Here is a 266421-nt window from a genome sequence, read left to right as displayed (position 1 = left end):
TTATTAGATTGAATTGAACCTGGTCCATCTGTAACACATTTTTATTGGATTGGGTTGGATTAAGCCAATATCCAGTCCATTAATATAAGATAAGAACATATGTGTCAATGGACCAGATTTGGGTTGAAACCAATCTAAATCAAAATGAATTTGAACAAATTGGACTGGTCCAAATTGGTCCAAAACATTCATTGGATTGGATTGGACCTGTTCCATTTATAATGGACTCACATTGGACTGGATCAAATTGGACCAAATCCAGTCCAATTGGCACCCCTAGTTGGCACATATATTCTTATCCTATATCAATGGACCAGATATTATTGGTTTAATCTAACCCAATCCAATATAAATTTGTTATGGATGAACCAGGTCTAATCCAATATAAATTTTTGACGATCACCCCTAGACCCAGCACTCTTAATGGTCTAGCTATGATATAAAAAAGATATGGTATGAAAAGAGTTTTGACCACACCAAGCAAATAAATAGCTGATATAGCAATTGTTTAACAGTAAATAAGCACAAGATGGGAGACAAAACAAAGGCATTGGTGTAAATTATGGCATCCTCCATAAGATTTATCAATACACTAAGGTCATTAAATAAGGGTATCTGGCCACTGAGATCACAGACAGACAATATAACTCATTTCGATACATGAGTGATGCAATACGGTTTAATTAATTGTGAGCCATTCAAACACAATAATTGCTCTTCTTGACCCAATTTGATACCTCTCATTAATAGGCCATATATAGCCTAGAGCTTGTTGCATCAGGGGAACCATGCATGCAGGAAGAACCATACACCTGATCACCTTCTGAAATCGATCCAATGGTGCAAATTAGGGTTTACAGATCATCCATGCATAGGGTCTAGCAGCTATTTATCATAGAAATCATATTGTCTGTGAGAGTACAAGTATTAGTGCATTTACCTGAGCATAGGGGTGTTTGCATTAAATGTCAAATCGACTAAACCGATCAAATCAGTCCTACTCAATTCGAATTGGTTGGTTTTTTTAAGTCATTGGTCGGTTTTGGTTTGTATGAAAAAAATAAACCGATAGTTTGGTTTGGTTTCAATTTTCATGTATGAAAATCGAAGCTAAACCAAATCGAATTGATCCTATATTTTTAAGTAATTAGCCCCTATATGTTAAATGTTGATACACTTTATTTGTGTTTTGTTTGAACTTTAGGATAAAAATTGGTTATTTATGATAAAAACTAAAAATATAAAACCAATACAAATATAATACAATGGTACAATATTTAATTCAGTTTTGTATAAATTTAAATATATATTGACAAAAAAATCAGTTTCGTATAAAAAATTAATCAATTTAAATATATATATTTTGGTTTTGCATAAAAATTGAAAAGAAATAAACTTAAATATATATAGATATTTAGATATAGATATTTTAGTTTAATATATATACTGAATAAATCGATAAACCGACCCTTCATGTTTGAGTCAGTTTTGCTTCAAGCTCAATCGGTTTCGATTTAATCAATAAATAAACCGATTAGGTCAATTCGATTGAAAAAAATGATTCAAAACCCGTCGACACTCCTACGTGAACCCATATATATATATATATATATATAGTTGCGTCACTCCAAGTTCAACCATATATGTGCAATTGTGCATTGAGTCTTGTCTTCCAACTCTATATAAAGAGACATAGAGGCATCTCTTTAATTAGCCCAAGCTACCAACATACCCAAGTTAGAATATCAGCACGCTTTAAAGCTCCAATATCCAACTTCGTCCATGGCTCCTGTACTCATTCCTCCCATCAAGATCGGCCACATAGATGATGTTCAAGAGCTGACAAAGGTTAGACCAACAACGGTCCCAGAGAGGTATGTCCGAAACATGGCTGAGCGGCCAACGGTACCCACCTTCTCATCCCCATCTCCATCCCTGGACATTCCAGTTATCGATCTTTCTAAGCTTGTTCAAGGTGGTGATGATGAAGCAGCTCGGAGAGAACTAATGAAGCTCGCTGCCTCCTGTGAGGAGTGGGGCTTTTTTCAGGTAAAATTCATGCAATAAACTTCTCTTCATTGGTTACGTTCGTTAATCGTTATATATGTTTAATTTCTTCCATCTAATATATAATTTAACTGCTGAATTACAAACTCTGAATTTCTCCTCTTACTTAACTAAACACGTTATTAACATATATATAGGTTATAAACCACGGGATTGACAAGGATCTGTTGGAGCGTATAGAAAAGGTGGCAACGGATTTCTTCATGTTACCACTGGAGGAGAAACAGAAATATCCAATGGCACCAGGGACCATCCAGGGCTATGGCCATGCCTTTGTGTTCTCGGAGGATCAGAAGCTGGACTGGTGCAACATGTTGGCTCTTGGGGTTGAGCCCCACTACATTAGAAACCCAAAACTTTGGCCGACAAACCCAGCTAAATTCAGGTATGTATATATACGTAACAATTCTGGTTGGCATCATTAATTAATACAAATTTCGTGGGGTTTAACTGTAACACTACTTCTGCATTGATTAACGCTTCTAGCTGTAATACATTTATATCTGGGGCTTTAATTAATTAATTTGGATATATATATGCAGTGAGACTCTTGAGATGTACTCAACAAAAGTAAGGAAGCTATGCCAGACTCTACTGAGATTCATAGCCATGACCCTGGGCTTGAACCAGGATACGTTCAATAATATGTTCGGGGTGTCTGTGCAAGCAGTGAGAATGAACTACTACCCACCATGCTCGAAGCCTGATCTCGTGTTGGGTCTGAGTCCACACTCGGATGGAAGCGCCCTAACTGTGTTGCAGCAAGGCGCAGGTAGCTCAGTTGGCCTTCAAATCCTCAAGGACAACACCTGGGTGCCTGTTCAACCCGTGACAAATGCTCTTGTCATCAACATAGGGGACACCATGGAAGTAAGCATATATATTGTCCTTAATTAATTAGGGTATCTAGTCAACTAGCTAACTTGTTACAACATCATCAATTTCATCAAAGACGACCCATTTCTAATTCTAAGTTCTGATGATCATATGTATATATAGGTTCTCACAAATGGGAAGTACAAGAGTGTTGAACACAGAGCAGTGACACACAAGGAGAAGGACCGACTGTCAATTGTCACTTTCTACGCTCCAAGCTATGAGATCGAGCTCGGCCCCCTGCCCGAGTTGGTGGACGACAACCATCCTTGCTTGTATAGAACATACTACCATGGAGAATACAATCGCCACTACGTCACCAACAAACTGCAAGGGAAGAAAACTCTGGAATTCGCCAAGATTCAGACGACCAAGATCTCAACTTAAGACCCCACTCCTCGGTCCTCACCACGCCACCTATTAGATTTGTATGTGAAAATATGACATACTGGTAGTAGTGTTGGTAGTTTGATTTCAACTCTTGTGAATAGGGTAGAGCCGAAAAAAAAAAGCATAGGTTCTGTACTTCAAATCAATCTACATCTTTCATGGGTATTACTGTTTATATGCAACTTTTCCTTTGTACATTTCATGACTATTAATGGACGACTGTGGAGCCGCTTGCCTATATAAAACTTTCTCCTGTAGTGTTCTTGTCTTTGAAGATTCTTCTCTGGAGGAACTAATAACTAAAATAAAATAATGGAGAAGTAAGAAGAATCAATGAACATAAGCAATCACTTTTACTGTTTAATTTGTCATTTAGATTCCTGGAAAGGAAAGAGACCTGCAATTGATGGGAGTAGCCAATTAAGCATCTGTCCACCATAAAATCTCTCCCTTAATCAAATTATGATGGTGCTCCCTTGTTTATGGAGAAAGAACTTTCTCAACAGATTATGCATGTATGTTTTCTACAGAAGAACTAGCAAAGCAAAATTGAGTTTGGGTCCTTGATGGTAGGGGTGTCAATTGACCGGTTTTAGTTTGAATCCAATCCAAAACAAAATTATTAAATTGGATTTGGATGGTCCATTATAATTATTGGGTTGGGTCCATCCAAAATAAATTGGTCTATATTCTTATTGGTCTGAATTAAACCTAAACCAAATTTCCAATAATCCGATCCTGAAATCCAATCCAATCCATTTACATTTTAATGGATTGGACTGGATTTGGCTTATATTAGATTTGGACTGAATTGGGTCCAATCCATTGATAAGTGGACTCACATTAGACTAGATCCGATTGGACCAAATCCGTCCATTTGACACCTCTACTGATTGATGGTGCTAGCTGAGATGTCAGTATGTCACCAAGTGATTACAGTAGGGGAACAGAATCAAATTCAAACCTCCATGACGTCTGATATGAAATTAATATGCTTTCTAGAAGCAAAAAGTTGTCAAAGGCCCACCACAAGTTTCATTTATGACTTAAGTAATTATTAATGGCAGGTGCTTTTTCCTCAGTTCGAATGGATACCTTCCAATGAGCCCCTCACCCACCCCCACCCCTCTCTTGTGCTCTCCTGTCTCTCCAACCAGTATTGGAATGGATGCTTGAAGAACCACCAGATTCTGAACAGAGAAAAGTGGTATATGTATACCCATCAGAGACTACCAACCAAGAGCCCCACCAGTGGGGAAAGCACTCATTATTGAGGGCACCGCGGTACTATCAAAAACAGCCAACAAATTCCACTTTTGACTTCTCCAATCCAGTCTCACTAACTCAGGGGAGGCGATAGAGAGACAAAGTTTTACTTCTACTACAATAAATAAGGCAATAGAGACAAAAATAAAATGTGACCTAGCTAGAGACTAGATTGATCTCATTATATATATAAAGAAAAAACTAGAACTGGAGTGTAGTGAAAAATGAAATATTTTATTGGGTTACCATTGATTGATCTAATTATCCTTTCATTTATAGGTTCTGTAAACCCAAGTCAATCAGGCGAAAGCACTTAAAATAACCAGCTGACGGAAGACAAAACAAAAGGAACAACACTTTGCTGCTCTATTGACTTTGACAGTCCACTAAAAATAACCTAACATTTATTTCAAGTGCATGTGCTATTTCTAACTTCTTATTATGCTTCCAGGTTGCAGGCTTTGTTTTTTAGGGGGAGGTGACTGATGAGGATACCAAGTGGGTCCCAAGAGGCCAAGACAAAGCATGAAATGCAAATGCCAAAAACGATTAAAATAAGAGGGAAGTGAACGGCCATATTCAGAAGGTGGAGACCTAATTAGTTATTTAGAGAAGAAACGATATCGAGTCTTTTTGAGTTGTGAGGAGAGCCGTTGTATTTGCTTCACCATCATTCACAGCTTTGCAAGTTGCTTACTTTTGCTTCTCTGGATTCATTAAGAGATCCTCCTATTGAGCAGATCATATGATCAATCCCATCAGAGTAACAGTTAAGTCAATCCCAGGATTTGGATTTGAAATACTACCAAGATACTCATCAAAGTGGCTTGATTTTCCTTGGCCAATGTTAAATATGCGACCTGGAAGATTAAAAATACCATCTCAATTAGTGATATCTGAATTATGTGTGCAGAAAAAAAAAATTACTAATTTAAAGTGGAAATGATCTTCAACTACTGACCATCCCTTCCATCTTTGATGTGAACTGTCCACCACACTGCTGCTTAAACTTTGTCAAAATACTTCTCTCATGGTCATCATTAGCACTCTTGTCAAAGAGAAGTCGACATGCAAGCTTTTTCCTGTTAATAACAATTAATAATGGAGTGCAAATACCGAGAAATTAAATATTAAAATATAAATGGACATTACCAGATGCTGACTGAAAGCAGATCAAAGAGACTACAGTCCTTACCTATAGAACTCAGCAAAGAGGTCTTTGTCACTGACATAAGCAAGCAACTGTACAACCTGCAGATTATATTCATGGGAGAGGAAAAGGAAAAGGAAAAAAATTCATGATAGAAGTTAATGTCCAGGCAAAGAGTGGGTAAAGGGAAGTTGGCAGTAGTTCTGCACTAGAACTACCCTTCTCACTTCTATCCTTCTTGAGGATGTTATTGCAGAAAGTAGCCAGTAGTTCTGCACTAGAACTTCCAGCAACACCCTTGGTGCAGAGGACTTCAAATGTCTCTTTGAGTGCCTAGAAGAGAGAAAACTTTCAGTGCAGAAATAAATAGGTAACCAAAACTGAACAATGAACATACTAGGCCCACTGTGTCGTGTGCAGTATTGCATCATTGCATTTTTTTTTCTTTATTTCTGTTTCGAATGCAGCTACAGTAACCCAAACCAGGAGAGAAGGAAGAAGAAGATGAAGAAAAGAGAAAAAGAGAACAGGAGGGTTTAGTCGAAACTCATTCATTCACTATTCATTCGACCCCCTAATGTTTATTAGGTTCTAATAACATTTACAAAGACTAAACTGCCCTTACCTAAGTGCGGGGCAGAGTATCTCTAATAAAACTGCCACATAAGCAAGGTACTAAACATGAGATGACTAAACTACCCCTATTCGGCTCACTTTAACACTCCTCAAGCTGGAGAATATATGTCATATAATCCCAACTTGTTACATAGATAGTTCACTTTCCCTGAGCTTAGAGCTTTTGTAAACAAATCTGCCCATTGATCATTCGAGCCCACATGTTCTGTGTTTATCTCTCCAGCAAGGACCTTCTCCCTCACAAAGTGGCAATCAACCTCTATATGCTTTTTTCTCTCATGAAATACAGATTGGATGAGATATGGAGTGCTGCTTGGTTGTCACAATACAGTTTCATAGGTTTATCCATGTGAAACCCAATTTCTTGTAGAAGATTCCTCAACCACACTAACTCACAGGTAGTATGTGCCATGGCCCTATACTCAGCTTCAGCACTACTTCTGGCCACAACTGTCTACTTTTTACTCTTCCACGTCACAAGATTTCCTCCAAGGAATGTGCAATAGCCTGTAGTAGATCTTCTATCATTCACTGAGCCTGCCCAGTCTGCATCTGTATACCCCACTACTTCAAGTTTTCCTCCTGGATTATACAATAGTCCATGGCCTGGAGCTCATTTCAAATACCTTAAAATTCTAAGAACTGCATCCCAGTGAGGTATACGAGGGTTCTGCATGAATTGGCTCACCACACTGACTGCAAAGGATATGTCAGGTCTCGTGATAGTCAGATAGTTCAACTTCCCCACTAGTCGTCTATACCTCCCAGGATCTTCAAATACTTCTCCTGTATCACTGCTCAACTTAACATTTGGTTCCATAGGGGTCTCAACCTGTTTTGCACCTAACAGTCTTGTTTCTTCCAATAGATCAAGAACATATTTTCTATGGCACAAATTTACACCTTGTTTTGACTTGGTAACTTCTATTCCCAAGAAATACTTTAATGTTCCAAGATCTTTTGTTTGGAAATGATTTTGCAGAAATACCTTTAGTTTGCCAATCCCCAATTTATCACTGCCAGTAATGACAATATCATCCACATAGACCACTAATAGGATATTCCCAGCTTCTGAGTCATAGCTGAACACCGAGTGATCAACCTGGCATTGTTTCATTCCAAAACTCTTCACCACTTCACTGAACTTCCCGAACCAAGCACGCGGCGATTGTTTCAACCCATAAATTGCCTTCTTCAATCTGCATACCTTACCATCCTCCCCCTGAGCAACAAACCCAGGTGGTTGCTCCATATATACCTCCTCCACAAGATCACCATGGGGGAAGGCATTCTTTATATCAAGCTGAAACAGAGGCCAATCATACATAACTGCTAGGGAAATTACACGAATAGAACAAATTTTAGCCACCAGAGAAAATGCGTCCATGTAGTCCACTCCATACAACTATGAGTAACCTTTAGCAACAAGTCTGGCCTTCAGACGCTCTACACTACCATCTAGCAAGTATTTCACAATATACACCAATTTACAGCCCACAACATGCTTACCAGGTGGGAGAGTAGTAAGTTCCCACGTTTGAGTATGTTGAAGAGCATAACGTTCCTCCTCTATTGCCCGCCACCACCCAGGTGAACTAAGAGCTTCTTGAACATTGTTAGGTATGAAAATAGAGGACAAAAGTGAAACAAACTGGCGATGTGAGGTAGAAAGACAAGATAATGAAACAAAATTGGAAATGGGATGGAGGGTAGAACTGCGTTTACCTTTCTGTAAGGCAATGGGTAGGTCAAGGTTTGAAGGTTCAACAATAGGAGCCATGAGAGGATTCACAGATGAGGTAGAAGCTGGAGGAGGGGCCGGTGTTGTTCGACGTGTATACACTTGCCGGATTAGTGGCCGTTCGGTGGTGATCTGCACTGGATGAGGTGATGAGTCTACTCCAACAACAGCATCTGGAACGGGATCATTGACAGGAAGAGGAAGAGGAAGAACGGGTGGAGACGAAGGTGCTTCAAGACTTGAGAAGAAGGGGACAGACTCAAAAAAGGTGACATCAGGGCAGACACAACACTTTCGGGTAATGGGATTATGACACTTGTACCCTTCTTGAGTCCGTGAGTAGCCAAGGAAGACACATTTAATTGAGCGTGCATCTAGCTTGTCTATTCTAGGACTCAGATTGTGGACAAAGCACACACAACCAAAGACACGAGGAGTTAATGGGAATGGAGATAAAGTGGGAAACAAGATAGGGAAGGGGGACCGACCATGAAGGATGAAAGAGGGCATCCGATTAATGAGAAAACATGCAGTGAGTATAGCATCACTCCAAAACCGTTTAGGAACATTCATGTGATGAAGAATAGACCGAGCAGTTTCAAGAAGCTGACGGTTCTTCTGTTCAGCTACCCCATTTTGTTGAGGGGTGAAAGCACACGAGGTCTGATGAATAATGCCATGCTGTTCTAAATACTGTTGAAATGCAGTAAGAAAGTATTCACGACCATTATCTGAACGGAGAACTTTGATTGGAACACCAAATTGTGTGCGTATTTTAGCATGGAATTTTTGAAAAATGGAAAACAATTCACTTCTTTCTTTCATTAAGTAAATCCATGTCATTCTTGAACAATCATCAATAAAGGAGACAAAATACTTGTACCCATTATAAGACTATTTTGATTGGACCCCAAACATCTGAATGAACCAAAGAAAAAGGACTCAACATACGACTCTCAACTCTTGGACTGAAGGACACACGACGATGTTTCCCAAAGAAAAATGACTCAATGACGGAACCAAAATCTTGAGAGCCTTGAGAGATGGATGTCCCAGTCGGCAATGCCATTGTAGAGGAGTAATTGAAGTCTGAAGAGCAATTGAAGATCTACCACCGTCAAGATAATACAATCCACCAGCTTCATGCCCCCCACCAATCTTCTTCCCCATCTTGAGATCCTGAAACATACAAGTGGAAGGAAAGAAGGTAACAGAACAGTTAAGAGCTTTGGTTATTTTACTAACAGACATAAGATTGAATGGAAACTTAGGTACATATAAAACAGATGATAAGGGCACAGAAGCCATGTCAACATTACCAACACCACAGATGGGAGATGAGGACCCATTGGCAAGTGTAACAGTATGTGATGTGGATGTTTCAGAAAGAGAAGAGAACACACCTGGAGTTCCGGTCATATGATCTGAGGCTCCAGAGTCAATAATCCAGCGAGGGGTTTTAGATGACATGCACGCAATACCTGATTGGGCAAGTGTGGCAGTGGTATGCTGTGAAGTAGTTTGAAGGAACCGTTCATACTCATCACACGGTACACTCACCATCTCCCTCCCAGAAGTAGATGTAGATGCGGGAGGAGTCCGGTCTGCCTATTTACTATCATTGATCTCAACCTCACCTTCTACAGCATGATTATCCCATTTAGAGGGAGGGCCATGTAGGTCATAACAGAAATTCATTGTGTGTCCTTCCCTACCACAATGAGTACACTTCCTTGTAGAGTTATTCTTCCCTCTGCCACGGCCTCCCCCTGAGTCACGACCACCCCAACCAATCATGGAACTACCACGGCCTCCTCGGGGAGTGTTAACAGGTGTATTATATGTATTGTACACAGGCTTAGTACCCGTAGGGGTATTTTCGTAATTCTGTATACATTTTGTTATGTACGGCCAGAATAGTATAAATAGATAGCTTCACTCGACTGAAGCTAAGTTTGGTTGAGGCCTTAACTCAGTTGCCTCTTATTCTTCTTCCTCTTCTCCTTCTTTCTTCTTTTCTCCTTCTTTTCTTCTTCTTCTTGGTCTCTTGCTCAACATGGTATCAGAGCAACTTGTCATATGATCGGAGAACCCTGAATCTATGATCCAAGGGCCGGATTTTCCTAGAATTGAGAATGCCAAAGAATTGCTACCTGTTTGTGCCATAGACCCGACAGGAGTATTAGGTGACGAATAAGATTTTAGAAGTTTAAGTAGATGATCTATTTGCTCTTTGTTGAATGGGGATGATTCAGCCTCGTTTGCTGTAGGTATATTCTGTCCACCAGGTTTGTTCACCCTCCAATTGGGTGGTCTCCCGTGCAGTTTGTAGCAATTCTCTCGGGTATGGCGAGGTTTCCCACAGTAGTCACAGCGTAGGTTATTCTTGTCTCCAACCCGCTGATTTTGGGCTGACTTTCGACTGACTTGGGCCTCGAAAATAATCAGGGCTGACTCTTCCACAGGTCCGGTTGTACTTACAGCCTTCTTTCCAAGCATCACTTGTCTCCGGCTTTCTTCTCTACGTACTTCTGCAAATACTTCACCAATTGGGGGCAGAGGGTTTCTTCCAATAATTCGGCCACGAACCTCATCGAATTCAACGTTTAAACCTGCAAGAAACTTGAAGACTCGGCCAACATTCACCATCTTCTCGTGATAATTGCAGTCATCGGGTGACTTCCACTCGTAATCGTTGAATAAGTCCAGGTCCTACCAAATTCTCTTAAGAGAATTAAAATACTTAGTCACAGAGTTCTCACCTTGGCGAATATCTCCGAGTTGTAGAGATAATTCGTACACTTGGGATTGATTCTCCAAATCAGAGTACATCTGTGAGACATTGTCCCATAATTCCTTGACTGTAGAATAGCAGAGATAATTTGCACCTATCTCTTCAATCATGGAGTTAACCAACCAAGTCATCACCATGGAATTTTCAGCATCCCAAACAGCATAGGCTGGATCCTTCACATCAGGCTTCTTCGTGTCTCCTGTGATATAGCCAATTTTCCCTCTCCCTCTGAGATACATGCGAACAGATTGTGACCACCGGAGAAAGTTGTCACCATTTAGTCGGATTGTAGTGATCTGAATAGAGTGATTTTCAGGCAGATTCTGGACAATCTGGGGCTCAGGCTGAGAAGGCTGAGAACTGGACGTGACTTCAGACATTTTTAGGGACAGAAATGCAGAAACAAACCCTAGGTCTTTTATGCTCTGATACCATAAAGAAGAGACAGAAAGATATGAAGAATGGGATATCTCATTATGCTTCTGTACATCGAAATTTATAGCTCTCTCTAGGTAATAAATCTCCCTAATTAAAGGATACAAACTAGGTAACAAATCTCCCTAATTAAAGGATACAAACAAGGTAACAAATCTCCCTAATTAAAGGGAAGATAAAGTTGATTCCTAAAAAAATTTGTACAGCTCACAAATCTCTCAACTACTTAAAATAGCACAAAATCAAATATAATACATAATTACAGAAATCTCCCAACAACCAGACATAGCTCAGGCGGTGAGTGTGGTAAGCAGATTCCAGGCCAACCCAGTCCAGGAGCATTGAACTGCTGTGAAGAACATACTTAAATACCTTTGAAGGACAAAAGAGTTTTGTCTGGTACTCGACGGTGGTTCACTACAAGTTCTAGGGTATACCGATGCCGATTTCCAGTCGGATCTAGATGATAGAAAGTCTACATCTGGGTATGTTTTCACGATAGGATCGTGTGCTGTTTGCTGGAAAAGCAGCAAACAGGGGTCCACTGCAGACTCCACAACTGAGGTCGAGTACATTGTCGCAAGTGAAGCTGCCAAGGAAGCCGTGTGGATGAAGAAATTCATACACAAATTGGGAGTGATTCCGTCCAACACATCACCCATCCCGTTGTTGAGTGACAACAATGGAGCGATCGCCCAGGCTAAAGAGCCTCGGGCTCACTTGAAGTCAAAGCACATCGAGAGGAAGTACCATGTACTGCAGGAGATCGTTGGTAGAGGGGACGTCCTAATTCAGAAGGTAGCATCAGCTGACAATGTGGTTGACCCATTGACTAAGCCACTGACACAGAAGGTGATTGAGAAACACGTGGAAAGCATGGGACTCCAGCTTGTACCGGATTGGACCTAAGTGCAAGTGGGAGCTGTTAGACAGTTTTGTATGCCCTTAGCTTCAATCCATTTTGATGTACTTTTGACATTTAGTGTAAATAAATAAAGTACATGTTTGATTCATGTTGTTTGGTATAATTCTGTGTAAGACCCTAAAACTAGACACTTATAGAAACTTGTGTTAGTTTTAAATGTTCACAGCCATTGGATAAGTCTGGGGAGATTTATCCTGCCAAGGCTGATCCAAGTGTTGGGATGGCTTGTTTCGGCCATCAGGGTAAGACCCAAGGCACATGCAGTATGGGATTGCTTGAACCCTTGAACCGGACCAGATTTCCAGTATTGCCCTAGACCTTGGAGACAGATGGGCAAAACTGGAAAGTTACACCTGACCCCTGGACTCGATTATGACACATCACTAGGTATCGCATCGGGCTGTCTTTGATGTGTCAATCAGTGAGATCCTTAGTGGGGTCAAAACCTGGACATGTTGGGGCAGTCTGAGAATTCATCTGAGTGAGTGATCATAGTGACAAGATCAGCCCCTTTGTCGGACAATGGTAATGATCGAGAATGCACTCTCTCTGATGTTAACCAAACTGCCGGCAGTTGATTTCAATCGTTGGAATTTTGTTTTGCAAAATTAATATATATATATATATATATATGTACAGTTTCAAAAGATAAAGGTTTTAATTCCCGGGATCCATGTGAGTAGAGAGTGCAGCACTGTTCCTTACAACCGAGGGAGAGGTCTTCTCTTGTCGGGCAGTGCTTAATCATTAAGGGATGAGAGGTTAAGTGTAAGACCATTTAGGATAATACCTGATGGGCTAATCTTGCACCTGCCCACAGTCCCTGGGTTTTTATAAGATGGTTTGGCCTAGGGTCCACTTAATGTAAGTGTTGGGTCCATAGGGTCCATGTGATGGGCTCAAAGGGGTCACTGAGTTTTTCAGTGAATTCGGCTAGGCCTTGTAATAAAGGCTGGGCCGAACCCATGTGGCTGGTGTGTAGATCAATGCTTGGGTCCCACGCCATACAAAGAAGCCCAACTGGGCAACAGATTGGAAACTAGTTAAACACTGAACACTTAATGGGCCAAAAGCCCATTTTGAACTGGGCTGATATGATCACCTATTCATGGGGCGAATCTGAGATTAATGTTAGTAAAAGGATTGTGTCTTTAACCATATCCTCTAGGAGACCAAATTCAAATTAGATTTGAATCTGGTAACCTCCTGATAAGATCAGGAGTCAACAAACTTAATCTGCAGATAGGATTAAGATTATCCCCTATCCAAATACTGATTTGGATTGAGATAACTCCCAAATTAGGAGGTTTCTTAATCAAGAAGAAAGAGGAGAAACCCTAACAGAAATATCAGATTTTGAACTAGGGTTGATATGCAAGAGATACCTCCTGCGAATTGAGATTTGATCTCACACAGACTCCAGAGAGAAGAGACACAGTTCAGCCCTCTCCGTCCCTAGATTTCTCCTCCAGCAGCCGCCATTCCCTGTTGCAAGATTGGATCTTTGCAGCAATAGGAAGTCAAGAAATCAGTTCTTGACAACAGTCTTGCAAGAAAGACCAAAAAGATTCCGTGTTCAAAGTCTCCAGAGGATTCATGCGAAGGATCCAGTGTGTAGGACGCACCTTGCTGGTTCCGTTCCATCCACAGCTGTGTCATCTTCAACAGGAGTGGATCTTGGTTTCTTCTTTGGGCGTGAACACCAACTTTGGGAGATATTGTTTCTCCGGATCAGGTATAATCTTCCTGTTTCCTTTTGGTTCAAATCTGGTTTGATTATGGTTCAAGTAGAATCCTTGAACATTGTATTCTAAATTTAGGGAATATGATTCCCAATTGGAAGAATGTAGGAAATTTTTTGAAATTCGCCCACCCATTCCGCACCCTTCATAGCGTCCATGAGATGGATCCTACCATTCTTTCATCTTCTTCTTCTTCTTCTTCTTTCTTTTCTCCTTTTCTACTTTAACCTAGAATCGAATAGGGTTTTCTTACAATCCCAAACATGACAATAAAAGACCACTAAAAAATCCATACCTATATATCCAATAAAAGAAACAAAACGCCATCCAGTCCTTCCAAATGTTAAATGTATCTGCACCTTGACCACTTATTGAATCATTGCAAAAGATGAAACACTTCACCTAAGCCTCCTATGTATCAGCGACATTGCAACATTCTCACCACTACCATCATTTGAAACTTAGCAAGAATCAGCAGTATTCCCACTTATATTTCAATTCCATCTTCTAGTTCCATAAAGGCTTTTCTAGAAAATTCCTCTCCACCCAAAAAGACAGGCTTTGTTTACTTGTACTTCCTTCTCTATCCCCTACTTAAATACACTTTGTAGTTAAATTCTACCATGACAAGGCAACAGTAGTTTGCTACCAATGTGAACTGTTGTACAGAACTTCCAGTTATTTCACAAACAAGAGAAGTCATCAAGCAGCAATAATATGATTTTGAATGTTAATATCAACTCTTACAGGTAGAACAAATTACTAAAAGAGGTCAAACTCCACGAATGCATGCAGACCCATCAGTGTTATCAAAGTGTCAGTGTCAACTAGTAATCAACTAGTCAACCAACTAGACAGTTGAGGGCCAGATTGACTGCATGACTGGTCGTCAATACTCATGATGTAATCGTCTGGGATGACTAAGCATCACCTAGATTGCTTAGTTGATTAACAAGTAACAACTAGAGAATATAGTCAGGGTAATCGCTGACTGGATTCCTCCTCCTGAAGGATGTGTAAAGATGAATTTTGATGGAAGTAGTCAGGGTAACCCAGGACCTTCTGGAATAGGAGGGGTCTTGAGAAATAAGGACAGTAACATCTTAGTCTTATTTTCTGGCCCAGTGGATTTGGGAGACTCTAGTAGGGCTGAACTGTTAGCAGCCTTACAAGTATTCAAACTGCACATCAACTTGGGGTGGAGAACCTAATACTTGAAGGAGATTCTAAAGTTGTTGTGGGGTGGCTGACACTGGGTGGGAAGCTCGGCTAATGCGTTAGCTGATTGTCTTGCCAAACAAGGGGTCAATAGGGAAAGTTTGTACTGGGATGCTTTGTAATTTTTCACTACTGTTGTCTCTGTAATTTTCTTGTATATTTCTTTTAAGGAGAGACTGCACCTTGTGCCTCTCCTTGGGATGCCTGTACTATCTATCATTTGATTAATAAAAACACAATTCAATTATCAAAAAAAAAAAAAAAAACTAGACAATATAGTCAACCATAAAATCATTTCCAATCTTTATTTGTTTGTTTGTATTTCTAATTATTTGAAATAATATAGAATATGTCTGCATTTTCCTATACTCAAGCTGTTGCTCTAAATATTAGTGACGGAACATGGCCATAACCCAAACATTGGTCCCAGCTATCTGGGTCTTGGGAGGGGTAGACTGGATATGGTCCTAATCTATGGCATGTTTTACACAAAGTGGACACTCTCAGGCTCGAACCCACATTCTCACGCTTGCCAGCTCAAGATTTTAGAATTAAACCAAGTAATGCCCCCTTGGAATATGATTAGATGATGGTATGTAAAATAGAAAAATGCATAAAATAAAATATGGCAGTGGAGTTCCTTAAGTTTTTTTCCAATCAGTGGTTTTGATACAAATTTACCACAAACAAATGGCACATCAAACTGTCCAAGTTAACTCTTTCTTTGGAAAACAAAGGTTGTGGCTCCTAATCCTAGCCTACCCAACCAAACTTTTCGTTGTTGCAAAACATAGACTAAACTATGTGTAGTTAACGTTCTCTTCTTGCATAACTCTAGTTTATACCCATCTATTTATGAGATTGCATAAATATCTCAAATTTAGAACATATCTTCTTTTTTATCGACTAGTCAGTGTTTAAGTACTGACTGGTCATTGCATTGACTAGAGAAGCTAAAATGACTAGTAATCACTTCATCACATTGATAATACAGACCAATAAAGATACTAGAAAGAAAAACTCAGCATCAATGGATGATTAAAAAATTTGAACCTCCAATATTCTAAAGTTTAATTACGAAAGATCATCTAATCAACATGCCAAAATCAATATCCAATTACCCTGACAACCTTTCCAACTAAGATTTCCATCCTTAAGTGGATTGCGAATTTCCACTAACGATCAACTGCATCTTGGTGAAAGGTTTTAAGCAGTATGGAAAATACTGGAAAATATGCTTCCACCTCCGGTGCATATTCCACTAATAAACAACTGCATCTTGTTGAAACCTTTTAGGCAGCATGGATAATACTGAAAATATGTTGGAAAATGGGAAGGGAAGGAACAGCGGAATTTTGATTGCAAGAGCCACCCAGAGTATAACAGCAAAATAGAGCATGTGGTCATTCATTGGCATTGAGGAACTTTTTCCTATGATTTGAATAGGAATATCTTAAGCCATATTCACTTGAAAGAAAAAAAATGTAACTATGCAGGGTAATGTTAGCTTTTCTTAGAACTCTACAGGGAAGAAATAACCTTTGAATAGGAACATCTTATGTATATGATAAATGTAAAATGTAAGAAACACTACAGAAGAAGCCCTGAATACCTTTTTGTTACTTGCTGCATCTTCTGCATGTTTCACGAAGGCTCTACCTTCAGCAGTAACATGCTGCAGCGCAGGAGAGTAAGAAATCAAAGAAACAGAAACTGATATGATACACTCAATAAACCTAAGCAATGAATTATTTGGTTAACACAATAAACCTAACAAGAACCTTATCATCACTAAGAAAGGCATGATATCCAGAATATCCCTTCTCAAGAAACTGAGTTGCACATTACAAATAACAACTCATGCTGCATTTTCTACAGAAAGAACAAGTAACAAATAAATCTCATAGGAGTTCAAATTCCCTCCTGAAAGATGAATTTTCAACATATACCCCAGAGATATTTATAGCTGATAAAACCCCCAACTAGTCCATCTTTAAGCCTCAAAGAAAAAACTCAGGAATAGGCCTCCAATAACTTCTGCTCACTGCTAGAATGTAGGTAATGAGAAACCCAATCCTTCTCCCATTTTAAGCACTCAGTTGTAAATCACACCTGCAATAATCTGAATTAAAAGAAAAGAAATAGGAGAAAAGAAGGAATTGAAGAGAGAGAAGTGATGGACGAAGAAGATTGAAGGAAAGGAAGAAGAAGAGAGAGCTGTTCTCGAACCTCTCATCAGCCCCCAATGATCTCTTTTTGTTGGAAGATTTCGGTAATTATGTATGTGCTATTTCAGGTAGTTGAGAGATTTGTGAGCTGTACAAATATTTTTAGAAATCATTTTATTTTTTTCCTTTATTTAGGGAGATTCGTTACCTAGTTTGTATCCTAGAGAGAGCTATAAATTTTGATGTACAGAAGCATAAAAAATCATCCCATTCTTATTATCTTTATGTCTCTTCTTTATGGTATCAGAACAGAAAAGACCTAGGGTTTGTTTCTGTGTTTTTGTCCCTAAAAAATGTCCAAAGTCACGTCCAGTTCTCAGCCTCCTCAGCCTTCTCAGCCTGAGCCCCAGATTGTCCGGAATCTGCCTGAAAATCACTCTATTCAGATCACTACAATCCGACTAAATGGTGACAACTTTCTCCGGTGGTCACAATCTGTTCGCGTGTATCTCAGAGGGAGAGGGAAAATTGGCTATATCATAGGAGACACGAAGAAGCCTGATGTGAAGGATCCAGCCTATGCTGTTTGGGATGCTGAAAATTCCATGGTGATGACGTGGTTGGTTAACTCCATGACTGAAGAGATAGGGGCAAATTATCTCTGCTATTCTACAGCCAAGGAATTATTGGACAATGTCTCACAAATGTACTCTGATTTAGGGAATCAATCCCAAGTGTACGAGTCAACTCTACAACTCGGAGATATTCGCCAAGGTGAGAACTCTGTGACTAAGTGTTTTAATTCTCTTAAGAGAATTTGGCAGGACCTGGAATTATTCAACGATTACGAGTGGAAGTCACCCGATGACTGCAATTATTACAAGAAGATGGTGAATGTTGGCCGAGTCTTCAAGTTTCTTGCAGATTTAAATGTTGAATTCGATGAGGTTCATGGCCGAATTATTGGAAGAAACCCTCTGCCCCCAATCGGTGAGGTATTTGCAGAAGTACGTAGAGAAGAAAGCCGGAGACAAGTGATGCTTGCAAAGAAGGCTGCAGGTACAACCGAACCTGTGGAAGGGTCAGCCCTGATTATTTCCGAGGCCCAAGTCAGTCGAAGGTCATCCCAAAATCAGTGGGTTGGAGACAAGAATAACCTGCGCTGTGATTACTGTGGGAAACCTCGCCATACCCGAGAGAATTGGTACAAACTGCACGGGAGACCATCCAATGGCAGGGCAAACAAACCTAGTGAACAGAATATACCTACAACAAACGAGGCTGAATCATCTTCGTTCAGTAAAGAGCAAATAGATCACCTTCTTAAACTACTAAAATCCTATTCGTCACCTAATACTCTTGTCAGGTCTATGGCACAAACAGGTAGCAATTCTTTGGCACTCTCAATTCTAGGAAAATCCGGTCCTTAGATCATAGATTCAGGGGCCTCCGATCATATGACAAGCTGCTATAATTTATTTAGTTCCTATTATCCTTGTTCTGGTATTGAAAAAGTGAGAATAGCTGATGGTAGTCTTTCATCTATTGCAGGCAAAGGAAACATTAAAATTTCAGAAAAAAATACTCTGAAATGTGTTTTACATGTTCCAAAACTTGCCTGCAATCTTCTTTCTGTTAGCAGATTGTCTAAAGATACTAACTACTCCATTCTTTTTCTTCCTTCCACTTGTGTTTTTCAAGACCAGAACTCGGGGAAGATGATTGGAACTGCTAGAGAGATAAATGGACTCTACTACTTTGATGAAACCGCTATTGGTAATAAAAAAGTTCATGGTTTAAGTAGTACGAGTTCAATCTCTGTTTGTGATCAAGTTATATTATGGCATAGAAGATTAGGGCATCCTAGTTTTCCATATCTCAAACATTTGTTTCCTATATTGCTTAAAGGAATTGATTGGTCAAAACTTCATTGTGAGGCTTGTTATTTGGCTAAAGATCATCGTGTTTTATTTCCAATAAAACCTTATTTTGCTTCAAAACCATTTTATTTGTTACATAGTGATGTTTGGGGCCCATCTAAGGTTAAAACACTTTCTGGAAAAAAATGGTTTGTGACTTTTATTAATGACCATACAAGGGTATGTTGGGTTTACTTGTTGGAAAGAAAATCAAAGGTTGAACAAAGATTTAAAGAATTTTTCCTAATGATTGAAAATCAATTTCAAACCAAAATTGGTATTCTAAGACCAGATAATGGGACTGAATACTTTAACAAATACTTAGGAGCACTTATGACCGAAAAAGGTATCGTGACACACCACAACAGAATGGGATTGCTGAAAGAAAAAATAGGCACCTTCTTGAGGTAGCTAGAGCCATCATGTTTTCTATGAATGTACCTAAATATCTCTGGGGAAATGCTCTCCTAATTGCAGGTTACCTAATAAATAGAATGCCATCTCGAGTTTTAAAATATGAAACTCCTTTACAGAATCTGAAAAATTGTTTTCCCACATCTCGAATAACCATGGATCTTCCTCTAAAAGTGTTTGGTTGTGTCTGTTATGTGTATATACCAAATGTTTTTCAATCAAAACTGGATCCAAAAGCTGAAAAATGTGTGTTGCTTGGTTATGCATCTAATAAAAAAGGGTACAAAGTCAAGCTGGTTTGAACGATTTGGGAATGCAATAAGGTGGCACGGCTTCTCACAAAGTCAAGCTGATCATACTTTATTTTTCAAGCACTCCACCAAAGGTAAAATAGCTATTTTGATAGTGTATGTAGACGATATTATCATGACTGGAGATGACTTATTTGAAATCAACAAGTTGAAGAATAAGCTTGAGGCTGAATTTGAAATTAAAGACCTAGGAAAACTTAAATATTTTCTCGGAATGGAGTTTACAAGGTCCAAGGAGGGAATCTTTATCAACCAACGCAAATACATTCTTGATTTGCTCAAGGAGACAGGGATGACAGGTTGTAAAGCCGCAGAAACTCCAATGGACCCAAATATGAAGTTAAAAGCAGCAACAGCAAATGAGGTGGTTGATCGAGAACATTATCAAAGATTAGTTGGAAGACTAATCTATTTGTCGCACACAAGACCTGACATAGCCTTTGCAGTAAGTGTAGTAAGTCAGTTTATGCATTCACCTGGACCTACTCACTTTGAAGTTGTGTTCAGGATTTGAGATACCTGAAAAGAACTCCAGGGAAAGGACTCTTGTTCAAAAATAGGGGTCATCTCCAAGTCGAAGCCTACAGATGCAGATTGGGTAGGTAATATAAATGATAGAAGATCAACTTCAGGTTACTGCACTTTGGTAGGAGGGAATTTGGTCACCTGGAGGAGCAAAAAATAGAGTGTTGTAGCAAGGAGTAGTGTAGAGGCAGAATTCCGCTCTGTTGCACATGGCTTTTGTGAAGTGTTATGGATCAAAAGGCTCCTAGAAGAGTTGAAGGTTCCTACACCAACACCTATTAAAGTCTATTTTGATAACAAGGCAGCTATTTCCATAGCTCATAATCCAGTTCTACATGACAAAACAAAGCATGTAGAACTGGATAAACATTTCATCAAGGAGAAGATAGATAGTGGTGTGATATGCATGTCCTACATACCCACCACGAGCCAAGTAGCAAACATTCTCACCAAAGGGCTTCCTAGGGCGCAGTATGAGAACTTAGTTAGCAAGCTTGCCATGAGTGATATATTCATGCTAGCTTGAGGGAGTGTTGGAAGATTTCGGTAATTATGTATTAAATTATGTGCTATTTTAGGTAGTTGAGAGATTTGTGAGCTGTACAAATATTTTTAGAAATCAGTTTTATTTTTTTCCTTTATTTAGGGAGATTTGTTACCTAGTTTGTATCCTAGAGAGAGCTATAAATTTTGATGTACAAAAGCATAAAAAATCATCCCATTCTTATTATCTTTCTGTCTCTTCATTATTTTTATTATTTTGTTGTAAAAAATAAGGACAATTACATGAGTGCCCTTAGTGGGGCGTCCATCACTAAAGACAACAATAAAAAACAAGAAAACAGGCCCATAACTAAGGCCCACTACCTACTAACACAAGTCATAAATATAACTTAAAGAAAAATAAAGAAAGTAAGGCCCATTTGACCCATTATCTCTACACTCCCTCAAGCTGAGCATAGATATTAGTCATGCCCATCTTGCTTACACAACGTTGTAACTTTGCCTTGGGGACACCCTTAGTCATAACATATGCTAACTATTGCTCTAAGGCAATAAAAGGAAGGCAAACTTCTCCTGAAGCAACCCTTTCTCTTATAAAATGCCGATCAACTTCAATATCTTTTGTCCTATCATGCTGAACTAGCTTGTAAGCTATGCTGATCGCAACCTGATTATCATAGTAAGGCATTAAGGGCTTATCATGTGTAATACCCATCTCCTCTAGAAGTGACCTGAGCCATAACAACTCTGAAACTCCATGTGCCATTGCCCTGTACTCCGCCTCAGCCAAAGACCTGGCTACTATTGACTATTTCTTACTCCTCCAGGAGACAATGTTCCTTGCAACCAATGCACAGTAATTCAATGTAGATCTCCTATCATCAATACTACCAGCCCAATCGGCATCTGTGTAAGCCTCTAGCTTCATGTGTGTCTCTAGGGGCATGCATAAACTGACTAATCACACTAACAACATATGAGATAGCTGGTTGTGTCATGTAAAGGTAATAGCAACTTCCCCAAAAGTCTCTAGAACACTCCCCTATCTACCAAAAGCTCACCATCATCAATTGAGAGTTTATGGTTAGCATCAATAGGTGTAGAAACAGATTTGGCACCAAGTTTCCCAGTCTCCGTGAGAAGATTGTAGAGAAGATGGGCCGAATGGCCCATAGGCTGTTACTGTATGTTATCTCTATGTTCTTCTCTGTAATGGGCTTTATTCTGGGCCCATACTCTTTTATGTTCCTTTTTTGTAATTTCTTGTCCAACTAAGGACCTCTCTTGTAATTACTAAAAGATTAACTTAATAAAAGTGTATAAGAGAGTTAGAGGGAGGTTATGTTCGAAACTCTCATCCTCTAACTCTCCTTGCTGCAGCTCTCTCTTCTTCTCTAATCTTCTCTTGCTAGTTTCCTTTGTTTCAAACACAGTCCCTACTTCTAGGACTGTTTTTCAACTTGGTATCAGAGTAGGCCACTGCTTGGCGTGTCCCTTATGTGGTTCTAGTCCAGCCAACTACATGAGGAGGTTCTAGGGCTGAGAGTTTACAGTCATCCGCCTGATTCTTGGAGGTCATTGGAGGGTTCCCAAGCTTCTACACACTTGGGGAAGGGTTCGGTGGCCAGGAAGAATCAGAGAACAAGTTGCTTTGCCTGATTTAAAATCAGAGAAAAGGGTTTTTCGAAGTCATCCTAGAGGACAAGTGTTCGGCCTGGTTTATTGTACAAACCAGAGACTCTCTTACTGTAAGTCTTTGCTTAGTTGTTTCTGGGTTAATTTTTCACTGTTCCGGACTGTTAAAAGGGTCGAAGTTTCCTTGAAAACAGTGCTACTATTCGGCTATCCTCTGGTCTGACTTAATCCAGAGATTTCTGGGTTGTTTTTTATCTCTTTTCTAGACTGTCAAGTAGCCGAAATACCCCTGGAATCACTGCTACTGAGATTGCATCATTCGGCCACTGTTGCTGGACTACTCCTACCCAGAAATTTCTGGGTTGTTTTTGGAGGTCCTATTCGGCTGATTATTGGGTTGGGAAGTTCCTGAGACTGTTAAAATTAAGAGGTACTAGTCTCATCTTCATTCCAGCCCCTTCTTGAAGGATGAAACAATAAACAGTGGGCTGTTAAGTATTGCACACTGAGTGTTCGACATAAGGTCTCTCAAGGACTGTATTTCTTTTGCCTTCCTCTTGAGACACCGGCTGTTAGAATCAGAAATATCTCGTGTTTGGAGGTTGCTGGGTGTCTTTTGGAGGCTGAAACAGAAAAGAAAAGAATTATCACTGAACTTTGCATGATGGATTTCTCAAACTTTGAAAACAAGAATACTGCTGAATATGGGCAGATGTTGGGAACCCCAACCGACTCTATGCTAGCTGTAACTACAGTCAAGCTTGATGGGACCAATTACTTAGCTTGGTCACAATCAGTGAAAATCCATATTTGTAGCAAAGGAAAATGGGGTTTTATTTCTGGGAGCAAGAAAGCTCCTCCAGAGGATGATCCATCTTATGAGAGATGGTACAAGAAAACTACACTGTGATTGGGTGGGGTGTGAACTCAATGCAGCCACAGATCAGTCAACATTACCTATGGATGAATTCGGCTAAAGAGATCTGGGATAGTGTTGTAGAGACTTATTCCCAGAAGTTGAATGTTGCTAGAGCTTACAAACTGAGAAGTGATGTGAAAAATCTAAGACAGGGGGAGAAGTCACTTGCAGCATACTTCTCAATCTTAAAATCTATATGGCAAGAGATTGATTTGATAGAGGCCGTGACTTGGGATACCCCTAAGGATGCTGAAACATACAGGAAATTGGTTGAACGGAATAGGGTGTTTGAGTTCTTGACAGGGCTGAATTCTGAATATGATATTACAAAGCAAAACATCTTGTCCAGGGAAGATGTTTCATTGTCACAAGCATATACTCTGGTCAGCAGTGAAGAAAGTAGAAGGCAAGTGCAGGTTCAAGGAGTTGGTATTAATGATCATTTTGCAAATATGGGAATTAAACCCAAAGGGGTTACGAAGCTCACAGTGGCTCAGGAATGAAAGAAGTGGTGTGTGAATATTGTAAGAAACCGAAACATTCAAAGGACAAGTGCTGGAAGTTGCATCCCAATCTTGTACCTATCAAATTCCAGAAGAAGAATGATAGTAGAAAGACAGGAAGTGCACATTGCAGCCATAGGCACAGATACAGAGGTTGAATCTACCAGTGCACAGTTGGCAACCATGAAAGCTGAATATGAGAAGTTTGGAAAGATGATCAGTTAACTTGAAGGTGCATCTTCATCATCCATTCCTTCTGGAAGTTCAGCCACCATTGCCTTTGCTCACTCAGGTATAAGGGCTTCCGCTAACCATGCATCCACCTCAGGTAAACACAAAACCCCTTGGATCATAGACTCAGGTGCTTCTGATCACATGACCAACATTTCCACTTTATTTGTTTCATATGACTTACTTCCTGGCCGTGACAAAATCACCTTAGCTGATGGTTCTCTTGCCCCTATTTCCGGCAAGGGAACTGTCAAGGCTACAGACTCCTTACTCTTACCTTCCACTCATCATGTGCCTAAATTAGATACCAATTTGTTATCTGTAAGTAGCCTGACAAAATCATTGAATTGTTGTGTAACATTTTCCCTTCTCACTGTGTGTTTCAGGACCTGAAGTCTCAGAAGGTGATTGGGAGTGGCCACGAAGCGAATGGAATATACTTGCTCGACACCCCTGGCCAATGTTGTGATCATCCCAAGAATGTTGCTTTTGGTTCTACTTTTTCAGAGTCTGTTAGTCAAATTATGTCGAGTCATTGTCGGTTGGGTCATTTACCTTTTTCTGCTTTAAGCCATTTGTTTCCAAAACCGTTTAAGGAAGTCAGTGTGTCCAGTCTCAATTGTGAGTCCTGTCAGTTGTCAAAGCATTGTACAAAAAATTACCCTGTGAGCAATAAAAGATCATCTTTTCTTTTTCATATTGTGCATTCTGATGTGTGGGGGCCATACCATTTATCCTCTATGGGGGGTTACAGATATTTTATCTTGTTCATTGATGACTTCTCTAGATTCACTTGAATATACTTAATGAAATCCCGGGATGAAGTCTCAAGACTTGTGAAGCAATTTCATGAGCTTGTTCTAACTCAATTTGGTACCAGAATTAAGGTTTTCAGATCTGACAATGCAAAAGAGTACTTTGAGAAGAGTTTATCCTTGTATCTTTCAGACATGGGGGTTATTCATCAAAGCTCCTGTGTTAGAACCCTTGAACAAAATGGAGTTGCTGAGAGGAAAAATAGACATATTGTTGAAGTTGCAAGGAGCCTTTTGTTTGCCTCACATGTTCCCACAAGATTTTGGGGTGATGTTGTACTTACTGCTACCTATCTCATAAACCGTATGCCTTCCAGGGTTCTAGGTTTTAAATCCCCCTTCAGTCTTCTTCATCCAGACAAGGATCTCTTCCCAATTCCTCTTCGTGTGTTTGGCTGTACCTGCTATGTTCATATTCCAAGTGTGCAAAGACACAAGTTTGAACCGAAAGCCCACAAATGTATCTTCCTTGGTTACTCCCCCACACAAAAGGGTTATTGTTGTTTTGATCCAAAGACTGGCACCCGACATGTCTCTATGGATGTTACCTTTAATGAACTTTCTCCTTTTTATAGTTCCTCTCAGGATGGACTTTGTCCACAGGGGGAGAGTCTGTCACAAGTTTTTGCTCTTCCTCTTCCTGTCCCAGTTGAGTCTCTTGACAAACCTGTATCCTCACCAAATGAGTCAAAAGAGGATTAATCACTTCATACCTCTTGTCCAGGGGACCCTATTTCTTTACCCCCTCACCCTATCCATAATCCCAAAGTGTATCCAAGGCAGAGATCCAGGAATGAGCAAGTGGTTTCCCTTACAACAGATGAACCTCATACATTCCCAATCACAAATGAGATAACAGGTACTACTTTAACTCCTTTAGAATCATCTTTTCCAGACCTTGATGTCCCCATTGCTGTTAGGAAAGGGAAGCGGAAATGTACTGCACACTGCATTTCCAAACACCTTTCTTATGACCTGCTTTCTCCTTCATACTTTGCCTATCTCTCTTCTATAGCTTCTAACCCCATTCCTAGGTCTGTCTCAAAAGCTCTTGGGATTCCAAAATGGAGAGATGCCATGGAAACCGAAATGGATGCTCTACATGCAAATGGTACTTGGGAGGTGGTGGATTTGCCTGAAGGGAAGGATCCGGTTGGGTGCAAGTGGGTTTTCACCATTAAATACAGGGCTGATGGAACTATTGAGAGGTACAAGGCTAGGCTTGTTGCAAAAGGGTATACACAAACATATGGGATTGACTACCTAGAGACTTTTGCCCCTGTTGCCAAGATGACATCTGTGAGGGTTCTTTTATCTCTGGCAGCTCACTTTGATTGGCCTCTCTATCAGTTGGATGTAAAGAATGCATTCCTGAATGGTGACTTACATGAGGAAGTCTACATGTGCCTTCCCCCAGGGATGTATGGGAAAGATATGCAAGGAAAGGTATGCAAATTGAAGAAATCTCTTTATGGTCTCAAACAATCTCCTAGAGCCTTGTTTGAGAGATTTAGAGCTGCACTTGTTAAATTCAGCTATGTTCAGACACAGTCGGATCATACTCTGTTTGTGAAGAGAAGTAGATCTTTGGCAATGTATCTCATTGTGTATGTTGATGACATTATAGTGATGCCTCAGGCATTCTGGCTCTTAAGTCTTTCCTCCGTACAGAATTTGAGATTAAGGATTTGGGGGAGTTGAGATACTTCCTTGGCATAAAAGTTGCCAGATCCAAGGATGGGATCCTTATTTCCCAAAGGAAATATGTTCTTGATTTATTGTCTGAAACTGGAAAACTAGGTGCAAGACCAGCTGCAACTCCCATTGATATGAGTCACAAACTTTCAGATACAGATGGAACTCTGTTGGAAGACAAAGGGGTTTTTCAGAGACTTCTTGGTAAGCTCCTGTACCTGTGTATGACTAGACCAGATATTGCGTATGCTGTCAGTTGCATTAGCCAATTCATGCATGCTCCTAGAGATACTCATATGGTAGCAGCAGAACGGATTTTGTGCTATCTGAAAGGCTCTCCAGGGAAAGGAATCCTATTTACCAAGCATGACCACTTGAAACTTGAAGCCTATACTGATATTGATTGGGCTGGAAATATGGATGACAGAAGATCTACTTCAGGATATTGCAGTCTGGTGGCTGGTAATGTTGTCTCTTGGAGGAGTAAGAAACAATCTGTTGTGGCCAGATCTTCTGCAGAAGCAGAGTATAGGGCCATGGCACATGGGGTCTCGGAATTGTTGTGGCTAAGGTCCTTAATGAAAGAACTTGGGATTGATCATGACAGACCCATGATGTTGTACTGTGATAATCAGGCTGCCATCAACATTGCTCATAACCCGGTACAACATGATCGAACCAAACATATTGAAGTTGATAAACATTTTATCCGAGAAAGAGTCTCATCCGGAGAAGTATGCCTTCCATTCGTTACCTCTGAAGGCCAATTGGCAGACTTTCTCACCAAAGGCATCTCCAAGGCAAGACTTCATCATGACACTGGCTAGCTGGGCATGATTGACATCTATGCTCAGCTTGAGGGGGAGTGTAGAGAAGATGGGCCGAATGGCCCATAGGCTGTTACTGTATGTTATCTCTATGTTCTTCTCTGTAATGGGCTTTATTCTGGGCCCATACTCTTTTATGTTCCTTTTTTGTAATTTCTTGTCCAACTAAGGACCTCTCTTGTAATTACTAAAAGATTAACTTAATAAAAGTGTATTAGAGAGTTAGAGGGAGGTTATGTTCGAAACCCTCATCCTCTAACTCTCCTTGCCGCAGCTCTCTCTTCTTCTCTAATCTTCTCTTGCTAGTTTCCTTTGTTTCAAACACAGTCCCTACTTCTAGGGCTGTTTTTCAACTAAGATCTAACACATACCTCTGTTGGGAGATGAAGATGCCATCTTTAGACCTAGCAATTTCGATTCCTAGGAAATATCTCAATTCCCCTAAATCCTTAATTTCAAATTCTGAGTTAAGGAATGTCTTGAGTGCCTGAACTTCCTCTGTATCACTCCCTATAACAACAATATCATCAACATAAACAATGAGGAAGGTAACCTGAGTGCCTTTCCTCTTCACAAATTCAACAAGTGCAGCTCTGAATCTATCAAACCAAGCTCGTGGGGATTGCTTGAGGCCATAAAGAGATTTCTTCAACTTGCGTACCTTGCCCTCCATTTCCTTACCATACATACCCAATGGAAGTGACATATAAACCTCTTCAATCAAGTCTCCATTAAGAAAGCATTCCTTACATCAAATTGATATAAGGGCTAGTCATAACTCACTGCCAAGGATAACAGAACTCCCACTGTGGTCATTTTTGCAACTAGTGAGAAAGTCTCCATATAATCAACTCCATATACCTAAGTATAACCCTTGGCTAATAGTCGAGCCTTATACCTCTTAATGGTGCCATCAACATGATACTTGATAGTGAACACCCACTTACATCCCACAATTTCCTTCCCATGAAGCAAATCCACAATATCCCATGTATAATTTTTACGAAGTGCTTCTATTTCAGTTCTCATAGCCTCCATCCATTCTGGCTTAGACAAGGCCTCTGCAACTGACTTGGGTATAGGCTGAGAATAAATGGAAGCTAAGAAAAAATAATAAGATGGGGATGGCAAGCTGTAAGATAGGTGTTTGGAAATACAATGTGTTGTACATTTCCTCTTACCTTTTCTCATAGAAATAGGTAGGTTCAAGTTTGGGGAGGGAGGTTCTGGAGCAGGCGGTGAAGCACTTGTCCTCTCTTCAGGGGTTAAGAGTGTCTGAGGCTCAACTGTAGATGAGGGAACAACCTAATCATGTCATAGCCTTGTCTTTGCTACCACCTTTGAACAATAGGATGGTAGAACTGGGAGACGAAGGCTCTACCACTGGAACAAAAGGAACCATAGGAGACTCAACCTCAGGATCAACAAGAGAAGGCAAAGAAAGTGGTGAAGAAAGCAATTCAACGGAATGCTCCCCCTCAGAAAAATGGCCATAAAATGGAAGTGACTCTGCAAAGGTAACATCCATGGAGACAAAGCGAGTTCCACTAGTGGGATAAAAACAACAATAGCCCTTTTGTGTGGAGGCATACCCTAAGAAAATGCACTTCCAGGCCTTGGCTTCAAACTTATGTCTTTGAGTGCTAGGGACATGAACATAACACATGCACTCAAAGACAAACAAGGGAATAGGAAACAAGTCATTCTCAGCAAATAGGACATCTTGGCAATAAATCCAATTGAAATATGAGGAAGTAGAGAAGAGAAGGGAAGAAGAGAAGAAAAGAAGAAAGAAAGGAAGAAGAAAAGGTTTGGAGCAATGGAACAGTACTGGCGGCGCCAGATTCTATTATATTATATAGGGCGGCAGAAATAAGAAGGGAAAAGACTCTTGTGCCCCTGTTGTAAGTGAGTACAATAACAGAAAATAAATAAAAAATAAAAAAAACTTTAACTAGCCAAACAGACCCTAACACAAATAACTAAATTATTTCAGCAGGACAGCAAAGGGAGATTTGAACCCCAAGACTCGAAAAGGCATGCGGTTAATAAGAAAGGTAGTTGTCATCACTGCACCACCCCAAAATCTCTTAGAACATCGAAGGAAAAAAGGATGCTCCTAGCTACTTCAACAACATGTCGATTCTTTCATCCTGCTACCCTATTCTGTTATGGAGTACAAGGAAAAGTATTTTGATGTATAACCCCAACTTCTCAAAGTATGAAACAAGATCCTCCTCAAAATATTCCTTAGCATTATCTGAAAGGAATATCTTGATGCAGGTATCAAATTGGGTAAGCACAAATTCATGAAACTGTTTTACAAGTTTGGGTACTTCAGCACGGGAACGCATAAGATAAAGCCAAGTGTAATGAGAAAATTCATCAATAAATAGATTAAAATAGTTATAACCACCCATGCAAGGTAAATAGTATGGTCCCTACACGTTAGAGTGAACAATATGAAAATGAACTGTAGATCTTTTATTACTTTCAGAATAAGAGTTTCTACAATGCTTTGACAACTCGCATGACTCACAATGTAGACTTGACAGCTTAGTTTCTTTAAATAAAGCTGGAAACAAAAGACTCAAGGAACAAAAAGAAATATGACCCAAACAATAATGACATAACATAATACGACTAACTGACTCTGACACATTTGAACCAAAAGCTGCTCTCATAGGTAATACTTGACTTTGTCCGAACATGTCCAGCAAGTATATCCCATTCACCTCATGGCCACTCCAAATCACCATCGAATCCTAAAAAACACGGTAAGAAGGGGAAAAGGTCACACTATAATTCAAAGATTTTGTCAAATTACTAACTCAAAGCATGAGTGTATAATTTAGGAACATGAAGAATTGAGGATAAGGTAAGGGTGTCTGAAGCTCTAATGTTTTCCTTGCCAAAGATAGGAACAAGAGAGCCATCAACAAGGGTGATCTTATCTTGGCCAAACAAAGCTAGTAAGTAGAAAATAAATGGGATACACTAGTCAAGTGGTCAGAGGCACCAAAATCAATTATCCAAGGGATCCCACGACTACTTGAGATAGAAGCATGATCCGCAATAGCATAAATACTTGAATGGGCATATGCGGATGAAGAGGGAACTATCTCTGATGAAGTAGGTGTTATAGCAGTAGATTTTAGGTGACTAATTATTTGGTCATACTTCTAATACTCAGCCCTGACGGCTACTAGTTGCTCTCCCACTGACTTCTCACCACTATGCTCCTATTCACTCTATGAGGAGGTGGCTACATTTGCATTTCCACCTTTCACATTCTCATTCATTTTTCCATTGTTTGCATTCTTGAGTCTGGCAGGTATAAGCTCTAGATGTCTTTAGTATGTTTAGGCTTCTTATAGTATTCACAAACAACATCGTTCTTCCTAGTGCTAACCTTTGGCTTCATCTCGGCATTAGCATAGTGATCCATCTATGGCTCTACAAACTGAACTTGTCTCCTAATCTCATCACTACTTACCATAGCATAAGCCTGAGATAAAGTCACCTCATCCTTCGCCAAAAGATTCTATCACACAATATCATATTCTAGGTTGAGTCCGGTAAAAAACTCAAAAACCTGATTTCTTTCCACCAGCTTCCTATGTGTTTCAGCATCCTTTGTACACCCCCAAACCACAGTCTCCATCAAATCAATCTCTTGCCAAAGAGATTTTAGCATGGAGAAGTGAACAACTAAGGGCTTCTCCCCTTGTCTTAGATTATTTACATCATTCTTTAATTTGTAAGCCCGAGCAACATTTGATTTTTGGAAATAAGTCTCCATGACATTATTTCACACCTCCTCTGAAATTTCCACCCACAAGTAGTATAGGCTAATACCTGACTGCATAAAATTCACTGACCAACCCACTACTATGTAATTCTCCTGCATCCACCTCTCATAGGCAGGGTCATCCTCCCCTAGTTTCTTCTTGCTCCCGGTGATATAACCACATTTCCCTTTACTACACACATGTATCTTAATAGACTGAGACCAGGCTAAACAATCGGTCCCATTCAGCTTCATAATGGTCACTGCCCCAAAAAGATTCTCCATTAAGCCCCATGTTCAAACCCAGAATCTGTGGGATATTTGGTTTCTCCTCCAATTTGCTCCATTGATTAAAACGGAGATCAAAACAAGTCTAAACTAAGCTAGAATTTCTATCCCAAGCAAAAAAACTACTCTTCAAACAGCTAAATCTAGAGTTTCACAGAACCCACCTGAAGGGGAAAAGAGGAGAAAGTTCAACAGATCTTACTAGAGGTTCCAGAACCCTATCCAACTCAAATCGCTCTTAATGAAAATCAAAAGGCTACCCTTTGATCTCCAAGAGCCAGCTTCAAAGTGTCTCTAGGACTTGAAACTAGTTTTCTCCAGTTATCTAGGGTTTCGGGAAAAAACACTCCAAGAACCCGCCTTGGGCTTCAATTGGGGATGAAAAACTTCACAAAAACCCTCCCAACTGGACTACATAAGCTGCTCTCTAATCAACTAAGAGAGAAGTAATGGAGGAAGAAGATGGAAGAAAAGGAAGAAGAAGAGAGAGTTGTTCTCAAACCTCTCTTCAGCCCCAGTGACTTTTATTCTTTTGTTGTAAGAAATAAGGACAATTACATGAGTGCCCTTAGTAAGGTATCCATCACTAAAGACAGCAATAAAAAACAATAAAAATAAGAAAACAGGCCCATAACTAAGGCCCACTACCTACTAACACAAGTCATAAACATAATTTAAAGAAAAACAAAGAAACTAAGGCCCATTCGGCCCATTATCTCTACACACTCCTCAGCCTGAAATTATAACATAACCTCTTAAGCAACATAAGAATAAGCAACAAAAATAAATTTACATCCAATGACAAAAGGAAGACAGAAAGGATTACCTTTAGCATGTAATCTCGACAAGAATCCTCTAGAATCCAATTTGAAGCCATACGAGAATAATAAACAGCAGTGTCTTTAGGCATTGCTGCCTCAATCATTTTCATAACAACCCATTGCCCCATTCCAATTTCAACAAAAATATCTATAATACTTCAACAAAGCTCAGTTAATTTTCTCTCCCTCTTGCCCTTGGTCAATCTGGTGCAGAAAATAATTAGTAAATGATCATATAAAATAAGAGAAAAATATTCTGGAAAGTACACAACAATAGAAAATACATACCAGAGAGATTACAGAATCCCTCACTTCAATATTTATCTCCCAATACACCTAAAACAGAGATAAATGTGTATCTAAAACATTCAATATAGTATACCTTTAACTGAGGAAAGAATAAAAAACTAGCACAAAAGCTAATTGTACAATTTTTAACTCGTACGGAAAACAATGTTCAAAAGAAATTAAAATTAAAGCAAATTGTGTAAACAGAAGGATATCAAGATGATGTGACAGTATGAATTTGTTGCATACCAAATCAAGAAAGCAAGTTTTGTACCCCCGCCCCAAAAAAAATGAAAGCAAGTTAACCCAACTCCATTGAGTGGAAGAAATGGGAAAGCCAACTCACCATAACTTCATAATTGGCCCATCTTTTCACAATCTCTCTTCATCATGCTTCTATCTCAAATATGGTGGTACCCAAGTAGGTAAAAGTGTACAAAAAGCTCATAAGAATACAGATGTTGATAACACAGGTAATTCCCTCTAAACTCTTAATGCTTTCATTAATGAAACTAGAATAACAAATATAGATTTGAGGCAATAAAAACAATTCATGTTACAGAGCAAGAATAAGAGAAAATAATGGTACCTGCAGTAGATTAACAACACAGCCTTGCAAGAGAAAGACTAAGAAAAAAAATGAATATGTGTATATAGCTCCAAGCAAAGTTAAATGCACCTACCCTTTGGCATAATATAAGTTTAGGTTTTCACAGCAGAACATCCTTTTTTTGGAAGAAGGGAAAGGTTTGTGTTATACTGCAAACTACTGATCAAAAAACTGTTGATTCAGCTACTTAGCAATGGAAGCAATTCTGGGTGGTGGAAAAAGGAGAACCATTGGTTCATATGTTTCCAAAAGTTAAAAAAAAAAAAACACTTAAAGATGCTCAACTCATAGTTTCATAACCACTAATCAACCAAGTTCCATGGCTTTTCTCAACTCAATCATTGATTTTCTAACTAGAAATTCCATCCATATCAACAGCTCCTTCGCTCATTTTCTAAGCAATCAATGTTCTATTCAATTTGAATAGGATATAATTGATTTCTCTTTTCCATATTTTCCACATTAGAAATCATCATCATCTAAGCATAAACCCAACTATATGGGTCAGATACATGAATCCTGGTTTTCCATTCCTTTCTGTTTACTGCCTTATCCATTGTTAATTATGAGCACTTAAATCATTTCTTACTACTTCGACCCATGTCCTTTTTAGTCTGACCCAAGTCCTTCTAGCCCCTCTAACTTGTAACTGATCACTTTTTCCACATTATAAATACCATTTCTTAAAAAAAGTTAAAAAATAAAAACTCCTTCTATTCTTTTTCTAATAACTAGACCATTTATTCTGAGCTTTGGTTGAGAATACTAAAAACCTGTATTTATGGCTGTAAACAATATCCATTTGCCTGAACTCAAATCCAACATGAACACAGCAATCTGAATTTGATCCATTTATAACTAATCAGATAGGGAATATGCATCTATTAATTCACTCAGTTTGAAAGCTGTAGATTTATTAAAGAATTGTAGGTTGAAGTCTTATTGAAGTTATTTAAGTCATAGGGCCATTACCCAGTGTTGGTTGAGGTTATCCAGGATCTTGGGAGGGGTTGACAATATACAAACAAGCAATTTTTGTACAAATGGCCACACTCAGACTTGAGCCGGTGTTTCATGCATTGAAAATAAACCAGCAATAAATCTGAGTTTAAATTAAGAGAAGAGAAAAAGGGAAGAAGAAAGAGGAAGTTCAGAAAGAACAAAAAGAAAGTGGAAAGAAGAGGGTGAAAGAAGAGAGCTAATTTATCCGCTTTTCAGTCCCCTAAACACTTTTATTAAATATGATTGTAATTAAGGTACAATTACAAGGATGCCCTCAGTGGAGTGGCTAACTCAATAAAGATAATAAAAAGGAGCAAAACAGGCCCATAACTAAGGCCCACTAAATTAAAGTAACACACTATTAGCAGCACAAATAAAATAAAAAAGACTAAGGCCCATTTAGCCCAGCATCTCTACATTCCCAGGTTGCTTGTATAGTGTTGTAACTTTTCCTTAGGGAGACTCTTGGTCAGAACATCTACTAACCGTTCTTCTAAGGCAATAAAAAGAATGCAAATTTCTCCTAATGCCACACTTTCTGTTATGAAAAGTCTATCTACTTCAATGTGCTTTATTCTATCACGTTAAATTGGGTTGTGAGCAATGTTAATGGCTGCTTGATTATCATCACAATACAACATCAGGAGTTATCATAGGCGAAGCCCATCTCTTCTAGAAGAGACCTAAGCCACAAAAACTCTAAAACCCCATGGGCCATGGCCCTATATTCTGCCTCAACTAAAAATCTGGCTACCACAGACTACTTTTTACTTCTCCACAAGAGAACATTTCCTGCTACCATAGCATAGTAACCAGACGTGGATCTCTTATTATCTATACTGTCACACAATCAGTATCTGTATAAACCTCCAACTTCATAAGTCCATGCTTAGAAAAGAGAATGCCCTTTCCCGGGGTCCCCCTTTAAGTAGCACGAAACACTCTCTGCAGCTGCCATGTGTGTGTCTCTGGGGCACGCGTAAATTGACTAATTGCACTCACTGCATAGGAAATATCTAGCCGAGCCATACAAAGATATAGCAACTTCCCTAAAAGTCTCTAAAACACCCCTATCGGCCAAGGGCTCACCATCGTTAGCTAAGAGCTTATGATTTGCATCAGTACAAGTAGAACCAGGCTTGACACCAAGTTTCCCAGTCAAAGTGAGAAGATCCATTACATACTTTCTCTGGGAGATGAAAATGCCCTCTTTGGACCTAGCAACTTCAATCCCCGAGAAATATATCAATTCCCCTAGATCCTTAATTTGAAACTATAAGTTAAGGAACCTCTTGAGAGCCTAAACTTCTTGTGTGTCACTATCAATCACAACAATATCATCTACATACACAATAAGGTGACTCCTAGACTCTCTCCTCTTAACAAAGAGGGTATGATCCGATTGTGTTCAAGTATAACCAAACTGTGCAAGGGCAACTCGGAATCTATCAAACTATACTCGTAGAGACTATTTGAGGCCATAAAGTGATTTCTTTTCAATTTACACACGTTGCCTTACATTTCTTCACCATACATGCCTAGAGTAGACCTATTCATGGGTCGGGCTTTCACTTTGCATTAACAGATTTTTTTAAGGCCCGAGCCCAGCCCGACCATCGGGCCTACAACTTGGGCCCGAGCCTGGCCCTAATAAAAAGCTTGAAGCCCAAGCCTGGGCCCGAGCCCGAAGTATATAGCTCATACCATTGTTGAAGCAACTGAATAGAGAGAGATTATAAAGAAAAAAATAAAAAAAAGTATATATTAAATTATTAATATATATTATAATAAATATTATATATTTTATATTATATAAATGAGTCGAGTTGGGTCGGGCTCGAGCCAGGCTTTTCTGACAAATCCCAAGCCCGGCCCGACACACAATTGGGCTTGGTGTTTTGGGCCCGAGGTCAGAACCGCAGGCCTAATTACATGTCCAAGCCCGACTGGGGTGCGGGCCAAGCCGAGCCGGGCCATCGGGCTACCCGGCCCATGAACAAGTCTAGCCTAGAAGAAGTGACATATATGCTTCTTCAGTCAAATTACCGTTCAAGAAAGCAATCTTGACATCAAAGTGACATATTCACTACCAAAGATAAGAGAACCTACACAGAAGTCATCTTTTCCACCAATGAAAAATTCCCCTTATAATCCATTCCATAAACCTATGTATAGCCCTTGGAAACCAGGTGAGTTTTATACCTTTCAATTGTCTCATTGGAATGATACTTAATAGTATACACCCACTTACACCCCACAAGCTCCTTCCCGATAGGTAAGTCTACAATATCCTAGGTATTGTTCTTATGAAGTACCTCTATCTTAGTCTTTATAGCATCCCTCTATTATAGTATAGACAAGACTTTTGTTACAAAATTAGGAATGGGTTGAGATGAAATAGAGGTTAAGAAGGAATAGTAAGAAGGGGATAGCAAGTTGTAGGAAAGGTGTTTAAAAATGCAGTGAGTTGTACATTTCCTCTTACCCTTTATCACAATAATAGGTAGATCAAGGTCTAGGAAGGGAGGTATTGGAGCAGGTTGTGGAGGACATGTCCTCTCTTCAAGAGTTGGAAGTGCTTATGACTCAACTAAGGAACAGCCTATTCATGCCTTAGCCTTTGCCTTTGGTACCACATCTAGTCAATAGGATGAGTAGTGAAAACTAGGGGATGAATAAGTGGAGGGGGAGTAGGAATATTCGAGCTAGAGGACAAGTTTCCTCAAGTTTATCAGGGGATTAAGGGATGGTGAGTTGACTTGTGTCACTGAGCAGCTTCATTTACTTGAGTCAGTTTGTTTGGACCCCACATCTTCTTATCAAAGAGTTTGGACTCCTCTTCCAAAAGGTACATTTACTTGTGCTTCTTTTCTTAAATCCCTCAGCTCCAACCCCAGTTCCCAGTGTTCCCTATTAAAGAAGTTTGGGTGCGAACTGTTCCTCCAAAAATTGATGTATTATGCTGGGAAGTTTACTACAGGGAAATCAATACTTTGGAAAACTTGCAGAAAAAGAGACCTTTTCTTTGCCTTTCCCCGAACTGATGTTCCTTGTGTAAGGCCCGGAATGAGGACAGTTTCCATTTGCTGATCTCCTGCTCCTTTGCTACAGCCTTATGGAGTTGGAATCTTAGTTTATTTGGAGGTAGTTGGTCTCCGCAATCTTATGCGAGTTTGTTATTTAACCCATCTATCGTTGTATGGCACACAAGAAGATGCAACTTCATGTGGAAATGTATCCGAGACAGCCACCTTATGGACTCTCTGGGAGGAAAGGAACGCAAGAGTCTTCTTAGAGAATGAAAGAAGCTTGGATGAAGTGAAGAACTGTATCCTAACAAGAGCAATACATTGTCTGAAAACCTTGGATATATTTGTTGATTTCTCTTTTGATAACCTATGGAGGAATTGGTCAGTAATAGCTGATACTTCTACCAAGAAGAATAGAAGTTTGTTAGAACGGAATCCACCTCCGAAAGGTGTCATCAAGTTAAATTTTGATGGGAACAGCCAAGGTAAACCTGGGCCTTCAGGTATAAGGGGTGTTTTGAGGAATAAGGATAGAAACATCATCTCCTTATTCTCAGGACCGGTGGAGTGGGGGACTCTACAAGTGCAGAAATATTAGCTGTCATACAAGGGATCTAGATTGCCAACCAACTTGGGGTGGAACATCTCCTAGTTGAAGGGACTCTCAGGTGGTAACAGGGTGGCTTCTAAACCCGAATGCTACCACTTGAGGCTACAAAGACCTCATCAAAAAAGTAAAGTGGTTAACCACTAATATGAGAGTTGAGGTTAAATAGGTAAAGCATGTCGGCTAATACTATAGCTGATTCTTTGGCCAAACAGGAGGTTTCCAAGGAAGGTCTTTTTTGTGCTACATTGTAACTTGTTCTAGTATATTGGAAAGTTGTACTTACCTTGGAGAGGTTGCATCGCATGCCTCTCCTTGGGGACCTTGTACTATTTATCATTGCAAATTAATAAATTTCATTCAATTATCAAAAAAAAAAGTTCAACAGGAATAGAAGAAACTACAAAGGGCTTAGCACAAGATTCAATAAGAACTGACAAAGGAAGTGGAGAAGAAAACAACACAATAAAACGCTCCCCCTTAGAAGAATGACCATAAAAGGAAACTAATTTAACAAAATTGACATCCAAAGAAACAAGCCGAATGCCACTAATGGGATCGAAGCAACAGTACACTTCCGAGCCTTGGGGTCAAATTTATGTCTTTGAGAACTCGAAATGTGAACACAATAAGTACAACTAGAGACACAATAGAACAGAAAAGATATCAACATCCGGGAAGAGAACACCAAAGAGAGATTTGAACCCCAAAACCTGGGAAGGCATGTGGTTAATGAGACAGGAAGTTGTCATAACAACATCACCTCAAAATTTTATAGGGGCATGGGAGGCAAAAAAGATACTCCTATCTACTTCTACAACATATCGATTCCTCCTCTCTGTTATTCCATTTTTTTCTGGAGTACGAGCACAAAACTCTAGTACTTCAACATTGTCTAAGAGGAATATTTTTAAAGCGGATGTCAAATTGTGCGAGTACAAGTTCATGGAAACGCTTTACAAGTTCTAGTACTTCAACACGAGAATGGATAGACAAAGTCAAGTATAGCGTGAGAAATCATTGATAAACAAATAAGTATTTATAGCCACCCATGTAAGGTCAATTGGTAAGGCCCCTACACATCAGAGTGAATAATATGAAAAGGAGAAGTAGATCTCTTATTGCTTGTTAGATAAGAGTTTCTACAATGGTTTGACAATTCACAAGACTCACACAATGTAAACTGGAAAAATTTATTCCTTTAAATAATGTTGGAAACAAGAGACTCAATGAATGAAGGGAAAGATAGCCCAAATGACAATGACACACCATGATTCAACTAACTTTGAAACATGCGACCCAAAGGCAGCTTTCTAAGGTGGTACGTGACTTTTGCTTGAGTATGTCCAACAGGTATATCTCATTTGCCTCATGGCAACTCCCAATCACCATCTAGGATTTCATGTCCTAAAAAACATATTATGAAGGGAAAAAGGTTACACTACAATTCAAAGGTTTTGTCAATTTACTAACTGAGAGAAGGATAGTATTAAGCTTAGGTACATGAAGAACTGAAGACAAGGTAAGGGAGGATGAGGTCTTAGTGTTCCCCTTGCTTGAGAAAAGAGCAAAGAGAGGCATCAACAAGGGAAATTTTGCTTCAACCTTGTAGAGAAACTGATATGGGCCACTCTATCCGTAGGGTAGAATGTACCTAGTCTATTTGTAATATTTTTCTGTTATTCTGGTTCTGTTATTCGAGTTGTTATTTACTTTTCAGTTTTATATTGTTGTGTTATTATGTAAACACCAAGGGCAGATGTGTCCTTTCCTGTAACTAGCATAACATATAAATATTAAGTTGAAGTGGCGGCGGCAGATTATTGAGAATCTGTCCTTCCTTTCAAACCTGTGTTCTACTGCTCTCTCACTAATCTTTCTCCTCTTTCTTCTTCACTTTCTCTTCTGTTCGAACCTGAAATTCCAAGACTGATAGCAGTCTTGATCATCTTCATGGTATCAGAGCCAAGTTAGGGTTTCTTATGTGAGTCTAATACCAGCCGACCACATGAGAATCTCCTAGGACTAGAAGCTGAAAAGGTGGAGTTCGCAGACTGATTCTTGGAGATCGCCAGAAGTGCTAGCAGCTGTTGGAAGTTTTGTTATGGTTGCAGAGTATTGGTGGTCAAGAAGGATCAGAGAAGACTAGGGTTCGGGTAACCCTAGAAGGCAGCGAACAATTCTCTTCTTGTAAGTCATTTATTTTTCTAAGAATTCTCTTTGATTCACTAGGGTTTTACAGCAAACCCTATTGTTCTGCTGTAATTAAAACCCTACTGTTTTACACTTCGATTCACTAGGGTTTTACAGCAAACCCTACTGTTCTGCTGTGATTAAAACCCTACTGGTTTACACCGAACTGTCTCAGCCTTGTTTCTTTCTGCACTAGAGTTTGAAAGTGATCTTGCGGCAAGCCCTAGTGCTGGACTGAACCTTGTGATCTACCTAGAGCTGTCCTCAAGTTAATTGTTGGCATTGATCAGATTCTAGGGTTTCATATTAACCCTACTGCAAGTCTATCTATACAGTACTGATTAGATTGTGCAACTGAATTGATCACTTTAAGGACTGATTAAAACCCTAATTCTGCAAAGGCAAATCAGACCTTCTTCTAAGTTGTTTTTCAGAGTATTTTGGGATTTTCAAACTCTCTTAAAGGGGTTAGAGCTCTACGGACAGCCACTGTTGTGTTTGTTAGTTGATTTCAGATCAGAGTTATCTCAGTTGTGCACATACACTGTGAATATAGATCAGGCCTATACTGTTTTTGGTTGTGATTGGTAGTCCAAGTGCTGTTTTAAGACTTGACCGAGATGGAGTTTAAAAATCAGGCAGAAGGCAGCTTTGGGAGCATCAGTTATGGTAGTGTTTCTGAGATGGGTGGTCAGATTACAACCGTAAATTCAGGTACTCTAGCTTCAGCCTACCATGCCTCAGCTCCAAGTACTACTGAACATTGTTGGGTAATAGAGTCAGGTGCATCCAACCACATGACTAGCTTGCCTTCACTGTTTACCTCTTACCATTTGTCATCTGGTAGGGATAGAGTATCTATTGATGATGGCTCCCTGGTTCCTATTTTTGGGAAGGGGGACATTAAGTTATCAGATACAATCTCCTTGTCTTCTGTCTTACATGTTCCTAAGCTTGATACTAACCTCCTTTCAGTCAGTAGTATTACCAAACACATGAACTGCTCAGTAATTTCTTCCCTGACCGGTGTGTTTTTCAGGACCTAGAGACGAAGAAAGTGATTGGGACTGGCCGTGAGACGAATGGGATCTATCTACTCGGGGAGAGTTCTCGCCGGGAAGAGTCAGTGGGTAAGAGGTCACTTGTTTCCCAGAGTGTGAGTTCGGTTATGCTTTGGCATAACCGATTGGGTCATTTGTCTTTTCGGTCCTTAAAGAGTCTGTTTCCTACTTTGTTTGAGTCTGTTGAGTTGTCCCAGTTGCAATGTGAAAGCTGTGAGTTTGTTAAACATTGTAGAAACTCTTATTCATTGAGTAATAAAAGGAGTAATCGTCCTTTTGATCTTGTGCATACGGATGTTTGGGGGCCATATCACATTCCTTCTATGGGTGGGTACAGATATTTTTTGTTATTTGTTGATGACCATACCCGGTTTTCTTGGGTTTATCTTATGCATTCACGAGATGAGTTCCCGCCCTGACCCAAAACTTTCACCAAATGATCATAACCCAGTTTGATGCCAAGATTAAAGTTCTTAGATCTGATAATGCAAAGGAGTACTTTGCTAAGTCATTGGCATCTTACCTTCTTACTCATGGGGTTATCCATCAGAGCTCTTGCCCTCATACACCTCAGTAGAATGGGGTTGCAGAAAGGAAGAATAGGCACATCTTGGAGGTGGCTAAAAGTCTTATGTTTACCTCCAATGTCCCTACTCGATTCCGGGGTGATGCTATCCTCACTGCGGTATATCTTATTAATCAGATTCCTTCTTGGGTTCTTGATTTGCGATCTCCTTTTTCCCTTCTATACCCACATGAGGAGTTGTTTTCTATTCCCCTTAAGACATTCAGTTGTACCTGCTTTGTTCAGCTTCTCGGACCCCATCACTCCAAGTTTGAACCCAAGGACTCCAAATGCACTTTCCTTGGTTATGCACGAACTCAAAAGGGGTATTGCTGCTATGATCCTGTCTCAGGGAGGAAGTTCGTCTCCATGGATGTCACTTTCTTTGAGGAGACACCCTATTATCCCCGGGTTTCTCCTCAGGGGGAGAGTAGTGAGAGTAGGGGTTTAAGTCCTTGTCTTCAGGGGGAGAGCAGTGAGAGAAGGGGTTTAGGTCCATGTCTTCAGGGGGAGAGCAGTGAGAGTGGGGTAGTTCCTTTACCTATTCCATTGGGTGATGGGAGCTGCAATGGTGAGGGTGGCCAGAGGGATCAGGAGTTGAGGGGGAGCTGCAATGGTGAGGGTGGCCAGAGGGATCAAGAGTTGAGGGTCTATCACAGGCGGTGCAAGCAGGTTGATCCCGACCATCAGCAGTCCAGGCCAGCTCCAATCTCATATGCGGCTCCAGGTCCAGGCATTACAGTCCCAAGACCCACAGAGACTTCTTCTATTGTTGCCATTTCACCTCCTATAGATGACCTTGATCTTCCGATTGCAGTCCGTAAAGGGAAACGACATTGTACCACATCCACAGCCCACTGTATTTCCCATTTTTTATCCTATGATCGCCTATCTCCTACCTACAGGTCCTACCTTAATTCCATTTCCAATGTCCCTATTCCAAGAACAGTGCAAGAGGCCCTATCAGTCCCGGAGTGGAGAGGTGCAATGCAAGTTGAAATGGATGCCCTGTTGAAAAATAATACCTGGGAGCTAGTTGACTTGCCCAAAGGAAAGAAACCAGTTGGATGCAGATGGGTATTTACTGTAAAGCACAATGCAGATGGTTCCATTGAGAGGTACAAAGCTCAGCTAGTTGCAAAAGGGTTCACTCAGACTTATGGCATAGATTACTTGGAGACGTTTGCCCCGGTAGCCAAGATGACCACCATTCGGATTCTATTATCTCTTGCAACAAGCCACACTTGGCCTTTGTACCAAATGGATGTTAAAAATGCCTTCCTGAATGGGGACTTGCAGGAAGAGGTTTACATGCAGTTGCCTCCTGGATACTATGATACAGAGACAGGTAAGAAGGTCTGTTGGCTCAATAAGGCATTGTATGGTTTGAAGCAGTCACCTAGAGCTTGGTTCGACAGATTCATACTAGCTCTTGGGAAGTTTGGTTATGTACAGGCTCAGTCAGATCATACACTGTTTATCAAGAGGGTGGAGTCTTCACTGACACTACTTACAGTATATGTTGATGATATTGTGGTAACAAGAAATGATAGCCATGAGATTGAGTCACTCAAACAGCTCCTTCATCAAGAGTTTGAGGTGAAAGATCTAGGCCCACTACGGTATTTTTTGGGTATTGAGGTTGCTAGATCTAAACAGGGGATCTTTGTCTCACAGAGGAAATATGTTTTAAATCTGTTGGTTGAAACTAGAAAGCTGGGTGTCAAACCTGTAGATACACCCATTGAACAGAACCACAGGATTAGTGCAGAGAGTGGAGAGCTGCTTGAAGACAAAGTTATATTCTAGCGGTTAGTGGGAAAGCTCCTATATTTGTGCCTCACTCGGCCAGATATCAGCTATGCAGTTAGTGTTGTCAGTCAGTACATGCATTCTCCTAGAACCACGCACCTTCTAGTAGCAGAAAGAATACTAGCATACTTGAAAAGATGCCCGGGTAGAGGTATACTGTTCAAGAACAATAACCACATGAAGGTGGAGGTCTATACGGATGCCGATTGGGCTGGGAGTGTTGATGACAGACGGTCTACCTCAGGATATTGTGCCCTTGTGGGAGGAAACTTTGTCTCCTGGAAAAGTAAGAAACAGAGTGTTGTCTCCCGGTCTAGTGCTGAAGCAGAATACAGGTCCATGGCCAACGGAGTGGCTGAAATCCTATGGCTAAGATCTCTACTTGAGGAGTTGGGTATTGAGTATGAGAAGCCTCTAATGTTGTATTGTGATAATCAAGCAGCCATTAATATAGCACATAATCCAGTGCAGTATGACAGAACTAAACACATTGAAGTTGACCGGCATTTTGTACGAGAAAGGGTCTCATCTCAAGAAGTATGCCTCCCTTACATCACTTCCAGTATGCAACTAGCAGATATCCTCACTAAAGCCATATCAAGAAAGAAGCTAGAAGCGGATCTATCCAAGTTGGGAATGATAAACATTTACTCCCAACTTGAGGGGGAGTGTAGAGAAACTGATGTGGGCCCCACAGCTGTGGGCCACTCTATCCGTAGGGTAGAATGTACCTAGTCTATTTGTTATGTTTTTCTGTTATTCTAGTTTTGTTATTCGAGTTGTTATTTACTTTTCAGTTTTATATTGTTAAGTATTATGATGTAAACACCAAGGGCAGATGTGTCCTTTCCTGTAACTAGCATAACATATAAATATTAAGTTGAAGTGGCGGCGGCAGATTATTGAGAATCTGTCCTTCCTTTCAAACCTGTGTTCTACTGTTCTCTCACTAATCTTTCTCCTCTTTCTTCTTCACTTTCTCTTCTGTTTGAACCTGAAATTCCAAGACTGTTAGCAGTCTTGATCATCTTCAAACCTGATAAAAGCTGATAGGTAGTGAATAAATGGGGCATACTAGTCATATACAGAAGCACTAGAATCTATTATCCAAGGGATCCTATAACTACTTAAGATAGAAGCATGATTCGTGGTGGCACAAATACCTAAATGGGCATATGCTAAAGAGGAGTTGTTTCCTAAAGAAGTAGGAGTTGTGATAGTAGACTCTTAGTGGTTGATGATTCGGTCATACCTCTCATACTCTGCTCTAGTAGTTGCAAGCTAATCCCCTATAGACTTCTCATCACCAGACCCTTTTTCATTCTCAGAGGAGGTGGCTACATTAGAAAAGCCACCTCTCACACTTCCATTCTTCTTATCATTATTACTCTTCTTGAATCTAGCAGGTAATAGCTATGGATGCAACTTCCAGCAAGTGTCCTTTGTGTGTTTTGGTTTCTTACAATATTCACACACCACATCCTTCTTTTCAGTAGTAGCCTTTGGTTTCATCCCAACATTGGCAAAGTGATCAACTAGAGCTTCCACAATCTGAACATGTCTCCTACTCTCCTCACTACTAACCAAGGCATAAGATTGAGATAGGGTCACCTCATCTTTTGCTAGGATATTCTACCTCACAATATCATATGTGAGATTGAGCCCAGTGAGGAACTCAAATACCCCATTCCGCTCTACCAACTTACTGTGAGTCTCACCATCTTTAGTGAATTGCCATACAACAGTTTCCATCAACTTAATCCCATGTCTCAGATTATTCACCTCACTCTTGAGTTTATAAGCTCTAGTTACATTCAATTTCTGAGAATATGTTTTTGTAACACCGTCTCATATCTCCTTTGCAATACCCATCCACAAATAGTGCTGATTAACATGAACCTACAACTATGTAGTTTCCTACATCCACTTCTCATAAGTAGGGTCTTCCTCCTTAGGTTGCTTCTTACTCCTAGTAATATAACCCCATTTTCCTCTACTACAAACATATATTTTTATTCATTGAGATTTGAGACCAAGCTAGATCATTAATTCCAGAAAGTTTCACAATGGTTACCACACCCAACTGTGTCTCTATAGACCCTACCCTAACCAAACTCAGAGTTCATAGGCTGCTTTGTCGCACCCCCAGAATGTTTCATTGGCTAAACTGAAACAAACGAAAATCAATACGTAGTGCTACTAGGCAAGAAACACTAACCTAGAGTCAAAAAGCCTTCTCTATGACCTTAATCTAGGATTTCATACAACCCTGCAACTTTGGGAAAAAGTGAGAAAAAGTGCTCCAATTCAGTATTTCACAAACACCCACACTCATACTTGGGTGTAGCCTAAATGGTTGAGACAAACCACTCCTCGTAAGGCAGTACAGCTGTGTCAACATTGTCAGAATAAATTTCCCAAGTTTATTCACTAAGAACATTTAGTTTGCATACCAATTATGAGTGTCTCAAAGCAAGTTAACTACTATCATAATTCTATAATACAGTTCAAGGGATAATTCACGGAAGCATAGTCAACAACACATGTAATTAAGAAATAAACTTTTATTCAAAATAAAATCAATGTACAATATCCATTGGATCTTAAGGGCATATATTGTCTAACAGCCTGCTCTTCCTGAGAATTATAAGCATAAAGGACCTTGAAGGCTGGAGTTTGGGTTGGACCATAGCTTTACCCAAGTCATTGTCAAAAAAAGTCAATACACTATTCAAGGAAGATGCTCTTCCTTCCCCATGACATATTCCAATTATAGATATCTGAGCTAAAAATTTCTATTAATCATTTTTCATTTGAACCCTGATGCTGCAATGCAGTGATCCACAATCTAGCATTGAAGTAGCTCTAATCAATACCGGTTGCAACTCTTGGCATTCCTTTACACCATAGTGCATCATTCAGGCAGTGGAGGAAGATGCTTTACACTGATTGATAACTTTGCATCATTTTTGCACTTGTGGTATGGTGGGGTTTATGAGGGAACCATACTTTTTTTCCTATAAGCATAATAATTGTAAAGAAGAAACGCAAACACATAAAACTAATCTCAGAAGTCATGACAAGTCCACCCTCCCAAGACCACAGATAGCTGGGTACCTAGGAGGTAATGGGGCCTTTTAGTTCCACACTTTGGTTGTTTAACTTATCCATTTATTTTTTATTCTCTTTTTGTCGAATGAAAATATATAAGTTATTGCATGATATATCACCAAAAATCCCTGCAATTGCAAGAGCCATCTTTGAAATGATGAAATCTATTTATGTCCCTGACGACGAAATCTCTCCCCACAATCTCGCTTATGAGTTTGAAGGCCTCATGACAGTCCCAACACATTCTCAAGTTCTTCATCACTCTAATAGTCATCCTTTTAGGAATGCTTAACAATCCAAAACCCAAAGCCAGCCTCTCACTATGGAGACCAACTATTGCCTCCTTGCCTTCCTCCTCCACATCAACAAACACCAATCCATTGCTACCCCCAACATAGCCTCTCTCCTTCATTCTCACCTCCAATTCACTCAACAACTTCACCACCTCACTCCCGCGAACGCATGATTGCATGTCTCCAGCATAGAAGACATATAATGCATTCTTTATCTCGACCCAACTACACCCTGGTTCTTTGTGGATTCCTCGTTGTTTCATTTCAGAACGGAGTCTATGAGCAGTATCCCATTTCCCAACTGATGCATATGTGTTCGACATAGTGACATAAGCAGCCGCTACTTGTTGGTTTGATTCAACTAACCTCTGACCTGCCTCGATAGCAAAATCCAACCTTCCATGATTCCTACTAGCCGACAGCAGTGTGCCCCACAATAGTGCTCTGTCATCAGGTTCTACTTGGATAGCCATTGCCAACTGGTAAGCCTCATCCAGACGGCCAGCGCGACCAAGCATATCAACAGTGCAGGTGTAATGTTTCGCTTCTGGTGTTATCCCATGCCTGGTGTACATGGAATTCAAGTATTCAAGTCCTACATCAACGAGACCTGAATGGCTGCAAGCATGTAATACCCCAATAAAGGTGACATCGTTAGGTCTTATTCCTCTCTCGAGCATCTCTTTGAAGAGTTCAATGGAAAATGTCCCAAGCCCATGTTTTGCAGCTCCTGCTATCATTGACGTATATGGTATCACACCAGGGTTCTGGATCAGTCGGAAGACCTTGGTGGAATAATTTAAGGACCCGCATTTTGCATACATGTCAACAAGTGCAGTGGCAACAATATCATTTGAATTGTGGCCACCGCGAATTATAGCCGCATGGGTTACTTTCCCTGTGACTAATCTACCCAAGCTTGCACAAGCACTAACAACACTCGCCAACATGAAATGGTTCGGCGGGTCTGAATTTAATCGAACGAATTCCCTAAACAGCTCCAGTGCATCATGGCCTCGTGCATTCTGGGCATATGCCGCCATCATTGAAGTCCAAGAAACAATGTTGTGGTACACCATTGTATCAAACACCTGACGAGCTTCATCGACTTGGTTGGTTTTCCCATACATATCGATGAGGGATGCGCAAACAACAAGGTTTGATTGAAACCCAAGCATCTGGATGCGGGAATGGAGTTTCCTGCCTGTTTTAAGGTCAGCAAGGATGGAGCAAGCATTAACCGCAGTAGAAAAGGTGAAAGCATTGGGCCATGTAGAAGTTTCCCGCATTCTTTCGAAGAGCCAAAGAGCGACTTCGGGTTGGTTAGCGTCGATGTAACCAGCCATAAGAGAAGTCCAAGAGACAACGTTTGGTTCGGGCATTTCGCCGAAGAGTCGATGGGCATCGCCAGTTCTCTGAAATCGTACGTAAGCATTTATCAGATGATTGGTGGTGAAGGTATCGTTCGAAAATCCGGATTTCAAAACGTTTGAGTGGATGGAGATTACAGAAACGAAATTGGTGGAATTTTGGAGTTGCTGCACTAACTGGGTTTGGGAATGGAAACCCGACCATTGGTTCTGGAGGCAAAGATATGGACAGCCGACAAGGAGAAGACTTTGTCTCAGCAACATGGCATAGCTTTGCCGCATTTGCTAGCCCATTAGCCACACCGCATTACATGCTGCAACCAATATTGGGCGCAAGAAGATAACAGATACGGAAAATCGGCTCAGATATGCGAAAGAAAAGGGAGTCCTCGGTGAATGATCTGCCATCCATACTGGCCTGAATCTGATAGAGAGAATCAGCTACTAAATTTCCTCATTCAACCATGCTTCCAAAGGATTACTCGGATGACAAGCCACAAACCTTGAATCGTGAATGTCAAACCGATTGAAATGGTGAATAGAATTAGGTCTTCTTCCTTAAGACAACGAACAGAGTTGGGTGTTTTGTTAGAGGAAGAGAAGATGGGGTTAAAGAGAAGAGTCAACAGACCTCGATTGATTTGGAGTCTGAACTTTCAAGTGCTGACATTTTAATTCCGACCTGGAGAAAAATGAACTTTTACTTCAAAACTGAATTTTAAAAATTCATGGGTTGTCGCAAGGTAGCATCCGAACTTCAGAAGTCAAAACATGTCTAGTCCAAAATCGTTAATATAGGTTAAGTGATATATGAAATGACACAAATATCCTTCGAATATCATCTAATTTTCTTTTAATTAGCCTGTTCTTTGTGTTCAACACCATAATCTCAGAGCTGGATTCCTGTTTAAAAAAAGTAAACCTGCTTTGCCCACGCTTCGTATTGTCCCGCCGGCGATCGTCGACAGAATTCCCCTGTTCCAAGAACATGAAGCCCGTCGCTCTTTCTCTTCGCCAGCCTTCAATTTCTAATGGGTTTTCCAATATCGATTAAGAGTCATGATTCTGCTGCTTCTTCTTTTCAGAATTTAGAGATGAAACCTTGTTTTAACCGTTGCCAGACTGCATTCAGAGAGCCTCGTCTGCTCATCGTGGAAGAAATCTTGTTTTAACCGTTGTTTTCCTTTATCTTTAAGATTTCGTAATTTTCAGAGCATTTGAGACTCTTCATCGTTGATCTGGTTGACAATTAACTGTCTTTTTAAAAGGATAATTTTGGAATTTTGAAATAATAACTGACGGACTGCCAACAGCTAGTATTAAATTGATAGTTTTCGAAAGTTTAAATACTTGAAATCATGAAATCCCCCTATGTTGAGATTTCTCCTATTTTTATTATTCAATTTTTTGAATTCTCTAAACTCTAATAAAGTCTCCAAATGATAAGGATGGATTAACATTGAGCAATGCTTACATGTTGGTTATATATATAAAACGATTGGGATGGTCTCTCCGTGCAGTAAAAAATGCCTTCACTTTTTCTCTCTTCTATCTTTCTCTGCCCCATCTTTCTTTGTTCTGGTGTTCAAGCTTGCCAAGCAAGCCATCTCCGCTCTCTGGTTCCTACTTTCAACTTCCCCATGAATCCCCCTCTCTTTCTCTCTCTTAGTCATGTCCTCCCTCCGACTCCCCCTCTCCTATCTCTTCTCCATGACTACTACAGGCGGACTAGCACTGGCGTCTTGATGTTTGACAGCCAATGGCCCCTTGCATGCTCCCAACCATTCCGCACCCTCAGAGGTTACTGCCCGGTAACCTTCACCTTCACCAGCCCCTCCCATCCTTTTTCGTTCACCTCTTCCGAGGAGAAGCTTGCCGAGAAAGCCATCATCTTACGCTCTCAATTTCTCTCCACTTCTCTGGTCCCTCTCTCAACTCCCTTTGTATTTCTTCCTTCTCTAATGCATTCTCTCTCTTTCTATGGTGGTTTTGGGGAAAGAAAGTGTCGGTACTTCATATAAAGCGGTTCTAGAGGAAGGGACGAAGAGACTCGAGGATGCAGTGGTTCAAAAGAATGAATTCGAGATGCAGATGGAGTTGTGGTTCCTCTAAGAGCATTTTACTAAACAAAGGACGAGAAGCTACTTGTCTATGATAACATGCCGCCGGAAGTTTATTTGCTCTTCTGCATGGTACGATTTTTTTCTTTTTTTTTAAGCCGATTTCCTTCTCTTTCTCTCGCTTATCCCTGGCTCGAGCTGTTACAGCAAGGGAAATTCCTCTTTTCATTTTTAATTTGTATTAAAATGAAAAAAAAAAAAAAAGTGGCATTTCGAACATGTTTTGATGTATAACTTCGGTGTATTGTTACTAGAGGCCTGATTTTTAGGTAGTAGTGTGGATGATAGAGGATATTAATGGGACGGAGATGGATGATGGTTTACGTCAGTCGTCTGATGACCATCAAAGACTCGACGGCCAGACTCCTCCAGCTGTTGCCTCACACCTTAGTGGATGATTGCTCTTATTGTTCAGTGGTTGTTACTCACAACACGTAATTCAGGAGTGGGGGGGAGGTGTGAGGGTTGAAGAAGAACAGAGGAACTGGGGAAATAGCCAACTGTAAGTTGAACGGCCCAACATGATTTCTCTCTTTCTTTTTCGTTTGTTTAATTAATTGTTTTGTGATTTTCATAGAATTGGAATGAATTATATTCATGGTTGAAAGTCGACCAATTTGACGGATAAAAATTTTTTTTTCTTCATTCTTCATGGAATGAGGATTTAAAATATTGTTAGATGTGTAGAATTTAATCCAAATTTAAAATTAATATGACAGGTGTTAGTGATTGGTGGGTAGACCTGTTCATGGGCCGGGTGGCCTAATGGGCTGGCCCGGCCTCCGGATGGGCTTGAACATGCAAATGAACCTGTGGGTTTAACCTCGGGTCAAAAAGCTTGACCCACAATAAATTCGAGCCAGGCTCGAGATTTGCCAAAATAGCCTGGCCCGGCCCGACTTATAATTGAAGTTAAAAACCCTAATCGAATTACCTCTCTTTGGCTCTTTCACCTCTTTTTCCAGCCGAACCTCTCTTCTCCACATCCTCCACAGTTTTCAATCCTTAGTCCTCACACTCTCAGGCAACCACACAATTGGTGAAGCGACGAACATTCACTGGCGCAACAACTCCGGCGGTGAGTCCTCGAGGCGGCGAATATAGGCATCGGCGACGACGAACTGATCACTGCTAAAATCGCAAGTCACAGCTCACAATCACCATGAATTCAGCTCCAGCGAACACAATCACCAGCAACAAACTCAGCTCGGGCTCGGGCTCGGGCCCAAATTATAAGCCCGTTGGTCAGACCGAACTCAGGCTCGGGCCTAACAAATTTCCATTATTGAAAAATAAAAACCCGGTCCAAACCCGACTCGGCCCGGCCCATAAACAGGTCTATTGGTGGGAACTACAGATGAAAAATATTTCATTTAGCAAATATCAGCTCGAGGCTCGAGACGCCAAACAAGTGATGGTGTCCTTCCAATGAGCCTCCATTACTTTTTTTTTTCCACTGTCATTTTGACTCATTTCAATGAGCCTCCATTTCTTTTTAATTGATTGCATGTGTAAACAATGAAATGTTTTGTATTTGTATATTTGTTATAAGTACTTAGACAATAAATGTTGATGTCTTTATATTTGATGGCATGTATAATGAGCCTCCGCTTTTTCTAGACATTGAAATTTTCGTATTGGCTGATTGTTAGTCTGTTTTTTAAATGAAGTTTTTTTTTTTTTTCATAAAACCGACTTGGAGATGAACTACTTTTGTCTCCGGGTTACGTTTCACCAGTTTTATCATCTGATGTGAATGATGTGTTTTTATGGATTTTAACATAAAACACATCTGATTCAATTAAAATCTTAATGTAATTATATATATTATAGTATTTATAGATTTTAACATATAAAATATCTATAATTATATTTAAAATAATAAACAAATATTTTTTTATATTATATACTAAAATATATACAAAATAAATTTTAATATATTATATTTATATTAATTTATTATAATAAATATTTCATATTTGATGTTTATCTCTTTAAATTCTCATGCGCATTTCTTATTACACCCCTTTCAAATATTTAATTAATTTATTTCAAAAACATATTCCTGAAACTATGTCAAAACTGTCAAAACACCCCTTGTGTTATTTACATATTGCTAAGAGACCCTTGCCATTGTCATTATTCGCAGCCCCTCCAAACAGAAAATCTCATACATTTTTAAGAATTGTTTTTCTACACTCATTTTACCCCGCTAGTTTTATATTTATCTTACTTCATGTAATTGGACTTAAATGTATATGTAAAAAGTTTTGGGCACTAAACTAAATTATGGTAATTAAAAAGTTCAGGCCTTAAGTGTCACTACCTTCAAAGTATAGAAATAGGATTAGCCGAACGCTTTAAGTCTTAAAATACATAGGCCCACAATCATTCAATTTCTCCGTGTGGATCTCATGTATTTTATCACTGATGTGGTGTCTTATCTCTAATGCCTAGACTTGGCAATTGGGTTGGGTGGGTCAAGGTAATTCGGGTTGATTTCGGGTTGGGTTGTCAAATGCTAGGCCCTAACCCTAAATGTTTGGGTTAGGGTTGACCCATGGGTTAATTCGGATCATTCCCAAAAATAACTGAAATTTATAAAAATAAAAAAAAATTATATGAAAATGTCAAAATTAAAAGAATTAACCTTAAAATTCTAAATATAAAATAAAAAATTTGAACATTTAACAATTTAAATAGTAAACAATAAAAAGTAAAGACTAAATAGAAAAAAATTAAAGAGTGGAAACTTCTAATAATGCATAAATAATCGGGTCAGCGGATTGATCCATGACCCAACCCAATCCAACCTAGTTTTTTTTTGGATTGAGTCGAGTCGGATCATTTTTACATTCAAGTAGCTAAATATGAGACCCTAACCCTATCTTTTTTGGGTTGAATTGGGTCGGATTCACAGATTGGGTCAACTTTTTGCCGGTTCTACATGCCACACCCGGCTGAACACCTAAAACTTTCAACTAATCCCAACTACAAAGTATAGGTATCATTCTCTAATTTATCCTAAACTCTATCAAGGATTTTGAAACATTTCCAATAAATGATCAATTGACATAAAGTATTGATGCATGAAAACAAAAACATAGAGAGAAAGAGAGAGATTGGCCAACCCGTTTGACCCTAAAGATTGAACCATCAAACCGGGCATCACTTCATTTATAATGGAACCCATAGGAAGCCACGTATGACATTATGCCATTATCATATGAAAAAAAAAAAATCAGCTTCTTACTTGAAGCCTACTAGGATCTTAACCTTTGGCTTGTTTTTTCAAAGGTTTTTAAAATCGAACCGAACAATGAACAGTTTAGCGGTCCGATTCCTGGGTCAAATGGTCCGACCATTTGAATAGAATGGACGACCCATTCTAACAACAGATCGACGGTTCAATCACCCGGGTCAATGGTTTGCTGACCAAATCAATAGTTTTTTGCCAAAAGAAGGTTCTGGAGTGAAACGAAACCGATCAAATGACCGATTCCCAATTTCTCTAGTTTGACCATTTGATCTGGTCCTAATGAGGGGCATTTTGGTCAACCCATGTAACTGCAAACACGTGGGCCCTGTCAGCAACACAGCGTCCAACTCAGCAAGGCAGCTCGCCAGTTCGGCACGTGGCAGTCTACGACAGAAACATGGCTGAGCTGAGGCAAGCTCAGCCCACCGACAACGACAACTCGCCCTGAAACCGTCCCGTGCACCGCACCCGCTCTAACACCGTTACCGCTATTATAGGAACAGCTCGCCGAACCATGCGCCACAAGACCCATGGGCGACCTATAACCATCGTACAAATCTAGGAACTAACAGTTTAATGATTTGGTATGATGCGTCAACAACATGACCGAAAAAATGCGGTCGTGGGAAAATAGATTCGTATTCGTTATTGGACAATAGCAGCAACAATCCAGTAGCAACAGCAACCACAAGTTCAACAACAATAGCTTCAGTAGCAGCAACAATAGTGTCAGCAACAGCAGTATCGAAAACCATGCCCCGTGACACCAGATCAGCCGATCCAGTGGGATGATCAACAAACATCGTGAGGTAGTCAGCCTCATAATAACTAGCAGTGACCACCTAACAGCCAACAACTACCTTTTAACAACTTGAATCGTGAAGACCCACCTCCCTAGCGAATGCAAAGTCAAATTCAGGTCCCAGACAAAGAAGACGCGGCAGTCCGAAATGAGCAGGTAAAGAGTCAAGCAGATGCACCAGCTGAGTCCAATGTAGCTAGCTCCACCGAGTACACTAAAAGGAAGAAGTGGACACACCACGCAGGAAAGAAAATACAGCTTGCCCAGGCAAACAATATGGTACAACCTAGAGAATGCAGCGTGGCAACTGGTAAGATGGTCTCACTCTCAGAGCAGCCTGGCTTGACCTGCGAGACTCCACTAACACCCGAGCGAATAGCTTCCAAGCCCTTATGCTCCTCCAAGGAGAAAACGACACCAGTATGTGCATTGCATTCCCCACCACTTTGAAGGAAGAAGTGTGGCTCAGGTACTTAGGATTGGCCCCGGGTTCTATCAAGAACTAGGACGACTTCGCTAGACTTTTTATCAACTAGTTCGTCACTAGCAAGCGACATTCAAAATCAGCCACGTGTTTATTCAACATCATCCAGAGGCCCAATGAGACACTCAGGGGCTACATTCGACAATTCAACATGGAATGACTACAAATACCATATCTAGATCCCTCCGTGTAACTCAGAACGACCAAGAAAGGAGTTAAACACCACAAATTGAAGTGGGAAGTCAAATTGCATCCCCCAGCTACCATGGAAAAATTCCTTGAAGTAGCCAATGATTTCATCAGAGCAAAGGAAGCAGTAGGCACAAAATCTGAGACAACAAAAAAGAAATGAGCGGACGAAGAAGTAAGCACAAGCAGAACCAGGCGGAGAAGCATGTCGCCCAGAAAGAGCAAATCCCCAAGAAGAAGGCGTAGCAGCTCGCCACACCAGAAAAGCAGGTCGCCAGCTAGAATGACAGGTCAGCGATCAACAACGCCACTAGCATACACCAGGGTATTTACCTCATTAAATACTAGGAGGAAGGAGATCCTAATGCAGATTCAGTCCAATGATTACGTGAAGTGGCCTCCCAAGATGAGGGGAGAGACCCCAGCACCCGGACTCCAAATAAGTATTGCCATTTTCACAAGGATTTTGGACATGACATCGAAAATTGTTGCAATTTAAAGAACAAAATCGAAGACCTCATCAAATGAGGTTACCTGAGATGCTTCATCAAGGATGAATGGTAGCCTGAAGCGGGAACAAACAAGAAGGCACCTCAGAATAACAAGCAACAGGAACAGACTACCCAGAATCAACAAACACAAGAAAGGCAGGTCTGAGGGACCATAAACGTAATCACTGAAGGTTCGATAATAGTAGGTTGCACCGCATCAGGTAGCAAGAACGCAGTGCAAGAATAGAAGCCAGAGGACAGCCATCCATGCAAGCGTCCCCAAAAGGAGGAAGTTATTTATTTTACAGAAGTGATATGCGCGGGGTTCAGTACCCCCATGATGACGCCCTACTAGTAAAGTTACTCATCAACGATTTCAAGGTAAAGAGGATCCTAGTAGATTCGGGCAGCTTAGCAAAACATTCTGTTCGCAGAAGCATTTAACAGGATGGAACTCAATAAAGGCAACCTACAGTCCGCCGACATACCTTTAGTGGGATTTACCAACAAGGTAGTTTGCCCGAATGGCAAGGTCAGATTTCCAGTTTAGGCGGGCTCGCCACCCTAGAGCGTTCCAAGCATGATTCCCTAGTAGTGGCCACATATTCACCTTACAACACAATTTTTAAGGCGACCAATTCTACATGCACTACGGGTTGTGGTTTCAACCTATCACTTGGCACTAAAATTCCTGACAGACATAGGGGAAGGAATGTTACAAGGCGACCAACTGGAGTCTCGAAAATGTTATGTGGCTTCGTTGAAGGCCAAAGGTAAGATGACAGTCAACATAGACTTAGAGCCACCACCAGAAAATGTAGAGGAAAGAGCTCGCCCAATCGAGGAAACGGTTGCGGAACAAGTCTCCGAAGTTGAGACTAAGAAAGCACTTCAAATAGGAGCCCACCTGAAGGAACATTTGTGATCTGAACTACTAAGCTTTTTATTAAATAATTTAGATGTTTTTTCTTGGTCAACTGCTAAAACTCTTGGTATAGACCCTAGTTTGTTAACTCATTAACTTAATGTGGACCCTACAGTTAGACCAATCTGGCAGAGGAAGAGAAACCTTGCCCCGGAAAGGTGGAGCATAGTGAATGACGAGGTGGGGAAGCTATTAGTAGCGGACTTCATAGAGGAAGTCCAATACTCAAGTTGGGTGGCAAACCCAATCCTCGTAAAGAAAGCAAACAATAAATGGCGGATGTGCACAGATTTTACAAACCTGAACTGAGCCTTCCCAAAAGACAACTTCCCCTTACCCAGTATAGATCACCTGATGGATGCGACCTCAGGATTTGAATTGCTCAATTTTAGGCATGTCTGTTCAGGCTACAATCAAATTCTAATGGACCCAGGAGATCGTGAGAAGACCACTTTCACCACCAAGACAGGCATGTATTGCTACAAGGTCATGCTGTTCGGTTTCAAAAATGCCAGGGCGACTTATCAACGCTTAGTAAACTTTGTTTTTTTTTTTTAGTTGATTGGCAATAAAGTTGAATGATATGTCAATGACATGGTTGTAAAAATGCTTTTTTTAAAAGATCTACTTTCTGATTTAAATCTTGTGTTTGATGTTCTGCGAAAACGTAACTTAAACTTATACCCGAACAAGTCCACTTTCGATGTAACCTCTAGCAAGTTCCTCGTTAAATTATCAGCCAATGCGGTATAGAGGCCAACCCCAAGAAGATCCAATATATCATACACATGAGACCACCTAGGTTGGTTAAGGAAACCTAGTGACTAATAGGACGAATAGCAGCCTTGAACCGGTTTATGTCCAAATCAACTGGGAAGTACCTTCCCTTTTTCAAGGCCATAAAAAAGAACTAGGCCTTTGAGTGAACTGAAGAATTCCAACTCGCCTTTAACAAACTAAAGAAATACCTCAGCTCATCACCGATACTGACCAGGCCAGAGTTAGGCAACAAGCTCAAACTCTACCTCTCTGCAAACGATGAAGTGGTAAGTTCAGTCCTTGTGAGGGAGGTAGACTAAGTACAACGACCTGTGTATTATGCTAGCAAGATCCTCCATGCTGTTGAGACAAGATACCCCAACATAGAGAAACTCGCCCTTGCAATAGTGATAGCCACCAGAAAACTACGGCCATATTTCCAAGCCCACACCATCGTGGTACTAACTGATGGACCTCTAAAACAAGTTCTTCAAAAGCCTGAAATCTCGGGAAGACTTACCAAATGGGTCATCGAGCTCAGTGAATATGATATCCAGTTCAAATCACGTGCATCGATAAAAGTGCAAGTCTTGGCAGATTTCATTGCCGAGTGTACCTTCAATTCGCCCTCGCCTGGACAGATGGAACTGGTAACAAAAGATTTATCCACTGTGGCACCTCCACCTCGCGAGATAGCAAGCTGGGATGAGGAGCCATGGATACTTCACGTAGATGGCTCATCCCACCAGGGAAAAAACGGAGCTGGTTTAATGCTATATGAGCCTTCTGAGACAAAGCTGGAATATGCGCTCCGGTTTCAATTTTGAAGATCGAATAACGAGGCTGAACATGAGGCCTTACTAGTAGGCATAGCACTAGCAAAGGAAGTGGGAACCAGACACATAGTTATATGCAGTGATTCACAGCTTGTCATGAATTAATTAAATGTAGATTACAAGACTTGGGAGCCCTCCATGGCAGCATATCTCGCCAAAGTTAAAAAGTTTCGCCCAAGTTTCAACTCATGGTACCTCCAACAAATTTTGAGATCGGAAAACACTGAGGCTGATGCACTTTCTATACTTGCGAGCATGATTGACTCGACAAAACGGATTGTTTACATAGAAGAATTACCTTGTCCCTCGGTAGAAAAGGCAAGAGAACAAGGCGCCAACATCATTGACGCCGAACCGAGCTGGATCGTCCCAATCTACAACTACTTGAAACATAATACACTATCGACAGAAAGGAATGCAACTCAATGCATAGAATGACAAGTAGCACACTACGTGATAGTAGGTGAGCTTCTCTATAGGAGGTCCTTCACATTACCTTACCTACGATGCCTAAGGCGACCTGAAGGGAACTAGGTTCTACATGAGATCCACGAAGGCCTCTACGGGGAACACCTTGGGCATAGGGTCCTCGCCAAGAAAGCCTTGCGACAAGGCCAACATGAAAGCTAATGCAGTCGAATTGTCCAACGATGCGTCAAATGTCAATGACACGCAAACATCCTACATCGACCCACTGTCGACCTAAGGTATTTGACCAGTCTGTGGCCATTTGCATAGGGAGGCATAGATTTACTGGGCCCTTTCCCACCAGTTAAAGAACAAAAGAAGTTTTTCGTACTAGTCGTGGATTACTTCACCAAGTGGGTGGAATTTGAACCTTTAGTAACAATAATAGCTCGCAACGTCCAAAACTTCTTTTGGCGAAGCATAGTATGCAGATTTGGCCTACCAAGAGTACAATCTCAAACAATGGAAAGTTGTTCGAAGACATTAAATTTCAGGATTGGTGCGGCCAAATGGGAATAAGACAGAATTCCACCTCGGTACTACAACGCTAAAGTTAGAAAACGTAACTTCAGAGTTGGCGACCTAGTACTCAGGAAAATCATGATGCCTAAGCCCAGAGTAGGGAAGCTCAATCTGAACTAGGAAGGTCCCCATAGAGTCTTTAAGATTTTTGGTGGGAATGCATACGAACTTGAGACACTTGAAGGCAAAATGGCCCCCTAGGCAAGAAACGTAGACAACCTACGCTGAGTTAGTAGCTCGCCCAGCAGTAAGCGTAAGGTAATAGATAAACCCAAAGCCACACAACGCAGCTAAGTCACGTGGAACAGACAAGCATAGAACATTGAAGGAAACAAACTTTTTATTGTTAAAAAAGGAAAAAGGGAACCAGATCTCCCCTACAAGAGGCCGGCCAAGTGTCCACCTTAAAAAAAAATGGTTTGACAAGTTTAGACAAAAGGGGGCACGCAGGCCCCAAGATCTTACAGGAGCATAAATCCCCCGAACAATAGAGAGAATCACCAACAAACCACAAATTCCTCGGTCGAGCTGAGAAGTAGGCTATTTGTCACTGTTAGCAACATCCAACGCCTCTTTGCCATCTTCTTTTTCAAACCCCTCTTCGTCGTCTTCCTCCTCCTCTTCCGGGTTCAGTGGCTCCTTGTCCACCTGTGTGACGAGCTTGGGTGGGACCTTTCATCAAGTAACGGAGCTGACATCGAGGTTGGGAAACAGAGACTTGAGGTAGCAACGACACAGCTTGAAACCCCTCTTCATCGAAGGGATACCATCCAATGCCCGCTGCTTCTCATACGTGGGAGAATTCAAGTAAGAGGCAACCGCCTCGTCCCTAGCTTGCTCAGCCCTTGAGCACTCCTTCTAGGAACACTTTGACCTTGCCTCGATCAGCTCGCGTAGCAAGAGTTGACGCTCCACAAGCTCCCCCACCAAGTCTAGCCTAAGATTCTGCACTTCGGCATTAAGCAAACCATTGTTGGTCTGCAAACTAGCTCGCTCCTTCTGACTGGAGTAAGCATGATCTAGTAAGGCATGGCCATAAGAGTTTGCCTACAAAAAGAAAAGTAGGAGTAAGACACCTTGAAGAGAGAAAAGCAAAAAATGCCATAAAGAAAAAGCAATAAACTTATACGATGCACTAGGTCATCTGAGCCCCAGCTTCCGCAAGATCCATCTTGCTGATCCGCTACATATCCACTGGAAGAAGAATTCCCGTAAAATTTGAAGTGCCACCCAGGTGTCACTCGACCGATCAATTACTTTCACATAAGGAATACAAGGGCTAAAAGGGGGACATCGAAGAGATAAGGGCCCACCTCCTGTGCGGGCTGGGGACCAAAAGAGTCCTACTCTGTAAGCATCGGGTCCCCCTCCCCCTTCAAGTCGACAATAAGAGGAGTCCCGGAAGGAGAGGCTTCACCCCTCGACAGCCTGCATTCAACTCGGTGCTTCTTGTGGGAGGACCTCTGCATATGCAAACATCATGGAAGTAAAACTCGCCATACCAGTAGGAAACATATAATATCAGTTACCGAGCTAATTAAAGGGAGAAATAAATAGACAAGCAACCTGAGCTGAATGTGCAATAAGTGAACAAACATTCAACCCACCTATCCAGATCAGAGTTGCCCGCACAAGCATCGGATCGGCCAAAAAATCCTCAATCCTAACATGTTCTCAGATGAGCCGCTGAACAACGTCCCGCAGCTTGTCATCCTTGCACTCAGCAACCTTTTGAGGATTGTTGTACCAGGCAGTATCACAATGCAAGCCACTTGCCTTCTCTAGGAAGAAGAATTGCTGGCTCCAATTCATAACCTTGTTCAAGAAGTTAAAAATTTTTCTCATGCGGCAAAAGGGAAGATAGAAATAAAAGGGACCCGAAACCCGCTTCATTTACACCAAAGTCGAGAAGGCCACAATGCTCAAACAAAAGCCGCGGAGATGGAACAAGTTGATCAACCCAATCAGTGTCCTAACCCCATTAGGGGCAAGCTGGCCCAAAGACACCCGATAACACCTCAAGACTGCAACAATGAAAGGATGAAGGGGAAAGTAGAGACCAGCTGCCAAGGACTCCTTGCAGACACATAGCCCCTCGTGGCCATGCTCCCAAGGATAGTTACCAGGACCAGGCGTGATCAACTGGTACACATTTGGGACCTCATACCTATGACACAACTCTACTATTTCTTCCCCTAAAAACTGGGTCCCCCTAAACGAACCCGTTGCGGCCTCAACTTCTTCCTACTTGCCTACTAAAGCCCCATCGAAAAAGTTCTCAAAACACTCCTCGCCAGAGGAGCTAGACTCCTCCTCTGACCCACTACAATGAACTCTATTTTTGGCAGAACTTTGAGACATGTTGAGAGAATGGAGAAAGTACCCACCAGAAAATGCTAAGAGGGACTCAAAATGAAAGCCGCCGAGCTCAGTAAAGGAAGAAAATGCATATCACCTCATCAATTCAGTGACAAATCCCCAAAACTGCCACGCACCATTCTCCAAAAAAGTCCAAAGAGTAGTAACAAAGTGGGGACCTCGAGAGCCCCATATTTAAAGCTTGCAAAGAGAAAAATCAACGGCTTGGATTTGAAACCAATTTGATAAGAGCACGCCTCCTATGATGAAGCAGCGCTTGCGCCTGACAAGCTATTGGCAGTTAAAGACTTGCACGCACATCGAACCTGACTGGCATGCCAACCACGAAAGTTCAAAAAAAATGGGACACGTGATTCTGAATTTTGAAAATCTCGCCGCCTCACGCCAATAGACTACACCAACCACACCGAAACATTCTAAAAGAGAGAGAGAGAGAGAGAGAAGAAAAAACAAGGCTTAACTGGATAAGCTGAACCGATAATGATAGCAAACCAAGCCAGCCAAAAGCGCAGACTAAACCTGTGATCAAAAGGAGTCAACCCAAAATGCCCCGAAAACTTCAACTCTCTTCGCCTCTAGGTAGTAGCTCGAGAGTGAGGGGCATTTTGGTTAACCCACGTAATTGCAGACATGTGGACGTTGTCAGCAACACAGTGTCTAACTAAGCAAGGCAGCTTGTCAGTTTTGCATATGGCAATCTATGATAGGAACACGGCCAAGCTGAGGCGAGCTCGGCCCACCAACAACGACAGTTCACCCCAAAACCATCCCGCGCACCGCAACTGCTCTAACACCGTTACCACAACTACAGGAACAGCTTGCCAAACCATGAGACACAAGACCCATGGGCGACCTGTAGCCGTCGCGCAAATTTAGCAACTAACAGTCCAGCACCCCCAAACTGCAAAAATAGCTCCGCAAAAGACTATGAGGCATTGCCAAATGGCATTAAACATCAAATAGCTACAAAAAGAACTAGGATCACTCTAAAAGGTATGCACACAGAAGCTCTTGAACCCTCTCAAAGATTCTCACTAAATTTCCTTTCTGTCTTCTTGGGCAAAACATACCTAGGTACTCTAACCTGTCTTTCTTTATAGCATCTCTCAACTTAGCATCACAGCTCGGCAATGTCAAGACTGAACTCAGTTTGAGCCACCTCATCAAATGCGAGGTAGTGAGCAAATCGTGCATCATCAGGTCCAATTTTTTGAAAACATTGATTTTTTCACAAAATATCCACTCTCAATGTAAAAAGTCCCAAAGCATTATTATTCATGGTGTAAATGGATGGTTGTTGTTCGGGTTATGGTTGAGTTGGCTCCGGATGCCATGTGGCCGCCTCATCTCCTCGGCCACGTCAGCACTATGCCACATCAGCAACTCACCTCATCTCCTCGGCCACATTAGCAGCGCCGCATCTCCGCATCCCCGCTCTATCATTCCAGCCACGAAGACTCCATGTCAGGTGCATAAGCACGACCAAGACAGGAAAGCAGATGGGGATAACTCCGTTGGGGATTAGGCCTTATCCTGAAGACCTATGTGGTTAACTTCATCCTGACAACCACGAAAGCCCCATCCGACCAGGACATGGATATTCGGCTAAAAAAAGTTGCCTCCCACTCAAGGTAAAGGATCCAACTTTTGACTCCCATATTGTTACTCTACTCAGACCAGCACTATGCTCTAACTACTCGACCTGATTGCCCACTACATTCTACTGACTTGAGCGTTAGAGTACCTACCTAGGGATAATTCCTTGGGCCTCTAACTTGTTTCTTGCTCGCAGATCTTGGTTTGTGGCTTCATCCTTCCACCTCGGCTCCACCCAGTTGGCAAGGATTATGTGACTATGACCTCGGTTCTTGCACTACCTAGGATTGAACAACATCATATTGGTGCCATATGTGGGAATCGCATAAAAAGCTTTCACTAAATCACTCTCAGTGCGCAATCAAGAATCGATCAAGATGCCAAGAAACCACTCTGAGCGCTCAATTGGCCGATCCCCATCTTGGGAATCCCGTTGTCGCAGCTCTCTGTGCTAGGAAACCCAACAACCACAACCAGTCATGGTCGACCCCATCAAATTCCAAGCAATGCAAGAAAAGGTCAACCAAATCTTGGCAATGATGTAGTCGCTGGGGTCTGCAGCGCCACCCACTCAGACCGTTCCCCCTCTTGCCCCAACGTGTACGAAGGCCGATCCCCATCCCAAGGACCCCAAAATGTGCCAATCGGACAAAAATGGAGCACGATCTAACCAAGAAAAGCAAGATACTGCAAGAAGATCGGTTTCCTCTGCTCGATCTCGCGAACCTGACAACCATAGTAGGACTCACCAGACTACATGGATACCAGCCATGCAAAGGCTCAAAAAACGGACGCCACCCTAGGTGGTCTTTGTTTGCGAGTCCAGTTCTATCAAGGACCACCCAACACGATCGAAAAAGGAAAGAGCCACCCGCGCCGCAGCTCCAAATGACAAAGATGCAAAGATCCGAGAGCTCCAACAACGCCTGACCGAGTTGGAGCACAACCAAGCCCAAACGCTGCCCTAGGTGGTCTTTGTTTGCGAGTCCAGTTCTACCAAGGACCACCCAACACGATCGAAAAAGGAAAGAGCCACCCGCGCCGCAGCTCCAAATGACAAAGATGCAAAGATCCGAGAGCTCCAACAACGCCTGACCGAGTTGGAGCACAACCAAGCCCAAAAGAGCGTGGTGCCAACCATAGTCCATCCAGTGCAACAAAACAATCAGCCTGTCAAGGAGCCTTCCTTTATCCTAGAAATCGGGGATGAGCTCCCCCAACAGGGTGGTAGGCACCGAAATTCGATAAGCATGACGGTAATACCAACCCCAGTGACCACATCGAAGCATTTAAAGCCCACATGATGCTACATGAGTCGTCCGAAGGCCTGATGTGCAAGGCTCTCATAGATACCCTCAAAGGCCCAGCCCTGATGTGGTACTCGTCTCTTCTCCCATGATCTATAGCGTCATGGGAGCAGCTGGAGAGCCTGTTTCTAGCACAATTCACAGCAATCTAGAAGCACTGGAAAACTTCGGCCAGCCTCATGCAGGTGCGGTAGAGGAAGGGACAATCCCTCAAAGATTATCTAGCCAGGTTCAACATCGAGGCGCTACTGGTCTGGAATATAAATCAGTCAGTAGCCATCAGCGCCATTCAACACAGTCTATGACCCTTCCCGTTCAACTTCAGCATCTCCAAGAACCCTCCTCAGGCCAACATTGCGCAAATGAGCCATGCCCAAAGTATATCAATGCAGAAGAATCGTAGGCATAGCTAAGGGACGAGGAAGAAAGGTCCGACAAGAAGAGAAGATATATCAAAGATCGTAGGACAGAGAGGGTGGACAGGGATGACAAGAGGCAGGATCGCCATTCCGACCATAGACCGAGGCCCCCCACCGACCAACTGGAACTCCACGCGGCTGAGCACAACGCGATCTAAAGTTATGATGCAGATCTACAATCATAACTATGTTTGGTGGCTTGAGAAGATGAAAACCCAAGGCAATATTGCAAATTCCACAGAGACCACATACATGACACAGAAAACAGCTACAACTTGCACAATCACATCGAGGACCTGACCAGGCACAAGTACCTCGGTGGATTCATCGACAACAACAAGAAGCCAGCATAGGAGGAACCATGCCCACCAACTCAGCTACCACCTTGGGCTCCCCCAGCCGGTGTCATTGCCATAATATCTAGAGGGATCGCTGTCGGAGGAGAAAGCAGCTCGGGCGACAAAAAATATGCATGGCTACTCGAGATCAATGATAGAGGTCTAAAGAGAAGACGCGAAGACATGATCACCTTCACAGAAGATGACCTTCGAGGGATCCAAACCCCCATGACGATGCCCTAGTGATCACTACCGAGGTGAACAACTTTGAAGTGCAATGCATCCTAGTCGACACAGGTAGCTCTGCAAATGTACTCTTCGAAAACACATTCAACAAGCTCAGCATCAATAAAACCACCTCACCCCTTATGGGCTTCCCCAGGGAATCAGTCATGCCAACCGAGAGGATCACCCTCCCCCTTCTAATCAAAGACGGGGGCATCACCGCAACAGCCATGGTCGATTTCATCATCATCCGTTGCCCATCATCGTACAACGCTATCCTCGGTCAGCCAACCTTGAATGCTTTATAGGCCTCAATCTCCATGATCCACCTCGCAATGAAATTCCCAACCTAGTACGGCATGGCAGTAGTACGTGGAGACCAAAGGACTGCAAGCAGTACTACTTGACCTCCTGCTGAGGACCGCGCCCTATCGCAAAGTTGTTGATGGCCAAGAGCATAGATCTTTGAGACGACATGAAGACGCAGCACGACCAAACTATCGAAGACCTCATCCAGGTTCCGCTCTCTGAGGAAGACCCCGATAAGACGATCCAGGTCGGATCTCTCCTAAGAGATCATCTTCATTTAGAGACCACGCCGACATGTTCGCTTGGTTGGCGGGGGATATGCTGGGGATTGACCCCAAGGTCATCACCCACCGTCTAAATGTCGACCCACGCTACCGACCCATCAGGCAAAAGAAGAGAAGCTTCACCACGATGCGATGACAGGTGATCGCGAATGAAGTCTAGAAGTTATTCGACGCCAACTTCATAGGGAGGTAAAGTACCTGGACTGGCTGGCCAATGTGGTAATGATGAAAAAGGCCAACGAGAAGTGGAGAATCTGCTTCGACTTCACTAACCTAAATAAAGTCTGTCCAAAAGACAGCTTCCCCTGTCGATGATCGACCAACTCGTCAACACAACAGCAAGGCATGAACTCCTACGCTTCAAGGATGCATTCTCGAGCTATAATCAAATCTAGATGCACCCAGATGACCAGGAGAAAACTGCTTTCATCACCCATTACAGATTTTACTGCTACAAGGTGAAGCCCTTCAGCCTCAAGAACGCCAGCACCACTTATCAACAGCTAGTGAACGAGGTCTTCAAGGATCAACTTGGTCAAAATGTTGAAACAAACGTGGATGACAAGCTTGTAAAAAGCAAGAAAGCTGAGCATCACCTAGAAACCTTAAGGAAGTCTTCGACGCCCTTAAGAATTACAGAATGAAGTTGAACCCGACCAAGTGCGCCTTTGGGTTCAGCTCTGGCAAGTTCCTAGGGATTTTGGTGATGCAGAGAGGAATTGAGGCCAACCTAAAGAAAATGCAGGCCATCCTCAACATGCAATCACCCCGGACCCACAAAGAAATGCAACGCCTTACCAGACGAATAGCTGCCTCAACAAATTCATGTCCAAATCAGCAGACCAATGTCTGCCCTTCTTCAAGGCCCTCAAACGCATGAAGGACTTCCAATATACCGAGGAATGTGAACAGTCCATTCAAGATCAAAAAAGGTACTTGAGCTCGCTGCCACTACTCACAAAACCGAGCCCAAGAGATGAGCTCTTGCTCTACTTCTCGGCCGGGGATGAGGTCGTCAGCTCGGTACTGGTCAAGGAGGAAGACCGGGTATAGAGAGCGAACTACTACACCAGCAAGGTTTCAGCGATGCAAAAACCCAGTACTCCAACTTGGAAAAGGTGGCCTTGGCACTACTCACCTCAGCAAGGAAGCTCAAACCATACTTCCAAGCCCATAGCGTCCGGGTGCACACCGACCAACCCCTCAAACAAATGCTCCAGAAGCTAGAGACCTATGGTCGCCTAGTCAAGTGGAGCGTGGAGCTGAGTGAATTTGACATCAACAATGCTCTTCGGCCTGCCATCAAAACCCAGCCCTTGGCCGACTTCCTCGCAGAGTGTACTTTCACCACACAAGACCCAGCCCTGGCACCGCAAATATGGACTCTCCATGTGGACGGTTCATCCAACAGACAAGGTAGTGGGGCTGGCCTCTTCCTTCTCGGACTTGACAACACAGTATTAGAGCACGCCCTCAAGTTTGAGTTGAAATCCCCCAACAACGAAGCTAAGTATGAACCCTTAATCGTTGGACTTCGGCTCGGCCTAGACCTTGGAGCCCTGCAAGTCGAAGCCTTTAGTGACTCCCAGATGGTGGTCAACTAAATCCATGACCAGTTCAAGACGCGGACCCCCACCATGACAAGCAACTTACAAAAGGTGCAAGATCTCATCCAGCAGCACGAGAAGTTCAACATTCAACAATTCCCTTGATCTGAAAACATTCGAGCTGACACACTATCAAAGTTAGCCAGTTCACCAAAGACTGACCTCGAATCGACAGTGCGGATGGACACCTTGGCCCAGTCGAGTCTCGCGTTGACAGCCCTCCTCATCCTTCTTGTTCAGCAAGGCCCATCCTGGATGGACCTCATCATACAGTACCTCCGGGATGGCACGCTTCCAAAAGACTAAACAGAAGCTAAGAGGATCTAGCATAGATCAGCCCGGTATTGTCTCATCTAGGGACAACTCTATCGCTGCTTCCATACTCTCCCCTACCTAAATTGTTTTCCCCCCTCCGAGGCCGACTATGACCTCAGGGAAATACACAAGGTATTTGCAGAGATCATCCCGACGCTCGAACCCTAGCTCACAAGGCACTCCAGCAAGGATACTTTTGGTCGACCATGAAGCAAGATGCAACCCAACTAGTCAGAAACTGTGGCAGTTGTCAGCAGCATTCCAAACTCCATCATCAGCCAGCAGTCCCCTTGAAACCGATCACTAGCCCGTGGCCCTTCGTGCAGTGGGGCATGGATATCCTCGGCCCTTTCCCCACCACGGTCACGTAGAAAAAGTTCCTCCTTGTGGTAATAGACTACTTTACTAAATGGGTAGAAGCCAAAGTCCTATCACACATTATCACACATAATGCCCGAAATTTCTTCTAGCAAGGTATTGTTTGCCGATTTCGTATTCCACGGGTCTTCATTACGGATAATGGAACACAGTTCATTGACTAAAAGTTTGAAGCCCTCTGCACTGACCTAAAGATCGACCACCAAACTACCATCATGCATCGACCTCAAAGCAATGGGCAGACCAAAGTGACCAATCAAACCCTATTATGCGGCCTGAAGACATACTTGATCCGGCCAAGGGAAGGTGGGTCGAGGAGTTGACAAGCATTCTCTAGGCATATAGGACTACTCCGCGGATAGCGATCGGAGAAACGCCATTCAGCTTAACCTAAGGGGCTGAGACCATGATACCCGTGGAGATAGGCTCCCCGACCCTTTGAACTGAGTTCTACAATGAGGAGCAGGACGACGAAGACCTACACACAGAGTTATATCTAGTGGAGGAAGCACAGGACCGAGCACACGTCAGGATGGCAGCACAACAGCAGAGGATGGCCAAATACTACGACTCCAAAGTCCGAAGAAGGGAATTCAAAACTGGCGATCTCATCCTCTGCAAAGTTGTAGTGCCAGCCCCAAGAGAAGGCAAGCGCGGACCCAACTAGGAAGGACCATATAGAGTCACCGGAGTCCTCGAACCGGGTACCTACATGCTAGAAGACCTCGACGGCAGGCAGGGGAACCTTCGAGTGTACTACCAGTGATTCAATATCAATAAAGAAAATTTTTGTTCTACCAGATGGTTGCTTGACACACCGCGCACCTCGCACACCACACGGCGAACACCGCATACACAGAGTACACTTCATAGTACACGTTCCGCAGTGCACACCGACTCAACTAACCACTGAACGGCAAGAACCCACGATGCGTAGTTTGGCAGCACATAGTCGACCAAGCAAACTAACTCGGTTGTCAGCGGCTAGAGCCTAATGACGAGAAGAACGCTCCCACCTCCAAAGGCCAGAGAACGGTCGATGAACTCCACACACCTTGTTGACGAATAGTTAGACCAGAGCTAGCGAAGGAAAGACCATCCCCTAAAGAGCCGAAAAGCTCCCAAGACTGGTAATTGAGCATCCCTAAGAGAGAGCTCAGAACACACCGGCTATGGAAGCCGAAGACCAAAGATTTCGACCATGGTAAGACCGAGGCTCGCAACTTAACAAAAAGGAAAAAGGGTGGTACACAAGCTCGGAACAAGAAAGCATATTTCCATTAATCAGATTAAGTTTGTACATAATTTAAGGCTCGGCCTATCGAGTCATTTACAAAAAAAAATATGTAATAAAAAAAGGAAAGGTCAACATGCCAACATCTCAATGGCAACAGTAGAATGAAACAAGATAGAAGCTCAGACAAACAGCAATAGTAGCAGCAGGAGAGCATTTCAATCCTCGGTGGGGTGGTCCGTGACTGCCTCGTTCTCCTCAGCCCCTACATCCTCCTCGGGCATGTCCATGGCGGAATCATCCTCGGCAGGTGGAGTGGCAACGACATAAGGGCCCTAGGTCTATGCGACCTCAGCAATGTCGGGGTAAGGGTGGAACACCCTCCTCTCGAAAAGGTTGAACCATATCTCAAAGGAGCTCGTAGCAAAGTTGTCTACCTCGTGTTGGTACTCCTCCGAGCTCCTAAACCGAGCAACTGCCTGAGCCTTCCTTTCAGCAGCCTCCTTCTTCAATTGTTGTCGCTTGGCCTTCAACTCGGTGATACGCCTCTTTAGATTGCGGTTGGCATCTACTCACTCCTCAATATCACGCTTCATCTTGGCCACCTCGGCCTCCAGCATGGCTATCCACTCACTTTCTGCCTCCAGCTCAACTAGCCGAGCCCTCAGCTACAAGATCTCGGCATGACTCGCCTCATAAGCACACCGAAGCGACCGAAGATGGTCAACCACCGCAATCGTTGAACAAACACTCTACAAAAAAAGGGGGAAGTTCTCAACACAACCAACTTGAATTGAACAAGGAGACCAGGGGCAAACACAAACATACTAATGCAACCTGACGAATAAGCGAGCTCTCCAGGGCACCACTTCCAAACTCTGTGGCCTCCCACTTCGTGGCCTGAGTGAAAATACCATGGAGGAGTTGCCCGAGCATGCCCTCCGTCTCAAGCTGGTCTTTAGCACGAATAGTCCACTATGGCATGCGGAGACGAGGAATGTTGCTATCTGGCACGCTCACCCAGGGGGAAGGGGGAATAGACCGGGTGCCCTCTTCCGGGTTAACCCCCACAACATCATCGTTACACCGCTACCTAACTTTGCGGTTCTGCCAGGGAGGCCTCTCGGCAGACCTCAGTGACACCACCTCAGATTGGGGCTACGCCCTTTGAGCACCTCATCCACGTCTCTCATGACCAGACCTCATCCTGCGAAGGACCTCCTCCCCGTTCTCCATCTCGACACCTGCACCAAAAGCGAGAACTCAGTCAAGACAAGTTGCAAGCTCAGAGAAGAGAAAATCAACAAGTGAATTGAAGTGTCAAAATAGAATGACCTCCTCGTTCATTATCTCGACATGGATCAACATCAAGAAGGACATACAGAGCATTACGTTGATCTCTTCAATCACGTTTATGGTAACACTCTCCTCCCCGGTAAGTCAGGACCACTTGGGTTGTGGCACCTTAGTTCTCGACTCCTAGAGCGCAGCCGAAAAGGGCGAACCCCCGGGGCAGCACACAAAGACGAACCCCTCCTTCCAGTGTTTCACTGGGGATGGGGCCCCGACCAGTACCTTGATGCACTGCCTGGCCGAGAAATAGTAGTAGCACTGCTGGTGATGCTTTGGTTAGAGGAAATAGCTCACCATCCCCAGGGTAAGCTCGACATCATGGACAAAGCAGTACGACATAAGGCCGATCAAAAATTTAAAAGAGTTCGGCATCAACTGCATTGGCAGTACCCGATTCCATTGGAACACCTCGACAACTCCCTCATGCACAGGGAACCTCAACCTGGCCTCCAGACTCTTCTCATACACACAAAGCACGTCTAGCTAAGCATCTATGGGCTGCTCACCAGCCCGTGGACACCTTAGCTCGCACCCGTCAGGAATGCAGTACAAGGCTCGGATCCAAACCATCTCCCCGGGATTAAAACAACAAGGCATGGTCCCAAATCAGTGGCTAACCCGCATAGGAAGCTCTACCTCCACGCTCGATGGCCCAGCCTCAGCCTCCTCGGCCTTGGTGACTCTCCTAGAATCTACCCCCTCAAAGACTTCAGCCACAGTCCCCTAATCCCCGACTATGCCACGGTCCCCTTTGAAATCATGTGTGATACCTCCGATTATGCCATCGGAGCTGTTTTGGGACAAAGGGTGAATAAACATCCTGTAGTAATCTATTATGCAAGTCATACCCTCTCGAAAGCCCAATTGAATTATAACACCACAGAGAAAGAACTATTAGCTATTGTATTTGCTCTAGAAAAATTCCTCCCATGCCTATTAGGCACTAAGGGTGAATAAACATCCTGTAGTAATCTATTATGCAAGTCATACCCTCTCGAAAGCCCAATTGAATTATAACACCACAGAGAAAGAACTATTAGCTATTGTATTTGCTCTAGAAAAATTCCTCCCATGCCTATTAGGCACTAAGGTTGTTGTATACTTTGATCACTCGGCCCTAAGACATTTGTTGTCAAAAAAAGAAGCGAAACCCAGGCTCATCAGATGGATCCTTCTATTGTAAGAATTTGACCTTGAGAATCGGCACAAAAAAGGGTCCAAAAATGTGGTAGCTGACCATCTGTCTGAAATTCAAATTGAAAAAAGCAAGCCCGTCCATGACTATTCCTTCCCAGATGAGCACCTCTTAGCTGTCTCTCATAATGCTCCCTCGTGGTATGCTCATATTGTCAATTACTTAGCAGTAGGTAAAATTCTTGAGGGGTGGTCTAAGAATGAGAAAGACAGATTCTTTTCTCAACTCAAAAACTACCTCTGGGAAGATATCGAGCTATTTCGTATCTGTTCGTATCAAGTAATCCGGCGTTGTGTCCCCAAGTTTGAACACCAAAGCATCCTCAACTTTAATCACACTCTCGCTTGTAGGGGGCACTTTTCGGGAAAGAGAACTGTGGCCAAGGTTCTATAGAGTGGTTTTTACTAGCCAAGTTTATTTAAAGATGACCATGTCTTTATCCAAAATTGCCTAAGATGCCAATATGTCGGGAATATTTCCCGTAGAGACATGATGGCACGTAACTCTTTTCTAGATGTAGAAATCTTTGATGTTTGGGGTATTGATTTCATGGGACCATTCCTGAAATCATCTGGTCACGAATACATCTTGGTGGCCACTGTTTATGTATCAAAATGGATTGAGACGATGGAAAGTCAAACCAATGATCACAAAGTCGTCATGAAATTTGTTCAAAAGAATATTTTCTCTAGATTTGGGTGTTCGCACGCAATCATCAGTGATGGGGGCAATTCCATGCTTTGCTCTGCAAATACAGAATCACCCATAAGATAGCAACCCCCTACCATCCCCAAACAAATGGTCAAGTAGAAGTGTCAAATAGAGAAATTAAAAGTATTCTGCAAAAGTTCATTAGGCCCGACTAAAAAGATTGCTCCGATAGACTGGATGACGCACTTTGGACTTATGGGGCTGCCTACATAACTCCCATTGGAATGTCTCCTTATAGGCTAGTTTTTGGTAAAGCATGTCACCTTCCCGCTGAATTTGAACATAGGCTTATTAGGCCATCAGAAAATTCAATCTAGATTTAGGCCAAGATGGATCCCACCGATCCCTACAATTAAGTGAACTAGAGGAATTGCATAATGAGGCCCACAAAAGCCCATGCATTTATAAAGCCAAAACAAAAGCTTTCCATGAAAACATTTCAATAAAAACTTTTGAACCAAATCAAAAGGTCTAGCTTTTTAATTCTAGGTTGCGTTTGTTCCCTGGTAAATTAAGGTCTAGGTGGTGTTAGACAGTGTATGCCCTTAGCTCCAATCAGATTGATGTACATTATGACATTTATTGTAAATTAATAAAGTACATATTTGATTCATGTTATAGTGGTGTGTTTCTGTGTAATACCCTTAAACTGGACACATAATGAGACTTGTGTTAGTTTAGAATGTTCACAGCCAATGGGTCGATCTAGAGAGATCTATCCTAATAAAACTGACACTAATGTGCCACCAAGTTGGTTGGGGTGGCTTGTCTCAGTCGCCAGGGTGACACCCGAGGTACATGTAGTGTAGGTTTAACTTGAAACCTTGAATCGGACCAGAATTCTAGTGTTGCCCTGGACCTTGGTGATTAGTGGGCAAAACTATAAAGTTACACTTGACCCCTAGACTCGATTATGATACTGCACTAGGCCTCGGATTGGGTTGTCTTTGATATGCCAATCAAGGAGATCCTTAGCGGGGGTCAAAACCTGGTATGTTGGGACAGTCCGAGAATTCATTCGAGTGGGTGATCACAGTGACAGGATCAGCCCCTTTGTCGGACAAAGGTAATGATCGGGGATGCACTCTCTCTAATGGAAACCAAGATTGTCGGCAGCCGATTTCAATCGTTGAAATTTGTTTTGCAAAATACATTGTATATACGGATATAAATAAATATATTATGGTTTCAAAATGTTTGCAAAAGGTTTTAATTCCCGGGATCCATGTGAGTAGAGAGTGCAACACTGTTCCTTGCAGCCGAGTGAGAGGTCCTCTCTTGTCGGACAGTATTTGATCATTATGGGCTGAGAGGTTAAGTGTAAGACCATTGAGGGTAATACCGGATGGGCTAATCTTGCATTTGCCCACACCCCTTAGGATTTTATAAGGTGGCTTGGCCTAGAGACCACTTAGTGTAAGTGTTAGGACCATTAGGAGTCCATGTGATGGGCTTCAAGGGGTTCACTGTCTTTTCAATGAATTCAGGCAGGCCTTGTAACAAAAGTTGGGCTGAACCCATATGGCTGATGTGTAGATCAATGTTTGGGTCCCAAGCCATATAAAGAAGCCCAACTGGGTAGCAGGTTTGAAGCAATTTGAGCACTTAGACTTACTGGGCCTAATGCCCATTTCGAACTGGCCTAGTTTGACTAATTAAATAAGGGGGCGGATCTAGGATTAAATCAACAGATAGGATAGGCACTTATCCTATCCACTCAAAGAGTCTAGATTTGAATTCAGATGGAAACCTCCTAATGAGATTAGGAGAGAGCTGATCTAATCTGCAGATAAGATAAGGGCTTATCTTTATCTCTTAAAGAGAACTCCTTATCCAAATACAGATTTGGATTAGGAAACTCCTAATGAGATTAGGAGCTCTCTTTAAGGCTATAAAAGGAGGAGGGGGTGAACCATTCAGATCATCCTCAACATCCCAAGCTTCTAGAGATCAGATCTCTAGAACACCTAGAGAGAAGACAACAACAGTGTGACTGCGCCATCTTCTCCCTGCGTTTCCTCCAATTGCCGCCATACTGTCAGTTCGATCTCCTTCGTTTGTAGGAGCGATCAAGAGGTGTCTTGATATCAGGCTTTGGAGAAAGGTTGATCAGAAGTCATGCTCACTGCCTCCATCAAATTCTTGCTGAAGAATTCGGTTCGTTGGATGGACCCTGCTGATTTTGATCCACCATACGTTGTGTCATCTTCAGTGGGAGCAGTCTTTGGAGTCTTTCTTTGGGTGTGAACACCTTCTTTGGGAGATATTGCATCTTCGTATCAGGTATATCCCACTCCTACTATTTTGGTTCAGATCTAGTTTGGTTCTTGGTTCAAGATTGATCCTTGAAAAATGCAATTTTTCTAAAACAGGGAATGTGATTCCCAGATGGGAGAGAGGAAATTTTTGAAAATTCACCCTACCTTCCTGCAGAGTTTGGCCATCCATATGATGGACCTCTCATCCCTTCAGGTGGGATGGGCCGTTTATTATAGAAAAAGTGTTTCCGTATGGTGCAGTTAAAATTATTGATCCAAAGAATGGAAGCACATTCAAAGTCAATGGTCAAAGACTTAAACCAAATGTGGAAGGAGTCTCTAAGAGTGGAAAGGTTGAGAACTTTAGTCAAAGTGATCCAATTGCGTCTAGCTGAAGACGTTAAACTTAGCGCTGGTTGGGAGGCAACCCAATGAATTTTTATTTTAGTTGTCTTGTTAGAGTTTTGTCTTTTCTTTTGAATAAGTTTTAGAATTCAGTTGGCAAATCCTGAACCCCTGTTGAATTCTAACCTCTTGATTGTTTCCTTTGGCCCAAGTCCCTTTGCAGTCATGCTACTAGGGACAATGGCACTTAAGTTGGGGTGAGGAAAGAGGGAGAAAAAAATAATAATAATAAGAGATAAGCCTTTAGAAATGCTGAACTAAAAATTTTACTGAGAAATTTTTAAGTTTTTTCATTAAAAGAGATTCCCAAACCGAAAAAGTTGAGAAAACTGATAGAAGAATATTGAATTTTGTAAAAATTGGTACCAAGTTATAGGAGTCAAAATTGGTTTTATTTGAATATTGTCAAAACCGTTTAGAAATTGGAAAATGCTCTCAAGTTTGCCTCTGGCATGATAAAAAGAGAAAGATTGATAAATTAGACAAAAATTCTTCAAGTCATTAGAGACAGTGGACTACCCTGAATAGTGTTTCCAAAAAAAAATTAAAAATAAAAGGTCAATGGACACCCTAAACTTAGTAACCATGTTTCTTAACCTAAGTCAAGTGCTGAGATTCGTGTCAAACAGAAAAGGGAATGCCAAAGATATTCATTTAACACTTAGTAATCGGGTCTCTTCACCTAAGGCAAGTGTCGACACTCGCGTCAAACGATAGAAGGTACCAATAAAAATAAGTGTGTCTCAAAGTTCAAGGGTAGAAATCCATTGTCAGAAATGATAAGAAGAATACATGTCCAATTTTGAAATCAATCTCAAATTCTCTTGACAAACTACAAATGGAAGAGTATACAAGATTTTTAAGCCAACTTTCTGAAATATTCAAAGCAAGATAGTTTTACCCCTTAAGCCCAATATTGATTTATACAAAGTTTGAGAATGACTTCTTGCTTTGGGAATGACTTTTTTTTATACTCAATAGGATTTTAAGGCTGCATTGCTAAGGGACTAGCAATGATCAAGTTGGGGGTGTGATAACTCTATATTTTGATGCCTTAAGGGCATCATTTCAGAGATATTTTTGGCCTTAGAATAGTCAAAATGTGTCTTTTTCCCAATTAAATTCAATATTGTGACCTCTGAGAGTCCCTGTACAAATCCTAGGGAAAACTAGGAAAGTTTTAGGGCAGAAATGCAATTTTTGGGAAGTAGGTGTGAATTCCAGCTGAGAGATATTTGCCAAACCCAGATAGGTGCCTCTCTTACTGTATTAACATACTCCCCTCTCCTTAACAAACCCTAGGGCGCTTCCCCACTCATTCTTTTCACCTCTAACAAACCCTATCCTCCCTAGTGTCACGGGGGTAGTTCTACAGCAGAAGAAACTCGTGCGGCGTCCAGGCCAAGGCAGGCCAGGACAAGCCTTAAGTGTGCTTGGAGGCTAGGAGTTGCCCGATGAGATGGCTCCACCAAGGTCAGTAGCATTAGATCATGACCTCAAGTCGCATGGCCGGGGCACTCTGCTAGCTCTGTCCGGTCCACGGGAGGCGCCACTTACGTACTAAAGGGGGATGGCCATCATGTGAGGCGACTGTGTGCCGAAGAGGTGACTGGGCACCGTTGTGATGGGTTTCCTGTACATCGATAATGTAGGCACCTGTGTGTCGTGATGATAGGCAACGCTGGGCTGCAATACACTCGTGCGCTAGGGGCAACAGAATAGCTCATTCAGCTTGGGCAAGGGGCTGGCATGGTGAAGGGTCATGATTGAGCCAGGCACGCATGCCAAGCCTCCCTTGAGTGTCGGTAGCGCAGTGCCGGTCCATGCACTGTCCCCATGAGCATGTGTGCGCCCATGAGGAACCCTGGTACCCATGCTAGCCATTAACCAGGGCCGCCCCGCAAGGGAAGTTGGTCTAGGAGTGCCAAGGTTAGGCACCCAAGGAGTTCGACCACCCCTCCTCAAAGAGTACGTTAAGCTTTTGGTGGTCTGCCTGAAGATAACATCAATTCTCCCAAAATTCTTATAGGTGAAAATGATGGTGATGTCCCTTAACGTAAGCCTGCCAAGTGTAGGCAAGACTAAACCTGTGTCAGACCGTAATAGGCTCCCCCACTCAATCCAACCCGGGTCTCGCCTATATTGGTGTCCATTTATGGGGACGGAACCATTTCACCATGCCGGCCTACCTGGACTTCACCCCCTGTGTTGAGGTTACTCAAACCACACAATGGCTATGCCGTTGAACTGTGTGAAAGAAGGGCCCTCAAAGAAATTGGATGTGTGTGCTTCGCGGAGGTCTGCCCAATGTATCATCTTTACCTCAAGGCTCGACCGTCTTCTTGGTAGCTTTTCAATGGTGCGACCGAACACGCTGATAAGTCTACTCCTGCTATTGGCGATGTGTCCTGGGTACCCTTTAACCATGCTGGCCTACAGACTTCACCTCGCCATGTGCGGGTTACTCAAACCTAGTCCATGGCTTATGCTCTCTTGGCCCTCGAAAGTACACTTCACCTCGCCGGTTCGGGCTACATCTTCGCTCCAAGGAGGCCCCAATGTGTTGCAGCCTCAAGGAGATCTGACCGCTTTGTGTGCGTGTGAGGCAACTTTTACCCATGATGTTGTCGAACATGCACTCGCCTTGTGATGTGCGTTGTTGCTGCGAATGTTCCACCTGTTGATGAACTGAGCATGTCCTCTGATGCATTGCCGATGTAGAGCCACCATGCTCCAACGGCTAGTGTACCCACATTCCTATCATTCCAATATTGTGGCTTCAACTAATGACCCATTCTGTGCAAAACTGCCACTTCAATGATATTCCTTGGCCAACCATCGACACCAACCAATTTTGGACTGTTGTCCCCGCCTTAGTAGTGCCTCAGACAAAGTTGTGGAACAATGGCTCATCTGTCATGAAACCAAGATGTAGGTGCACCACCCACAACTCACTAAAATGAATAGCAACTGATGTCCATGAGGAAGCATGGCACTCCCCTACTCAAACCACCACAATATGCCTTCCACGAAAAAGCTCACGCGTCTGCCCCCGGATGAGCACAGCAACCAATGCGTCTGCCCCCACAAGGGTGTTGTTTTGGGGTCATTGGAATGGGGACACGATGAATGGCCTCTTACCAGGCCTAATGTGCATTGCTTGCTTGAACCCGAGTGGAAGTGCCTAGGGAACGTACCCCATGATGTGCTGCTTGTCGAGATGACCGCTTCAACTGGCTCTGGGCTAATCTGCTCTGATACCAACAATGGCAGCAATTGGCTAACTTGCTCTGATACCAACTATCACGGGGGTAGTTCTACAGCGGAAGAAACCCGTGTGGCATCCAGGACAAGCCTTAAGTGTGCTTGGAGGCTAGGAGTTGCCCGATGAGATGGCTTCACCAAGGTCAGTAACACTGGATCATGACCTCAAGTCACATGGCCGGGGCACTCGGCTAGCTCTAGTCGGTCCATGGGAGGCGCCACTTACATGCTAAAGGGGGACGGCCATGATGTGAGGCGACTGTGTGCCAAAGAGGTGATTGGGCATCGTTGTGATGGGTCACCTGTATGCCGATGATGTAGGCACCTATGTGCCATGATGATAGGCAACCACTGGGCCAGAACACACCCGTGTGCTAGGGTCAACGGGATAGCTCATTCGACTTGGACAAGGGGTTGGCGTGGTGAAGGGTCATGGTTGAGACAGGCCTGCATGCCAAGCCTCCCTTGAGTGTCGGTAGTGCAGTGCCGGTCCATGCACTGCCCCCATGAGCATGTATGCCCATGAAAAACCCTGGTAGTCATGCTAGCCATTAACCAGGGCCGCCTCATAAGGGAAGTTGGTCTTGGAGTGTCAAGGTTAGGCACCCAAGGAGGTCGACCATCCCTCCTCAAAGAGTACGTTAAGCTTTTGGTTGTCTACTTGAAGATAACATGAATTCTCCCAAAAATCTTACAAGCAAAAATGACGACGATGTCCCTTAAGGTAAGCCTGCCAAGCGTAGGCAAGGCTAAGCCTATGTCAGACCGTAACACTAAGCTATCAAATCTCCATCCTCCACTCTCTCCTAATCTCTATTCTCAACCATCCAAGCCTTAGCAGCCCCTCATAGCCTTAGATCTCTCCCTATACAGCATCCTAACCTTACACATCACTCCTTAAACACCAACCAATCACATTTCTCTATCTCTAGGCGCCCAAATCTCAACCCTACATAATATTGGGCACCATCTCCTTCTCTTCTCAGCCTTAGGATCACCTTAAAGCAATCTTAACCCTCCATTCTCAACCCTAGGGCATCGATACCTCTGCAAAAATCCAACTGCCGCCCCTCTTTCTCTCTAATCCCAGCTTTGTCCACCCCTCTCTATAAAAAGGACCACAGGGGCCCTGGATAAGGGGTTGGTCAATTCACCCAGTTCACAAGGTTAAGGTTTCTTGAGGAGTTGAAGGGTTGTAGATGGGAAGGACACCCAGACCTTGTCAGGAAGGGTTGCAGGCAATCCAGCCAATCTGCAACTACAGCCACTGGATTTGATCAACCATCCCTTTCGTTTTGTTTATTTTCTTTTATGTTATTTTGGTTGGATTCTGCCCCCAAGTAAGACGAAAGGTTGTTCTTGAGAAATTCAAGGGTAGAGGAAGAGGAGAACGCCCAGGCAAGAGGAGGGGTTCCTGCTTGCAGTTCGCCTAGCCACTACTACCACCTCTGGATCCAGATCCCAACCAGTTTCCCATAGTTTTAGATTTACTTTTTACGCGTGTTTTTATTTTTCGTTCTTTAATTTCTAGTTTTTATTTTATTTCTGCAATTTTTTTTTATCAAATTTAATTTTTGTCTTTCTTTCTGCAGATTTGAAATTCGGTCAAGTAAGACAGAAGGCCCAGCTTGAGGAGTTTGATGGTCAAAGGATAGATCCGGAGACTACTATCTCTGACCAAGTTGCAATTTTTTTATTTAGTTCTTTTATTTTTGTTACTTATTCATTTTTCTACAATTTTTATTTTCAGCATTGTTAGAATTTTATTTTAATGGATTCCAGTTCAGTTAATTAAATTTTGTGTTTCTACAATCTCAAATCTTGTTATTTTGTCCAAATTGAAGTACGTAACAATTTTTCCCTGCTTCCCTGTGGATACAACCCATTTATCACCACCAACTGCGTTTTGTAATTATTTTGAGAATTGGAAAATTTATAAATATTGAAACTGATGTTCTGAAGTGGTTAACGACATGCTTTCGGACACACCAAGCACTCTAAGTGATTTCTCTTACAAATGACAAAGGAGAAATGCTCTTCTCCCCATATTTATAGGACCCCCAATGGTCTGGATCGAAGAAAGATCGATGGCGGAGATCAAACGCCGCTCTGACAAGCCTGGGAAGACCAATTGACATCTCTGCCCTTCGCACGCGCATAACCTTGGGAAGCAAAGAGACACTTTTGACAACCCGTTTCAGAGGTAATGCGACCATCAACCCAGTCGGATCATCCTAGAAGAATCGGTCCAACCTTGGGCCACACGAACTAGACCAGAAGCTCAACCAGGCTTCAACTTTGAGTTCCTCAGCCAAGGACTAAAGCTCTCTTCCGTGCTACACCCTGGTTGAGCACTTTACTCCTCGACTTCGGAACTGGGGGAGTGGCGTTTGGGTTATGGTTGAGATGGCTTCGGATGCCACATGGCACCTACGTGATCGCCTCATCTCCCCGGCCATGTCAGCACCACATGGCATCCGTGACCCACATTATCTCCTTGGCCACGTCAGTATCATGTCATCTCCGCGGCCCCACTCTACCTTTCCAGCCATGACAACTCCATGTCAAGTGGATAAGCACGACCAAGACAGAAGAGCAGATGAGGACAACTCTACTGGAGATTAGGCCTTATCCCGAAGACCCCAACGGTTAACCCCATCCCAACAAGGTAAAGGATTTTCGACTATAAAAAGGTACCTCCCACTCAAGGTAAAGGATCCGACTTCTAACTCCCATACTATTACTCTGCTCAGACTAGCATTGTTCTATAACTGCTCAGCCCAACTGCCCACTTCGTCTACTGACTTGAGCGTCGGAGCACCTACCCGGGGATAAGTCCTTGGGCCTCTGACTTATTTCTTACTTGTAGATTTTGATACACAACTTCATCCTTTTACCTCGGCTCTGCCCAGTTGGCAAAGATTATCTGACTATGACCTCAGTTCTTGCAATAGCTAGGATCGAACAGCATCAGTTAGCTAATTTCAGTAACTCCAAAAGACATAATTCCAATCCATAAGAGAAGGTAACAGCCCCTACATAAGATATCACAGGATTGCAAGTGAACAGTTGACAACAACCAATTTTCCTAGTAGGTAAGTTCTTGCACAAGTTGAGCAAAAAATGAATTAAGCATCCTACAAAAAAATAAAAAAAAAAAAGTATGCTAAATGTGATTTCACAAAACAGGCGTGGCGAATTGTGAGTGGCTTTCAATTCCACCGGATAATGGTTCTTTTAACCAATGAGGGTTAAGCTTTGACAATGTGCACCACTCTAATTTTAATAGTGAGGGCAGAGAAAAGATTGCTTGTTTACTTTTGCTCATCTGGAAAAACAGGAATGAAAAGTGCTTTAATGATAAAACAACTAATCCCCAATTATAAGTAGATAGAGCTGTGAATTATTGGCATGAGTCGACGAGTAATGCTTTAAGTGAGAACAATGCCAATAGTAAGAAATGTCTTTGTATTGGCTGGTCCAGTCCAAATCAAACGGAGTCTTGTCTAATGGTAATTTTAGTGGTCTTGATCTCATTTGTCTAGCTGATTTGTGGGGAAGAGTTACCCCCCCCCCCCAGTCTTTGTGTAGCTACTCTGATTTCCCATTAAAAATAAATAAATACGTAAGCTAAACCTCAGGTTCACATCCTTCAATAAACATGGTGTATGAAACAACCAAGCTACAGAATGTATCTTACAGAAATGGTGGCACAATTGCAAACATCTTCACAAAAGTAGATCCAGATTTTCTTTTCTTGTTATATAAAAATAAATGAAAAATAAAAAATCAATATTGTTGGCTTCTTGCTATGATACATAGGCAGAGGAGAGCGATCAAAATCATAGTAGTGCTTTCTCGTACACAAATCATACAAAGGAAACACTTTATGGAGGTCCACCAAGGTAACAATCGCACCTTGCTACTGCTTACTGCCACCATCGTCACTGCAATCCATTTTCCTTCCTGAAACAAAAACTTAGATATGTCAGTAATATCTTTGCTCACTTCAGAGAAGCATTATATAAGGAGTTAATATTTGTAGAAGACGAATACTAAGCTTAACAAGATTCAGCAGTCACATATCCAAATTCAGCAATCACGTGTTCAACTTGTAGATGCTTAATAGACGTCAGATTGGAATTATCTAGTATATTTGGTTCCAGTTGTTTTGATTAGGGAGGAGAAAGAGTATCTAACTTTCCACCAGCTTCTTTCCAAACAATAGCCCATGAACATGTTACAAAGAGGATTGAACATATTGAACATGTTGAAGGTTCATTTTTCCAGTCAATGGGATGATGACCAAATCAAACAGTTTTTAAGGACCTGATGGACTGGAGTTGAACCAGCCTGGCTATTCTTCCAAGTTACGTATTGAAAAGTCCGACCTTCCAGGACAAAGACATTCTGAAAACTATGTATGGTAGACAGGATTTACATCAACTTTCCAAGTCTCTTCACACAATTACAATTATGGGTGGTAGCAATAGTTTCTAACTTTCTATTGCAGCTGCTATCTAAAGGAATGGCAATAGAGCACATTAATCCAGTATATTGTTCATATATAGTGTTTCTAGTATTTAAGGGGTAAACAACCGCTATCCGCCCCTGAAGGCCTTCACTTTGCCTCCTCTCCGACAAAAAAGGACCCCCTGATTGCACACTTCCCAATACCATCCACTAACAGCCGGACCAATAGTTGGTCCCGCTGCACAAGTCCTCATGCTTGTAGGACAAAACAACAAAGTGCACTACATAAATAAACCGACTTTACATACTCGCACATTTTCATTGTCAGGTTATCCCTACAAAAGGTCACCTATGGGAAAAACTTTGGCTGTTTGTAAAAAAAACAGCATGGGCTGTTTTAGGAGCCTGATGTGAATAACATCTCATAATGAGTGTGGGTAAAATAGTACTTACACCCAATACTTTTTTGGTTGAAAAGACAAATGAGGACCTGAATTAGCTAAGGTGTCATGCGTAGAGGCTTCCAAAACAGCCCGGGCAGTTTTTTTCCAAAGAGCCAAAGTGATCTAGGTACTACAGAATTTCAGCAAGTTCGGAATAATGTCAATAGGAAGTGCAGGTTTTACCTCTTTTATCATCACAACCAATCATTGTCAGGTTATCCACACCAATGGAACAGTATTGTGGCATCAGCATGTCTCGAATAGAGCATAATGATATACAAGTAGAGAGACATTACCCTGAAAAACACAAAATAATTAAAAGTTAGCACATGAATTATGCTGGTGGAGAGAAAACAATAGCTTAAGACGCCACCAATTGCACAGTTGTTAGAGTTTTGCTAAACCTCTAGTTGAAGAGCAAGACTCGAGTGCTACAAGGGAGTTCTCCTATAACCTAAACATCATACTCGTACCCACAAAGCCCTCCCTCTCTCTCTAATACGAATGTATATTTACAATCCTACTCTCTTTTATCATCAGAACCAATCATTTGGATTGCAACAACAGATGGTCATAAGGCAACCTACAGACAAATAAAAAAACAGTTAATAGTAAATAAAACGGGCAGATAAAAAGATAGAAAGCACCAGCATAGAGAATTACATGTTAAAGCAACATACTCAAGGTCGCCTCTTCTATTGCATTTGGGCATGCAAGATATGGTACAACAAAAATTCAAAAGCAAGAATTTATACATCTAAGCTTGGAAATTCTTAGCATGTAGGCAACCTCTACTGAATCATTCATTTTTTCATTCTCAAATAAATTCAAAAATACAAAAAAAGGGACAAAATTTGACGCCCTTCACGGATGGTGAGAAAAATGGCAAAAATCAGAACTAGCTAAATCATGTTCAGGCCACCTTTAGCTGATTTCCTAAATCCTAATGGGTTTAGAATCTGTCAATCATCTACAGCTATGACCCAGATGGAGCCAAAAAACATCATTTCTGCATCTCCTCCAACCCTTGTGGCAGAAGCTTTGACATATAAACAGAGAAATTTTCCCTCCCAATCTTCAAAACTTATTGGTTGACATCCTTACCCTTGTGAAAACCAGCCAAAGGCTCACAAAGAATATGAAAACTGCAAATCAAAGTCATTTTGTACACATTGTACAGAGAAGCTCAGTCAGAAGAACCCTTTCCTCCACAAAGAATTGCTTTATATGGCCAGGGGGTCCAGCTCCGCTTCTTTTCTTTTCCTCAAGGCTTATGGAGGAAACAGATCAAAGAAGATCAATATATTCACAGAGATGAAATAATCTCTACCACCACTAACACATCAATGGTTAATAGCCTCCATGGAAACCCGTACAAGACGTAGAAAACCATCCACATCATGAAAGCTGAAATCAAGGACTCGCTTAACAGAGGAAATAGCTTCCACATATTGTCCCTCTTCCCCGTGTACACTAGCAGCTGCAAAAGCATTCTGTGCCTTCCTTGATGCTTCCATTGCTGATGCTGCTTCTTTAGCCTACAATTGAATTTTAAGGCAATTAAACACTTCACAAACATAAAGAGCAGAGTTTATATATATAAAGCAATCTTCTTTTTTGGATCAGTATATCAATGAAGCAATCAAAATTAACCATAAGAGTCAAAAACCTTACCAACAAGACGAGTGGATTTTGTGAAAGTGCATGGGGATGGGATCCAATATTTAGTGATTCCACCTAAGTTTAATAATATAGTGCAAATACTATGGTTTCAGCAGAAAACATTTCGCTGCCCAGACTGCAGAGAATGATACTGTTAACATACAGCCAAAATAAACATGGAATGTTTTTTTATTTTTTGATTAAAAAATTACAAAACCTTTGGACGAAAACGAAAAGACATCTGTCATGACATCATGTTGTGCACTCTGAGTGGGCAACGAAGTTTATCCCTGACATAAGTTATTACATCCAATTAGATAGTCCAGAAAATACTATGAATCTTGTAACACATCTTGGCATGACAACAGGTGCCAGAATGGAAAGTAAAGAAAGGAGGTTTAAGAACCCTTCAGAAATGCCCAATGCTCGCAGAGATTAAAGGATAGAAACCTTAAGGTGCCCAAATTTGTACTCCATTTTGCAACTTTACTTAAATTTTAGTATGAGGTGCAAGTTAATACTCGTTTATTCAACATTGTTCCACTCATTTGTACAAGTTACGCATGTCAAATGTTCTCCAATCAGTAAAGCTACACATATATACAAGCAAAAAGGGTTAGTCTTAGGCCTTGGTCTTGTGCAAGCAGGGGGTAAGGTGCTTTCTCAACTCCCCCCCCCCCCAGTAGTTTTCACCCTTCCACTTGGTAGAAGAAGGCAAACAAAAGTTGCCCTTGTTTTCTTCACCTATTTTAGTATCAGAGTTTCTCTTCACTATGGTCAAATTATTCAAGTCACTTCACATCAATTACTAGACAAATTGTTCCCCTCCCAAACCCACTTAAAAACATTTATTCCACCATCAAGGTAAAATGCAACAATACATAAGAACATCAAACACAAAGATTCAACCCACCAACCAACCTACTAAGCAGAAATTTTTCCCCTTTTTGCTATACCAAAGGCATAACTTTTTTTTATAGTTACCTTAAATTTTTTTCCTTGGATAAGAAGGGATTAGTGATAAAAAGATTTTAATTAAGTATATACAGCCCCCTACACCCTACACTTGTGCTCCCCTAGACAGAAAATCTCTGAGCCTCAGCCCACTAAACCCCTTAAACACAAGAAAGTCCAAACCATCAAAAAACTACCAACAGCCACAAACATGTAATACAGGCCATTACTCTCAAAACTTCTCCTGTAGTTTTTGAAATCTAAAATTTCCCAGTTATGTTCCTTCTATGAGGCCCAACAAATAGGTAATAAGGCCATACAAACCATAAGATGGCATCCTTACTGCAAAAGGGTGGTAGGACATGAAAAAGAAAATAATCTTAAAAGGAAGAAAGCGGCTGTACAGGAAATAAATAAATAATTCACTAATTACACGGATGCTTGCCAGATTAACAACAATCATGGAGTTGCACCGACTACCCCTATGGTTTAGATGATCTAAGAAGAACCCCTATTTAACAAGACTAACCACATAAATCTTCAACCTGAGGAATCTCTCACCCAAATAGACCTAGAATACCCCCCCTTTTCTCTATTGATAATGACTCTTTTAGCCCAATGCATTTAGTGTTCAAGATATCCATGTGAACTGGCAGAAAGGGACTGGATTCACATATTTCTATCAAATCTCCTCTTCTTCCATGAAGTTCTACATATGTAGACTGTAGAGATGAAGTAAAGACCATAGAACATAAATGGGAATGAGTATACTTACAAAGTTGAGAAGCCCCTCAAATCTTGGACGGTTGCGTGCAACAATCACATGGTTTCCACCAAAATGAGGTGAATTAGTACTCTTGGTTGAAGCAATTTTATCCTGCACCCCTTGGTGGGTTAAATTATCAACATCTGAAGCAGATGATGAGGGAGATTCTCCTGAAGAATAAACAAAAGTGTTATATAGGTGGCAATAATACCAATAAAATCCTTAAACTTATTGCATAAAAGAAAAAGAGAATGGCACATATTACAGATGAATAGACGTGAATATTGAAGAAATATAGAATCTCTTCTATAGATTTTTTTGTTCTAACAACCCTTAAACTTCGCAGAAAAAACACTTTGGACCCTAAACAATTAGAAGGGCCATTTTTTAAGAGAAGATCAAGTATAAATGTATTAATATGAACAAAATACAGCAAGATGGTACACTCAGGGACCCTCAAAACATGTCCCCTCTGACCTTGACCCCCCCATCCGGCTCTACAAAAAGATTGTCATTTACAAAAAAGGAATCAAAACCCACACCCTTAAACAACCTATGATCAGCCAACCATGAATACATCTTTCCCAAATTATTCTGAGAATAGCATCAGCAGAACTAGACTTGTTTTTGAAGACCCTTGCATTCCTCTCTTGCCAAAGACACCAAAATACCACTGCTGGGGTATCATCTTTCCTCTTTGGTGCAGATCTTCCACTCTCCAGCCTCTTACAAACTCCTCAATTGATCCTGGACAACAATTTTGTTCTTCAAATAAACATGAAATTCTGCTCCAAATCCCAGAGAAACTACGATGCAGCAAAAGAAGATCTATGGTTTCCTGCTGTCCTTCACACATTACACACCCGTCTGAATCCAACACAAAGACTTTCTTATCAGCAACACAGAATGGATTCATTAATTAAAAAATCAAGTACAACAAGAAGTAGTGGGCGGACAAGCAGTCCAAATTGTCCCACTAAATACATCGCAGACACAAGCAAACCCAAAAGATAATCTCATTAATTAAAACACAGTCCAAAGGGTAACCCAACAGAACCATCTCTGATCCCTTGTTTGTTTTCTGAAAACAGGAGTTGGCTCAGGATTGCCCATTTTTACTTCCAGGGTTTCTCTGCCTACTAAATAGAACATAGCCCAAAACATAGATTGTCTTTGAACTCCTTGCTTAGCTAGTCCATCAGCCATGCTGTTAGCTGATCTTCTAATCCATCTTATTTGAATCACCATGTCTTTTTAGGCCTTTTTGAAGAGCCTGAACTCATTCCTTAAATACCAAATTATTCCTTCCCCTTTCTTCAGCCAGTTCACCACAGTTTTTGAATCCCCTTCAACAATCAACCTATCAGTGCCTTATCAGTGCCCATTTCTTTGGCTTTTTCAACACCAAACACAGCTGCCTTCATTTCTGAGCTCACCACATAACCATGCAGAAAAGGACCTGAGAACATGGCTAGCATATTTCCATTCTCTTACCTTATTATCCCACCAATTCCCAATGGCCCCAGATTTCCCAAACAGCTGCCATCAAAATTTAGTTTCTTCCACCCAACATCCGGAGGGGAACAGGATTCATTCACAATGGGTTTCCTAGGTGCAGTGTTTGCAATTGTTCCCCATAACCTGAAAAAGTTTTATGTCTTAAAATCAGCAAAAAAAATTAGTGTTTTCACCCAATGCACCACCCTTGGAGTTATCACTTCAATCACAGTTTCTTTGCTTCTTTCTTTGTCATCAAAGATGCTCATAGTTCTTTCTTCCCAAATTGTCCAAGCAACTGCTGCTCTAGTGCATCATCCCATAATTCTGCCCCTCCTTTTAGAACACCTGAATAAGTGACAGCTAAAGAAGCTTTCCAGATTAGTAGGAGACCAGCTGCATCCAAACAGAGAGGACAACCACTCCCAAGTGAGATTAGCAGCAGGACAAGATATTAAAAGATGAAAGGCAGTCTCACCATGCACCTTACATAAGGAGCACCAATTTGGTCTTTTCTCTGAAGCAATTCACAGGTATTGATGGAGCCAAGGAACACTTCCCAATAAAAAGCACTGACTTTAGGAGGAATGGGTTGAAGCCAAATCTCCTTGATAGGGAAAGAATGAGATGAGAATGTGGCAACAAGAGAGTTCAAGAAAGATTGGCAAGAGAAGGACCAGGACTGATTGAGTGCCCAAACTCTAGAAATTGAGCCACTGTCCCCCAAAACCACTGAGTTCAGCAAATTAACCAAAGCAGAGACACTAGACAATTCAGCCTCTCTCAGATTTCTAACAACATCCAGATTCCAATTCAAGTTTGAAGGTGAAGAGGAAGAGCTAGTAAAATCACTAATGGTTTTTCCTTCAAGACTGGAAAGAGCAAAAAGGGAGGGGAACACCTCAGACAGGGGGGAATCCCCAACACAAAGCCTTTCCGTGCCGGGTTGTCCCGTGTGAGTAATCTGTTAAGGTAGGCGGACCATACAAAAAAGGAAATCTTTGAACGCAGATTTTTACTCCAAATGATGTGAGCTGGGACTGGTTGTCCTTCTGCATTATCCATTGCCTTATAAAAGAACTTAAAAAGTGAAAACTCCAAACTTCTCACATTTCCAAATTCTTCTGTCAGACCTGTCAGCCTCCACCTGTGTATCATACTGCTGTAGTAACTATGGCTGAGCATTAATCAGTTAAAACCAAACCCAAAATTTTGGTTTCAGTTTTCAGGTTTAGAAATTCGGTTAACCAAAAAAACCGAACTTTATTATCTATAATATATATTAACATATAATACATATATAATATGTATAAAATATATTATATTGTACTATATTATGTATTAAAATATATCATTTATTATATACATTATATAATATATATTTTTTAATATATAATATATCATATATTAAAATATACACTATAATATATATTAAAATATATAGTGTTGAACTTCAGTTTAACCAAAATAACTGAAAACCGAAAAAAATCGGTTTCAGTTATTTTGTTTTTCTATTTCGGTTTTGGTTTGGTTTTTCATTAAATTTTTGATTTATTCGGTTCGGTTTTCAACCAAATAAACCGCTTGCTCACCACTAGTAGTAACCCCATCCACACATCCACTTCCCAATCATTTAAATTCCTCCTGAATTGTGGAGCCTAAACTATGTTACCTTCTTGAATCTGCAAGCAATCAGAAATTTTGACTTCTCTGTTCATTGTAATTTCAAACAGAGCTGGGAAACTCTCAGGGCCTGTGTGTTTGCTCTGAAATCTAACATCTGAAAGTGCAATAATTAAATTAAGAGGTATATTGGTATTGGTGAACTTTTCTTTCCTCTGAACTCTGAATGCAGAGAATGTTGTTCTGAATTCTGAATTCTAAAAATTATCAAATATCCATTTTGACCCTATATTGGTATTGGTGAATTATTGTTTCTCTTTTTTGGGGTATCACTGGAAAACAAAAAGTTGTATGATTGCACTTTAAGAGATAAGAGATAAGAGGAAACGAAAAACCATTTTTCTCTTAAAGTTAAAAGAATCCTTTTAAGAAATGAGAGTTAAGAGGAAACGAACAGGCCCTCAGCCAAGGACCTCTCTCCATACCATACATCCTTGCAAATTTTGACATGTTCCACATTTCCTATTTTGAATTTCACTCCATTTACAAACAAGTTATATGCCTTTTCATTCCTTCCAAGCTGAGCACCCATAGGATTGGTTTGAACCGGCTCCCACCCCAAATCCTTTCACCATATTTGGCCTGCACCACTTCTTTCCACAGCCCTCCTTCCCCAAATCTCCAAAACCACTTCCCTAGCAGAGCAGCATTAACATTCTTCACCCTTTTAACACCCAGCCCCCCTTGGGATTTGGGCCTGCAGAATTCACCAAGTGGTATTTCTTTCCCCCTTTCCAACCTCTCCAAAGAAAATCCCTCATTTTCTTTTCAAATGCATGCCGTTTCTTCCAGGATTGGATATAAAGATATAAGATATAAAGGGATTTAAGATAACAAACTTTTTGCCAAGGTAATTTTGTCTTCGTAGGGCAGGTACTTGGCTTTCCAGGAGGCCAATCTTTGTTCATGTCTTTTCACAATTGGCTACCAAATTGTTTTAGAGTTGCATCTTGCTCCCAGAGAAATTCCCAAGAATTCTAAGGGCAACTTCCCCACTATGCAACCCCAGATCTCTGCCCAACTAGTCACCCCATGCACCTCTCCCACAGCTACTAGCTCACTTCTGCGCTAGTTTACTTGCAGCCCCAAGACTACTTCAAAACATTTCAACATAAGCATTACAAATTGCAACTATTCTTTGAGATGCATCACAAAAAATGAGTGGGTCATCAGCATATCTATACTATTATTAAAAGTACGAATGAGGGTATGGAACTTGTCATGAATAAAATGCCCATATTTATGTATTTAGTCCATCTCTAATTATAAGGGTTGAAAATGTAATTTCGATTAATGCTTTTCTCCTCATTTAATCCCCTCTCAATAAGTCTTATATTTAAGTTAGTAACTCCCATTCTCTCTTATTAAATCCTATATTTAAGTTATTTTTCACTAACAAATGCTACAAATTAAATCTATGTCCAATACTTTTAACAATATAAACCCATAGATTTTAAAACTTACTCAAAAAAAAATCATTCTTTATCGAAATGATGACTAAGCAATTCAACCATCCGAATCAAAATGGTCAACCCATGAAGTCATAGCTAGATAAAAAAAATTGTAAATAGGAATAGATATAGAAAATGTCAAAAATCTAAAAAAAAATTAGACACATTTATGATATTTTTATTAATCAAATTAAAAAAAAAGTGTAATAAACAAGTATTATTTTTACTAACGATAAAAATGAAAAAAATAATCTAAAATTATAATGAAATTATTTTCCTTATTGACGGAAATCAATAGTTCAACTTTTGGGTCAAATATGTCAACGTATAATGTCATAATCAATTAATAAAAACTAATAAAATATAAAGCCCAAAAATGAAAAAAATACATAAACTTCACAAAAAAAAGTTTTGGGCATATTTATAATATCATATATTTATCACATTAAACAAAATATAGGTGTACATAACAGAATTCTTTTTACAAACATAGAAATAAACTAATTATAGAAAAATTGAATACATTTAAAATTCTATATTTACATTACTATTAATCCCCATATAATTGTGAGGTTTAAAATGTAATTTGAACTACTTTTCACCTCATTCGATTCCCTCTCTTTAAGTCGTACACTTTTTTATCAATCAAAAAAAAATCTTACCCTTTTTTTTTAAATGAACAGAAAAAAGATACACTAGGAAGATAAAACATTACAAAAAGAAGAGTCCAACCAACCTAGTAGACTCAGTGTTTTAAAAGCACAAGGTGCAAAAAAGGCGCAAGGTGCAAGGCGAGGCGTGCACCTTTTTGAAGCAAGGTGCACAATTTAAAAAAAAATCATAAAATCATAAAACATAATATTAATAAAAATATTAACTTAAGTTTTAAAATAAATGTTTTAAAAAACCTATTATCTAAAATTAAAATACATAAATATAATATGTAAAGCATATTCAAATGAGAATTTAAAAATGAAATCAAACATATAAAACATTTTCAAGCATATAAAACCCACAATCTCTTTTTCTTCTCAATTGCATCAAGTAGCCAATGTGATATATTACATTCCTAATTCCACGCCCAACGGCCAAACTCAAAAAAAAGGGAAAAAGAGGCAAATTTTCAAAAGGTGCACGCCTGGGCTAAGGCGCAAGGCGCACCAAGCATGCGCCTTTTGAATGGGCTGCGCCTAGGACCTGGGCGAGGTGCCTACCCTAAAATGCGCTTCACCTAAGCACCTAGGCGCGCCTTTTAAATCACTGAGTAGACTTCTCAATAATACCCAAACCTGTGCACCCCAATATGAGGTGTTTACATAATTGGATTCAGATTTTAGAAACTGCATCCGATTAATAATGAAACACAAAAAATAAAAAATTACATGAATTTGATAGAAAAATTTGGATACATTATTACTATCGTTATCATCATCCAGAATTGTCACGTGCACACTTACTAGTTAAAGTAAATTCACCTCAACCCTCTCATTGCCTACTAAAAGTCATTCTATGAATCCACCAACACCACCCATTTCCACCAATTTGCAGAGACCTTCCATGACACAAAGAAAAAGGAAAGGGGGTAGTGGATCCCCTTGCCCAATTCCCCTCAAGCTTCTAAAATACCCATGGCGTCTTCCATTCACCTAAACTAAGAAGGAAGGAGTGTTAATACATACCTTCATCCAGTTTTTCCATTTGAAGCCAAAATTCATCCTCCTAAGTACGTAGTTCAAGAAGCTCCAATTCACATGATAGTACGCTTTCTCTAAATCCATCTTACAAAGCAGGCCACCCCTCCCACTTCTTAGCCTTGAATCGATTAATTCATTTGCTATTAAAACCCCATCAACCATCAATCTATTTTCCACAAACGTCCCTTGGCATTCTGAAATTATCGGTGTTTTAAAAGCACAAGGCGCAAAAAAGGCATAGGGATCAATTTGGGCCCGAGGTGCAAGGCACAAAAGTTTAAAAAAAATGCCAATTTTTTAAATATGCCAAAAAATCAAAAAAAATGCAAAAGAAATTAAACATAGTATTAGTAAGGAATATAAACTAAAATTTTAATATAAATGTTTTAAAAAAGTTAAAAAAAACAATTGTCTAAAATTAAAATACAAAATACATAAACGAAACATGTAAAGCATATCCAAATGAGAATTTAAAAATAAAATCAAACATATAAAACACTTTCAAGCATGTAAAACCCACAATCTCTTTTATACCTCAATTGCATTACTTCAAATAGCTAATGTGATGTAAAACATATTACATTCCTGATGCTACAAGCCACCTAGGTCCTATGGAAAAGGTCATTGAGTAACCGAAAACGTGTACTCAAACCCATGGATTCAGCAACATTAGAATCACATTTAGCCAAAACCTAGTTCTTAATTCGTGAAATCATTAAAGAAGAAGAAGCCACAAAAACCAAGAGCATTGAAGAACAAAATTTAAAAACCTTTACGACAGTGGTTTTCTATTCACTTACAGACACCACGTGAACAAATCAGTGGTTTTCAATTAGAAGAATAATTTCCTAAAGCAATTGCAGCTAATTATGATTTTCGGATCGTAAAGAGTATGAAACCCAAGTTCAATGTGAACATAATCCTCTACACTCTAAAAGTCACTACCTTCACATGAGAGATAACTTGGGTTGTTCAAGCTTTTGATAGATTTGTTATTGCTTAGAACACGCTGGGTAATGCGGATAGGTGTTTTACCAAAGAGAAGCTTTTATTCTTCATCAAGTATGAACATATGAGAATTTCAAGTGGGACCAACCTATAATTTCCCAGATTTTTTACTTAAGCAATGCCACATAACCAGACCTTATTATTTTAATATTTGTCTAAATAGCCGTCAACAATGTCTCTAACATCATATGTTTTTTACTTGACATGGCCTTCCATCATAGTTTGAGGGCAAAATGGCCCTTTTAATTCTTAAGGGTTTAAAGTGGTGTTTTGGGGCAAAATTCAAGGGTTGTCAGAGGAAAAATCCGAAAAGAAAATAAGTAAAAAACCATCACCGGCAATCACAACAAGGCAATGACTGTTTGAACTTACACTTTTTACCAGTAACTGGTGAATTTCATTAAAGCAATCAGTGTATAGATTATAGAATATAAAACATATTATATATTTCTAAGATTTGAACCTTGGTCACCTTGGTCACCTAGGTCACCTAGGTCACTAATGGAGCAACCCAACCGTTGCACCAAGGCCCAGCCTCGTACTAAGAGGGAAACAATCTCAGAATTTTTAAACCATTGCCAACTTCTAACTATATAATCAATATCTGATATTCTTCTTTTGTATCAGCCAATTATATGAGCAGTGACATGTTTGAAAAGAAAAAAGATCTTTTATGAGCTGTGTATCATCACACTTTTTATTTTCTAGACATTTCCTCTTTTTGGCACCCCAATTTTTAGGTGAGAGGACTATATGGTATGCCTTTTACTCCTTAAAATAATAAAAAGGCCAAAAAAGACATGGTATATTGTAAGTTCCAAATCATGGGAGTAGTTTAAATACCAGGAGGAACCATTTGCAGAGCACCATGCAACTCAGTTTGGTCTTTACTTGCAGTAGAGTGTTTGAAATAAATGACCTTCATGTATGCCACCTCCATACACTTGTAAGCCAGAGAGGCAGCAGCCATGTCTTTGTATTTTTCATATTCACGAGCACAAAATCTAGAATTTATAAACATAGATTGCCAGTGAGGAGACAAGTACTGATATGTAATGATGCAGAAATATAAACTTCTGATTACAATAAATTGACTTCTTTATCTGAATTTGACCAATTGCAAAGCATAGAATTATCTCTTTATACTATATAGCCTTAATAATTGGAACTAAAACTGAGTCAAGGATGTCAGCTTATCTAGTTCCATTCTTTCGATACATACTATACTCAAAATTCACATGATCTAACCAACTAGCTACACATATAAGAACTTCTAAATCACTAACTAAGAATTTATCCTCATTTCAAATCTGGTGAAATCAATATCTAAGAATTTTTTAAACCATTGTAACTTCTAAATATATAATACAAGGTAAATGAAGAGAAGTTCCACTGGTTGTCCCACAAAAACTGACAAGAGGATGAAAATGAGCTTAAATGGAGCTTACAAGTTTGGGCTGGTAAGAATGGTTTTTTGACTACTTGGAGAAGAATGAAGAAATTAAGTAATGAAAAAAAAATCCCTAGGGAAATCAAGGAAAACATCAAAAAAGGAAGATGAGGAAAGAAGTTTAGAATATAATATACAAAAAACACAAATACAAGAAGAAAACAAACCAGAATTATAAGGCAATTAGAAAGAATTTTGACCTTAGGAGCACCCTGAATTCTTGGCCAGAACCCAAAAATTTCAGCTGAATCTGATGCTGACCACATGTTCACCTTAAACAGCTTGAAGAAATAGGAACAAATTGGATTTATAAAGCTGCATTGGAACAAAAGGTGACTAATATTTTCTTCTCCAGCCCAGTGTTTTAAAAGCGCAAGGCGCAAGGCGCAAAATTATAAAAAAAATGCTAAAAAATCAAAAAAAATTCAAAAAAATACTAAACATAATATTAATAAAAAATGTATAAACTTAAATTCTATAATTAATGTTTTAAAAAACCTATTATCTAAAATTAAAGTACATAAACATAAGATGTAATTATGCAAAGCATATTCAAATGAGAATTTAAAAATAAAATCAAACATATAAAACATTTTCAAGCATTTAAAACCTCTAATCTCTTTTTTCACTCAATTGCATTACTTCACGTAGCTAATGTAATGTAAAACATATAGTATTCCTGATTCTACAGGCCGCCTTTGTGCCACGCCCCTCGAGGCCAGCCAATACAAGTCCACATTAGCTCTTAAATCCTTAGTTTTCACACAAAAAACAATGATTTTATAGTTTTACTTGTTTTTTAAGAAGACATTTTATTAGGATGAATGAATGAACAACATTACCAATGAGGCGGAAGGCGCATCAGGTGCACGCCTAGGCACACCAGGCGGGCACCTTTTGAAAGAACTGTGCCTAGGACCTAGGCGAGCCGCATACCCTGAAATGCGCCTCGCCTATGCGCCTAGGCACGCCTGAGCCACACCTTTTAAATCACTGCTCCAGCCAAACACAGCACATCTGCTTGAAAACTGAAATCATTGTTTTCAAAACCGGACTGGACCGAACGGTCAAACCGGAAAAACCGGGAACCGGTCAGGTGACTGGTTCCATTTTCCTCCAAAACCGCTTTTTCCCCCAAAACCGTTGATTTTGGTCAGCAAACCGCTGAACCGGCTGGTTAACTGATTGATCCATTCGAACGGTTTTGACCGCTTTCCAATTTTTTAATTTTTATTTTTCTGTCAGAACAGCCAGCCATTCAAATCGAACGGTCGGACCGTTCGAACCAGTAATCGGACCCCTGACCAGTTCGTTTTTAAAACCATGACTGAAATCCTCTATTTTTTAGAATGTCTTGTGTTAAGACACAACCTCGGGTGCCAGGCAAAGGCTTCCACTCTTGGGGGCACTGGTTTCCCCCACACTCCCCGAATTGAATCAACTTTCACCGGATTTCTGATCAATATAGAGTACATCAACTTGACTGTAAACTTCCCATCCTTGCACTCTTTCCACCACCTGATGTCTGCAGCTGAGGGATTAATTTCCATTCACTGCAATTTTGACAGTAGTTACAAACACTCCTCTGGCTACATCTCCCAGTTGAATAGAGGCCTTCTAAAATTTGAAGTCCAAACCACTGATCCATTAATTGTTTCGTAACAATCAGAAATAGGCACTCCCTTCTGACCCAAATTGTATAGTCTTGGGCATATCCCACCAAAATTCCCAATTCCTGACCAATCAACCTCCCAAAACTTTGTGCTAGACCCACTCCCCACCTTCCGAGAATAAAAAAGAGCCATCAAAGAGTTGAAACTCATTCTCTCTTTCCATACACTAACTCCATAAGATTGTCTCACTTCCTTTGAATCCCACCAAAAATTCACCACCCAATACTTACAAGGAACCACTCTCCTCCAAAGTGCCCCTCTCTCCCTCCCAAACCTCACACCCACTTCCCCAACAAAGCTTTGATGAAAACTCCCACCCTCCTCACCCCAAGACCCCCCTCTGTTTTAGGTTTACACACCACCTCCCATTTGACCAAAAGAAGTTTCTATTTTTCAGTCCTAACACTCCATAGAAACTCGCTCTGTGGAGTATTTAGAGATTGTGAAAAAATGATGTTAGCCTTAATCTAGATCTGTTGAAAGTAACGGCAGTTGTACATGGATTGAAACTGGCCAAATCTCTAGGTATAGAAATCTAATGGTGAAAGGGGACGGTCAATTGTCATGGGCTGGCTAAACAAGAGGAGGATGGGCTCATGGAAAGACTAATACATAAGAAACAGGTTGAATAGCTATGGAGATGAATATAAGCCACACATTGGTTACAAAATCTGCTAATAGATTAGCTGATAGGTTAGCAAGACAAGGGAATAATAGAAATCAGTTGTACTAGCGATTGATCTACCAGGAAGGGTTGGAATAAAAGGAAACAAGTTCATGGTTAGTGCGGGCTGGGCACATTTATGGATGCTATATTCTTTCTTTCATATTAATAAAATTTTAACACTTACTGGAGAAAACAATGCTAAGCACACTTACATTTTTTCATTAAGCAAAACTAAAGTAGAAGATGTGGAAAACCGGCAAAAGAAGGAATTCAAGGGTGTTAAACCATGCCTATTATCCTACCACAGTACCACAACAGAAGAAAATTAGTGAACACAGGCGAGCAGCACATGAACCACACCACTGAAGCAAATGTACAAGAGGAAACGTAATTGTCTTTTTTACTGCAAATCAATGTCCCATGGAGGGGACAACTAAATAGCATACAACTCTATACCATGATTCAAAAGAAATTACAAAATTTAAGTCAGATATCAGACAAATAGTTTCAGATTTTTGCCAAGATATGCTCAATTTCAATGAATTTATTATGGCAGGAAACTAAAAATACAGATACAGCCTACGAGTACAACGAAAATGCAAATTTCTAGCCTAGGAAGCAAATTACAATAATTTCAGGAAGGATGATTTGCAAAGATTTTTTTCAAGTAGGTAAGGTATTGTCTATAAATTTAGAGAACAACAATCAACCTTACAGGCCAGTGCAAAGGGTTTAGTTGCAAAGATGCAAGGCAAACCAAACGAAAACAGAAGTTGTCAATAACATTGACTATGAACCCTATTCATTTTTTCAGAAGCAAAATGTTAAAAAACACACACAAGAAGCAAACAATTTCCTGCAGTATTGACAATTAAACTTACTCGCACAGTGCAGCAGTAGAACTATAAATATGCATGGACTGATTCTGCTCCCCATATCTTATATTCTCAATGCTACACTCTAAAAGGGAGGCCCCATGGAGAAACTTCAGAGCTGCCTGGAAGTATAACCCAGTAGCTTCAACGTATGATGCAGAGTTCTACAGAAGATAGTTTAATCAGAAGTCAGAACAAAAAAAACGGACATAAAATAATGAAGCTTGCAGCAAAGAAAAATGACACAGGATTTAGTGTAAAACACCTTAAGCCTATCAGCAGTGTGTTTAAGATTCTTGGCTTCTTTCAAGGCATTAATAGCAGCAGCCTGACTGGAAGAATCCTTTCGAAGCGGACTTGGAGCATCAAGATCCCTGACTCCAATTCCATTAGGTGTGGCATACCTCACATTATTAGAATGAGATCCATTCTGGTTATCAGGTTTCCTAGGGTGTTTTGGAGCTTTCAATGCCTCGCCACCACCAGAGGCATCAACTGGAAACACCACTGATCCACTTCCTGTCTGGGAACCAGGTGCAATTCGACCACACAGAAACTGTGGTTCTTGTTTATCTCCAGTATGTGTTAACAAGTGTGACTTCCCTCTCCCTGACGGAATTTCCATTCGGTCAGTTCTATCTGAGGAAATACAGTTTGAAGATCGTTCGCCCTCACGCTCCTGCAGCATGTTCTGCTGGATGATTGGTTTCCCATCCTTGCTGCCATTAGGATCCAATTTTGCATCTGAACCTTCATGGACACCATGTTTTGACTGGTTCTCTCTTCTACTACTTTCACTAAACCATTTTCCTACATGATCATGCTTACCTGAGTGACCTTTCTCATCCTTGTCAGGTTTCATGCCACACTTCTCCATAAAGTTGTATTTCCCATCCCTCATTTCTTCGTGGGAAGGTGAACAATCAAGAGATTCAGGCTCTCCCACATATCTAGAGCTCTTCATTGAATATAATTCTTCCTGCTCACTGAAAAAATCAGGGACCCTGACCTTTCCTTTTTCGAAATCAGATTTTGAATTTCTATGCTTGTCTTTAGACCGAGAAGAACCTTTACCAGATTTCCGTGGGACCAAACCATTTGAATGGTAGTGACTATTATTAGCTCTCTCCTCATGGCAATGGTTATCCTGGTCTAGGTTATCAGGGTCGCCATTGACCAAATGGGTGCTTCCAAATTTGGAAGAAGGTTCAGCCTGGTTTTTTATTTTGCCACTCAAAGCATCCCTATCCTGCTGAACAGAAGATTCCAATGATCTATGATGAGTGCCAGAGGAAGTTTTCTCCTTCTTTACTATTCCAGATCGATGACTCCCACCATCACCACCCTCACCATCAGAGCATCTTCTCGGGCTACCCATGCCAGAAACCCCAAAATTAGATGTTTCATCTTTTACTGAAACATTTCTTTTTACTGGCATAAGTTTGTCAGAATTAAAAATCCTCAAAGGGGATGAAGAAACAGACTCCACAGGAGAGCCTTTAACTTCTTGGAAGTTGCTTTTAGTTTTACGGGAGCCTGAGACCTTTGATGAGCTAGAAGTGGCAGCAACAGAAGGTTGTCCAAACCCTGAATCCCTTTTCAATGAATCTTGTTGACCCTGTAGTGGTTCCTTTTCAATACAACTTATGCCTTCCTCTTCCATTCCATCAACTGGTTGATCTCGACTTCCAGACAAGATTATCCGGGTCACCTTTCCTTTTTTATCTTTTCTGCCTTCGCTCTTACTTGTACTGGATTCCCTTCCATCAGATTTGGACAACCTAATTTTCTTGTCCTTTCTCAGTTCACTCTCACTAGTTTCCACCTTCATAGAAACCCCACTGTCTTGTGGATGATGTGCACTAGTTGGCAGTGCCTCTGAGTAGGTCTGACTCCCTTGCCACTCTTTCCCTTTCCTCTTCTTTGCAGCCATATCCATTTTATTGTTTTTGCCCATATCCAAAGATCCTCCATCCAAAGAAACCTGAAAATGGTCATTTGGTTTCTTTACAGAAGCTAGTGAACCATCTTTTGCATTACACTTTGAGTCCTTAGAAGATGAAAATTTGTTGTATTTCTGTAGATCCTTTCCAAGCACCTTTGTTGGTAAACTACCACTTGAGCATGGGAGCACTCTCCCCATGGCACCACCATGGTCAGAATTTCTATCTTCATCAGCATAATATGCACCTTCTTTCTTGGTTTTTTTAGAAGCTCTAAGGCCCTCTTGATCAGACTCCCTCTTATTTTTCATGTACTTGCCATCACCTGCCGTAATATATAATATCAAAAAATAATTATACAACTGCAAAGTAAGGGGGATTAAATTTAAGTGTGTCAAAGAAATGCAAGCTTCTAGGGCATACCTCCATCTGAATAGTGTTCCGGTAGTTTGTACTTCTCTTTCTGTTTATGCATATGCTTTTCTCCAGCAAAATCACCTGACTTATTTGATTGCTGAAATCCAGGCCTGTTTGCTAGACTGGGTTCCAAAGGAGAATTGGTCACATCATTTAAGCTTCTGCTTTTCACAGAGGACTGCTGATTCTTCTTTGATGAATTTGAAATGTTTATGACACTTGTACTGTTAGCTATACTAGCTTCTTTTAGCCCATGTTTCTTCTTACCCCCAGCAGATAAACCAACCAAACTAGAATCCTGATTGTTTTGACCAAGATTCTGCACATCAACCAAGTTTACACCTGTTGCCACTATATTGGGCTGAGCTTGCAAATTGTTTTGGTTTCCAAGGAGAGCAAAGGGGGCTTGGTATGCTTGCACAGCTTTTGTTGTCTCTTCTTCACTGATGTTACATCGGTTCATTCCAGGCCTAGAAACCAAGTTTAATAGTGTAATAGTTAGTCCAAATTGGCAAAGGAACAGGGGGGGGGAGGCAGTCCAATAAACGAATTTATCACTAGGGAAAATAAACTAACTGCTGCACATGAATGATTTCTTAGACCTTTTAACCATAAAATAGGATTCAAGATTCTCTGATGGAACATCTCTACAATATATGGCATTAGAAAAATAACAATCAAACTGGGTATGGACCATCTCTAGAATATATGGCATTAGCAAAATAACAATCAAACTGGGTACTCCCTACCATCCAACCAAATGGCAAAAAAAAAAAAAAATCATTAACAGTTGAAATTTTATTAATATGGATACTTCCTCACCACATGAACAATTTTGGCAATACAAAATGCCAATATTGTTGCTTGGTGAGGACCACAGCACCACTACTGAGGTAGCCAGACCTTAATTGTTCCCCTGCTCTTGAAGAACTAACTTTAGGTCTAACTGCTGATCAGTATTTTTAAAACACCTAGTAAGCCTTGGCACTAGTGCAGTCAAAACGCAAACCAAGAAGCTAAGCAGTAAGCACCAAGCAATATCCAATGACTTGAACAAATAGAACAAAATATATTATAGTTATGTAAGATATATACTGAACTAAAACAAGTGCACATACATAACAAAAGTAAATAGGTATATGTTTATGCATGTTTAACAGTTAAATCATAAATATTACAGTGTGAAGAGCCCCTAGGGAACAAATTGAGAGCAACACACTGAAGGCCATTTCAGTGTTCAATTTGAGGACAAGGAAAATATAAGTCCTGAACTTCGAAGTGAAATTTTATATAAACTAACTTAAAATGTTTTTATTTGATATTTCCATCATATTACTCAGTTCCAGACTAACCCTTAAATTTATTAATCCGGGCATGCAGGTTACAATATAATAATGGAGCCTAGAACACTATTAGAAAGGGACTTACAGCCAGGTAAGCATGCTACACTTCCACTTCTTGGGAAGGTGTTCAGGCTCAATACCATATGGCAAGAGTCGCCACTTCTGGCATTTATCACAACAAACCCAGTTATCTTGTATAAGCACAGCAGCTACAGTTGCAGAAGCCCCATCAGAAATGGGTCCATTTTCTACCAAAGCAGGAGCAGTCATTGGAGCTGCCTTCTGATGTTCAACATGGGTCAATGAGCTATCAGGTTTTTTACAAATTGATCGCTCTTTTGTTTTGTCAGCAGATGTTTGGAATTCCTTATCAAAAGCCTCGGGTTTTTTATTCTTCTGCCTATCTTTAAAAGGCATTTCTACTGAGTCCAATCTGCACTCTGATTGTTCCACTTTTACATCACCAAGTATATCTCTATAACCATCTCTTATCTTTCCTTTTTCCTTGTGCAATTTTGTACCATCTATTTTACTTTTAGATGAGTAATCACCAGTGGAAGTATTCTTCCTTTTCTCTTTTACTACAGAACCAGAATCAACCCTTAATCTTTCTTTATGGAGATCTGCAGGTGGGATGCCATTACTTTGGCTTCCCTTTGATTTCCTTTTGCCCCCAGAGGATGATTGCTCCTTCCATTGAGGTATATTAGCCCCATCCTGCTCCTGGGATGTAGATTTCAGACCAACTTTTTGTTTTGGAGGATTTACAGGTCCACCATTTAGATCTTTCCCTCCCTTCAATGCATCAGATTCAACTTTAGATGTGCCACATACACTCTCATCTTTGCTCCTATCCTTCTTACGGTCAAATGAAGCATCCTTGTAAAAGCTGTCTTTTTTATCTTCGCAAACTTTGTCTGTTGAAGACATTTTTAAACTGCGCTTCTCAACCCTGTTTAGATCCTGACTGGAAGCCAATTCCAATCCTTCCTCCTTCGCAAAATCAGGTGAGAAGTACTTGTCCTTTACCACATCCTTATTGGCTTCTCTGGAAATATCAGATGCCTTAAAAACACCTTTTGCTGTTTCTCCAATAGGGCATTTCAAATTGGATATAATTGAAATCTTCAAGGCATTAGAAACAAGCTCCCTTCCTGCAGGGGTCTCTATATCTATTTCTTTCTTCAAGAGAGCACTAATATCATTGCTAGAATCCTTAGCGTTCTCATTTTTCACTTCTACAGATCTCCCATTTTTCTCCACTGGCTTCATTTTCTTATCACCCAATAATTTCCCATCCCGCCTCATGGAAGAAGGGTCATCTGCTTCCATCAAAGAATTATCTCTGCTACCCTTCCGGGCAGGCCCAACTCTACCATCTCCAAGAAGCTTTTCCTTTTCCATCAGGTGGTGCAGACTATCAGGAAGAGGTGACAACAATTGGCCACCAGGGACTGAAAAAGATGTCATGATCTGCTTGCAAAATCAATAAGGCCAAGAAAAGAGAAACTTCCCAATCACTTGAATGCCACCCACAAACCTGTATAATAAAGACAAGAAAATGCAAGAACATTTACCTGAAGTATTCTCATGGGAGATTTGTCGAGAGAGTCGTGAGACTCTGGAGATATACCTCCACTTTCAGCAGGACTGTCCTCAAATGATGAAGATGGAGAAATATCAAGGCCAAGGCCACTGTAGATTTCAGCATTTTTTCGAGCAGCCAAGTTATCGGGGCCCACTTTAATGCGAACCTTTAATGTTTTCTGGTCACTTGAATTAATCGGAACCGACCTATGCGGAGGTTCTTGGTTTGGAGTATGTTCCCCTGCATCCCTTGTAGAATATGAGCATGGATCTCTTTTGACTGAATTATCAACAGATGAAGCCCTTGAAATGGATGGTGGTACAGTGCTCAAGGAAGCACGTTCAGGCCTCGCCTGGGAGGATGCACTTGATGGGACTGTGGAGTTTTGACAGCCAACCTGTATGGTAGCATGACATGCAATGCTCCAATAAAATTGAAATTGCTCATCCAGCAAAGGTACCAATCTCATATATCTCATTCCTATAGAATGAAAAAAAATAAATGGAAGAAATTTCATTGCAATTTTAAAAACTTATACCTCCGACAGGAAGTTGTTTGGTGACCTTGGAGCACTATAATTCTGAACTTTCTCTGGACTCCTTGGATGAGACAAGATAGAAGGAGAGCGCTGATATGTAGGTAAGAATGAACCATAACCACCAAATTTTGCCCCTGTCAAAATGAATAAAAATCATAAATTCCAAACCATCATCAAGAAGTATGAAGAAAATAACTATGCTAGTATTTGGGTTCTGTACAATCTATACTTCAGTCATCGGTGACTTACCCAAATTCTCTGCAGAAACTCCACCTTCAAAATCTTTTTGAAAATGTCCCAAAACATCTTGAAGTTTCTCATCCTTCATATTATACATCCAAAAAAACAAATTCTTAATGTTGCCAGTGAAAAATGCAAATGAATAGTGACCAAAAAAAACCATATTCAGAAATAGATAAATGCCAATCAGACGTCCAGAAGACCATGTATATTAAAAAACTGAAATTGCATTCATTAAAACTTCAATCCTGACAGAAGTAAACTAGTCAAGCTCACTGCTTCACGAATACCACCATGCACATGGAATACGAAATGGCACACCAGTAGGCCTATAAAGAAGCAATACATATTTGATGTGCCTCTTAAGTAGAAAGGAAAAATAAATAAATAAATGACAAAGCATTTAAAAATCTGGCACAGAGAACCATAAAAGTCTCCATAGTTCTAGAAGAAAAGCGCATAATTCATTTTGGGTGTCAGATAGAGGGCGCTACACGTTATGGTTTGATTTTGTAAACATCAGCTCTAATGATGCTTAAACCAAATAAAATTGTTTCCCCAACTTCAACACTGATTGAAGAGAGGACATTTCCGAAATTGTTTTCTCTGACTCCATAACTAGGCAAAGAAAGAACTTGTTCTGATGATTCTCGATAAAACCACAGAGAGGAGCATTTGCGGAACTTAACGAGAAAAGCAAAGTAAGAGCTCGCATGTTCCATGTCCAGGACATTATCGTTTTAAATAACTCTAATGCCTAAACTTCAAAAAAATAAAACAAACAAAATGAATTATTTCAATACATTAGGAAAGAAAAAAAAAAACTCTAAACTTGTAAAAAAAGAAAGCAGACCTTGTATAACCAGAAAACGTTAATCAAAATATCAAACAATGGGTCAAAAGTTTGAAAACGTGAGAAAACATAATCCAAGACGATATGAAGAATTCAATGGTTTACGAGATCAATCCAGAGCATTAAAAAAGGGGAAGCAAAAACAAGTTCTTAGCAAAACAGAGATATTCAATCGTGGACTTCCCGTAAAAAATAAAAATAAAAAAAATAATCAAACTATCTTCGAAGTAAAGACATGAATAATCTTCTTACGATGTAAGAGAGAGCCACATCAGGGTCGATGCTTGTGTCGCCTCCCTGATAATAGCAAGCCTCGCCTTCTTCAAGCTCAGTCTCTTCCATCTCCCCTCCAACACCAAAACCCAAACCTAACCCCTTCCTCCCATCCCTACTCCCCACGGAGAGCATCAAAAATCCGCTCCGTAAACCCTCAATTTCCCTCAAAAGTAACCCCCTTCCCTAAAATCCGACATCACTCAAATGTGTAAAATATCTCGAACCTACCACAGAAAACCAAAACCCATAAAAACCCATCAAAGAAATCTTCCAAATCCTGCATGATCGGAAAGAATCGTAATCCCTCGTCGGAACCACCAAACCCTCCGGCAGATACCAAAAAACAAACTCCCTCAAAACAACCGAGATCACGATCACTGTCAACACCCGATTAGTTCCAAATCCCCTCCTCGCCAAAGATTGCCCCAAACGGTCTCGCGAGCTCTAATCGGTTCGCGTAATACTCTGGTTGAGTTTTGACGTCCAACAAAGGAACAGCCGAAGAGCCGTCTTTTCTTTTTGTTTATTTCCTTTTTCTCTTCTTTTCCGCTCCGAGGAAATTAACCCCGCAGAGGGCAACAGACCGATCTAACCAGGAAACAAAAGGGGAAAATAGGGTTTTCACCAGTTTTTTTTATTTTTCCTCTATTTCCTTAATCCCTAATTTTATTTCCCATCGACTTTGCCTCTTTTTTTCTTTATTTATTTATTATTTATTTTATATTCTTCCCGTTTCCATTGAACCGTGATCTTTGACGGAGATGTCTGAGACACTCGCTAACTCAAATTGACGAAAACACCCTCGCAATTATGCGATTCTATGTGGAACAGCCGCCTTTGACAAAAAAGAGGACAATAGTGTCATCATGTAATCAAAGCGGTTTGTGGTTTTTTATCGTAATAATCGAAAGATTTATGGGCGAATTTGTTCCGTCACCCTCCTAACTCCTAAGTCCTGACTTGTGGAACACTTTAGTTGTACACGTGCATGCCTAAAATACTATAGTCTGATCCGCGTGGGCTGGACTCTATATCAGACTCATCTGGTCAACGGGTCAACCCCTGGAAATAAATCTTTATCAATTAGTTTATCTGATTGATCACATGTTATTGCAAGTTCCAGTGAAATCCAAATGAAATGTCATATAATATATATATATATATATATACACGAATATTTTAATGGGTATTGGCAAGTTTTTCTAAAAAGATATATACATCAAAAGAAAATGTTTGAGCTTTTAGGAGATTGTTTTTTGATATTATTGGAACCATCCAAATCAAAATCAATTTGAATGGGCCAACAAGAGATATTGAATTGGACCAATTCAGACTTAGTAGTCCAAAGTATTGGGTTGGATTGGACCTAGTTCATTTGTAATGAATTTATAGTAGATTGGGTTGGATTGAGCCAATACGTGGTTCATTGATAGAAGATAAGAATATAAGAATCAACAGACTAGGTTTGGGTTAAAACTTGGAATTAATCTAAATTAAAACAAAATTGAATAGATAGAACAGTCCAAATATTTAATTGGACCAGTCCAAAATGATTCATAATATTTATTGGATTGGATTGGTCCTAATTCATTTGTAATAGATTCAGATTGGACTGAATCGGATTGGACCAAATACATTCCAATTGACACCCCTAGCACGTACAATTAAATGGCAAGGATATAAATCAATATTGCATATCAACTTTAACTTTGGTGGATGTAAAATTTAAAGAATAAATGCTAGTCCTATATCATACACACATATATGAATTGAGCCACAGTAACATGTGTGGACCAATCATTAAGGTAAAGCATTTAAATAGGTAAAAACATCTTTTTAAACTTGAATGTCTCTTCTCATATAAATATCATGTGCCATTGTATTGATGAAGTTAATGGCAACTAATCCATCAAATGATGATGATAAGAAATATGCATCATTTGCATGGAATGTAAGAGGACGATAAGGTGGTGGGGTTTGGAAGTATTGGTGAGAATGATGGCTATTCTGGCTATTCCACTAATTGGTATGGTTTGTTTGGCTTGTCCTTTTCATTGGCCTGTTTATAACTAATTTTGCTTTAATTATTAATTTGTCCATTCACCATTTGTCATTTGTTAGATGTTTACAAAAGTTTTATTTACTTTTTGTTACCTCTTCCAAGACTTTTAATAAAATCTCTTACATACATATTTAAATTGAAAATATGAACTGTGATGGTTACCATACCGTGTTAACGTGTTAATGTAATAAAGCCAGGGATTAAACTATTCAACTATTTTACCCAACTAAGAGATCACAGTGGATTTCAAATTTCCATAGGACACCTAAGTATTTGCTATGAAATACAATGCAATGTAGCAAAATAAAAAGGTTCAGTTACATTAGAATATTTTTTCTTGTGACCATTTTTGTATGCACCTCACCTTCTAAAATTTAAAGAAAAAAAAAATGATACAAGTAGTTTGAATGCATATATATTTGCAAAATCCATAAGATGTATCTAAAACTCTTATTTATGCCTCTACAATCCCACTATAAGAGCTTTTACCATTTTGGTTTGGATAAGAAGAAAATGATAGATGATTAAACAATCAAGCATACATATAATTATTGTGACTATGTGGTATGATAAATTTCAAAATAAATCATATAAATTGCTTGATTTAAATAGTAAGTGTATATTTGAACCATGATTTGTCATTGTATTTAAAATTTATATGCTTTAAGTTTTGTCTTAAATATTCATCGTGTTTATCCCAACCCAAGCCCGAGCCCAACCCGATGATGTTTTATATAATAAAAATATATATTACATATTTTTCTTTATTCCTCTTATCTTTCTTCAAGCCATAGTGATATTCTTTTTGTATTTTGTTGGGTTTTGAGGGCACTTAATGTAAATAATTTAGTTTTATTGTTGAGTAAAAAAAACGTCTTCTTTAGGCTGATCAAGATATAGGTCCAACTCGTGAGCATGTTTAATTGTTAACCAATAAAATAAAAATTATTGACATATAATAGGTGTTTTGTTAAATTGATTCATTAAGTTTCAGTATCTTAATTCAATTGGCGTACAAGATTGCAATTATACATGTATAATCCTACCTAACAAGGCATCTCCTAATGCTTTCAATCAGTAATTGACATAACTAGCCAAATTAATGGTTTTATGATCATGCCATAAGTTTAATTAAAGTTCACATTCAACTCACTAGATTACCTAAAAAATAGACTATTGTCTTGGTCAATGGCATATCATCTCTAAACAACTGAATTAATGACTCATTTAACTTTCTCAATGAGTCATAGAGTTTCATTTCTATGTAACTAAGTAATGTTTATTAAAATGGATCTCTCAAACCCTAAGAGTCCATGTATATTGTATTTATATAAAAATGATTTACACGTGGGGACTATAAAATTTGAATTTGAATTTGAACATCTATAATATATGACAAAGGTTAAGCCTATCTATATGAAGATGGTTGAGCCAAACTAGTGGTTTTATGATAATGCCATAATTTTGATTAAAGTTCACATCAAACTCGCTAAATTACCTAAAAAAGAGACTATGGTTTGGGTCAATGGCATGCCATCTCTAAACAATTGAACTAATGACCCATTTGACTTTTCTCAATAAGTTGTAGAGTTTCATGTCTATGTAATAGGGTAATGTTTATTGAAATAGATCTCTCAAACCTCGAGAATCCATGTATATTGTATTTATATAAAAATGATTTACATGCGGGGACTATACAATTTGAATTCAAAGTTGAACATATATAATATATGACAATGAGATAAGGTTAAGCCTATCTATGTGAAGATGGTTGAATTGGTGTAAGAGTCCCATAGAAATTGGTGACTTCATTGTGATCCCTAACACTCCAACTGAAACTAGGTTGGGCTAATCATAAATGTAGACTAAAGGAAATCAAATAGAGAACCATTGGGCAATTTAATGAAAACTTCAACAATTTAAGCTTAAATGTGTGAATTTTGGACCTAAATAGAAACAAATGCAACATGCTCTAAAACAAAATGGTTATCTAGCTCAGTGTTTTTAATGTGAGTGTGAACTACTAGTTGGCAGAGAGGAATATGGCACCCAAATTGTCACAACAAACTCGAAGAGCATAAAAAAGTGGAAAACCAATCCCTTTGAGCAACATTTCAATCCAAAGAAAATCAATATGCATTAACTATACTTTGATACTTTGACTCAATATTGGAGCAACTGGTGTTGTTTTGTTTTATTGAATTTCATGCAATTATATTATGTCCTAGGTAGATGCAATGGCCTCTATGAGAATGCCTATTATCTAAACAGACATTATAATTAATACTCAACAAGGCACGAATAATGAAAGAGGAACATCGGACTAGGTATGGGCATGAAGTAACAAAAAACATGTTTAATTGTAGTCCAATGTTCATATAAACCCTCGTTAATTGGCACGTTTTATTTAGAAAGAAGTGTAAACTTAAGTATGTAATGAGTAGTAAGCTTAGTAATGGCCATTATGGAAGAAGAACAAAGTTTTGCTTCATGCGTGTTAATGCAATCAAGTAGGTCATTTGAATATTTGTGTTGAAATAAATGTAGCTCTTCATAGGAATGGTGAGATTTGATTCCAAGAAATAAAAAGACATGTCTACATTATGGAAAAAAGGCTAAGATAAATTATAAAATAATAGAAGCAACAACAATATAAAAAGAGGAAAATCTCATGTTGATATCATCATCAACATAGACTAATAATAAAACAGAGGAAAATTGTAAAAAAAGTATTGTTTCTATCAATTCTAAAATTATAGAAGCAGCAACAATAAAAAAAAAAAAAAAGAAAAATCTCGTTATGATATTATCATCAACATGGAGCTATAATAAAACAAAGTTAATGGATGTGTGCTCGTAAAAGATTACTACTTTAGCCCTTGAACCAAGAAATCTTGTCGAGCTTATAAACATGGTGTGAGAAGTGAGGGTTGATAAAACCAATTAATTGCTCCATATAAGCATTCTTCTCTAGCATGCCATGAAGTCTATTCATAATTAACTTTGTCTTATTCAGTAAATCCCTTTTTCACCAAATATGCCTTGAAGCGCTCAACATCGCCATTGCATTTTCGTTTAATGCATAACCCTTTTTATCAAATGATATTGAGTTTGGAATGAAAAGGCACCAAACTCCACATGCGATTACTTATAATAACTTTATATTCTTCAAGCATGAAAAGTTTCCATCAAATGTTACATTGTGTCTAGGTATAAGAGGAGACTTAAGCTTCTAAGAGATGGATAACAATCATGACATAACCATGAATTTGGTTTAATAACACATAAACCGGGCTAGAGTAACCATGGGGTGATTAACTATGGAAAGTAGTTATTGGTTTGATGGGAGGAGCCATGGACAAGGGAGGACTCAATGCAACAAATCTAGCTAATAGTGGAATGGATAGGCTAAGGTATAATGTGAGTGACTGGTGGTGGGACTAATGAAGTGAAAGGGCAATGAGAATGTTCAATTGTGTTGTTGAATGGAAAACCAACTTCATTGAATGTGACATTGTGAAAAATGTAAACCCTACTAAATGGTAGATAGAGAAACTCGTAACATGTATTTAAAGGATAACAACTAAAAAATACACAATGTAAACACCTGAAAACTAACTTGTTTGAGATGTAAGTGTACATGTATATGTAGCAAGTACACCCAAATACAAGAAGCAATGAGCAATGTGTTCATTGTGAAATAAGGGCCCATTTGGTTCACAAGAGTTAAGGTATAGAATCATAATCAAAATGGCTCATTCCAATTCCAATTGTTTGGTTGGGCAAAATTGGAATACCATTCCCATTCCTAATGGAAGGGCATTCCCCCAGTTGATGGAATGGCCATTCCCTTCCCCTCCCTTGGGAATGAATTACCTTTTTAGTTGATACCAATTATCATTCTGATTCCTGTATGAACCAAACGGGTTATGGGAATAAACAATTCCAATTTCAAGACTGTTAGGCTTTGATTCCAACTTTGATTCTAATGGATTTCAATTTTGACTATGAACTAAACAAATCCATGCCCATAATAGGGATAAGAAGCCAAATGATAAGGTAAATAATAGTAAAGAAAGCAACAACCTCATAAAAAAGGTGGCACATGACCATTGGCCAGTAAACTCAACCCAATTTCAATGGTACCATGGTGCATACATTTAAAACAACACCATTCTACTCACGCATATGGAGACATAAAAGATGATTTGAAATACCAATATTGGATAATAAAAAAGCAAAGCGGTTTACATTTGGTACCACTATTAGTTTGTATGCATTTGATATTGCAACCAAACATGTAATACATCTAATAGATATTTCATACTCCATTATAACCACCATAAGAATGCAATTTGTTGAGACTAGAGGTTATATAATGAGTTAATCTAGAGTCTAGTTACCAATTTGGGGTCATGTGCATTGTTAATGCAGTTATTTAAAGCCATTAATACAAGCCTGTGAATATTAGCACAATGATTTTTTTTTTGTGAAAGTTGGAAACCAACCATTTATTTCATGGCTGAGCAATAAAATATTTAGAATTAATAGTAATTTTACACAATCCATCTAAGACAAGGCCAATCTAAGTAAGTTAAGAGAGAAAGAGATGTAATGGATTAGCCACCCCTCTCTCAAGTCATTGTCAATGCCAATTTCCCTTCCTACATTTTCAACAATTAAAATTTAGGGATTAGATTGAGAACTTGCATTCTTTTCTTTGGCGACATGAATATGCAAGGTCACTATAAAATCCTCCCTTTCCTCTTCTAGGCCAGGCCCCTTTTAGATGTAAGGGCATGAACAAAAGGGTGACAAAGTACATCCTCATCCATTTTCTACCGGGACTCCCACATTTGGATTCGACTGTCTAACTATAGCGATTGAGAGAGTAAAGGTGTCACCTTCGTCAAATAGATGAGAATGTAGATACTCCCAAACTTAAAGGAATGAAGCAAAAAGTGAGCAGAACACCAAATACGAAATGGAAAAATTATAATTTGAAATAAAAAACTATGTACTGGAGAGCATTAAAGCTATCAATTGGAAGTGACATGGTGAAGTAATAATAGGCATTCCTTTAACTTTAGAACGAGGGAATAATAGAATGCCAAAACAGTGAAACTAGCAAAGTGGTCATATTAAAGATATAAAGAAATGAAAATAATTAATTAGCGAAACTAAGAACTTATTCTAAATGTGAATTAAAAATAAAGAAAAATGTATGAGGTCAAAAGATTACATCTTATTGCCTTAGACCAAAACGAAAACATTGTTGAGGGCTAAATTGAATGGTAGTGAGATGTCACCAATAACAATAGCAAAATAAACAATGGGTTTAACAACTGGAACAAAATGAATAAAATCTTTATCTCCTTTACCTCTATATTATATCATTGTTGCTCTCTTCAATATGGAGCCTTTTCTCCACTCTTCCTCTCTCACTCTGCAATTTATCTCGATCTCTATATTCCTTCATCTGTTCAAGAACCCCCTCTAGACTTCTCTTTGCTATCGGTATCTCCGTTTTTCTTTTCACTCTTTATTCCTTCCATTTCTACTTGACAAACCCCTTTTGCTCCTTCTATTCAAGAGCCTCTCTTGCTTCCCCTCACCCAATAACCTCTTTTATTGGGAATGATGCATCCCATTTACAATGGGAAGGGGGATTAAAAAACTTTCAAAACAATAAGCGAGGATTTTGGTAGGTTAGTATTTTGAGGGGTAAAGGGGGGTTTGATAACTTGAGGTTTGAAAAGGGTGATTTAGAGTTAAAAGGGTAACTTGGTAATTTATGATTCAAACGGCAATTAGGTAATTTAGTGTTTGAACAAATATTTTGGTAATATGGGCTTAGAGGGGTGTTTTGTAATTTAGGGTTTTACATGGTATTTTTATCATTTGAATTTGGATGTGTAGGGGTGCAAATGGATCAGATCATGATCTAATCTGAAACCAGTCATATTTAGATAGCCCTCCATTGGATTTTTGGATCAGGTCAAATCGGATTTGAATGCCCCTGTTCGACCCGACCTATAGATATGTATATATTTATAAACATGTTTACTTATAAAAAGGCATGTATACATTAATATATTTACCTATAAATATCTTTATATTGCATTTTTTGTAAAATTTTTAAAAAGACATGTATATATTAATATATATGATGAAAATAGTTTAAAAATACATGTATTTTTTGTTTTTTACACGAATTCCTATGTTATTTTAACAGTTTAATATTTTTTTATAATCTAAATCGGATCAAATCACGTACAAATATCCAACGTCCTCAACGAATTCATATTCGACTCACAATTTATGAGATTTATATAATCTTTTAATCAAATTGTATTTGGGTATACCATGATTTGAATCTGATCCAAATTTTTTTTCATCCCTTCTGGATGGTGTTTGATAATTTGGGTTCATAGAGGGTATTTTGGGGGGTTCAAAGGGTAATTTCATAATTTGGGTTTAGAAGGGTATTTTCATAATTTTAGCTTGGAGGGTGTTTTGATAATTTGGAATGAGGGGGTATTTTTGGCCTTACGGGTTTCGGATAAACTAGGTCAATAAGTTGAATATTTAGTTGGTTGTAACAAAAGTATGGATTTGATGCGAAAAATTTAAGGTTTTAAGTTTGATGATCATGGTGTGGAGGGGGTCAATCAGGGTCATTAGATTGGACATCATGCAATGTCAACGATGAATTTTGAGGACTTTGGGTTAAGAATTGGAATCTTAAGATTTTTTTTTAACATGTTATCACGCGTCCAGGGATGAGTTGGGGATCATATAGTGCATTGATAAAAAATCGGGCGCTAAGCAAATTTGGAACACAATAGATCCATCTTGAAAGTCTTGACTTAGTCCATTATTTGGCCGATGTCCATTATAGTTGCCATTGTGTTGGTTCATTTGGTTGGAATTTTGCTATTTGTAGTTAGATGTCATCACATGTTTCGCTTCTTTAGAAGATAGGTCATCAACTGTAGATGCGATGAAGACCATTGAAGATATAATGTAAAGGTTAGTTTTCAAATGTCAAGTAGTGTATTACAACTAATGAATTGAATATGTTCTTAATCTTCTGCCTACAATCAACCATGGACTATGAGCCCTTCTTAACATGTATCAATATCAGGTTGTGGATGTATGTCACTCACTTGTCCTTATTACCGATCATATTTTAGTTCGCAAAACAAATTAGTGGTGATTGTCACTTCTTGATATTGATTTTAATGGATTTTTACACGTGTATATCCATCTATAAAGACTATAACATAAAATGAAAATGATCAAAACCAATACAAACCGAAGTTATGTATATGAGGTAAAAGGGATTTATTAAAGAAAAGATTGATGCATTAGCACTCTCAAAGCATTAATTGGATCAAATAAAACTAAACAAATCATACTTTATCATGCACAAGCAAGTATAAGCTAGTTCTGATATAAAATCACTAACTTAAAGAAAAATAAAATAAAATAAACTAAAAAAACAAACAAGGCTACCAGAAAATGTGACAATTGAAATCATGCCTCTGTAATCAAATTTGAAGAAAACTACAACCAACTGAGGACCAAAATCAAAGTTGTGCAGAACTAAACAATATTAACTTTAACAACACATGAAACATAGTAAAATCTAGGTTAGATTGGGCTGAATAACAGATATACTGGGGTGAGTTTGATGGAACCTACTCCATCGGTCTATTCCCCAACCTCTAATCGTCTTTGACAGAGATGAAACAAGAAGATTGAGTTTGTAGTTGCCTGAGATTGTATTGGCCGATTGGTTAATGCTACAGATGGGAATTCCAGTGAAATCGATGTACTTTGGGGTCGTTATCAGATTATAGAGGTCGAGCGGATCCTGCTTCCGCTTTCTATGTACGGGCAAGCTGAAAATGGGTTCCCCAACTTGCTTGATTCAGGCTCGTGGAACCGGGAAGGTCTTGGTTTGCTACCTACTGCCGAGAGCAAAACAAGAGAAGAAACCACCGGAAATGGTGGAGAAAGAAGAAGCGATGCCGAAAATGACGGGGTCTTTACTAGATATGGTAGAAAATGATGTTTCGCCGATGACTGTATGCTCTGTCGGATTCGTAGGTAGCGACGACCGGAGCAAGGAAGAACGATTTTGTTGGATTCGTAAGTAGAAGCGGAGAGAGATCTAATGGAGGGGGGTTTGCCGCTGCAACTGGTTCGAATCCGTCGCTGCGGTGACGAACGGAAATAAAGAAAGGAGGAGGAAGAAGAAAGAAGAAGAAAGAGGAAATAAGAAGGAGAGGCCTGAGGATTGTCGCTTGCCACTCACTAGTTTCGTTTGAATAGGGGAGAGAAGAGGGAAACGAATGACAATGGAAGAAGAAGAAGAAGATGATGATGATGATGAAGGGGGAGGAGGATAAGGAGAAGAAGAAAACTGTGAGAGAGAAATAGAGAGGGATCAGTGGAGAGAGATTTCCGCCGCTCCGCCACTGTATATCTAAGGGTTAGGGAGAGTGAATAGTGTATTAGCCTTAATGATAAATATATGTTAATTTTTATATTAGGGCTAAGGGGCAATTTTGTAAATTCAATAAAATTTAAGGGTGTTTTAATAATTTGGAAAAAGTGGGGTCAAACCGGGTCTAAAGGGGTTAGGCCGGGTTTTTGGTTCAATGGTGGGGATTTATGGGCCAAAAACAAATTGGTTGAGATGGGTCTGTGTTGAAGAGGTTTGTGTGAGCGGATTAACAAGATAAACCAAAATGGAATCTTTTTAGATGGAAGGGTAAATGAGGGTATTTTTGAATGAATTTTATTTGGATTGGGGTTTTTGGGCATTATGAATTGATTGGTGGGGTTAGATTGGTCCAACTAGGCTTAGATTGGGAAGATCTAGAAAGGGTTCTACTCGGTTAATCTAGGGGCCTCGAAATATAATATTTGTGTGATCGAGGGGCAAACAAGGTATGTTTTGGATGAATTTTCATATGGTAGGGTTTTTGGGTAGTCTAATGTGATTGGTAAGGTTAAATTAGGCCAACTGGGCCCAAATCGGGCATATTTTGAATATGGTCCATTTGGACCCTTAAAATTGAATCTTGGTGCGATATAGGGTACACAAAGGTGTTTTTTGATGAATTTTTTACAGGTGGGTATTTGAAGGTGTCTTGGATCTGATGATAGGTCTGATCAGTCTTAGAGGGTCAGGATCGTAGGAATTTGAGTCAATGGGATGTCTCGGAATGAAATCTTAGTTTAATGGAGGGACAAATGTGGGAATCTAGGGTTAAATTTTCATGGGGAGGTGTTTTGGTGTGTCCGGAGTCTAAAGGTGTGGTTTGATCGATTCGATTGTGTTAAGATCAAGGTAATTTGGATTCTGAGTGTTTAGGCTAACGAGGGTAAGGTGTTTACACTATGTTTGTACATTGGACATGGGCAGACGTGTTTGAAAAATGAATAGTGCTCGTAACAAGAATTATTGTGAGGAGATTTCTCATCATAAAAAGCGACAAATTTTCACTTCATAAAATCACTCGTATTGGGTTGGGATTTTATCTAGAACCGAACTAATTCTAAAAAGCAATCGAACCTAAACATGATTCTCATCTCGAGAATTGTGGGAATTGCTATAAACGATTCTCCCAATGGATGCCAAACATGGAATCACTTATAGCTACTTCCACCCATGTACTTTTTTGGCCCATCTCTTGCCCTTCTAGTTCATTTTTAAATTACAACAGATTAAGTTATTTTAATGACTTCATTTCTTTAATCCTACCCTTTATGGTTTTTCCACTCATCCATATTAATATACACATTTTAGCCATACTTATTTGTTGACATGTTATTTCTTGATTTCCGAACTTTATACTTTAGGCTACATACCAAACCATATAAATGTTTTATAAAACTTTCATTTTATCTAATTGGTATTCATCTATTACATAAGATTTTACGTGCGCCCCTTCTTATCCACCCACCTTATTTCTATGGATAAACATCATCTTCAATCTCTCATTTATTGGTAAGAATTATTGAGATAAGATATTAGAAAAATGTCATTTGTGCTATTGACATGTAATCATAAGTATATTATTATCTTATTATCTTAGTAATATATTTATTTAGATATACATTAAAATATATAATTTTTTTATGTATTTATACATTGTTCATAGTCATTTTAACATTAAACTTGAAGTTATTAATATAATTATTAAAATTGTAAGCATTTACTAAGTGTATCCAAGCATTTCTATATTTTTTGTTCCTATTTATGCATTTCTGAAACATATTCATATCTAAATTATCCGATATGATACCCGATATCGATACTTTAATCCTTAATTAACAAAATCCACTTTGTATTGAATAGAAGATGTTGCATTTCATTCATATTTTACAACATAGTGTGTTTATAACAATTATTCCGCTGGGAACGTGGGATCTTTTATCCATTGCAAAAAAAGAAAAAAAAATCCAGTGGCAGAAGTGTAGCCTACATTAACTAAATGATCCAATCCAACGGTTTAAAATTAAGGGCAGCTCCTTTAGCCCTGATGCTCTCATCAGAACCTTTTTATTTTTTCCTTAGCGGAGCTGCCCGGGAATCACGGTCAGTCTAACATGGACAGGGTCGAGGCTTGTATACTTTAGGGTCCCATCGATGGGCCGAGCTTACAAGTGCACAACAACGGTACGCTGAGATTGATGTCTGCTCAGCCAGGTCTGTTTTCATTGCCCGCTGCCCGTTCTCAAACCCTCTGTCTATTGTTTTGGCCTTGGTATTTATTCTCCCTCTGGACGTTTTGTTTTGGGAAAGGGGGTTGAGAAGAGAAAGACATCGATTTTTTTTTAAATATATATTTTTTCTAAATCACTTTTTAATTTGCATATATTTACTGCTGTTGTTCTTTGCTTTTTTAATTTAATAATTTTAATTTCCACGTCTTTATTTTGTCATCTCTTCTTATTAATACTAATATTAATATTCTTATTATTATGTTCTTATTTTCACTAAGAATCAGCAGAGCTTTGAGATCCAACAATGTCGAATATCCAGTGAGATTTCTCTATCGTCTTCCTCTGGGTTAGCTTATTCTAGGGTTAGCGTTCTTCGTTCTGCTTTTTGGGCGTTTTCCTAAAAGGGTAACTTTTTCTTCACATATTTTTCATTGGGGTGGGGTGGGGGGTTGGGGGTTCGGATGCCGGTATTTTAGGGTTTGAGATTTGTTTGCCTGGGCCTGGGTACGGTGCAGATCAAGAGAGTATTCCCTTTGGCTGATTTAAACTGATTCAGTTTCGTGGATTGGCTATATAGTGGTTACAGAGCTTTTGCAAATCGAGGGTCGTGCGTGGTTCAGGTGCTTGATTTGGTGGGCTTTGGGATGAATCCGGAAGGGAAAACGGGGGAATTAGGGTTATCGGATGTTTGATTTGAACAGTTTGTATGACAGGAGTTGTAGGGTTTGACGCGCTGCTGTCGTTTTTCCGGTGTTCCGGCGTTGAAGTTCGCGGGTTTGACTGTGATTGTTGGTTGCGTTAGAAGTTTTCTGGCGAGACTGGTTCGATTTGCTGGCCCGTAATGTATCATTACTGAGGGGTCCTCTGCGGTGGTGTGGAGGATCCCTGTTGGACGGAGTTAAGATCACTGTTTTTAATCGTGGGATTGGACTTTGGATGGGTTTTGCTTATACAGTTGACATGGGGGGTGTTTAATTTTTGGCAGTTTATTAATGTGAAAAGGTTGTATATGTCTACAAGATGGTTGTGTGAATTGGGTGTTTCTGCATTTTACGGAGAGCAACCAAAATAAGGGGACTATTGATTTGTCTTTTTGAGGATTGGTTTTCGCATATTTCTGCATAAGATTGGAGAAATGTACTCTTCGGGTACAGATTCTGTGCCGGAAGCTAGTGGGGTTGCTGGTACAACCTTAGTTCCCATGAGGTTTGTGTGGCCTTATGGGGGAAGAAGAGTATTCCTCAGCGGTTCTTTCACGAGGTGAGATTTGAATAATCATATTTTTGTATTAATTTGGGGTTTCCTGTTGTTCTAGATTTGATGCGGTTTCAACTTGGTTATCCAGCAGAAAATTGTTCATCTGAAGCTAATGAGTATTTTTTGTTCTGTTATCTGTTTAAGAGGTTATAATCGGTAACTATCCCTTTCAGGTGGTCTGAACATTTGCCGATGTCCCCTGTCGAGGGCTGTCCCACTGTATTTCAGGCTATTTGCAGTTTAACACCAGGACATCACCAGGTAATTTTACATGAGCATGTTTTTTAATTATTGTCACAATTCCTCCATTTAATGCAAGATAGCTGCTCTCTATCAAATCTAACAGTAAGTATGAAAACTTAAGAGAGTTGGCAGTTTGATCTTGTTCTTAACCGTTTGCAATTGTATAGACTTTTCCTTGTAAATCCTGTACCCGTGTGGATTCTTCAAGACACTCAATTGTTGTTCTTCTATAGTTGCTTATTTACAATTTCACTGGATGGACATACCACGTTCATACATCACCTTAATGGAAAAACTTAAATCAAATAACACATAATTTGCAAAAACGATAATGGTTTATGGTAGATTGTTCACATAAAAGTATTCCCATTACTTAAAACTTAAAACAACTTATTGTATTTATTAGGGCCATGAAAATTGATTCATTTGGTTTACGTTAAAAGACATGGTATGATACTCTGTATCAAGATGATAACTAGATTTTGGGTCCAGAATATCTTATAGAATTGAATCAACCTACTTTGATAAGGAAGAAAAGATTTGGGAATCATTATGAAGAACTTCACATAATCACACTTGTCAAGAAACAACATGCCCAATAAAAAAATGTGTGTGGCAGAATTCCATATGCTAACATGGATGAACAGAAAAACTAGAAAGGATAGGGTCAGAAACGAAGTAATTCGAAGGAACCTAGGAGTCACTGCAATTGGCAATAAAATGAGAGAAAGTAGACTTAGATGGTTTGATCACATGCATAAAAGACCACCTACACCTAGAAGGACTTGGGGCAGACCAAAAAGGACATGGGTCAAGGTAGTGAGAAATGATTTAAGCGCTCATAATTTAACAATGGATATGTACTGACGTGGGTAAGGAGATCAGCAAATGGTTTTGCTGATGCCCCAGCAATACAAGGGACTGCAAGGGAGAGTCTTTTTTGGGCAGTGCTGTAATGTTTGATGTTTATTGGATCAACCTTTTCTAATAAGGGTTGAATTTTGTATTTTAGGTTAATTTATCTCTAATGAAAGTTATCGTTTCTGATTAAAAAAATGAATATGTACCGACAAAAAAAAAACTATGGGTATGCCATTAAGCAGGACAGAATTTCGAAACAGGATCCATGTAGCTGACCATACATAGTTGGGCTAATAAGGTTTAAATAATGATGATGATGTTATTTTTAAAGGAAAAGGCCTAGATGATGATGACAGCAATGATTATCAAGAACTTCACATTCTTTTCTGTAGCCTGAACTTGAAAAGTTGTTATCATTCCTTTTTTTTTTTAAGATGAAATGTTGAATTATACCAATTTAATTAGCTGCTAAATATAAATCAAGGGTTAAGGTATCGATATCGGGTATCATATCGGACCACTTGGATTCGGATACGGATACATTTTGGAAGTGCATGGATACGAATGAAAAAATATGGATACGCCGAAAAATGCATATAAATTCCATAAACATATTAATAACATTATTTTTAAGATCACCATTCATTCATAAAAAAATTATTTTTAAGATCAAAATAGCCATAATTAGTGTATAGATACACAAAAAATGTATATTCTAAAGGTATATGTGAAGAAATATACTACAATTAATATAGTGGGATGCATAAAAATCATAAAATTTTATTGATATTGTATCATTCAAGAATCTGGGAACATATTATATATATTTTTTAAAAATTAATACATGCGCAAAGCTATTATTATGTTATTTTCTATTGAACTTCAAGGCACAAAACATATGCAACTATTATATGTGAATTATTATATTGATTATTTTCTATTTTACTATTTTTAATTTTGATTATTAACCAAAAGTCAACTAAAAATTAATTCTCAAATGTTTAGTTAACAATATTTTTATTTTTGTAAACAATAAACACGTTATTATAAAATGTAATTAAAATATAAATTAAAAATTTATAAAAATATATAATGTTAACTTAAAATATATCAAATATATTAAATTTTCTAAGATACACATCATTTGCAAATTCATAATTTTTAACTGCTAAAATAATTATTCCATTATTTATGTTTTTATTTCCATAATTTTTAACTGCTAATTTTCAAACTATTGTTTTAATTGTAACTTGTCCAGGGTGAATGCCCAGTCACTCAAAACATAGTTGTGGAGTCTGGACATATTACAGCCCTTTTAACTCCCTTAATCCCAATACATTTGATCCCTAGACATATTACATGACATTATGGGGGGCATTCCTGTTTTGCAATTGTGTGCAGTCAAGCTTCAATTACTAATTTGCAAACTATTGTTTTAATTATTAACTTGTACAGGGTGAATGCCCAGTCAATCAAAACATAGTTCTGGACAAATCGATATTGGTTTGTCCAATCCGGGAAATATCTCATATTCATGCCTCTTTCTTGTACTCTCTGACATGGGTACCTTGGGTAAAATGAAGGGCCCCTGTGCCATAGGTCAAAGGTAGAAGGATTAGTTGAAGTCAGTTCAAAATGTTCTAAACTTTTGGGGCTACTCAGGGGTTTCAGGGATGTTGATCCAACACTATATTTTTGACTGATCAGTTCAAAATGATTTAATTGGAATTAATTCATACATTGGATTCCAAATAGTGAGCCCCTAAAGCTCTTTTCCCTGACATACTATCTAAACATTATCCTAAATGACACATCTAAGTTTGTCTTTTAATTGGCATGATTGGGTGAAGAAAAAAGGTGGTCCTTGTGTAAATAATAGTAGGTTTTAAAATTTTTATCCTGAACAAAGTGCTTAACAATGGCTTTTTCTTTTTAATTAGCAGCATTTGGTAGCAAAATTTAGTCTCTGTGAATTTGATGGATGTACCAGATATGCATTACTATGATGATATGTGGTGGCTTTCATTGATATGATTTGTCAGTTGTGGTGATTGATAACAATCTTGTAGTATTCCCCTATGGATATACATTTTTCCAGTCACTGATTCTTTTGTTTTTTTTTCTAATTTGGTTATATATGTTTCATAATGATCAGTTAAATAGGAATTGCAATACATACTAATAAAAGTCCATGTTACTATCTTCTAAAACCTTACTTTTATTTCTTTTTACCCAACTTTTCTTGTATAATATTTATGGGATGATTAAATCAACTCAACAAACCCAGATGTCAATTATCTGGTGTTGGGTTGATGGGATGGGTCTCACTTGTTGCCATTTATATTCAATAGAACGATATGCTTATGAACTGGTAGAAATTCTTTGAATTTATTTAACCATACAGGATTCTCTCAATTTCATAAGCTGCTGGGGTATTGCCAAGAGTGGTGAGTAGTACTATGACAAGATCATTATATGTGGTGATTTTGATGGATAGGATGATGTCTGCATGCATATACATTTCTGTGCCGTTGTGCACATCTAATTCTCAAAGTTTCTTTTCTTTTTAAATGCCCTTTACATGCAGTACAAGTTTTTTGTCGATGGAGAATGGCGGCATGATGAACGTCAACCTTATATAAAGGGAAATTATGGGATAGTGAACACTGTTACTGTCCTATTATCTAGGGAGCCTGACTCTATTCCTTCAATCTTAAGTCCTGACATGCCTGGAACCAGGACCCACATGGATGTGGATAATGATGTGTTTCAGCGTGTGGTAAGTATATTATAACACTTCATTTGTTGAGGTTGTAACTAGATAGATGGAACTCTTAGCCTCCATTTCGGATCCCCTACAAGATTGTACTCTAGATTTCATCCTGGATTTTTTTTTGGTATTTTCCGTGTTCTTTATTTTAAACAATAATGATGAAGTTTGAATTATATGCATGAGAGAAATACAACAACAGGGATGATTCAAGGTGAGAATTAATAGAAAAAAGGTTCATCTCAAAGCTGCAGCTTGTAGAAAGATATATGGCAATGATGACTAGCTGTACATCTTTTCTTTGCAAACTCTGATCTTCAAATTCATCAGCTACTAGCAAGTAAACCCATGCAATGCGTGGGGTTGAATAGAGATTTGGTTAGGTTTGGGTTGGCAAATTTAGGTTTTGACATCAGTTTGGGTCCAAGCCAGGGTCCATTTGTAGGGTTAGTCTTGAGTTGGCCCTTAGCTCAACCCAACCTATTTTAAACCCATTCTTTATTGAGAGAGTCAAAAGGGGTCAAGAGAAACTTAAGAGGAAAGAAGGGATTTAATGGAGGAGGGGAGATGTTACAGACATTAATTATTGGGAGATAGAGAGATGTAAGAGTAATCTTATTACAGAGAACAATGATGAGTTTTATTAGAGAAACTTAAGATCTTAGAGGATTTTTTTTGTGACTTATTATATTTTTACTATTTAGCAATTTAATTTAGAAATAGATAACTGCATGTGTGAGAAATGAGCAGAGAAGGAAGTACATGCGAGCTCTATGGTGAGAGGACTCTTGGCTTGCCCTATTTCTTCTTTCTAATATAGATATAGATAGCTTTCCGTTCCCTTGGAATCCATTTCAAAATAGTGCCACTTCATCCAAAAACTGTCTTATTTTGTTGTGTATAAGATAATCACTTTGGATGTTTTCCAAGTCCTTTGTTCCATATAATAAAGTTAGCTAAATTATTATCCCAAAGCACTTTTGGTTTTTATTCTTTCTGTTCAGTGTTTATAGTAACCATTTACCATGTACATCATTGTTCTCATAAAGAGTTGAAGGTAATCACAGTCCATTTGTGATTCTGAGGTAATTGGACTTAAAATTTGCAATTCTAGGTGTGTATTATAAAATCCAACATTTTTTGTTAAGATTTCTATGACATAAGTTATACGTTTTGTCTTTTCTTCCTGACTAGTAACTACATTCAACCTTTGTTGTAATTTCATTATATTCCCATTACTTAAATTAGTTCAAGGTAAACATATAGTTTATGATCAAAAGAAGGATAAAAGAAGTAATTGCATGTGTTAGCACACAAATTTTCACAACCAATGGAAGGTATTTTTTTAATATATAATAAGATTACCTTATTTTTGATAGAAGGCTGAAAATGTGGACAACGGTGGTTATATTGTGTCAAATAATTTATTTTGTTATTTTTCTGTATGTTATTATGCGATACGGAACAGGTCACATTGTCAGATTGTGCCCTGCAGGAGGCAGTGCCAAGGATTTCGGAGGCTGATATAGAGGTCTCTCGGCAACGTATTTCTTTATTCTTGTCTACACATACAGCGTATGAGTTGCTTCCTGAGTCAGGCAAGGTTTGGATACTTCACCCATCTTTATGACCTTTCATTTTGAAATTTGAATCTGACTGCTTCAAACTGGTCAGGATTCATTATTATCTGATTACATGTCCAATATCACAGGTCATTGCCTTGGAAGTGAATTTGCCTGTGAAACAAGCATTCCATATTCTCTATGAGCAGGTATTTTTCTCATTGTTTCAAGGTTGGAATTATGTAGTTGTACTTTTTCTAAGTTGTTCCCTGGTGCCTTTCCCCTTACATGGTATGAATGCCTCTTTTTTTGAATGAAAAACAACTGTTTTCTACCATATATTAAAAGAAAAGATTGTAGATGAGGGGATGTACAAGCATGCACAGTAAAGCTGATAGAGACATGGGTTTCTCACTTGGCTTTAAAAGGAACGTCTAAAACTTCATTGTTGCTCATCTCTCTGCTAAACTCAATCACCAAGACCTTCAGCTGTTAGGATAAGAGATGAAAGAGGAATAAGGCAGTTTTTGAGTGTGGACAAGGAATAGAGATTAGAGAATAGGAAATCTCAAAGAAAGAGGTGATTCTCACCACCAAAGGTCCTCCCAAAAATTGATGTAGTCACCCTTTCCAGGGGACATGGTGAGTTTCCGCTCACCTCGGAAACCTCTTCGAGGGAGGCTTGACCTCTTGAAACAGAAGATGGAAAGAAAAGAGAGAAGGGAGGGAAGGAAGAAACTGGAATCAGGGAGAGGAAAATTAAGGGAGAATCATTCATTCCTTTCATTATGTGATGATGGCCTTATATAGCTGGCCTACAGGTGTAATATCCGAGGGAATATCCTCTGATTTCTGAATAACTAACTCTGGCAGATAACATGGGTGGAATATCTTCAGGTGGCAGAGTAACCAACTCTGAGTGTAACTAATTCTGGGGCTCTGCCGCCTGGCTCCTCTATCTTCTTGTGAATGGCTGATAGGTGATGGCCTGCTCCACTCCCCTAGTGGGTTCTGGAGGGGGTATTTGGGTCTCAACAGGACATGTGTTTTCTGGTGAGTGTTGGGCTGTTTTTTTTGTACCATGCCCGTATAACTACATTCTGGGAATGAGGTTTCTTTGCATTTATTGATCTGGTTTCAGCATTACTAATACTAAGGATTAGTCTTAGAAAGAACAAGATCATTTTTTAGTGGATAATGAAAAATTTGGAACAAATTCAGTATATGGTCTGGTTTGCTAAAAAGCTGAAAATTGTTATAGAAGGAACAAGGCCTTTTACATTTCTGTAGAATTGGACTTCAGCCATTGCTTCACTCCTGACACGACATTCCACTTTGTGTTCACGTTTGTGCACTGGATGTTTGTTTTCCTTGTTCTCTTGGTTCTTCCTTTCCACGTTAGAGTAGGATGGTATGATGTATCTGTAATTTGGAGTTTGGATCCTTATTAAAAAGTGCTGGATGCATCACAGTTCTTGGAACTAATATCATTGCCAATGGGTTCATCTAGGGTTCTGAAGCCCTTTTATTTATATTTTGATCTGGTTTGTAAGGCTTTCTTTTCCATTTTATCTTTTTAAGTTTTAGATATGTTTTTTACATATATATTTTGCTAATAAATAGCTTAGGTATAATTTTTTCTGAGTTAAGCAATTTCCAGGGAATTTCTGTGGCGCCTCTATGGGATTTCTCCAAGGGGCAATTTGTTGGAGTTCTTAGTGCATCTGACTTCATCTTGATTTTGAAAGAGGTATGCTTAAAAATTTCTCATTCTGTTTCTTCAGATGCAATTTGTATTATTCATTTGTATGGAAAATACAAATCTTTCCAACTGACTGTATTTTTACTTTTGAGGTGTCCCATAGACTTCATTACTGATAATGAAGTTTAACTTGACTTATATTTTACCTAGCTATGGTAGCATACTTCAGAAAATTGCTTTCCTTGATGGAAAATGATAATGCTCTTTTATGGTTGTGGGGATCACCAAAATTTGGAAGTATGGCTGTTTGTTTATTGCAAAATTTTGTCTTAGTTTGTGAGAAACCCTTTTGTTTGATGATCTATTTGGATCACTTCTTAAAAATTAAAATTGTAATGAAAGGGTATGCATAGAATTGAAGGCAGGAGTCTAGCCATGCTCAAGTACATCACCATGAAGATTATTTAGTTTGATAACAATTTGTTTGTTTATTGCAAAACTTTGCCTTAGTTCTTGAGAAATTCTTTTGTTTGATGATCTATTTGGATCACTTCTTAAAGTTCTTTAATAGGGTAAATTTAGAATTGAAGGCAGAAGTGTAGTCATGCTGAAGTACAGCATCATGAAGATAATTCAGTTTGATAACGTGTTGGGATTATTGGGATGTGAATAGACCTGTTCATGGGCCGGGCCGGGCTCGGGCCGGGCTTTTACTTGTCATTAAGGGAAATATGCTAGGCCCGAGCCCGAGCCCGGCCCGACCAACGGGCCTATAACTTGGGCCCGAGCCGGCCCTGATAAAAAGCCCGAAGCCTGAGCCCGAGCCCGAAGCCCAACCTAATAAAAAAACAAATTTCCCTATTCAAATTAGAATTAAAAATTCCGATAGTTTTTTTTCCTATTTAAATGAACAATGGGCCTACAAGATGTTTTTTTCCCCTTTCTTTTATATTTTAAAACACAGTTTTACATTCTTAAATCAAAAAATTTATTCAAATGGACATAATCACATTACTCACATTAAGTCTAATATTAGGTCGGGCCGGGCCGGGCTTGGGCCGGGCTATTTTGACAAAACTCGAGCTCGGCTCGAATTTATTTGGGCCGGGCTTTTTGGCCCGAATTTAAGCCCATAGGCATATAACCATGTTCAAGCCTGTCTGGGGGTCGGGTCGGGCCGGGCCACCCGGCCCATGAACAGATCTAGATGTGAAGTGTTAATCCTTAGTTAGTACTTGCCAGTTATTCATTCCTTGTGTTTGTTTTGTTTTGAAGCTATTTGTTTTTCTATTGTTCTCCTAAAGCTAATTAACTTATTTTTGGTAGGGTCAGATCGAGACAGAGAGAGCAACACTTGGTGGGTTTGTCAAAAGTGACAGTTGACACCCAAAGAATGATATTTATATTAGAAAGAGAAAAGGGCAAATCTGCCCCTAGTATACATAAGTTAGTGTACAAAACAAACTATTATACAAGAAAGAAAGTAAAAGTACACAAATTGCCCTCGGCTAACTCTCTTCATCTCTACACTCCCTCTCAAATTGATGCCTAGGAATAAGCATCAGTTTGTCCATGAGAAATATATGTTGAGTTCGGGTCGTTGCTTTTGTCAATAAACCTGCAAGTTGGAGGCCGGAGGACACATGTGGAAGATAAATAATACTCGCAAGAAGTAGATTGCAAATGAAGTGGCATTCAACTTCGATATGTTTTGTACTTTCATGGAATACAGGGTTGGGTGCAATTTTTATTGCACTTACATTGTCTACAAAGAGAGGAACTAAGGGTGATGGCTCATCGAGAATGTCTTGTAGGAGAGCTCGGAGCCATATAATTTCATTGCACACTGAGGACATGGCACTGTATTCAGCTTCAGTGGAAGATTTGGATACAGTGGATTGTTTCTTGCACTTTCATGGGATGAGGGAGTTCCACAAGAATACACACCAACCTATAGTGGATTGTCGGGTGTTTGGGCATCCAGTCCTATCAGAATCCTCATAGGCAATGAGGCTAATGTAGGATGGAGAGGAGAAGAATATGCCGTGAGATAAAGTCCCCCTCACATACCTAATAATCCGATGGACTGCAAACAAATGTGGTTTTCTTGGTGATGACACAAATTAGCTCACAAGTTGGACTGCATAAAATATATATGACTGAGTCATGGTAAGATGGATTAGATTGCCTACTAGTTGATGATGGAGAGTAGGGTCTTTAAGGGGAGAACCATCATCCTTACTAAATTTTAGATTTAGTTCCAATGTAGTATCAACCATCTTGGAATCACTGAGTTTGGCTATTCTAACAAGATCAGCCGCATATTTATGTTGGTTGACAAAGTAATCCTGAGAATTACAGCTTACTTAAAGCCCCAAAAAATAAATTAGAGGACCCAAGTACTTCATCTTGAAAGATTCACTGAATAGTTGTTTCAAATCAACAACTCCTACATCATTCCCCATATTGAGTATATCGTCAACATAGAGAAGTAGGACTGCCACCCCTGCTCCCGGTGTAAGTTAAAGAGAGAATGATCTGAAGAGCTTTGGATAAAGCTGGCATTAGTGATAACAGATCTGAATCTCTCAAACCAGGCTCTAAGAGCTTGTTTGAGACCACACATGGACTTGTTTAGGCGGTAAACAAGTTGTGGATCTGTGCAATATCTAGGAGGAGGCTTCATATACAATATCTCCTTCAATTCCTCATGTAGGAATGCATTCTTTACGTCCATCTGATCAATTGTCCACTGTTTTGCAACAGATTTAGCGAACAAGAGTCGTACAATGGTCATTTTTGCTATAGGAGCAGTCTCCTCATAATCTAGCCCATACTCTTGTTTATAACCTTGTGTAACAAGCCTATCGTTGTACCTATCTAGGCTTCCATCAAACTTCAATTTCACCGAGTAAACCCAATGACTCACAATGAGAGAGGCTTTAGGTGGAGTTTTAACCAGGTCCTAGGTGTCATTATCAAGAAAGGCTTGGATCTTAGAGTCCATGGTATCCTTAAAGTGTGGAATTGCTACAACTTGTTGGTAAGGCCTGAGAATGTCTGTGGTGGATAAAACAACAGAAAAAGAGCTATGGTTTGGTGAAAAACCATAGTGATCAGGTGGGCGAAAATTCTAGAGGAATGGTGCAAAGTGGGTGCAATGGGTTCAGGTGGAGGTTCAGATGAACTTACACAGGGATAGATGGAGTGATTGGATCAGTAGCTGGCGGTAGAGAGGAGAGGGGCATTGAGATTGGTGTAGACTGTTGCCTCCTGAAGTAAGTCTAAAGTTGCTGCATAGGTGATGTTGGTGCACTTGGAATATCTGTAGAATCAAAGCTGTGCAACAAAGAGGTAGATGAAGCAGGGAATTTAACATGTTCAAAGAAAGACACATTCTCAAGAAAAATTACATTACGAGAAATCCGAATGCAGCGAGTTGAAGGATCATAACAAAGAAATTCCTTGTGATTAGGGCTGTACACCACAAAGCTGGTTGTGCAGTTAGCTGTGTGTGTTCATGGGGTGGAAGGTGAACAAACCAGACAACCAAAAACTCTGAGCATAGATATGGTTGGAGGTTTGTGAAAGAGGGGCTGAAAAGGTGAAGTGTTGTTTAGGACAATTGAAGGAAGATAGTTTATGAGATACACAACAATATTGGTTGCCTGCACCCAAAACCAAGAGGGTTCTGACAACATTCAAAGTGTTTTTTGGATTGAATTCCTTGTTGTTTCAAGTAGGTTTGAAAATCTCCGTCAAAGTACTCTCCCCCTGAATCAGACTGTAGTACACATATCTTGGCATCAAACTGGGTAGCAACATAAGCCTAACATTGTTTGAAATTTTGAATGCAGAATAAACTTCTGATTTCTTGTAAAGAAAGTAAACAAAGTGCAATCATCAATAAAAGTTACAAAATATTTGCATCCCAATCTAGAAATAACTGTAGACGGCCATACATCACTATGCATTAAATAAAAAGGAACTGTAGGATGCTTTGAATGAGCAAGAAATGGTAAGATATGGCTCTTTTTTTGATGAATGGTAAAATATAGCTCTTGCATAAACCACAAGTAATGCATGATTTATTAACATTTTTAAAAGTAGCAATAGAAATTGGTAAACTGCTAGAAGCAAACAACTTATCAAGTTTCTTAGAGAAAGGGTGACTAAGGCATTTATGCCACAAGTTCCAATCATTATTATAATTAAAAGACTCAAAACCAGTAGTAGTAGAAAGCAAGCAAGAAGTAAAAATAGAATCGACCTTCTTCTTCTCAAACTCCAGAGTAAATAGCTGACCCCATCTAAGGCCCTTCCCCTTTACCTCCCAGTTTGCTGGTCCTGTATCAAACAACCATTAGAGGAAAACAAGATAGTGTTACCATCTTTTACAAGTTGGCTAACAAAAATCAAATTAGTAGTTAACTTGGGTACAAATAAGGTTTTGGGTAGGTGAAAAGAGGAAGACTTAAAGGTAGATAAATGTAAATCACCACAACTAAGTATATCTAATTTTTCAACATTTGCAGTAACAATGTGTTTATTAGGGAGATGGGGTTTGGGATAATGACCAAAAGTGGCTCCCGTCATGTGGTTAGAGGCGCTAGAGTCAATAGTTCAAAGATGATTTGATGAAGGGTAGTAGGTAGGAGATTTACCAGACAGACCAATAGCAGAAAAGGTGGAAGAGGTGATTGAGAACATGAGCTGCCGAAACCTTTCTTTAGACATACCACTAGAAGTATCATTCTGTCCAGCCACTAAAGCAATAGAAGAGGAGGCATCTGAACTCTCTATGGAAGTCTGTTAGGCCTCATAGGTTACTTTTTTATGATTTGACCCACCTCTTTTTTGGGTTTGAGTGGGACATTCTATAATGATATGTTCGGACTGTTTGCAATAAGTACATGTGTTCTTCTTCTTGTAGTGTGAGTCAACACGCTCACTCCTTGCATTCATAGCATTGTACTCGGGAAAAATCCTTCTTCTCCTTAGGTTTTGTTGCAAGAAAAACAATATCTATATTTGAATCCTTCCATCAAGAGTAGTCGTGTAACAAACTTGGTTTTTGCTCTCATGATTTCCCCAGGGATGATATTTAGATCAGGAAGAGTCCCTCGACTAAGAATATTGGATATGACAACTTCAAATTCAGGTTTGAGATGCATTAGGAAATGTAGATGTGTAAATTGGGCCGTGCCACCCGCTCCTTGCCATCGCCCGACATGATGGACTTGAGGTTTCAGGTCCTTGTGCTAGCCCAGCTCAGCCTATAGGCCATCCCATATATAATTTTATATATATTATAATATGTATGTTATATTATATAATGTATTAATATATATAAAGTTTTATTCTCAAATTTGTTATATTATTTCATTTTATTATTGCATATATGAATAGTTGTATACATCAAAATTCATATAAAATAAAATAGATATTTTTTAAATTTTTGTCTATTTTTTAATTTATGTTAAAAATTTCGTTAATTTTTTCAAAATAAAAAAAGGCTTGGCTTGGTTCGTGGCCTGACCTTGCCCAAGGCTTGGCCTATAGACTAGCTTGACCCATTGCCCGACATGGGCCCGCATGGTCTTAGGCTGTGGGCCGTGTCGGACCGACCCTCCAAAGTATCCCAGGGGAGGGAAAGCACGATCTGGCTCGGCCCGCGGGTCGGTACGACACGACTCGCACTTTGCACGAGCCGCAGGCGGGCCGTGCTGTGCCGGCCTAGCACGACCTGATTTACACCTCTAAGGAAATGCATGATCTTCCTTCTATCAAAGTGCTCTTTCATAAACTTAACACAACAATCTAAGGGATCCTTTCCCACTAGCTCATACTCCATCCATAGATTAATAAATCCTGCTTGGTATTCCTGGACTTCCCTTTTTGCTTGATGATATGAAAATATATCAACTTCTATTTGGTACTGTCTAGAGGTGTTTGTTTGTTGACATATTTTCTCAAGGTACTCGTACATCTCACATGCAGTTCGGTATCCCTTCATACACAAGGTTTAAAATTTTGATACGATACGCTTGATACAGGGCGTATCATATCGTATCTTTCAAAGTAAGATATTGGATACGGTAGGAAATCGAGAGTTGCGTCTCTTTTCTTCCGTATCGACATCATATCGCCCATTTCGGTGCCATATTGGTTGATACGCTACCAATACAGGGGGCATATCGACCGATACGCACCCAAAACGAAACAGGCAGAGTTTAAAATCTTCGAACTAGAGAAAGAAGGCTTCTTTCTCCTTAGAAAAGCCTTCTCTCCCTCCCAAACCTCTCACATACTTACCTAGACTGCTAGATCTACAAAAAAAAAAAAAACAACAAAAACGCATCAAACTTGAAGATTTGGGAAGATTTTTGAAGTTTTGGAAAGTATTGCGAAAAAAGTGAGTTTTTCATTTTTTTTTTCATTTAGTCTCTTTGATTTGTTATTTCTTTCTTGGTTGAATTTTTGGAAGTGCTCTAAACTTACCTGATCTACATTTCCCATGTCAAAAATCACAATTTTTTTTATTATATGTGTAGATCTATGGATTTTTATGAATAAATATGGAAAAATAAAAATAAAGAAAAAATAAAAAAAATGTTTGTTTTTTTATTTGAATATAAGCGCTTAATATGTTAGAAACCTATGGATGATCTACCATATCCATGTAAGATTTGAAATTTTCTATGTAATTTTTGTTTTTTTAAATTTTTGTAATTTTCGGAAATAAAAAATAAATATTAATTAATTACTTTTTATTTGTCCATAATGATTGAATGTATTGTAGATCAATGGCTGATCTATCATATCCATAGATCATTTGTAATTTTGGCATTTATTCTTTAAATATATTATTTTTTGAATTTTTTTTGTAATTTTCAGAATTAAAAATAAATATTAATTAATTATTTTTTATTATGATTTGTCCATTAACACTGAATATATTCTTAATATATGGCTGATCTATCATATCCATAGATCATTTTACATTTATCATTCAAATATGTTTTTTTGTAATTTTCAGAATTAAAAATAAATATTAATTAATTATTTTTTATTATGATTTGTCCATAAACACTGAATATATTCTTAATATATGGCTGATCTATCATATTCATAGATCATTTTACATTTATCATTCAAATATGATTTTTTTTTATTTTTATTTTGTAATTTTCCGAATTAATAATAAATATTAATTAATTATTTTTTATTATGATTTGTCCATAAACAATGAATATATTCTTAATATATGGCTGATCTATCTTGTCCATAGATCATTTGACATTTATATGATTTTGTTTTGTAATTTTCAGAATTAAAAATAGAAATTAATTAATTATTTTTTATTATGACTTGTCCATAAACCACTGAATATATTCTTAATATATGGCTGATCTATCATATCCATAGATCATTTGACATTTATCATTCAAATATGTTTTTTTTTTTTGATTTTTTTCATTTTCAGAATTAAAAATAAATATTAATTAATTATTTGTATTATGATTTATCCATAAATACTGAATGTATTCTTAATATATGGCTGATCTATCATATCCATAGATCATTTGACATTTATCATTCAAATATGATTTTTTTTTGTAATTTTCAGAATTAAAAATAGAAATTAATTAATTATTTTTTATTATGACTTGTCCATAAACACTGAATATATTCTTAATATATTCTTAATCTATAAACACTGAATATCCATAGTTCATTTGACATTTATTATTCAAATATATTTTTTTTTGAATTTTTTTTGTAATTTTCAGAATTTATAATAAATAATATTTAATTACATTTTGTTATGATATAGCCCTAACTCTAAGGACTGAATATATTCTTAATATATGGCTGATCCATCAACTTTAGAATTAAAAAATGAAGGTATGTTTTACACTTCTATTACTAAATGTTTTTTCTTTAATTTTAGATATTAATATTTTGTGTTGAATTGAGTTTTTAAATATTGATATAATTATAATTTTAGTAAACATTGTTTAGATGTTCACATATGTTGAGTACTTGAGTATGATGCGGTTCCTCATAAATTCTATTAAAATATATTAATTTAATGTATATATCTTATTAAAGCCTTATATTTAGTGTTATTAATGTATTTTTATGTTATATTGAAGTTTTTATAGTGTTCCTATGCGTATCTTAATTTTTCTCCGATATGCATTCGTATTCAAAGCGTATCTCGACATGTATCTTAAAACTGCCTTCCTCTGATACTTTGAACCTTGCTCATAGAAATTGCAATATCAGTTTCAACTGATCCTAGGATCCATGATGCAATTTTTTTGCATTATCAATTTTCCATTGATTAAGAGCCTTAATATTTGAATCATCAGGTTTAGCTACTGTACAGATCCATCCAAGTATCCCCAAAGTCCCTTTGCCTTAACATGGAATTGAAAGTTAAACTTACACAAAGCATATTTCATACCATTGAACTTGATAGGGAGAACATTCATTCTTTCTGACACCATTAAAAAGGACAAAGAACAGCAGTGCACACTTCCAAAATAGTAGATAGACTTCAAGTCAGAAGGTAGAGAGATAGAGAGAAGTACCTTTCAATAGATGTTTAGAAAAGGAAATTGTGATAGTCTGCTGAACCCAGAAGTAGATCGAAACCCTTCTAGATCAAAACCGATCCAAACCAAACCAAAGAGCATCAATCGTTCTCCTCTAGGCAACACCAGATCTAAAGATTCAGGCCAATCTGATGGCACAACAGTCCAGAGAATTGGTCTGTATAGTTGTGATCAAAGCAGCCCTTGAAAAGGGATTCAAGGGCACTCGAAGGCTTCCCAAATACTGTTTGGGAGGCCCAAAATGGACAGAGAGAACACTAATAAAAAAGAAGCTTTATGCAAATCAGATCGTGGCTTGCTCTGATACCATGCCACAGAGAGAGAGAGAGAGGCAGGGGCTTCCCTCCCTGCCCCTCTTTTTGCTTCTTGTTTTGAATGCATGAGCAGGTTTTAACTTCCTGATGTTTCTTTGTGAATCACTTTTATGTTTGCTCGTTTTACATGTCAGATGGGCTAATATTCTTGGAAGATGCTTGAATATTTTGGTTGTTGTTTTTTCTGAAAATAGCATTCTTTTTATTCTTTGTTATATAGATTATTTTTGTCCTTTATATTGCCTCTTTACTATTTTCATTGTGTGCCATTCAGAAGGTCAAAGTCCTTGATGTGTAGTGCTATGTAACCTTTTCAATTGCAGCTTGGAAGTCATGGATCGAATCTGACCGAGGAAGAACTTGAGACACACACTATATCTGCTTGGAAAGAAGGAAAGATGTTTCTTGATAGACAGGTTGATGGGCATGGGAGAGCATTACCAAGGCGTCTAATCCATGTGAGTGCTTAAGCCTTGATGTGGTATTAATCCCGCATTCTTTATTATTCATATGGTTTTCACTGGAGCAAGACAATGGAACTTAAAATTGATTTTATTCTAGGCTTAAGCAATTTCATTTTTTACATAAATTTTAATAAGTATGCATAAATTTTATGATCACCAAAAATTGGTGGTGTAACCTCACAATGGTTTTTGTGATTTTATACATTTCACTAAGAGCAAATACTTTCTCTTAGTTGTGTCTGTGTTGATGAATAATTGAATGTATGTCATTAATAAGAAACCACCTTTCTGCTCACCAAGGTGGGCAGCAGGCCAAAGAGTACATAATAACTCTCCACAAATGGATCCTCAAAACAGAAAAAATGAAATCAAGTTTTTATGGATTACAACGCCTTGTTCCCTCATCCAACAGATAATAGTTTGACAATCTCCCTCAACTTCCACATCCTCCATTCCATAGTTGTCAAGGCGACAAGGCACCCTTGGAGGCTCGCCTCGCCCAGTGGCCAAGCAGTTTTGCATACTGTGTAATAAAATACTTTTTTTATATTGTTATTTATTTTGAGATTATAATTATAAAATAGACATTATTAAAGAAAAACATTCATTTTTTGTGTTTACAAACTAATTTGTTTTTATTATTTTCTTATTTGGTAGGGTTTAATCAACACAAACATTCCTAACTGCTGTATTGAACCCTCAATGACTTCAAAATCTGAACCAATAAGTAAGGGAAGAACTTAAAATTTTGTCTAATCAACACATTTCTTCTTCCACATCTTCTTCTTCTTCTTCCACCTTTTCTTTTCTTCTTTTCCTATAACAAAAATAGGGGTTCAGCCCCTATATTTTTTGAATTTTCTTTCCTTTCTTCTCATAAATATGTTGATTTTCTAGACTTAAACATGAAGTTTATAATTTTCTTATGAAAATTATGGATGATTATTAAAGAAAGTTGGTTATGGAACCTAGGGAACTAACCTAGGATATGTGATTTTTACTTAAAAAAATCCTGCCGCCTTGAAAACTATGTTTTATTTCCATGCAGCACCATCAGTTTTAACCCTTGAATTAGACCCAACATTTCAGCCAGCTAAGCTGAGAAGCTAAGAATTATGATGCCACAATGATCCCTAACAGCTCTCCCTACACCAATGGGTTCACCCCTGAGGGGTGAGGCAGAGAAAATGGATACACCTCTGAGTGACTTGATGCAAATTGAAGGTTCTAAAGGTAAAATGCAATAGATGAAGCTTGATAGTTGATTCAGGTATCGAGAAGAGAGCAAACTTCTGATACTATGTTAACAGAGGATGGTCTTTAGATATAGTGAAACACGGGGACTTGAATCCTGCTTAAATGGGATATGGCAGATGACAATGATATTTCAGCTGAATGTGGTCTTTAGATATAGTGGAATATAGGGAAGGACTTTTACAACAATTCCTGCTTAAGCGAGGTATGTTAGATGATTATGATATTCCAACTGAATGCCAAGTTAGTAAAATATGAAATGTTGGAGAAATTTTCTTTGCTCATTTTCTGTAAAATTCATTAGCTATGTTCTATTTCTGGAATATGAACATGTGGTATTTTCAATGGAATATTCAAAGTTCTTCTGGCATGTTTATGTATGTACAGGCTGGACCATATGATTCTTTAAAAGATGTTGCCTTGAAACTTCTAAGAAATGAGGTGGCAACAGTTCCTATTATCCATTCTACTTCTCAGGATGGTTCATTTCCACAACTATTGCATCTTGCTTCCTTGTCAGGAATACTGAAATGTAAGTTTTATTTTTTGGTTTACTAATTGATGAGGAATGCTCTATTGCTGACTTAAAACTTGTAATTTGCAGGTATTTGCAGGCATTTTAGATACTCTTCCAGCTCCTTGCCAATCCTGCAACAGCCTATTTGTTCAATTCCTTTGGGTACATGGGTTCCAAAAATTGGGGAATCAAGACGGCCATTAGCAATGTTGAGACCAAATGCATCTCTTAGTGCTGCATTATCTCTATTAATTCAAGGTAGCTTTCTCTTTTTCTTTTTTTTTTTTTTACCTATGCTTATGGTTATTAATTTGTTAAATTCTTGGAGTTTAATGCGCTGAATTCTGTTTCATGTCTCATATACTTGTGTCTTTTCATCAAACACCTTACTACCAGTTGGGTTTATGGTGCTTCACTTCAAGTTATACAACAATGTTTTTTTGGTTTTTCTGTGTACATTTTTTATGCTTTAAAAGAATTAAGGACTAGTTGTTTTTTCATTTTTCTTTGATCAATAACTGTAATTTTCATTCAAGTATAAGAGTAGGAGTACAAGACAGAGAAGACAGTGAGAGATAAGCTCTCTTGTCTTTCCCCTCTTAGTAAAAACAAGAGATTACAACTGTGCTCAAAATAATCGATTTCTCTCCACTCTTTGTTTGGCTAGAGCGTCAGTCATAGAGTTTGCAGTTCTTTTCACCCATTGAAACCTAAAGTTCATATTCCTAGTAATCCATGAAAATTTCTTCTTCTCATTGTTGTTATGTTGTACCTCCACATCCTAGCTTCTTCTCTCTGTAACACTGAAACACTAGTGGCTCTGGTTGGGAACTAGTAGCGAATTGGGTTTGGGTGCTACCAGATTTTAATCTAATCAGTAGATCAGAGATGGGGGAGAATGATTGATCTTGAAATTCAGTTGCTGTAATATGGATTAGTTTTTGTTCTTAGTTAGAGTTTGTTTTGATGTGTCTAGTGAGGTTCCATCTTGTCACTTATGGATTGTAACTCACTTTTTTTTGATTAATGAATTTGCACTTACTCTTCAAAAAAAGAAAAAAAGCTTCCTCTCTCTGCAGCCACATCACAACCCTTTTGGAATCCTGCCCTCTGTAGTACCCCTCCCATCAAAGCCATTACTTCAGCCCTTAAAGAGTCTCCCTCACCAGCTGGGCCCAAAAATAAAGCAATAACCTTATCTTTGTTATCCCCGAGAACCCCTCCAATTCTAGACAAAGTCAGATTGCCCAAACTAGTTCAATCAAAGTTTAATGTGATAAATCCTCTTTCTGATGGTGACCAAACAGAACTGATAACTTGCTTATTAGAAGTTGAGTCCGCCACCTCCTTCCAATTTTTAATGATATCATCGAAGAACATATGTGAGAAAGCATCCATGGATTTAAGCTAGAGAGCCACTCTAATCAAAATAGTTTCAATTAAAGCTTCCTTTCTTCTTTCCTTTTCCTTAAAAATTCTTGCGTTCCTTTCTTTCCACACTGGCCAGCAAATTGCTGCTCTACCCCACCTCCACATATGTTTTCCTTTTTTTTGTTGGACTAGGAAATGCTGTTGTGGCAAAGAGATCTTTTGACATTATTCGGAGGAGTCCACTTGCACCCAAATAGAGAGTAAAGCCATTCCCAAAATCCTATAACAAAGGAACAGGTATTAAATAAATGATTACAATTCTCACTGTTAGCCTTGTAGAGGGTACAACAACGAGGAGATAATCAATTATTTTTCATTGAACACACTCCTTTTGAGAATAGTGTGAATGATGTTTGTTATTGTGAAGTCATATTCTCTACTTGTATAGCAACGAGTTCATGGCTTGATGAATCTTACCAGAGTGATGTTTTTTCTGTTTATTTCTTTTGATAGTTATGTGAGGTAGTATATACTAAATAATCAGGAAAAGGGCCATTTGAACTTGTATATGATGACTATGGTTAATAAACAGAACTATATACAATGAATCCATGTTTTGCCCTTTATACATCAAAGGAGGGATTAAAAAAGGTTTATATTTATTTTTACAATTGGAATGCTTGTTTGATATGAAGGAAGTTTAATGGGCTCTTTCTGTGCTTGATAGGCTAGTTACAATCATTATATTTAGGTTTAGGTTTGATTTGGTTGTTATTCTATCACCTTTGAAGCTAGCATTGAAAATTGGCAGATAATCCCAATTGTTCGCACTTACAGAGTAAATTTGAACAACTCAAGGGGGTTTGGGGGAGCCTTCGAAGGCACTTGGGGTGAGGCGGTGGAAGGAAGGTTTAAAATGTTCATGTTGGTGGAAATATCTATCATTAAATGGAGAGGTTCGTGGAAGCAAAGCAAGATGGAAGAAAGTTCTGAAAGTTGAAGCTAAGGACTTTTTTTTTTGAAGAGATGAGGATCAAAGGGTTGCTGAGCATGAAGATCCAGGAGGTAAAGAAGGCTACTGTCTTGCTGGTGGGACTTGAAGTGATAGAATGGCTTAAGGAGTTTGTGATGGGAGCAAGCTTCAAAGGTAAGCAAACAAACTATAGGGCGCTTAGTTTAGAAGGAAGAAGAAGGTACGGGGTGTAATGTAAAATGAATGCCAAAGGTTTGTTTATTGCACTTCAGGAACGTTTTTGGGAAGGATGCAGCTAGGGTGCTTCCATGAAGGAAGAAAGGGTCAAGGTTGGAAGCAAGTTGCAGGGTTGCTCGGTGATTTCCTACTCCAATTGGAAAAGATTGAAACACTAGTAGGGAAGGAGCAAAGTCTGGTGGTTGTAGAGAAGGAAGAGGAAACTTCAAATTGATAACAAATGGTGGAAAGGAGGAATAGGGAAGAAAGTTTGTGGTCAAGAAATCAGCAAAACCAGAAGATTGGTAGAGGTGATCTTGTGAGAGTTAAAGTTGAAAGAATCAATTGTTATTACCCCTTTTAATAAGTGTAAGGCTTTGCTTGAAGTGGATGAAATTAAAGTTGAAGCCATGGCGTTAAGTTTTTAGTTGGAGGCAGGTGCCTTCACAGTTTCAAAGTGGGTTCCTCTTTCAATCACTAAAAACCATAGTATTGAGGACGGTGTTATTGTTCTTTTTCTAGGTCTGCCATTCCACCTTTGGAGGGATGATGTGTTACAATCAAGAGCTTCGATTTGTATTTGCTAGATTAGATTGAGTCTTCAATTACGATCTCCACTCTATAGCTCTCAAGTTAAATGGAGTTAAACCTGATGATATCCCAAGAAGGGTAGTGGTAGTAAACTAAGTAATAGATGGACTTTCTTACCTTGTTTGGATGGTGACCTCCATTGAAGTGCAATTGTGGAAGGAGGGCCGCGGGGTGGAAGAATAAGAGACCTAAATTGAGGAACTTGATGGGAAGGAAGCCCATAGATCAATGGGTGAGTTAGAGCGAGAGGTGTGCTGGAAACTCAAGAAGAATTGGAAGAAGTTCTATTAAGAGATGAGTTTTCATGGCGGCAAAAATAGTAGACATAAGTGGATTAAGGAAAGGGATGGGTACACTAAGTACTTCCACGTCTTGGCCAATGGAAGGAGGAAGAACTTTGTGGGTAAGTTAGAGGTCAATGGGGAAGAGTTCACTTCAAGTGGAGATAGCTAGAATCTTTGTGTAACACTTCAACTCTTGCTTTAGACGATCCTTGAACTCTAGGCAAAGGCTGGAAGATCCGGAGTGGTCAAGGTCGGATGAAGAAAGTTCTTGATGGCTTGAGAGAAGTTTTGAGAAAGAAGAGATAAAAAGCAGTTTTCTCAATGGACAAATCTAAAGCTCTAGATCCAAATGGTTTCACGATGGCCTAATACCAAGATTGTTGGGATGTGATTAAAGATTATCTGCTTGAGGTCTTTTTAGAGTTTGCCAAGGTTTTTAAAACCGAATCGGACAACGAACCGTTAAGGGGTTCGGTTCTCGGGTCGAATGGTCTGATTGTTCGAACCGAACGGATGACCCATTTTGACAAAAGAAAAAAATAATAAAGGCGGACAAAAACCGTTGGACGGTTCGAACAATTTGATCTCTCGGGTCAACGATTTGCTGACCAAATCAATGGTTTTTGGCCAAAAAGACAGTTCTGGGGTAAAACGGAACCGGTTAGGTGACCGGTTCTTGGTTTTTCCAGTCCGGTCCGGTTTTGAAAACCATTGAGTTTGTAGATTGGCATAGAGTTAGTGTAGGGGTCAATGCTACCTTCTTAGTGCTCATCCCTAAGAAATTTGAAGCCACACAACCTAAGGATTTAGGCCCATTAGTTTGGTGACTAGTATCTAAAAAGTTTTGGCTAAGGTATTGTCCTTGAGGTTTAGAAAGGTGCTTCCCAATTTAAATAGTCAAGCTCAAGGAGTGTTTGTGCAAGGAAAACAAATTTATAATCATATCCTTATTGCTAATGGGTGCATGGAGGATATGAGGAGATTTGGTTGTCAGGGATTTGTGTGTAAGCTTGACTTAGAAAAAGACTATGGCCTACTGGATTGATTCTTTCTCCTAGAGTTGCTTGAGTTTTGTGGTTTCGGGGATAGATGGTGTGATTGGATCTTGGGGTGCTTAAATTCTTGTCATTACTCAGTTCTGGTCAATGGTGTGGGCAAGGATTTTTTTTTTCAAACGTGTAGAGGTTTGACACAAGGTGACACACTCCCTCCCTTCCTTTTTACCCTGGTAGCTGATGTGTTTAGTCACCTAATCTCAAAAGTTGATAGGGTGGAAGTTATTAGGGTATTCGCAAATCCAAAGGAGAGTCACTTTTGGATTTTGGTACTCACAAAATTTGAAAAAAGGTTGGCAACATGGAAAAAGAACTACATCTTTGTGGGAGGGAGTTACCTTGATTAAAGCCACACTAGCTAACTTACCAATGTATTTTCTCTGTCTTCAAAATCACTTCTAGGGAAGTTGTTGAAAAATTTCCTATGTGAGTCGGGGATCAGGGATCACTTGATAAAGTGGGAGGTTGTTTGTCAACCTAAAGAGGAGGGTGGACTTGGATTTGGGAATCTAACTTGCAAAAATGTGGCCTTGTTGGAGAAATGGTTATGGAGGTGGCCATTGGGAGAGGGGGGGGGGAGAGGTGTTATGGCAGGTACTTGATAGTATTTATGGTCGTTCAAATAATGGCTGGGACCTGGGATGCTGGTGTATCTCAACAGGCTACTTTGGCTTTTCCTTGGAAAACTATTGCTATTATCCTTAGTTTCACAACTTCATAAGGTCTGGTGTTTGCTTTGGAAATTTAGTATTGTTTTAGGATGATGTTTGGGTGGGCAGTTGAGCTCTAAAGGATCGTTCTCCCTCCCTATACTTTATTTCTCTTTACAAAAAAAGAAACTGTCTCTATTCCAGAGAGGATTAAAAGATGATGAGCTTGTTAGTGTTTTAGATCTTCTACTTACTCTTGGTGATGTTTGTCTAGAATCTTCTAAATCAGATGGAAGAGTTTGGTCTCCCTCTCTGAACGGTTCTTTTTCAGTTGCTTCCTTCATCAAGTCCCTTTTTTCTAACCCAACCTCCTTGGGTTTTCCAGTAAATGAAGTTTGGCATAGGCCTATCCCCCCTAAGGTTTCTGTTTTTTGTTGGGGAGCTTTTCATGGGAAAATTACTACTTTAGATAATGTGTAGAGGAAGGGACTTTTTATGTGTTTGTCTCTGATCTAGTGTGTTTCTTTGCAAATCAACTGGTGAAGACTACTATTATTTACTAATTTCCTGCTCCTTTGCTGTGGCTATTTGGAATTGGGATTTTTATCTTTTTGGGTGTAGGTGGAATCTGTCATTAGAAGCAAGATTATTGCTTGAGTCCTCAACTTTTGCTTGGCGTACAAAAAGAGGGAGGGTAATGGTAAAAATGCATTAGATCAGCTTCTTTGTGGACACTTTGGGAGGAAAGGAATGCAAGGATTTTTCATGATAAGTAAGGAACTTTGACAAAGGTTAAGGATTGTAGTTTGACTAGGACAATACACTGGTTATAGACTACAACTTCTTTCCAGTCCTACTCCTTTGATGACTTGTGGAGAAGTTGGACAGAAGTGTCTAGTAGCTCCTCTTGCAAGAGGAGTATCATTATAGATTGGTCTCATCTGCCTGAAGGTTTTATCAAATTAAACTTTGATGAAATAATCAAGGTAACCCTCGTTTGTTTGGTATTGGAGGGGTTCTAAGAGATAAGGATGGCAATATCTTAGTTTTGTTCTCGAGATTTGTGGGTAGAGGCACCTTTAAAAGGGCTGAATTAATGGCAGTCTTACAAGGGGTTTGACTAGCTAGTCAACTTACTTTGGAAAATCTAATAATTGAAGGTGACTCTAAGGTGGTTATTGGATGGTTGTTGGCTCCCGACTTGGCTGCTTGGGTTTCTAGTGATATTACAAAGAAAGGCAGTTGGCTAACAAGACCTATGAATGTGAGATGCCAATGGGTGAGAAGACCTCTGTTCTGGTGTAATAGACTTTTCTCTGTTTCTTAATGGATGTATTTTTAGCCTTTGTTTTAGAGTAAGACTGCATCTCGTGCCTTACTATGGGATGCTTGTAACAGTCCTATCTTTTGATTATTGAATTAATACTTCTTCAATTATCAAAAAAATCCAATTTCCTATGATTTATGCACTTTCCAACTACATCTGAATCCATATCTAAGTTTGTGGTTTTCATTGCTTCAGGTTTAAGTTGGGAGTTTGGATTTAGAAGAGGTCTTGGGGAAGTTGAATGTGAATCCCTCATCCTTCTTTTGGTCAGACTTGATTCAATGTTTTTTTTTTGGATCAAAGTGTGGAGGACAGTAGGGTGTGTTCAATATCTCCGGTTAGCTCTTTTACCCATATTTAGTCAACTTTTTAATACAGCCTAATACATTGGGGGTTAACTTTCCCAGTGAAAGAAATTTGGAGCAAGCCTATCCCTCCTAAAATTTAGGCCCTTTGTTGGGAGGTCTTCCTTGGAAAGATTAACACCTATGATGTGCTGTAGAAAAGAAGGCCAAACAAGTGCCTTTACCCTACCCTCACATGTGTACCGTTTGGAAAGACATTGGTGAAACTATTACCCATATTTTTATATCCTGTCCTTTTGTGCTTTTTATTTGGGAGTGTCTTTGTTCAATCTTTGGGTGTGAGGAATCCTCCTCAGGATGTGGTGGGCCTCTTTTATCCAAATTTCTTGAATATTACTATAGGAAGCAATGAGGGCGGCTGTGATATGGACTATTTTGGAAGAAATAGATGGGGGAATTTTAAATGAAAGGAGTAGGCCTGAGGCTGAAATCATTGACATAATTAAAATAGAAGCTGCACACTCCCGACTACCAATTATATAAAAGCTGCTCACTCAAGAAAAGGAAAGACTAGTTATGGACTGGAAACTCCCGACTACCAATTTTATTTAACTTTGATGGAAAGTTTTATAAGTAATCATGGTGTGGCTAGGCTAGGAGGCGACTTTTGAGATCCATATGGAAATGTGCTAGCTTTGTACTCAGGATCTACAGGGTATGGTGTGTTATGGGCCCAGGAATAGGATCGCGTCACGGGTCGGTCCACGGGGAAAAGCTCCTGTTTTCCCTTGTTCCTCCCCTTTCTAGCTGAACCTATCTTGGCGTCCTAGAGGGTGATTTGTCCAAGAGATCACCAAACTCTCCTTTTACTCTCTTTCTTGACTGGAAATTTGATATCCTCATTCAATAATGGGGTCTCCTTAAATAGGAGATTACAAGAGTCCTAATCAAAGGGAGTCTCCTTGCTGAATAGGGAGACTTCCAGTTCTATCTTGCTAAGGATAAGATAAGCTAATCCTAATCTGATAAGCTACTAACAAGATAAGCTAATCCTAATTTGATAAGATACTAACAAGATAAGATAAGAGCAATAGAATAAGATAAGAACATTAAGATAAGAACAAGTAAGATGATCTAATCTAATCTAATCTAGATAAGGCTACTGTTGTCGAACTAGGTAGGATGAGAATCATTGAATCACTGCTACTGCTGGCGGTGGGTCAGGTGCCTGTTGCTGCCGGTGGCGACGATACGTCTTCCCGAGGAATGCATCCATAACATTACTCCCCTCCTGGACTACGAGCTTGTCCTCAAGCTCGAACTCTGGATATGTGGCGTGGAACTCTGCCAATGGGAGCCATGTGGCTTTGGCCGATGGTAAATTACACCATTCTACCAAGACTTCAACAGCAGCACCAACAAAGAGCTTAGCTGACTGATGGGGAAGCTCAGTACCAGTATCATCAGGAAACAAGTTGCACAAGATGTTGTTCTGAGGTCCTTCTTGAGAGCCATCAATCCCAACACATACAACATTCAACTTCAATAAGTATTCAAACCTCAGAGTAACCAGTTTTGCAGGTTTGGGATTTGAAACCTCATCATCATGTATATGAAGGATGATTTTAAGAGGATGAGATCGATAAATTCCTGATTGGTCAAGGTTTTCTTTTCCAGTAACCTTTTTGGCCGCTTTCTCCTTCTTTGGCCCTCCTCTTCCTCATTAGGCGCATCATCCTCAAACTTATTCATTTTTGTATTTGTAGAAACACCATTGTCCTTAATTGCTTGCTGGTGGGCAAAAGCTTGAGCATCCTTCATGCTTCCTATAATTTCCAATTCAATACTCTCCCTAAATGCCTCCTTCTGAGCCAACAATTGTGAGTAAATCACATAGAGTGGAGGTGGCAGTAATTCTGCTAAATCATGCTGCTTTAATTTCTTTGTATGCAGAACCCCTACTTGGTGTTGGACAGGCAAGTTAGCTTTCTTCAGAGATTTCGAGAGACTTGAAAGGAACTTCTTTCGGTGTGCAATGGTCTCCATAAGGCTTTTCTTGTGTTGCTCCAGTTTCTCATGAAGTTTGCAGAGTTCTTTTCGCCGGAAAAGCTCAAAATTAAGCCCCCTTAGCATTAGGTCATGTGCACTGTCTTTTGATAGTACATATCCTTTAATATCTTTAGGGGCTGAACTGAAAAACTCTTCCTCAGGCACAAGTTCAATATCCAGATACTTTGACTTGAAATCTTTGCGCACCTTTATGGCTTTCACAAATTGAATTTTCTCATACATCAAATTGTGGAGCTGCAATGTAGTGAAATCTACTGGTGCCTTAGCTCGTTCTGTTTCTGCCTTAACATGATCCTCTTCTAGCAATATAGAACGATTTACCTTATCTCGGTCATCTGTCCATTGATTCCGAAAAAACTGCTCGCAGCGATACAACCAGCCTAAGGGGTCTTCGTTGCTGTTGTACGACGGGGATTCCAGCTTGCTGTACTTGGGGATGATTGCGGCTACCGGGGTGACGACCTGCTGTTCGCCGGACGACTCTGTCAAGTCTGGTCGGCGGCTGTTTGTGGTTACAACCCCTTCTGGATTCCTCTCCTTGTTAGAGAAATACGATTCCAGCAAGCGTTGCAGCTCCCGGACATCGTCTTTGACCTCACGAACCTCCACGCTAGTTTTCACGAGCCTATGCTCCAGTTCGTGGACCCTGGATGATTGCTGCTCCAGATCTCCCATGACGGTTGGCTCTGATACCAAGTTCTTATGGGCCCAGGAATAGGATCGCGTCACTGGTCGGTCCACGGGGAAAAGCTCTTGTTTTCCCTTGTTCCTCCCCTTCCTAGCTGAACCTATCTTGGCGTCCTAGAGGGTGATTTGTCCAAGAGATCACCGAACTCTCCTTTTACTCTCTTTCTTGTCTGGAAATTTGATATCCTCATTCAATAATGGGGTCTCCTTAAATAGGAGATTACAGGAGTCCTAATCAAAGGGAGTCTCCTTGCTGAATAGGGAGACTTCCAGTTCTATCTTGCTAAGGATAAGATAAGCTAATCCTAATCTGATAAGCTACTAACAAGATAAGCTAATCCTAATCTGATAAGCTACTAACAAGATAAGATAAGAGCAATAGAATAAGATAAGAACAAGCAGGATGATCTAATCTAATCTAGATAAGGCTGCTGTTGCCGAACTGGGTAGGATGAGAATCATTGAATCACTGCTGCTGCTGGCGGTGGGTCAGGTGCCTGTTGCTCCCGGTGGCGACGGTACGTCTTTCTGAGGAATGCGTGCATAACATGGTGACACACTGACAGTATAAGTGCTCAGCTTAGTACATGGATTAAAGTTTGCTAAGCAATTTGGATTCCACAATCTAGAGGTGGAAGGGGATTCTTAGGTGGTCATTTCTTGGACAAAAGATGCAGCACCCAAATCCCTTGGGTCTTTAGACATGTGTTTTGGGGGATTCAAAACATCAAAGGGGACTAAATGTTTCTTTCAACTGTCTGAGAACAACAAATGGAATGGTAGATACACTAGCTAAACAAGGGTCTATTAGACGATAAATGTTTTGGGAAAAATTGTAAACTGCTGTTGCTTGGGGTGGAAAATTACTCCCACCTTGTTCTAATCTTGACGTTTGCCTTCCTAAATTTCTTTCTAATGATAAAAAAAGATGCATAGGTAGACCCTTCTAAATTATCATCTTGTTCTAAATAATCAAAACTACATGATAGAGTGAGTTCAAGCAAATTTAAATTCATAGAAAGTGCAAGCAATTCTAATAAACCAACCAAATAATGCATCATACAATAGAAGACTAAGATTTAACTTCATGTTTGAACTTTGAAAGAATTTCAAGCTGGCTCAAAGTGATAATCGGTGTCCATTAGGTGGCCAATAACATTGATACTAAACACCTAAAATATTGTTGCCAACTTATGTTATAATACTATTGGGGGGAACATGCTGATTCTAGTAATATTTGTTGTCAGTAACCTATGTAGCAAAAAAATGCCGAAAAAAGCAAAAGAATATTAAACATAATATTAATAAGAAATATAACTTAAATTTTAAGATTAATGTTTTAAAAAACCTATTACCAAAAATTAAAATACACAAACATAACATGTAAAGCATATTCAAATGAAAATTTAAAAATAAAATCAAACACATACAACATTTTTAAGCATGTAATGCCCACAATCTCTCTCTCTCTCTTTTTTTTTTCCCTCAATTGCATTACTTCAAGTAGCTAATGTGATGTAAAACATATTACATTCCTGATTCTATGAGCCACCATTGTGCCATGCCGCTCAAGGCAAGCCCAAACAAGTCCATGTTAAGGTCTTAAGTTTTTTTTTTGTTTTTTTCAATTGCATTACTTCAAGTAGCTAATGTGATGTAAAACATATTACGTTCCTGATTCTATGAGCCACCGTTGTGCCATGCCCCTTGAGGCAAGCCCAAACAAGTCCATGTCAAGGTTTTAAATTCTTAGTTCTCAAACAAAAAATAATGATTTTATGATTTTAATTGCTTTTTAAAAAGATATTTTAGTAGGATGAATGAATGAACAACATTAGCAAATAGGGGTTCTTGGAGCTTTGGTGCGTGGCACAGGGGTCCGGGGTGGAGCCCTTGGCCCAACGGCTAGGTTCAGAAATAGCAAAAATGCGTAAAATTTTCAAGAGGGGCACTCCTAGGCTAAAGTTCATCGGGCACACACCTAGGCGCACCAGGCGTGCGCCTTTTGAACGTGCTGCGCCTAGGAGCTAGGACATGGGTGAGGCACCTACCCTAAAATGTGCCTTGCCTGTGCGCCTAGGCACGCTTTTTAAATCACTGTTTAGCAGGGTGTCTTATCATAGTTTTTCTGTTTCTGCTTTTCTTATGTCACTGTATTTTTCTCTTTGCAGCTCAAGTTAGTTCAATACCAATAGTTGATGATAATGACTCACTACTAGATATATATTCTCGAAGGTGATCTCTCTTTCCTACTTATAAGATGTTGCCTTTTCTTTTGTGCCTAGGCTCTAGATTCAGTCTTCAGCTATTCTTCTGTATTAATCGATATTTCTTTATTTCCTTTACAGTGATATAACTGCTTTGGCCAAAGATAGAGCTTATGCACAGTTCCAGCTTGATGAAATGACTGTCCATCAGGTATTTGGAATACCTTGCTTTTCTACAGTCTACTCCATCTTAATTGCTTTGATTCATCTTGAAAGTGGGTAGATTGTGAAGGAGTATTGTCATCAATCATAAAGGAAGATTATAATTTTCTTGTGCCATGCCAATTGCAGTCATTTTATAGGGTTATGAATCTAGACTCGGACTTTTTTACATGCCTATGAGAGGAAGGGCATTCTTCAGACAATGTTAAATTTATGAGATGCTACTTCCATGTGTTGTGTGGCCTTGCACTGGCTCCTTAAGCATCTAAGGATCCCCCTTGGTGTCAGCCATTAGGTCTATGGTTTTCTGGAATGTGGTGATGTAGAGGTTCTCTTAGATGCTATTTGCATGTAAAAAGAACTGAATTTCCTTTGTCAAATCCATATTGTTGCATCTCCTGTTCCACATTTTTCCTGGTTAAGTGACCCAATTAAGATGATTGAGGACCCGTTTGGTTTGCAGGAATAGGGGTATGCAATCAGAATTGGAATGGGCTATTTCGGTTCCAACTGTTTGCTTGTGCAGAATCGGAATCCCATTCCCATTCCTGCTGGAGTGGTATTCCCCCATTTGAGGGAATGGTCATTCCCTGCCCCTCTTGGGAATGAAATCCCATTCCTGCTGACTTTAATTTTCATTCCCATTCCTGTCTGAACCAAACAGACTATGGGAATAGACCATTCCAATTCCAACTGTGAACCAAACGGACCCTGAGAAAGTGGAGGAAATAATTAGGTACTTTTTTGGAATCAGGGAACCAAGAAGCACTACATGGTTGGCTTAGAGCTTTGGTTAGGGAAGGCAAATCCATTGGAATCAGCCTGAACTGCTCATTCAGGTGGATCCCTAGATTGGCTAACACCCTAGCTGACAGCTTAGCTATAGCATGAGTAGACCTGTTCATGGGCCGGGCCGGGCCGGTCTCGGGCCGGGCTTTTACTGTATATTAACAAATTTTTCTAAGGCCCGAGCCCGAGCCTGGCCCTCATAAAAGGCCCAAAGCCCGAGCCTGGTCCCGGGCCCGAAATTTAGCCTATACTATTACTATTATTAATGTTGAAGTGGCTGAATAGAGAGAGAGAGATTGAAATTATAAAGAAAAGAATAAAAAATATATATATATATATTAAATTATAAATATATGTTTTAATAAATATTATATTATTTTTATATTTTATATAATATATAAAATACATATTATATATTACTGAGTTGGGCTGGGTTGGGCTCGGGCCGGGCTTTTTTGACAAATCCCGAGCCCGGCTCGAAACACAGTTGGGCTCTGTGTTAGGCCCGAGGTCAGGCCTGCGGGCTTAATTATGACCAAGCCCGGCCGGGTCGTCGGGCTACCCGGCCCATGAACAGGTCTAAGCATGAGTAACTGTACAAGGATGCATTTGGGGAATTCCAGGGTCGGGAGTTTATCTGTAACTCTAAAATGTAGAGATTCTCACTGTACATGTGTGCTTTTATGTGTCAGTTTTCTTTAGATTTGGTGGTTTATTTATACCATCCATATAAAGAACATGAAGCATGTAAATTTAGAGGGGATATTAGGTGCCAATCTCAACTTTTAAGGGAACGAATCCATGTCATCATAGATTAGACAAGTGTAGAATGATTTACTAGTGAAAGTTGCAAAAGTTTGGTGTCCAAACCTTCTCATCTTCCTCTCCTGGTTCTGTAGTAGTCTAATTTAGTTTCAAAAGAGAACCTCTAGAGGATGGTCTTCCCAATTGGTAACATGGATTTGAAGACCACAGTATCTTCTATCATGTTGATATGAGAAGCTTTCTTTGCTGAACATCAACCGTTTTCACTGTCAAAACTTAAGAGTAAAAAGGTCCAGTCCTTCCCTATCCTTAGCAAGATCAAACTTATTATTTGGGCTTTACATTATGGCAGTAAGAAGATGATGCCACTATTATTTTGATGATTAAATCCTTTTATGCTTATCTCGGGAAACTTGGACCGGTCGAAGCTTTTCTGGTGCTGTCAGGCCCTTATCCATGCCAAAATGTGCCTAGCTTATTCTCAGAACAGAGAGAGCATGCTCAGCTTAGAAATCCAATGATCCCGTGCTGATATTTGTCAGCCTTTCATGGTTATATTGTTCCTGATCAAGTCTTTGGGTTCTCTTATTGTTTATTTTCGATGTTTTGAGATCGATAGTTGGGATATGTTAAATTATAGTGTTTAGTGCAGGGTCTTTTTAGTCTTTTTCTATTCATTTATGTTTCTCATTGTTTCTTTCTTAGCTCACTTAATAAAGGGTAATAATGTAATTTCGAATATTCATTAACATAAATAATAAAGTGGGTTGCAGTTGAGACTCTCAAATTCTTGTGTCTTCAGCCTTATTTCCTTCTCAATCTTCTTCTCTTCTATTTCTTTGTCCTGGGATTCTCCTAGGATTTTTCTCCATTTATTTTGTGTTTTTTACAGGTCTGATCACAGGGTGTTCTCTGCTGCAATATCTTTCTTTCAATAATGATTTGTTTTAATCTTTATTATCAAAAAAGGGTAGCATCCCTGACTGCTATTATATTGTGTTCGATGGCATCCATTCTTTTTGTTGTTGCATTCAAATAGAAGAAAAATGTGCGACGTCATTCTAGATATTTGTTTTTTCTTTAGTCTCGTATGCTTTTGGTGGGTAAAAACTATATTGTCTTGATGCATTCCAAATATCAAAGGTTATTGGACCTCTAAGGAGCCAAATTACTAGGATCATGGGGATCATGGTCTGAACTACGAAATTAGCTGTGTACTATGAACTATTTACAGCTTAGTTGCCTCTGGTTGGTGTTCACATTGTTTTAGATATTCTGAATTGTCTAATTTCAGATTACTTGTTTCTTTGGTGAGATGAAGAAATTGAAGTTTAGTCCTAATAACAAGGAATAGATATAAACAATTAACCATGTATCTGAGAACTCGATTCCCTTCTTGCCCTTGTTTATTGTAGGCGCTGCAACTGGGACAAGATGGAAATTCTCCTCATGGCTTCTTCAACGGCCAGAGATGTCAAATGTGTCTGCGTACTGATCCTCTGCATAAAGTGATGGAACGGTTGTCAAATCCAGGTGAACCTTTTTCATACTTTATTTTCTATTATTTCCCAGTGTTAATTGTTCATGACTGGCTCTTTCTTGGTATCTTCAACCCCCAAATTATTTGTGGGTTCAGGAGTGAGGCGGCTTGTAATTGTCGAGGCTGGCAGCAAACGTGTAGAAGGTATTGTTTCCTTGAGTGACGTGTTCAGGCTGTTGCTTGGTTAGCTGGAAGTACCGTGTAAGAATTTCATAATAGGAGTGCCCTGGTGTTAATTGGAGAACCTACAATCTATGGTGTCATTCATTACTCGTCCTGGCCCTTTTCTGTGCATGCCTCACTATTGTTCGTGGGCGATGGATGCTCTCATTTATTTTGGAATCTTTGATTGGATGGGCCTCAGGTTCGAAAGCCTGGTCTTAATTAGGATAAAAGGCTGAAGAGGTCTGTAAATTGAGGGGATTCATTTTTTTTCCTTTTTTCCCTTTTTTCATTCTCCCCTAACCCTAATTATTATCAAACTCAATTCTGCTGCTGATATGGTTGCCCTGTCTGCTCATAGTTTACCTACTACTAACAGAAAGTAGGAAGAAATGTGAAAACAAACTCAACGACATTGGTGACGGGTTGTCATGATGCTATCTATGCCATTCACTGTAGTAGCGGTCATGGTTTATGCCGTTACATGGGAATTAATATTGTGGGTAAAGGGATCATTTGTCTATTCATTACAAGTCAGGTGTTTTGTGCTTCTTTTGTTTTCTCCAGTATGAGTATGATAATGAATTGCTTGCAACTTTGGACTTGGAAATCACGAGGCGGCCGACTACAATCGGGGAAAAAAAGGAACATGGGTCACTTGACATTTAATGCAGTATTATTACCCAATATTTTTCTTTCATGTTGAATTCAATCTCCCCCAAGCGTTGTGTAGTTTATAACCTCATTTCCTGTGATTCAGGCAAGTCTCAAGTTATAACCAAGTGACAGAAAGCAATTTTAAGACATGTATCACAATTCTCGTCATGTTTTGAATGCGCATGGATACCTGGGAAACCTTAAGAAATTTGAAATAAATTTAAAAAATATAACATTAAATATTAATTTTAGATGATCATGAGTAAGTCTACACGCACAAGGATAAATACTCTTCATCGAGGTTCAACGTGGCCATGCGCAATGGTCTTGGTTAAAAAAAATTGAAGTTACAAGAATTGAGCCATGGCAACTTTAGGAAGGTTATTACTTATTAATCTAATTCCCAGCATTTCATTTATCTGTTGATTACAAAACCTATACGCATCCTATGATGCCCACCGATATGGTTCAATACATTTTATTTTTTTTCCTCCAAGTGGCTACACCCATCCCCCAAACCCATAAAACCCCCAACTCAAGTGCAGGCAGCATTGAACCCAAGTCGACGTCACAACCAGCAGGAGACCTTACCAACCAGTTGGCACCTTGCTCACCCATACTTAGAATGCTGCTTTTAATAGTTTACGTTAAATGTGAACTTGTGGGTGGCACTTGATAAACATTGAAGAAAATTACATTATTAAAGAAGGTTACACTATTTTATGTGCTATCTTGTAATCCCTATGGGGGATATCTTCCTGAAAACCAAGTTTCAGGAAGAGAGTGAGAATGGTCCATTAGAGGTGAGTGAGAGGATGGGAAGAGGAAGCGACACAGTTTTAGGTGGCGAGTAGGTGGAAGTCAGTACTGGACATTGAAGTGAAGAAACTTCTCGTGGAAAGCGGAAAGGCAAGAGGTAGAAATCTCTTAAAGGTAAGAGAAGGTAGGAGGGCGACGATAATTCAACTGGAGGAAGCATTCCTCTGGCTGAAAGGTTTCATCGATGGAGTACTCCGATCCGTAAAAAATGTAGGGTGGAGAAATATATTGGAATTGGAAAGGAAGAAATTTGTAGTGGAACTAAGATGCAATAGGAAAGGATGGTTCATTACCATCACCGAGTATTTTGGGGACCGGAAACAAATGGTCTGCTTACCGGAAGGGAAGAATACACGGGGTTTGATAAATTTCGCGGCTGAGTTACAGAAGTTCTTGGCTGCGGCCGATAACCATCTGCAAATGAAACACGAACAAGAATAGAGCAAAGATGAGAGTATGCATAAGACCTCGAGTCAGGCACTGAATTAGGACTCCAGCTACGGAAAGGTAATAGCACTCTCAGGCAAGGGTTTGAAAGTCTGGTTTAAGGATGAGAAGGATGAGTGGGAGAAGATAGATGATGGTGATTATAATCAGCAAGGATGTACAGGATTGGAGGAAGGTGTTGAAAGCTATGATGTGTTACATAGTAATGCCCTTAGCTCCAATCAGGTTGATGTATCTTTTGACATTTATTGTAAATGAATAAAGTACATAATTGATTTATATCATTGTGGTGTGTTTCTGTATAATACTTTTAAACTGGACACTTATGCCTTTATCTCCAATCAGATTGATGTATCTTTTGACATTTATTGTCAATGAATAAAGTACATTGATTCATGTCATTGTGGTGTGTTTATGTGTAATATCCTTAAACTGGACACTTATGAGACTTGTGTTAGTTTAAAAACTTCACAGCCGTTGGATAGATCTGGGGAGATTTATCCTACCAAGGCTGACACTAATGTATTGTCAAGTTGGTTGGGGTGGTTTGTCTCAGCTGCCAGAGTGAGACCTGAGGTACATGTAGTGTGATTTTTCTTGAGACCCAGAACTGGACCAAATTCTAGTATTGCCCTGGACTTTGGAGATAGATGGACAAAACTGGAATGTTACAATTGACCCTTAGACTCGATTATGGTACTGCACTGGGAGTCGGATTGGACTGTCTTTGATATGCCAATTAGTGAGATCCTTAGAGGGGGTTAAAACCTGGGTATGTTGGGACAGTCCGAGAATTCACCTGAGTGGATGATCATAGTGATAGGATCAGCCCTTTGTCGGATAAAGTGAATGATCGGGGAAGGTGCTCTTTCTGATGGAAACCTAAATTGTTGGTAGTTTAGGTTTTAATATATATATATATAATGTTTGCAAAATGTTTTAATTCCCGGGATCCATGTGAGTAGAGAGTGCATCACTGTACCTTGCAGCCGAGGGAGATGTCCTCTATTGTTGGGTAGTGTTTGATCATTATGGGCTGAGATGTTAAGTGTAAAACCATTGAGGGTAATAACTGATGGGCTAATCTTGCATATGCTAACAGTTCTTGGATTTTATAAGGTGGCTGGATCCAAGAACCATTTATGGTAAATGTTGAGCCCATTAAGAGCCCACGGTGATGGTCTCAGGGGTTTACTGTCTTTTATAGTGAATTCGGCCAGACCTTGTAACAGAGGCTAGGCTGAACCCATGTGGCTGATGTGTAGATCAATATTAGGGTTCCATGCCATACAAAGAGAGCCAACTGGGCATCAAGTTAAAGAGTAAGTGAGAACATAAGCTTAATGGGCCTAAGGTCTAATTCGAACTGGGCTTAAGTTAGTTAATTAAAAGGGGGTTAATTTAGTTTTAAATTGATTAGGATTAGCTGAAGGATAAGATAAGTCTTATCCATTTAAGAGTCCAGATCCAAATATAAGATTTGAATTAAGAAACTCTCTCATAATTAGATTACGAGGCTGATCTAGAGAAGTCTAAAAGTAGGGGGCGGATTCTTTAGATTACACACAACAGTAAACTGTAGAATTCTTCCCCAGTTATTGCCATCCTTACCCAGTTCAATCTCCACTTGTAGATCTGATTAAGAAGAGTTCTTGATATTGTTTGTTGGTAGAAGAGGCAATCTGAAGTCGTGCTCACCAACCCTTGCTTAATTCTTGCTGAAGAATTCAGGTTCTTGCTAAAGAACTACCCTGTTGATCATGCTTCACTACACACCGTGTCATCTACAATGAATGCGGGTTTTGTTCTTCTCTTTGGGCATGAACACCTTCATTAGGAGTTACTACTACTTCATATCAAGTATATCCCTCACTTCCTATTGGTTTAAGATTTGGTCCGATTTTGAATTCAAGAACGAACATTGAAAATGCAACTTTCTAAATTAGGAAATGCGATTCCTGGATGGGAGAAAAGAATTTTTTTGAAATTTCGCCCAACCTTCCTATAAGGTTCGGCCATCCATATGATGGATCTCCCATCCCTTCATGGTGAACAATCTGAAGCTAGATGTGAAGGTATCTTTAAAGCCATTTTCAAACCGGAAGGCAGTCTTAGAATTTGAAGACTGAAAAAATAGAGTTTTCACAGCTTTTGAATGAGAAGATGGGTTGATATACGTACAAAAATAGAAACCTATGTGTAATGAGTTGGTGCCTCCGAGAGGGAGCTTCACACTAAAAATGGTTGGACTCTCATTTCACCTCTAGAATGAATCAAACCTGGACAATACAGTAAAGATGTTGGGTGGGGTGGTGGAGGAAATCAATATGGAAAATTTTCGAGCTATGGAGGTTAGGGTTAAGGGGGTGGAACAAGAATCAATCCCAAGGGTAGTCAAAATGTTGGTTGATGAAGTCTGGTATAAGATCTGGCTGGTTTTAGAGAAGAGCTCTGGGGGCGAAGCACGAAGGAAGAAGATGAAGGTGACGTGGCGGGATGGTTCGCAGGTGGCAACCATGGGTTGGAGGGAATGGAGGTTGACCAGCAGCGGTCTAAGGAGGAAACTGGAAAGGCGTAGGTGGGAAATCAAGAGACACGCAAGCTAATTAAGGAAAATATTTTAAAAAATTTTGAAGTCACTCGAAGGATAGGGGCCCGCGCTTCTTTTGCTGAGGTGGTCAAGAAGGGGGTTGGACCAACTAAGGGTTTGATGCGGGCCGGGTTGTCCGAACCGGTAAGAGGAGTCGGTGAGTCAACCATGAGTTCGGACCTGGGGCCACGTGCTTGTTTAAGTGAGTACGTGGCCCAAGACGTAAATAAGAGGATTATAGACGCTGAAAAGCATCTATCTTCTTCTTCCTCGAAAAGAACTGGTGTTGGTGTATCAGCTGCGAATTGGCGGAAAGAGAAAATCGACGAATCTCTACATTGGGTTCCCAGACCAGTGCTTGGACCTTCTGGCAGAAGTTGCCCCGTACAGGACCATCCAAACCCCAGGTATGTATGGAACGACAGTGAGAAGGAGGGAGTCAATGAGGGCTAGGTAAAATGTTAGATGGACGACACAGAGATGGAAGAGGATTCAGATGAATAGTCCAGCATAGGTAGTGTTGAGACAGACAAAGAGTTAGAGGCTGAGATTGCAGCAACATTAAATCTTGGCGTCTTGTTCTCGGAAGTTGCAACAGACGGATCTGATTCAGAGCAACCACTACATCAGGTGACTAATAGATTAGCAGAGCACATTGATGGGGGCAAAAATTATGACTTGAACTTAGAAGCACCATTACCAAACCCTGCTAACGGATGGGAGGTGTGTAAGGAAGTGTCTGAGGCTCTCTTGAAGCAAAGCAGGAACGAAGTAGTGAGGAATAAACATGTGGGTACAGAGAGGGACCAATGTAAAACAAGGGAGACAGGAAGGATACCATCTCAGACCCGAACCAAGGGGTTAGGCGACACTCATACACTTAATCAGGATCTGATTGATCCTAAATCCAACTCCCCTTTTCACTCCCAGGTAATCCTAGGTAAATGTATCCATTCGTTTTCGTTACTAACGAGTGCTCTGTGTCCTCTGTGCCAGATTCCAATCCTAGTTCAGAGGTTGTAGCCTATGTAGCAGGGGGAGGGGCAAATAGTGGGAGCAGCATTAGAGAAGACTGGGGGAGGGAGGTAGAAGAAGAGGTGGAAGCAAATAATATAAGCAGAATTCTGGGAAATATTGAGAATATGAAAAATGAAATAGGGGAGAATAATTACCTGGAGGAAGGGCTAGGTTTTTGATAACCCCGCATTTTGATGCCTTAAGGGCATCAATTCAAGGGTATTTTCGGCCTTAGAGTAGTCGAAGTGTACCGTTTTTCCAATTAAAATTAATTATGTGACATCTGAGGGTCTCTGTGCAAATTATGTAGAAAACTGGGAAATTTTTATGGCTGGAGTGTAGTTTTTGGGAAGCTGGTGTGAAGACCAGTTGAGAGAGGGAATGTTTTTGTAAAGAACTGAGAATAGGAAGACGGCTCCTATCTGCTAAACCCAGTTGGCACCCATCCTATTATGTTACCATACTCCCCTCTCCTTAGCAAACCATAGGGAGCATTTTTAACCCATTCTTTTCCTCCTTAGCTAACCCTAGCCGCCCCAGTTGCGTAATCTCCACCATCCACTCCTTCTAATCTCCAACATCCATTTTAGGTCTCTCCTTTGTAGCTTTTAAACCCTAGAGTGCCACCTATTCTGCTAATCCTCACCATTCAGCTCCCCTATCATTAAATCTCAACCACTCCTTCATCTTATATCCCAACCATTCAATCTAGGGTGCCACCTATTCTTTTAATCTTAACCCTTCAACCCTAGATATTCTAATTTACACCCTCCATTTCTGGGCGCCCAAATCTCAGCCCTACATAATATTGGGCGCCCTCTCCTTCCACTCTCAGCCATAGGATCACCCCAAAACCATCTTAGCCATCCATTAGAAACCTTGGGGCATTCCTAACTTTGCTAAATCCCAGCTACCACCCCCATCTTTCTCCCTATTTCAAGTTGTGTCCACCATTCTCTATAAAAAGGGTCCCGGGGGCCCTGTAGAAGGGGTTGGTCAATTCACCATGGTAAGAAGGAATCCTGATCTTGAGAAGTTTAAGGGTAGAGGAAGAGGAGGACACCCAGGCAAGAGGAGGGGTTCCTACTTGCTGTTCGCCAACACCACTACTACCACCTCTGGATTTGAATCCCAACCATTTTTTCTTCAGTTTTAGAATTAATTTATGTTCTTTAATTTCTAGTCCATTTTTCTTTCTTGCAAATTTTACTTTTATTAGATTTAATTTGTACTTTATTTCTTTTCTATACATTTGAAATTCGGCCAAGTAAGACGGAAGGCCTAGCTCGAGAAGTTCGAGGGTCGAAGGAGAGATCCGGAGATTGCTACCTCTGATCGGATACCTAGACATTTTTATTTCGTTCCTTTTATTTGTTTGTTTCCGTTATTTATTTATTTTTATGGACTTGTTATTCTCAGTACTGTTTGAATTTGGTTTTAATGAATTCCATTTTTTTAATTAATTAATTTTATATTTCTGCAACTCCCCTTTGTGTTCTCTTTCCCGGATCTAAGTACCTAATTATTTTTCCCCTACAACTCCCCTTTGGATTTGGAGAAGCTGATCCTGATTTGTAGCTAAGATAAGGAATAAGCCTTATCACTTAAAAAGTCTAGATCGAAATAAAGGTTTGGATCGAGAAACTCTTAATCAGATTAGGAGATTAACTCTTTAAGGTCTACATAAAGGAGGAGGGCGAACTGAAATAAGACACACAATTTGACTGACTTTTCTGCATTTAGTTTTCTCTCTCTTTGTTCTTGCCGCCCTACCCTACTTCAGATCGTTGGGGTGATAGGGCTTCTGAGGCCCATAGGAAGGAATATCAAGAATGGGAAGAGAAGAACTCTCTTTCTCGATGCTACATCGCAGTCTCCCTTGACAATCCGATACAAAGACAATTCGATCAGATCGAAGTGTCCAAGGATATTCTGGATAGTTTGAGGATGATGTACGAATAGTAGAACCGTTCTACTCGGCAAAAGGTCTTAAATATGTTTATGGCCGCTAAAATGACTGAGAGCCAGATGGTTCATGACCATTGTTTAAAGATGATGGGCTACATCAATGAACTGGAGGCTCTCAGGTCAGGGCTTGATCATGCCAACAAATTTGATGCCATCCTAAACTCCTTGCCTCCCTTCTTCAATCAGTTTATCATGAACTATAACATGAACAAGCTAAATGTTAGCCTTCAGGAACTCAGCAATATGTTGTAGAGGGTTGAAGAACTGATAAAGAAGGACAATCCGATAACCATGCTTGTTGAAGGTGGCAATTTAGGTAAGAAAGAGAGGAGGGCAAAGAAAAACCCTAAAAAAAATGTTAGCAAGAAAGGCAAAAGAAGGACAAGACATCGGATGCCTGTCACTTTTGCAAGCAGACCGGCCATTGGAAGAGGAATTGTCCTCAGTACCTGGAGGCCAAGAAACAAGGTAATTTCCAATCTTTTGTCATAGAGACCAATTTGTTGGTCACTTCCTGCTTCCTGGTGTATTGATTCCGAGGTTTCTACTCATGCATGTAATACATTGCATGGGTTCAAGACAAGCAGAAGACTAAGTGATGGAGAAATTACATTCAACTTGGGGACTTCTGCAACAGTTGCAGCTATAGCCATAGGAACTGTAGAATTTGTTTTCAGAGAAGGAATCATTGTACTTAAAGATTGTCTTTATGTACTTACACTTAGAAGAAATTTGATTTCAGTTTCAAAATTGTGCATGTATAGTTATTGTATTTTGTTCAGTAATGTGAATACCAATAAATGAAATAACAAATTCCTTGCATATTGAGAACTTGAGAATGGTCTATATGTTCATCCTTCTCTGGAAACAACATTAACTGAAACTACATCGGAAATAATCCCTAAGAAGAGAATACGTGAAATAGTTAATCCTATGTGCTTGTAGCATTACCGACTTGGCCACATTAACATAGATCGTATCACAAGGTTGATAAAGGATGGTCTTTTGGATTTTCTAACTGTAGAACATCTTCTAATCTGTGAATCTTGCCTTCAGGGTAAGATGACAAAATGACCATTTACAAGTAAGCCTAAAAGATCCACAAGCATGCTTGACCTAATACATACTGATGTATGTGGTCCCTTAAATGTTAGGACACGTAATCGACATGTTTATTTCATAACATTTATCGGTGATCATTCACGGTATGGTTACGTGCACCTAATGAGACATAAGTTTGAATCCTCTGAAATGTTCAACGAGTTCAGGCAAGATGTTGAGAAATAGTTGGGGAGACAGATTAATGCCCTTCGATTAGATCGAGGAGGTGAAAATCTCTTCGATGAATTCCAGGTCTACTTAGGGGACAATGGGATTGTTTCACAATTAGCTCCTCCTACTACTTCGCAACTAAATGGTGTGTCAAAGAGGAGGAACCGAAATTTATTAGATATGGTCCGATCACTTCTTGTACACTCAGAACTACCTACATTCTTTTGGGGGTATGCATTAGAGACTGTGATATACGTGCTGAATTGGGTTCCAACCAAATCCGTTCCTATGACTCCATATGAGCTATGGACCAGTAAGAAACCAAGTGTAAGACACTTGAAGATTTGGGGTTGTCCAACACATGTTAAAAGAACAAGTGTTGACAAATTGGAATCCAAGACCTGTCATTGCCTATTTGTAGGCTACCCTAAAGGCTCTGTAGGATATTTATTCTATGACCCAAAAGAACAAAAGATGTTTTGCAGTCAAAATGCACATTTCTTGGAAGAAGATAACATCTTGAACAATCACCATTAGGAAGTTGTTCTTGATGGGGAGGGCTCAGAGGTAGTGGGAAATGTCCCATAAGCTCTAGATAATAACTAACCTAGAAGGTTTGCTCGGGTATCCAAGCCTCTAGTTCATTACGACTGTGACCAAGAAAGCTATATTGGACATAGATTCCTTGAAGTGGGTAGACGCCATGAAAATCGAGATGGAGTCAATGGAGACCAACAAGGTTTGAACTCTTGTAGACCCACCCCCTAGGGTGAATGCAATTGGTTGAAAGAGGATTTACAAGAGGAAGAAGGGCCCAGATGGTAACGTTGAGACCTATGAAGCTCGTCATGTGGCGAAAGAGTATACTTAGAAAGAGAGAATCGATTATGAGGAAACCTTTTCGCCAGTAGCTATGCTTAAGTCTATTAGGATCTTGCTAGCTGTAGCAACATACTTTGATTAGAAATTTGGCAAATGGATGTCAAAACCACGTTACTGAATGGAGATCTTTTTGAAGATATCTATATGCAACAACCTCATGGTTTCATAGATGTATCAGAAACACATGGTATGTAAACTCAATTGATCCATATATGAACTTAAGCAAGTTTATAGGAGTTGGAACATCCAGTTTGACTCTACTATCGAATAGTTTGACTTTGAGCAGAATCTGGATGAGTCCTATGCTTACAAGAAGACAATGGGAGATAAGGTTACATTCCTGGTTCTGTATGTAGATGTCATCCTACTCATTGGGAATGATGTATGGATGTTAACTACGACGAAAGTGTAGCTTTCACAACAATTCTTCATGAAAGATCTTGGAGAAGCCTCTTACATCTTGGGTCTTCGATTCTATAGAGATAGATTGAAGAGGATAATATGATTATCCCAGTCTATCTACATTGACAAGATTATTAAAAGATACAGTATGGAGAACTCCAAGAAAGGAAATGTTCCTTTCGGGCATAGAGTCACTCTCTCCAAGGGTATGTCTCCCAAGACTCTCGAGGAGATTAAGGGCATGAGAGAGGTTCCCTATGCCTTAGCCATACAGAGCATCATTTATTCCATGCTATGCACTTGGCCTAACATTGCTCTAACAATGAGTGTGGTCAGTAGGTTTCAATCTAACTCAGGTTAGGAGCACTGGACAACTATGAAAAACATACTAAAATGCCTTCAAGGAAAAAAAGAGTTTTGTTTGGTATTTGATGGCAGTTCACTATAGATTGTTCGATATACTGATACTGGCTTCCGGTCAGACCCAAATGATAGAATGTGAATACATCTGGTTACATCATGATGATGGGGTCCTATGTAGTAAGAATAACAGTCCACAACCCAAGCCGAGCACATTGCCATAAGTGTGGTTGCCTATGGATGAAGTGGTTCATCTTAGAATTTGGAATCCTACCACTGTTGTATGACAACACTATTGGTAGATGGGACATCTAGATTCAGAAGGTAGCATCAACGAAAAATGTAGCAGACCCATTGACTAAGCCACTGACATGGAAAGCGTTTAAGAAACACGTGAAAAGTATAAGACTCTGGCTTGTACCCGATTGGACCTAAGTGTAAGTGGGAGCTGTTAGACAGTGTATGCCCTTAGCCCCAATCAGCTTGATGCACACTATGACAGTTATTGTAAATGAATAAAGCACATATTTGATTCATGTTATATTGGTGTATTTTTGTGTACTACCCTTAAACATGACACTTATGAGACTCGTGTTTGTTTATAATATTTACAGTTGTTAGATAGATTTGGGGAGATTTATCCTACCAAGACTGACATTGATGTGCTGCCAAGTGGGTTGGGGTGGCTTGTCTCAACTGCTAGGGTGATACCTGAGGCACATGTAGTGTGGGTTTGCTTGAAATCCTGAACCAGACCAAACTCCAATATTGCCCTGGACTTTGAAGATAGATGGGCAAAATTAGAATGTTACACCTGACCCCTAGACTCGATTATGGTACTATACTAGGTGCTGGATTGGACTGTCTTTGATATGCCAATCAGTGAGATCCTTAGAGGGGGTCAAAACTTGGGCATGTTGGGGCAGTCCAAGAATTCACTTGAGTGGGTGATCACAGTGACATGATCAACCTTTTTGTTGGACAAAGTGAATGATTGGGGAATGCACTCTCTGATGGAAACCTAAACTGTCGATAGTTAATTTCAAATTGTTGAGATTTGTTTTTGCAAAATATATTTATATAGAGATATACATATATTATGGTTTCACAAAATGTTTGTTAAAAGGTTTTAATTCCCAGGATCCATGTGAGTAGAGAGTGCAACACTGTAACTTACAACTGAGAGGTTAAGTGTAAGACCATTTAGAGATAATAAATCTGATGGGCTAATCTCAAATTTGCCCACAATTCTCGGGCCTTCATAAGATGGACGGACCTAAGGACCATTTAGTGTAAATGTTGGGCCCATTAAGAGCCCATACTAATGGACTCAGTGGTTCATTGTATTCATCAATGAATTCGGCCAAGCCTTGTAACAGAGGCTAGGCTGAACCCATGTGATTTATGTGGAGATCAGTGATAGGGTCCCATGCCATACAAAGAGAGCCAAGCTACCCAGCATTAAAAGGAAGTGAGCTTGAAAGCTTAATGGGCCTAAAGCCCATTTTGAACTTGGTTAATTGGATTAATTAAATAGGGGGCGAATCTGGGTATGGATTAGTAGATAAGGATAAGAGGATAAATAACTCTTATCCACTTAAAGAGTCTAGATCTAAATAAGGATTTGGATTATGAAACTTCTAATTGGATTAGGAGAAGTTAATCCTGATCTGCAGCTAAGATAAGGGATAAGCCTTATCACTTAAAGAGTCCAGATCCAAATAAAGATTTGGATTAAGAAACTCCTAATCAGATTAGGAGATTAACTCTTTAAGGTATATATAAAGGAGGAGGGTGAACTAGAATAAGACACACAATTTGACTGACTTTTCTGCATTAAGTTCTCTTTCTTTGTTCTTACTGCCCTACCCTGTTTGATCTCCACCTCTTGTAGTGATCACGATTGGATCTTGATATTGTTTCTTGGTGGAAGAAACAATCTTGAAGTTGTGCTCACATCCCTACACAATTCTTGCTGAAGAATCCACTTGCTGATCCTGTCTCACCCTAAGCTGTGTCATGTTCAATGAATGAAGGATTTGGTACCCTCTTTGGGCGTGAACACCTACGTTGGGAGGAGTTTTTTGCATGGATTTCGTATCAGTAGACTTGTTCATGGGCTAGGCTGGACTGGGCTCAGGCTGGGCTTTCACTCTATATTAACAATTTTTTCTAAGGCCTGAGCCTGGGCCGACCATCGGGCCTACAACTTGGGCCCAAGCCTAGCCCTTATAAAAAGCCCGAAGCCTGGGCCTGGGCCCGAGCCCGAAATTTAGCCCATGCTGTTACTATTGCTAAAGCGGCTGAATAGAGATAGATAGATAGATAGATAGATAGAGATAAATATATATATATATATATATATATATATATATATATATATATATATATATATATATATAGAGAGAGAGAGAGAGAGAGAGAGAGAGAGAGAGAGAGAGAGAGAGAGAGAGAGAGAAATTATAAAAAGAAAAATAAAAAATGTATATATTAAATTATAAATATATATATTTCAATAAATATTATATTATTTATATATCAAATACATATTATGTATTTTATAAAATATATAATGTTGAGTCGGGCTGGGATTTTTTTACAAATCCCGAGCCCGGCCCGAAACATAGTCGGGCTTACTATGTTAGGCATGAGGTCAGGCCCGCGGGGCTAATTACATGACCAAGCCCGACCGGGGTGTGGGCCGAGCCATCGGGCTACCCGGCCCATGAATATGTCTACGTATCAGGTATTCCTCTCCCTAATCTTGGTTTCAGATTTGGTCTAATTTGTTTCTAGAATGAAACTTGCAGTTTTTCTAAATCAGGGATTAGGATTCCCAGATGGGAGAAAGAAATTTTGAAATTTCGCCCAGCCACCTTGCATGGTTCGGCCATCCATATGATGGATCTCCCATCCCTTCAATTAGCTAGAATGTGAGGGGATTGGGTAGTGCGAGGAAGAGGGCAGTAATAAAGGAGGCAATCCGAAAAATAGAACCATATGTGGTACTCCTGCAGGAAACTATTAGAGCAGAGTTTGACATTAAATGGGCTAGGAGTTTGTGGCGAGGTAGGGGGATAAGTTGAGCGGGTTTACCTTCATGGGGCTAGAGGAACTGAGAGGATATCAAATTTAGGCAAGTGAAAGACGGATTTGAATGGGTGATAACCAATGTGTGTGGGACAAATGATTACAGAGAAATGAGGTTACTATGGGAAGAGCTGATTGACATAAGGGGTCTGTGGGATGGGCTGTGGTGTTTAGGAGGTGATTTCAATGTAATCAGATTTGTGGAAGAAAGAAACAACCCAAGACAAAGAACTACCACAAGTATGAGGAGATTTAATCAATTCATCGAGGCCTTTGATCTGAAGGAAATTCCATTGTCACAAAGGTGTTATACATGGTCCAATCTTCAAACCAATCCAATTTGCTCTAAGTTGGACAAATTCCTATTTTCGAATGATTTGGAGGAATATTGGGGAAATTTGAACTCTAAAGCACTTCCGAGGGTGACCTCCGATCATTGGCCTATTGTACTTTGCAAGGAGGAGGTGAGAAATGCAGGTCCTGCTCCATTTAGATTTGAAAACATGTGGTTAAAGCACTCGGGGTTCATTAAGAAAGTAGAAGAGTGGTGGTTTGAAAGTAATCCTGTAGTGGTGTGGTGTGGAATGCAGTTTCATGAAAAGATCCAATACCTAAAAGGAAGAATCAAGGAATGGAATCTATTAGAGTTCGAGAGACTGGAAAAATAAAGTAGAGTGTGATCTCAGAAATCGAAGATCTAGACAACAAAGAAGGGAGAGGCAGCCCAACTGTAGAGGATAACAAAGATGGAGATTACGTAAACAGTTAGAGGATTATAGTCTTTAGGAGGAAATATGTTAGAGGTAGAAGTCAAGATGCAAGTGGCTAAAAGAGGGGGATAGGAACACTAGGTTCATTCATGCCTCGGCAAGTGGCAGAAGGAGAAGAAATTTCACTTCAAGTTTAGAGATTGAAGGGGAATCTGTCTCAAGTCAGAGAGAAATTGCAAAAGCATTTGCAGATCATTTTAGGCATATATTTAGAAGGCCCTTGAATAAAAGTGTGTGGCTGGAAGGATTGGATTGGCCAACACTGAAGAGAGAAGATAGGGAGTGGCTGGAAAAGAAGTTTGAGTTGGAAGAAATAAAAGAGATGGTTTTCTCAATGGATAGATCAAAGGCTCCAGGCCCAAATGGTTTTACAATGGAATTTTACCAGGACTGCTGGGAGATAATAATGGAGGACTTAATGTTGGTATTTGATGAATTCCATACCAGAGGAGTAATCAACCCTGGGTTAAACTCCACCTTACTTGCTTTGGTCCCCAAGAAAAGTGATGCAAATACTCCAAAGGATTACAAGCCGATCAGTCTAGTAAATAGCCTTTACAAGATCATCACTAAGGTGCTGTCTCTTAGAGTCAGAAAGGTGCTTCTAGCTATCATATCTAGCAATCAAGGAGCGTTTGTGAAGGGAAGGCAAATAACATATCAGATACTAGTAGCAAATGAGAGTTTAGAGGACTATAAGAGATTGAGGAGAAGAGGTGTGGTATGTAAATTAGATATGGAAAAGGCATATGACTTGGTTGATTGGTCTTTTTTACTGGAGGTGATGATTAACTTTGGGTTTGGAGATATCTTGTGTAAATGGGTGATGGGTTTCATTAAGGATTTCCATTATTCCATTTTGGTGAATGGGACAGTGGTGGACTATTTCCTAGCCTTGGGGGGGATTAGACAAGGTGACCCCTTATCCCCTTTCTTGTTTACATTGGTAGCAAAAGTGTTGGGGGGACTAATTTCTAAAGCAGATTCCAAGGGGTTAATAAGAGGGTGGATAGTTGGAAGAGATAGTATACCATTTACACACCTACCATTTGCAGATAACATAATTTTGTTATGTGAAGGAGGGGATATCAATTGGATTAGGAACTTGAAACTCACTATACAACTTGTTGAGCAGATGTCAAACCTAAGGGTGAACTTTGAGAAAAGTTGTATAGTTGGAGTCAATATGGGGAAAGGGGATATTGGTGAGTATACAGACATGCTGGAATGTTTAGTCTCTAATTGGCCATTAAATTACCTTGGTCTACCTTTGGGGGATAAGCCTCAGAAAGGTGGTTTTTGGGCCCCTGTTATGGAGAAATTTGAAAAGAGACTTGCTAACTGGAAGAAAAACTATTTGTCTCTTGGAGGGAGAATCACTTTAATAAGGTTTACTCTGGCTAACTTCCCTATTTATTTTTTGTTAGTTTTTAAGATTCTGGCTAAGGTGGCTAGTAGACTGGATAAATTAATGAGAGACTTTCTTTGGGAGCCAGGTGAGGAGAAGAAGGTTCATAGGGTTAGGTGGAAGATAATATGTAGGGGCAAAAAGGAGGGAGGTTTGGGGATTGGGAACATTAGAACTAAGAATTTAGCATTACTAGGGAAATGGTTGTGGAGGTTCTCGGCGGAGAAAGAAAAATTGTGGGTTAAGATAATGGGAAGTATACATGGGCTGGCAGACAATGGATGGGATTCTGGGATTCTAGTTAGTGCCACAACAACTTCTCTTTGGAAAGCAATTCAAGCCATTTTGCCCTTGTTCTCTCCATGGATCAAGTATGATTTGCACTCAGGTAACCTCATTAAATTTTGGGAACATGTTTGGGTTGGGGACTCCTCTTTGAAAGATAAATTTCCAAGCCTTTATGATATCTCTACCTTTAAAAATGAACCAGTTTCCTCTTTTCTTGTTCCTTCTAATTTAGGTTTGGATGGAATTTGAGTCTAAGAAGAGATGTCAGGGACACTGAGTTAGCCTGTACTTTAGCCTTACTTTCCATTATTGAAGGAGATTTCATTGAGCCAATAAAGCCTGATAGCAGAATATGGACACTCACTCCCTCGGGTTCTTACACTTGTGCCTCCTTCTTTAGAGCACTATTACCCTCTCCTCCGGTTGGATTGTCTTTTCCTATCAAAGATGTATGGTGTCGACCTATACCTCCAAATGTTAGGAGCTTCTGTTGGGAAGCCTTTTTGGAAAGAGTTAATACAAGGGATCTACTCCAAAGAAAAAGACCCAAAAATTGTTTATCTCCTCACTGGTGTGTTCTCTATAAATCTGATGGTGAGTCTGGATACCATTTACTAATTTCTTGTCAGTTTGTTAAGGTTATTTGGGAATGATTTATTTCTTTGTTTGGGTGCAGGTGGATACCATTTACTAATTTCTTGTCAGTTTGTAAAGCTTATTTACTTCCATGCCCAACTAGCCAACCAAATGGGCCAAGATCATGTGGAGATGTGGTAGGGCTGCGATATGTTGGACTATTTGGGAGGAGAGAAACTCAAGAATATTCTTAGATAAGGAGAGAAGTATGGATAAAATCCTTGAGACAATCCACATCAGGATGATACATTGATTGAGAACATTGGAATTGTTTAAAGTGTTCTCAGTTGATGAGATGATAAGGAGCTGGAAGGAGATTGCAGAAACAAACTTAAGCAGGAAGAACATAAACTTTTGCTGAACACCTCCACCTCATGGGTTCACCAAATTGAATTTCGATGGTAGTAGCATAGGCAACAATCCAGAGCCTTCTAGAATAGGGGGAGTAATAAGGGATGAAGCATGAAATTTGTTGGCTATGTACTCTGGTCCGATTGGGGTAGGAGACTCTTTGAGGGCTGAGATTCTAAGAGCTATTGAAGGGATACAAAGGGCCAAATTACAGAATATTAAAAAGCTGATTATAAAAGGTGATTCTAAAATTGTGGTGAATTGGCTATCAGAGGACAGTTCTATGCTCTGGAGATACAACAATGAAAAGAGGAAATTCAAGTGGCTCACAAGGACATGAAAATACATTGTACATGAATAAAGAGAATTGCAAATGCATTGACAGATGGTTTAGCTAAACAAGGGGTAAACAGGAATACTACGTTCTGGGCTGTTTTGTAATTGTAATTGTAATTGCTTCATGGTCAGAATGTACCTTGGGTAGTTGGGAGTTAAGACTATTTAGCTCCCTCCTTTGTAACTCTGATTATCTAATTCCTTATTAATAAAAGTTCATTGTTATTGATAAAAAAAAGGATAAACATCAAAGAAAATAGAGTAACTAAAATAGTTATTTATATATCTTTAGGGTAAACTTTTGGGTGGCACTTGATAAACACTGAAGAAAATGGAATAATTAAAATAGTTATTTATACATCTTTAGGGTAAATCTATGACGCTGGAAAGGTATGATACTGGAAGTGCTTTGACCAATCAAGAACCTCTGAACTTTGATGATTATCACCTGGTATGGTTTCCACCTTTATGATACTGGTAGTTTATTAAGCTCTTCTGTTATTATGTGTTTTTGGTATCATGGTTGAACCCACCATATTAAATTTCTAAAATGTGATGGTATAATAATAGAAGACCAGATATGCTGATTACAACACATTAGCCACATTCACAAAACCACACATCAGGAATATTGAAAATCTGAATTACAAGAGATGTTCCTGATGTGCGGCTGTATGTGGCTAGCAATGTGTTGTGGTTGGCAGATTCAACTCTTATAAAAGAACATCGATCAATCAATAGCCCCGTAACTTTTATTGAATACAGACTAAGTTGCTACCGACTTTATGAGTTTGGTTTATCGGTTTTTGATTTTTGGGTATCATGCTTTTTCAGTATCATAATTGTGCTTTTGTTTTGATATTTATAAATAAAAATTTTAATAATTTTTTAACATTTATTAATAGACATAGTCCAAGAAGAGAAAATGGTTGAATGCTAAGATTTTTATTGGTTTTAAAACAAAGAAAACTAAAACTTTTTTATTTTATAAATTAATTACTTTTAACTTTTAAAATACATGTTCTAAAAAACCATGGATAGTTGGATTCAGGACTAGGTTATCGTTTATCATTGCCGTTGCTTTCTGCTTGTAATTGGGCAAGGTCACTCATCTGGGTCAGACAATATACACCAAAATAAAAAAGAAGCCATAAATGAATTGACAAAAACATTTGAAGAGACAAAATTCTTCTACAAATAAAAAAACAAAACAGAAAAATAGTGAATCAAACTTGGGGTTGTAGTACAAGCAGCAGCAGGAATAATCCCGCCTTTGCATTTTTCTTTTGATAAGTAAAAGAAGATTTCATTAACTTAAGAGGCATTATAAGCATCCCAAGAAGAGGCGTGAGATGCAGCCTCTCGCAAAAGTCTATAACAAAACAATTACAATTGATCCCAGTACAAACAATCCCTATTGGCCTCTTGTTCGGCTAGTGTATCAGCGCAAACATTGTCCAACCTTCTCATCCATTGTATTCTCAATACTCCCACCTCTGCATTACATCATAGATGCTATATTATCCGTATTCCTCTTTGAGCAAGTGGAACATACCGGCAGTTGTCTTCTGCTCTTTCCAGTTAATGTTGGATAATCTCTGTAGGTGCTTGATCATGATGCAAAACAACTTCCAGACTTCCAATTTCCACACCTCCCTTGTTGCTTTGTGGGTCAGAGTGGTCACTCCACACCACTAAGAAACTCAACTCTTCAAGACATTGATTGAGTCATGTCTAATACAGTCTGATTTATCTTGCAAATCTTTCACCAAGCAGACATTTCCAGATGAGGATTATTCTTGATATCTGTGAAGGAAAGCAACATCATAACTGAAGATTGAAAGTCATTCTCAAATATAGCATTGTGTGGCAGTGGCAATAGGTGGATCAAACATGTCCAGTGGATATGATGGCAAGGTCTTGTCAATTCTAGATAGAGACATTGTGTTAATAAAAAAAATTTCCTTGTACCACTTGGGGAACCTGGGATGACACAATGTTCCAGATATGTGGTGGATAATGCTCTATTGTCTGAAGTCTTTTTTCTTCCATTTTTTTACATGGATATGTTGATTTTCTATGTTTTAAATGAAGCATATATATATATATATATATATATATATATATATATATATATATATATATTATGGAGATTCTAGACAATTAATAGTAAAAAGTGGCTGTTCGTTTCCTCTTAACTCTCATCTCTTAAGAGGAATCTTTTAACTTTAAGAGAAAAATGGTTGTTCGTTTCCTCTTATCTCTTACCTCTTAAAGTGCAACCATACAACTTTTTGTTTTCAATGATACCCCCAAAAAAGACAACAAAAAACTCTCATATGGGGTCAAAATAGATATATGATAATTTTCAGAATTCAGAACATTCTTCTCTGCATCCAGAGTTCAGAGGAAAGAAAAATTCACCAATACCAATATACCTCTTAATGTAATTATTGCACTTTCAGATGTCAGACTTCAGAGCAAACAAACAAGCTCTAAAATTCATAGTTTTTATTCACAAAAACCCATCACCCAAGTTAATAGGCGACACTTAATAGTGAAAGATGGGTTTTATTAAAAAAAAAAAAAACCTCATCACCTAGCCTTGCCTCGATTCCTTGAAAGCTATGCCTCTAAGGTCCACTCCCTTTGACAATCAAGAAATAAAAATATAGCTTAGCATGTAGAGCAATGAGTTCACATGGTCACAACACTTTCTTTTGACCCTCCAATAAAACACAACATGATATCAACCAAATGAATAACCAAATCACTCACTGAGTGCTTGCATGGGTGATTTGGCTTCGATATGTTCACATGGTCACAATACTTACTTGCAGCCCTCTAACAAGACATAGACAAGCTATTAAAAACAAAAAACCAAATTATCTAGTGAGTGCATCCTACTGTTGCTACCCCAAATGAACTCGCTAACAAATGAAAAAATAGAGGTTACCTCTAGGGTTTACCGCCTTACTATTTTTTTTTATCAATAACTGAAAACTTGCATTAAATAAAATTATCATAGTAAGGTTTACTGCCTTACTATGTCAATTTAGAAATACCAAGGTAGCCTAACATGTTGAATGATGGGTTAACACAACCACAATACTTTAATTCAACCCTCCAATGAAATGCAAGCATGCTATCAATCAAACGAAAAGAAAAAGAAAAAACAAAATCACTGAATGAGTGCATGCCTAGGTGATTTGATTTTGATGAGTTCACATAGCCAAAACACTTCCTTGAAACCCTACAATCAAACATATGTTTTAAGAACGACCCACTAGCCTAGGAAGAAAAATAGAAGGTATACTACCTTACTATGTCAATCATGAAATGCCAAGGTATCCTAACATGTGTTGTGATGTGTTCACATAGTCACAATACCCTAACATGATATCAATCAAAAGAAAAACCAAATCACCCAATGAGTGCATGCCTGGGAGAATTGATTTCAATGAGTTCATGTAGCCACAGCACTTTCTTGTGACCCTTAAAGAAGTCATGGACATGCTAATAATCAAATTTAAAACCAAATCACCTTGTGAGTGCATGCCTTGGTGATTTGGTTTTGATTAGTCTGCATGGTCACAACACTTTTTTGCAACCCTCCAATAAAATGTAAACATTCTATCAATCAAATGAAAGACAAATTACTCTTTGAGTGCATGCTTATTGTTGTTACCCCAAATGATACATGAACTACCCGCTTATCATATGAAAAAATGGAGATTACCTCTAGGATTCACTACCTCACTAGGAATATCAAGAAATATAAAGGTAGCCTAACATGTGGAGCGATGCGTTCAAATAATCATAACACTTTCTTGTGGCCTCTAAAAAAACCTAGACATACTAAAGTCAAAGGATAAATCAGATCACCCTTTGAGTACATGCCTAGGTGATATGGTTTTCATGAATTCACATAGTCACAACAATTTCTTGTGACCATCCAATAAAACACATACATGTTGGTATCAATCAAATGAAAAACCAAATAACCCAACAAAGGCATGTCTGTTAGTGAAACACCACATGATACAAGAACAATCCACTATCATATAAAATAGACTACTTCTAGGATATACTATGACAATTAGGTAATACCAAGGTAGCTTAACATGTTTAAGTGACGCCTAGGCAATAAGATGCTCATGAAGGGTTGCCTCAATTGTCAAGATATTTTTACATGGTGCTCTTAGATATTTTTATATTCTAATTTTCTTTTTATTATTTTTCTTATTTGTTAGGGTTCAATCAAGATGTATACTATCCTGAACCTCGAAGACTTCAAAACATGAACTAATAAGCATGGAAGAACTCAAAATTTTGTCCAATCAACACATTGATTTTTCTTCTTCTTTCATCTTTTTTCACCTTTCTTCTTTTCCTAGGACAAAAGTAGAAGCTTAGGCCCTCTATTTTCTGAAACTTCTTTTTTTTTTATAATTATTTTTCTGAAATTTCTTTTCTTTCTCCCACTTTTTTCATGAATATGTTGATTTTCCATGTTTTAAATGAAGTTTATACTTTTTTTTTTATGAAGATTATAGACAATTAGTAGTGAAATATGGTTGTTACTTGCTATGGAGCCTAGGGAATTACCCTAGGGTTCATGGTTTTTATTCAAAAAATCCCATTTGCCTAGGCAAAGGCAACAAGCCCCCCCACCTAGCCTCGCCTTGGCACCTTGAAAACTATGATTGGGACTTGGAATTTGATCAGTCCATCTTAAGATCTACAAAGCTAATAATTAAAATAATCGTCATCATTTAAGCCTTATCCCAACTATATGGGGTCAGCTATTGGCCCATGGATAGCAGTTCACATAACTTTTTTCCATGCAGTCTTCAAGCATCTTATATATACTAACTTCCAATGGTATGCTGAACCTATATTGCAATTAGACACTTGTGGAAGACCACCACCATGTTATATACTCCAAAAAAGGTGATAGGTTCACCTAAGCAGGGGATTTTTCATGGTTCAGTTTAGCAGGTCATCATCTTTTCAGTGTTTGACACATTGGTACACCCTATTTTAAATTTCATCAAGCTTCAAAAGCTTGAGGAAAGATCCAAAGGTGCTTCCAAACTTCCAAATCATCCCACCAAGTAAAAGAAAAGAAAAAAGAAAATAATTACTTTCAAACAACATGATCAACTAGGATGCAGAAGGAATAGCATTTTACCTACTTCCACCATGAATGCTGTTCAAATGTGCCACAAGCAAGTCATTCCAAGAATCTGTAATTCCTGGCAAGCACCAATGCATGCAATCATCATGTTTCTTGCCACCTGTAGTTGATGGATGGGCATCTGCTCTGAACTCACTCATGTGGGTGATATCCAGGATGTGGAAACTGGAACCTTCTAAGGCCTTGAACAAATGCTGGTTCACCAGGCGTGCCTCCACATTTGTTCCATTGTTCTCTAAGGAGAAAAGTTGTTCAACCTGCAATAGAGATTCTCAAAGGTTCAAATACTTGGGTAAACATTCTTTTTCAGGTTTCTTCCTTCCAGCAATAAATTTAGAAGATGTAAGATATATATATATATATACACACACACACATATATGTACGTATGTATGTATGTATGTATGTATGTGTGTGTGTGTGTGTGTGGTTAGGTAAGAAAGGTCTCAAGGCTTAATCACAAGAATTGAAGATTTATCCCAAAATGGTGAAAGTTTTCAAATTGTGGAAAATAGGTCTAGGTTGGAATTTATCAATGAAACTTGTATGTAGTTTTGTCTTAAGATAGAATGTAAGGGGTGACCAAGTTTGGTTAGGTCTGTCCTTTTATGCATGATATATTCCAGACCTAACCAAACTTGGTCACCCCTTACGTTCTATCTAAGGTAAAACTAGATACAAAATTCCCCGCGAGTTTGGGAGCTCCCTTAGCCCATCAGGTTGAGTTAACCAATTGGGCCTATCCAACACCACTGGCCCAGGCAACCTTTCCACATTTCTCACCTTGGAGCCCCTAAACCACTACTCATTTGGGGTCACCCGAGCTTGGAGAGCAAACTAGACCTTGCGCACCCAACCTCGAAGAGACCTTCCTTTCAGCACTAGAGAAGGCCCGACCCAACCTCTCCTCTTGACCACCCACTTCAGTAGACCTCCCCAAACCCTTCAGACCAGCACCACCTGGAGAAGAAATGTGTCCTACTCCCAACTCCTTTAAGAAGTCCTTAATTAAACCTTTAAGCAACTTAAGTGCTTCTCCCCCTTTGGCCACCAAGTTTAACATTTGAATTGCTTGTCTCTCCTTGATCGCCTCCAAACTGTTTGATGTAAATTTTATCGAATGGCTGGAAGCCTGGAACTAGTTCCCTTCAAAGAACACCCCACCTCCATAGGAGTAGCCCTACCCATCCAGTCCTTTTCCAGTACAGAAATCTCTACCACCATCAGATCATCTTCCTTCCTTCCGGCACCTCCAAGGTTGCACTCTCCCCGCATAGAATTAGCCAATGTTCACCTTTGAAAATTACGGCCAGCATAGCCCACCCAAAGCACCTGACTGCAAACCTCCCTTAGAAGGCATGCGCCTCTTCAGATTAACACATGGTCTTTTTTCCTACCAAATCCACATCGAGAAGAGAACATCACCTGCCACAAGGTCCACTTTCTTTAGGACAGCACTGCCCACTTTTGCCCTTATTCTAACCCATTAAAAAGTGCAAAGCTCCTCTGGTCAAGGTTTAAAGTATTGATATGCTTGATATGCACGGATAGGCGTATTGGGCGTTTCGATACTTCATAACCTTTGTTTTTAGTTTTTCTTTTCAAAGTTGTGGGGGTCGGTTTTATGCTTGCCTACCCCTTGAAAGTGGCCAGATTCTGAAAGACCCCTTATTTGGGGTTTCAGGGAGCAACTGATACGATATAAATATACAATACGCCCAATACGGGGTGTATCATATTGAAGTTTTGAACCTTGCCTCTGGTGAATCATCAATCTCAAGGAAGCCCCCACAGAGATCTTCTAATGCCTTCATAACACCCAAACACCATAGAACTAGAGGGAGCCCAAAAACACTAATCCAGATAGAGTCTAGTTTGTCTTCCACTCCTTCAGATTCTAGTAAGAAACAACCTGCACTTACTCCCACAGATCTAATAGTAAGGAATTCTCCCCAATTTTTCAGGGACCGTCCTGTAACACCTAGTTTGACTCCCAAACCAAAGGCAAAATAAACAAAAAGAGGCCCTGAATCAACTTTTTAACTTGAACTCCAGGCACTTGCACCCACACTCGATTGGCCCAGTTCTTCACTTCCTCTACCCCTACTACGGTTTCAAACCTTCCCACTAAACAACCTTTGAGAAACTACCTCCTTGCCTCCACTCTCCTCTTCACTGTTTCAAGGAACCAATTTTTTCCATCCATTCAAATAAACATCTCCCCAAAATCCGACCAAGATCCAACGATAACTGCATAACTAAAAGAAAAGTTTTGCCTCACTCCTACTCCACTTATACCCTTGTTGTACCATGAGTCTACCCCCAACCATATCTTTTTTGGGCCCCCTGAAACCTCCCCTACCCACCATATCTTTCCTCCTGAAAAAACCTTATCGCCAAAACCCCCCACACAAAGCTACTGTCCTCCAAGACAACATTAACTTCTCTCAACCAAGCAAGATGACAAAGAGCATTCCCTACAACGTTTGTCTGACTAGCTTCCATTGGTCTTTGGTCATCGATCATATCAAGCACAAACCTTGCTAGTTGCTACAATACCACAAGCCCCATAGAGAACATGCAAAATGACCAAAATATTGCTTTTGCCCAATATTACAAAAAAAAAAATACATAAAAGATCGGAAGTTTCTATTTGACTCTTGGCTCCTGCATCAAGAAATCCGAAAACAATATTTCCTATGACCAATGTAATAAAACCGGGATAAAGACATCAACCACATAGATCCTTGATTCCTTGTAGTCCACATTGAATGGCTACCTCTCCAACCACCCCATGAACAAGGACATCAGCCCCATAGGAACAATGACGGAACAAGTAACTGAAGAGCTTTAAGAGATGGATGACCAAGTCTGTAGTGCCACTGAAGATGAGAAAGAGATGTCTGAAGGGTTGTTGTCGAACCACCTCCATCAAGGTAATACAGTCCACCAGCTTCATGCCCTCCACCAATCTTCATCCCCTTCTTGAGATCCTAAAACACACAAGAAGAAGGGTAAAAAGTGATAGAGCAACTAAGAGACTTTGTCAATTTACTAACAGACATCAGGTTAAAGGGAAACTTGGGAACATATAAAACCACATATGGAAGATGTAGAACCATTGGCAAGAGTAACAAATTGTGATGTGGAGGACGAAGAAAAGGATGAAAACACACCTGGAGTCCCAGTCATATGATTGGAAGCTCCAGAATCTATAATTCAATGGAATGGTTTGGATGCCAGACAAGCCATACCTGAGTGTGCAAGGGTAACCGTGTTCTGCTGAGACGTACCCTAAATGAACCACTCATATTCATCCCGTGGAACACTCATCATCTCTTTTCTGGAGGCATCTGTAGATGTAGAGGGTATCTGATCAGTTTGCTGAGATTCCTGTCTCGAACCACCACCAGTTACAGCTGCATGATTTGCCCAGGTTGAAGGTGGGCCATGTAGATCATAGTAGAAGTTGATAGTATGTCCCTCCATACCACAATGTGTACACCTCCTTTGACCATTACTACGTCCTCTACCATGGGCTCCCCCTGAGTCTCGACCTCCAACACGACCATTCATAGGTCCACCACCACCACCATGGCCAGGTTGACCTTCTCGAGCTCCTCTACCTCCACAGCCTCCCCCTCTCATTACTGCAAATGTAGACCTATCTTATATAGTGAGTTCTCCGTGGGTCCAACTGAGATCCTCTAGAGACGAGTAAACACTTCCTCAAGAGAGAGAAGAGCAAACACACCTAGTATCTATGCCCTTTACTAAAAATCTGGTCACATCCAACTGCTCTCTCTGTTGTTGCTGAATTTTGACATCAGGTGTAAGAGGGTGATATACATTCAACTCATTTCACAGATTTCTCATACTTGCATAATAGTCTTCAAGACTCTAATTCCCCTATTGCAAATTGAAATACTCTTGGTACAGTTGGTAAACCCTAGTAGTGTTGTCTTCTCTAGAATAAATCTTCCTTGCATGATCCCAGACCTCCTTGGTTGTATCTAAAAAACATGTTCACACTGATTTTGGTTTCCATACTGTTCCATAGCCATGTCATAATTTGTGCATCCTCTTGCTCCCACTCATCATATCCCTGATAATCAGTTGGGTGTTTATCTTCCCTCACATGCTTCACTTTCTTCTTAGCTTTTAGGAAAACTTCAATAGATTTAGCCCAAGGCACATAATTCTCACCATTCAATTTGATAGATGTCATCTGTGCACATTCAGATAATCAGAAGGGACCATCACACTAGACTTGCATTCACTGTTGTCACCCATGACTGCACAAGGAAAAAGGGAAGAAATTGTACCACTAGTTCGTCACCCTACTTCACTAATTAGTCACCACACCACACACCAACAACTGATTACTACTAGGGTACCTACTATCGTAGGTTTCAGCAACAACACTCACAGTTGTTCACCACTTTTAGCAACAACACCACTGCTCTCTTCCACTTTCAGCACCATAAAACCTCACAATACACCTCGCGAACAGGAAATTTAGTTCAGCAACACATCGCAATCTGTTTCTCACTGCTACACATCAGAATTTGGTTCAGCAATCATGTAATCTGTTTCACCAAACCTGCACTGTCACCATCCTCACACCTGAAATCAGCCCTCTTCGAACTGCCAAGTAGAGGGTTTTCTACCGTCCACACAAAACCACAACAACTTCACTCACTGGAGGCATGAAAACCTCCAGAACAAGAAAACGATCGGTCCTTTTTTTTTCTTTCTGTGAAGAAAGAAAAAGAAGAGAAAACTGTTCTGGTCGAACTAGAGAGAAAATTCTCTCTGTGCCCTCACTTAAGTGAGAGACACATCAGTTAACTTAAGATCTACTCATAATTACATTTAACATATAACTTAATGTAAAATCCCTATACTACCCTTCAACAGCCGACTCTAAAAGGTAGTGACATGAAATTTTACTAGAATCGACATATTTCCCAATGAACACTACAGGCATTATGTAGAGTACAAGAGATAGTATTATAACATAAGTTGGTGACAATGTTGTAGATATGTGAAGTAACAAGTTATTGTCCACCTAACTTACATGATTACCACTTTGAGCTAGCTCAATATTCATTTCAAACATGAAGTCAAATATTAATTTTTATTAGTTTTTGTTTGTGTAATAGATTTTTTGGTTGATTTATTACAACCATTTACATTTTCTATGAGTTTAAAATTTGCTTTAACTCATTCTATGATTCTATCATGAAGCTCTGAATCTTAAGGTTTATAGGGCAACTTCAGAACATACTTTTTTTTGTCAATAACCTTAGTTTCTTAGCTTTGATTAATGATTTGGAACAAGATAATAATTTAAAAAGGTGTCTGCTTCTTTTATCATTTCATAAAATATCATTCTATATCTTGCATATTTTACAATGTTTCCACCATGCCTATAAATTTTACAATATTTCCATACGATGTTTCCAACATTTCTGACATGTTTCTTATATTTGGATCAGTGTTTTAAAAACGACCTGGAGGCTGAATCTGATATATGTATTATTTTATATTTAATTTATGTTTTTAATTCAGTTTTTAATTTTTTATTTATAAAAATATTACAAATTGCAATTTGAGGCCAAAAAAGGGTTTTTTTTTTTTTCGCAAAAATAGTAGGGAAAGGTGCCTACGTCTCCTTGGGATGCATAGATCTTGAAAGGTTACCCAAAATAAAAAAAAAATCACCTCAGTCGAACATCAGGGTGCAAAGTTATGGCGTCTTGAAGTTTGCATACACGGTATGCAACCCACGACCTGGTCACCGGATCGACTAGGTCAATGGTCCAACCGTTCGGGTTGGACGGTTTTTGACCGATTCAATGGGTTTTGACTTTCTCTGGGTTTTACTCAAATCAAACCCGAAATCTTGACTAGGTGACAATTCGAGCAGTTCAACCAGTTAGGTCAACAACGGGTTTAAAAAATTAATTTGGATGATCGACATCGACATTTTAAACCTTAGTTACCTATACAAGGAAGGGCCTATAACAACTTGACATCATACCACCATAAAATCTTATGAGATAGAGAGCCTTGCCTAGATTCTAGAAGTTAAATATCATTTAATGATATAAATTTAAATTACTTAATAAATGGTATTTAACTTAAACAAATAAATATAGACACATGATATCAACACTTTAAACGGTATATTTGTGTCCATATCGTGTTGTAGATTTGAAGAAGAACCTAGCATTGCGCTCTCTCTCATAAGATTTTATGGTGGGATGATGTCAGATTGTTGCAGGTCCCCCCCCCCCCCCCAACTTGCTCCACATTGGATAGGTTCCTCTTCTCATAATATGGGGGACTTTAGTGCAAGAGCCTTGCATGGAGTTACTTCAAATCATTGTCCTATATGTATTGAAAAAGTTCTTTGTGGTCCTACTCCCTTTAGGTTTGAAAATGTGGTTTGAGGATCCTTATTTTAAGGAAAGATTAAAGACATGGTTAGGAGAACTTGGAGGTCTAGAGAGAAAGAAAATAGGGAGTTTCTATTGGAAGTTAAAGAGCTTAAAAGAGAACATAAATTTATTCCAATAGGGAGTTTCTATTGGAATTTAGAGCATTTCGAAAGAGTTGAAGATATCAAAGGAAACTTTTCCACTAGAATTCAAGAATTGGATAGAAAAGAAGCTCTTAGGACCTTGGAAGAGGAGGAAAAAGAGGAAAAATGGAAGTTAAAGGTAGAATTGGAGACTTTAAGGAGAGAAGAGATTTGTTAGAGACAGAAGTCAAGATGTAAATGGATTGCAAAAGGGAATGGTACACTAAATTCTTTCACTCACTTGCAAATGGTAGAAGAAGGAAAAACACTATTCATAGTGTGGAAGTGGAATGTCAGGAAATAAGAGAGCTCCGGGAGATTGTAAGTGTCTTTATAAATCACTTTAAGAATATCTTAGTTCCAGTTGGGAATAGGATAAGCTTGCCAGAGTTGGATTGGAATATAGTTTCAGAGGAACTGTCACGGTTGTTGGAAAAAAGATTATCTTTGGAAGAAATCAAAGAAACCATATTCTCAATGGATAGGTCTAAAGCCCCCAGGCTTGATGGATTTTCCATGGCTTTTTACTAGGAGTACTGGGATTTCCTGAGGGGATTTTGTAAGTGTTTGAGGAATTTTTTCATAAAGGGGATATCCCCTTTGGAGCAAATGCTACTTTCATATAATTGGTGACTAAAAAGGAGCCAAAAGCTCCATAAGATTTTAGACCGATTAGCCTGATGGGGAGCATTTATAAGATCATCTCAATGGTCTTGTTTGACAGGCTTAAGTAGGTGTTACCCTCAATGATATCACCTTTTCAAGGGGCTTTTGTGGAAGGTGGACAAATTGTGGACCAGATCTTAGTGACAAATGAGTGTATTGGTGTATTGTTAAAAGAGAAAGAGAAGAGAAAAAGAGTTTGGTGTGTAAACTAGATTTAGAGAAGACTTACAATTTAATTGATTGGAGTTTTTGGATAAAAATCTTAGAAAGTCTTGGGTTTGGTGCAATGGAGGTTGTGGGAGTGTAGAATTTGTTAATTAAGGGAGACTTTAAGGTGGTTGTGGGTTGGTTGGCGAATCCAGATACTGTTAATTGGGATTATAGGGATCTCCTAAGAAGAGTTAATTGATTTACAAGAAACATGTCAGTTAATTTTCAGTGGGTTAGCAAATCAACAAATGTTTTGGTTGATTCTCTTGCTAAGCAAGGGGTTTCAAGGGTTTCTTTGTATTGGGCTACTTTGCAAACTGATTTCTGTTTAGTGTTTAGTGTGAGTTTTTTGCTTTCATCATTAAAGAGGTCACATCTTGTGCCTCTTCTTAGGTTGTTTGTATGCTCATTGTTTCTATATTAATAACAATTTCATTCATTTATAAAAAAAAATGGAGGTTGAGTCAAAGGATGTGTTATCTTAGTCCACTATTCAATTCTCATGAATGGGGTGGCAAAAGACTTCTTCCCAGCAGAAAGAGGAGTAAGACAAGGGGACCCTCTATGACCCTCTATCCCCTTTCCTTTTCACCCTAGTGGTAGAGGTGTTAGGTAGAATGGTTGTGGATGCAAACACACAGGGACTACTTAGGGGTTGGAGAATGGGTAGAAATCAAATTGTAGTATCTCATCTTCAATTTGTTGATGATACAATTCTGTTCTGCGAGAGGGTTGACTTGGAAATGGTGTGAAATTTGAAGGCTTTGATTGACAGATTCGTGAGTATCTCAAGGCTAAGTATCAATTGGAACAAAAGTGGAATTGTGGGAATTAACTTGGAATTTAGAAGAGGGGGAAATCCTAAGGTTTGCGGAGATTTTGGATTATAAGATTAAGATTAGCAGCTGGCCTATTACCCACCTAGGATTATGGGGGAAACCCAAGAGCTGATAGCTTTTGGAAGCTAGTGGTCGAGAGGTTTGCCAAGAAACTAGGCCTTTGGAAAAGAAACTATATTTCTCTAGGAGGAAGAATCACTTTGATTAGAGCCAATGTTAGCAAACCTACCCATTTGCTTCCTTTCCACATTCTGAATCCCAATAGAGAAATATATGAGGAACTTCCTTTGGGAACCAGGAGAGGCAAAAAAGGAACCACCTTAATGGGAATAGATTTGTAAACCAAAAGAGAAAGGGGCCTAGGACTAGGAAACATTAGTCTTAGGAACACCACATTACTGGGAAAATGGATGTGGAGATTTCCTTTTGAAAGAAACAGGCTGTGGCACAAGGTAATTGTTAGCATTCATGGCTTGGAGGGTAATGATTAGGATGATAAAATTGCTCCTAACGCAACTTCAGCTTCTCCCTGGAAAGCAATTCATGAGGTATATCCTCTCTTTTTCAACTCTGTCCATTTTGATGTGGGGAGAGGGTGATAAAATTTGTTTCTAGGAAAATCTTTGGGTAGAGGAAATACCTCTAAAAGATCAGTTTCCTAAACTCTTTGCCCTCTCTAACCTCCAGAATGAAAGCATTTCTAGTTCGGGTACACTTTCCCCTTCAGGCCTTAATTGGAACCTTGGTTTCAAAAGAGGCCTAAGAGAAAGTGAGTGCAACTCTTTGACTGACCTGCTTGACATTTTGGAGCCAACTTTTTTGGATCCCAATTTGGAATATTCTAGGATTTGGATGCATTCACCAGATTGGTTCTTTACTTGCTTTACCTTTTTAATTTCCTTTTGTTACCTAGCTCTCAAGGGGTAGACTTCCTGGTAAAAGAAATTTGGAGTAAGCCTATTCCACCTAAAATTCAAGCTTTCTATTGGAAAATTTCCTTGGAAAGGTAAATATTTGTGATATGTTGCAAAAAAGAAGGTCCTCTTCTTGCCTCTCTCCTCATATGTGCTTCTTATGTAGGCATAGTGGAGAGACCCTATCTCACTTGTTAATCTCCTGCTCCTTTGTATGTCATATTTTGGGAGTTTTTCTGTTCTCTTTTTGGCTGCAGGTAAGACCCTCAGAGGTTGTGGACATCTTCAATCTGAACCTTTTGAGGCAACCAAAGAAGAGAGGAAGGGCAATGTGGAGAGATACTAAAGCAGCAATTGTTTGGACCATGAGGAAGGGGACGAATAACAGAATTTTTTCTGCAAAGAACAGGACTTTGGAGAAGGTTCGAGATAGTATTGAAGTGAAGGTAGCTTTTCAGGTAAAAACCATGGACAACTTCCACAACATCTCAGTGTTTGACATTATAAGAACCTGGAGGGAAGTAGCACAATCCTCTAAGGAAAAAGAATAAGAATGGAATGGAAACCCCTAGTAGGTGATAAAGTAAAACTGAACTTTGATGGGAGCTCTTTGGGCAACCCGGTTGGCAGGAATAGGTGGTGCAATTTGAAATTCGGAGAGTAGGATACTGACATTATATTCAGGACCAATTGGTACTGCCAAGTCGGTGAAGGCTGAATTACTGGTATTACTACTACAAGGGCTCAAGCTTGCTAAACAATTGAGATTCAGACAAGTGGAGGTGGAAGGGGACTCAAAAGTAATTATTTCGTGGGCAAGATGTAATAGACATATACCATTGACTCTCAAACATGTTTTTAGGGAAGTGGACAGGATTGAAAACCTAAATGCTGAATTCAAATGGGTTAGTTGACACCCTAGCAAAACAAGGGGCTGTAAGGCAGCATTTGTACTGGGCATCTTTGTAAATCAGCTTATGTATTGCAAAGACATTTTGTACTTTCTCACTTACAATTAATATAATAATATAAATTTCTGCTGATCAGAGAGAGAGAGACTTGTAGAGGGCCATACATACAGCCATGGACTACTAAAGAGAGACTTGAACTGATACCAAAATCCAAATCCTAGGGACATATCCAGAATAGATGATGAGAAAATAGTTCATAACTTTCCCATTTTCTTGCAAAGGATGGATACCTGAGAGGATAACTTTGCAAAGGACAAAAAGTGCGCGAGCAATGTACTGCAAGAAGCCCTAAAAGAAAGAAGGAAAGGAAAAAACAAACCAGTGGGAGTGGTAACAAAACAAAAAATTAAGAAAAAAGGGCTTCTGGATGAGAGTTCCAGAAAGTCCATCCTGAACTCCTCTCCAAACAGTTCAGCTTTTCTAGCCACATGGAAATATGACATGATCAGTTCAAGCAGTCAATCTGGAGTGGGACCTTAATAGATCTGGCCACATGTACAATATCATTGCCAATGATTATTATATCTGGACTACTAACAAATCTTGAAGTTCTTTTTTGAGAGGAAAAATGATTAGAAAAAACAACTCTCCTTTTGCCATGTAACAGTGATCTGTTGCTAAAGAGGGTGAAATAGAAAATCCATGGCTATTAAGAACCTATCCACTCCAAAATGCAATGTTCTCCTTACTTGCATTAAAGAGGAACAGCCCAGGTTCTGAGGTTGAACTTACCGAAATGTCCTATACCTGTACTAAACAGAAAGAGATTGAAGTCTGGGATGACATACATCTAGACTAGTCTTGGGGTCAAGGATTTTGAGAACAGGTTAGGCTAACTTTGGACCTTCATCATTAGCGTTGAAGGAGGCTGGTCCTCACCTGGCTATGGGTGCAATACATACAATTAGTTCTGAGACTAAATTGTCCTTTTCTTTTGTTCTTCCTGGCCTTATCCCGAAGACTATTATAATATTAAATGTGCAATGTGTCATGCCATTTTTATGCAAGAAGTGACACTTTTTGTTTTATTAAAATAGTTTACTTAATCTTTCTCACCGATATCTTTCTGGGTGGTTTTAACCAATCTTTTATCCCACATAAAAAATATAGGACATATTGTCACTGAGAACCTCAGAAAGGATGATGAACTCCATAATATTGCAGGAATAGAAGGAAATTGTCATGGATTAGCACACACACAAAAATGGACAAGGGACTGGCTATATGTTCTATGCAACCAAGGATGACCTGTCAATGACAAAATCATGGAACAAGAGTACCTGTTCTGGCAACAAAGGCTGTAATCTTTGACAAGAACCACCTTTGTCCCAATCACCTCCTTCAAAATGCCTTGGGGATTGTGTCCGGAAGATCTTGATTGCAGTTGGCCGCATTGTTTTCTCCACAAAAAGTATCTGTTGTCAAAGGAGCATAAACATTGCATGAGACAATCTGGCATGAACTTGAGACTGAAACCCGTTTTTCTAATGCCATGTAATAACTTTTTTCTATTGTTAACTATCAATTTCATTAATTATAGAAAAAGGATGTATCTACATATACAAGAGTGTGCTTGCCCAGCATCCCTGGTGGTCCCTGCTGCCAACCCAGATGCACCCTTTAAGCAATCATTTTAGTTGGCCAGGTTTCCAATTTTGTTAGTTTGTTATCCCCAATACATATTGGTCCCATCACCCAGATGCACCCTTTAAGCAATCGTATGCAACAAAAGCAGAACCAGATCCTCAAGAAAAAGCTTTCGAAAGGGCGAAGGAATTGTTCACAGGGAAAGATCCTTCGGGGAAGTGTGAAGATACTCGAGCAGACACAATTAACCAATCCAGAATATGGATCGACTTCAGACTCAGACATCCATGTTTGTAGACAAGGAAGACTTTTGCCAACCCCCTTTCACAGTCCGCGCCAAAATCCTCAGCAACCCTCAGGGAGATCATCCACTCTTTTTTTTTTTATTCTCCTAATCCTCAGATCCATTTTCTCTCATCGTCCTTCTTCTCCATCTTGTTTTTCATGTTCAAATGGAATGTCATCCCACCCAAAGCAGAATGATCCGCTTCAGACAGATGTGCCATCTAGCATTGGTAGGAAGGTGGCAGAGAATACAGGAGATGTTAACATTTCTAGAGCTTTGGGAATTGAAAGAAGAGAGGAAGGAGAAGAGAAACAGAAAATAACTAAGAAAGAACATATCAAATCGGGAAAGCATCAGGAGGAAAGCAGAGAAAAGGGTCCCAAAAAGAGAATTAAAAAGGCTCCAGTGGGGATTAATGGATCACATCTCAGTAAGAGTGACTCAATGAAGGTCTTAAGTTGGAATGTCAGAGGTTTGGGAGGTCAGCTCAAAAGAAGTATAGTGAAAGAAACTTTAAAAAGAGAAAACCCAGACATAATTATACTCCAAGAATCAAAAAAGGAAATAATTGATAGAAAACTTATGAAATCCATTTGGGGAATAAGGGGAAGAAAATGGGCTGCTGTTCCAGCAGTGGGTTCTGCAGGTGGAATCATCCTAGCTTGGAAGGAAGAAGAAATATCGGGTCTGGAGATTGATAAAGGGGAATTCTCAATCTCAGTTTTGTCACTAACATCAAAGATGGTTTTAGTTGGATTCTAACTGGAGTGTATGAGCCCAACTCCCCATCTGATAGAGAAAGATTTTGGGACGAACTGGACTCTCTGCATGAGGAAGATATCCCATGGTACGTAGCAGGAGACTTCAATGCCATCAGATTTAGTCAAGAACACTCCAATGATAGAGTCCCGACCTTTAGTATGAGGAATTTTTCTAACTTCATATCTAGACACAATCTGTGTGACTTCCCCCTTAATAATGGACTCTTCACTTGGTTAAACATGCAAGAAAATGCCATAAGCTGCAGACTGGACAGATTTCTGCTCTCTGAGGACTGGATGGAGAGATTCCCCAACCTGTTCCAAGAACTTCACCCACGGTACACTTCAGATCACTGGCGTATCCTGCTGAACACTGAAAGGATCATCAAAGGAAAGGCCCCATTCAGATAGGAAAAATTCTGGTTATCTCACAAAGACTTCAACAAGAAGGTTGCTGCTTGGTGGGAAGAATGCAAAGTAGAGGGCTGGGCTGGATTCAGGTTGTTACAAAAATTAAAAGTCCTAAAGAGAAATCTCAAAGCTTGGGGAAGAGAGGAATTTCAAGAATCTGAAGAAGAGGAGAAAAATTCTCATGGAGTTAGAGGAGTTAGATAGCAGAGAACAATATGGCACCCTAGATGAGCTAAGCAGAGGTAGAAGAGCTGATTTGAGGAAGGTTTGGGAGCAGCTGATCAGAAGAGAAGAAATCTATTGGAGACAGAGATCGAGAATGAGATGGCTGAAGAAGGAAACAACAACTCCAGATTTTTCCACACTTATGCTTCGGGAAGGTGCAGAAAAAACTTCATCTCTAAGCTGAAAGTGAATCAAAAGGAAGTGGAGAACCCCGAGGAAATTAAGGAAGCCTTTTCTCCTACTTCAAAGGCCTGCACTCCAAGGAAAGTAATAGCCAATTTACTTTGAACAAATGGGAAGGCTCGACTTTATCAGATGATAAGAAAGCTTGGCTGGAAAGAAGCTTTGAAGAGGAAGAAGTTAAAGAGGCAGTCTTTAGTATGAATGGAGATAGGGCTCCTGGGCCGGATGGTTTTCCCATTTTTTTCTTCCAGAAATGTTGGGAAATAGTAAAGTCAGATCTGATGGATTTTTTCAGGGACTTCCGCCATTGTCAATAAAGGCCTAAACTCAACCTTTCTTTGTCTCATCCCAAAGAAAGCGGAAGTCTTGGAAGTTAAAGACTTCATACTAGTAAGTCTGATAGAGAGCACTTGTAAAATTTTGGCTAAGGTTTTGGCAAGAAGACTAAACGAAGTCCTAGAAGACCTAATCTCCCCAAATCAATTTGCTTTTGTAAAAGGGAGACAAATTGTTGATAGAATTCTAATTGCAAATGAGTGTGTGGAAGATAGGAAAAATTCTGGGAATCCAGGGGTCCTTGTCAAACTAGATCTGGAAAAGGCTTATGATAAAGTGGATTGGGAGTGTATTTTTGATTGCCTGAAGATGAGAGGCTTTGGAAGAAATGGATCAAGTGGATCAAAGGATATATTGGTTCTTCATGGTTTTCAATATTGATAAACGGTGAACCGAAGGGCTACTTCAAGGCTAGCAGGGGTCTCAGACAAGGTTGCCCACTCTCCTCTTTTCTATTCACTCTGGTGATGGACATGTTCTATCATCTGTTTAATAAGGCTACTCTTCTTAATTTGGTGAAAGGTTTTGAAGTGGGAAGGGACAAGATTCATGTTTCGCATTTACAGTTTGTTGATGACATAACCTTGTTCCTGGATGCCTCCCTAGTTAACATCATAAACACCAAAAGGATAATTGAATGCTTCGAGCTCATCACGGGCTTAAGGGTTAACTTTGCAAAAGTATAAGTAGCTCTAAACTCAGTGGAAGAGTAGCTTCTAGAAAGCTTTAAATTCTTGTTGGGTTGCAAAGTGGAGAATCTTCCTGTTTCCTATTTAGGTATGCCTCTAGGAGGGAATCCAAAATCTGTCAATTTCTGGGGGCTAGTGGTGGAGAAATGTGAGAAGAAATTAGCATCTTGGAAGAAATGCTATCTTTCAAAAGGGGGTAGGCGTACCCTTTTAAAGGCCTCATTAGCAAACTTGCCAGTCTACTTCCTTTCAGTCTTCCAAACCCCAACTAAAGTAAAAAATCAGATTGAGAAGCTTCAAAGGAACTTTCTTTGGGAAGGAGGTGGGGAAGCCACTTAGTCAGTTGGGCACAGGTTTGCAAGCCTAAAGAGGAAGGAGGCTTGGGAATTGGACGCTTTAAAGAAAAAAATTCCTCTCTCTTGGGAAAATGGCTTTGGAGGTTCCCTAAAGAATCCAATGCTCTTTGGGCAGCTGTCATTTCAAGCAAATACAGGTCAAACACAAATGGGTGGGATAGCAATCTCCATTTGAACAGGATAAAGTCAATAAATCCTTGGAAAGGTATAATCTCCACTCACTCTTTTTTCTTTCCCTTTATAAGATATGAAGTGGATAATGGATCTAAAATAAAATTCTGGAAAGACCTCTGGTGGGGAGAAACCACCCTTGCAGCCTCATTCCCCAGACTTTTTAACCTCACCCTTGACCAAGAAGCCATTGTCTCTTCTTGCCTTCCAGACCAAACTGCTGAGAACACCCTAAACCTTCACTTCAGAAGACCTCTAAGGGACCCGGAGACTTCTGAACTAATTGCCTTACTTCAGACCCTAAAAGAAGCCTACATCTCCCCCTCCTCCCCTGATACCCGAATCTGGACACCCCATCCTACTGGCGAATTTTCTTCTAAATCTATGTTCAAGGTTCTGATTGCGGGTGAACAACACTCCTCCTTCCCCTTCAAGAAGATCTGGTGCAGCCATATCCCTTCAAGAGTCTTCAGAGTCTAAACACTTGTGATCTCTTACAGAAGAAGTATTTGGGAAGACTGTCTATATCTCCTCATGTTTGCATTTTATGTTTCAGTGAATGGTGAATCAACAGATCACATCCTCCTTCACTGTAAGTTCACCCAAAACATTTAGTTTCATTGTTCGAGAATGGCAGGATACAGCTGGGTTATATCAGAGCACATTCTGGACTTCTTGCATCAGTGGCAAGGCATAGGCTTAAGTAAAAGGGGTAAAGTTTATTGGAAATCCGTGTTACATGCAGTAATGTGAGGAGTTTGGGATGAAAGAAATAAATGTCTCTTTGACAATAAATTCAGGCCCCTTGAGGAGTTAATTTCAGACATTTCTTACCTTTACAACCTCTGGACTGTCAATTCAGATCTGTTCAAAGGACTCTGAGTCAATGACCTCAATAGAGATGCTCGCCCCTTTCTGTTTCTCCCTCACCCTCATCAAATAATCTTGAGACAACCAGAATTTCTCAGTGATGGAGTGGTGACCCTAAACTTCGATGGAAGTGCTTTGGAAAATCCTGGCTTTTCTGGAATTGGAGGCATAGTAAGGGACGAAAGGGGTAACATATGCTGGACCTTCAGTGGTCCAATCGGACTGGATGACTCCACAAAGGCCGAAGTGATGGAAGCTCTCACAGGAATCAGAATAATAAAATTTGGGAATCCAGAACTTAATCATTGCAGGTGACTCAGCAAATACCATAAATTGGTTGAGGGATAAGGAAGGGGGACCTTGGAGACTGAACCGCTACTTGGCAGAGGCTTGGGACTCCTTGGACTGTTTAAATGCAAAATTAGCTTGGATTCCTAGGGAACTAAATCATATAGCAGACGGCTTAGCAAAATGTGGTGTGTTTTTGGATCATTTGTATATGACAAGCTTCCTCCTCTGTAATCTTTTGGGGTTCTTCCCCTGTTTTGTACATCTTCTCATGTATCCTTTATTCCTTCAATGAAATATGGTTAAATTTCTCTCAAAAAATGTTGAACTTTGTCCTGAATATGTTTTGTAATGCTTGAGTAGTAACTCAAAATTCAAAGCAAGTATTGCAGAAAGCATGAGTACTTTATTGACGTTGCTTATTTTAGTTGTGCCAACATGTTACTTAACTAGAGAAATACTTTATACCTTTAATCATGGTTTTGAAAACTGGACTGGACTGGACGGTCTGATCGGTTGACCCAGGAACCAGTCAGGCTACTGGTACTGTTTCACCATAAAACTGCTCTTGGGCCAAAAACTGTTGATTTGGTCAGTGACCAGCTGACCTAGGCAGTTAAACCGTCAACCCGTCGACCTGGACAACGTTTTTTGGCCTTTTATTTTAATTATTCTTTTAATTTTTAATTTTTTAAATCAGAACAGGCCATCCATTTGAACCAGACGGTCGGACCGTTCGACCCGAGAATCGGTCCCCAAAATAGTTCCGTGTCCGTTCGGGTTTTTAAAACCTTGCCTTTAATACCTTGATTAGCCAAAGGAGGAATGAGGAAGAATACCTTTTATCATGAGGCGACTATCCTGGGCTGGCTTGTTCATTGTTTATGTATGTTTTATTTTTAGTAAGAGTTGTCAACCTTCATTGCTATTTTCCCTTATTTCAAACCCTTTTAAGGGATTAGGGATTCTACTTTATTTTACCTTTTCATTAATGAAACTCTTCTCATATTGCTACTGATAAAAGAAAAAAAAATGAATAGAATCCAATTACCAAGGAAACAATTTATTTCCTTTATCCCAAATTTCTTCATGTTAGCCCTCTATTCATCTTACTTCCACTTGTTGTCAAGGTAAACTTAGTGTATGTGATGGTAACATATAATCAGAGTCCTTCCCTTATTCTTACTTGTTCAAGATAAACAAGCCCTTGTCTCCTCAACCATCTTTAGGGATAACCACAACCTCTCCTGCAACTTCAACTTCCATAGAGCTTTGAGAGAAACAAAAATCTTGGATATCTCTCAACTTTTATCTTCAATTTCAGAGGCCTTCTTATCCCCTTCCTCACAAGATAAGCTAATTTGGTCCTTCACCCCAACAGGCCAGTTCTCCACCAGCTCTTACTTCCATAAGCATATAGCTGACCCTACTCCCCCTGCTTTCTCAGGAAAAAGGATCTCTACTGTTTCCCCAGAATTGCCTTCTTTGTTTGGGAAGCTGCATGTGGAAAATTGGACACTTTTTATGCCTTTCAAAAGGTGCATCTCTCCCCATGTTTGTGTCTTATGCTATGTGGATGGAGAATCAATAAGACACCTCCTTATGAATAGCCATTTTGCAAGAAACCTGTGGCATTTTTTTCTGAATTCAACTCATAAGGGTAGCTATCATTGGACCCAGGCCCCCAAACTCAATTTGCGAGTTCATTGCTCAGTGGCACAACATTAGACTGGGAAAAAAAGGAAATCTCTTTTGAAAAACTGTCATCCATGCTGTGATGTCGGGAATTTGGGAAGAAAGCAATAGAAGATTATTTGAAGATAAATCTTCCCCCTCGGAAAGTGTAAGAGAGAGGATCCTATCCTTAATTTTCTCCTGGATGTTGCTAACATTCCCAGCTCCCCCCCAACTGAAGCTACCCTCCCCCCAGGAGGGAGTAAGTTCTGCCTGAAGTTGATGGCAGTTTTAGAAGATCTATTGTCTCCCCATCAGCAGCAGGGTTGGTGGTATCATCCGAAACATAAAGGGAGACGCTGTGTGGATTTATAGTGGCCCTGTAACAATTGCAGATGCCTTAGAAGCAGAGACCTGCTCCCTTCTTGAGGGCTCAAGGACCACCAATAGATTAAACATTAGTTCCTTAGCAGTTGAAGAAGATTTCAGAAACACCATCAAGTGGGATAAAGGCACGGAAGAAGGACCTTGGAGGATTGCCCGCCTTTTGTCAGAGGTTAGTGAGCTATCTTCTTTGCTTTAATCATGCAGCAGATGGTTTAGCCAAGTTAGGTTTGGGAAGGGATTTTTTGTTTAGTGCCGATACAATGCTTAATTGCTTGGGCCTTCTTTTTGTCTTTTAGACCTTTTTGTACATCTCTTATGTACATCCTTCCCTTTTTTTGAATACAAGTTACCTTTTTCTCGTTATATGTATATGATGGATTAAGCAGTTTAGGGTTGTCTTATTCTTATGGGTGTAGTCCATTCAAGGGGATATGATTGTCAGCCATTTCATTTTGGGTGGTCATTAGGAATGGCAACGGGGCGGGGCACCCCCTCCCCGTCCCCGCCCCGAAGTCACGATACCTTGCCTCGTACCCACTCCGTCCCCAGTGGCAGGGCGGGGCATCCATTCCCCATCGGGGACGGGGAATCCCTGAATTTTCCCTGCTCCAAGGCAATTACTTAAAAATTATCTATTTTATGGACAATTTATACATAGGATATAGGAATTTGGGGGTATTTTAGAATTGAATTATAATACTTTAGGGGTAATTCAAAAATAAAATTATGGGATCCTAGGATTTTAAAAATTTAGGGAAAACTTAGAGATATTTTAAATATCAATATTAAACCTAGAGATCTTTTACTAATTTACCTTTGGATTCGGGGCAGGTTTGAGGAATTATATACAAAACCCGTCCCCGCCCTGTACCCGGTTAGGGGAAAAATTATTTTCCCCGTTCCCGCCCCATCCTTGTTTAGGGTTAGGGAGAGGCCTCGGTTTTACGGGGGAAATTGCCACCCCTAGTGGTCATTTAAGGGCGGGCTTCTATGGCAGAAAGGTGAGATTTTGGAAGGATGTACTATGTGGTTAGACTCCCTTTAAGATGTTGTTCCTTGATATTACAGTTTGGTGGTGGGTAGAAATGCTAAGCGGCTAACTACCTTGAAACAGAATTAGGGATTGTCATTTGGATGCTAAGACCATGAAAACTTAAATGATGGCAGACACCTTTTGATACTGGACAACAAGGTCATCTATAATAGACTTATTCATGTATATAGAACTTTTCTGCCAAAGAAAGGTGTATTGTTAAACCCTTATTTTGCAGGGTTTACTTCATTCCTTTCCATGGAAGCTGAAAACACCTGCCTATTTCTACTTTATAATGTGTACCTTAACATCTTGCCTTGACAATTATTTATTATTCATAACTATTATAAACCTAATCTGCACTTGAATTCTGTTAGAATTAGAATTGAAGAAGTAATAGAAAGACTAGAAGAAGAAGTACAAGGAGAAGAGAGGAGAATAGAGAAGAAGAAGAATTCTGGTTCGAACAAGAGAGATTAATCACCTATCTAGTCAGCCAGATTTAATTTATATGTTTCTATTCAAAAGACAAAAGACTCCTTTGCCCCTACTTAAGTATGGGACACAACAACTAACAAAACATTACACATCAGCTTTGAAATATAACTATAAATACTAAAATACCCCTACATAGTCGACACTAACACTCCCCCTCAAGCTAGTGAGTATATATCATATACTCCCAACTTGTTACATATGTAGTCCACTCTCCCCCGACTCAACCCTTTGGTGAACAGATCTGCCCATTGATTTCCTGTGCTAGCATATGCAATATCTATCACTCCACTCAGCACCTTGTTAGATAGTGTATGCCCTTAGCTCCAATCAGAATGATGTACATTATGACATTTAATGTAAATGAATAAATTACATATTTGATTCATGTTATCATGGTGTGTTTCTGTGTAATACCCTTAAACTGGACACATATGAGACTCATGTTAGTTTAGAATCTTCACAGCCGTTGGATAGATTTGGGGAGATTTATCTTGCCAAGGCTGACACTGATGTGCCGCCAAGTTGGTTGGGGTGGCTTGTCTCAGCTGCCAGGGTGAGACCTAAGGTACATGCAGTGTGGGTTTTCTTGAAACCCTGAACCGGACCAAAATTCCAGTATTGCCCTGGACCTAGGAGATAGATGGGCAAAACTAGAATGTTACACCTGACCCCTAGACTCGATTATGATACTACACTAGGTTTCGGATTGGATTGTCTTTGATATGCCAATCAGTGAGATCCTTAGAGGGCGTCAAAACTTGGGTATGTTGGGACAGTCCGAGAATTCATCTGAGTGGGTGATCAGAGTGATAGGATCAGCCCCTTTTTCGGGCAAAATGAATGATCGAGGATGCACTCTATTTGATGGAAACCAAAACTGCTGGCAGTTGATTTCAACCGTTGAAATTTGTTTTTGCAATATATATATATATATATGATTTCAAAATACTTGCAAAAGGTTTTAATTCCCGGGATCCATGTGAGTAGAGAGTGCAACATTGTACCTTGCAGCCGAGGGAGAGGTCCTCTTTTGTCGGGTAGTGTTTGATCATTACGGGATGAGAGGTTAAGTTTTAAGACCATTGAGGGTAATACCTGATGGGCTAATCTTGCATCTACCCACAGTCCTTGGGTTTTATAAGGTGGCTTGACCCAAGGACCATTTAGTGTAAATGTTGGGCCCATTAAGAGCCCATGGTGATGGACTTAGGGGTTCACTGTCTTCTACAGTGAATTCGGCCAGGCCTTGTAACAAAGGCTGGGCTGAACCCATGTGGCTGATGTGTAGATCAATGTTTGGGTCCCACGCCATACAAGGATAGCCAACTGAGCAGCAGATTAAGAGGGCTAGTGAGCACATAGACTTAATGGGCCTAAAGCCCAATTCGAACTGGCTTAATAAGATTAATTAAATGAGGGTGGTTCTGGGATTTGGATCAGTAGATAGGATAAGGGATTATCCCTATCCACTTAAAGAATCCAAATCCAAATAAAGATTTGGATCAGGAAACTCCTAATTTGATTAGGAAGGTTGATCTTTATCTGCAGATAAGATAAGGGATTATCCTTATCTCTTAAAGAGAGTCCAGAACCAAATGTAAGATTTGGATTAGGAAACACCTAATAGGATTAGGAGAACCTATCTTTAAGGCTATAAATAGGAGAGCAGGGTGAACCTACAGAGACACAACAGATACAACAGATATCTCAGATAGTCTGCTGAATTAAGAGAGAAGACAATATACGGTTCAACTGCTTCTGTCTTCTGCTCTTGTTCCTGCTCTTGCCGCCCTACCCAGTTCGATCTCCACCAGTGGAGTGATCAAGAACGGTTCTTGATATTACCTTTTGCTAGAAGAGGCAATCTAAAGTCATGCTCACCAGCCCTCCATCATATTCTTGTTGAAGAATTCGGTTCTTGTTGAAGAATCGTCCTGTTGATTCTACTTCACCTCACACCGTGTCATTTTCGGTGAAAGTAGTCTTTGGTTTTCTCCTTGGGTGTGAACACCTTAATTGGGAGTTAATGTTACTCTGTATCAGGTACATCCCTCTCCTACCCTTTTGGTTTCAGATCTGATTGGTTTATTTCAAGATTGATCATTGAAAATGCAGTTTTCTAAAATAGGGAATGCGATTCCCACCTGGGAGAGAAAATTTTGAAATTTCACCCAACCTTCCTGCAGGGTTCGGCCATCCATATGATGGATCTCTCATCCCTTCACACCTCTCTCACAAAGTGACAGTCAACTTCTATATGCTTTGTTCTCTCATGAAACACCGGATTAGAAGAGATGTGGACTACAGCTTAGTTGTCACAATAGAGCTTCATTGGAGTGTCAATAGAATATCCCATCTCCAGTAAAGATTTCTCAGCCACACTAATTCACAAGTGGTATGCGCCACAGCTCTATATTCTGCTTCTACACTACTTCTTGCCACAATTGTCTGTTTCTTACTTTTCCATATCACCAGATTACCCCCAAGAAACGTACAATAGCCTGTAGTGGATCTCCTGTCAGATATAGAGCTAGCACAATCAGCATCAGTATATCCCTCTATTTCAAGTTTTCCTCCACTTTTTTATATCAAGCCACGACCAAGAGCCCCCTTTAAATACCTTAATCCTCAGAACTGCATCCCAATGTGGAACCCAGGGTTTTTGCATGAACTGACTCACCACACTAACTGCAAATGAAATATCTAGCCGGGTAATGGTTAGGTAGTTTAGTTTACCCACCAATTGCCTATACATTCCATGATCTTTAAACCCTTCACTCAAATCACTACTTAGCTTAGTATTTGATTCCATAGGTGTTTCAGCTGGTTTGGCACCTAATAATACAGTTTCTTCAAACAAATCAAGAACATATTTCCTCTGACACAAATTAATACCATGCTTAGACCTTGCTACTTCTATCCCCAAAAAGTATTTTAATTTACCAAGGTCCTTTGTTTGAAAGTGTTCTTGTAGAAAGATCTTCAACCTATCAATTCCCAATTATCACTCCCGGTAATGACAATATCATCTACATATACGACCAATAAGGTCTTTCTAGCCTGCGAGTCATGACTAAAGATTGAGTGATCAACCTGACACAAGTTCATACCAAACTTCTTTACCACCTCACTGAACCTACCAAACCACGCACGAGAAGACTGTTTAAGTCCATAAATGGCCTTCTTTAGTCTACACACCTTACCATCCTCCCCCTAAGCAACAAACCTTGATGGTTGCTCTATATAGACTTCCTCAAGTAGATCACCATATAAGAAAGCATTCTTGATGTCAAGCTGAAAGAGAGGTCAATCATACATAGCAGCTAGAGATATCACAACACGAATTGAACCAATCTTAGCAACAAGAGAGAAGGTCTCCGTGTAGTCAATACCATATGTTTGGGAATACCCTTTGGCAACTAGTCTAGCTTTTAACCACTCTACACTACCATCAGGTAAATACTTAACAATGTATACCCACTTACAACTGACAACCTGCTTACCAGGAGGAAGTGTGGTGAGGTCCCACGTATGATTATGAGTTAAGACAGAGAGTTCTTCTTCCATTGCATGGCTCCACCCTGGAGAGGCAAGGGCTTCCTAGACATCCATAGGAACAACAATAGAAGATAACATGGAGATAAACTGGTGATGGGAAGCAGAAAGGTGAGTGACAAAAACATAATTAGAAATATGATGAAGAGTGCAACTGTGTTAACCTTTCCGCAAGGCAATTGGAAGATCAAGTTTAGAAACTAGGGTTAGAACTAGTGTGGGAACAACTGTCGGATCTATCAACAGTGATGGAACTGGAGGAGGAGCTAGTACATGTTGTCGATGTGTATACACTTGACAGATAGGTGGTTGTTCAATAGGAAGTTGCATCAAAGGCAAAGACTTGGTCACAACCGGAACAAGTGGAATGGGATCCGCAACTGGAACTGGAAGAGGAGGCGGTGAGGAGAGGAAGAAGAAACATCACCTGACCCCGAGAAAAACAGAGTGGACTCAAAGAAAGTAACATCAGTGCACACATCGGGAGCTAGGATTATAACACTTATAACCTTTCTGGGTCCGGGAATAGCCAAGGAAGATACACTTAATGCATTGTGCATCTAACTTATCCCTTCTCGGTCCTAGACTATGAACAAAACAGACACCCAAAAACCCGAGGAGAAAGGGGAAACAGAGACAAGGTAGGAAACAAAGTGGTGAAAGGAGAATGACCTTCTAGGATGGACGTGGGCATCCGATTAATTAGAAAGCAATATGTAAGCACAACATCACTTCAAAAAGGTTTGGGTACATTCATATGGTGCATAAGGGATCGAGCAATTTCCAAAAGGCGATGATGGTTCTTTCTCTCGTCTACCCTATTTTGTTGTGGGGTGTAGGTACATGAAGTCTGATGAATAATGCTATGTTGTTCCAAATACTCCTGAAATGGTGTATAAAAGTATTCGCGGCCATTATCAGAACAAAGAATCTTAATGTGTACACCAAATTGGTTGAAAATTTTAGCATAAAATTTTTGGAAATGGTAAATAATTCACTCATTTCTTTTATTTGGACCCCAAACATCTAAAAGAACTAAAGAAAAGGACTCGGCATACGATTATCAACCCTAGGACTAAAGGGAACACGATGATGTTTCTCAACTAACATGACTCACAATCCAAAACAGAAAAATGACTCAACGACAGAACAAGAGACTTCAAAACTTTAAGTGATGGATGACCAAATCGACAGTGCCACTGAAGAGGAGAAAGAGATGTCTGAAGAGCTGTTAACGCACTTCCACCAACATTAAGGTAATACAGTCCACTAGCTTCATGCCCTCCACCAATCTTCATCCCCATCTTGAGATCCTGAAAAATACAAGAAGGGCAAAAAGTGATAGAGCAATTAAGGGACTTGGTCAACTTACTAACAGACATAAGGTCAAAAGGAAACTTGGGAATATACAAAACTGAGGATAAAGATAAAGGGCCTATGTTAACATTACCAACACCACAAATGGAATATGCGAAACCATTAGCAAGGGTAACAGAGTGTGATGTTGGGCACTGAGAGAGAGGAAAACACACCTGGAGTTCTAGACCAGAGGCTCCAGAGTCAATAATCTAGAGGTTGGGTTTGGATGCCATACAAGCCATACCTGAGTGTGCAAGAGTGGTTGTATTCTGTTGAGATGTGGCTTGAACAAACTTCTCATACTCATCACGTGGAACACTCATCATCTCCTTCCCAGGAACATCTGTGGATATAGAGGGCATCTAATTAGCTAGATGGCCCTCCTGTCTGGAACTACTATCACTGGTTACCACATGATTTGCCCAAGTTGAAGGTGGACCATGCAAATCATAACAATAATTGATGGTATGTTCGTCCATACCACAGTGTGTACATCTTCTTGGACCAAAACTACATCCTCTACCACAAACTCTCCTGAATCTTGACCTCCAATACGTTTACCACCACCACTAGGACCATACACCGGTCCACTGCTACCACTACAGCCAGATTGAGCTCCCCGAGCTCTACCTCTAACACCACGGCCTCTTGATATTGCACAGGCCTACCTATTAGAGATACTAGAATTCTCTGTAGGTCCAATAGAAATCCTTCGAAGCCGAGCAAACACCTCTTCTAAGGATGGAAGAACGGACCCTCCTAGTATTTGTGCCCTCACTGGTTCGTATTCAGATTTTAGTCCTACCAAAAATCGGTCACATCTAGTTGCTCTCTCTGCTGTTGCTGAATTTTAACATCAGAGGTGAGGGGATGGTTCGCATTCAGCTCATTGCGAAGGTTTCTCTACCTATTAGAGATACTAGAATTCTCTGTAGGTCCAATAGAAATCCTTCGAAGCCGAGCAAACACCTCTTCTAAGGATGGAAGAACGGACCCTCCTAGTATTTGTGCCCTCACTGGTTCGTATTCAGATTTTAGTCCTACCAAAAATCGGTCACATCTAGTTGCTCTCTCTGCTGTTGCTGAATTTTAACATCAGAGGTGAGGGGATGGTTCGCATTCAGCTCATTGCGAAGGTTTCTCATACTAGCATAGTACTCCTCAAGACTTTGATTACCTTGTTGCTGATTAAAGTATTCTTGATAAAGCTAACACACTCTAGTTGTGTTGTCTTGTCCCAAATACAGCTTCTTAGCATGGTCCCAAACTTTCTTGGTTGTATCAAGAAACATGAAATTCATACTAATCTTGGGTTCCATACTATTCCATAACTAGGTTATAATCTATGCATCTTCTTGTTCTCAATCACCATACTCATGAGACTCAGTAGAGGTTTTTTCTTCCCTTATATGCTTCACTTTCTTCTTAGCTTTAAGAAAGACTTCTACAGATTTCGCCCAAGGCACATAGTTTTCTCCATTCAATTTGATAGAAGTCATCTGAACATTTAGGTAGCCGGTGGGAACCATCACACTAGTTTTGTTTTCACTATTATCTCCCATGGCTGAAAAAAAAAATCTTCCTAATTCACCTCTCACCACATTGCACTCAACACCACTTGTTGCTGAATTCTTCACTCTCCACACCACAACCTCACTACGCGACTACATGAATACTCACCACACTACTCGGAACACATTAACCCTGTGATCCACATTGAAATCTGCACAAAACCCTAATACATGACAACCTGAATTTTCACAACACTACTAGGAACTCACCAACCATTTGATTCACACTGAAAACTGCAGAAAACCACTTACCTAATCACCAAAAAATCAATCTGCACTCGACACTCCACTGCATCACTCGAATCAGCCCTCTTCTTGCCATCGATTAGGGGGGGCTTCCTACGAATCACTGCAAACAACCACAAACTTGCTGACCGGAGGCATAGAAACCTCCAAGGGAAGAGGGTGATCACTCCTTTTCAGCCCCTTTCCTTATCTCCAACCGATGATGAAGAAAAAAATTAAAAAACCCTAGGCTGGATGCAAGAAAATCAGAATTCTGGGCAGATTCAATTTTGTTACAGTTGCTCTGATACCATATTATAAACCTAATCTGCACTAAAATTCTGTTAGAGCTAGAATTGAAGAAGTAATAGAAAGACTAGAAGAAGTAGAAGGAGTAGAAGGAGAAGAGAGGAGAATAGAGAAGAAGAAGAATTCTGGTTCAAACAAGAGAGATTAATCACCTCTTAGTCGGCCAGATTTAATTTATATGTTTCTATTCAAAAGACAAATGACTCATTTGCCCCTACTAAAGTATGGGTCACAACAACTAACAAAACATTACACATCAGCTTTGAAATATAACTATAAAGACTAAAATACCCCTACACAGTCGACACTAACAATGACAAAATGAACTTAACTAATGTATGCTCTGTGTAAAATCTATAAAGATGTCACCATCATCTTCTAATGCATTCTGCTTCTACTCAGGAGGTCTTATCATTTGGGTGCTTCCTAGAAACACCACGGATCTCATAACAGGTAGACTGTTGGGATCTCTTTTTCCCTTAAAGGTGCAGTTAGAAACTTTGAAGGATGCTCCCTTGTTGAAGGACCTAGGATGAAATGAACAATGAACATTTGAGGATAAGTTTTCTTCAGCAGCTAGGGTGGTTTTTGGAGCTAGGGATATGATGTTTCTCTGGTCCTAAATTTTTCTCGAATTCAGCAGTATTCAGCATTATCCTTATGTGGTTTTATAACCAGAGCAAACTAGACTTTACATCATTAAGCTGTGGATTTTGTGTTTTGGGTCCCTCAATTCATTCTCTTTCCTAAAATAAATCCCTGTCTTGCAAAGAAATGAATAAGTTCCTTTTTCTATAACTAACAGATTTTATGAATGAAACAGAAAAAATATGTACAAGTACAACTTCCCAAGGAGAGGTAGACTGTCCTACCTAACCCCAGTATAAGTAATTACAACCATGCCCAATACAATTGCCCCCTGTTTACCCCTTGGTTAGCTAATGTCTCAGCCAACCCGTTTACAGATTATGGTACCCACTGTATTCTTATCAGCATATACTGTGATAGCCCTTTAATCTTTTTTAGCACCTCCCTGTGAGCCCATACTGCCTTTTTCTCATCTTTTAGCCACCCAACCACCACTTGAGAATCACCTTCAATAATTACCCTGTCAACATTCATTTCTTTTTCCTTTTGTATTCCAACCAATACAGCAAGGAGTTCAGTTCTTGTAGAGTCCCCAACCCAATAGGGTCCGAGAACAATGCTAAGATATGGCCTTCCTTCTCTCTGAGAACCCCTCCTACACCTGAAGGATCCAGATTACCACAGACACTCCTGTCAAAATTTAACTTGATAAAACTCTCCTCTAGCGGTACCCATTCCAGCTGAATTTTAATATTCCTTGATGAGGATGCAGCCTTTCTTTACATTTTCTTCTAATGTCATCATAGGAGTAAGAAGAGAACAAATCCAGTGATATGATCCAATTTTTCACCCTTATCAAAATACATTCCAACACTGCTTTGTTGCTTCTCTCTTTTTCATTAAAGATTCTTGCATTTCTTTCTTCCCATATCGACCATACAACAGCAGCCCTTGTGCATCTCCACATCAACCTTCCTCTCTTCCTTGGTGGGCACCTGAGTGATGCCTAGTCAACAAGGTGCCCATGGAGGACCATTTCGCTTAAGCACCTAGCTGTTTTGTACATGGTGCCATAAAATATTTTATATTTTTATTATTTTAGATTACAATAATAAATAGGCATTATTACACTAAACTATGCATTTTGTGGGGTTAGATACTAGTTTCTTTTTATTCTTTTCTTATCTGTAAGAGTTCATTCAACACACATGTTGGTGTATGTTGTCTTTTGAAGACTTCAAAACCTGAACCAAGAGGCAAGGAAGAACAAATTGTGTCCAATTAATACATTCTTCTTCCTCTTCTTCCACCCTTTCTTTTCCTATTTTCCTAGGATAAAAATAGGGGCTCAACCTTTATATTTTCTGAATTTTCTTTTATTTCTTCTTTTTTTCTTATCATGAATATGTTGATTTTCTATGTTTTAACATGAAGTTTATACCTTTTATGAAGATTATTAATAATTGCTGATGAAAGATAATTTCTAGTTGCTATGGAACCTAGGGAATTAACCTAGGATTCAATGTTTTATTAACACCACCTAGACACCTAGACAACAAGGCATCCCCTCCACTATTGCCTAGCCTCACCTTGGCTCCTTGAAAACTATGAAACAGATTATAGTGATAAATGAAATAAAATCATTTTTATAATATAACTAAAGCATCACTTAAGTTTGCAAAACTCAATTCAATTAGAGAAAAGCATTTATATTAAAGAAAAACTTCTGTAGTATCTGTGAATATACACATTTATAATCAATCATTCTCTACAAAGTGGACGGCCGATAAGTGAAACGTGACTATTACAAAATTACTGATGTGGAATCATATACATCTGTAAAACAGCAGCTATTTTTCCCTGATTCAACACCCTTTAAAAAAACCATTTAGGCCAATTGTTTAGCTTGCAAGTATGATGTTAGACTGTCTTAACCAATGCAGCTATTCCATTTATTTCTTGTATAAAGTACAAAATCAGTAAATGTCATACCATGTGCTTTAGAACCATATCTAGGCCAATCTCAGGAGTTATGGGAGGTAGAACAGGCAAACCCTTCTCAAAAAAGAGCATTGGTGATTTAATTGGGTCAAACTTTGAAGGTGCCCACCACCTAAACATAAAAAACCACCGAAGAATTAATGAAATTTACATGCATGCAAAGGAGAACTCTAACTCATTATACACAATTAAGATTTTATGCATACTAGAAACTAGAAAATGTTGTTGACGATACTATGTTCATTATTTTCTAATGCTTTTCCATCACCGATAATTAAACATCAAGCAACATAATTTTGCTGTAATCTTCACTGGTTCATAAGTCAAAGTGGCAATTAATTGCATTGGGTCAATTCAAAACTGGCTGGTCAAGCAAAACTACATAATTAATTGAGATATGTCGCAACTTGAAATGATGAAGGAACAGGAAGAGTAATAGACTGTGAGCTCTCTTCCCCAAAACACTCCCCCTAAGGAGAACCACCAAAGAAAAAATATGTAAACTCAAAAAAGGTAACATCCATAGTGACAAACCTACTCCTTGACACAGGATCATAACAATAGTATTCCTTCTAGTTTTGAGCATACCCAAGGAAGACACATTTTTTGGCCTCAAGGTCCAACTTTCTATGATGAGAACCAAGAATATGAACAAAACAAACACACTCGAAGACTCTCAAATGTATGTGAAATATCTCCCCTCTAGAAAAAGAAGACTATATGGCACCTTAAACCCAAGAATGTGTGAATGTACATGGTTGATCAAGCAAATAGTTGTGAGAACTACATCACCCCAAAACGAAACTAGAACTAAAGCACACACCATAAGACTTCTTACCACCTTTACAACAAGTCTATTTTTTCTCTTTGCTACCCCATTCTACTACGGTGTATAAACACAACTGCTCTGATGAATCAACCCATGTTTTGGGGAGGAGAGCTCATATTCTATTCCTCTTCCTGAACCTTCCTCTGTTCCTTTACTTACACCAAATACACCATCAATTTCATCAGTTACACCATCCCAAATCTCCTTTGCAGTATTAGCCTACAAAAAAATTTTACCTGTTGCTAGAATTAGTTTTTTTATTTCTGCTGTTAGGGTGCTGCCAGTCTAGGATGCTGTCAGCATGTTCTTTTCTTTGTTTAAGTTCTTATTATTAGGGTGGGCCACCAGGGGCATTCTTGTAATTTCTGTTTCTTTTATTTTAAATCATGTTAATACAAATAGGAAGCTGGTAGCTGCCAGCTTGAGTTTTTTTACTCTCAAACACTTTTTGTGAACTGAATTCGGATCTAGGAGAAAATAGATTTAGGGGTGTCCAGAATAGTCGACCCCCACCCCAAGAGCCTCATATATATATATATATATATATAAATAACATCAATTCCATTAAAATAATGAATAGATACAAGAAGATCCCCTTAGAGGAGCGAGGAGCAGCCTCTCCAAACAGCAAATACACAAACTACAACAGAGAAAACATGAATGTTGAAATTAAAACAATAGTTACAATTGTGCCCAGAACAATGTTTCCCTATTTATCCCTTGTTTTGCCAAGACATCAGCAAAAGCATTAGCTGATCTCCCAACCCATTGTACTGTTATAGACATATTTCTTGTCAGCCATTTGAATTTCTTTAACTCATTTTTGTAGCCCCAAGTGACATCCTCCGGATTACTTAACCAGTCCACCACTGTCTTAGAGTCTCCTTCAATCAGAAGCTGCTCTACCCCCACTTCTTTTGCAAGAAATATTCCTTGTATTGCAGCTAGCAGTTCTGCCTGGATAGAGTTCACAACTCCTAAAGGACCAGAGTAGATTAATACAACCTCTCCAGCCTCATTCCTCAGTACACCTCCCATCCCAGAGGGACCCGGGTTACCCTGGCCACTCCCATCAAAATTCAGCTTCAAAGAACCAAGAGGAGGGGGGACCCAGCTAGTCACTGCCCTTCCCTTGTAGGAGGAACAGCTTGCTACCAACTTCCAATCCTTCCAACAATCAGCAAAAGTAAAATGGTTAAATAATTCTAGAGTCTTTAACCAATGTAAAGACCTGCACAAAATGCAGTCCTTTAAGGTTTGACTGCAGCTTCCTTTTTCTTGGAAGATTCTGGCATTCCTTTCTTCCCATACTGTCCATAACAATGCTGCTCGTGAGCATTTCCACATTTTCCTTCCTCTTTTATGGAGCCAAGAGAAGAAAGAAGGGTTAAAGAATGTGCTTACTTCTGCTGGCATATCCCAACTAGACACAAACAAAGATAGAAGCCAAGCCTAGAGCTCTGCAATGACACTACAAGATAAAAATAGATGATTACAATCCTCACCATGAGATCTGCAAAGAATGCACCAGTTTGGTGAAATACAAAGGACGGGTCTTTTCTTTTGTAGGTTGTCCATCGTGTTTACTTTTACCATGCCACACTTCCCAACACAAAGCCATAACCATGGAAGGGATCGGCCTACACCAGACTTCTTTGAAAGGGAAACTCTGATGAGAGGGAGATTGGCAGAGGAACTTGAAAAAGGAACCACAAGAAAAAGACCCTTTAGGGTGAATGGCCCATATCCTTTTATCAGGTTTCGAGGGATCCAACCAAACCTAATCAAGGAGACATAGAAGAGTAGACAAACACTCAATTTCCTCATCCCTTAATCCTCTACGGAAACCAAAATCCCAAGACAAAGTTGGTAAGGATAAATTCGACGGAAGGAATTTTGAGATCATGCCATTTTTATACAAGGAAACAGAGTACAATGAAGGAAAAAGTTTTTCCAAAGGAAGATCTCCAACCCAAATGTCCTCCCCAAACCAAATAGAATTACTTGAACAAGCATCGTACTTGACACAACTAAGGAACTGCGGAAGAACTTTGTGAATTGCTTTCCAAGGTGTGGCTAGGTTAGCCCTCCTTGATGCACCAGCATCCCAACCACTCTCTGAACATCCATGAATACTCTTCACTACTTCGTGCCAGAGTCTATCCCGCCCCAAAGGCCATCTCCACAACCACTTCCCTAACAAAGCTGAGTTCTTTTTAAGCACATTCCCGAGACTTAATCCTCCCTCCTCTTTGCTTCTACCCACAACCCACCACTTAATTAAATGGTCTTTTTTACCTTCTCCCGGTTCCCACAGAAAATCTCTATCAATTTTTCCAACTTCTTCGCTTCCCTAGACGGTATCCTAAAGACAGAGAGATAATAGGTAGGTAGATTCATGAAGGCGGCTTTTATCAAAGTGATCCTCCCACCCAAAGAGATATAATTTTTCTTCCAAATAGCTACACTCTTTTCTAACTTCTCCAAGACAGGGGTCCAGAATCTACTCTCCCTAGGGTTTTCTCCCAACGAAAGCCCTAAGTAAGACAAAGACTAGGAGGAAATGGAGCACTCAAGACAGCCTGCAATCGCCTCAACCTCCTCAAAAACTAAATTTACTCCGGCTATGCAGCTTTTTCCTAGATTGATTTTCAAATTAGACTCTTTCAAAAATTGTAATCAATTCTTTCAAATTTTCCACCTTCTCACCAAAACCTCCCTCACAGAAGATCATCAAGTCATTTGCAAACTGAAGATGAGTGACTGGAATTCGGTTTGTGCCTACTCTCCAACCCCTTATCACATTTTCCCTATCAGCCCTAGTGATAATTCGACTAAACACATCAGCTACCAAGGTAAAGAGGAAGGGTGAAAGTGGGTCCCCTTGTCTGATTCCCCTACTAGCTGGAAAAAAATCCCTCACCACCCCGTTTACTAGGATGGAATAGTGACAAGAGCTAACACAACCATTCATCCAACTACACCATCTTTCCCCAAACCCACACTTCCTCAAAACCTCTAGTAGGAACTGCTAGTTCACCAAATCATAGGCTTTCTCCAGATCAAACTTACAAACAAAGCCTCTCTGGTTGGACCTCTTCATCTCTTCCACACATTCATTGGCAATCAAAATCTGATCAATTATCTAATGCCCTAGGATGAAAGCCCCTTGAGCCTAACTAATAATGGAGGGGAGGATTTCTTTAATCCTTAAAGACAAGACCTTGGCCAAGATATTATAAATACTAGTCACCAAACTAATTGGCCTAAAATCTTTAGGATGGAGAGCATCAGCTTTCTTGGAACTAAAGCCAAGAATGTGGAATTAATGCCTCGACTGAACTATATGCTTCTCTGTGAACTCATTAAAAACCTCACAAAGATCATCTTTTATCACCTCCCAACAATCCTAGTAAAAATCCAATGTAAAACCATCTAGTCCTGGAGCTTTGGACCTGTCCATCAAAAACATCGCCTTCCTAATCTCTTCTTCCTCAAAGTTTCTTTCCAACCACCTAACCTGATCTTCCTCCAACCTTGACCAATCAATTCCTTCGATTTCCCTCCTCTCTTCCAAGGGTCTTCTGTAAATCGATTTGAAATGTTCCACAAACTTCCTAGCAATATCATCCTGGTTAGTGAATTCCTCCCCCCCCCCCCTCCCTCCTCTCTTCCAAGAGCCTCATTTATATTAAAGAGATAAAAGGTATGTATAGTTACAAGAATGCCCTTATCGGGCTGAAAGATAAAAAGAACAAATAAAATAATAAGAACTATGATATCGTACAACAAGGACTACTCTAATAATGTACATCAAGATATATCTTCACACTCCCCCTCAAACTGATGCATAGACATTAGCATCAGTTTGCCCATAAGAATGAGATGTCGACTCTTAGTCATGGCCTTGGTGAAGATGTCGGCAATCTGCATGTGAGAGGCAGCATGAGGAAGAGATATAGAGCCTGCAACAAGGAGATCTCTAATAAAGTGAAGATCCACCTTAATATGTTTAGTCCTCTCATGAAAGATTGGATTAGATGCGATCTTGATAGCGTTGGTGTTGTCAGCATATAGAGGGATAGGAGTAGGAAGAGAAATCCCAAGATCAATGAAAAGTGACTTCAGTCAAACAATCTCGCTACATGCAGAAGACGTAGCTTTATACTCAGCTTCAGTGGAAGACTTAGAGACAGTTTGTTGTTTCTTTCACTTCCAGGAGATGAGAAAGTCACCCATGAAGACACACCACCCAGTAGTGGATCAGCGAGTGTCAGGGCAACCAGCCCAATCAGCATCAACATAAACCCTCAATTGTATGGATGATGAGGAAGAGAAAAACAGTCCCTGGGAGGTTATGTCTCGAACATAACGAATGACGCGGCGAGCTGCAGTCATATGAGGTTGTCTTGGGGCAAAGACAAATTAACTGACGACCTAAAAAGCATGTGAAATATCAGGCCTGGTCATAGTAAGATAGATCAAAGAGCCCACAAGCTGACGGTACAGGGTGGCATCAGGAAGGATGAGGCCTTCGGATTTGGATAGCTTGACATTCAGCTCCAGGGGGGTATAAACATGTTTCTCATCAGTGATTTCAGCTAGTTTGACAAGATCAGAGGCGTATTTTTGTTGACAAATAAAATACCCTCGACTACTATGATCAACCTCCAAACCCAAGAAGTAAGTGAGAGGACCCAGGTCCTTCATATGAAATGAGTTATGAAGTAAGGACTTCATCTCACAAATGTCGTCATAGTCATCCCCCGTTAGGAGCATGTCATCAACATATAATAGAAGAATAGTAATACCCTGGGTCTTCTCTTAACAAAGAGGGAGTAGTCAGAGGAATACTGGTTATACCTAGCTGCAACAACATCCCGGAAGCGCTCAAACCAAGCCCTGGGTGCTTGCTTCAGGCCATATAAAGACTTCTTCAAGCGATAGACGCGTGAAGGATCGCTGCAATATCCAGGTGGAGGTTCCATGTAGACTGTCTCCTTTAATTCACCACGAGGGAACGCATTCTTCACATCTAAGTGATAAATAGTCCAGGAATAAACAATAGAAATGGCCATAAGAGTCCGAACTATGGTGATCTTAGCGACCGGGGCAAATTTTTCTTCATAATCAATCCCATATTCCTGACTGTATCCTTGGGCAACTAATCGGGCCTTATATTGACCAAGAGAGCCATATGATTTTAGTTTGATCGTAAAGACCCAATGGCTTCCAACAATAGAAGCATTTGGAGGAGCTGGCACAAAATCCCAAATGTCATTCTCATGGAGGGTTTGAATTTCGACATCCAGAGCTTCTTTCCACTGAGAACTTCTAATGGCTTGCTGATAAGATCTAGGGATATATGTGGAAGAAAGTACAACAATAAATGAGTTATGGTTTGAAGGAAAACCATAGCGACCAGGTGGAAGGGGGGTTTTAGGCACAGGAACCGGGACATGTAGCCGCTTGTGGGTGAAGACAAGAAGATCCCTCTCGGTTGAGGAAGTAGTAGTGTCATTTGAATCAAAGTCCTACGAAACAGAGATGGAAGGAGCAGACAATCTAGCAACCCCAACAAAGAAGAAAATATGTTCAAGGAACACAACATTCCAAGAAATCCGAATACAACGAATAGAAGGATCATAACGCAAAAATCCTTTGTGATCAGGACTATATCCCACAAAGGCACACATAGCAAACTGAGCAGTTAATTTAGATCGTTCACGAATAGGAAGATGAACAAAACAAAGACATCCAAAAACATGAAGGCTAGAGAAATCTGGGCAAAAAATAAATCCAAGTATATCTAGTACAATCATCTATAAATAATACGAAATATTTGTACCCCAAGCGTGAAGTAATAGAAGCAGACCAAACATCACTTTGTATCATCTCAAAAGGTTTAGTGGCATGTTCAGCTTTATGAAGAAAGGGTAAAACATGACTTTTACTCAAACACGTAGTGCAAGAAACATCAAAAATATCAATAAGAGGAATTTTATTCTTAATCAAACCAGAGTCAAACAAAAGTTTTAATTTTGGGGAATATGGATGACCCAATCGTTTATGCCATAAATCCCAAATATTATTTCTATAACTCAACATAGAATCAGACAAAGAAGAACTAAGTAAAGCTGAGGATGCCCCCGGTTGAGACCTCTCGAACTCCAACGTAAACAAACGACCCAGCCTACGCCCCTTCCCTTTCACCTTCCCAGTGTAACGGTCCTGTATCAAGCAACCATCATGAGAAAAAGTGAGAACGTTTCCTTCATCAACAAGTTGACCAACAAAAATCATATTAGTAGTAAGGTTGGGTACTAAGAGGGTTTTGGAGAGAGAGGAAATGATCTGGTTGGTGACAGTTGAAGGGACAGATTATTACTAGCAATGATGTCTAACTTTTCACCATTAGCAATAATAATATGTTTATGGTGAGTTTTAGTGGAAGGGATTGGGTGGTTGAGGTAGGCTCCTGTCATATGGTTGGTGGCACCTGAATCTATAATCCAAGCATGTGAAGGGGAAGAACAATATGCAGAGAACTTACCAGACAAGCCAATAGCAAAGGAAGCAGAGGAAATAGCAAAAGATACCAGTTGTCAAACCCTTTCTTTAGCCATGACACTTGTTGATTCACCTTTCATTGAGGACTCACCCTTGGTAGATACAGTGCTTGTTGTTGGTCCATCTGTTGCCTGATAGGCCCGGTGCTGAGTCTTTTTCTAAGAGCCCTTAGTTGATCAGACTGGATAGTCTGGAATGATGTGACCATGTTGCTTGCAATAGGTACACACATTCTTATTCTTACAGTGAGATGTTATATGTCCAAAACCCTTACACTCATAGCACTGGGTTTTGGAGAGGTCCTTGGAGGTTGGCTTCTTACCCCCATGAGCAACAAAGGCTGTTTCAGCCCCAACTTCAGCCATCTTCTCATCAAACCCAACTGTAGTGAGAAGTCTAGTCTCTTCTCTTAGAAGTTCCCCTAAAACAGAATCCATATCTGGAAGTGTTCCCCTACTCAGAATGTTGGACCTGATTATCTCATATTCAGGTCCAAGTCTCATCAAGAACTGAGTCACTTTTCTCTTCTCAAAGTGCTTCTAATGATATTTTACACACTCCACTGAATTCGAGGGTTCAATGTGAACAATCTCATATTCAGCCCATAAATCAAGAAAACTAGAATAATACTCCTGTATCCTCTTATCTCCTTGGCTGTAAGAGAATATTTATGATTCTATCTAATATTGCTTAGATACATTGGACTGTTGATAAACCTTTTCTAGGTACATATACATCTCATGTGTTGTTTTCATTCTCCTCATGGGAACAGATATATGATAGTCAATAGAACTCAGAATCCAAGAAACAAGTCTACCATTGTTGTAAAGCTTTGGCCTCGGTCTCAGCTGGTTTGGTGACCATTCCATTCAGATATCCTCCTAAACCCTTTCCCTTAACATAAAAGTCGAAGTGAAACTTCCACATCCCATAGTTCTATCCATTCATCTTTACAGGGATGATATCACCTCTGTCTAAAGCTATTTCAGCAAGAAAATAGCACAAATAGGGTTCGGCTGAAGTTTAAAGAAATTAATCTGAAGCAAAACTTGATCCAAAGACAAGAAAAATAGGCTGTAATCAATCCAAGAGAGTCAAAAAACTGAGATAGAAACCCCTTACTTTCACCGGAGATTGTTCAAGATCCAAAATGAAGAGAAGTTGAACACACAGTCCAGAAAAGGAAAGTTTGGGCGCAGCAGCCAAGAAAAAGAGTCCAGGTCTCTCTCAAAACTTCACAGATCTCCGTGAAATTTTCAGAATATGGTTGAGAAGGGTTGGGCGACAACTCTTTTCAATTCTTGCTGCAAGCGGAGATCAAACAAGAGAGATCCAATAAAATCTATCTCTCTGGGTGCGCAGAAAACAAAAGAGGAGTTCCTAGATAGATCAAAACAGTCCAGGACCACTCGGCAGAGATGTAGGTTTTCAATAAATCACAAGGGCAAGACAGATCAGAGAGAAGGAAGATCAAAGAGCAACCTGCTCTGATACCATGTGAACTGAATTCAGATCTAGGAGAAAACAGATTTAGGGGTGTCCAGAATAGTCGACCCCCACCCCAAAGAGCCTCTTTTATATTAAAGAGATAAAAGGTATGTACAATTATAAGAATGCCCTTACCGGACAGTGAAGGCAGAAACCCTAATCGAACTAATCAGAACCATCAACTGTTGCTGTTTTATTTTGGGTTCTTCCTTGGTCATAGCACCAAGGTAACCCTAGTAGGAGGGGGTCGATGCTGTGAAGGCTCTCTTTCTTTTGGCTGATGCTGTGAAGACTCAGTCTTGGAACTGCACCTTTGTACAGGTGCTGTACAGGGATGTGTGGTTCCCTTTTTGTCACAGGTATGTGTTGTGATTGGTTGATGTGTGTGTGTGTGTGTGTTTTCGGTCTATGTGTTGTACATAGACCAAATGATTACTTAAGTATAATTTTTTGGACTTTTCTTGGACGGTTTGAGTGCTGCTAGAGGATGTCAGCAGTGTAGTTTGTTATTTCTGGACTGTTTTTTGAACTGTTTGGTTGAAGTCCAATTTCCTGGACGGCTTGAACTATTCTTGGATGGTTTGATTATTGCTAGAGGATTTCAGCAGTGTTTTTTGGACTGTTTCTCGAACTGTTTAGTGGCTGCCATCAGATTTCAGCTGTGGGTCCTTTGTTTCAGAAGCAGATTTCTGAGTGTTCAGTGCCCTAATTATAACTGTGGGAGTTAGTAGTTGAGTGGGGATTGTCTTGTAGCAGCCATGGAACCTGATGGTGACCAAGAGAACAATATGGTGATGTCCTGGCTTCTAGCAGCCATGGAACCTGATGTGAAGAACTTTATGTGGGTAGACACCGCTAGTGAAATATAGGAACAGGCCAAAACCACTTATTCTGAGCAGAGGCACCATGCTAAGATTTACCAATTACAAGCTGAATCCTCACCTTGTAAACATGGGAATCGTAGTTTGTCAGCCTATTATTCAGCCCTTACTTCAGCATGGAAGGAGTTAGACCACTATCAAGCTATAGAATGGAAACATGACGATGATGCTAAAGCCTATAAGAAGTTGGTTTCTCAGCAACGGGTTTTTGCTTTCTTGTTGGGACTAGACCCGTATATGAGCCTCTTAGAGTTCAGATTTTAGGGAGTAAAGAGTTGCCTTCAGTTCAAGAAGTTTATGCCCTGGTTCAATCTGAGGAAAATAGGAGTGTGATGGTTACAACTGAGGGGGAGCAACAGGTGGCATTAGCTGCAATGGGTGGTAACAATATGGGAAAGAAAAATGATTCCAAGAAAGCTGATGATAAGGACAAGTTGTTCTGTAGCCCTTGCCGACGTTCAAGACATACACGGGACACATGTTGGGAGCTCCATGGGAGGCCAAAGTGGGCTATAAAGAACCAAGAACAGGGTAAGGTGCAGGGTTAGAAGAAGCCTAATACAGCACATAATGGGGCAAATGTGGCAATTCAAGATACTCAGTCTGGTGGAGTGTTGACTGGTACTGCTCGAGAGTACTTCACTGGTTCTGACCCCAAGGAAGATATCATGAATTCCTTCTGAAATCATTTGGAATCATATGATGGGACCTTGCACCAGATGGACAGTTTAATCATTGGTACCCCTTCCACTTCATTTGCGTCTACATCAGGTAATGCAGCCTCTACCTTCCATGTATCCACAACTCCTGATTCCCCCTGGATCGTTGACTCAGGGGCCTCCAACCACATGACCAGTAAGCCAAAGCTTTTTCAGTCTTATAACCTTTTGTTAGGAAGGGATAAGGTGAGACTTGCAGATGGATCATTCTCCTCCATTGCAGGCCAAGGATCAATATCCCTTCCTCATGGACTTGAATAATGTTTCGCATGTTCCTCAACTTCCCATCAATCTACTTTCCATTAGTAGTATCACAAACTCTTTAAACTGCAGTGTAACCTTTTTTCCCGGTTCATGTGTTTGTTAGGATCTAACTTCTGGGAGGACGATTGGTAGAGGAAGCTTAGTGGATGGTCTCTACACTCTTGACAACAAGGTCGGTTTCTCTGTGTCATCTTCAGAGTCGCATAGTCAATAAAATAAGAGTCAAATTTTTTTTGTGGCATAATCGGTTAGGTCATGTGTCTTTTGAAATAATGAAGTCTTTGTTTATTTAAGTCATGTTTAGTATCAGATTTCCAATGTCAAGCATGTCAATTGAGTAAGCAATGTAGAGCAACATTTCATTCAAGTAATAAAAGATCAAATTTCCCTTTCCATATTGTGTATTTTGATGTGTGGGGGCCTACTACTATAACTTTGGAGGGCAGGTATAAGTACTTTATCACATTGATTGATGATTTCTCCCATTATACATGGGTGTTTCCGTAGCAGAAACGAAGTTCCAAAGGTTGTGTGGGATTTCCAAAGGATGGTGTTTACACAATTTCATGTTGAAATTCAAAATTTTCAATCAGATAATGCAAAGGAGTATTTCCATAGTGAGCTCAATGAGTTCTTTGCTTCCCATGGATCCATTCATAGAAGCTCATATGCAAGAACACCGCAACAAAATTGTGTTGTAGAGAGAAAGAACAGACACCTCCTTGAGGTTGCATGAGGGATGATGTTACACATGAATGTACCAAAACGTTTTTGGATAGATATTGTATTGATTGCTACTTATGTCATCAATCGCATGCCTCCCAGAGTGCTGAACTACAAGGCCCCTCATCAGTTGTTGTTTCCCCAGTCTCCTTTGTTCTTCATTCCCATGAGAGTTTTTGGTTGTCGTGCTTTTGTCCATGATTTATCTCCATCTCGTGGTAAGTTAGACCCTCGGTCTATTCCATGTATCTTTCTAGGGTATCCCTCTACTCAAAAGGGTTACCGGTGCTTTGATCCCATTGCTCATAAGTTCTTTGTCTCTATGGATGTCTCCTTTTTTGAGTCTGAACCATTCTTCCCTGCTTCCCCTTAGGGGGAGAGTAGCATGGAAGAGGAGAAGCAAGTCCAGGTCCAGGTCCAGGTCCGTCAAGTCTCTCTTCCTTCTATTCCGGATCCTACTCCTTTTAGTGTCTTCCAATGTACACGTCGTAGAGATCGGCAATGTGACAAAGATGTAGAGCCACCAAACACTAAGCAACCAACACCTTCAGACTCCCAAGAGGTAAGTCCAAATGAACTAGGTACTATCCCACCTGTTGATACCCCAGCTCCCTCTTCAGTTGTGGATGACCTTGACATTCCTATTGCTCAAAGAAAGGGAGTCAGGTCATGCACTACCAAACACCATATTACCCAATATGTCTCCTATGACCACATTTCCCCCTCCTATCATGCTTTCCTATCTGCAATTGATAACATACCTATACCCAGAAATGTTGCAGAGCCTTTAAAATACCCTGAATGGACAGATGCTATGAAGGAGGAGATTAATGCCCTCCATAAGAATTAGACTTGGGAGTTGGTGAATTTTCCAAGGGGGAAGGACCCAGTAGGGTGCAAGTGGGTGTTTACAGTGAAACACAAGGCAAACGGGACAGTTGAAAGGTACAAAGCAAGGTTGGTAGCGAAAGGGTACACTCAAGTCTATGGTGTTGACTGACTATGATGAGACGTTTGCTCCAGTAGCTAAGATGAACTCAATTCAGGTTCTTCTATCATTGGCTGCAAACCTTGACTAATTACATCAGTTGGAGATAAAGAATGCCTTCTTAAATGGTGACTTGGAGGAGGAGGTCTACATGGTTCAACCCCCAGGGTTCTGTGCCAAAGAGAGTGAAAATAAGGTGTGCAAGTTAAGAAAGTCTCTCTATGGTTTAAAACAATCTCTCAGGGCGTGGTTCAGTAAATTTCATATGGTGGTCCAGCAAGTAGGATTCAAACAATGTCAGTCTGATCACACTCTCTTTGTGAAGAGATGTCAGGAACAGGTTATTGTACTGATAGTGTATGTGGATGATATCATCATTACAGGAAATTGGAGCTCAGAAATACAAAGGTTGAAGACATTCCTAGCCTCTAAATTTGAAGTGAAAGATCTGGGTCCACTAAAGTACTTTCTTGGAATTGAAGTTGCCCGCTCAAAAATGGGCATCTTTATTTCTCAAAGGAAGTATGTCCTTGATTTGTTACAAGACATAGGCAAGTTAGGAACAAAGCCAGCAGATACTCCTATGGATGTAGATCATCAACTGGGTGATTGTGATGGTGAACCTCTAAAAGATGTGAAACAATTTCAAGGGTTAGTGGCAAGGTTGCTCTATTTGTCCATGATACGTTCAGACATTGCTTATTCAGTTGGGGTCCTAAGCCAGTTCATGCATTTCCCTAAGAGACCACACATGGAGGCAGCAGAGAGGATTCTTAGGTATTTGAAGAAGTATCGACGAACAGGATTGCTATTCAGTAAACATAATCATCTAAAGGTGGAAATCTATACAGAAGCTAATTGGACAGGTGATGTGGATGATATAAAGTCAACAAGTAGATACTGCACATTTGTGGGAGGAAATCTAGTGACATGGAGAAGCAAAAAACAAAGTGTAGTTGCAAGGTCAAATGCTGAAGCAGAGTATAGGGCTATGGTAGTGGCACATGGGGTTGCTGAAGTACTTTGGCTGAAGAATCTTCTAAGGGAACTTGGGATAACTATTCACAATCCTATGTCTCTTTACTGTGACAATAAAGCAGCTATAAATATTGCCAGCAATCATGTCCTACATGATAGGACCAAGCATATTGAAGTGGACAAGCACTTCATAAGAGAAAAACCAGAGAAGGGAGAAATTTGTACTCCTTATGTCAACTCCAAGGAGCAGCTAGCTGATGTTCTCACAAAAGAGCTTCCATACTTGCAGCATAATGAGTTGTGTGACAAGTTGGGCATGATAGATATATTCAGCCCAACTTGAGGGGGAGTGTTGTTAGAATTAGTTTTTTTATTTCTGCTGTTAGGGTGCTACCAGTCTAGGATGCTGTCAGCACGTTCTTTTCTTTGTTTAAGTTCTTATTATTAGGGTGGGCCACCAGGGGCATGCTTGTAACTTTTGTTTCTTTTATTTTACATCATGTTAATACAAATAGGAAGCCGGTAGCCGCCAACTTGAGTTTTTTTTACTCTCAAACACTTTTTCTCTTCTCTTCTCTCCTCTCCTCTCTCTCTTCTCTCTGTTTAGAAAGAAAAGACAATGTGAGGTAATATAGAATTACACAGCCAATACATCACCATGTAATTCTCCTACACCCACAGGGAAAAATTTTTATCATTTCTTCTCCCCAATAATACACCCCAGTTTTCCACAAGCACCAATAGCCATCTTGGCCGATTGTGCCCATTCTAAATAGTTTGTACCATCCATATTGATTGTAGTAATAACCCCAAATCCAAATGGACCACTAGCACTTCCTACACCCAGACCTAGGTCACTGGCTGATTTCTGCTCAGCACTACAACCCCCCATATCAACTCAAACAGCTTAAAACAACAAAAGGATCAAGTAGAGCACTCTAAGATCAAATCAATCTCACAAAAAAAGGTGGGGAGCTTTTTCGAAAGAAGAAAGCCCTACCAAAGAGAATTCTCCCTTCCCAAAACTGAGAGAAGAAGGAGAACAAGGAGTTGATCTCTCCAGAAGGCTTAGAAAAGCCCAAAAACTGAACCGCCCCCTATAGAAAACTCAAATGTATCCAGAAAAGTCTGAGCGCCCAACACCAAGTCAAAAACAATGAGTTCAACTTGACTAGAACTCTTCCCCGCACTCTAGTCCTTCCTGATTTTGATGCCAAACCATAAATCACCTTCTTGATGACTGAAATCCACCAAAAAATCCAAGAATTGAGCAATCTGAAGCAAATCGATCAGCCCTCTATTCGCTCATGCAGTTGGCTGATCTAGAGCTGCATGAATCAGCCTTAAAGGAAGCCTAACTTGGCTCTGATACCAAGTAGAAATCAGCAGAAAAATAATATATATATATATATATATATATATATATATATATATATATATAGAAAGAAATGAAAGAAAGGTAGAGTTTTGTGTGTGAGAGAGAGAAGAGGAAGAGAAGGCGATAATGCTGTCCGGCCCTCTACAATTAGTATTTGTACTTTAAACAAAAAAAAAATGCATGCACAAAGACAAATATGACCTTAACAGGGCAGCTGATGCTAACAACTTAAAAAGAAGCAAAAAAAGACACTACTTTAACAACTTCTAAATGATGGGCTGTGGTCCCAACTAATTAACTAAACAAATAATAAATAGAAAACAGGTTATTAACAGTAAAATCCTCTACAGGGACAAGGGAAGCGGTGGTTGGATTGGTCAGGTTGTCATAAGAAAATAGTAGTTCAGCTTAAGAAAATGACCAATACAGATATGGCACTATTACTAATTTTACCAAATTATGTTCAACAAATGCCAGGTAAATGGCAGGTTGTGAGGCAACCAACTCTGCTCATAAAATTCAGGTTTTATATTCATAATGTAGTCATTGGCATAAGGAAATGTGTGTAACAAATTGAGGTGACAAGGTGGGAATTACTATTACCAGTGGCCTGTATTTAAGATAAGAATATCATGGAAGCTTGGAGCCTTTGCCCAAGTGCCTTCTGGAACATCAACATCCACCCTGAAACCTTCTTTATACCCAAGGGATTCTAGCACACCACCATTAGCATCAGCTGACCATCTAAGTAGAAATCATTAAGTTAGTATCAATGAATGAAAGCAGCATATAAGATTTTCTTTAATATAACAAGATTTTCTCAATAGAATGGTAGAACTAAAAAAATGAAGCAAACTTAGGAAAAAATTATGTTTCTGGGTTTTCATCACACATAGGAAAGAGGAAGAATTACCAATGTCGCTCATGATTAGTGACTCCCAGTCCCATATAGAGAAGCCAGAAGAATTTTATGCAACAGAAAATATGTCAAACATTGCACACCATATCAATGATGGAACAATTTCCCACCATGCCACATTTTTAGTTTGATGATGGATTTCCTTTTCCCCAGTGGTTATTTTGTCATTTTCCTTTCTTAATTTCATTCTAGATTTTTTTCTTGGGAGGTTAATATAGATTCAGATTTAATAAAAATCTCATAAGCAATTAGATTTCCAATTAGGATCCACGGCACAGTAATGGCCAACATATCGTTGACCATGGTGTTGCTTTCCCAAATGACCAAGTGCAACACATACAAAAATAAAAATGCACAGACAGATATGTACAAATTTATGTTACAGAACAGGACATGCACTTCCTTCAGATTCCCTGGAACAGCATAAAACATGATTCAGATTCAATTGGATATTTATTACACTACAGAAAATTACAATTTAATATTTTACATATAAAATTATCTGTTTAGTTTGTAAAGTTGTACCCCAGTAGTTGAAAGGTCTGTGCACACACACATAACAAGACACTCAGGCATACATCAATGTATATATGTATGGAGAAACAGACTGATCACAAGAAAGGCTTACTTATTATACACATAAATGAGATGTGTGCTAAATATGCCACTTCATTCTTATTGATTAAGATAGGTTTAAATGACCTTAAATACAATGCACCTTTTGACCTAAACTGCAAATTCAATTCCAATCTTCTCTCAGGGACTTGTTCTCCTCTCTGTATTCTTTCTCTACTTTACCAAAAAAAAAAAATTCAAAATTTGTGGCTTCTATTTCCCCTTCCTCATCATGGGTTAACTGGGATTTGGGGTTTTGAAGAGGTTTGAGGGATGAGGAAACTACCAACATAATCAACTTGTTGAAGATCCTAGATGAAATGTGCTTAGGCCTTTCAAAACCAGATAGGCGAATTTGATCTCCTTACCCCTTGGGTCTTTTCACTTGTGCTTCTTTCTTTAGGGCTCTTGGACATCCCCCTAACCCTCAATTTTCTTTCCCTATCAAATAAGTGTGGGATATGCCCATTCCTCTTAAAATCGGGGCACTTTGCTGGGAGGTAGATCATGAAAAGATCAATACTTTAGACCTGCTACAAAATAGAAGACTGAACTGGTGTTTATCCCCAAATTGGTACATACTTTGCAAGACTAATGGTGAGACTTGTTTTCATTTACTAATATCTTGCCTTTTTATTGCTTGTATTTGAGAAAGTCTTCTTTTTCTTTTTTTTTTTTTTGATAGTTGAAATTGATTTCATTAATCAAGCATAATAAAACTTTACAGATGTGATTCAGACCAATAAAACATAGTAAAATATTTCAGATTATAGCAGAAGAGGAAGAGAAGAAGAAGAAGACAGCAAGAAGGAGTTCGATAATCTCCTCTTTCTCCTCTCTAATCTTTTATTAATCTCACTAAGATTAAATAAATTACAAGTCTGCCCTTAAGTGGGCGTCCACCTCATCAGCATACTAAGAAAACATAAAAAGAATTAAAGGCCCATTAAGACCAAATAACAAGAAAGAACTAATCACTAAGATAGTAATGGGCTAGGGCCCATTCGGCCCAGCCTCTCTACACTCCCCCTCAAACTGAGCATAGATATCAATCATGCCCAGCTTGCCTATATAGTGAACCAACTTTCCTTTGAGAACACCTTTTGTCAAAACATCAGTCAACTGTTATTCAAAAGCCATAAATGGCAGGTAGACTTCTCCTAAAGCAACTATCTCCTATATAAAGTGTCTGCTAACTTCTATGTTCTTAGTTCTGTCATGCTGAACAGGATTATGTACAATGTTGATAGCGGCCTGGTTGTCACAATATAATATCATTGGCTTCTCACAGTCTATACCCAATTCTTCTAAAAGTAATTTCAACCACAAAAGTTATGAAACTCCGTGTGCCATTGCCCTATACTCTCCTTCAGTCGAGGATCTAGCCACTATAGACCGCTTCTTACTCCTCCATGATACAATGTTCCCTGCCACCATAGCATAATAACTTGAAATGGACCTCCTATCATCAATACATCCAGCCCAACCAGCATCAGTGTATGCTTCCAGCTTCATGTGTCCATGCTTAGCAAACAAGATACCTTTCCTTGGAGTCCCTTTTAGAAAACACTGAATTTTTAACATCAAATTGATGAAGTGGCCAATCAAAAGTAGCAGCTAAAGATAGCAAAACTCGAATTGAAGTCATTTTGGCCACTGGGGCAAAAGTCTCCAAGTAATCAATACCATACATCTAAGTGTATCATTTAGCAACCAAACAGACTTTAAATCTTTCAATGGTATCATCTAAATGATACTTGATAGTGAATACCCACTTACAGCCAACCAATTCCTTTCCCTCAGGCAAATTCACAATTTCCTAGGTATTGTTCTTATGCAAAGCATCTAATTCAGTCATCATAGCATCCCTTCATTCTAGTTTGGATAAGGCTTCTAGGACAAATCTGAGAGTCACATGTGTGGAAACAAAGGCAAAAAAGGAATAGTAGGTAGGGGAAAGAAGGTTGTAGGACAGGTGTTTGGAAATGCAATGAGTTGTACATTTCCATTTGCCTTTGCGAAAAGTAATAGGTAGATCAAGGTCAGGGAAGGTATTAGAAGTGGTAGAAGAGGGCTGACCTATTACCTCAATAGTGATGGGAGGTGCAAGAGGATCATCTAAAGATGTGGAAATAGCTTGCACATCCCTGAGTCTTTGTCTCTAGTACCACCTGTGGAGAATAGGATGGGAAGAAAATGTGGGAGGATGAGCAGGAGGAGGGGAAGCAAGAACATGAGAAGAAGACCCAATAGAAGACTCAATGGGGATTGGAAGAGGGACAAATGGTGACAACGCACACAACTCCTCTAAATGCTCCCCCTTAGGAGAAGTACCAAAGAAAGGAACAGATTCATCAAATGTGACATCTCTAGAAACAAAGCGAGTACCACGAACCAGATCAAAACAGCAATACCCCTTTTGTGTGGAGGCATATCCCAAGAAGACACTTTAGGCTTAAACTTATGTCTTTGTCTCTCTAATGACTGTGAACATTAACATAACAAGTGCACCCAAACACTCGGATAGGAAGAAAGAAGAGATCCTCATTTAGAAATAGAAGGTTAAAGGGGGTTTTAAAATCCAAAACTCGAGAAGGCATCGGGTTTATCAAGTATGTAGTTGTAAGGATAGGCTGGACATCATCCCCCCAAAACTTAACAAGAACATGAGAAGCAAAAAGGAGGCTCCTCGCAACCTCAACCACATGTCGGTTTTTCCTTTCTGCTACTCCATTTTGTTGTGGAGTGTTTAGATCGGAATATTTTGATCCGAGTATTAAATTGGGTAAGAATAAGTTCATGAAATTTTTGGACAATATTTGGCACTTCATCCCGGGATCTCATAAGGTAAATCCAAGTGTAACGAGAGAACTCATCAATGAAAAGGATGAAATACTTGTAACCCCCCACAGTAGATAAATGGTATGTGGCCCCCACACATCAGAGTGCACAATATGGAAAGGAGAAACTGATCTTTTATTACTCATTGAAAAAGATTGTCTACAATGTTTTGCAAGTTCACATGACTCACAGTGAAGACTCGATAAGGATATTTTCTTAAACATTTCTGGAAACAAATGACTCGAAGCTGAAAAAGACAAATAACCAAATCTCAAATGACATAACATGATTCTATCAACTAACTATGATGAGATAGACTCCAAAGCTACTCCACTAGGTGGTCTAGGACTTCGATCAGAGATATCCAACAAATATATTCCATTCGCCTCATGGCCACTCCCAACCATTCTCTGAGTTTTCAGGTCCTGAAAAACACAATGAGTAGAAAAGGTTACACTACAATTAATTGATTTAGTTAAGCTACTAACAGATAAAAGGTTCATGTTAAGTTTGGGAACATGAAGGACAGAGGATAAAGCAAGGGAATCAAAGGCTTTAATATTCCCTTTGCCAGAGATAGGAGCAAGAGACCCATCGGCAAGGGAAATCTTCTCTCTACCAGAGAGGAACTGTGATATGAATAGAAAATGTTAGATATATTGGTCATATGGCTTGATGCATCAGAATCTATAATCCAAGGAATTATACGACTACCTGAGGCTGTAGCATGATTTACAAAAGTACAAATACCTAAATGGGCAAATGCAAATGAAGAGGTGTTGCCTAAGGAGGAAGCTGAAATAGTAGTCTCCAAGTGATTAATTAACCACCCATATCTCTCAAATTCTGCCTTCATTGTTGCCAACTGCTCCATAGCAGATTTTTCTTCACTTTCTCTATTTACACCTTCAGATGTTGTAGCAACATTTGCATTCTTGGGCTTTCCAAACTAACCACCTTTCTTAAAGTTGTTATTATTGTTGTTGTTGTTGTTCCGAAACCTATCTGGGAGAAGATCTTGATGAAGCTTCCAACAAGTATCCTTAGTATGTTTTGGTTTCTTGTAGTATTCACATATCACACCTTTCTTCTCGATTGGCCCCTTTGGTTTTATTCCAGCATGTGCAAAATGTTCTGAAGGTAACAGACCCTGTAATTGTACATGTCGCCTACTCTCTTCACTGCTTACCATAGGATATGCCTGAGCAAGTGTTACTTCAACCTTGGCCAGAATATTTTGTCTCATAATATCAAACACCCTGTTTCTTTCCACAAATATCCTGAATGTCTCTACATCCTTGGTGTTTTCCCATACAACTGCTTCCATAACATCAATCTCCTGCCACAGTGACTTCAACATTGAGTAGTAGACAACTACACTCTTCTCCCCCTGTTTTAGATTTTTCACATCATTCTTAGTTTGTAGGCCCTTGCAACATTCAATTTCTAGGAATGTTTTTATAACAATATCCCAAATCTCCTTGGTTGAAATCCAAAGATAATATTGATTTATGTGGGGCTGCATAGAATTTACCAACCATCCAATAACTGTGTAGTTAACCTGCATCCATTTCTCATATGTAGGATCAATTTGTTCCGGTTTCTCCTTACTGCCCATGATAAACCCTAGTTTACCTCTACTACAGACATGAATATTTATAGATAGTGCCCAAGCTAAATAATTTGTTCCATCAAGTTTGATTGTAGTCACTCCTATCAAAATGGAACCTATGAGACCAACCACCGGTACTGGGATATGCTTCATCTCACTTCCAGATTGCTCCATTGGTCAAACGAAAATCAAAAAACAAGGTTTTCAAGCTTTATAGACCTAACTAAGGTTAGTCCAACACTTAAAAATCCCAAAACTAGGGTTTCACTATACCTGGCCTCCAGAGAGAAAGAGAAAAGAAGTAGTCGCTCCAACTAGAGCTTCCCAAACCTCTTCCAATTACAACCGACCACTTTTAGAGATCAAAAGGAACCCTCCAAGCCTTGAGTGTCACACCCAAATAGTCTCTTTGACCTGTAACTGGAAACTCTCTAGTCGGCTAAGGTTTCGGGCAAAAAATCAACACCCCCACTTTCTAGGCAATCTATAGCTAAATTCTAACTCTCTAAACCCTCTACCAACTAGGCATACAAGTTCTCTGAATAATCAGCAACTTATCTCTCCATACACTCTTATAATCGAAAGGTGTATGGGAAAAGAAAAGAAAAATAAAAGAGGAGGAAGACCTACTCTGATACCAAGATGTGATTCAGACCAATAAAAAATAGTAAAATATTTCAGGTTATAGCACAAGAGGAAGAGAAGAAGAAGACAGCAAGAAGAAGAAGGAAGAATTGAGAAGAAGGGGTTCGATAATCTCCTCTTTCTCCTCTCTAATCTTTTATTAATCTTAATAAGATTACATAAATTACAAGTCTGCCCTTAAGTGGGCGTCCACCTCATCAGCATACTTAGAAAACATAAAAAGAATTAAAGGCCCATAAAGAAAAGGCCCATTAAGACCAAATAACAAGAAAGAACTAATCACTAATATAGTAATGGACTAGGGCCCATTCGGCCAAGTCTCTCTACATTTACAAGCATCCCTTGGGGAGGCACGAGATGCAGCCTCCCCTAAACATTACAAGTGGTTAGATAAAAACGATTACAGCCAAAGCATTGCCTCCCTACCCACCCACTGGTATCTACACGAAATGTGTCTCATTAAACATTTAACCTTTTTTTATGTAATCCCTATAACTCCAAACAACTGAGTCTGGATTTGACAACTAGCCCACAATCACCTTAGAATCCCCTTCAATTAATAGGTTCTCCACTTGTATTTGATTAGCAATCTGAATTCCTTGTACTGCAGCCAACAACTCAGCTCTTGTGGAATCCCCTATTCCCATTGGGCTTGAGAATAAGGATACAACATTGCCATTTTCATTCCTCTGGACTCCTATGCTAGACGGTCCTGGGTTACCTTGACTGCTTCCGTCAAAACTTAGTTTAATTACCCCTTTCATAGGAGTTACCCAAACTGTTGCAGCCCTGGTTTTCCTAACCGAAGTGTGTGCAACTGCAGCCCAATTCGTCCAAATGTCATCAAAAGAGAAAGAGTTGAACAAAGCCAAGGATTTCAGCCAGTAAATAGCCCTGGTTAAAATGTGCTTCTTCACTTCTGTAAAGGGTCTCTCCTTGTCTTGGAGGATTCTAGCATTTCTTTCTTCCCAAATTGTCCATAGGGTGGCTGCTCTAAAACATCTTCACATACTGCTCCCTCTTTTTGTTGGGCAAGCAAAGGTAGATGAAGAAAACAAAGATTTTACCTATGTTGACTGATCCCACCTATATCTAAACAAACCAAACATCCAATCCCAAAGAACCGCAACAAACTACGAGATTTGCAAAACACACACCAATTTAGGGATAAACACAGAAAAGGCTTTTTCTTTTGTAAGTTCTCCAAAGTATTGATCTTACCAAGGTACACTTCCCAGCAAAAAACAGTAATTTTGGGGGGAAGAGGCTTAGTCCAGACTTCCTTTACAAGGAAAGGATCAAGGGAAGTACTAGAACAAAGGGACTTGAAGAATGATGCAAATGTGAAGGAACCTTTTGGGATAGAGGGTCCACACTCTTCTATCAGGAGAAGAGGAGTCCGAACAAAAATTTTCTAAGATGGAAAGAAGTTTGGTAACACAAACAAACTCAGCCTCCCTTAATCCCCTACGAAAACCAAAATCCCAGTTCAAGGATAAAGGTAATACTGGAGAGGGGAGAAAGATAACCTCCTTTTTATAAAGGGAAAGAGAATAAAGGGAAGGAAAGAGATCTTTTAGAGGTTGCTTGCCCACCCAAGTGTCTTCCCAAAAAAGAACTAAATTCCCAAAGCAAGTGTCATACCTTACAAATTGAAGGAATTTGGGGAGGATGCCATGTATTGCCTTACAAGGTGTTGTTTGGGTAGCGTAACAAGATACTCCAACACCCCAACTAGAGGCAGAATAACCGTGAATACTAACCACCATAGTTGTCAAGGTGACGCCTAGGCGAGCGCCTAGGCGACAAGGTGCCCTTTGAGGCTCCCCTCGCCTAATCACCAAGCAGTTTTGTACTATGTATTGTAAAATACTTTTTTATTCTTTATTTGTTTTTACATTATAATTATAAAATAGGCACTGTTAAACTAAAATATTCATTTTATGGGTTTATATACTAATTTATTTTTATTATTTTCTTATTTGTTAGGATTTAATCAATACAAACATTGTTAAATGCTGTATTGAACCCTCAAAGAGTTTAAAACCTGAACCAGTAAGGAAGAACTTAAAATTTTGTCTAATCAGCACATTGTCTATACTTTAACATGAACTCTATACTTTTCTTACGAAAATTATGAATAATTATTATAGAAATATGGATATGGTACCTAGTAAACTACCCTAGGATCTATGTTTTCTACATAAAAAAATCCATCGCCTAGGCGACTAGGCGACAAGGCGCCCCCCTAATGCCCAGCCTTGCCTTGGCGCCTTGAAAACTATGCTAACCACCACCCAATGCCACAAACTTTCTCTTTCTAGGGGCCATCTCCACAACCACTTCCCCAATAACGCTTCATTTTTAAGGACCAAATTCCCTAATCCCAAACTCCCTGCCTCTTTACTCCAATAGATTGTCTCCCAATTAACTAAGTGATCATTTTTCTCTTCCCTTGGTTCCCAAAGAAAATTTCTCATCAATTTTTCTAATTTCCTAGCCTCCCTACAGGGGATCCTAAACACAAAAAGAAAATAAACTGGTAGATTGGCAAGTGTAGCCCTAATTAAGGTTACCATTCCTCCCAAAGTTATATAATTCTTTTTCCAAGCTGCCAATTTTCTTTGAAATTTCTCCACAACTGGATACCAAAAGCTGCTTTCCCTAGGATTCCCACCCAAAGGTAAGCTCAAGTAAGTCAAGGGCCAAGAAGAACTAGAGAAATCCAAAAGAATTGCAATAGACTCAACTTCATTGTGATCCAAATTGACCCCTACTACACAACTTTTTTCAAAATTGATCTTTAGATTGGAAACTCTCTCAAAGCCTAATATTAGGTCCTTAAGGTTTCTCACCTTCCTCGACTCGCTTACTTCATAGAAAATGATAATATCATTTGCAAACTGGAGACGAGTTATAGAGACAATATTCCTTCCAATCTTCCAACCATCTATTACCCCTTCCCTATCTGCCTTCAATATCAATCTGCTAAGCACATCCACCACCAAAGTAAAGAAAAAAGGAGAGAGAAGATCACCCTATCTCAAACCTCTAGAAGCCGGAAAGGAAATCCTTTACCACTCCATTCGCTAACACTGAGTAATGAACCGGAGTGAGGCAGCCAATCATTCATAAGCACCATCTTTCCTCAAATCCACAAGTCCTAAGTATTCCCAAGAGGAAACTTTGGTCCACCATATCATATGCCTTCTCAAGGTCCAATTGCAAGCAAAGCCTTGACTTCCTGATTTCCTCATATCCTCCACACACTCATTTGCTATTAGGATTTGATTGGTTATCTGCCTACCTTGTACGAAGGCTCCTTGAGCTTGACTAATGAGAGGAAATAAAGTCACTTTGACCCTTAAGGACAACATCTTTGCCAAGATTTTATAGATGCTAGTCACCAAACTAATGGGCTTGTAATATTTTAGGTGTTTAGCATTATTCTTTTTAGAAATGAGAGCTAAAAATGGCATTTATTCCTAGGGGTGGCCACAAGCCAAGCTTTTCATGAGTTGTTTGAGCTTAGCTCATGAAAAGTTGTGCTTGGCTCGGTTTAAACCGAGCTTCAAGCCAAACTCGAGCCTAGTATATAGGCTTGATTAGGTTCGCATACATATTAATATATATACATATAAAAATATTATATATAAAAAAAATTAATTTTTATATATAATAATAATAATTAATTTTTATATGTCAAATAAAAATATTTTTTTATTTTTATAAAACATTTCATTCACAGTCGAGCTCAAACTTCCAAGCTTTTGACTCGAGCCGAATTCGAGCTCAAGTCTTTAGCTCAAATCGAGATCGAGCTTGATAATTTATTAGCGAGCTCAACTCGAATCCATCCCTGTTTATTCCAGAGCTAATTACATGTCTCTCTTCAAATTCCTTGAAAATCTCAACCAGATCCTCCTTGATTATTCCCCAATAATCTTGGTAAAAAGCCATAGTGAAGCCATCTGAGCTGGAGCCTTTGATCTATCCATAGAGAACACCACTTGTTTGATTTCTTCTTCTTCAAAATTCCTTTCCAGCCAACCTGGAGTACTATCATCTATCCTTGGCCACTCTTAGTCTTCCGACCTCTCTTTATTGTCTATAGGTCTTCTCAACCTTGATTTGAAGTGGTCCACAAAAATCCTTGCAATCTCTTCTTTAGAAAAAACATTTCTCCATCAATTTTTAATTTGGTCGTTCTTTCTCTGTCTTCCATTGGCCAATGCATGAAAATATTTGGTATTCCCATCACTTTCCTTGATCCACTCATCCACTTGTGCCTAGACTTTTGCCTCCAAGCATGGGAAAGGTTTTTCTTCCTCTTTGGCTACAAGTGGATAGAACCCTCAAGCATGGCAAGTTTGCTTTGTGTAGAAACCTTCACTTAGCCAAGAAAAAGAAGAAGGACATTATGGAGATGTACAAGGGCAAGAATTGTGTGGACAATTTGGGAAGAAAGAAATGCCAGAATCTTTAAGGCGGAAAGAAGAAGCTAGGAAGTAGTCTTTGAATGTATAATGGCTAAGGTGATGCATTGGGCTAAAAGCATGGAGCTATTTTCATCCTACCCACATGATGATTTGTGGAGAAACTGGGGACAGATGGTTACATCATCCTCAAAGAAACCAAAGATCCATAAACAATGGATACCACCGGAGGAGGGATTCATTAAGCTAAACCTTGATGGGAGCAGTGTAGGAAATTTGGGCCCCTCGGGTGTGGGAGGTGTTTTCAGAAGCATGGAAGGACATATCGCAGATAAGTTTTCAGGACCCATTGGCATTGGGGACTCCACAAGGGTTGATCTCTATGTGCTTCATGGACTACAATGGGCAAAGGAAATTAACCTCACCAATTTGGTGATAGAGGGTGATTCCAATGTTGACACGAGGCATGGAAGTAAGAGTACATTGAGTTAAAAGAACTGCTAATGGGTTTGTCAATGCTTTGGCAAAATAACGGGTGGGAAGAAATCAGTTGCTTTGGGCTCCATTGTAATGGTTTTGTAACTGGATGGCTGAAAAATGGTGTGGGTAGTATGGGGTTACGGAAATGAACTTAAACGGATTAAATGGCTCACAAGGAGCATGAATGTAAAGATACAATGTGTACAAAGATCTGCCAACGGGCTGGCTGATGCTCTAGCTAAGCAACGGGTTAACAGAAATCAATTGTATTGGGCTTGCTTGTAATCTATTTTGATTCTGTAGGGTACGGTAGTGATTGCTACCCTACCCAAGAGATGCGTTGTAATATTTCTGTTTTCTATTAATAATTTTTTTCAGTTATTTATCCCAAAAAAATAATAATGACTTTTTTATTCAGTAAAAGTCCATTCTAATTCTAATTTTAGAAAAAACAACCATACAAATTGTTTAAATAAAATCATCTCAATTAGAGAATGACTAAAATTTCAAAAAACACCCATGCACCTACTTGAAAGAAAAAAAAAAAAAAAAACAGGGCGTGATTATTTTCTCCCAAAATGCAAAGGTTTAAAAATAAAAAATAAAAGAGCATCAAAGACAAATGGATAAGTAAATATTGGAACAAAATTACTCGGTAAGAATGAATTTATTGTGGCAAAATAAAGAAAATTACCTAGAATAACGTGCCAAAAGATTAGTTCGATGATATGCAACTGTAAGGTTGTACTGCAGAAAGGTGAACCCACGATCTGCTCCAGCAGGCCGCCACTTTTTTACTTCTAGTGACACTTGTTTTAGAGTGCAAACAAGAGAAACGAACATGTTTCTATTTAATGAATCACCAATAAATCCTGCACCATTGACAACGTCATGAGGGCTAAAATACTGAAAGCTGAAGTATGAACATGAAAAACAAACATTTTTCTGTTGAACATATGACCAACAAATCCTCATACCGTTGAAATTTTCATGAAGACTAAAGGACTGAAAATATTAGAAAGCATAACTAAGTAATAATTTCAACTAATATGTGTGACAGATATCTCCTTTTCTCAACCTGGGAAACATCAGTATGCATCTTATTAGAGACTATTCTACTAAAGTCTCTGTAACTTTTAAGCAGGGATTACACCAGCAATCTAATATTTGAGGTAACATACATCCACCAATTGGATTAAATGGCCGAGACCTTTACCTGTAATAATTTTCTTTAGGTTTATGTTAGCACTTTTCAAGTTCCAATCATAATTAGGCATTTATTAAGGATTAAAGGGAAATGGTAAAACATTAAGACTAAGGAAAACGAAACATTTACCGATGTTGGTGTTGCTGAAGCGCTTGAGAAACCAAACTGGATCAAATGGTGGAAGATCACAACCTTTTGGCTGCCAACGCCAGTTCATGATATTTTGGGCATTGGATTTATTGTTGGAAATGCAATTCCAGCCTTTAAAGATTTCCTTACATGAGTTGACATACAATGAAGATCTAAACTTTGGATCATAGATCCACTTCCCATCTGAATAATCACATAATCCTGAATTCTCAATTTGTGGGATTCCTCTCTCTTTGATTTCAAAATCTCGATTATTTTTGTACGAAACAAACATCTTGGTGGTAGAACCTCTGAAATCTGAGAAAACGAGGGCAAGCGAAACAAAGCAGAGGACAGAGATAAAGAGAAAGAATGTGTAGCGACGTAATGAAAGATTACTATTCTTCTTGATGTGGTGATCTTTCATGGCCATATTTGATGTCCCCACTCTATTTAGTTTAGTTTGTACAACATACCTCACCTCAAACAAATGGAAAAGAGATTGAAGAAATCCTTCAGGAATCAGATCCCATGCAGGTGTTGCAACCAACAAGTTGAAAGTCAATCAACCACAATATATCTCATCAATGTCTGTCTTCTAAGTTCTAATTAACCATAGCTTCCAATGGGCGGTGCCAAAAGAAGTGGCCAGAAGCACTTTTATCATTCCCACCAACGGGCTAAGCAGTTGGAACTTGGAAGAGACCCTGCATCGCAATAAAATGACGGGTAAAATACAAAAAACCTTTTCTAAATTTTCTTACAATAATAAAAAATCTCTCTTTTTAGTTTCATTATAACAAATATCTCCCCTGAATTTTTAAAATAGTCAACAAAAGTCTATCTTTCGTCACTGGTTTAGACGGAAAACGTTAAATTGATGCATCAATTTTTTCAAATATCCCATTCTACCTTGGGTATTGGCAGAGATGGGCATCTATACGAAGGCCGAGAGTAACAGCGAAAGCTGGGGATTGGGATTCTTTGGCTGCTCTACAAGGAATGGAAACTTTGTTTAGGAGAGGGAGGGAGTAATGAGTGATCTTGGTGTTGCTCATATCAAGCAGGACGTTATGAATGACGAGCTTCACTTGTTTATGAGAAGTTTATATCGATTTGGTCTCATTGTGCAATTAGACGTCACACTTATCTTCCCTTCTTCCTCTTTAGCTTCCCCACTTGATATTTGTTTGAGTTTTTTCTTCTATAATTTGGAAAAGAAAATGATTCATTCTTGAAGCTCATCTATCATTGCAGAGACAAGCATCCATGATCATGGTACTTGAGGTTCCTGGAGTGTTGGACATTGGGGTAAGGGGGGTTAACTAAGAATTTCATCTTCTTCTTTCTTTATGTGGGGATGAGGGAAAATTTATTTTCTTGGGTGCCATACTATCGTGGTTAAATAACTTTTCCACTTAGGGGGAAAGTTGTCAATACTAAAATGATCATTGCCTTATTTACAATGAAAGAACATTGATAAATACACTTAACTAAATAAGTGTTTCCCATAAAAAACTTACCTAGTTAATTACATTTATCTGAATAAGTAACTTACTGAAAAAAAGGGGGGCTTAAGTATAAATCTGCTAGGACCAGGCGGGTCTAGCTCTCGGTAGAGACACTACCGTTCTTGGGAATGGCAATGGGGACGGTTGGATCCCATGGGAATATGTGATTTTGAGAGATGATTTTGCCACGTCACATAAGTTGGTACTCCACAGAATGTCTCAAGTGGGGGACCAGGCATAGTGGCGCCCATTCGAGAGAGTGTCTGAATTGTGGGACCAGGAACAGTAGCGGTCATTCGGGAATTAGGATGTCCAATGTGTGAAGACATGATAAAGAAGCAATAGGGAGGAGTACTGTGAATAAAAAATTAATTAGTATCCATTTCTTTTGATACATGCCGTTGGTAAGACTTGAAGGAATGGGAAGGCGATATAGCACGGAATAACTAGGGGTGAGTAAGAAAAACCAAAAAATTGTATCGAAAAATCGATCGAAATTGAACCAATAATTTGGGTAATTGAATCAATTGATTCGGTATTTTAAAAAATCAAAGGTATCGGTTTGGTTTCGATTAACCAAAATAGAAAACCAACAATTAACCGAATTAATCGATATACATATATTTTTTATGCATATTTGTGTATATTATATTATATATTATATTTTTTATACATTATAAATTAATAAATATGCATTATATATTTATAATATATAATTTATTATTTATTATTCAAAATATAATATTGTATATATATTACTAATTTTTTAATATATATTTATATATTTTTCTATTATATATTATAAATAATAAAAAACCAAAAAAAGCGCCAAACTGAACTAATCAATCGATCAATCAGTTGGCTTCGATTCAATTTCAATTACAGATTTTCTAAAAACTGGTAACCCTAATTCAATTTCAAAAATAAGCCCACGGTTTGAATAATCAAACTATGAGCATCCCTAAGAATAACCATAGAGCTTTGGCATTTGTGGGAGTTCATCGACGAACATTTGCAAAGAAGCAGATACTTGTTGAAGATCAGTTGTTTTGGTTATCAGAGGATAAGGAGGAGGAACCTATGCTTGGGCTTGATAAAAAATATTGGAGACAATTATTAACGCTATGGTGATTTGTGAGAGATAATGATAAAAAATTGTGGTTTTGATGTAACACAGTTTGTGAAATCGGATAGGAAGGAGAAGAAGGTGGGAGAGCCATTGATGTCGGTAAGTATTAGTTTTGGACCGTACGTGTGGATGAGTGCCGCCGGTCTATAACTCCAAATGATCCAATGCAAAAAACTTGAAAAACACCCTGACATTAACAGGGGTAATTTTATAACTTTTTAATTTTCTATCGGGGTCAAGAATGAAGGGAGGTTTCTGTTGACACTTTTTTTTTTTTAAGCTTAGAAGAGATGTTTGTTAAAATGAAACTAAAGGGGAGATTTTTATTATTGTCAAAAACTTCTAGTGACGTTTTTGTATTTCACCCTAAAACATTTTTTTTTTACATCCGCTACAAGAATCTTATCCATATACTCAATGCAATAAAGATAATAATCCTATAATTTGCAATTTAAATGCACTAGTAATTAAGCACGTGTGTGATATGGTTAAAATTAATAAAAGTAATAAAAGTAACAATATGATTAAAATAAACTTAAATACTTGTACTAAATGTGTATCTATAGAAATTTTAAATTACAATAACAATTATTATTATTACCACTACTACTACTATAAAATTTTGTATTCCATTTATGCCTTAAATAAAAATAATTTTTATTTTAACAATTATTTTTATTTAATATGATGATTATATAACATTATAAATGTTCTGAAATGTCTTTATTTTTTTAAATATTTATTATTCAATTATGACATCATGAATTTCTTTGAAAAGTTTGATCATTGATTCACCATTTAAATAAGAAAATAGCTTTGCTTTCGGATCAGTTTTAAATTATATATTTCATCTACATCATATACATAATTTTTACTTATCACACTTAATTTTTGTTTGACATAATTAATATATAATTTTTTATATATTCTTTTGATTACTTATTATTTTTTAAATATTTATTATTTAACTATTATATCATCGATTAATCCATTTGACCCAAACCACTAACCACGACCCAAAAAGAAAAAAGTTTGATTTCTAGGTTGACAAAATTTTGTATTACATTTCCATTATTGATAAAATTATATCTTATGTATAGTATTTATTTTATGATTCTTTGTATTTTCTATTTTTTAAATTTTATTATTTGACTATGACATCATTTCATTTCTAGGTTGATTTTAATTTTGGAATTCTATTTTCATTTACAAAAATACTTCTTACATTTCATACTTATTTTTGTTTAATAAAATGAATATACTATATTAATGACATGCTCGGTTCTTTTATTTGTTTGTATTATATATTTAATTTATTTATTTTTTATTATTTGATTATGGCATTATTAAAATTAGTGTTGTGGATTTCATCAGTAGAATTTAATGATGAGAAAATATATCTTTAATATAGGATTTAATAAGAGAATACCTTAGATATGAGATTTAATGAGAGATAATATGAAAATAGTTTTACTTCTAATTAGTTTTAAATTTTACATTTGATTTCCATCATTAATAAAAACATTTCTTATTTATCGTCAATGTTTTCAACTTGTTGTTGATCTGGCTAATTGAACCGTTTGAACCGTCACTTAGCCTTGATTCTAGGTTTGGTTATGTTGAAATTCCCCCTTTTGGTTAAAAATTCGACCCAGTAACCAAGTCACAAGTTTTGCACTTAATTATATGCAAACATTTGAAAGCCATAACTTTGCACTCTGATGTCTGATTGGGGTTATCTTTTTTTTTTTTTTTTGAGTAACTTTTCAAAATCTATACGTCCTAAGGGCATTATGCACCTCACCTTGCTATTTTTGCAAAAAAAAACCTTTTTTGGCCCCAAATTATAAGTTTTAATATTTATATAAATAAAAAAATTAAAATAAAATTGAAAAGCATAAATAAATAAATGTAACATAATACATATATTATTTGTAATATATGCAAAACATAACTATGATATATGTAAAACATAATTATACTATTTATTGATAAAATATGTATTTTTACACAAACACACATAGTGTTGATGTAGAGTGATTTGACCTTGATAGTCGAATTAGTGACCTATGACCCGAAGGCAAAAGTGGTTCAGCCTCCGGGTCAATTTTTAAAACATTGTTTATCATACTTATTATTGTTTAGTATGTCAAATATATGATGTTAAAAAAGTTTCATTTTATAATTTCTATATTTTTGAATTTTATTATTTAATTGTGATAACATGGATTGGCCCACTTGACTTAAATGGTTTAATTTCTTACCACCACCTATAGGAAAACACTATTTTTCCATGTAGATTTTAAAAGTATAAGTTTTTATGTTATTAAAATTATTAATTTATTATGTATGTATTTAATTATAGAATTTAATAATGAGAAGAAACAAAGAAGCCTTAAAATATATGATTCAATGAAAGTGAATGCAAATTAATACCTTAAATGTTTGATTTGATGAGATATAATTGAATGCATTGAATACCTTAAAATTACAAATTATCATATTCGCTCTCATTTTAAATCAATAAATTTAAATATAAAGGGGTAAATTTTGTCATCACAAAATTCCAGAAATATTATTAAGGCTATTATACTTTTTTAAAGTAGTATAGATTTCTGTAAAATCTTGGCTCATTGTTATTTAACCCAACCCGCCACCTTTATTCCATTGTTTTATCCTTTTTGTAATAAAAGGAGTACTGGTGAGGATACAAGCTTTAGGCAAGTAAGCATTGTACCTGGTGCCTTATATGGACCATATGGTCATATGAAGATGGTCTACTCATACTCTAATGGAATCCCATGGTCTACTTGTTTATAGCTGAAATGCCTAATAAGAGATTTTTCTTGTTGAATGATATAAAAGAAGTGGAAGCAACTGAAAATTGGGTCTAGAATGCTTTCAAATCGAAAACCCAAAAAGGATTTATTAAGAAGATGATGATGAAATAGATGATGTGCCCAAGTGTTAATTTAGATGTCAAAGAAAGTATTATGTAGTTTAATGGAATTTTGGTTGACAATGTTGCAATTGTAAAACTCCTATTTTTGTTTAATTCAAAATGGGAGCCATTAAAAATATGACTGGCAATTTTGACCCCAACCCATTTGACCCACCCACCTTGGAATCCATCCATACCCACCCAATTTATTGGTGGGTCAATATGGGTCAAGTAATGCATTAGGGTCAGGGTGGGTTGGGTCAAGGGAACCCATTAGGGTTAGGATGGGTTGGGCCGTGCCGGTTAGGATGGGTTGGGCCGTGCGGGTTAGGATGGGTTGGGTGTAAATCAGCTCTATCTATACTTGCCAAATATATAAAAAAAACAATAGTTAATGTGACTCGAACTCAAGTACTTTTATGAAAGCATTTTTATAAAAGTACTTTTATGGAAGTACTTTTACACGAAAGCACTCTATGAAAGCCCCCATGCTCAATCTCCTTTGAGGGTGGCGGCAACATGAAAATGCTCTTCACTACTCTTTTATAAGACCCTCAACATCCTAGATCAAGTCAGATCAAAGGTTGTGATTCAATGCCGCCCTCTAATAGCTCGGGAAGACGAAGCGATGCCATTGCCCCTCACACACACACGTAGCCTCATGGAAACGAAACGACGCCCCTATTGACCCATCTCGAAAACAGTATGGACGTCGAATCGGTCGATTCACCCAAATTGGTTGCACCCCGGGTCATTAAACTCGGAAAGATACACTTCGAAGAGTTCCTTAGTCGAAGAGCTCGTAGCTCTTCCACGCCACACCACGGTTGAACACTACACTCCTCAACTTTGGAATTGGGGGAGGGGTGTTTGGGTTATGGTTGAGCAGGCCCCGGGTGCTATGTGTCACCTCCGTGGCCGTCTTATCTCTTCGACCACATCGGTACCATGTAGGATGAAGAAGCGCGACTAAGAGGAGCCTTGTACGGATAAGGAGGACAGCTTCGTCGGGGATTATGATTTATCCCGAAGACCTCGGCGGACAACCTCATCTTGATAACCCTAGAAGCCCCATCCGAATAGGACACAGATCCTTGGCTATAAATAGGTAACCCCCGCATAAGGTACATGATTTTTGACTCTTCGGACTTCATAATATTATTCTACCTCTGCTCGGACCAGCATGTTTTTCTCAACTGCTTAGCCCGACCACTCATCTTTCATTAATGACTTGAGCATCATAGTGCCTACTTGGGGAACAACTCCTTCGGCATCTGATCACATTCTTGTTTCAGATCTTGTTGTGCGGCTTTGTCCTTCCACCTCGGCTTTGCCAGTTGGCAAGATTATTTGACTGCGATCTTGGTTTGAGACACCTTGAATTGGACATCATCAATATATATATTTGTGTTAATCAAGCCAGGCTTGTGAGTTTTCGATCTAAACTTTTTATTAGTTGAGCTCAAGTTCAAATAACTAATCAAGTTTACCTCAAAGTTCAAACTCAACTAGAATTGAATTCAAACCGAACCTAATTAAGCTTGAGCTCAAATGATTCAACTAGAGCTTGATTTGCAGCCTTATGATTGAGTCCAAATCTGATATGCCCATTACGTTCATATACGAGGAGTAGTAGCAACTGTTATCCTCAATGCAATTGGGACAGTTGGACCTTACTCATTATGTTAATTTTGCTTGTGTGAACACTAGTGGAGGGTATTAAAGCTATTCGCCTACTTGTCATTATTTTCTTTTCTTTTTTTTTTTATGTTTTTTACACTCCAATTTCAACACATCCTGCACCTCAACTATCAACAGCTCGGGTTTGGATCATGTCAAGGTAGAACCAGTTTTGAATTGATTATTAATTGGGACAAAATTACAAACCCCAAATTGTCCCGGCTAATAGTCAGGTCTATCAGCATAGACCCAATTATACTAACAATTATATTTATTTATTAAAACAATAAGTTTATTAAAAACTTTCATACTATAACCTTAATAAAAATGATAAGATTACTAAATTATTTAGGGCAAAAGGCTTAGAGATACCTTAAGTTTTCATAAATTGACTTAAATCTTGTGGGTTGACCCCACTGGACCTAAACATACCATCCACTAATGAAATGTCACATGTGAACTGATTTAAAATTTTAAAATTTTTTTCCTTTCTAGGCATAAGGATGACAAGGAAGCAGTTCAGGGAGGTTTTGTAAATTCTATACCATACATGTCTCCCTGAACCTCCTGTTGTACCCATTCTAAAACTCATAGTGGGTTGGATTTCGATAATCAAACCCCTCCTTGCACATGAACGTGCAACACCCCTCCCCCCGAGCATCCAAGAGAGAGAGAGTGTGTGTGTGTGGGGTTGGGTTGGGTTTAGAATCTGCATCTAATTTCCTATTATTTCTTAACTAGTAAATATGCATGTGCATTTGCACATGGTAGATTCATTATAACAACAACAACTAAGGCACAATAATATGGTGACCTAAGTATATGAACCATTGAACGATTTGACTTAGTTAGTAGGGTCACAAGTTAGACATTAATTCTCCATTTCCATTGATTTTTGTATTCCATTCCATCATTAATAAAAAATAAATTTTATTTATTACATTTATACTCTTGATATGATAAATATATAAAAATAAATTTTATTTTTAATTTTTTTACAATTTACTATATTTCTATTTAGCTTTTTTTATTATTTAATTATGACATCGTGATATACCCATTTGACTTAGAAGGTTGAACCGTTGTCTCACTACTTGTATGGATAGAAAAACTGGTTTACCCTTTGGCCAATTTTATTGCATTCCATTTTCATCCTTAGTAAAAACAAATCTTATTTTTCATACTTATTTTTTGTTTAATATTAGTGATGTGCTGACATGTTTTCTACAAAACTTTTATATTTTTTTTGTAATTTTTGTGTTGCTATCTTTTTAAATATTTATTATTTAATTATAACATAATGGATTAACCTATTTGGTCCAAAAGATTGGACCATTGATTCACTATCTTGATAGGAAAATGGTTTCATGTTTAGATAATTTTGAAAATTTGTATTTCATTTATATTATTAATAATAATTATTTATCATACTTTTTTTTTTGTTTATTATGATTAATATATATTAGAGATGTGTATTTTTTATTATTTGTATTTTTAGTATTTAATTGTGTTATAATGGGTTTACATACTTGACTCAAATGAATTAAATTGATTACCCACCACTTTAATGTTTTGTAGGGAGTTTGCAAATGATTTTTTTTAATCTAATCTTAGCCGTCAAGAACACTACATAAACTATTGGGCAAATCTCTTCCAGTACTTCTAAGTTTTAGGAGTTGACTTACTTTGCCCATTAGAAACTGCTTTTAGGTTTTCGAGCTACTGACTAAATCCTCCCATGCCGTTAGTGTTTATGTAATGAAAATGTGGAAAAGACTATTTTTATCCATCATTATTCTTTAAAATTTTAAAGTGAAACATTTGAATAAACCTGTTGTAATATAAATGCAAGTACCAAACCTCCCGTCCCACACCTACACCCCCAAGTTTTTGAGTTATTGACTAAATCCTCCCATGCCGTTAGTGTTTTTGTAATGAAAAGATGGAAAATTTACCCCTTTATATTTTAAAATTTTAAAATGAAACTTTTGAACAAACGTGTTGTACCTGCACCCTCCACAATCATCTCTTCTAGTTTTACTATTTAATTTTACCATCATCAATGTTAAATAAGAAATGCAGTTCAAATTTGTAAACAAAACTCACAAATGTTCAAACCAAGAAAAATACAAAAGAAAAAAGAGAAGATTAAGAATCAACTAATGCTTAAACCAAGCTTTGGGATGATTTATTAATGGCATTTCAGGGTTGTAACGGTAGAGGCATCGTTAAAAATTTGGATTTGTTGAATTTTATTTTGAAAATTTAAAGAACAATTATAGAGGGCAAAGCCCCTGGGGGGTGGAATAAAAACAAAAGGAAAAATTTCTTGAATAGTAGTACCCTGTACTTTGGGCGTTGTGTGAAGTTAGTCTCCAAACTTTAAAATGTCTCTATATACTTGAACTTTCAAATTGTGTCTAATAGTTCCTTACCATTAATTGACCGTCAGTCAACACCGTCATGTGATATCAGATGCACGTAAAATAATTTTAAATTGAGGTGTTATAAGAATGAAAGGGAAAAAAGGGTTGTGAAACCAGACACCGATCAATTGTTGGTCTGAAAAATACATTCTAGATTGTCTATCTAATGAATAAAAAATCAAAATCAAACCATAATCATATAACAAAAGTGAAGAGGACAAAAGATATGGTTTAAAATGTGATTTTTTAACCTTTCTTCTTCGACGACGACAAGGGTTAGATAACCTTTACTGTAGATAGAAGAGAATGCTAAGCGTTGGCAAAGACTTTAAATGATCGGTAAGAGGTCTACGACGGTGTTTTCCCGAGCAATCACACCGGCGACGACCACTACAACCTAGATACGAAACCAAGGTGTTGAGTGAGCACTGTGAGCAGTGTTGGCATCCGATGCATAAAGGGTTTTTAGGTGAGGGCAGTTCTGCCATTTTCTGAAAAAAGTCTCTCTTCCTCGGAATATGATGGGTATTTCAGTCATTTGGCTCAATCGTTAACGATAAGGGCCTATTAAACACAATTTGAAAATTTAGATATTATATAGATATGTTTTGAAGTTAGGGGACTAATTTTTCAAAAAAAAAATCTATACCTGCTCTACATGCAAAAGGATTATGATGAAATGTTAAAACCAACGGCATGAGAAGATTTATTCAATTGTCGGAAAATTTAGAGGTAATTTTGAAATTCCGTAAAGCTTGGGATGCTATAAGACATTTGCTAAGCTATCCACGATAGGCTAATATCCAGATTTTTCCACAGAATCAAAATACGTGCCAACTGTCAAAATTATATGTTGATTATCTTCTTTAGAAGTACCTGCCGGGAACCGTTTAATTAACGAACTCATCCTTTTTTCTGTTTAGCGCCATTTTTTCCCATTCTGAAACCGATAATGGCATCTCTATCCGTATGTGCTTCTTCTCATCGTCTTTGTCCAACTCAAGCTCGCCTGAACACACGGAACCCTCGTAATAGCTCTCCGAGAAGGCTATCCCGCAGCTCGAACTCTAAACCCAAACCTCGACTCAACTCTGATAGGTTGCCACCGCGGCCGCCACCACCCATTAATCGATCCGGCGGTGGGGAAGCCACGACTTACACCCGTCTTCCGCCTAAGGAAGATTTCTTCGGGTATTCCTTCGAGTCCCCAAATCGGATTCCAAGCGAAGTAAAGCTCTCCGAGTCGACTTTGGAGAATATCGCAGAGAAAAAGATCTCGACTCATGAAAATGCGTATGTCATGGATGAGTCAGACATTGAGGAGGATGCCTTTGATACCGAATTAGGGTTTGATTATGAAGAAATTGAGTTTATCGACGAGGAGTTTGCTTCTGCTGATGATGACAACAGTGGCGAAGTGATGGGGTTCGAATGCGACAAATCCGACAGTGAGAGAGATTTGACAGAGGGAGAGAAGGAGAAAGGAGTACCGGCAGTGATGAGATGCTTTGACCGGGCAAAAATTTATGTGAAGGCTGGAAATGGCGGGAATGGCGTTGTGGCCTTTCGGCGTGAGAAATATGTGCCATTTGGTGGGCCGTCGGGTGGAGATGGGGGTACGGGAGGAAATGTTTATGTTGAGGTTGATGGTTCAATGAATTCTCTGTTACCATTTCGCAAAAGCATCCATTTTAGGGCTGGGAGAGGGCACCATGGACAAGGAAGGAAACAGGATGGGGCAAAAGGAGTGGATGTAGTGGTAAAGGTGCCTCCAGGGACTGTGATTAGAGAAGCAGGGAAAGAAGGACCCGAAGGGCAACTGCTTCTGGAGCTTCTGAATCCTGGGCAGAGGGCACTGTTGTTACCTGGTGGGCGGGGTGGGAGAGGGAATGCTTCCTTTAAGTCAGGAACAAACAAAGTACCAAAGATTGCTGAGAATGGTGAAGAGGGTGCAGAAATGTAAGTTAAACATGTTATTATTGTTTTGGATGTTCTTATTAACATATTTGAGATATTGCATTTGTTTAGTACATGCTATTTTTGTTGTGGGTTATAACTCCTCCATGACTCATTCTTATAAGATAATGATAATTCCTGCAGTCGTTTAGACAATCAGCAGTTCAGCACGAGTCTCTTAGAAATATAAAAGTTTCCCTTTGTTCTTTGCTGTGTTTGGTTGCAGTGCAATCTTATGTGCATTAGTACACATGCATGGAAGTGCAAATGAAAAGAATGCAAATTCTGGTTTCATCATTTTATTCTGCTTCAGGTCTTATTTTACTTTATTTGTACTGCAATCAAACAAAATAAGATAACTTTTGAAAAAAAAAATCATTTGCACTACCATGGTTTTACATCAGTGTAAATAAATTTGCATTGCAACCAAACACAGCCTTAATTTCATTTGCTGACAGCATTGTGCAGTTTTGGGCCTTTGAAATTTGATTGTTATCTATATGAATTTGGCACTTGAGTTGCACTTTTCATATCCCATTGTAATGTTTGACTTCTAATTCCTTAGAAAAGCCTCATAGGGATCACTTGAAATCTCACTAAGTTGTTTAAAAGATGACTTAATATGTCATGAAATGTTTTACCAAAGTTTCGTAAAACAGAATCTTATGAGGAGCATGGTGTTGGATAATAATGGCTGTGTTTTATGCTCTGATGGGCTGGAAACAGCATCCATCTGTTCCTATACTACCAGTCTACCATTTTTCCAGGAACCATGGGAAATTGTGTTTGCTTCTTTTGGCTGGAAAGGATGTTTCCCAGCAAAAACTGAAAATTTCTTTCAATGTTGGTATCTATAAAGTTTAAGTGAGAAATGAAAAGTTACATGGGAAATTCTGCTTGCAGCTTTTTTTTGGTGCACTTGAGCTGAGAGGAATGCAACTATTTTAAGAACAAATCAAGCACAGAAGAAGCAGTAAAGTCAAAGGAACTTCATGTTCATGGTTGTCCATATATAAGTTGTTTTCAGATGTTCCTTATATAGTGTTGTCAATGGGTTGGGCAGACCTGACAGAACTAAATCAATCCAATTATATAGGGTCTGGATCTACATTATGTGTCCTGATTATAAATGGGTCTGGATTGGTTTTGGCTGTTCCGGACCAATTAAGACCAGAGCTCGCTATGTGTATAATTATGTAATACCTATTTTTTCTCATGATATACTTGTAATATTATCATATTATGATGTCCAAAATTCCAAATGCATTGATTTAACAAATGAGTGGGTTTATTGTCAAGTTACGGGCTAAAAGAATAACTGTCAATTATAATCGGGTTTTATTTAGTCAGACTGGATAGCCCTGATTAATAACTGGGCCGGTTCTTTGTCTGTTATCTTCAGACCCTATAGGGTGTGGTATGGAACTGGTTCTACACATTTGTTTATTGGCTCAGGACTGAGTCTTTCCTAATCCTGACCCAACCTGACGACCCATTGACAGCACTATCCTTGTAGCCTGCTGTTTGAAAAGATTACACTGTTTAGGGCATTTTGTCATACTGAATTATACTTTTTGTACATGTCCATTGAACAGATCCTTGGTGTACATGGGTTCTAATGTGATGACAAAATTTTCAGTTTATACAACAAATTGAAGAATTAGTTTAGTCTACCAATTTCAGCCTAACAGTTTGCTTCATCAGGTGGTTAGAATTGGAGCTGAAACTTGTTGCTGATGTTGGAATAGTTGGTGCTCCAAATGCAGGAAAGAGCACCCTCCTCAGCATCATAAGTGCTGCTCAGCCAACAATAGCTAACTATCCCTTTACAACTTTACTTCCTAATCTGGGAGTGGTTTCATTTGACTATGATGCAACAATGGTTGTAGCAGATCTGCCAGGTTTACTTGAAGGAGCACACCGAGGTTTTGGTTTAGGCCATGAGTTTCTAAGACACACTGAAAGATGTTCTGTTCTGGTTAGACCATCTCATGTTGAAATGAATGTAGTTTAATATTCTTTTAAGTCAAACGAGGCATAATTTATCAAATTTGCTGATATTACTCTTTTGATTATTTGGTTTCTCATTGTCAAATGTCTAATTCCTTCCTGTCTTACGAAGCTAGAAAATTACTTTTTGTATGCTTCCTTAATCAAGATCTAGAGTTCACATGTTTCTAACACTGGTCTGTTGGCATGTAGTACCTTATATTCCTGTAAAGGTGTGAATTGGCATTTTGATGGGTAAGTTGAGATGGAAACTTTGTCCTTGTTTGATCATACTTGGGGTGGGTAATGGTCAGAAAATAAAATTTTGGATGGACCTATCGTGGGGCTGGAATTTACACTTAAATGCCCCTTTAGGACTGTCTAGATGGAAAGGGTTGTTGCTCTAATCAACAGTCTTAAGGATGTCTACATCTCTCCCTCCAAACCCTCACTAGAAATCTAGAATTTGGGTTGCCCTAACGATTAGGTTTCTTCACCACAATCTATTTTTCCAAGCATTGATTTCTAACCCTGGCGAACATGTATTCACAGAAAAGACTGGGTTTCTTTTGATCTGCACAGTGTATCCTTCTGTTTATAGGAGGCAGTAAAAGGAAAGATCAATACTTTTGATGTTATTTGTATGTAATTGTTAAAATTCAGGTCTGCCTTAGAGTTCGGCCCGACTGAGTTCAGTTATGTAGAAGAAGAAAGAGTGATAAAGAAAGAGAGAAAGAGAGAAAGAGAGAAAGAGAGAAAGAGAGAAGAGAGAATTCTGGTTCGAACTGAAAGAGTCAACATAACTTCTCCCAGTCGGCCAGTAAGTATTTATATTATTATTAAAACATAACTGAAAAGATCTATGTGCCATTACTTAAGTTAAGGGCATATGTTTCAACACAACATTACAGATCAACAACATCAATCAAGGTATAAAGACAGAAATACCCCTACACTAACACTCCCCCTCAAGCTGGTGAGTATATATCATATACTCCTAGCTTGTTACATATGTAGTCCACTCTTCCCTGACTCAAGCCTTTTGTAAATAAGTCAACCCATTGATTTCCTGTATTAACATGTGTAGTGTCTAGCTCTCCATTCAGCACCTTCTCCCTCACAAAGTGACAGTCAACCTCAATGTGCTTGGTTCTTTCATGAAACACTGGATTAGAGGAGATATGAACTGCAACCTGATTATCACAATAGAGCTTCATTGGAGTGTTAATGTTGTACCCTACTTCCTGTAGAAGGTTCCTTAGCCACACTAATTCATAAGCGGTATGCGCCATAGCCCTATACTCTGCTTCTGCACTGCTTCTTGCCACAACCGTATGCTTCTTACTTTTCCATGTCACCAAGTTACCTCCCAGAAACGTGCAATAGCCTGTAGTAGACCACCTATCAGACATAGAACCGGCTCAATCAGCATCAGAATACCCTTCTATTTCAAGTTTTCCCCCACTCTTGTATATCAGACCGTGACCCGAGGCTCCTTTTAGATACTTCACAATTCTCAGAACCGCATTTCAATGAGGAATAAGAGGTTTTTGCATGAACTGGCTTACCACACTAACTGCAAATGAGATGTCTGGTCTGGTAATGGTTAGGTAGTTCAGTTTGCCCACAAGTCGTCGGTATCTGCCAGGGTCTTCAAACACTTCACCCATATCACTGCTTAGCTTGGTATTTGTGTCCATGGGTGTTTCAACTGGTTTGGCACCCAACAAGCCTATTTCTTCCAGCAAATCAAGCACATACTTCCTCTGGCACTGATTAATCCCATACTTGGATCTCGCTACCTCTATCCCCAAGAAGTATTTCAGTTTACCCAGATCCTTTGTCTGAAAGTGATCCTGCAGATAAGTCTTCAGCCTATCAATACCAATGTTATCATTCCCAGTAATAACAATATCATCTACATACACCAGCAACAGTATTTTTCCTCCCGGAGAGTCATGACTAAATACAAAATGGTCAACTTTGCACTGTTTCATGCCAAATTTCTTTACCACCTCACTGAACCTACCTTAGTCTGCACACCTTACCATCCTCCCCCGGAGCAACAAACCCTGGAGGTTGCTCCATGTAGACCTCCTCGAGTAAGTCACCATGCAAGAAGGCATTCTTGATATCAAGCTGCAAGAGAGATCACAATACGAACTGACCCTATCTTAGCAACCGGTGAGAAGGTCTTTGTGTAGTCAATGCCATAGGTTTGGGAGTACCCTTTTGCAACTAATCGTGCTTTCAGGCATTCAACACTACCATCAGGCAGATACTTAACCGTATAAACCCACTTACAACCAACAGCTTGCTTCCTAGGAGGAAGAGCAGCGAGGTCCCAAGTATGATTATGATGAAGGGTTGAGAGTTCTTCTTCCATGGCACGGCACCACCCTGGAGAGGCAAGAGCTTCCTGGACATTTTTAGGAACAATAACTGATGATAACAAGGTAACGAACTGGCGATGGGAAGCCGAAAGGTGAGTAAGAGAAACATAATTAGAAATGGGATGAAGGGTGCAAGTACGTTTACCTTTCCGTAAAGCAATGGATAGATCAATCTCAGATGCTAAGTGGGGGTCTGGTGCCGGATCCATCGACGGAGATGTAGCCGGAGGAGTAGTAGCTGGTGCATGTGGGCGATGTGTATACACATGACGAATAGGTGGGCGTTCAACAGGTGGTGGCACTAGAGGCAAGGATTTGGTCACAACTGGAACAAAGGGAGGAGGATCGACAACGGGAAGTGGAAGAGGAGGAGGTGATGAGGAGGAATAAGCATCACCAGACCCCAAAAAGAACGGAGTAGACTCAAAGAAACTGACATCAGCACACACAAAGGACCGTCGAAACCCAGGATGGTAACACCTATACCCTTTCTGTGTCCGAGAATAGCCAAGGAAGATGCATTTGAGAGAACGGACATCAAACTTGTCGTTCCCAGGACCCAGATTATGGACAAAACAAACACACCCAAAAACTCTCGGCGTAAGAGGGAACGGAGACAAAGAGGGAAACAAGACCTGAAATGGAGACTGACCATCAAGGATGAACCTGGGCATCCAATTAATCAGAAAACAAGAGGTAAGCACTGCATCACTCCAAAAAGGTTTGGGAACATGCATGTGATGCATTAGGGATCTTGCTGTTTCAAGGAGATGGCGATTCTTTCTCTCAGCCACCCAGTTTTGTTGTGGGGTGTAGGTACACGGGGTCTGATGTATAATGCCGTGTTGGTCCAAGTATTCTTGAAATGATGAGGATAAATATTCGCGGCCATTATCAGAACGAAAAACTTTGATGTGGGTACCAAATTGGTTACGAATTTCAGCATAAAATTTTTGAAAAATGGTAAACAATTCACTTCTTTCTTTCATTAAATAGAGCCACGTCATCTTTGAAAAATCATCCACAAAAATGACAAAATATCTGTATCCATTATATGACATTACTTTATAAGGACCCCAAACATCTGAATGAACTAAAAAAAAAGGACTCGACACACGGTTATCAACCCTAGAACTAAAGGGAACACGATGGTGTTTCCCAAATTGACATGACTCACAATCCAAAACAGAAAGCTGACTCAAGGACGGAACCAAGGACTTCAAGACTTTGAGTGACGGATGACCAAATCGGCAGTGCCATTGGAGAGGAGAAAGAGATGACTGGAGAGCTGTTGAAGTTCTACCACCACCACCGTCAAGATAATACAGTCCACCTGCTTCATTCCTTCCACCAATCTTCATCCCCGTCTTGAGATCTTGAAAGACACACATAGAAGGATAAAAGGTAATGGAGCAGTTAAGTGATTTGGTTAGCTTACTAACAGACATAAGGTTAAAAGGCAATTTAGGAACATACAGAACTGATGAGAGGGATACAGGATCTAGGTCAACATTACCAACACCACAAATTGAGGATGTGGAACCATTAGCAAGGGTGACAGATTGTGATGTTGAGCAATGAGATAAGGAGGAAAACACACTTGGAGTTCCAGTCATGTGATCGGAGGCTCCAGAGTCAATGATCCAGGGTTTGGGTGTAGATACCAGACAAGCCATACCTGAGTGAGCAAAAGTCGCCGTGTTCTGGTTCTGCTGTGATTGGATAAACCTCTCATATTCATTACGGGGAACACTCACCATCTTCTTCATGGGACCATCTGTGGATGTAGGAGGCAACTGGTCAGATGAATGATTCTCCTGTCTAAAGCTGGAACTTGAGTCACCGATCGCGGCATGATTGGCCCAGGTTGAGGGAGGACCATGTAAATCATAACAATAGTTGATGGTATGTCCATCCAAACCACAATGAGTGCACTTCCTCGGGCCTGAGCTACGTCCTCTACCACGGGCTCCCCCTGAATCTCTGCTCCCAGTATGACCACCACCATGATTATAAGTAGACCCACCATTGCCACTTCGGCCATATGCAGAACCACTACCAACACCACGGTCAGACTGAGCTCCCCGAGCTCCACCTCTACCACCACGGCTTCTCGATGCAGCAAAGGCAGATCTATCTGAGATATTAGAGTTGTTAGTAGATCCGATAGAAATCCTCCGAAGTCGAGCAAATACCTCTTCTAGGGACGGAAGAGCTGCTCCCCCTAATATCTGAGCCCGTACTGGTTCATATTCAGACTTTAGTCCTACCAAAAATCTAGTCACATCAAGCTGCTCTCTCTGTTGTTGCTGAATCTTGACATCAGAAGTGAGAGGATGATAGACATTCAACTCATTACGTATGTTCCTCATGTTGGCATAGTACTCCTCAAGACTCTAATTGCCCTGTTGCAGATTAAAGTACTCTTGATAAAGCTGATAAACTCTGGTTGTATTGTCCTGTCCCGAATACAATTTCTTCGCATGGTCCCACACATCTTTGGCAGTACCAAGGAACATGAAGTTCACACTAATCCTGGGTTCCATACTGTTCCACAACCATGTGATGATCTGAGTGTCCTCTTGCTCCCAATCTTCATACTCGTGAGAGTCAGAGGAGGGTTTCTCCTCTCTAATATGTTTTACCTTCTTCTTTGCCTTTAGAAAGGCTTAAACGGATTTGGCCCAAGGCACATAATTCTCTCCATTTAACTTAATGGAGGTCATCTGAACATTCAGGTAGTCTGTAGGCACCACCACACTAGGTTTATAATCATTACTGTCTCCCATTATGTTATCACCAATTCTGCACACTTGCTGAATTCTATTATCACTGAGATCGGCACACTACACACCACTAGGTCACACCTGTCACACTTATTGCAGCACTAATTGTTGCTGGAATGTGTGCTCTTTACACCACAAACACTAAATCACACCTGTCACACTGGTTTCAGCACTTGTTGTTGCTGAAAAATGTGCTCACACCACAAACCTACTCCTACAATTACCTGAAATCTCACCACTATATGATCATATCTCTTCCTTCAAAATGCACAAAGAAACCAGCATAAACCCTAGTACTTACTGGCCAAAACCCTAGCAAATGGTCTGAAACACACCTCCTATTTAATCCATAACAGATATCATGCACTAAAATCTCTTACCTTATCGCTGAAGTAACATCCATGCGAAATGGAGAGCAGTCCACACACAGCAGCCGCTTCACACACAACAGCCACACACAGTTCGGCCCTCTATTTTTCCTCTACTAGGAGAGGGCGATCTCAGAAATCACAGCAACCGACCACATACGACCTGAATGGAGGCATAGAGACCCCCAAGGGAAGAGGGCGATCACTCCTTTTCATCCCTTTCCCTTATCTCTAATCGAACACAGAAAAAAAGAGGGAAACCCTAGATAGGGTGCGCAGAGAATGAATCCTAGGCAAGCAGAAATCTAGGCAGATTTAACCTAGCTCTGATACCATGTTAAAATTCAGGTTTGCCTTAGAGTTCGGCCTGACTGAGTTCAGTTATGTAGAAGAAGAAATAGTGATAAAGAAAGAGAGAAAGAGAGAAAGAGAGAAGAGAGAATTCTGGTTCGAACTGAAAGAGTCAACATAACTTCTCCCAGTCGGCCAGTAAGTATTTATATTATTATTAAAACATAACTGAAAAGATCTATGTGCCCTTACTTAAGGGCACATGTTTCAACACAACATTACAGATCAGCAACATCAATCAAGGTATAAAGACAGAAATACCCCTACGCTAACAGTAATAAGTGTGGGATGTCCCTCTTCTCTGTTTATGCCTGTATTATATGTCTAAAGAAAGTAGAATCAGCTCCACATTTAATCGTTCACTACCAAGGAGATTATGGCATTTATTTTTGGGCCTAATTGGGATGGATTCAGTGGCTCTTGGAATTGTCCTATTGCAACAATGGAGATATTTGGGAAGAAGTTCCATGGTGCATGTTGTTTGTGGATGACATTATTTTAGTTAATGAAACTAATGAGGGATTAAATGCAAAATTAAGATTATAGATATATGCCTTAGAAATAAGAGGTTTTAAAATAAGTAGGACTAAAACAAAGTATATGACATGTAAATTTAGTAATAATAGGAGTATAAATGAGGATACACTTAGGATTGGAGGTCAAGAGATAACTCAATGTGACCATTTATGGTACCTTGGTTCAATAATTATTAACAAGGGAGAGATTTAGGAGGATATCACCCAAAGAATTAGAGCAGATGGGCAAAATGGAGGGGTGCGTCTGGACTTTTGATAGGTAGATACCACTTAGATTAAAAGGAAAATTCTATAAAATAGTTGTAAGGGCAGCTATGGTGTATGGAGCAGAATGTTAGGCAGTCAAGAAACTAACATGTTTGGAAAAATGAATGTAGCAGAACTACAAATGTTAGGATGGATGAGTGGAAAAACTAGAAAGAATAGTATTAGGAGTGAAGTCATTTGTAGGAACTTAGGAGTAGCTCCGGTAGGGTGATAAAATGATAGAGTGGACTAAGATGGTTTGTTCATGAGCATAGACAACCACCAACAACTCTAGTAAGAAGAAGAAGTGATTTGTTATGAGTTGAAGGGGCTAGAAGAGCTAGGGGTAGACCAAAAAGGACATGGGTAGTAGTAAAAAATGATTTAGGAACTAATAATTTAACAGTAGATATTGCTTTAAATAGAATGGATTGGCAAAACAGGATTCATGTAGCCGACCCCATATAGTTGGGATAAGGCATGGATGATGATGATGAGTTATAAGTTGTCATGTGGGGGTCTAGGGAGAGAGAAAAAATAAGGTGTTTGAAGGTGGTAGTGCCTCTTTTGTAGCTTAAGAGGCCCCCTTCTTTTACCAATATTTCCTTCAACCTTTCACTTTTCTCAACCAAGGAGTCCTATCCCTCCATGGGTGGTTGGGCAGATTTCAGTTTATTTTGATGGCAACTTTCTTGGTAGCCAAGGTTCATTCAAGATGGGAGAGATATTCAAATCTCAATGGATCTCCATTTTGGTAGTTATTATTTGGTCTTATTGGAAACATTGAAGCAATTAAAGCTAGTGATGGCATTGCTCATGGATTCAAGATTTTGTTTTGATGAATAATCACTGATTCATGATTTCCTTGGGGCATACGCCTTTTTGTGCTTTATACATGAGGCATATGCCTCATTTGCTTTTACATTTTTAGGTAGCTTTTTATAATTAAAATGTTGTAAATAAAAGTGGGGGAACCATTTTATCATGCTCCCAATCGTAAATTGACATTATATTGAGGATGAAAGCCCTCGAAATTTGTTTATTGCAATATTACAATAAAGGGCAGCCCAATGCACCAGGCTCCTGTTGTTGTGGGGTCTGGGGAGGGACAGATGCATGCAACCTTACCCCTGGACATACAGAGAGGCTGTTTCCAATATTTTAACATTTGTCACCCAAGTCACAATGGATCAACCCAACCGTTGTGCCAAGGCCCACCCTCTTATTGCAATATTACAATAAAAATGTCAAAATAGAAGTGGGGGAACTGTAGCTTTGATTTCTTTTAATGCATTGCATTTATTTGAATATGAGATGACATATTTGTTTATGTTAATTTTGTGCTATTTTGAATTGTTAATTCTGAAAATTTGATTTGAAACTTTGCAAGTGATTTATTGATTGCTGATGATACTTATATATAACTATGAATAACGATACATTCATAAAAAAACTATGAATAACGATACTTAATGTGATAAATTGATGATACTTCAATTTCTATATTTAAATGTGATGGTTATATTATTAGAAATTAGAAATTAGAAATTTTCTAATTTCTCATAAATTTTCCTGTTTTTAATTTATTTATCTTATTTATTATATCTTTAAATTATTTTAACTTATTTTTTATTATTTATTAATTAAAAAATCAATGCTTAGGAGGCTTATGCCTCTGGCATCTTGGTTTATACTTAATGCCTTAGGATGGTAGAATGCTTCACATCATGCCTCTGTGTTTTAAAACATTGGTAATTCATAGTCTATTGATCATCCATAATCCTTACATCCCTGTTTATGTTTAAACTTTATGTTGTTCATGTATTTTTGCCTACCAGAAGTCCACCAGTAGGGTCTAAAATTCATATTTTTTAATGCATTTGACATTTCCATAAAAAGGAGTGACAGGGCATCTGGATAACTTGAGGTGTTATTTGTGACGCTTGTCATGAGATCTAGTTTCACATAAGTGGGAGCTTTGGCAATGTTCCATTTGTCTAGCCTTTCATAAGTAGTTTAACCCTGGGTGCATTTTATTACATCCTCCTGATTCCAAAATCCAGAGTGGATTGGTATGGCCCCTGAACCCCCTCCATGTACCTGCCTTTACATACCTATATAAACAGGATTCATGTAGCTGTCAATATTGTTGGGATAAGGCTTGGATGATAATGATGATGATGATGATGATGATGACACTTCTGATCCTCTAAGAGTACATATGTGATGATATATTTCTTGTTTTGCATGTGGAGTTGTTGTAACATGCTAATGTAACTCCACCTTTTGTTGGACTTTTAGGTGCATGTTGTTGATGGTTCAGGACAACATCCAGAGTATGAATTTGATGCAGTTCGTCTGGAGTTGGAGTTGTTTAGCCCAGAGCTTGCTGAAAAGCCCTATATAGTTGCCTATAACAAAATGGATCTTCCAGAGGCATCTGAAAAGTGGAATACATTCCAAGAAAGCCTACAAAGACGTGGTATTGAACCTTTCTGCATGAGTGCAGCAAACGGACAGGGCACTCATGAAGTAGCTTGTGCTGCTTATGAGCTACGAAAAAAAGCAGAGGCAAACAAGGAAGTTGAAGGTTAGAACTTTATCTCATTTCCTTTAAAGTGGCAAGTAACAATGCAAACATTTTGGGTGATTTCAACCATGAACAATTTGAGGCAAAACCTATGGTGCAGAACGTGCATCATGAAGCAAAAAAAGTGAACCAATGGTAAAGTGATATGTCACATGTGACATCTTTAAAATTGTTGAAGTCACGGTTCAAAATTTCATTACAATATGCCCCGTATCCAGCGTATTGTATTGTTAGGGACTCCTTTTTTAAGGGTTTTGTAGAAACATCTTTTTTAACTGTTAAATAATAGTTAAACAAGCCTCCTGTAAAAATATGAAGTAAAAAATATAAAAAAGTTTTTTTGGCAAGGTCTAAACACCCAATACACATGTTTTTGTGCATATTGGGTGTATTGATACTTTAAAACTTGGTTAAAATCTTTAACATGATTAATAAGTAGACCTTGTGAAATGTGAACCAATGAAAAATAAGTAAAACATGTGACATCTTTAACTTGATTGATTACTTTTTTTATTGATTTACTGTGAAACTTCTGCATCATAGTTGGACTCATAATTTGATGGCCTTTTGGATCCACATTAGTTATCAAGATGGAAAGGCAATCCTTGTTTCCTTGTATTGCCTGAAATTATTCACAATGATGGAACTAGTTCTTCTTGGTCAAGGTGACATGAACACATTGTCTTACAAGATGAACTTATCATAGATGAAGTGTTCTGAGGGACTTATGGAAGCTATGTTCATTACTGTAAATGGAATATGCAGAATGCATTTAACATACATTTCTATCCCAGACATTGTGGTTTCAAATTTGAGAAATTTTTGAAATTGTTCTCTTAATATCTCGAATATCCTGTATTTGTCAGCTTGTATCTTGATGAATGCCTATTGAACTGCATTTCACCTTGGATTCTGAATGTGGTACCCCAATCATGAAAATGTACTTCTCAGTATTGCATGGGCACAGGCACAAGAGTCTGACTTGGCAAGACAACAAACATGGACTCACAGACACATCTATAGAAAAGTGAATATGCTATTAAAGTAGTTTTTTTTTTTTTTCTTGAATTCTAACATTATATACCTACAAAAAATGGGTCTAAAATGTTGCCTTTGTTACTAAGTAATGCTTGATATGAAAAATGGCATTCATTTCGCACTTAGTTCTTCATTTATGTCAAATAATCTAGGAGATAAAAATGAAATATTACATAGAAGTGCCCCTCAAGAATCTTGGAGTGTCAGAATCCTACATGTGTCCGACATAGACATGGCATCTATTCAGAAGAGTCCATGCAACACTGGTACTGCCACTTAATTCCAACTAGTCCTTAAAAAAATCAGTTTCTTCAACTCCTTTGCTCAGTCGGTATGTGTCAGTTTCTTCAAATTCTTATGCGTGTCAAGAGGGTTTTCTTATGTCCTTATGTGGTCTTGGCATTTTTTTGACATATTCCATGAATTTCAGGTTGGGCTGATCCAGTAAACTTGAATCATGTAGCTGACATGGTACATAAGCAAAGAAGTGCTTCCATTAATTACTTCGAGATCTTTCATGATAGCGGTTCCAATACTTGGCATGTAGTCGGTGCAGGCATACAACGTTTTGTTCAAATGACAAACTGGCAGTATGTTATCTTTGCCTTATTTCTTCATCCCATTATATTAATGTGAACTTATTCCAGTTGCCACAATACCCATTTAGTTTTTCATCTCTTTTTGAGCATCTTTTGGCATATTTTGTTGGATTTATTTTATCCTGCAAAGGTATTACTGAAGAATTGTATTGTAACTACATAATCATAGATGTTGCTTATTGCCATCCTGCAATTGTAATTGCACTATTTTTTACTATCCTCATTCCGTGATCTTACTTTAATTAATTTAAATCATTGTGCTATCAATGTTTTAAAATGTGGATGCATAACCTGAGGCATTTCATTGCCTGGAGGCATGAGGTGTAGTTCAGAATGTAAGAGGTGTAAATCTCCCAAGCACAAGGAGGTGTAAGCTTCCTTAAGTGGAGGAGGATGAGGAGGAAGGAGGATGAGAAGGAAGAAGGGGGGTCTGGGGGCAGAGCCCCCAGCCCAAACTTTCTTTCCTTCCCTTTTACTTTTCTTTGATTTATTTTCTCTTGTTTTTTTCTCCTATTTCTTTTTTTTTTCTCTTTCCCTTTCCTTTTTTTTCTTTCTTTCTACCTTTTTTGTATGAGGCATGTGCCTCATGAATCTGAGGAGTACCCCTTCAGCCCTCTGGAATATGCCCTTTAAAACACTGCGTGCAATATATCCCAAGGGGTAACATGAGAATAGAGAAGATATGATATGACAACAAAGTTATAATTTATAACTGCATGAACTGCAAAAATGAGTTTTTTTTTTCATTATGCAGAGTCTTGACTCTTGTTTTTGAATTTTGACTTAAATCCCCCCTTGTTGGCAATAAACTTCAACTGGTCTATGATGGTGGGATATGGAAATGGACACTTATGAGAAAAGTGAGGATATGATCTTTATCTCTGAAATTCTAGGATACAAATATGGATACAGGTATCCCGGTCAATTGTGCAAAATTGATGACTACACCAGTCAGTGATACAAGTATTCCATTCAGGATATGAATGCGGGCAAAATCCTTCATTTTCCAAAATTCCAGGAGATTAATCTGGATACAAGTATACCATTGTATGCGAAGCCATTCAAGCTGAAGTTACATTATAACAAATTTAATGAAATATCTAGAACATACAGATTCCTGCAATTAGATTTATTGTGATACACCATATGCATATTTTTTTTTTAACAATTAAGGACCAATAACTGATAAAAAAACAGATAAATATGTTTCTCTTTCTTCTGGTCCTTGAATTTAGAAAAATGTAGAGCCCACACTCCACAGTTTCTTTGCCGTGATTGACCAATTTGATTGAAGATGGAGTAATATTCCTTTATTCCTGTTTCCATCTTAACCTTGCTGATGCCTATCTGGGATACTGATAATTGGAAGTTCTGAACAGGTATTCAGAATCTATGAGGAGGTTCCAACATGTCTTGGAGGCATGTGGTGTGAACAAATCTCTTGTTAAACTTGGTGTTAAAGAAGGAGATACGGTGATTGTTGGTGAGGTATGTTAATAATATTTTCAGGTTTTCCTTTGGCAACATCGTCTAGGATTGTTTTCCATTAACATGAAACATGCAATAAGTGTTGACAATAGTCAAGAAAAAAAATAATTAATAACATAAAAGGACAAATTCCAACTTTAATGGCCATCTAAGTTTTTCCTCTCTTACTTTTTTATTTGTTCTTTTTACTCCCATCCTTTTGGTTGTCAAGATTGGACCAGTGGGCTGCATTTGCTTTCTGTATTTCTGCTATAATTCCATTGATAAACTTGGATGCATTGCTGATGATTTCTATTGCTTACTGCCAGATTGAAATGGTATGGCATGATTCCAATGACAAATTTGGACTGTCAAATATGAAGAAGGGGCCACAAGGTTCTGTCAAATGGCCTGAGTGGAAGTAGTTAACCTATTTCTATGCTGATGCTGACTACTTGCTGGTAAAACAAGGTAAAAGTCACACCTTGTTGGAGTAACCTAGTTCAGCATATGAGATAAAAAGACCACAGAGTTATTTTTGACATTATCTACATCTATATTTACATATATATAGGTAGCGGGTTACTAGTGAGGCTGAAGGTCCAAGGAATCTTCCATTGCAAACTGTTTTGCGGCCCAAAATGGCCTACATGCCCATCTTGCCTCTGTTAATTGGGTAAATTTGAGCCCCTAATCCCTTGCCATATGTTCAGAATAAACCCATCTTTTTAGGCAAGTTTAACATTAAAGCATTAATACTTTTAGCAGCCAATATTACTTGTGGAAAATACCAATAATGGATGGGGTTCAGGGCTGGTATGGACTGGAGGATTGAATAGGTGGGATGTCCAGACGGTTTCCTACTTGGTGTTCTCAGATTGACCAAATCATCTCTCCACGTAGCAAGCAAGATATGACAGGTCATGTAGGGAAGCGCCCTACTTTACCCAACTAGGGAACCCTTACATATTCTAGTATGGAGAAAATCACAAATGGCTGATAAACATGAGAGTTCAGTTTGGTACCAATGTCTCCAGTCTCCGTCACCCTGTGATTCCATCTGAGAAGTTATCTTTGGTTTAGTTTGAAAATAATCCTTTAGAGCATATAGTGGGATTTTCCAGTTGAGGTTTTTCTTTATATATATATATATATATATATATATTCAAGCATTCTATGTTTATATCCTAGTAGTTGTATTTTAATTGCACAACAGATATAAATTGGGAAGGCTTTGTTGGATTTAGTTTATTGATTTGGAAGCAAACCAAAGTGGGCCTCCTGACCAAAAAGTTTCATTTGGAGACATTTTCGAGATCTCATAAGAACCTATTAGCTTAGATCAGATCATCTTGGAATGGCTAAAAAGCTTATAACAAGACAATAGTCTTAAACTCATTTGTAGGGTAGGATCCTATAAATCTGGATGCTAATTTCTGTATTCTACACAGAAGATTGAATGCTATGCCTAAATTTTCTCTCTAACGCAGAAATAACAACTGCAACCTTGGGGGGAAATACTTTTCTTGTTTTCCTTCTTTTTTCTCTTTGGGAAAGGAGAAGTTTGCAAGTTTAGATATACAGCTTGATAGGAGTTGTTTATTATATTTTATAGGAAGTTTCTGAACATTTCACTGTAATTTAAACTTCTGTACCGTAAATAAACTGGCGAAATTATGATACTTGTTCCATGAATTTCTGAATTTAATTGCCTTTTTTGTATGCCTAATATTTGATAGGAGAACTCGGTTGGTATTTGGTAATGGACCAATACTACCTTAGACCCTTGTAGATTTGCCTACTCCAATCAAAATTTTGCCATAGGGTTCAAAACTTGTGGAAAAACTGACCTTTTTACGGCGGATTATGTAGACTTGTTGTAGGGAGATCCATGGGCTGGGCCGAGGATAGGTTTAGGGGTATAGCCCAAGTCTAATTAGTCTGGGCTTTCGGGCCCACGACTTCAAATATAGTATATTTAATATTAGGGTAAATCCCTTAAACCTCCCCTGGGTTTTCTGAAAGGGTCTTAAGCCTCCCCTCAAGTTTGACATGCCCTTAAACCTCCCTGACTTTTGGAGGTATAGGGACTCGTACACCCTTTCTGTTGTTTTACGGTTAGAAATCTAACAGCAACTGTTGATGTCTTGGATTTAAATATGCTATAATACCGATTTTGCCCTTATATAAAATCATCAAATGTTTTATTTGGCTACCATGGCGGCATTGGCAAGTTAGATCATAGATGAACCGAAATTCAAATTTAAAAGGTGACAAATTTCCACGATGACCATTTTATTAAAGTAAGTTTTAATGCTTCAATTTTGATAAAAAAAAAGTAATGCTTCAATTGGCTAGTTGGCTCAATATGAAATGCGTCTTTTGGATGCATTATTAGAAATTACATTACTTGGGGCAGCATGTGAGTGGTAAAGCTCACAACATGGGACTTTTAACTAACCAATCTCATCATCGATTTCATTTTGGGCAAGACAGACTCTCTGCGGAGCATTGGGTTGTTAATTCTTGACATCGAAAAACTGGCTATTGTATGCTGAAGATTGATATGATCAAGGCGTATGATAGAATGGAATGAGATTTTTTCTTGAAGATTTTTAGGTGTTTTGATTTCTCCTCTAAGTTGTGCAACCTTATAGTCCACCATATTTCATCTCCTTGTGAAACTCCGGGGAGCTATTCTTTCAACAGAGGGATTTGAGGCAAGGATACCCTACGTCTGAAGCGAATGGCAAAGGGTTTGAGGCAAGGATGCCCCATATCAAATATCACCAAACAGCCCTTCATTCTTGGTCAATAAAGTGAAGAAACATCTAACCAGTTGGAAGTCTTTTGGTGTTATCTCATGCGGCCACCAGAACAATATCGTGCCTTCTGCCCTCTTCGATCTCCAATCAGTTGAATGGTATTAATTAGAGACTTTTGGCGGGGGGAGTTATGAGCATGAAAAGAAAGGCATTTTTGCACTCTACATATTTGTGTTTGTATTCCTTTCAAATTGAGTCTTTGAAAATAGGGTGATTTGGGTATCTAAGATATAGAAAAGAACCAATAAAACTCTAATTTTGAAACTCCTTTGGAGATATTTAATAGAACCTACAATGTTGTGGTTGCAAACTTGCAACTGTCAATATCAGTTGTATTTGGCATATGGTTTTTGAGCCGCTGTTGACCTGGACGGTTGGATTGTTTGACTCAGGAATCATCCAGGCAACCAGTTTCATTTTATCCCAAACCTCGTCCTTGGCAAAAAACCGTTAAATCGGTCAACTAATTGTTGATCCAGGTGGTTGAATTGTCGACCCGTTCAACGGTTTTTGGCTGTTTTTAAATTTTAATTATTTTTTATTTTTTTTTTAATTTATTTTGTTAGAACAGACCGTTCATTTGGACTAGATAGTTGAATCATCGACCTAGAAATTGGTGGCCATAATGGTTCCGGTTCTGAGTCGTTTTTTAAAACATTGATATTTGATACCATTATCACTTTTACTTACAACGTTTTAGGTTGGTTAATACAAATTTTATAATAGAATACATTTTTTTTTCTACCACAAATAATGTGAGTTATCAATACCACATTAGATATCCAAGTTTAATGTTTTTATCATAAATACCAATACTTAATCCAATACTATTTTTTTTAATGAAATTAATTATTTGATATGATGTGATAAGACAATTTTTCAATAATTTGTACAAGTAAAAATGACAATGATACAAAAGACAGCCTTCATTGATGCCACCCAAAAATCTTAGTGGGTTGATCTCATTATTTCATTGTTCAATCAGTTCTAGGAGCATCTATTATTAACACTAGGCTTAGTACTTCGCCAGTTCCAACAGCACCCATTCATTGTTCGATCCAAGCTCTTGGAGTGGTTGTGGAAGTTGTTGCTTCCTATTCCAACTATTCCTATAGAGAGTATTACATATGTAGACTCCACTTGTCCATTGTGCATTGACTCCATTGAGTAGACAAAATCCTTATTACATTTATTTTTTTCCTTGTTCGGGCACTAGCACAAGCTGTTTGGTTTGGGTCCAACTTGTCATTAAGATCCTTGGAACCAAACTTCACCTCTATTGCTGAATAGGTGGAATAATGGTATGACCTTGATCAACAAGATGATGGTCTTTGTGGGACGGTGTCTCCGGAAGCATTGAAATAATGTTGCGTTATTTAAGATTGTGCGGCTGATCCCCACTAGGTAATTCTATCATACAAATGTCATGTATTTTGGTATCATGTCTTTTTGGCATTATAGTTGAATCCTTTTTTGCGACATATTTATTTTAATTTGATTATATTTTAAATATTTTCATTTTACTAACAAATAACCGGTGCTGTTACTGGATTTATCATTAAATTCTCTCAAGATATTGTTTGCTATTTTTGTGTTGTTTGCCATTTTAAGCCAAATAATTAATTTTTCTATTTAACTTTTAATTCCCTTCTATTATCAACTTGTCTCCTTTTAGGTTTTCCATTTAATTCTTGGACACCGGTTACTTTTTCATTTCTCAATGTGCATATCTACTATCATTAATCTATGTTGTGTTGTTAAATTTTCTTTTGGAATAACTTTTCAATCTTTGCACATTTTTGGTTCAATCTTCTGGTGAGGAAAAAATCTATTTGATTTATGTTTAATCTACTTTTAAATGTTATCAAGTGTTCATCATTCTTTTGAAAAAAGATATTTAAAATTGTCATATCATAAGCTAATGCAAAATTTAATATTGTACCTCCTGGATTATTCTTCTCTCCAAATCCAAATCCTCCATGGTCATATCATTTCATATACTTCTTTTTCCTATATATCCATTTAAGTCTCTTATAAAAATCTCTTTTTATTTGGATTTTTTCAATTAATCCTTCTAATTTTTTCTAAAATCATTTTTTACTATTTTTTTTTCTTAAATGCACTTGAGGTAAATAAGCACTAATTATGTTACTAATTTCCTCACGCAAAACAAGTCTAATTAAAATTACTTTATCCCCAATTCTTTTAGCATTTACAATTTTATTTTTAAATCCCCATATATTATTATCGTTACTCCATTCTATTATTCACCTCTCTTGTATATCATAATTTGTAGCCATCAATTTCTTTAGCTTCTTTTACTCTTCCATTTAGTTTCTTGTACTGCAATATTAATCTTTATTTTCTTCATAGTGTATACTAATTTCATAGTTTTTTCTATTAATGTTCTTACATTCTAAGTGGATAAATGAAGTTGTGTTTCTTGTAATAGTTTCTTTACCCACCCCATCGAAAAGGATGGGGTGTCATAGCAAACCCTTGCCTATTTAACACTACACTTGGATTAGAGTATAGCGTGTCATTTTTGGAGAATGCCTTAACATGGGCATGAAAAGGCAAATCATGATCCATACTTATGAGGGTTTGGCAAAAGTTTTAGTGCTAGCTACCAACCTGATACAACCCTCCTCCTTTATCTGGGCATGGGACTTACAATGTATGACAAGCTTTGGTGGAATTACTAAGCTTATTTAATTTATGCCTTTTAATCCTAATACCCAATCTTCCCCTCTTCCATGGCCTTACATATTTGTACCATATTGATTGATTTGAATTCACTAAGTCATTTTCATAACTTTTACCCATGGATGCATTACCCTTGATAAAAAAAGATGAAAAAAAAAAACGGTTGCACAAGTTCTAAATGTATTTTATAATTACCAAAGAAAATAATCAGAATTTCTTCATAGAATTTTCCTCACATCCACCTCACAACACTTATAGTCGTGCATCAGGAACATCTCTCATAAATGAAAACATACAAGTACGAAAGATATTCTTAACATGCGACTAACATGCTGTGATGTGTGAGGGGGAAATCTGGACTTAAAAGAAAAATATGATCATGTAAAATATAAGAAAAAGAATTGATCTCTCCCATAACCATATCAGCCACCACCAGTATCCCTTCACACACACAAACACAACAAAAGAGGGGGAAATTGGGAAAGGAAAATAAAGTGATCCAACGCATGCTATTCCATCAAAATTTGAGTTTGAAGAACATTTATCCAATTCTACGAATAGTCCAATCCCAATCATATGCTTTGAATAGATTGGATTATTGTAACATTTTTATTCCTTAGCCCTTGGATCTAAGTAGGGATTTACCAAAAAAGAAATGATTCAAGCAAGGTTCAAAATATCGACACGCCTGATACGTCAGTATGGGCGTATCGAGCGAATCAATACTGTTTTTTTTAGTTTTTATTTATTTTTTTTGAAACCGGTTCAGGGGGCCTGGTTTAGGTCTCCTCCATTCCTTGAACCGGTTAGACCCCGATACACCCACTATAAGGGCATATAGAGGAGTCTCGGAACGATACATATCGGCCGATACGTACCAATACTTTGAACCTTGGATGCAAGTAGAGGTGTAAATGAACCGAGTTAAGGGGAGCTTTGCCCATGTCAGATCAGGCTCATGAACCTCTTGAGGTGGTATAATTGAACCTTAAGAGGGAAAGAGAAAGTTGACTTGCATTTGGATATACTACCCATAGATCGTTACCCACACCTACCCACAATATATTTCTCATACTTGT

At 39.1% G+C, this 266421-nt stretch overlaps 6 protein-coding genes and 1 pseudogene across 15 annotated transcripts; 3 read left to right on the top strand and 4 right to left on the bottom strand.

Moving 5' to 3' along the window:
- The first annotated feature begins 1629 nt into the window (after positions 1–1629).
- On the top strand, positions 1630–3578 carry LOC148867442 (protein LATERAL BRANCHING OXIDOREDUCTASE 1-like). Its single transcript, XM_088979459.1, has 4 exons — positions 1630–2049; positions 2205–2452; positions 2610–2937; positions 3067–3578. The coding sequence occupies exons 1-4, from the start codon at positions 1783–1785 to the stop codon at positions 3328–3330; spliced, it is 1107 nt and encodes a 368-aa protein (XP_088835585.1). The 5' UTR covers positions 1630–1782; the 3' UTR covers positions 3331–3578.
- Positions 3579–46318: 42740 nt separating this feature from the next.
- On the bottom strand, positions 46319–48828 carry LOC148867441 (Tetratricopeptide repeat (TPR)-like superfamily protein). The gene has a single exon (XM_088974552.1). It carries the CDS (start codon positions 48826–48828, stop codon positions 46999–47001), a length of 1830 nt encoding a protein of 609 aa, XP_088830678.1. The 3' UTR covers positions 46319–46998.
- A 33776-nt stretch (positions 48829–82604) lies between these two features.
- Positions 82605–107146, bottom strand: LOC148867440 (cysteine-tryptophan domain-containing zinc finger protein 7-like). 4 transcript variants are annotated; one of them, XM_088980344.1, is made up of 14 exons: positions 106449–107146; positions 105353–105425; positions 105104–105237; positions 104555–104962; positions 103063–104450; positions 101641–102104; positions 99540–101542; positions 99281–99438; positions 95453–95613; positions 87286–87446; positions 84558–85432; positions 84299–84477; positions 84078–84191; positions 82605–82944 (listed from the first exon to the last, which is right to left on the bottom strand). In XM_088980344.1, exons 1-11 carry the CDS (start codon positions 106602–106604, stop codon positions 85238–85240), a joined length of 5301 nt encoding a protein of 1766 aa, XP_088836470.1. In that variant the 5' UTR covers positions 106605–107146; the 3' UTR covers positions 82605–82944; positions 84078–84191; positions 84299–84477; positions 84558–85237. The 4 variants fall into 4 exon arrangements, with proteins under 4 accessions (XP_088836470.1, XP_088836471.1, XP_088836472.1 ...); XM_088980345.1 differs by having other exon boundaries at positions 84999–85432; XM_088980346.1 differs by lacking the exon at positions 84299–84477 and having other exon boundaries at positions 84999–85432.
- A 12073-nt stretch (positions 107147–119219) lies between these two features.
- Positions 119220–154625, top strand: LOC148867438 (sucrose nonfermenting 4-like protein). 2 transcript variants are annotated; one of them, XM_088979123.1, is made up of 13 exons: positions 119220–120537; positions 120708–120795; positions 124226–124417; positions 125904–126011; positions 126120–126179; positions 127631–127720; positions 136934–137068; positions 138716–138860; positions 138933–139103; positions 150546–150609; positions 150723–150792; positions 153773–153890; positions 153994–154625. In XM_088979123.1, the coding sequence occupies exons 1-13, from the start codon at positions 120413–120415 to the stop codon at positions 154083–154085; spliced, it is 1458 nt and encodes a 485-aa protein (XP_088835249.1). In that variant the 5' UTR covers positions 119220–120412; the 3' UTR covers positions 154086–154625. The 2 variants fall into 2 exon arrangements, with proteins under 2 accessions (XP_088835249.1, XP_088835248.1); XM_088979122.1 differs by having other exon boundaries at positions 119350–120537; positions 125877–126011.
- Positions 146807–149929, bottom strand: LOC148867439 (THO complex subunit 5B pseudogene; annotated as a pseudogene).
- Positions 154626–172489: 17864 nt separating the features above from the next.
- TBL13 (TRICHOME BIREFRINGENCE-LIKE 13) lies at positions 172490–235103 on the bottom strand. Of its 5 annotated transcripts, none has more exons than XM_088974333.1 (8): positions 234718–235103; positions 233806–234512; positions 233164–233341; positions 221525–221665; positions 206095–206215; positions 188021–188155; positions 176547–176809; positions 172490–173158 (listed from the first exon to the last, which is right to left on the bottom strand). In XM_088974333.1, exons 2-8 carry the CDS (start codon positions 234236–234238, stop codon positions 173146–173148), a joined length of 1284 nt encoding a protein of 427 aa, XP_088830459.1. In that variant the 5' UTR covers positions 234239–234512; positions 234718–235103; the 3' UTR covers positions 172490–173145. The 5 variants fall into 5 exon arrangements, with proteins under 5 accessions (XP_088830459.1, XP_088830458.1, XP_088830462.1 ...); XM_088974332.1 differs by having other exon boundaries at positions 176551–176809; positions 234718–234983; XM_088974336.1 differs by lacking the exon at positions 176547–176809 and having other exon boundaries at positions 234718–234875.
- A 9250-nt stretch (positions 235104–244353) lies between these two features.
- Positions 244354–260583, top strand: EMB269 (GTP1/OBG family protein). 2 transcript variants are annotated; one of them, XM_088974659.1, is made up of 7 exons: positions 244354–245451; positions 247153–247426; positions 256419–256707; positions 258176–258335; positions 259724–259832; positions 260141–260282; positions 260386–260583. In XM_088974659.1, exons 1-6 carry the CDS (start codon positions 244445–244447, stop codon positions 260234–260236), a joined length of 1935 nt encoding a protein of 644 aa, XP_088830785.1. In that variant the 5' UTR covers positions 244354–244444; the 3' UTR covers positions 260237–260282; positions 260386–260583. The 2 variants fall into 2 exon arrangements, with proteins under 2 accessions (XP_088830785.1, XP_088830784.1); XM_088974658.1 differs by having other exon boundaries at positions 244355–245451; positions 260141–260583.
- Positions 260584–266421: the final 5838 nt, after the last annotated feature.

This window comes from Nelumbo lutea, chromosome 3, assembly GCF_056320005.1.
Source record: "Nelumbo lutea isolate HS-2025 chromosome 3, American lotus-T2T, whole genome shotgun sequence".
NCBI classification, from domain to species: Eukaryota; Viridiplantae; Streptophyta; class Magnoliopsida; order Proteales; family Nelumbonaceae; genus Nelumbo; species Nelumbo lutea.
The sequence above is the reverse complement of the archived record's forward strand: the minus strand, read 5'-3'. Positions and strand labels throughout refer to the sequence as shown.

Bases quoted from the DNA above. Each gene is read 5' to 3' on its own strand.
- LOC148867441 (XM_088974552.1), bottom strand. From the start codon at position 48,828: ATGCGGCAAAGCTATGCCATGTTGCTGAGACAAAGTCTTCTCCTTGTC.
- TBL13 (XM_088974332.1), bottom strand. From the start codon at position 234,238: ATGGCCATGAAAGATCACCACATCAAGAAGAATAGTAATCTTTCATTA. The intron at 206,216-221,524 runs GTAATAGTAATT...TTTTATGTTTAG, and splicing joins ATCTTAAATACAGGCCACTG to GTGGTGGGCACCTTCAAAGT. The intron at 176,810-188,020 runs GTACTCTTGTTC...TCTCTATTGCAG, and splicing joins AGCCTTTGTTGCCAGAACAG to GTTGAACAACTTTTCTCCTT.
- LOC148867442 (XM_088979459.1), top strand. From the start codon at position 1,783: ATGGCTCCTGTACTCATTCCTCCCATCAAGATCGGCCACATAGATGAT. The intron at 2,050-2,204 runs GTAAAATTCATG...ACATATATATAG, and splicing joins AGGAGTGGGGCTTTTTTCAG to GTTATAAACCACGGGATTGA. The intron at 2,938-3,066 runs GTAAGCATATAT...ATGTATATATAG, and splicing joins ACATAGGGGACACCATGGAA to GTTCTCACAAATGGGAAGTA.
- EMB269 (XM_088974659.1), top strand. From the start codon at position 244,445: ATGGCATCTCTATCCGTATGTGCTTCTTCTCATCGTCTTTGTCCAACT. The intron at 245,452-247,152 runs GTAAGTTAAACA...TTGCTTCATCAG, and splicing joins GGTGAAGAGGGTGCAGAAAT to GTGGTTAGAATTGGAGCTGA. The intron at 259,833-260,140 runs GTATGTTAATAA...GCTTACTGCCAG, and splicing joins ATACGGTGATTGTTGGTGAG to ATTGAAATGGTATGGCATGA.
- LOC148867438 (XM_088979122.1), top strand. From the start codon at position 120,413: ATGTACTCTTCGGGTACAGATTCTGTGCCGGAAGCTAGTGGGGTTGCT. The intron at 120,796-124,225 runs GTAATTTTACAT...CTTTACATGCAG, and splicing joins TAACACCAGGACATCACCAG to TACAAGTTTTTTGTCGATGG. The intron at 127,721-136,933 runs GTATGCTTAAAA...TTTCAATTGCAG, and splicing joins TCATCTTGATTTTGAAAGAG to CTTGGAAGTCATGGATCGAA.
- LOC148867440 (XM_088980344.1), bottom strand. From the start codon at position 106,604: ATGCTCTCCGTGGGGAGTAGGGATGGGAGGAAGGGGTTAGGTTTGGGT. The intron at 104,963-105,103 runs GTATAAGTTTTT...GCTACCATACAG, and splicing joins CAAACAACTTCCTGTCGGAG to GTTGGCTGTCAAAACTCCAC. The intron at 104,451-104,554 runs GTAAATGTTCTT...TTTTGCAAGCAG, and splicing joins CTCCCATGAGAATACTTCAG to ATCATGACATCTTTTTCAGT.